Genomic DNA, 288,358 nt, shown 5'->3' with positions numbered 1-288,358 from the left:
ATTATACTCTCTTCTGACTCCTGAGGGCACTCCACACATATGTTACACATACATACACACAGGCAAACAGTGATACACAAAATTAAATTTTTTTAAATCAAGGGCTGGAGAATCTAGAATCTCTGAGAGTAGACTGTCTATTGCAGAGGGGTGTGGGGATCCCAGGATAGTCATGTTCCTTTACAAATTTCTCAATGATTGGTTCTGCCTCATGAGAGGAGAGGTGGTCCCAAAACGGCTGATGGGCTCAAGAATATTTTGCAAGTTCTAAAAAGGACATGTATGGGAAGAGACAGTAAGTAGGCTGTAGAAAGTGTCATGCCTTTGCTGTGGGCAACAAAGTAACTGAAAGGTGGCGCACGCCTTTAATCCCAGCACTCAGGAGGCAGAGGCAGGAGGATCTCTGCGAGTTTGAGACCAGCCTGGTCTACAAGAGCTAGTACCAGGACAGCCTCCAAAGCCACAGAGAAACCCTGTCTTGAAAACAAACAAACAAACAAACAAGGTAACTGAAACTGAGCTTTCTGCCCAAAAAGAACTTGGTCTTGAAAGAACTACAGATAATATAACATGAGATAAAGAGGGACTGGGAAAACAGCTCAGTATCTAAGGCACGAGTCTTAAATTCAACCCATTGAAGCCAAGTTAAAAAGCCAAGCCTGGGTGCTCACACTTGTAATCCCCCCAGGGGAGAGGCAGAGACCGGTAGATCTCTAGCACTCACTAGCCAGCCACCCTAGCTTACTCTGTGAGCTCCAGGCCAATGAGAGACCCTGTTTCAGTAAATCAGTATGGACACTTCTTAAGCTTAACCTCTGATCACCACTACTACCACCACCACCACCACTACCACACACACACACACACACACACACACACACACACACACACACACACACACACACACACTTTTACAGACTCTCAAAGAAGGTTAAGCCAAACAAGCTAGACACAAAAAAAAATACCTCGTGAAACGTTCATAAAACTCATATGGTCTGACAAAACCAAACATGCCTTTGTTGCAGAACAATCTGTTTGTACACTCTAAATATGTATTACTCTCATTGGTGGAGCACACCTTTAATAACAGCACTTGGAAGGCAGAAGCAGGTGGATCTCTGTGAGTTTCAGGCCAGCCTGGTCTACAGAGTGAGTTCCAGACAGGTTCCAAAGCAATACAGAGAAACCCTGTGAAGAGAGATCAATCCACAGTCCGTAAGGCTAAGGTTTCTTTATTCAGATAACACCAGCCAAGCGCAAGCCAAAGCGGGCCTGAGGCAGCAAGGCAGCCAGGCCAGAGAGAAGGGAGAAGGGAGAAGAGGGTCTCCACGTGTGCATGGTCCCTTAAGAACCATTCCCGAGAGTCACCTTAGACTTCCCCTCACCACGCCCTCATGGGCGTGTCCAGGCACACCTGTCCAGGCTACTAGGAGGCGGGGCTACAGTATCTCCCTACAATTCCCCTTTTAGTCTAAAAGAGGATTAAAACTTAATAGTGTAAAATATCCAAAATTAACAATCATAAAGGTGAAGTATAAGAAGATAGAATAATCTGCTATTGCACATCCTAACTATCTATTCCATCTAAGCCCTAAAGTCATGTGGAAAGGGTGTCTAACTTGAACACCTCCTTCCAATCCCAACTCTAAACAATAAGAAAGTTATTCCTAAATAGCCTTACAATACCCTAATAAACAATAATGGGGAATGGGGGCATAGCATCTTCTAAGTTACTTCCTGCTGAAATGGGACGATGGTAGCCTTGTGGGGTCCTGTGGAAAAAATGTTAGCACAGGGAAAGTCTCTATTGGGTTATCTCCAGTCCATGTTAGATGGGATTTGCTTGTTTGAAGATCAAGGTTGAAATCCTCAACTTGATTGAAGTCAGTACTTGAAGCGCTGGTCGGAGTGTCAGTTGAAATGGAGTGAGTTGAATCCAGTGCCGTTGGGGAGGTATGGTCCTCTTCTTTTTCCGGAGCATGTAGGGATTGTTGTCAGGCTGGTCCTCATTGGCTGTATGGGACTCAAACATAAGTGTCATCAGAGAAATGTTTGCTTGCACATGTATGTGTACTGGGAAAGGCAACCATTGAAAAACAACAATTATGAGAGGGTGTAGGCCTTAAAAGAAAGCCAAGAAAAGACAAAAGATAGTCCTCCAGTTCTTCATTTATTCTGTATTACATCAATTGGCTTCTTGACATAACACAGAAACTTTAAAATTTTGTTAAATAGCATGCTTGGATTTTAGGGGAGGAAAGCCAAGTCCAACTCTAAATCCAGCATCGATTTAATTGAATAGGGACTAGGAAATGAAGAGAAATAAAGTTATTTGAGAGACAGCTGTAAAGTTTACCGTATGGCGTGTTCCTTTTGTTTGATGGTTATAGCTACCTTCTTTCCTTAAAGTATCTACCCATGCAGTGTCCTTTGACTTCCGGAGGTGGTTTTTCCTGTGAGGATAAAAACAAAGCACTCCCCATTCCTTTGGGAGGCTTTTATTTAGTTCATGAGATATACCTCAGTAAATACCTGTCAGTCGTCCTTGTCGAGAGGGTTGTCTTTTTCAACTCGAATCTTGATCAATTTTGATGGTATCCAAAGATTTTCTTTTCCTGTGGAAACAAATACAAAACCCCTACCCCAATGTAACACATATCCGGGTTTCCATACCGAGGTCAGTACATCTTTGAAGTACAGTGGTTGATTTAGTTCAGCAGTTTTTTCCGTAGTCCAGTGTCTTTTCGCAGCAATTTGTCCTTCGTCGTTGACATTAAGAAAGTTTAGTGTCAATAAAGCATTATGTAACCTATGTTTGGGGGGGTTTGATTTACCAGAATGCCTATGGAGCATCTCCTTAAGCATCCTATTAGACCTTTCAACAACTGCTTGTCCTGTAGGATTGTGTGGTATACCTGTGACATACTTTATGTTATAATATTTGAAGAACTGTTCCATTTTTGTGGAGACATATGCTGGAGCATTGTCAGTTTTTATATGTGCAGGTATGCCCATAACTGCCATCACCTCTAGTAGGTGTGTAATAATGGAATCAGCCTTTTCAGGGTTGAGAGCAGTAGCCCATTGGAAACCTGAGAATGTGTCAATGGTATGATGCACATATTTCAAATTTCCAAATTCTGTAAAGTGAAAGACGTCCATTTGCCACATCTCATTTCTCCGAATGCCTTTCGGATTACAGCCTGTTGGCAGCGGAGTTTGGTTATAAAAGGAACAAGTAGGACAGTTTCTCACTATCTGCTTGGCCTGTTGCCAAGTGATGGAGAAGTCCTTCTTTAAACCCTTGCTATTTACATGATGCTTTTTATGAAATTCTGAGGCTTCTAGCACAGTGCCGATTAATAAACGATCAATCTCGTCATTGCCTTGTGTCAGTAGGCCTGGCAGATCCGTATGGGATCTGATATGTGTAATGTACAGAGGATTACTTCTGTTTCTGATTGTTTCCTGTAATTGTAAGAACAACGAGGTTAGTTCAGTATTAACAGGGACAAATTCTGCAGTCTCTATGTGCAAGACGACTCTCTCCACATACTGGGAATCAGTAATTATGTTAAGAGGTTCTGTAAAATCCATAAGCACCATGAGAATTGCATATAATTCTGCCTTCTGTACAGATGTGTATGGACTTTGAACTACTTTACTTACCTCACCTGCTTTATAACCAGCCTTAACTGATTAGTTGGCGTCAGTGTAGAAAGTAAGAACTCCAGAAATGGGAGTTTGTCTTACAATGTGTGGAAGAATCCAGACTGTCTTTTTTATTAATTTAATTCTGTCAGTTTTGGGATAGTTGTTACTAATTGTTCCCAAAAAGTCGGTAAGAGCTATCTGCCAATATTCATTATCCTTCCATAAGGAGGGAATTTCATCATTAGTTAAAGGTACTATAATTTCTGCTGGATCTTTTCCAGTCAGCTGACGGAGTCTTAGTTTGTCCTTTAAATGAAATCAGAAATCTTTTCTATATACGTCTTTAACTTTTTATTCTGCTTATGTGATAGAAATATCCATTCTAATATAGTGTCTTCCCTCTGTATCAGGATTCCAGAAGGATATTCTTTGGATGGCAAGATGACCAGAATGTAGTCTAAATCAAGGTTTATCTGATCTACATGGGCATCCAATATTCTGTTTTCTACCCATCGTAACTCTTTTTCTGCCTCAGCAGATAATATTCGTGGACTGTTTAAGACCTTATCACCTTTTAGCGCCATTTTTAAATGCTTTAAGTCATGTCCTTCTACACCAATAATCGTCTGTAATTGAGAATTTTCTCCTAGTAGCTTCTGAAGACTGTTAAGAGTTTGATAAGAGTCCCTTCTAATTTGTACCTTTTGAGGTCTGATTCTTTGTAAGTCTATCTTATATCCTAAATAGTTAATAGAATCTCCTCTTTGTATCTTTTCTGGGGCAATGTGTAAACCCCAACGAGGCAGAACTTCCTTCACCATTTCAAACATACATTCCAAAGTTTCCTTATTCGAATCCAATAAAAGAATATCATCCATATAATGATAAACAAGAGATTGTGGAAATTTTTTACAAATTATTTCCAAAGGTTGTTGTACAGAGATCAATCCACATTCCATAAGGCTTTATTCCAATAACACCAGCCAAGCACAAGCCAAAGTGGGCCAGGGGCAGCAAGGCAGCCAGGCCAGAGAGAAGGGAGAAGGAAGAAGAGGGTCTCCACGTGTGCATGGTCCCTTAAGAACGGTCACCTTAGACTTCCCCTCACCACGCCCTCATGGGCGTGTCCAGGCACACCTGTCTGGGCTACTGGGGGGGGGGGGACTACAGCGTCTCCCTACAACCCTGTCTCGAAAAAAAACAAAAATAAATAAATAGAAAGATAGATAGATAGATAGATTAGATAGATAGATAGATAGATAGATAGATAGATAGATAGATAGATAGATAATTGAATTGCTAATGGCTAGGCAGGATTTGGGGGCAGAGAGAATGCTGGGAAGAAGGGTGGTAGAGTTGGTTGTTTTCTTTACTCTTTTGGGGGAGCAGCTACCCAAGTCCCAAACTAATACACACATGGAGCCTTATTCTTATTCTTATTCTTATTCTTTTATTCTTATTCTTATTCTTAGCTTGGCTTGTTTCTAGCCATCTACCTTTTGCCTCTGGGCACCTTTCTCTTACTTCTGTATATCTTTTTGTTTGTTTGTTTGTTTTTCGAGACAGGGTTTCTCTGTGGCTTTAGAGGCTGTCCTGGAACTAGCTCTTGTAGACCAGGCTGGTCTCGAACTCAGAGATCCACCTGCCCCTGCCTCCAGAGTGCTGGGATTAAAGGTGTGTGCCACCACCTCCTGGCTTACTTCTGTATACCTTACTTTCACTTTTACTCTGTGGCTGGCTGGGTGCTGAGTGGCTGGCTCCTAACATCCTTCTTTCTTTGTTCTTTCTCCTTGATTTCTCTTCCTTCCTATTTATTCTCTCTGCCTGCCAGCCCTATCTATCCTTTCTCCTGCCTTGCTTGCTATTGGCCATTCAGCCCTTTATTAGACCAATCAGGTGTTTTAGACAGGCAAAATACCACAGCTTCACAGAGTTAAACAAATGCAATATAAAAGAATGCAACACATCTTTGCATCCTTGAAACAAATGTTCCACAACATAAACAAATCTTAAAATAATATTCCACAACAGGGTGAAGTCTCAGGAGTCAAGAGTGAGATGCAGAGAAAGCAGGAGATGTATATGCTGTACTAAGATAAGGTACCAAGCCTCATGGTAGAATACAGATAAAAATATGGATTAATTAAGTTGTAAGAGCTAGTTAGTAACAAGCCTAAGTTATTGGTTGAGCATTTATAATTAATATTAAGTCTTTGTGTGATTATTTTGGGAGCTGACTGGCAGTCCCGATGAAAAACTCCACCTACGTGTCTTTGCCCCTAGAACTCCCCACTACTACTTATGACTACAGGGGAAGTTCTGTGATACAAAATGTGTAATCATCCAACTCTCTGCTGGAACATCTACTTAGAGATGAAGAGAAAAAATGGTCCAGGAGGTGAGTGAACAGAAGGAAGTTATTGGTACAGCTCTCTGTTGTAAAGCAGAGAACAGGAGTCCATCATGATAACATTTGTGATGTGTAAATCAAGTCAAAGCTAGGGAGCTATTTCTACTGTAATAGACATTAACCATACTCTGAAGACGATGATACAAACACAGGACAACAAACACACAGAAGTTCTACGGTACAATATACATTAGCAAAATGTGTTCCCAGCTACAGCAGGGAATGTTTTCTTTTGTTTGTTTGTTTTTGTTGTTGTTGTTGCTTTATTCTTTTTGAGACAGGGTTTCCCTGTGTAGCTGTCCTGACTATCCTGGAACTCACTTTGTAGACCAGGCTGGCCTCAAACTCACAGAAATCTAACTGCCTCTGCCTCCTCAGTGCTAGGATTAAAAGTACATGGCACCACCGCCTGGCTAACTGCAGGGAATGTGTACAAATAGGGCCATGCAGTTTTGGAAGAGTTGCCTTAGTCACTGTTCTATTGCTGTGAATAGACACCATGACCAAGGCAACTCGGGGACTTGGTTACAGTTTCAGAGGCTTAGTCCATTATCATCGTGGCAGGGAGCATGGTAGCCTGCAGGCACACATGGCTCTGGAGCTAAGAAATTTACATTTTGATCCACACATAGGCAGAGAGAATAAGCCTGGGTCTGGGGTGGGCTTTTGAAATCTCAAAGTCCATCCCTAGTGACACACTTCCTCCAACAAAGTCACACTTCCTAATCTTTCTAATCCTTTCAAACAGTTCCACTCCCAGATGACTAAGCATTCATATATGAGTCTATGGTGGCCATTCTTATTCAAGCCACCACAGTAGTTATTCTTTCATATTTTTCCGGGTATTCAAACATTATGTACTCTTATAACCACGGGATTACAGTAATACACTGTATTGCAAATATACTGTATAACTTTTAAAAAATTGACAGGAGGTATTAAACATCTGCCCGTGTGTGTGTGTGTGTGTGTGTGTGTGTGTGTGTGTGTGTGTGTGTACTTCATATTTTGAGGCATGATGGATACAACCATTATCCTAATCTTGGTCTTGCATACCCATGTTAAAGCTCAAATTGAACCCTGTAAATGTGTGTGGTTTGCTGTACATTAGTTATGCCTTAATAAAACAGGAATATTCACCTGTGGCAGATCCCTCATGATAAAGGGTATCTGGTTAGACCCTTCCCATTTTAGATACTGAAGTCTCCATTAAAAGATTCTTATCTCTCATTAGTCATTTTTGTTTTGCAGAGTCCCTGCATCTACCTGTTTATTTTCACTTGTAAAGCAGTCATCATCCCCACCATGCTGTGATAAAATATCCTGACCAAAAGAAACCTAGGGAAGAAAGGAGTTTTTTCCCCCTAAAACATATAATTTCAGGGTACAGCCTATCATGGGAAAGTCAAGGCAGCTAGTCAAATAGTCATACCACATACCTTCTGCCTCCCCTCCCCCCCAAACCAGTGGGTTTTTCTCAGGGTCCACCTTAGAACCTACATTGAAAATCCCACTGTGAGTTTTTTGTTCCAGATTTGATTTTTTTTTCTTCCTTTTTTTGGTTTGAGACAGAGTCTCACTATGTAGCTCTGGCTGTCCTGGAACTATGTAAACCAGGCTGGCCTCAAAGTCAGAGATCCACCTGCCTCTGCTTCATGAGCCCTGGAATCAAAGGAGTGTGCCACCACGCCCAGCTTCCTGTTTGAAATATTTTGAGTTCCCTCCCAAGAAAGAAAAACCAGGAACCCAAGGAGTAGACTGAAGAGAACTGACTTTCAGACTGTGGACTTGGATACTCCTGGGGGTTTGTAGAGAAAGGTTACAATTTGTACATCTGGCATGCTGTCCCAGGGAACCAAGGCTCCCACTAACTTAAACAGTTTTTGAATTGACATGGCATTAAAATAAATTTGTAAAAAAAAATAATGTAAATATAATAATGTAAAAAAAGGAATATTATTTTAAAATCTCTTTTACCCTTTTCCCACTTTAACTTTGTAAGCTCCATGCATGCTGCTATACTACAGCTCATCTACGGGGCTCTGGGGGGGTTGTTTGTTTGTTTGTTTGTTTTTACTACTATGCAGAATTTCAAGGCACATGTTTTAGTTTCATTTCTGTTGCTGTGATAAAATATCCTGATCAAAAGAAACCTAGGGAAGAAAGGAGTTTTTTCCCCCTACATATAATTTCAGGGTACAGCCTATCATGGGAAAGTCAAGGCAGCTAGTCAAATAGTCATACCACATCCAGTCAATGGCAAAAAGAAATCAGCACATTTAATGCCTATGTACTTGCTTGTGCTTGGCTAGATTTCCCCACAGTTCAGGACCTTCTTCCTAGGGAATGGTGCCACTCATAGTAGGCTGGGTCTTCCTACATCAAGTAGGCAAGACAATACCCACAGATATGCCCAATGTACACAATCCCTCATTAAGACTCTTCTTCCCAGGGGATTCTAAGCTGTGTCAAATTGACAATTAAAGCAACAACATACATCAACAATATTTTGTTTACTCAGTCCCTAGGGCTTCTTTTGCTCCAAATCCCCTACCTATCTCCAACACTATAACAAATAATCTCCTTTTATTTTTACAGATCTGAGTAAACTTTCTCAGAGACCACCCCAGCAGTGAAAACGCTGCACTATGGGCCATGTGCATATCTGAGTTTTTACCAAGAACTGGCTCTTCTACTACAGAGGGCCAAACCGGTTGACAGTTCCCACTATGTGGCTGGAGAGTTAGTTCTCTATATTTGGATTTCAGGCCTTCATACTGCAACTAAGAGATGGACCTTGGTTTCTAGTAAGTCCCACCCATTCCAATTTGGCACTGGCCTTATGATCACTGACAAACAATTCTTCAGGCTGTGGCCATTCCCTGGTGATTTAACAAATGGATTTTCATTTTTATTTTTACTTGTTTTCTAAATTATATTTCTGGGGAAAGGTGCAAGTTAGAGATGGGAGTTCTTTGTTCTGTCTTCCCTGGGCACTCTTTGGAGCCCACAAAGGTCCCACGTCCATGAAAGAACTGGTCCTTGGTGCTTGGGCCAGTGTCCTAAACAGCAAGGAATGCAGTGACTCAGCTAGTTACTCAGGGACACTTTAGTGAACAAGGCCACGGAAGGAAATCATTACAGACAGCTGGACTGTAAAAAGCAAAAATACTCCACACACCAAACTCTACAAGCCAGTAGAAGCCGAGCGAGCGTTCTATGATTCAACAGGCCTGTTTCTGCCACGTGGCTCATGCTCATGATACGTGGCACATAGCCCTGGTTTGCTGCTGGCTGCTGCTCTGAGCTCTGCTAGGAAGCCACAGAGCGGGATCTCAGGAAGGCTGTGAGTGCATTTTTCTCCCCACTCTGACTCCCAACTCTCCCCACCTGTCTGCTGTTCTTTTACCCTCTTAGCATAGCCCTCAAAATCAATAATAACAATAGGCTGGAATTTATCATTTCACACACGCTGGCAACTTGGCAGGGACACAAGGTCAAACAACCGGCATCCTCTCAAGGCCCTGAGGCAGGCAGATACCTGACAAGTCTTGCTCCCTGGGGTAGGTTCCAGTGTCCTGGGTAAAGAAGCCAGTGGCAAATACAAGGGGAACTGAGTCTGGGATGGAGGCAGGACAATTGAAGGTGTGATTCCAGGTTCACTGATTTTTACTGGAGGCCTAGTGTGTGCCAGACCCTGATCTTAAGATAGATTAGTGAAGACAGACCAAACATCTTGTCCTCCCAGGGGCCATGTTCCTGTGGAGGGAGACAAACACCAGCTATCATCAAGAAGTTACAATAGCATGTGGAGGAGTGATCCGCGTGTGTGCAGGCATGCATACTCACCGGGATGAGTTCCGTGTTGGTGTGCTCACTTGTTTGCATATGTAGAAGCCATCGTCTTCCTCCATTGCTCTTCATTTTACTTTTTGGAGACAGTGTCTCTACTGAACCTAGAGCTATTTAAGCTATATTGATTGGCCAGAGAGCCCCTGGGATTCTCCCGTGTCTATACCCACTACTGCTGTCCCTGTATCCCTTCCCCCAACACACAGCTGCTCTGTAACCAGAGCTATAGACACATACTGCTTCTACATCCAGCTTTCACACGAGGGTCGGGGCAAAACAAGCACATGACCTACTAAGCCATCTCCCCAGACCCATGGAAGAGATTCTGGATGCTGGGAAAGAACAGAGAAGGGATATAATTTGGGAGAGGCAGAGGAGGCTCTACTGAGGTGACCTTCGAGTAGTTGTGATATTGGTGAGAAAGCCCCGTGAGTACCAACAGAAAGTTCACTCTCTTGATGGAGGAAGCACCAGTGCCATGAGCTGGGAGTCATGTGGCAGAAACAGCCTGTGAAGTCACGGATGTTCAGCTCTTCTGCCTTGTAGAGTTTGGTGTGTGGAGACTTTTTGTGTTGGGAGGTTGGTGAGTCTTGAAGGATTTTTTAAAATTTCATTTATTTATTATTTATGTGTATTTGTGTGAGCTTGTGTGACTATATGTGCTCCACATATATGCAGTGCCCACAGAGGCCAGATGAGGGCGTGTGATCTTCTGAATCTGGAGTTACTTCTGCCATATGGGTGCTGGGTGCTGGGAACTGAACCCAGGTCCTCTGGAAGAGCAGTAAACATTCTTAATGGCTGAGCCATCTCTCTAGTCTGTGAAGAATCTTTTTTTTTTTAATACATAGTCTCAGGCCAGGCATGGTGGCACACATCTTTAATCCTAGCACTGTGGGAGCACAGGCAGGTGGGTCTCTGTGAGTTCAAGGTCAGCTTGATCTACAAAGCTCCTGACCCTGTCTCAAAAAAAAAAAAAAAAAAAAAAAGTCTCCCAAGCTTGACTCACATACTTAGTAGCTGGGGAGGACCTTGGTTTGTTGTTGTGGTTGTTGTTGTTGGCCTTGAATTTTTGATCCTCCTGCTCTACCTTGCTCAGTTTTGTAGATTGTTGGGGTTTGAACCCAGGGTCTTTTACACACTAAACAAGCACTCTCCCAACAGTTGTATCCCCACTCTGCTGGAGAATTTTCTTTTAAGACACAGAGAGCTTCACTTTACACAGTGGCCTTTTGGTTTTCCACTTTCAGTCAGAAATTACCGTCAAATTCCGAAAAGGCTCAGCCATCTGACGTCTTTCCTGAGAAAGGCAGTTGGAGCCTGGACACTGCCAGGCAGCATGGCCATGCCAGTCAGTCCTCAGCTGGCACCAAAGGCTTTTCTTTGGCAAGAGCCCAGAAGGGGTGGGGCCAGAGAAACTGCTTCCTAGACCTTTCCCCTCAGCTAGCCCTGGAAGAGCAGGCCTTGCACCCAGAGCATGGGCTGGGCTTTGAAACCTCTTAGCTGCTGGTGAATGTAATTGGGAGTTGAATCTCTGTAGATGCCTTAGAGGGTAGAGGCTCTCTTAATCTAAGGGATGGAAAGGCCCAACACACCTTGGGTCTCTCCTCACCCTCTTCCTCCCTCCATTTTCAGAAGTGCTCCCTTTACCTAGAAGCTGGAGGGCTTCCACGATATCCATAATGTTTTTTTCCTTTGCTCTTAGGGCAGGGAACATCACAACCGCCTTCCTCACTTTGCTTCACCAACACTGAACTATTCTGGGTAGCACCATTCAGCCTTCCTATAAGGTAGGTCCCACAATGCCCACTCATCTTCTAATTTGAAGTTGGCTTTCAGGCCTACATTTGTACTGGAGAAAGCTCTCTGTGACCCTTTTTACCTGGCTGTGGGCTCCTGGAGTTGTACTCATCTTACATGGCAGTTGCTTGACTGGCATCTTCTTAGACCTAGTGTCCATGACTGTGAAGTCCATATGGCATGCCCTGATGTCAACATGTCATAAACAACCTACCTGAAAGCCTCCGTTGTGCTTTAATCTCTGCCTGCATGGAGAGTTCATTTCTTACAAATCTCATATTAGATCAAGCATCAAATCAAGGCTTCGGGAGAGAAGGGAAGAGGCTTATATAAGACATTAACAACCGCCAACCCCTCCTCCCAAGTTTCTGACTCACTAGGTCTGGCAGGTGGGTAGGCAGAGAATGTGAATTCCTAACACATTCCCAAGTGCTTGCTGCTGCTGGCCCGTGGAACTCACTCTCAGTAACACTATCTGAGGCCCCGGAGGTGTTGCAACTAGCAAAGTGCTTGCCTTGAAAGCCTAAGGACCTAAGTTAAAAAAAAAAAAAAAAAAAGCTAGTGTTGATGGACATGGTGGCATATGCATTTAACTCTAACTCTAGCACTCAAGAAGCAGAGGCAGGTGGATCAGCCTGGTCTCCATATTGAATTCCATGCTAACTGGGGATACACAGTGAGAGAGAGAAAGAGGAGGACAAAGAAGCCAGGTATGAAGGCAGTGTGTTTGTAATCTCAGCTCTGGGGAGGCAGACAGTTGGATTCCTGGAGCCAGTGAGGGATCCTGTTTCAAAAAAGGTGGACAGCACCCTAGGAATGACACCTAAGGTTGTCCTCTGTCCTCTACAAGCATGTGTACACACTTGTACACTCGCCCACTCACAAATATACACACAGGTGTACACAATAGAAACAAATAAATACACTGTGGTAGTGTGAATGTAAATGGCACCTGTAGTCTCTCATAGGGAGTGGCACTATTAGAAGATGTGACCTTGTTGGAATAGGTGTGGTCTTGTTGGAGGAAGTGTGTCACTGTGGAGGTGGGCTTTGAGGTCTCAAATATGCTCAAGATACTGCCTAGTGTCTCAGACCACTTCCTGTTGCCTGCAAGATGCAGGACTCTCAGCTACTTCTCCAGCACCATGTCTGCCTGTGTGCCACCATGTCCTACCATGATGATAATGGACTGAACCTCTGAAACTGCAAGTGAGCCACCCCTGTTAAATGTATTCCCTTGTAAGAGTTGCTGTGGTCATGGTGGCTCTTCACAACAACAGAAACCCTGAGACATACATGAAGCATTATCTTAGAGCGCCTGTCTTTTCACTGGTAAATGGAATTATGATGAGCTCCTGTGTGCTGGGTCTTACGAGAAGCCAATGAGACAATGAGAATAAAGAATTCAGCATGGTGCCTGCACCCAGTAGGTTCTCAGTGAACACATGGACAGAGGTGGAAAAGGGTTTAAGGAGATCATCTGGGTTTGCAGAAGAGCTGAAGCCAGTGAGTCCTGGTCACACTATGGAAGCAGCTGGAAGCCATGTGTTGTTCTGGAGCTGGGCTGTGGAAACTGAATATGGCAACACTGGACAGGAGAGACTATTGCTGGGAACTTAACTATTTGGGCAGACACGGTTTCACCAGATTTAACAACAGCAACAACAAAAGGAAAGCATGAGGTTAATCTTGAATTTTAGATAACTAATCAGTGTTACATGGGACACACTTACACTAAGAAATGTGTGTCTGAAATTGAAATGTTAACTAGTGGCATTTGGTTTTATTTGCTAACAGTGGCCATACACTGGTTGCCTGCCTCCTATCCCAGAGCCTGTTCCCTGAGGCGAGCCAATTCCAGCTACCCCTGCATCCGGTCCCACTAGGACTGGTGGAGGCTCTGCTCCTGGCAGCCAGCCTTGCCGCTTATGACATGTGATCACAGCTGCAGGCCTGGCTCAGAGCTTCCATTCACCTCAGGCTGGGTTCACCCGCAAGGAAGTAGTAGGGCAAAGTAAATAGTCATGGACCTGCCTGAGGATTCAGAAGCATATAGGCTACCAAATTTAAAAAAGAAGGCAGTCCTGGTGACACTACTCTTGGATTGCTAAGAAACCAACAGCCGCCAGTGGTATAGGCCTCAGCAGAGGGCGGGGAACGACCTAACCTTTAACTCCAGAAATAGTCAAATGCAGTACACACAGTACTCTCAGACTAAAGGGATACCTCAGAGGTGGTGACATAAGCTACAAGCTAGAGCAGGATAGTCCCTGCCTTGGTCAGCTTGGCTGGGACAAATAAGATCGCCAGAGACTGCCTCTTGCCCCCCCCCCACACCCCTCCATAACTTCCAAATTCCAGATGATTCAGAGTTCCGAAAACAAGCTTGATGGAAATCCAATTTCTGCAACAATCTTTATAAGAACTTTTCCCGTTCTAACAAAAAGCAATGAAAACGGCATGTGCTTCATCTTCAAAACTGTGAGATTAAAGCTGGTCACGGTGCTGTGCACCTACAGTCAGAGCCGCTAAAGGGGCTGAGGCCAGGAGTTTGAAGTCATCCCGGGGAACATAGCAAAATCCTGTCCCACCCCAAACAAACAAACAAATCTACATAAAACAAAAAGAATGGTCTGGGGATGGCTCAGAGGTAAGAGCTCTTGTTCTGCAAGCATGAAGAAGAGTTCAAGTCCCCAGGACTCACATAAAAAAAACAGTCATGGGGGTTGGAGCCATGGCTCATAGGTTATGATCACTGGCTGCAGAGCCCATGTGTGGGATTCCCAGCACCCACATGGTCTCTCACAGCTGCTCTAACTCCAGTCCCAGGAGATCCACTGCCCTCTTCTGACCTCTGTGGGCACTGCACCCAGGTGATTCATGGATATATATGCAGGCAAAACACCCAAACATACAAAATTTTAAAAAATAAAATAAAGAAAAGCCAGGCTTGGTGGCTTAAAAAATTCCAGTCATGGCTGTGCATACCTATAAGCCCAGCACTGTGTGACACAGGAGGAGATCCAGAGACATCACTGGCCAGCTGAGCCCATAAAGCAAGCTTGTAATTCAGACGCAGACCCTATCTCAAGGCATTAAGGTGGATATCTGCTCTGGCCTCCATATGTACCCAGAGACCCCCCAACACACACACACACACACACACACACACACACACACACACACACACACACACACACAAAACCACCTAAACAGTGATAAACATTATTGGGTGCTTAATTGTGTCTTGCACTGTGTTCAGCATTTATTTAGCTTAGTAAAACTACATGGGGTGGAAATCTCAGTGCCATGGGGTCAGCCTTTGTCAAGGGCATCGGATTTAAATATGTGGCCAAGACTGAGGATCACCATTTGCCAATGAAATTAAGGATCAAAAAGTTAGATTTAGGCTGGGCATGGTGGGGCACACCTTTAATCCCAGTACTCTGTGAAGGGAGGCAGAGGAAGGCAGAGCTCTGAGAAATGATGCCTACCTGGCCTATATCGCTACATAGTGGGGCCCTATACTTATTTATTGAGACAAGGTCTCTCTACATAGTCCTGGCTGTCCTGGAACTCATAGTGGGGCCTCATATTTATTTATTTACTTATTTACTTACTTACTTATTGAGACAAGGTCTCTCTACATAGTCCTGGCTGTCCTAGAATTCACTTTATAGACCAGGCTGGCCTCAAACTCAGAACTTGGAAAGATCAGCCTACCTCTGCCTCCTGAATACTGGGTTTCAAGGCATGCACCACTGCATCTGGTGTGAGATTCCATCTTTTTTTCATATATTATTTTTTTAATTCCTGTTTTTATTAATTTGATTTTTACATTCCAATCCCAGCTCCCCCTCCCTCCTCTCCTCTTGCTCCCCAACTCCCTGCTCCTCCCATATGCTCCATGGACACCCCCATCTTAAACACAAAAAAGATTGACTCCAGCATCAGAAGTCCCAGTCTGTGAACCTCCTACATTCTGTCTCAGCCTTCTTTGAGAAGTTTCTGTTATCCAAGGTTTTACCATCAAATGCAATCGTTCTACATAACGGCCGAGACAATCTTGTGGCATGTCACAACCTCCCGGGGCCACCCTGAGATTGACCTGCTTTCAGCAGGGCTCCTCTAAGATAGCAACTAGACACTGCAGGATGGACAACAAAAGCCAGTCATTTCTAAACAAGTTCTGTCACCTTGGATCACATCATGGCAACAGCTTCTCACCTCCCAGTCCTTTGTACAGCTGGCTTTTCCCAGTAGCCTGCCTTTTATGCCTTTACCTTGAAATAAATAAATAACACAAACACTTATTTAAAGCAGCGTTTCTTGAAATTATGAGTCGAAACCCTTTGGGAGCCAAACGACCCTTTCACAGGGATTACATATGAGATATCCTGAATATCAGATATTTACATTACAATTCATAACAGTAGAAAAATAATTATGCAGTAGCAGGACAATAATTTCATGTTTGGCGATCACCACAACATAATGAACTGTATTAAAGGGTCTCGACATTGGGAAGGTTGAAAACCACTGACTCAAAGTGTGCGCATGGAGTGCGTGCTGGCTTCACAACTTGTCTGGGACACCTTGTAAATGTGGATTGCAGTTATCCAACTCAAAAGCAAGTGCCTTTACTGGCTGAGCCTTTTTTTTTTTTTTTTTTTAAGTCTATTTTGTTTTGGTTTCTGGAGACAGGGTACTCTCTGTGCAGCCTGGCTGTCCTGGAACTCGCTCTATAGACCAGGCTGGCCTTGAACTCAAGGGTCCAACTGTCTCTGCTCCCCACCCCCAATGCTGGGTTAAAGGCTTGTGCCACCAGGCTGGGCTGACTGAGCCATCTTGTAAGCAAAGGCTGAATGTGTTTTTCAGAACCAAGGCCTTCAGCTTTTCATCTTTTCCACACATCTTCTTTGCAGGGGTCATACATACTTATAGGCAGTCACAGAGGTCTTTGAGTCAGGAAAGGCAACGAACATTGTTTCAAAAGGAATAGTCTTTTCTGGCCTGCCGGGGACTCCATGCATTTATAGCCTACAAATCTTCGCATCTGTCCTGCTCTTGAGACTGTTGTGTGGCGAGAAAGCGTGACTGGGTGAGAAGGCTGGTCACCATCTGCCCTCTGCCGGACCATGGTGGTATTGAGTGCATTGCCCTCCCACTGACTTGTCTGATGGGATGACGGAACAGGTATTTATTGCAATGGCCCCTGAGCTCGAGAAGGTGATCTGTCCAAAAGGAGTTCAAGTTCAGTTAAAGAGGACATTTAAAGCTGTGTGATGTAGCGGTGGTAGATCCCTTTGCGTGTAGCCCTGGGTTTGATATCAGCATTGCAAAAACCAAAACAAGGCTGACATTAATCGAGTAAATAAAGAAATTACAACTGGGAGTACATGGGCAGTTGGATCTCGGCTAGAATACGGTGTGGAGGGCTAAGGAACGCTGCTCCAGGATGGGAAATCCGAGCACCAAGCACCTCACAAAGACACTTCATGTACACCTGGCAAATCCTACAAGTAGCTTTTCTCTTTTTGATAATGCAGGAACCGCCTTCAATTCGGTGGAAGATTCGCCCAAGGTCACATATTCCGGTGGAAAGGAACAGGACATAGATAGACGCGGTTCCAAAGTCCTTGCGTCTCCGGTGTAACTGTCGTTGCAGCTGGTGGCCAGGCTGGTCACGGAGCAGAGTCCTGGAGCCTGGGAGCTCCCCAGTCTCCAAGGGAGAAAGGGTGCCCTTGGTGTGAACACGGGACAGGGGCGGGGTCTTTGCGAAGTGAGGGGTGGAGCCAGGACCGGTAGGGGACAGCGAAGGCCGCACCTGGTTGGTGGAAGGAGTGGAGCCCGGATCTCACCGGGTCCCAGAGAAGGCGGAAGTGCCAGGACCTAGATACTTACCTGTGGAACCTCTGCGTCCAGGTAGAGGCGACGACTCTGGTTCCCGGAGCTCTAGGGGAGGAGAGGAATTCCTAGGTAGGAACCTAGCTGGACCAGGAAAAAAAGTTTCCCTCCCACCTGTTCTTCTATCTCGCTTCATTTACGTTCTAGGGCCAGAGTCCGTTCACCTGGAGCCCGGGGAAAGCGTGGGCGGAGGGACGATGGCCTCACTTCCTCCCAGCGGCTGCGAGCACCCTGGGTAGTCAAGATCAGGGAGCTGGAGAGGAAATGCTGGAACGCTTTATGGAGGCTACCCTAGACTGACTGTGTATCCTTGGTACTGAGTGTCCTTAGTTGCAAAGGAATGTCCGGCCCTTGCCTGTCCTGTCCTGTGAGTCAATGTGGGGAGTTGGGAGGCACTTTCCCTCTCTGGGGCAACAGAAGTTGCTACTCTATGCTGGGGAACTGCAGTTTAGTGGTAGAGAACTTCCCTGGGAAAGGAGGGACCCTAGGTTTCATCCCCAGCACTGCTATAAACAAACAAAGTGCTTATAAACAAAGTGCTTATCTGCCAGGCGGGTGGTACACACCCTTAATCCTAGCACTTGGAAGCAGAGGCAGGTGAATCTCTTTGTTCCAGGCCAGCCTGGTATATACGGAGCTAGTTCCCGCCAGCCAGGGCTGCACATAGAAACCTTGTCTTGAAAAACAAAAACAAAACAAAACAAAACAAAAGGCTTATCCTCCTACTCTCTTTGGTGACAGATGCAAAATCATTCCCACTCCATGACTCCCCTGCCTCAAAATCTGGGTACCCAAGAGGGCAGAGATCTCAGGTGCAGGGCAGCTGGTCCTGGCTTCCCTATGGTAGAGGTAGACTTTCTGGAGCTTTGTGGGTATTTCTAGCCTGGCTTGAGCAAGGCGTGGAGTTCACCTGTCTATCTTGTAAATAGTAAGGTCCCTACTGTTGCAGATGTTGAATGCCGGCTCACTGTGTCTAAACTGTTAAGGCAAGTAGGGGCTGCCCTACTCACAGCCTGGGTGAGTGGGACTGCTGTGCTTTAAAAGATGCTGGTGTCTCTGTCAGATGACACACAATGGGCACAAAACATATTGTGCAGCACTGTATGCAATTATTGGGTATTCATACCTACCTGATATTATCCCCACTCAAAGAAGCTGAAATTGACACTAAGATAAATCAAGTGATTTGCCCAAAGTCAGAGCTAGTAGGTGTGCAGATTAGAAATCAGGCACTATGGTGTTCTCACCCACAGTGCTCTGCTGCCATCAGTGAGCTGGGCGTCTGGTAACAAAGTCTTAACGTAGACAGCAGGAAAGTCAGGGAAGAGACAACTGTATATGGCATCAAGCAGAGCTCCCAGCTTGAAAAAGGCAGAAAAGAAGATTCCTCTAGGGGTGGATGTGGGGGAAGACCACTAGGATTTTAGTTAGAGTTACTCAAAAGCCCAAGCAAATGGGATTCTAGACTCCTTTGACATTTGAGTAAGATGGCTCTAAATTAAGGCCTATATTGTACAGGGGAAACTGGGGCCAGCAAGCTGCTTGCCTGAGAATACCTCGTGTACAGATCTGAGTAACTCTAGTGACACCTCCTCCCATGTACTCATCTCTGCCATCCAGCTCTTTTCATGCAAGGAGACATCTGGCTTTGTTTGCAGTGCTGGGGATTGAGCCTAGGGCCTTGCACATAGCGGGCAAGTGTTCTACCACTGAGCTATATCCCTAGTGCCCCTGGGAGGCATTTAATATCAGGAGACAATCTGACTGTCACAATCTTGGATGGGAGCTGGGGGCCTACTGGTATCTAATGGTCAGAGTCCAGAGATACAGTCTTACAGTGTACCCTGCTCAGCAAGAGCGTACACACACACACACACACACACACACACACACACACACACACAAACACACACACAGTAGACCAAGCCTGCTATCCTACCCAGGGCTTCCCATGCTCACCCCTTTATTCCTGGAAACTCCTGGGTCTTCTCTGCTTTCCCTGGACTCACTCGTCTAGAGCCCTGCTCAACAACAGATACCTGACCTGCCAGTCTGTCTCCTTAGATCTGTAGTCACTGAGCAGAAAGAACCTTTCCAACCAGGACCTAATCAATGGGTATCTTGCCAACAAAGCTGTTGTTGGATTTGAGTGAGATTAGGGAGCCACAGAGTTTAATTTCACCCTATTTTTGACTTAGCCTCGGCTGTCTAGGCCAAAGCTTTATTATCAGACGCCCAGATCATGGATGGCCACAGGGCATTGTGGGTAAGGGTACCAAACTGCTAATCTCCACTCTGCCAGTGACTAGTTGTGACTCTGGGCAGGTCACTTCATCTGTCTGAGTCTCCATTTCCATCCTCTGAAATGCACCACCTGTTGACAGAGAGAGAGGAAAGCCTGTGCTCTGTCTGGGGTAGCCACATTCCTTCACAAATGTTACCCACTGGGGTCCATCATTCTGAAAGACCCCCAGACCCCAAGGGCCTCAGGATCCCAAGGAGCCCCTGAGACTCAGACACCAGACCAAGAGCTGCAAACGCAAGAGGGTTCATTGAACGAATGCGCATTCAAGTGTCAGCAATATCGGGGAAGCTACACACATCAGCATGGGGTGTAAGCTCCTTATATAAGAAAAAAACACAGATGAGCATACAGGCAAGGGGCACAAAGTGATTGATTACAAAGTATGATCTCATGTTAGAGTGGTCACCCAGGTGTGACCTGCTTTTTTACAAAGGAAAAAAACCACAGACCGTACCCTGGAAAGTCCTTGATTGTCTGTTGGGCAGCCAGGTGTGACCCAAAGAGGGTTGTCTTGGCGATTGCCCCCGTCTAAACCATAGGATGTGCCCAGGGTTGGGGCCAACTGCCTTGTAATGGGCCGAGGCCTGTGGGAAACTTTTTCTCTCTGTGAACTAAAATCTTTCAAAACTTTTTCTCTCAGCAAACTAAAATCTTTCAATTCAGACTTTGCCAAAAATCCAGCTATGGCCTGGGAACACTGAGACGACTCTTCTCAACACTCTAGGATACAATCACCACTGGGGAGGTTGTTCTGATGTACATGTGGACCCACAAAGGCTGTTAGACCTAAATTTCCACATTTCTAACAAAGCTCTCAGGTGACACTTACACTGCCAATTCATGGAAAACATTCCAAGCCCAGTGCATCACAAAGCTATGCAGAGGTGGCTGCTCTCTCTGCAGACAGCTGTGGTGTGGTTTAGGGACTATGGACTAATGAAGGCATCCAGAGACCTGAGTCAGCCTCTCTCCTGCTCCCCTGCCCTCATCTATGCTCTGTTAGGTCCATAAAGCTTGATAAGTGGCTTAGCTTCTTTGAAGGGTGATCCTGAACCCTTGTCCTCCAGGAATTGTTGTGCAAGATCTGAAAGAGGAGGGTGACACGTGGCAGTGTCTCAGGTCCAGTTCTCAGTCCTGGCAGCCAGAGGAGCAGTAGGTTACTTACCTGGCAGCATAGCAGGTATAATGGGCTGAATCTGGAAAGGGCGGCGTAGGGCGAGGGGATACTACATCAGCTTGGTTATGACTCTCATTATAGCCCTGGCTTTTCTTTGCTGCCACTGAAGCCTCCTGCCTTCGCCTCTCCCCACCCTGCCTGATGCAGGAAAGCTGGAGGGACCAGTCTGGCTAGGATGAAGAACAACATTGGCCTGACTGTGCATCTGAGTATCTAGTCTGAAACTAGGGGCTGAGGACAATGGCCTGGAGATCATGAAATGGGGCTGTGGGCCTCAGATGGACATCTTACCAGGAGAAAAGGGCGGGTGCAGGGTTGGAGTGGTTCCTTAAGCTATAGAGACCTTATTTGGTATCTGGACTAGTAATAGGGCTCAGTAGAGGTTTATGTGCCTGGAGCGTGTATGCAATTTCTAGGACCAGGAAGCAGCAAGCTATCTAGACCCATTTCTCAAATGGAAGACTTCCTTTAGGATGCCATCTATTACCTAACAAGGCCTGCTGTATCTGGAGGCTCTCCCCACTGCCCACAATGTCCTGTTTCCATGGTGACTCTTTCTATTTGTTTCTGCCAAAGGTTCTGGACATTAGTCACACAGACCTGGACTTGATCCTCAGGTTCTGTCCTTATAGGTGTGAGACCCTGGGCAAGTCACCCCACCTCTCCAAGCTTCTACTGGTTCATCTGTAAACAGGAACAATAACCCTGCTCTGCCAGCCTTGCAGGACTATTGTGAAGATTAGATGAGCCATGCCCATGGAGTGCTCAGGCATTACCATGAGTCATAGCATTTAGAGGCACGGGCACCCAGCTGTCGTCTCACCCCGAGTCCTTATTTTTACAGATGTGGACACTGGCAGTAGGAGAAGACAGCAGGCTGCCCAAGGGCCCCACAGTAGGTGGGTGGGCCAGCCACGGCTAGTAGACCTCGGTATCCTGGAGATCGCCCCATCTCCACGGCTGCGCTGTACAGACACATCCTCTTTTCAAGGGCTAGGCACAACTTAAGCTTGGGCATCCCAGCTCTTGGCCAGCAGCAGCCATGAACTATGTGGGGCAGTTGGCAGAGACGGTGTTTGGAACAGTTAAGGAACTATACAGGGGCCTAAACCCTGCCACGTTGAGTGGCGGCATCGATGTGCTGGTGGTGAAGCAGACAGATGGCTCCTTCCGGTGCTCACCCTTCCACGTGCGATTTGGCAAGCTGGGTGTCCTGCGGTCACGGGAGAAGGTGGTGAGTGCTTAGGCCTGTGGTCTGGCTTCATCAGGGTGGGCTTTTTTTTTTTTTTTTTTTTTTTGGTTTTTCGAGACAGGGTTTCTCTGTGTAGCTTTGGAGCCTATCCTGGCATTCGCTCTGGAGACCAGGCTGGCCTCAAACTTACAGAGATCCACCTGCCTCTGCCTCCCACGTGCTGGGATTAAAGGCATGCGCCACCAACACCTGGCTCAGGGTGGGCTTTTGAAGGCTGCATAATCACTGCTGTCCCAGAAAAGACTTGGCTTCCGTAAGGGGTGAAGGTGGGGTGTGCCTATCCCATATACCTTCTTTTGTATTTTCACTGAATTTTCTTTTAAAATTTATTTTGTGTATGTGTATATATATGGTTGTGTGTGTGTGTGTGTGTGTGTGTGTGTGTGTATGTGTGTGTGTGTGTGTGTGTGTGTGTGTATGTATGTATGTATTCAATGTGGGAGTCAGTTCTTTCCTTCCACAATGTGGGTTCCAGGGATTGAACTCAGGTCGTCGGGCTTGGTGGCAAATGCCAATTTCTGCTGTGCCACCTCACTGGCCCTCACTTATGTTTTGGGGTTCGTTTAAGGCCTTGATCCAGAAGATTATCATTTGTCCAGATAGGAAGCCTACCGGAGTAGAACCAGGTGGCTACCCGGCCTGGCTCAACTTACTAAGACCTCCCCTGTGGCCTTGCTAATCACCTCACATCTTCAAACCCAGTCATATCACCTTTAGGAATGAACAAGTTTTTATATGCCTGGTCCTAGCTATGGAATAGTTTGGGACAGTAAACAGGAACAGATAATGTGGCCTTGAGGCCAGCTCTGTGGGCTTCCTCAGGTTCATGACAGAATTTATTTAGCACCTGGGTCTATGTGTGAGCAGCAGTGTGGTAGGAAAGTATAATTTTTGTGAAAGACAGTGTACCTTGGAGGTAAGAGGTTAGGCTGTAGGGCTGGGCAGATGGCCAAATCAGTAAACAGCTTGCCATGCCCTGAGCTGGGGTTCCCAGCAAAATTCCCAGATAAAAGGCAAGGTGCAGAAGATACCTGTAATGCTAGCACCGGAGAGGCAGAGGCAGGTAGATCTCTGGGGACTCCGGAGCCTGTCAGCCTCACCTCAGTGGGAGACCCTGTCTCAAAAAATAAGGAAGAGTGTGACTGAGTGTAGACACCAGAGACAGGCCTCAGGCACCCACATATGTGGGCACCCACACAAATATGTGCAGCACATATGACACCACACACGAACACACTCAAAACAAAGCAAGGAGATTAGGGTGTAGTTGAAGATCTTTTGAGTTTCATAGACTCTTTCTGGGAGGGCAGGTCTGTACAAATAACCTACCCCCCCATACATACATACATACACACACACACACACACACACACACACACACACGCCTCAGTTTCCTTATCTATAAAATGGACATAATGATAGGAGCTACTACAAAGGGTTCTTGTAAACTTAAACAGGATTCTCTACATAAAACACTCCACCATAAGTGGTAATTCTAACCATTATTCATGTAGTCAACACCTGGGAGCTGGGAGGAAGTAGAGAATGAGGTCACAGCAATGTTCTCCTGGTGACCGAGTGACAAGCAAGCAGCCAGGGCCATGTAAGTCTGGAGAGAGTTCCAGCCAGCTCAGAGCTGGAGTCAGGCACAAGTGTGTCTCCAGCTGCTGGATCAGGACGTGAGGACTGATGCTATGGCCATGTAGTCCCTACCCATTGTTTCCATTGCAGGTGGACATTGAAATCAATGGAGAGCCCGTGGACTTGCACATGAAACTGGGGGACAGTGGCGAGGCCTTCTTTGTCCAGGAGCTGGACAGCGATGAGGTAGAGATCATCACCCTGGCTTGTGCCAGACCTCACCCCTTCCCTGGTGAGGGAACCTGGCATCTGTCACTGTCCCTGACTTCAGGGACATCTCTTCAGCAGAGAACTGATGCAGGGGGTCACTTAAGGCTGGCTTCAAGTTTCATGATATTCTGTCACAGCCCAGAAAAAGGAGACCTGCTCTGGTTGATTCTACTTCCTGGGGAAGGTTTCTGAAGCAGGAGCCCTCTGGGTCCCTGGGGAGTGGAGAGTTGGCCTGGGAGTCTCAGAAAAGATGAGGGCGAGGGGACTGCAAAGAATAAAGCCTGACTGTTCTAGTCTGTGTTGGTACCATACAGCCAGAACACAGAACTAGGAGTCGGGGGTGGGGGGAGGGGGCTAAAAAGCAGAGTGTTTGCAGAATGGAGGCAGGGCCTAGCCCAAGCCAACGAAAAGTTTTAACTGCTTGAATTTGATAGACTTTACCTGAGCCCCTGCTGTATGCCAGACACTATGCAGCAGACTCAAACAAGTGACTCCTTTACCTTCAAAAAGAGTTCCAGACAAGGGCTGGAGAGATGCTCAGAGGTTAAGAGCACTGGGTGCTCTTCCAGAGGTCCTGAGTTCAATTCCCAGCAACCACATGGTGGCTCACAACCATTTATAATGAGGTCTGGTGCCCTCTTCTGGCCTGCAGGGACACATGCAGACAGAACACTATAAATGAATCCTGTAGCTTGGAAGCTTCAAGAAGCTGAAGCAGCATGTCAGAAAGAGACAAAATCTATTACACACACACACACACACACACACACACACACACACACACACACACACACACACACAATGTGGCATCTCTCAATAATAGATGCAAGAGCCAGTGGGTGAATACATAAGGAGTTCAAGGCCAACCTTGGCTATGTGAGACCCTGTCTCAAAAAGTCAAAACAAATAGGATGGCAAGATGTGACTTCTATAAGATCTATTTATGTGTATGTTTACACATGAGTGCAGTACTCCAGTACACCAGTACTGAGAGTGAGCTGCCCTTGCAGGAAAAGCCAACACCAGAGTCCCCAAGGTGGGTAGGAAGGAAGGGAGGAGGGAGGAGAGAAGGCGGGAGGAGGGAGGGAGGGAGGAGGGAGGGAGGGAGGGAGGGAGGGAGGGAAAAGAAAAATAAAAGAGTTCCAGACAAGTCTGGAATACAGGCCCATGAATATCCAACGATGTAGCCTCTTAGTCATGCAAGGAATTGCAGTCTGGGCAAGCTTCCTGGAGGAAGCAGCACCTAGCTAAATATTAGAAGAGAAATGGGTGTTTCTAAGAGGCAGTGAGAGACTAAGGCCTGTCCTGATAGAGCTGCCTGGACTGCTGCCTCACCTCTCAAAGGGGTTTTGTGGCCAGTGTGGGCTGCCACCACCTCTACTCAGGCCCCCTGTCCCTAAGTGAGCTCACTGTGGGTTCTGGATAACCTGATGGCTCTAGCACCTTCAGCTCTGGTTCTCCCCACAGGAAGACATGCCTCCTCGCCTGTGCACCTCGCCCATCCCATGGGGAGGCCTGTCAGGCTTTCCCTCAGACTCCCAGCTGGGCACAGCCAGTGAGCCTGAGGGCCTTGTCATCACTGGGCGGAGAAAGAGGAGGCGCAGGAGGAAAGCCAGGCGCAGGGAGGATGCCATGGACTCCAGTTCTGAGGAGTTGGAGGCCAGTACTGAGAGTGAGCTGCCCTTGCAGGAAAAGCCAACACCAGAGTCCCCAAGGTGGGTAGGAACCAGGTGGAGGCTGTGGGGAGCACTAATCTGGGTCAAAGCATTTCCACTGATGATGCTGTGCAAGTCTGGACAAGGGCCTTGGCATCTCTGGGCTTTACTGTCTGAAGTCCTGATAGGTTGCCATGCCCTTGCCTGTTGCTGAGCATTTCTTTGTGCTCCCTAAGTAGTGCTCAGGAGGAAGAGGAGTCCTCACTGCAGCCGAAGGACATCTATCCTTACTCTGATGGCGAGTGTACCCCACAGGCCAGGTAAGTGTTCAGTGGGTGGCAGGCTGGCATGAGCCTGGTTTCTGCTTACATCTTTGTGTTGACTAATGCCTCAGAATTCACTCAGTTTGTTGTCTGTTTGTATTTCTCTTTTGTAAAACATTCACATTTGGCTTATGTTTGGCAGTGCTTGGGGTCAAAGTCAATTTTTAAATTGTGGCAAAATAGTCTTCACATGAACTTTACCATTTTAACCAGTACAGAGTATACGATTCAGTGGCATGAAGTCCATTCACAGTGTTACATAACTGGAACTACTCTCTAGTTCTAGAACTTTCCTTCATGCTGGAAAGAAACTCCATACTCATTAAGAAGTCACATCTTTGGGGCTGGAGAGATGGCTCTGCACTTCAGAGCACTTGCTTCCAGGTATACAAGTTCAGTTCCTAGCAGCTCACAACTGCCTGTCACTCCAGCTCCGGGAGATCCAATGGCCTCTCTGGCCTCCACAGGCGCTGCACTCATGTGTAAACATACACATAAATAGATCTTATAGAAGTCACATCTTGCCATCCTATTTGTTTTGACTTTTTGAGACAGGGTCTCACATAGCCAAGGTTGGCCTTGAACTCCTTATGTAGCAGAACATGGTGCTAAGATTACAGGCACGTGTTACCACATCTAGCTTTAAAAAATAAGATTGGATTGCTTTCTTATTTATTTATAGGAGTTCTTTATATATGTAATATACATATACACACACATACTTCGTGTAATATTTTGGATTCAATACAAGCATGACCGGCTGAAAGTTTTTTTTTCTATGTTGGGCTAGGATGGGGAGTGGTTGACTAGTGGTTGTCTCTGAATGCTTGTTCTTTGCAGCCTTTCAGCAGGTGACCTAATGTCCCCTAAGAGTGACTCTGAGCTGGAGCTGCGGTCCTTAGAGTCCAGTCCCCTGAGAGCTGAGTCTCACATGCAGTGGGCCTGGGGGAGACTGCCTAAGGTGAGTTCCTCCATGCTGCCCCCAGTCCTTGCCTTCCAGGAACTCCCTGGCCCTCTGCATCAGGATTAGAGTTGCTGGCATGTGAGCCTTATGAGCTTCCATGCACCAGGCTGTGTCTCCCTATATTTGTCTGATTGAAGGTGGCGAAAGCTGAGCGGCTTGAGCTGTCTATGGTCCTTGACAGTATGGCTGAGGCAATCTCTGCTCTTCCTGAAGAACCAGAACCTAACACTTCGTCTTCCTCCTCTGTGGCTGGTGTGGACACTTTGAGACCCCCAGTGCTTCCGCCCAGGGCCAGCCCTGACACACTGCATCCTGATGTGGAAACGTACTGTGAGGGAACTCTAGTGGATTCTCCCCTTGCTGCCCCAGAGAGTAAGGAAACCAAGACTCAAAATTCTAGGGGTGCAGGCCACCCTCCTGCCACTAAATCCTGGAGCTGGACCACTCTGGAGAGCCATATTCCTTCTGGACATCCAGATGTCTCCAAGGGAAAAGGTGAGTGGTGGCGGGGTCCCCCTTATCACATCCCTGGCCTCAGGTTATGTCCTGAGTGGACTGTAGGACTTTAAGAACAGTTTGAGCAGCTACTATATGGTAGGCCTGGTGCCTAGCCAGTGTTCATGGGGGCTCAGTCCAATGGAGGAGGCAAATGGAATATGTGTAAACAAGGGAGGGAATGGCATAGACCACACAGAACAGAGTCATTAGCTCAGGGATGGGAACTGTAAAGTCACATGGTCATGGAAGTTCTCCCTGAATAGTGAGCGTTGTAACTGAGATTTGGAAAATGAAGCCTCAGCCATGGAAGGAATGAAAAGAAAATTCTAGGCAGAGGAAGCTACATGAGTTAGGTTCCCAAGGTGAGAGAGATGTTTCGGGCCTAGGACCTAAGACAGCTGAGGAGGGCTAGGTGCCGGGGTAGGAAGGCAGACAGGCCAAGCAAGGCTGGACCATTCTCAGCCCCCAAGCCTGTCTTTACCAAAGAATGGTAAAGCCTGGACTGCACCGTCCAAGTTGGTACCCATTGATTTATAGAAGTCGAAATAAAATTAAATAGTTAAGGGCTGGGGATGGTGTACAGTCGACAGAGTGCTCGACTAACATGTAGGAAGCCAGGGTTTGAGCCCCAGCCCCACACAAATTGTGTATAGTGCTACAAGCTTTTAATCCCAGAATTTGGGAGATATAGGTGGGGAGGGGACCAGAAATTCAAGGTTGTCCTTGGCTACATAGTGAGTTCAGAGCCAGCCTGGAGTACATGAGACCCTATCTCAAAGAAACAATGCATGGGGTTAGTGAGATGGCTTGGTGGGTAAAGCGCTTGCTGCCAAGTCTGACAACCTAACTTTAATCCTTGGAACCCACATGGCGGAAGGAGAGAACTGACTCCTGCAAGTTGTCCTCTGACATGCATACATGTACTGTGGTCCTGTGACCATACATGTGTACCATGACACACATGTATCCATACTCTCACACACAAAATAAATAAAAATGCTTTTTAAAGACACTAATAGGTAAGAAAAATGAAATAATTGAAATTAAACAAACTTTAAAATTCTACTCCTCTGTGACACCAGTCTTTCTGAAGTGTGTGCTTAGTAGCCACATGTGGTTAGTGGCCACAATATTGGACAATACAGATATGGCCTTTTCTGTCATGGAAGAGTTGATTGGGCAGCACCACCTTAGGACATTCAGTGTTGTTCATGCCACTGAACCCATGTTTAGTGGATGGCTGTCCCCTCCTTCACCCTCAGGTCCCCTGAAGAGAAACCACCACCTGGGCCCTAGTGATATCTACCTGGATGACCTCTCCTCCCTGGACTCTGAGAACGCGGCCCTTTATTTCCCCCAGAGGTAACTGGGCTCTAGGGGGACAGGGAGTTTGGGACGGGGGCCTGTGGAGTCAACGGCCTCCTATCAAGATCCTGGGAGGAAAGGGGAGCCACATCCATCTTCTTTATTCATATCATCTCTGGTCTCTTTGTCTTTAGTGACTGTGGGATCGGGGTCAGGAGGTGGAGTGAGCCCAGCCACCAGAAGCTCCTGGAGAACTCCAACCCTGAGCACACAGCAGAACCCATTCTGGACTCAGTGGACAAAGTAGCGCTGTCCCTCTGTGGTGGACTGGCTGACACTAGAGACATCTCAATGGGTATGTTCAACCATGGTGCCAGCCACCCCAAGGATTAGTTCAGAGTTAGGGACCAAGGGAGGATGGGGAAGACATTCAGGGATCAGAAAAGGGACAAAGGCTCCTAGGGATGAAAGGAAGTAAGAGGAGAACAGACATAACACCCCGGAGCCATGGGGGACAACCCTTGGGGCCAAGGAAGAGCAAGGAAGCCCTCCAGAGGTCACAGAAGGGTAGGGAAGACTTCTGGGAGCCAGGAGAAGTCAGGGAAGACTTTTGAGGGTGGGGAAGCACAGACGTGAGGCTGTGCTGAGCTTCCTGCTATTACCTGCCCTGTGGTGCCCACTCTCAACCAACATCTTTGTGACACAAATGCTTGATAGTAAGCCTTGACCTATCCTGGAGTGGGAACAGGTGTAAAAACCACAGGAACGGGAAAATGTCACTAGGTCAAAGACCTGGCCAACAGGAGGGATAGAGCAGAGTCTGGAGGAAGCAGGTCATGACAGTGTCAGCCCTCACTCTCTGCCTCTGTGCCCAGAGAAGTTCAACCAGCACATGGTCTCCTACGAGGACCTCATTAAAAATCCCGGGCTCCTGGATGACCCAAACCTCGTGGTGAAAATCAATAAGAAGTGAGTAGCAGGTTGGGGGTGGCTGATGGTCCGAGATCCCCACTCTCTACCCTCACAGCTGCTGTAGCTCTACCAATTTATTCTCTCTCTCCAGGCATTATAATTGGGCTGTAGCTGCTCCCATGATCCTTTCTCTGCAAGCCTTCCAGAAGAACTTACCAGAGGTAATGCTTAGAATATCACTAGGGCCATTGCCTTGAAGTGATAGCCTTGACAAGAAAGTAGATGGTGAACAGAGATGGGCCTTGAAGCCTATGACTACAAGCTACTGGATTCACTCTTGAGGCAGGAAACACAGGTCCTCAAAGTCTTGCCTATACTGTGTGGACAAAGCCCATCATTCATTCCCAGAGTTGTTAGCCATGGCTGGGTCCTATTGGGTGTAGATTTTTCATCAGAGGAACTCAAGTGAAATCAGAGCGGGATAAAGGTCCAATGTATGACCAAACTGAAATAAACCTTCATTGGGAGAGTTTGGGATTGGAAAGATGGGACCTGGGAAACAGGCCCCTCCTCTGTGCTGGACTGAGGGGCAATTGCTCCCATGGTCAGCTTATCTATTGAGTACCTAGTATGTGCCATATCCAGCCTGAGGAGTTATGTGCCAAACAAACCCATCTCCTAGGAAGACACAATTGATCCAAGACTCATCTGGACGAGCATCAAGTTCAGCTGAGTGCTGGGGATGAGCAGCCTTGATGCCGTGACAGCCTACTATGGGGTATTGGCTGAATAAGTGCCCACTAGCCAGACAAATAGGTGACAGTCCTGAGCAGGTCAGGCAGAGAACAGCATGTGTACATACTCAGATGGGGAAAGCGTTTATCTTCCTCCTCAGAACTCCACCATGCCGTCTGGGGCCACCTGCCCTCTCTGTGAGGTCAGATCCTTCATGAACAGTGGCAGCCTGTGACTCTACCTGCCCTTTCTGCCCTCTAGGAGGTACCCAGGGCCCCACTCTGGCCTTATCCATGATTCTTCTCTTAGTTAGGCTTCCTCAAAGGTTAAATGTTGACAGCATCCTTTTAGTGACATCTGGCTCTATCATATGGCAACAGAGCTAGCATCTAGAGCCTCTGGGAAGGGAGTCACTCCCTTGTTTGACTTGCCTCATTTTATCCAGACAGACCCACCACTTGAGGACTTTGAGAGACCCCCCACCCAAGCCTGTTGGCACCCAGGCTGGTTGACCCCAAGCTTATGTCCTTCTGACTTGAATCTGTAGGGTGTTGGTATGTCATTTAGGCAGGCCTTGCCCTGGACTTGGCTGTAGCATGCATCTAGTCAGCTTTTTTTCCTCAAGGTAATGCTGCCCCAGTCAGATACTGATCAGAGTACAGGGAGAGGGATGGGATCATGGGTTAGGATCACCGACTTCAGAAAGTTGTCTGTGTTTGGGATTGAAGAGTATCCTGACTACAGTCTGTTCCCAGGACCACTGGGAGGCAACATGCATGGAATGTTAAGACACTCCCTCTCCCTGTTACCTTCAGCGCTCCAGTAGGGCATGGGCTGGTGAGATCTGGAAGCTAGGTTAGAGCCAGGAGTTCTGGTAACACAATTCCTCTGCAGAGTTCCATGAATCATTATTGGGCTCTTAGGAGGAGGAGGAGAGGAGAACATTTTCTTCAGCCTCCAGAGGTTGATAGTACCATGCTCTAGGTTGGGCCAAGATTCTGGGCTCATGGGGTTCCCAATGCCAATATAAGATAGATTTATGGGATGCAGAAAGAACTTGTAGCCATCATCTACCCACAGAGCACTGTGGACAAGCTTGAGAAGGAGAAGATGCCCCGGAAGGGTGGGCGATGGTGGTTTTCCTGGAGACGCAGGGACTTCTCAGCTGAGGAGGTAGGTGGGCGACCAGTGATCATGGGACAGGTCCAGCACAGGGCAGGAAGCAGAATTTGCTTATGGAAGTTCTTCCCACAGCACCGTGCCCAGAGGGAGAAAATCACAGCTAGGGAGCAGCAGGGGTAAGTTGGACCTGTTGGCAGGGCTCAGGGCTGGAGCCTGGTGAGAACTACCCTGGTTGGGGTGAGGGGGGGTTCCAGAACTTCTTCCCCAGACATGGTGGTTGTCAATTCCCAAGCATTTCGTTTATCTGAGAAATGTTCCCACCTCCCAGATGGGAAAACTGAGACCTAGACATGCCAAATGTCCTTCTGGTAGGAAAAGGCAAAGCTGAACAGGTATGAAGACTCCTAGCCTGGGTAAGGGGCTGCTGTACGGAGGGAAGAGTCAAGGGTCTCTCTTCCCAGTGCACAGGGACTTGTTACTTAATCTGTTTCTCTCTCTCTCTCTCTCTCTTTCTCTCTCTCTCTCTCTCTCTCTCTCTCTCTCTCTCTCTCTCTCTCTCTCTCTCTCTCTCTCTCTCTCTCTGCTCCCCCTTTTCTCTCCTTAACCTTGGTAGTGACCCAACCATCCAAGTTTGGGTAGACAGTGACCAAGGGTGGGCCAGTTGAAGCCAAAGCAAGCAGGACTGAGGATCTGTTCCAGGATACATGTGTTCAGGAAAATATCTCCAGGATAGACATCCCAGGGAGGAATACTGAAGCTATGTTGGGGCCTCCATTCTAGCTTGGCTCTCACCTCCCTGGGTAGACATCCCATATAGGTGGCACTTGAAGGGAAGGCAGTCTCTAGAAGGACAAGCCCTAGGTTGCCATGTTCCTGGGTTGAGAGTAAGCAAAGGAGGGGCCTTTGGCTGGGGAGGTGGTCCAAACTCCAGTAATGCCCACAGAGAGAAGACAGAAGTCCTAAGCAGTGATGACGATGCCCCAGATAGCCCTGTGATCCTTGAAGTCCCCCCACTGCCAGCCTCAACTCCAGGCTACATTCCTACCTACAAGAAGTCCCTTCGTCTGTCTTCTGATCAGATTGTGAGTGTGTGTGTCCATATGTTCCTGTGTGGAGGGACTGGGCTGTGTTAATTCTACCCAAGTCTCACAAGATCGAGATGAGATGCAGTTCAGCACAGCCCAGAATCTACCCCATAGGCAGCTTCCCTGATGGTCTCTGCTTGGATAGTGATGGGGAAACACTTCTTCATGGGCCAGCTCATTCCTCTCAGAAGCTCTGATGGGGAAAGTCCTCTCATGTCCTAAAATAACTACCTGCAGTGTCCCTTGGACACCTCATTGAAGTCATCCATACTTACAACAGCTCTTAAGATCTTGACGACCCCTTCCATCTGTCACTGTATGATCCCCCTGAAATTTGTAGTTGGTGGCCCCACTGTCAAGAAGACATTTAGTGCTTTACTGGCTTGGTATAGGGTAGCAGCCATTTGCCTGGTACCCTAGAGTACTTGTCTACTTTTGGATCAGCAAGGACATGGAGGTCACCTAGGTATGATAGAGAGCAGCCACCATCATTGTCTATGGATCACATTCAGGGCGAGGTCTCCCTTTAGGGGAGTATTGACTCCGGTATCCTGGCCCCAGAAAGAGGCTTCCTATCATGATCCCATAGGGTCCCATCCTTTGGAATAGAGGATCTCCTGTCAAGACCAGCCCTTGCCTTGGGGCTGACCTAGAAACCCAGGTGGAGAGTCACAGACATGCCCTGTCTGATTTGTGACATGGAGAGTCTAAGGGAAGTCAGGGTTCCTGTGCCTGGCACTGTGTAGGTCCCTGGGCAGCACAGGTGCCTTCTGCCCATGTACATGTATCCATGTGTGACTATCATGAGACTCCCCAGAAAGGGTCTCTGAACTGAGAGGAAGCAGGGAAAAAGGCTCATGGGGATCAAAAGCCATAGTCAAAGTCGAGGGTAGTAGGGGACCATACCTTACCCCTTTGTTGTCCCCAGCGATGTCTGAACCTGCATGAAGGAGCTAACGATGTGGTCTTCAGTGTGACTACCCAGTACCAAGGCACCTGCCGTTGCAAAGCCACCATCTACCTGTGGAACTGGGATGACAAGGTGGTCATCTCTGACATAGATGGCACCATCACCAAGTGAGACCCAGCTAGCTGTGAGGATCCTGGGGGAGTGCCTGGGGACATACCTCCCTTTGTTTTGGGTGTGTGGGAGCATTGTGAAATGCCTTCTTTCAGGTGGGCTGAAACACCCGCACCCATGTTGCATGGGAGCTATTTGAAGAGCCTAAATGACCTTTCTTCCCTGGCTATAGGTCGGATGCTCTGGGCCACATTCTGCCCCAGCTGGGGAAAGACTGGACACATCAGGGCATTACTAGTCTCTACCACAAAATCCATCTGTGAGTGCTGAGCTCTGGCTGGGCCAGGGCTCCTATCTGGAGGGAAGGAGTCATAGGATATTTTAGGCTACCATAACTTCTTCCCTGGGAAACCAGTCTTGGAAACCACCAGAGCCCATAACAGAAGTATCCTGGGAAGACCATAAAACCTTTCTGGCCCTTAGTTATCTTGTGAGCCATCTACCTGCTTACCTTAAGGTAGCAGGAAGCCCATAAAAAAGTGTTCATGTCCTAGCTGGGACAGCTGCTGAGGTCACCTCTCAAGGCCTTCCCAAGTCCCCTTCCTGCAAAGCCCTCTGGATTTGAAGGCCAGAGCCCCAGCATTGAGCTGGGCTTACAGCAATTGGGCAATGGGAATATGGAGGTTGTCTCTGATTGGCTCTGTCTTCCCCACCCCGCCCCACAGAAATGGGTACAAGTTCCTGTACTGCTCAGCACGGGCCATCGGCATGGCTGACCTCACCAAGGGTTACTTGCAGTGGGTGAGCGAGCGTGGCTGTGGTCTTCCTAAGGGCCCCATCTTGTTGTCTCCCAGCAGCCTCTTCTCTGCCCTCCACAGGTAATCACCCTCACACTGGCCTGTGCCTCCTTGCAGGGAAAGGCAGGAGCACCCCCAACCTAGCACACATTTGCACATGGGTGTCCAACTGGGTCAGACATCTTCTGACCCTTTGGTGTCTGACTTTCCTTTTCCCTCTTCCCGGTCCATGGCCATGGCCATTCCAGAGAGGTGATTGAGAAAAAGCCAGAAGTATTCAAAGTTGCCTGCCTGAGTGACATCCAGCAGCTGTTTCTGCCTCAAGGCCAACCTTTCTATGCTGCCTTTGGGAACAGGCCAAATGTGAGTGTCCCCCTCCTCCCTGCTCCAAGCAGTCTCAGACTCTGTGCTAACCCTTTCCGTCTACTGTAGGATGTTTTTGCCTACCGACAAGTGGGCCTCCCTGAATCTCGAATCTTCACAGTCAACCCCCGGGGAGACCTTGTTCAGGAGCTCATAAAGAACCACAAATCCACGTAAGGCCATATGTCCCCCATGCCCAGCCTCTCCTAGGACCCCAATTTCACCTTCTCCCCTGGACAAATCCTGGGCCTCACCAACTTTGAAGGCCACTGCCTTGCCACAGCTGAGTACAGCCCATTCTGCCCACAGGTACCAGCGGCTCGGGGAGATGGTTGAGCTTCTCTTCCCACCTGTGGTGCGAGGCCCCAGCACAGACCTGGCCAACCCTGAATACAGCAACTTCTGCTATTGGCGGGAGCCCCTGCCACATGTGGACTTTGATGCTCTAGTATGAGCCTGCCCAGGTCTGACCCAGGGCTGACAGGGTGCTAAGGACACTAAGTATTAGAAGATGAGTCCCATGGGGCCAATCCAACAAAGAGGCAGCAAGTTGGTTGGTAGCCAGAGATCCTCCCTTCTCCTTGAAACACAAATGCTGTATCTTCAGTGTGATTACTCAGTACCAGGGCACCTGCCACTACAAGGCCATTTACTTGAGGAAATGGAATAGCAATCGTCTCTGACACAGATGGTACCATCAAGCGAGGCCCAGCTGTCTGTGGGGAGCATGGGGAATACCTAGGACCTGCCTCCCTATGGGCAGCTGCTCCAGGCCTAAGTACAGCCCTGACCTCCAACAATTAAATGTGTCACTAGAGCCTTGCAGGATTCTCTAGCCCCCTAGGTGAGTAGTTCTCAACCTGTGGGTCATGACCCTTTCACAGGGGTCACATATCAGATATCCTGTATATCATATATTTACATTATGATTCATAATGGTAGCAAAATTACAGTTATGAAGGAACGACTTCAATATTATGGTTGGATGGTCACCATGACACAAGGAACTGTATTAAAGAGTCACAGCATTAGGAAGGCTGAGAACCACTGCCCTAGGTATACCTGTCTGCCACTCTGTGGCCTTGTCTCAACTGTGATAGGAGAGAGGAGGTGGCCTCATGAAAACTTGAGACCTAGATGGACAGGGAAGGGTGTCAGCAGCAGGCCCCTTTTCATCCAACAACCACCCCTTTCTCAGGGTCTGTCTGAGGGTCATCTGGGAACACTGCTGTCCCATCCCTTCCTGGGAGCCCAGACTACCTTCCACAGCCAGATGTTACCGTGTCCCTGTCTGCCCATAGCTCCTGATCCATGCATCACTCTTCTCTAAATACTGTGAACTCTCAGCCCCAAACCTGGGTGGTCCAGGGTCCCTCTGAAAAGAGGAATGAGGGACTCGGGGGTCACAGAAGGGCTCATGGATAGTGGTTCCTGCCAACCCCGTCCCGGCCAAACCACTGCCCCTGCTGCTCGTGGCCCCTTCCTGAGGGCTTGGCCCAGTCCTGGCTACAGCAGATGGTGTTTGCTAACCATCCTTCCCTGGCTTCAGCTGGTCAGTCTAGTGTCATCCAAGGCACAGTGGGACACAAAATGACACCAGTAGCTCCCGCTGCTAGTGGACCAATTCAAAATTTAATCTTCAACCTGCTTCCCAGCCACGTCAGAGTTGGGGACCAACATTGAATGTCCACAAGCCAGAATGCAGGGCTGTGTGGGAAACAAACAGCACAGCAGGCCCAGGGGGAAACTGAGGCCAGGGGTCAGCAGACATGGTCAGTCTGTAAGCACTTGTGTTTTCCAGCTGTTCCTTGACAGCTTCCTGCCTCAACTTCTCCCCAGTTTGTGAACCTCCTGGCAAGGCTGGGGTGTTGGAAGGATGTTAAAAAGCAAGATTTGGACCCCTATTCACCTAGCTACAGCCCCTTTCTCAGGGTCTGCCTCAATAGACTCCAAGGCTGCTCTTGGCCAGAGGCACTGACCTAGGTAGCAGGGAGAGATCTTCCTCTAACTGAAAAGGACCATGTGGGTGTATTTGTGAATTCAAAGAAAAATGATAGATTGGGATGGGTCTCCAAACAGTGCTTGAATCCCTTCTTTTCTTTGGGAGTCTACAGCTGCCTACACCCTTACCATGAGGCAAGATCAAAAGGAATACAGAGAACTGGCTAGGCTGCTGGGCTTTTGTTCTGTCCTGAAGGATGTGTGGGGAGTTGAAAACCTTGGGTGGCTTCTGGTCTTTGGTTCAGAAATAGCACATATGAAGCTGCCAGACAGGTCCAGCCAGCATCATCTTCCTTACATACCTAAGGATGGAAGCCCAAGGGACAAGGCAGGAGATGCCTCCAAGGGCTGTGACTGGTCACTGGTTGGTAAAGGGAACAGTGGACAGGTTTGCACAATTGCTAACCCCAGTGTGTCTGCAACAAGAGAAAGTGCAGACATTGCAGTGTGCCATCTCACAAGTCCTTTTCCTTCAGGCACGGCGTGTTTGTCTTGGCTCTTCTAAGACAGCATCTTGTGTAGCTTGCCTTGACTATTATCCTGAATTGTCCAGACTACAGCATTGAAGGTGGCTTTCAATGGCTGTGACAGTCATGCTGAGCTGGACCAAGGCCATTCATCCAGTGGCCTCTGGATGGCCAGGAAGACCAGAAGGTGCTGCTGGGTGGGGTTGGTCTCTGGGTTGATATTCCCAGGGTTGGGGGGTCTGGACTTTAGATTCTGTCCAGCCATCCTAGTCGGCTTGTCCTGGCCTCACCTCAGCCAGCTGAGCTCTGCAGTCCAGCAGGTCATCCCGGAGACGGGCAATGTCCTGTGTGTGCTGGGCCAGCGTGTGGTTCAGCTTGTCTATGTGACCCCACAGGTTCTCCCTGGACCTCAGCTGCTCAGTAGGCAAATTGTTCAGGTGGGCAGCCAATAAGCCCAGCCTCTCATATGCTCCCTCCACTTGAGCCACCCGTTGGTCAAAGTGGCCCACTGTGTGCTGGAGTTCCTGGGCTGTGTCCCGGCAGCGGCTCAACCCTCCAGCCACATTGGCCACACCAGCCTTGAGCTTTTCCAGCTCCCCTCGAAGGTTCAGGACCTGCCTGTGGCCAGCCTGAAGCCGTGAGCCTTGACTACTGACCTGTTCCTGGATGGCATGGACTTCGGCTTCCACTTTTCGCTCTCGTTCATCCAGGGATGTGTTGGCAGCCAAGAAGGCATCAGAGTACTGGCTGACAGAGTCACTGAGGCCTGTGAGTGACTTGCTCACTGAGTTCAAGTTGACCTTCAACAAAGTGATCTCACCCTGGAGTGAGCTGCCTGTCCCTTCTGCCAGCTGCCCCTGAACTTCGGCGACTGTGCCGTTGAGTTGTTGGAGCAGAGCAGTGTGACTGGCCACCTGTCGTAGGAGGGCCTCACTCCTGCTCTGCCAGGCCTTCACCTCTGCCACAAGGTTGTCCAGGATGGCTGAGGTGGTACTTGGGGTGCATGAGGTCTCCAGGCTGACCAGCCGTTGTTCTAGTACAGCTAGCTCTGTCTGAATAAGCGGTCGTGCTGATCTGTCTGGTGTGGCACTGTTGTGGCTTAGCTCTCCTGTCAGAGCTGCCAGACGCTCCTCTAGGTTCTGCACTCGCTCTTCCAGCATAGACCGGAAGCCACCGACACCCCAGCCCCCCATTTCCATTCTCAGACAGCAGCCCCTTGCTCCATCATTTGTCCTGTTGATGGTCTCTAGGCCCTCAAGGAGCCCATCCACACCTCCCTGGAGCATAGCAGCAGAGAGGCGTGCAAGCTCATCTGCAGCCAGGGTGCTGAGGCCACCTTGGGCCTCAGTGACAGCCTGCAGGTTCCTCTCAAGGCTGTCCACACGGGCATTGATCAAAGCCACTTGGCTGCAGCAGGTGCCCCCACCAGTCAGAGTCAGGCCCTGCAGCTGAGTGCCCAGCTGTGAGAGCTCCCGACGCAGGGCCAGCTCTCGGCCATCCAGGCTCTGGTGCAAGCGCTGGCTGGCTGCTTGGCCCTCCTCACATTGCTGCCGAACCTCCTGCACGCGCAGGTCACACTCACTCTGGACACCTTGCAGTTTCTGCTCAAAGCCATCCAGCAGGCTCCCCCAGAGCCGTTGTAGCCGCTGGTCCACATACTCCTCCAGCAGTGCCAGGGAGGTCAGTGGGGATGGTGTGGCTTCCCGCAGCCTCTGCAGGTGAGCCTCATGACCGAGGGCCAGCCCGTGCACCTCATCTAAGAGCTGCACCTTGGTCTGTAATGTGTTACTCACCTCTGTCACCTTGCTCAGGATCTCACCCAGAGGAGGTATGATCCCTCTGCCTCTGTCTTCTGGGTCCAACAACCCCTCAGGGATGACCCCAAAGCCTATAGGTGCAACAGGAGCCCTGGAGTCACCAGTAATTCTATTGGGATCCTCCTGGCTGGCCACCAAACCACTCAGAGTGCCATACGCTTGTGATAGGCGCCGAACATCGCCCTCCAGCTGTTCTAGCCGCTCACCAAACAGCCCTTGGCCTTTTCTTCCTAAGGAAGAAGAAAGACCCCAGGAGCACCCTGGCCCTTCAGCATGTCATCCTCATCCCTAGACACAGCTCCCTCACCTTTATGATGGTGTCTGGGTGGGGAAGATTGGACCTGACAGTCATGCCCCTCATGAGCAGTACCTCCCTACCTCCACCCCCAGCTCGATGAGAGCTTACACAGCCTGCATCAGTTCCCTCCATCCTGCCGCTAAGCCTAAGAAACTTGACTCCCCTTGGAGGGCATCCATGGACAGACTCACCATGGGGGCTTGGGGCCTCTCTGTTATAAGAAGGAGGCCTGGGGCCTGGGACCAGCTGCCCTAAGGGAGTCTGAGGCTCTGGCTCTCGGCGTGGTGGGGTAGCTCCATGGTCTGTGAGGTGTTCGGGGCAGCCTGCTCCAGTAAGACCAGGACAGCAACGCCAGGCCACATCTGTCACAGTCTTGTAGCCAATCTTATATCTGGGTCTGAGCACTGAGCGGTACCTGGATCAGAGAGGTCAAGGGAACAGTGTCTTGTATCTGTGGGCTGAGATTCCTGCCTCCAGCTGGCATCCCAGACAGCATTTAGATGTCTCCACGCCCCAGGGGTTTCCTTTTCTGACCCTCTAGGTGACAAAACCATGCAGTGGAGTAGATCTCAGAGGCCCTGAGTTGTGCAAGTGAAAGCCACACAGAGAAAGCCCCACTTGACACTGTTTGCTTAAAGAGAATGCTAGTAGGGATTTAGCGCCAACCTTCCCAAGCCTACTAGGTCCCCATCAGCTCTTGTTGCCATGAGAAATTCCATTCTGGCTTTAACAGAGCCTCTCTGAATCCTGACAAAGCCCCACGCTGCTGGTGTGTGGGAGACACTGCACCGTGGCTGCTTGCTTGGGCAGCCCCTTTCACTGTCCTCAGCTACTCTCAGCTCCAGCCAGCTTTTCACTCTTGCCACCCATCTCCAGCTTACTCAGGGAATTGGGCTCTGCTCAGAGGCTGGTGTGAATAGAAGGGTAAAGCCCAAAAGTGCAGGCAGGGCTCACGAGGGACTTGCCTTCCTTTACCTCATCAGCCATGCACCTGGTACAGTTCACTCTGGTACAGTGGAGGTCTGTTCTCTCTCTCTCTCTCTCTCTCTCTCTCTCTCTCTCTCTCTCTCTCTCTCTCTCTCTCACACACACACACACACACACACACACACACAGTTAAAATCTCCAAATGCAGACAATTACATCTCATCCCCTGTGTGGCCTGTCTGACCGAGTACGCTGGGGTCTCTGACTTCTACCTTTGCCTCACCTTCTGGTCACCAGAGCCTTCTTTGGGTCTCTGCTAGGGAAGCGGTAGGGCGTAAGTATCGACCTATCTTCTCTTTCCTTAAGCACTGCCTCTGTCACATCTTCTTAGCTCAGCCTCCCTCGTGTACCCCTAAGGTTTCTGGGCTCTAAATTATGCCTGACCTTGTCTCTATGGGGAAATATCTGCTGCAAGTTCAAAATTCGGGGGTCTTTCATGGCCTTTTTCAGGGATCTGGCCCACTCTAGCCAGCGCTGTGGGTCAGGTAGGCTCTTTGAAGTCCTGGGTACAGCAGCCCTTTACAGAAATGGCTGCTCTCAGCTAAGAACAGTACCTGGAATTTACTCACCTGACAGTGGAGGGGCAGTTGGGCCCCCACCCACACTGGCGGTACTCAGCCTTTATATAGCTCTCTGCTCCCTCCTGGAGAATGCAAGTCACATTCCTGTGCACCACATAGGCACAGAGGGACCTGGAGGGGAAAGAGCATCTCTGCAATATTTGGCTCGAGCCCCCACCTGTTGGTCTCAGGAGACCCCGTATCTCTTTTATTTGTGTTCCATGGAAGCCTGGACATTTGTCTGGGGTCTAGATCTTCTGGGCTGTGCCCAGTTCCACTGCTGGTGTCTGATCTGTGTCCTTGATAGTGGCTGTTGAGCCAAATGCTCGACTGAACCAGGAGATTGGGGTGGCTACCTACCCCTCCGAGAAAGCCTTCCCAGCTTCTCCCTCAACACTCTGCCTCGTCTCCCACCCTCCAACTCCTTCACTGTTTCTAAACTCCTTATGTTGTCCTTCAAAGCTTCAGAGAGCTCAACTTGCTCTGTAATCGGGCTTTCCTTCTTTCTACCCTGAAAAAGCTCTCTGGCCTCGGCTTTGCCATTTCCTTGCCTTCCCTTCTAGGAAGCCTGCTCCCATGCTCCAGGGCTCACAGAATGTGGTTGTGGGCTGAATACTCGCCCGCAAGATCTTACATTCCACTGGAATTCAAATTCGGGTATAAACCGACCACTGTGGAAGTCTGTTCTACAGTGCAAGACCGGGACCCACAAGTCCTCACCAGCTCTGCGGCTCAACCACCTTGGGGCTCCCACAGGGTTCCTGTGGCCAGACTGCAGGAGGGGAGGAGCGACTACCTTACAGTAAGCGTGGTCCTATCTACAACCACGCGAGTCAGAAGGCATCGGATGGGGGAGCCCCGGGTGTTCCAGACGCGGACAGCCCTGCCTCCTTTCCCTCCACCTGGTCCGCTGCGCCTGGAGTTTGCTCACAGCGCAGCTGGAAAATGTTACTTCGCTGGAAAGGTTTCCACGGGCACTGCCAGGATCTCAGCCGCCGCGCCAGGCCCCCTCGGCTGACTTGTTCTTCGCCAACCCCGCAGCCTCCTGGAGCGCGGGGCGCCTGCCCGCGCAAAAGATCGCGCTGGGGGAACCGCCCCTCCCGTGGCTGGGGTACCCGGGTCTCGACGACTTCGCGCGGGTGCTAGCAGGTGGGAGTGGCGGCGCGCCACGCGGGGGGCGCCCCTCGGGTTCCCGCCACCGCCCAGCCCCACGCTTACTTGTGCGGCCCAGGGCGCAGCCGCGGACGCCATCCGGTCGTATAGAGGCTGTAGCGGGAGACACTGGGCTGTGCTGGCCGTGCGAGGAGCGGGGTGCCCTTGGCCTGCGCCCCCGAGAGCAGCGCCGCCACGGCGCACAGCCACACGGGCAGACGGAGGCCCATAGCGCTCCGTCTCCACTCGGCCCCGCGCCGTGCCTCCTGCGGGGAATCCTCCGCTCGCCAGCCCGGCTCCCGCCTTCACTCGCGACCCCCGGAGCGTGCTTGTTTGGCTGCCTGGAGCTGCGCGGCCGCTGCGTCCCGCCGAGTGGCCCCGGCTACTCGCGGCTGGGGCCGCGCAGGGGAGGCGGGAGGCGGGCTCTGCACGGATTAGCATAAACTTGGGGCTGCGCCGCGAGCTCCGCCAGCCCCCTCCTGTTCTCCAGCCCCCCGGCCCCAGATCTGAGCTGACGCCCGAGGGGCCCCCGTGCAAACACGAGGTTAAAAAAACGAGCAGGCGGGACGCAGGGCGCTGAATTTCAGGAGGGTCCCTAAACATGCGCAGCCCCTGGGTACTCCTAGGGTACCAGGCAAGCAGCAAAACCTTGAGGCAGGCCTGGCCTCCCTGCTGGGAATCACCCAGATCCGCTCATTATCTAACTGGATACGCACATTAGTCTTAAAAGTCTTACTTGCACCTGGATTCTGCAGTCCAGGCCTTGGACCAGGGATGACCGTGTTTAAGGGCACACAAGGAAACCTTTCCCCTGCCACCTTCTTGCAATAAGGTTCAGACTGTCCACTGTCTATGGGTGCCCCAGGAGATCTGGTAACTGCAGATTTTCCTTCCCACCAACTTTTGCAACCCGGGTAGGGGGGGTCAGGCTGCCTGTATGGGTTCAGTGATGCTGGGTCAGCACCGTCTCTCTTAGGTCTAAGAGCTGCACCAAGCACCCATTACCTCTCCAACCCCAACAAGAATAAACTCACAGTCCCCTCTCTCCCCTCTGTTCTGCCACCCCCATGTCCCGTGTATCTCCAATAAAAGCCTAAAATCAGGTCTGCTTCATTACTAGATTCTAGTAAGAGAATATTGCAATGACAGTCTCATAAGACATTACCTTAAGTCAGGCTCCCTGCATATTTCATTCATGAAAATGGCTCTTGTAATCTAAGAATTGGTCTATATAGTCATTCTTAGTGGACAGCATCTTGTTAACTGCCTTCCCTGCAAGAGATCCCTTCCGAATCCTGATTCTGCCATCCAAGAGGACCACTTCTTTCTAGCATTGTCTCATTCCCACAGGGCCACAGTCCTCTGAATCTGAATCTTTGGTGTATTGGGGGGGGGGTGTTAATGTGTATATGTGTTCCCATGAGTATGGCACTGAGGTCAACCTCAGGTGCCGTTTCTCAGACACCACCCACCTTGCTTCTTGGAGACAGGGTTGTTCACTGTTCTGAGTCTGCCAAGTAGGCTAGACTGGCTGGTCTGTGAGCCCCATCGACCCAATTCCACCTCTCCAGCACTGTGTTTACAAGTTCTTGCCACCATGCCTGGCTGTTTTTTCTTTCTCTTCTTTTAAAACCTGTTTTTTAGAATCAAATTGAAGTTTTCATGCTTACAGGAAAGCAAGCATTCCACTGACTGGGCTGTCTCCCTGACCCAGTTTCCTTCTAAAGTAACTTCGAGGGGCTGGAGAGATGGTTCAGCAGTTAAAAGCACTTGTTGCACTTGCAGAGGACAGTTCCAGAAGACCTGACATCCTCTTCTTACCTCCTTGGGCACCGGGCATGCAGGCAAAATAACCACACATAAAATAAATAATTTTGTAAAAAGTAACTTTGAGGTGTGTGTAAACACATTTGAGGGAAGGTGACAGAATCCAGGATGCTGGAAAGAGCAGTTCTGAACCCCCATGCTTTCCAGCTGGTCCCTCAGGGGAGGCAGCTCACCTAAGCCAGGATGATTGTCCTAGCTCCTGAACCCACACAGGTGTGAGGGCTTGTTTGTACGGTTACCATCATAACTACCAACTCAGGTGGTTGAGAAATAATACCATTTTATGAGACTGGGCGCTTAGTGGTTGGCAGCAATGACTCCCAGCTCTCATATGGTTGTTCACAAGTATCTGGAACTCCAGCTCCAGGATATCCAATGTCCTCTGGCCCCTTCCAGTACTAGGCACACACTGTGGTACACAGACATACTTAGAATAAGATAATAAATCTGACAAAAACTGTTTAGAAATGACAACCATTTATTGTCCCATTTCAGGAGGCTTACCATCCAGAATCAAAGTATTAGCTGGGCCATTCCTCCAGGGAGGAATCCTTCTTTGCCTCTCCTAGCTTCTGGTGGCTCTGAGCAATCCCTGGCCCGTGTATGCAGCACTTTCATCTCCACTTTAGCCCTTCCCTTGGTCTTCCCATGACCCTCTTCTGTGTTTCTGTGTTCTTATAAGGACAGCAGCCATTGGGCAGCCTCATCTTAAGTAAATATATCTTTGAAGACCCTATTTCCAAATAAGGTCACAATCTGAGTTTCTGGTGGAACTAAATGGGGTTGTATTCAAGCCACAACAGGGGTTTTTGGAGGTGAGAAGACAAGATCTGCCACCAGGGCAAGATATGCCACAGCTGTGCCAGTTAGGAGGAAGCAAGGAGGGTGGGGTAGACAGATGACCGAAGAACTTGGGAAACAGAGCCATTCAGTGACAAGCTCTGGCTTCCTGTAGCTGCTTCTAATAACCCACCATTTGAGCTAGCTTGAACAGGTCAGGCAATTCTCCAGATACACCTAATGCCTCATATTTACCAGAGATGTTAAGAGCCATTCTGCAAGTATGGGGTACTCATGCTCTTGAAGCCATCGACTTCCTGCTTTTCAGAAAGTCAGACATCTGAGGGGCAAATGAACAGAGCCCAGTTCCTCACCCTGCTGGGTGCTGACTGCTTGGCAGCACCACTCTGCTGGCTCTGGGAGAAAGCTCCCCCAGCCCAGAAGCTGTGATCTTTTTCCAAATGGTCCCACCCCTTCCTCTCACTCCCTTCCCCAGCCCCAGATGTGGGGCCCACAACTCACAGAAAGGAGGCTGGACCCTGTTTGAACTTGAGAATGTCCATGTAACAGGGGGGCTAGAAGGACAGATGGGTCTTGCTTCCCTTTCCCAGGTGGCTGACATCAAAAACAGGCTCCTTCTTTAATTGGAACAGTTTGGGGAGCCAGTGCCTGGGCCCCATCCCAGTGGAGGAGGAGGACATCAGCACAGGAAGATGCTCAGGGGCTTGGCTGGATACAGCCAGAGACTGGGGTCTCCCTGTGGGTGACGAGGCCACTTTGCATCTGCCAGACAGGAAACCTAGGGAGGCCAGAGGCAGGAGAGGGAGGCAGACAGTCATGTCTTCCTTGACTCAGATGGGAGCTTCTCCTCCTGGATGGAGACTCCAGAAGCACCACACACAGAAGTACTTTCCGTTCACATGGCATGCACAGGCACCTCCAAACACAATTCACAATTAGCTGTACTGTCTCACAGATACATGGCTACCCCACAGAGGCACACGCACATTCTCTACCTTTATAGCCCTGGTTAACAAGCATATCCAGAGATGCTGGCAGCATAACCCAAGCATTCTAGACAGACACAGGAGTAAACGCTTGCATTTGGAATGCTTCAGTGGTGGAGAGGGCAAAGAGGTGGGTGAGAACCTCTACTGGACATTGGAGCTGCCCTGCTTCCTCTGTGAACCTCCTCCTGGGGCAGAAGAAAAGAGAAGATCCCAGGAAGATACAGAGAGGTGGGCTTACCTGGTGGTGTGTGAGCCTGGGGCCCTGGTGCTTTTTTGGACCCATCCCTTTTCTGCCTCCAAGCCCTCCTCAGAAGTGGGTCTCTGTCTTCTTTTTAGCCTCCTTCTGTCTCACCTGGGGTTTATGGCTCCTTGTTTATCCAGAGCTCATCACCTAAGATCATTGAAAGCCACAGTTTATGGAATGTAGCTCTTCTTAAAGAGACAGAAATAGGATGTTCAGATTCCGCCAGCTTTCTGGCAGGAGTCCTCCCTGCTGCAGATGAGCCCCCTGCTGCTCAAAGAGGCACAGCCCATGCTCCCCTAGGCCTACTATGGAGGTACCTGCACTAAGGTCTGGGTTCTCGACTCTACCCAGACCTTCACCCACACTCACTGTCCCTTCCCACCCTCTTCTTTCTGCGTGCACACCTGGGCCTCTGTTAAAAGGTTCTCTATCCAGCTTGGCTATCTCAAAGCCCACTGAAACCCATTTGGACTACACATGCACCGTCAAATTTACACAAGTCTCTGGGGCAGCTGCTTGCAGTGGCGCTTTCCAGTTAGACAGGAGTTACTTGTTCAGGACCCTGAGTGGGTAGATGGACAGCCTAGAGGTGAGGACCAGGGAGAGAGTCCAGAAATCATGACATCTAGACTCTGTAAAGTCCAGATGAACTTTCATAGAGTAAGAGTGACTTAGAAACAGCTTCAGCATTGTGCAGTGATGATGGGGTCTCCATGTGAACACATGCAAGCCAGATGCACCCATTATGCAAATTATATGCAAAATACATGTGTGGGCCTCCCAACTTGCAAATGCCAGATGTGACCCTTGGAGACTCTGAATTGAACTGAGCACTGTTGTAGGGTACAAGCGTGAACCTGCTTCTTATGGTTGGCAGGGGGAGCTGAATTCAAGGTTTCTCACCCAGAAGGGGACGAAAGCAGCAGGGAGTCTCAGCGGGGTTTGAATTTCAGCTCATCCTCTCACAGATTATATCACCTGTTTGAGGGTCCATCACTCCTGTGAGCCTGTATTCCCACATGCAAAGTGACCATTATGAGGACAGACAGGAACGATGGCCTCCCAGCTGGGCACACAGATGCCCAGTGAGTGGGGCAGTGCTCATTGGAGAGTCTCTCTCTGGAGAGTGGGCTTCTGTCCCTATGACAGCTCTGCTGTGTTAGGCAGGACCCTCTCCCAGGGCAGCAGGCAATGGGGCTTGGTGATTGTTAGTGTTGGGGGAACCAGCATCTTCTCAGTCCTTCAGAAACCTGTCCAGCCCCACTCCACAGGGGATGCTGTCTGTACCCTGCACACACAGCCCAACCTGACCATTATACCCACCCACTCTCTTGTGTGACACAGGTTCCTCAGTGCTGTGAGTCATCCTGGCTGATGACAGTCACTTCTCCAGGGAACTCTAGAATCTTCCTCCATACAATCATCTGATCCAGGGACAAAAAAGACAGCCTACTTGTCTTACGGCATAGGTTGGCAGCATGGCTTTTGGTACAAAGCCTCTGGATTAGGCCCTGTCTAAATTCTACCTGCCATCCATTCTGTCTTCCTATCTTGTTTCCTTTCCTTTAGTATGTGTGGGTGTATGTGTATGCACGAGTGTGTGTGTCCGTGTCCTGAGAATACCTTCCTCCCATCCTAGTAAATCACCAGAACCTAGATCCCTGCCTCAGGCTCTGATTCCAGAAGCCTGACCCAATTCAGGGAAATAGATATGTAAGCAGACAAGTCCATGACCATGACACTCTGTGTGGTCAGGGACCACAGAGAACAAAATGCTAGATGTTTGGGCTTAGGGAGTGAAAGGTTGTGTTGTAAGACAGGTCATACAGAAGTCACATGAAAGAGTTGGTGTTCATAGCATGTTCATGACCAAGATATAGGAGAGAGTTTGGTGTGATTGGTGAACACCGCAAGACTAAGTGACCCAGGTCCCAAGAGAGCTTGCTAGGGGCAGACAAGAGGCATCTCGAACATCCTAATGAAGGGCCACAAGTTACAGCTGGGACTGACACGAGAGAGCTGCCATTGCAAATATCCCAGGCTGCTGGTCCATGGAATGGGTACAGAAGGCAAAGGACCAGTGAGGCAGCCACTGTCATTCTCAGTTACCAGGCCATCAGAAACCATCAGAAGGGATGCCAAGGCTAGACCTCATAGGTTTCCAGGGTAAAAAGCCAGCAGCCCTGGAGGCTGATCTGAGGCTGTAGGTTTAGAAAGACATCTGGAAGGTGCTAGGAAGAAGAGACACAAAACTCTGGGACTGGAACATAGGTGATGGGGGTGGGGGTCTGTCAAGTTCAGGGAGAGGGGCAGGACTTTGCATTGTCAGTGTCCTTCAAGCAAAGCCAGAGCCAGACTGAGTCGTTAGGGAACAGGTGTGTGGGGGTGGAAGGCTGATTCCAGTCAGGGCTGGAGCTGCTCCTGGTCTGAGTGACTGGCATCTGTCTAGGGCTTGGGGTGGGGACAGGCTGGAGGGAAGCAGAGCTGCCCAAGCACTGAGTTGGGAACAGTTGGGCCTGGGAATGGTTTCTGCCCATTCTCTTCTATTCATAAGCATCAGAGTAAAAATGTACACAGGATTATCAGTCAGAGAAGAGGCGAGGCTATGTGATGGGAGGATGTAGAGAGGCCAGAACAGACAAGAGAAAGGACTGCCCTCAGGGAGCGAGGGCTTGCTGTTGCCATGGAAAACTCATGCTTGGGCAGACAGAACCTGACCTTCACTCAAAGCTGTCCTTATCGCAGACCTGCTCTGCTTTGACTCCTTAATTGGCTGGGACATCTGCTGGGCACTGTTTTGGTGTGGGAAGCACAGACAGGCTGCCCCGCCACCCCCTGGGCTCTGCTCCAGACACTCTGAGGCTGAGAGAAGCAGAGGAGGAGGAGAGCTGGTAGATGCCCCAGGAGGGATGCCTGGGGAGAAAAGTGTGCTCTGGTCAAGGTAAAGGGATTCAGGTGGGTACAGACCAGGTGAAGCCTGAAGACCAGAGGTGGTGCATAGACACTCTTGGGGTCCAGCCCCATGAATCCACTGCCTCTAACACAGCACAGCTTCTGTTTGTTCCTCTGTTGTGCTGCGATCCATTGTAGATGGGCAGTTCCAAACCATCTGAAAAAATGGACCAATCACAGGTTTAGATGGTCATTTTGTAACTATTTCGGGGGTGGGGAGGTGGGGGGGGATGTTGTGCATAAGCCAGCTTGACTGGATCCTGGAAGAGCTGCTGCTGACAGCCATGAAAGCCATTCTGCAAGGAGAGCTGTCAAGCATCAGGGAGGTGACTGAGGTCGGCACCAGAGCACTCTCATCCCCTGTGGGGCCCCAGCCTCTACCTTATGCTTAGGGATAGATGATCTATTTGGCATCTATTTAGAAGGGCTCCATGCCAGAGCCTGGACTTGCAAATCCCCCACTGTCCAGCAGCCTGGGTTCCAGCCCCCTGCTCCTGCCACCACTATGTGACCTTTTGGGCCTCCCCAAGTTTGAGCCTCAACAGGGAGGCCGCCTGCATTCCTGGCTACTCTGGTCTTGGCTAACAGCCCCAGCTCTTTAGGGAAAGAGAGGTCAGGAGGCTCCCACAGTGGGATGTTATCCCATTAGTTTCTCCTCTGCTCTGGGGTTTATGCTGGGATTAGGACATCTTGATCCCTGGCTGCCTCCCACCTCTGTCCCTATGGCTGTCCCCCACCTCTGCAAAGCGCCACATCATTGCCCAAGCTATTCACCATGGAGTCCCTGGGCAAGCATGTGAGAGGAGCAGGAAAGTTGGTTAGAAGGATGTACTGGTGTCTATGACCAGGCCAGAGAGGATGGCAGGAGTACAAAACATCTGGAGTGACTTGGAACAGCACTGACAGTCCTGGTGACCTGTGAGGAGCTCCAGAGTGACCTCTGGATTCCAGTCCCTTTGCTGAGACAGGAGAGAGAGGTGGCACAGTTTGGAGGGAAGTCAGGTGTTTCTACAGGTACAGGGAAGGATTCAGGAGGAGCTGGAGACAGGAACTGCAGGTCTCCATAAGATACCCTGGGGGAGCCTCCCCAAGGGCAACAGGCTATGTCTATACTTCCGGGTCCCATTTGGCCACTGCACCTCCCAACTTGGGGTGTTGCAGTGTGCTTTGGGTTCTGGTTCTGGAGGCCGATCCAATGCAAAACACCACTGGCATTCAGGGCTCCTACTGCAGCCACAGGCAGATGGCTGGCTGGTGGTCCTGCTGGCTTCCTGTCTTTCTCCCAGACACTTGGGAAAGGCCATGGTCACAGGGTAGCCCAGGCAGCTGCTTGCTGCCCCCAAGGCGGTTTCTCTGTGTTCCATTGGCCTGGCTCTTCTATCCCTACCCCCTCTTCTCAGACCCTCCCCTAGTTCTCCCTGGGTGTCCTTCTCAGGGGCCTCCCTCTCCTTAAACCTTACTCTCCCATAATCAGGAAGAGTCTTGATTGCTCATTATGTTTGGAACCCAAATTGTCAGCCAGTGAGAAACTAATTTTCCCAATTTAGGCACTATAATGCTGGTTGGGCTGCATTCCTGGGAAGGGGGAAGTGTCCCACTCCACCTTGGAGAAGGCTGTCTTAAGAAGAGTGGAATCAACAGCGTGGTAGTGGCAGCGGCAGAACTCCCAGAACTCCCAGAGGCAGGAGGATCTCTGAGTTCAAGGCCAGTCTGGTCTACAGGACAGCCAGGTCTGTTACTCAGAGAAACCCTGTCTAAAAAGAAAAAAAAAAAAAAGGAGGAGGAGGAAGAGGAGGCAGAGGAGGAAGGAGGAAGAAGAAAGAAGGAAGAGAAAGAAGGAGGATGAGGGAATGGGAGTTTTCAATGCAGTGGAAGACAAGAGGCAAAAACAAACAAAAATACTTATAACAAAAACAAGAAGAGTTTTCAAAACCCGTCCCATCTCTTGTATCAGGAGCTGGAGAGAAATTAATTTTTCTGCAAAAGTTCTGAACAGGGGAAGGAAGGTGTCCAGAGGCATCTGTGTGGCAAGAAGCTACCTGGAGACATAGCAGGTAATATCCAAGGAAAAGGTATTGAGGAAGATAATCAGAGATGTGGTCAGAGACACGTGGAGACAGACAGCAGTCAAGTCAAGGCAGGGTGAAGTTTCTGAACGTCACAGAAGCAAGGCTGGGCTGAGTTAGGCTGAATCAAGGGAAGGGTGGGGCCGAGAGTTGAGAGTCTCGAGTCAGGAATTCAGATGAAGGTGAATGGAAAACACGAGGTCCAGACGGGTGGGATGTGATGGAGATGCCATTCTGTAAATGTGTTTATCTTATGGGTTGATGAACAAAACACTGTGGCCAATAGGGCAGCAAGATAGGTGGTCTAGGAGATGAGGAGGAGTCTGGGAGGTGTGGTCAGAGAGCAGTCGCCATGTAGGATGCCAAAGGAGTAACTGGTCCTCGGACCTTTCTCCAGTAAGATAAGACCACATGGAAATACTTAGATTAATAGAAATGGGTTAGCAATTAAGGCAGAGCTAGCCAATAAGAAGCCCTACTCATTGGCCAATAGTATTATAATTAATATAAGTCTCTGAGTGTTCATTTGGGGCTGATGCAGTTGTGGGGCCAGGCTGGCATGAAAGAGTTATTGTAACAGGGATATGCTGAGGTGGAGAGTGGAGCTGTTTCTAGGCAGAAGGGCTAGAGACAGGGTAGAGGAGGAAAGGAGAGAGGGAGGGATGGAGGGAGGGAGGGAAGGGGGTGCTTGCAAGCAACAGACCTATGTTCAAAGTTCAAGAGAGAAGGCAAAGGTTGAGGGCCAGCAAAAAGCCCTGAGGCAGAGGCCTGCAGATATGGTGTGGGTTTGGGGGTAGAGTTGGGAGTGATGGCAGGAAGTGGGAATGGTCTCCATTGCTCATGCCAAACAAGAGGTGAGGCTTTCTCCTGCCATTTGAGGTGAGGTTGAAGGGATATTTAAGTGGGAGTCAGGAGAAGTGAAAGTCTGTAGCTTATGTGGAGACAAAAATCACATACTTATAATACATATGGAGGGGCTGCAGAGGCAGATGGGTTGGGGATGGCAGAGCCTGGCAGCAAGAAAGATCAGTACTCATAGGAAACAGAATCAGCAGGAACACAACTGGACCTTCGAGAATCACCTGAAACACTTACGTAAAGCACGACTCTTCTATTTTATGGCTGCTATGGTTTTGGATATGGTTTTCTTGTCAAAATCCATGTTGAATTTGCTGGCCAATGTAATGGTGTTGAGAGTGGGGCCTTTGAGGATATTACTTGGGAGACTGAATTAAATTCTCTGGGGAATGGCTAAGTTAACACCATGACACCATGGCTGGTTATAAAACACCCCATTTGTCCCTCCTTCCTTTCTGTCACACCCAATGGCCTTTCTGCTTTGAGGAGAACCATATTACCCTTCCCCAAGTTGAGCAGCTACCAGGACTATGCTCTTAGATTTCCACACTCTAAGACAAAATAAACCTCTCTCCATCATAACCTTCCCAGTCTCATGTGTTCTGTCAGAGTAACAGAAACTGATCCAAGATGCAACCATGGCAAAAAAAAAAAAAAAAAAAAGGATTTTTTTTTTGTTTTTGTTTTTTTTTGAAGTCACATTTTTACTGAGAAAGAAGGGGAAAAAACACTAAGAAAAATAGGAACATTTGGGGACACCTCTGTCGCTGATGGCATCTCCATGTATTTTCACTGCACCCCCACCCGTACTGTTTCCACCTGTCCAGTTGACCTACCTTGGCTATTGCTGTTCTTGCAAAATTTCAAAATGGATTTTGCTTCCTAAAGTCTTGCTGAAGGGCATCTCTGGTTTAATTAGTTTTAGAACAGTCTTATTGAGGCTGGGGGATGGATTAGTTGGTAAACTGCTTGCCCTGCAAGCATGAGACTTGAGTTTGGCTCCTTAGCACCCATATAGAAAGTCAGGCATGGTGGTGTGCACCTATACTCCCAGTGTTTGGGAGGCAGAGACAAGAGGACCCCTTGGTTCTGTTGGCCAACTGCTCTAGCCAAGTTGATAAGCTCCCACATTCAGTGAGAGGCCCTGCCTCAAAAACTAGTGTGGGGTATCATGGAGGAAGACAGCTAATGCTGACTCTGGACTCTGAGCACACACAGGCACCTGCACACACACATGCAAATATATGTATTTCCATAGAGGGTTAAGTGAGGACGACCCACTCTGAAGTAGATGACACCATCCCAGGACTGTCAGCCTGATTTAAATAAAAGGAAAAAGAGAAAGCTAGGTGAGCACTAGTATTAATTTCTCTGCTTTCTGATCTGCTCAGAAACGAGCAAGCAGCCACCATGTTCTCCTGCCACCATGGCTGCCTGGCCACACTATGCCCTAAAATAAGCCTTACCCCACTTAAGTTGTACCATGTCAGGTATTTGGTCAGAGAAATGAGTAAAGCAACTAATACGGGTTCCTACTAAAAATTCACTTGCCTCAGTCCATGTCCTGCTACTCTAACTACAAACTCGGTATATTAGAGACTAGAAGTTTAACTGGGAGGTGGAAGCCTGTGTCTAGGTGAAGGCCTTCTTGCTGTATCTTAACATGATGGTAAGGGAGAGAAGGAGAAAAGGAAAGAAGGGGCGAGGGAAGGAGAGACTGGAGGAGGGAGAGCTTGCAACTAACCCAGTCCTGTGACAATTGCCTTATCTGTTCATGAGAACATTGCCCTTCCCCATGACCTCATCACCTCTTTAATACCATCAGAGTGACAACTAAATTTCAGCATGAGGGTCACCTCCATCCCCATACTTCAATGTGAACCAAGGGCCTTGGACAAGCTAGGTAAGTGTTCTGTTGCTCAACTCCATCTGCAGCCCTCACTCGTTTCAGATTGCTGTTTGTTTTTTTTTTTATCTTTGAGACGGCATCCTACCAAGTTGTTTCAGGTTGGTTTTATAGCCTAGGCAGGCTTTAAACTTGCTATCCTCCAGCCTCAGCTTCCAAAGTATCTTAGATCATAGGCCTATGCCACCAGGCTCAATGCAAGTTTCTCGGGGGATATCCAAATCACAGCACCAGCTCATCACTTTTCATTACATGGAGCTGGTTAGACATGGATTAGTGGCTCAGCTTACCCTGGCTTCCTCTTACTGCAATCTATCTTTTCCTGCCTAGGTGGGTGAATGGCAGCCTGGCCACTATGGGATGGTTTCTCAGTAGGATATGGGTGGAGAGTCATATAGGTAGCTTTGCGCCTTCCTTCCTTCCTTCCTTCCTTCCTTCCTTCCTTCCTTCCTTCCTTCCTTCTTTTCCTTCCTTCCCTTCCTCCCTCCCTCCCCAACTTCCTTATGTGTGCACATGTATCCCATGCTGGAGGTCAACCTCAGCTGTCATTTCTCAGATGCAGTGTATCTTGTTATTTTTTGAGTCATGGTATCTCACTGGCCTGGAGCTCACCAAGTGGGCCATGCTGACTGTCCACCTGTGTCTACCACTCCAGCACTGGATGGCAGGTGAGTACCACCATGTTCAGCATTTTTTCACTTGGGGGCTGTGGCTCCAACTCAGGCTCCTGCCCTTGCATAGCTAACACTTTGCAGACTAACCCTCACATAGACGGCCAGCACTACAAGGAGATGTCTGCTTTGGGTCTGCCTCCGCCCACCTTCACCCCCCCCCCATTCTTTGAGACTTGTACTCTCCACTGGGAAGCTTATGTGAACTTTTCCTTTAATCATGGAATTTCAGGCTCTTCCCTGGCATTGCCTAGTTGTGAGTCTTTTTTCCATCATTTCTGCCTGGAAACCAGTGAGCCTTCCAATCTGCAAAGCCCAGGGCGTTCTTCAAACCATGGAAACTTTTCCTTCCCACTCAAAAAAACCATGGCTTCCACTCCATTTGCATTTTCCCTTCTAGGATGTTAGACTTAAGTCTGTTCTGAGCACACAGCATCCCTCAGGCCCTGTTTCTCCCAGGTGCTTGTTTTTTCACACTTAACACTTTTGCTTTGGGTTTTGCACCATCACCTCCACGTGGGTTCCCACATTCCCACCCTTTCTCCAAGTCATTTTAAATTTCAAACCATGTCTCCTAAAATCATAGTTAGGAAAGATTTTTTCCCTCCCCTTTCGCCCTTTTCCTTTCTGACAAGGTCATATTATGTAACTGCTGACTTTGAACTGGGGATCCTCTTGCCTCAGCCTCCTAGGTGCTGAGGTGACAGGTATGTGCCACATAAACCACCAGGTTTAGACCCCCCCCATAACCATGTTTCTTCCTTTCAGTTGTGAGTGGTATCTTAGTGTGGCTCCCACAATATGCTGCCCTTAGGCTCTTCTCTTCTTCTAACTTCTGGATCCCCTCCACTGGCCACCCATCTTCCCTTTGCCTCCTGGGACTCTCATCATCCCCAAGGCCCATGTCCAGCTGACAGACTAACTGGGCCTCCCTGTGCTCCAGGACAAGTGCTGTGCTTTGGGGAGCGATGCAGTGGAGCTACTGGGACCACCCAAGGCTCCTGGCTCTGCCTCTCCTCTGCTGGGTCCTGTGCCAAGTTCTCCCCTGCAACTGTGGAGATCTGATTTGCACCCAAGGCCCTCTGTGCTGAATGTCCCTACTGTCTGGCACAGAGGGAGAGTAAATCATGAGCCAGCCCACTCAGCACAATTCTGCCCCACCTCCTAGGTCTGGCTGCTGGCTGACCCTGGAACTTCGGCCACAGGAGCAGGTTTAGAGCTGGGAAAAGAAGACCATGAGACTTCCAATTTGCCCTTGTTAGGGATGATAAGTAGAAGAGGTTCTTGGGTTCACAAATTTTGGTATGATCCATCCTCTAGCACAGTTTATAGAAATATACCAAGCTGGGGATATGACTCCATGGTGTAGTACTTGCCTAGCATACGTGAGGAAGGCCTAGGTGCAAAACTTAGCACCAAAGGAAGAAAAAAAATATAAGTTAGGAAAAGCAAACCAGTGAAGTGTAATTGATTTGACTGTATAGCCCTTTGTCAGGTTAATGACGATGCATGCAGAGCAGCACTAAGTGGAAAGAAGGCAGCTTGGGGAACACATGTACATCTTTTGGTTGTGATGATGGTGACTTTGGGGAGGGAAGAAAAAGGGGCCTGCTTTCAGCTCTGCTCCTGGCTGTACCAAGAAAAGTATTTCAAACCTCTGGAGGTGGTGAAGCTAAAGAGTGCATAGGCAGCAGGGAGCTCTTCCCTGACAGCACATGAGGCCTCTCTGTCACCACTGGCTGCAAATGGACCACGTCAGATGTCACAGACAGCTGCCATAAATGACTCTTCACATCCTGTGGGTGACAGAAGAGCCAAATACAGTCACCGTTTCCAAATATGAATTATCTTTCCTTTCAAATTTCCTTACCTCATGATAAGGGTCCCAGGAATTTTTCTCCAGCCAGCTTCAAAGTCAAACCATAGGCATTTTCCTTGTCTTGAAAAGCCAAAAATGATCAACCCTCGAGTGAAATGATGAGGTTTCCGAGGCCACTTGGGACAAAGCAGATAAATTGTGCCAAAAAGCAATGCCTAAGAACTTCAAAGTCAGAAAACATTTCAGATAAAAAGAATTTCTGGAATAAAACAAATGAAGTTTGGAATATTCACTTCTCTGACTTTAATGGGAAAAAGGCATTAAATTAGGATTTGTAATAAAGGGTTGGCTTTTGCACTTTCTTTTTTCTTTTGAGACAGGGTCTTACTTTGGGTGCCCTGAAACTTGTATTGTAGACTTGGCTGGCCTCAAACTCACTGAGATCCTCCTGCCTCTGCCTCCTGAGTGCTGGGATTAAAGGTATGCACCATCATTTCCTGTAATTTCTAATTCAACCATTCACATTGTTAGAAAGGATCATAACAAAGTGAAGCAATTTTGGGGGGGAAGACCCCATTCAGATGGAGCAAAACAAGACACAGAAATGCCACATGTTGTATTGATTTGTTTCTATTGCTGTGATAAAATACCCTGACAAAAGCAATTTACGGGAAAGGAGTTTATTTTAGCTTAGAGTTCCAGGTTAAAATTCATTTCAGGAAGTCATAGTGGCAGGAGCTTGAGACATCTGGTCAGGTTGCATCCATAGTTAAGAAGCAGAAAGGATTGCTAAGTGGTTAGGAGTACTAGATACTCTTCCAGAGGACCAGGGTTCAGTTCCCTGTACCCATATGGCAGCTCATACCTGTCTGTAACTCCAGTTCCAGGACTTGTGACACCCTCACACAGACATACATACAGGCAAAACAAAAGTAAACTATAAAACAAAGAGAAGCAGCCGAAAGAAACAAATACATGCATGCTTGCAGTCAACTGGCTCTCTGCATTCCTATACAATCAAGGAATGGTGCCCTCCTCAGTGGGAAAGCATTCTAGCCTCAATTAATGTAACCAAAATAATTTCCCCAACTCCCTGACTTGCCCACAGGCTAACCTAATCTTGACCGACCCTCCTTGAGAACTCCCTTCCCAGGCAATTCTAGACTGGGTCATATTAACCATCACACACATGGATAAAATGTGGGTACCCCAGAAGCATTTTGATCTCACAACTGAGAGTGTGTTTCACAAAACTCTAAACATACCACTTCTCCTATGATCGGCAGATTGATTGGTCTTGGCTCTTGGTGACTTCACTGTCACTGACACCCACCTCCTTGCTCTCAGCTATTACATGTGACAGTGAAGAAAGCTCTCTTTCTCCTGTTGTAGCCCTGAAATCCACTTCTGATGTCCTGTCTATGGAGAGGTTCCAGACCTGACAGCTGTTGAACAGAACAAATCATAAAGTACATAAAACAAGCATTTAGCAACCAATTGTTAAAAAACAAATTGCCCTAATGCCATAGGGGAGAATATTAACCATCAACAAAATGGAAAGACATCATGGATAAATCTCAGGAGCCTTAGGCTGGACAACCCCACCCCCCAGTATTTATGCATGTGTCGTGCATATGCACTAGCCAGAGGACGACACTGGGCATCTTCTCTGTCAGTCACTCTCTGTCTTACTACCTTGAGACTGAATGTGTCACTGAACCAGAAGCTAGCCATTTTGAGCCAGGCTGGCTGGCCAGCAAGCCCGGGGATTCCATCATGGCTTCCTTGCCCAGGTTGAGGTTACAGACACACATGGCCATATACACTTTTAGTTACCTTTTTTTTTTTTTAATTTTATGAGCATTCATGTGAAGTTGTCAGATCCCCTGGAACTGGGGTTACAGACAGTTGTGAGCTGCCATGTGGGTGCTGGGAATTGAACTCGGGTCCTCGGGAAGAATAGGCAGTGCTCTGAATTGCTGAGCCATCTCTCCAGCCCCCATTTTCAATTTTTTAAAACATTTTTTATTTTAGTGTGTGTGTGTGTGTGTGTGCGCGCGCACGCGCGCGCGCGCGCGCGCGCGCGAGCATGTGTAATAGGCAGAGGATAATTTGTGGGAGTCAGTTCTTTCTTTTCACTAGGGGGGTCCAAGGGATAAGACTCAAGCCAACAGGCTTGGAAAAAGCACATTTACCCACTGAGTCATCTCACTGGCCTATGACCAGTGTTTACATGGGTTTGGAGAATCTGAACTCAAGCCCTCATGCTTGCACACCACGCATTCTTACCATGGAGCCATCTTTGCAGCCTCACCTTGCATTCTGAGATGGGGTCTCTTGTTGGGACCTGGGTCTCACCAATGTGACTAGGCTGACTGAGCCTGCCTCTGCCTCCTCAGCACTAGGAATACAAGCATATGCCACCACACCCTGATTTTTACATGGCTTCTTGGGGCTGAGTTCAGGTACTCATGGTTGCTATACTGACTGGCCTTTTTTTTCCTTTCTTTCTTTCTTTTTTTTTTTTCAGCTCCTGCTTTTATTTATATGAAATCTTGAAAAGCCTAGTATCTTAGTTTGTTAGGAATGCCAAAACCAAGTACCACAGCCTGGTGCCTTACATGACAATAATGTGCTTGCTCCCAACTCTGGAGGGTAAAGTCTGCCATCAAGGAGTTGGCTGAGGGTCTCTCCCACCCCCAAGGTCTCTCCCATGTCCCCATGTCTTCACATGGTCTTCTCTGTGCACAGCTATGTCTTAATTTCTCTTTTCACAGGGAATTAGGCTTTATCCTAAACTTCATTTTTATTGAAAAGCCTGTCTTCAAGTACAACCACATTTTGAGGTCTTGGGGAGGTACTGAAGACTTCAAACATGTGAATTAGGTAAATCCCCATCTATGGTGAAAATAAGCATAGTAGTACTTGTCTCTGGGAGGGGTGAAGGCCCAGAATGCAGGAGGTGGAAAGACTGAGGTGCCCTGTGGGTTAGTGATGGACTGCTTATGAAGCGAGTGTCGAACTGCACAGATGTCTGTCTACACCTGTCAAAGTCACTGAAACAGGGAACATAGAGCTTGTGCATTTCACTGTCTGCCAGTTTCACCACAAGGAACCCCAGAAATATGTTGTTGAGATGGCCCAGTGGGCAAAGCACTTGCTGTGCAAACCTGATAGTTTGAGTTTGGATCCCCAGTACCCACATGAAGCCCCAACACAGTAGCACGCACGCACATGTGTGATTCCAGTGTGTCCCTAAAGGGAGCAGCAGACAGAAGAACTGCTGGGAGTTCCTGGTGCATTCGGAAGTGAACAGAGACTGTCACAAGAAAGGTGGAAGTCGAGGACTGACACTTGAGGATGTCCTCTGACCTCCACGCTTGCCTCAGCACATGTACACTTGCATCCACACACACAACACATGTTCTCACACACACTTGCAGACACATAGGAAAACCCAGAAACAAGTGCTATGCATTCATAGTGTCAATGGCATGAAGTATACTGATACCTACAACTTGCTTCGGAATTGACAGAAATGCACAATCACCTACCCACCATTGCACATGTAGCATGTATACATGCTTGTACTATGTACAAGTTGTTAAGATCTTTTCTGTAGTCTTGAACATTTGCATTATAAACCGTTGGGGGAAATTTTTAAATTAGAACTTCCATTTGGAAATGTCAGCCAGACATTTCCTTACAAGTTTTTGGATTTTTTTTATGTGTACAAATGTTTTGTCTGCATGTATATATAGAGAGAGCACTTGTGTGCCTGGTATCCTCAGGAATGTGGGAGTTATGGATAGTGATGAGCCACCATGTAGGTGCTCAGAACCAAACCCAGGTTGTTTGCAAGAGCAGCCAGTGCTCTCAACCACTGAGCCATCCCTCCAGCCCCAGCTAGATGTTCTTTACTTGTTTCTTTTTGTTTAGTTTTGAGGCAGAGTCTCATCCAGTCCAGGCTGGTCCTGAACACATCAAGTAGCTGAGAATGACCTTGACTTTCTCATCCTCTGGTTTCCACCCCTGCTACCTGCCGCCCCCCCCAGGCCCCCAGACTGGGGTTACAGGTGCTCAGTGGTTTTATGTGCTTCTGGGGGCTCTGAATGCTAGCAAACATCCTATTGATGGAACTACACCCCGAGCCCCAGCCAGATGTTTCTAACAGAGGTTCTTTATTGACAGATCAAGATCCTCTCAGAGAGTATCACTATCCCCACTAATGTGTCCAGACAGGATGGATAAGGAGAACGATTTGAGCGTGAACTGAGGCTGCTTGGAGTTCTATTGCTAAGGGTGGTCAGGTTTGTAATCTTGCAGATTGACGCCCAGAGTGATGCTGTTCAGTCAGGGCAGAGGACATCTCACACCCCCTTCTGGATTCTGTGGGTACTGCATGCACATTGCACACAGCTACACAAGGCAAAACACCCATATACATGTAACAATAATAAAGTAATAAAAATTAATAATTCAGGGTAGTTCAGGCTCTCTCTTTTTTCACTTTTTCCTCCTACCCTCACTTTCTTGGGTTTCACCGTGTTGCCCAGGATGGCCCTCCCACCTCGAGCTCCTGGAGTAGCTGGGAACACAGGTGCATGCCAGCATGCCCAGGTTGAGGGCTGTGTGTGTGCATGCGGGCACCAGCACACATGAGAATGTGCTGGGCGCATAAGTGGAGGTCAGAGAACTTTCTGGAGTCAATTCTTTCCTTCTACTCTGACTAGAGGCAGGTCTCTTTTGTTTCTGCCATGTTGCATTCTCCAGGTGAGCCAACCTACCAGCTTCTGGTGATTTTCCTGTCTCTACCACCTGTTCACCAGAAAAGCACAGGATCACCAGTTCACACCACCCATCTGCCATAAGAACACTAGGACCACCAAATTCACACCACTATATCTGGCCTTTTAAATGTGGGCTCTGGGAATCAAACTCAGGTAAGCAGGCTTGTGTGGCAAGCACATTTACCTATGGAGCTGTGTCCTGACCCCTGAAGGCTTGGGGAAAAAGACATAGTGGAGAACCTAGATTACTAGCAGGTAGTGCTGGGGATAGGTATGTGATTGATAGGGAGATGGCAGCACATAGTAGGTATGCAATTTTCTGGGTAAATATTCTAATTAATTTGGAAAGGAAGCTTGCAAAAATGAAGACAGCAGGAGCACTGTGTGGGTGGGGGGTCTCTTTCCCTGTCTCTGCCCCAGCCCACCTCTGGCCCCTTACCTTGAGAAATAGACCCAAGAGAGGCCACTTGGTCCCTGGCTTCCTGGACAGCTAGGGGGTGGGCACTGTACCACATTCTTAGGAGCAAGCATATCCAAAACAATTTCTTTTTCTAAAAACTTAGTGCTAAAGGGTTCCAGATGTCCGTTTGTTATATAATGGGGTTTGTTTTAATAGCATCAACTTCCAGATGTGCAGGCTGGAATCAAGAAGCCCATTGGCCCCCTGAGGACACAGTGAGCCAAGCTGAGTGATGCCTAGAGGAGAAAGATGACTATACATGCAGAACCAGGGCCGGGAGACAAGCCGGAGGTGCCTGTTTACTGCCCACTTGGCCATTCACTTGCCCAGAAAATGTCCCAGGACTGAAAGGTAGGGAGTTTCTATTCCAGCCTGACTCTGAACAGGAATTCCAGGTGACAATCAGAATGGTGACCAGCAAAGAGTTTGCTTGGACTCCAGGTCCTTGCTGGGTGCTCTTGGTAGTCACTTAGCTCGCAGAGATTTTTTTTTTTTTTTTTTTTTTTTTTTTTTTGTCTTAGAATGTGAAATAGAGAAACACCATTCCACCTGAAGGAAGTCAATGTAAAAAGAGAAATGAGGTGCGAGGAATTGACTGGGAGGGGGGAGGGAGCTGGAAAGACTTAGTCTTCGCTCCTTGAGCAGAGTAGAAACACCAGGGTGCACTCATGCCTGTGTGTGTGTGTGTGTGTGTGTGTATGTGTTTCTGACCCAGCACCTTTCCCCAGTGCCTGTCACCAACTGGGAAGCCTCTAAGCAGCCCAGACTCCGTTTTTTTTCTCCTGGAACACTGGGAAAGAGCCAGTGTTGGAGAGCTCACTGCCTCCTCCAGAAGTTTCTTCCATGGCCCCACAGCGCCAACAGATTGAACATTCTTCTGCTTACTGAGCCAAAGTGGCCCCTGGGTGACCCACAGAGCTGGTTCAAGCTGTGCTCACTGGACTCTGCTGAGTACCAACACCCTCTCCTACCTGCTGGCTGGTGGCCTCCAGCTTTCTCTTCTTCTCAGGTGGCTGTGACTGCCACAGCAGATGCCTTAAGACAGAGATACTCTCAGGAGGATGCTGACAACCCAGGAAAAAATTAGTGTCTGAACATAGTCATAGAAGAGAGACACCAAAGGGGAAATCCACCCCACAGACAAATAATCTAATAATCTGTAAAAACAATTCAGTTCCAATGAAATTCCAGTCAATGAGGAGGGGCATACACTATGAGGCTCCTGAGGAAAATAGCTATAGAATAGCTATAGCTGAGGCAAACAATGAGGCAAGCTTGAGTGGGTCAGAGGCTGAAGTGTGTGGTAAAATTCAGATGTTTTCAACAGCTTGTTGCTGGCACAAAGACACAGTTTGGCACAGCAAACCCAAGGTCCCAAAGAAGACCCTTTACAGATGAAATCACAGAATGGACGAGAAACAGGCTCTTCAGACTAAAGAGAAGAGGGCACTTCAACCACAGTTACCTTTGGGGAGAGGGGCCTGGCACAGGCAGAGCCAGCAGTGAGTGAAACAGCAGGGTTTGTTTTTTCATTTTCCTCCTCTTTGTATGTTTGTATGTGTGTCTGTTCCTGTGTGTGAGGGGGACATGCAAATATAGCATGTGTGTGCGTGTGGAGGCCTTCTTCCTTGGTTGTTCTCTACCTTAGTTTTTGACGCAGAGTCTTTGATGTGCACTGCCAGAGCTTGCAGATTCAGTTAGTCTTGCTGGCCAGCTTGCTTGGGGAAGGTCCTGCCTTTGTTTCCTGAGTGCTGGGATTATAGGCAGTCTGCCACACCCAGCATTTATGGGGGGCTGGGATTGTGAACACCAGTCTTCACATTTGAGTGGCAAGGGGTTTATTTCTAGACCCATCTTCCCAGCCCTGCTTTCTTCCTTTTTGTTCTTTTTAGACAGTCTTGCTATGTAGCCCAGACTGACCTTGAGCACTAGATCCTTCTCTTAGTTTCTGCCTCCTGAGCACTGGGATTAGAAGTATTCAACACCATGCTAACCCTCTATTTATTATTTTGTATCCTTCAGGCTTGCTTGGTCTTTCCAACCTTATATTGTGTTGCTTTACAAAAATTTAACTTAAAAATTATGTTTGCATGTTTGTCTATGTGGAGGCATGTGCACATGCCTAAGGAGACCAGAAGAGGGCGTCAGATCCTATAGAGCTAGAATTACAGTGGGTTGTGAGCTACCTGTTGTGGGTACTGGGATAGAAGACCGTGTCAGATCCACTGGAAGTGGAAGTACAGATGGCTGTGAGCCACCATTTGGGTATTGGGAACTGAACTTGGTCCTTTGGAAGAGCAGCCATCTCTCCACCCCATTTATTCATTTGTTAGTTTTGTCTGTATACTTGTTTTTATATGTGTGCATGTGTGAACAATGAATATGTGTGGTGGCCAGAGGATAACTTGCAGAGGATTGTTCTCTCCTCCCATCATGTGGTTCTTCAGGTTTGGTGGCAAGCACCTTTATCCACGGAAACAACTCACCAGCCTGAGGTAATGCATTTTTACACTAATATATTACCTAGAGATGATGATCCCTTTTAGATTTTTCTCCTCTCTAAATGTATTGAAGGAAACTCAATTACAAGTTACGACATAATATAAGCAGGAACATAATAAGCAAGAAACAGCTGACATTTTCTTGGGGAGGCAGGAAGAGAGAACTCTCATGTTCTAAGACAGATATTCCCAACGGGGGGGGGGCTTCCCACATTTCTTCTCTGATTCTTTCTCATTCTTCTTTTTCTCTAGATAGCAACTATACCTTTAAAACTAAGCTGAGGGGGAATGACATTTTGGAAAAAAATAAACAAATGATTGCAGAAATGATGGATTACTCAGAAAATGGGACAGGATAACTGGCTAAGAATTTGGAAAAAAATAAAGTTAGATTCCTACCTTATACCAAAATAAACCACAGATGGCTTAAAGGTTTAAGTATTAGGAAAAATGAAATACAAAACTGTAAAAGAACTCAGATACTTAACAGTGTGAACAAAGAGAATATCTGAACATGGTGACAGATTTGCAAATTCACTGTGTGAGACTTCTTTCCATTAAGATGAGAGAGAAATAGAGAGAGGCAGAGAGAGATAGAGACAGAGAGACACACATACCACTGAGAGAGAGAGAGAGAGAGAGAGAGAGAGAGAGAGAGAGAGAGAGACAAAGAGCAAAGACAGAGAGATTGACTTCAAACGGACCCCAAGCCAAGGATCAAGGAGAATCTAACTACAGTGGATATGACCAAGCAGCTTCCTTGGATGAACACAGGAGAGTGGGTTGGAGTCTGGGCATGATAAGCAGAGATGGCAGGTCCAGCTGGAGCTGGGTGCCCTCCACGTGGCAGGGGTTCCCCAGTCTCCCTGGCAATCACACTGCCTCTGGTGCCAAAAGCTTTCCTGCTGAACCCAACACTCTTGCCTCCCTCCACCCAGAACACTCCTCACTTTGCCAGCCTGCTTCATACACCAGGCACCTAGTTCCTAGGTCCATGACTTTTGTTGTACTGGTCACTCTGCCTGGACAAATTCCAGCTCTCCTTGAAGGCTCAGCTGCTGTCTTGAAAAATCATCTTTGATCTACTTTGTCCCTCAACCCAAGGAATGCTACAATGGCTGTCACAGCACCAGCTTATCATCCTGGCCAGCACTTGCTTCATCCATCCATTGTCACTTTTTTATTCACCTGCATGGGGCCAGGGCCATGTTGTAAAGCCCCCACTGACACTATGTGGAAAGGTCTGTAGCCACTCCCCTCCCCAGACAGGGTTTCTCTATTTAACAGCCCTAGCTATCCTGGAGCTTACTTTGTAGACCAGGCTGGCCTAGAACTCACAGAGATCTACCAGCCTCTGCCTCCCAAGTGCTGGGATTAAAGGAGTGTGCCACCACTACCCGGCTAAATCTTAAGTTAATAGTATTTAGAGATGGGGTCTTTGGGAGGTAGCTAGGATCCCCATAATAAGACTTGTGGCTTTATAGGAACAGGACGACAGCCCTGGACTAGCACATGCTTGCTCTGTAAGCGCCACCTCTTTGGCTTCTTATACTCCAGAACTGTGAGTTAAACAAGTCTCTTAGCTTCATAAATTATCCAGTCTGTGGCCAATGACAGCGAAAGAAAATGGGCTGGGGCAGTCCTTGTATAGGCTGTGGTCTAGACAGGACTCTCCATGAGACTTCTCTCTTTGGGTCTGGTATGCACCCCCCCCACACACACGCACGCCTTCCAGATGCATACACAAATGGGTCAGTGAGATGGCTTGGAGGGGTTTAAAGAGTTAATAATCTGAATTTGATTCTCAGAACCCATAGTGGGAGAGAACTGACTCCCCAAAATTGTCTTCTGACCTCCCACACATTCACTGTGGCAACCCTCTATCCCTGCCACCTCTCTCTCTCTCTCTCTCTCTCTCTCTCTCTCTGTGTGTGTGTGTGTGTGTCTCATACTAATGGTGATTATTAATGATAAAATAATTTTTAAAAATAAAGTGGGGAGTGACTAAGGTAGATAATGTCAACCTCTGGCATGTACACAAGTCTACATAAGCACACACATAACACACACACACACACACACACACACACTACACTACACTGATGGGTATTGTTACCTAATGCACTTGAACTTTTGAAAGTCCCTGCTGTCTCTGACAATGGTGCTTGCACATCCTCTGGAAAACACAGCCTCATGTCTTCTCCTTGAGATATGCAGTCTACCAGGGACGAGTTGGCTGGGATAGTAACATTCCAAACTTTGTGGGAGCACAAAAAAAGAAATGTATGCTTTTGTGGGATGACTCCAACTCACTAGATGATGTAGGCATGTGTGACACAGAAGGTTTGTGCACAGTAAGGGGAACCCGGATGCAAACTCACAAAGACAGATGTTTTTGTCTCTCTCTGCTGAATCCGAGAATCAAGGATAGCATGGCAGGCTCTCAAGTGAACACCTGATGACTGGACTAAGTTCTAGAATTCTCTGAAGCTGCTTAGCTACTTAGAGATGATCTCCCAACACAAATCATTTTCTGTTGTAGTCCATTTTCTGTCTCTGTAACAGAATGCCTGTGACCAGGTAAGTTTATTTAGTTTCCAGATGAGAAGGCTAGGTGTCCTGGCAGCTCTTCTTGTGAGCCCCTGGGCTGTGTTGTACCATGTCAGAAAGACAAGGAGTGCTGTGTGCAAGAGGAAGGGGATGAAGGCTGTCTTGCCTTAAAAACAACAACAACCACCTGCTCCTGCTCCCACTAGCTCTGAGCAGTATCAATATCTTCCCGAGGGCAGACAGGGATCCCCACCCCACCCCACCCCACCCCAAATGCCTCTTCCTTGGGAAAAAAGCTCTTACCTTGGGAAACAGATTTCAGTTTGAATTTGAAAGAGGACAAAGCACATCACTTTCCCCAGATGGGAAAACCAGGCTGCTCTTGTGAGCCCTTCAGGACATCAGCTCCATGCCCAGGTCTGGGAGAGGTGCCTTCAGATGATGATGAGGAAACAGAGGGCACAGGATACCTCCAGGCACTCCAGCAGGGCCCCAGGGGCAGGGAAAGAGGGAACAGGAGGTGGGAAGCTCTAAAGATGGCTGTCTCCTCCCTGGTGTCAGAACAGCAGGAGAGAGTGCAGGGAGCTAGGCGGGAGTGATGGGGCCAGAGAGGGCAGGGCAACTCTCTCACAGGATACTGTGCACACAGAGAGAAGGCTTGGGTTAATAAAGAGGCCTTAGTCTGTATTTGATCACTGATCACTTGTCAGAAACTCATATTTAGGGCTCAAACACGTTTGGCGTGTTCTCAAACCCACCCAGTCATGGTGACAAAAATCAAGGTTCCCCATCAGTCTTTCTAACTCAGAGCTCGATCTTCCAACTCCACTCAAAAAGTGAAGCTACAGGCTTATGGCAGGCATGCAGTCCAGGCTAGCCCAAGGTCAGAAATCAGAGTAGTTAGGGCTGGGAACAACTGGCTTTCTAGGCTTTGTGCTATGCTATGCTCTGGGATTGGTGGCAGAGCCTACCAAAGCCACCAGGCCCCTGCTTACTCTCCATCCTATGGCAGGCCTGACTTGACCTTCCTCCTTAGGGTGAGGAACTGGCTTGACACTTATCCTGGAGGAGGCTGCAGCTGCTCCCACAACCCTATCCCCAGGAGACAAAGCCATTTTCTCTCCTAACACCAGGTCTTGACTGCAGGATGTATCCCAGAATCAAAATACAAAACAAACTACTGTGAAGGGATTCTCTCTTCCTCTGTGTGTACATAGGAACATATGTCTTTATACATACATGTGTGCTGGGTCCCAGTGGGCTGGATGGACAGTGAGTGCCAGCCCTTTCTTAACCTCTTGGGTCTGGCATTGTTATCTGTACTGTGAACCTTTGTGCACATCTTTGGGGGTGTTTCTATCTGTGAATAAAAGCATATTTGTGTATTGCTCTGCAGAACTCTGGGTCATCCGTGCCCCTCTCTGTATACATTAGCTATGTGAGTATATATTTGCAAAGTATGTTGTCCATATAACCATATTTGTACCTAAACATGTTAGGGTGGGTGTGTCTGGGGGGGGAAACCTGGTCCTAAGTGTCATCTCTGCTACCTCTGCTCACATTTCCCCATCCTCTCCAAAGGGCGGGCTGCTGCTGGGGGTTCTGCAATAGACAAGGGCTCTTTAAATTGTCCCTTCCTTCCATCTCCTGCTTCCATCTCTGCACTTGTGAGCAATCTGGCCTCTATCAGCTCTGGGAGGAAGACAGATTTGTACATCTTGGTCTAACCCATAGAGTTTTCAAAATTTCCTTGGTCTCTAGCCAAACTTTTTATTGAAAGCCTCATGGGAAATAGAACAGGAAGGTAGGATCCTGCCTGGGAGACTTAGGGCCCCTTAGACTGAATGGGAATATTGGTACTTAACTCCAGCCACAGAGAGGGCCCTGAAACCTCCTGCCCCAACAAGGAGGGCACAGCACCTCATGGCTCTGTGCTGGGGCAGCAGAACTAAAGGGGTCTTATTAATGGAACGGACATAGGAAAAGAGGCCCAAGGAGGTTTCCCCCAGGCCATGTAGGATCCAGGCCCCATTTAAGCATCCTTCAGCCTCTGCAGAGGAAATCCTGGAGTCAGCCCCACTTACAAGCAGCTGGTGGCCCCGCTGGCTTCTCCATGGCTTCACTGCAGCAAGCTGTGAGGGCCAGCTGCCCCTTTCCCCTGGCCTGAGGGGAACAAAGGGCCTCCAGAGGACTCCAAATAGCAAAGTCAGGGTTTCCTCGGCACTTATTTGACTTGGGTGCTGGGGGCCATGGCCTCATTTCTCCCAGTCCAACTGAGGCTGCTGTGACCAGGGTCTTCCCCTGTGTTTGTACAGGGTTTCATTCTAGAGTCCCAAGGGGCTCAAGAGGACAACTGTCTAGGGGGATAAGAAAAGATCCTGAGTGGCAGGCAGTTCAGACTGCAGTGGCAATGCCTCATTGGCCTGCCAATGGGAATTGGTATGAGAGTTATTGCAGCCATGTTAAGAAGGGTGGCTTTTGGAGTCCCAGTGTAGAAGAACTGGGAAGTTGGCCTGGAGTAGGAGAGATTCCTGGATGCTGGAAATGGACATAGAATCCAAAAGATGCTGGGACCTTGTGTTCAACCCCTGCTGCATCTCTACCCATCACTTCTTCCCTCCCTCCTTGGCCATCCAGCTTGGCTGTCTGGAAAGTCTGAGATCTGCAAGTGGAAAAGTCTGGGTCAGAGATGAGGTAGGGGTGGGGGAGGGCATACTGGGAGTAGTGTATAGGCAGCTACAGTTGTCTTGGTTTGTTATCCTGGCCAGAGCCAGGAAAGAGGAGGCATGGTGGGATCTCCCTCCATCTCACTACAGGCACTCTGCTCCCTGTACTCAGCCCTGCAGGGGACTACAGTAAGATCTTTCACTTTTTGGCAATCATAAGGATCCTGGAGGCCAGATGCACCGGGAGAAAATTGAGGGTGCAGTGGTGATCTGAAGGGTGATGCCACAGTCTTGCACTCCAACAGGGCCTGAGGTGGGGCCTAATGACAGGTTAGACCTAGGGGACTTTGTTAAGCTACTTGTCTATCCTGTGCTGCACTGAACCCTTCTCATCAGTCTGCTTTTAAAGCCAGGGGACATGGCAGTGCAGGGCAGGGAAGTCACCTCTCTACACAGAATCTACTTTTGTATCCCCCTAATGCCTGCAGATTTTCTCAGGCACCTGTCGGCACCCGTGGGTCTGTAATCACTCAAACAGCCAATGTGTTCTGTGAACTAGGCTCAGCCTGCAGACAGATTGTCTGCCTCACATGATGTGCAAAGGAACTGTCTTCATACACTTAAAAATGAGGGAACTTAATCGTATTCAGGCCTTGTGAAGGCAACTTCTGTGAGTTCATATGTGCAAAGCCCTGTCATGGCAGGAAATGTTCTTTCATAGCCTCCCCCACCCCCACTGCCCCCACCGATAACTTCTGGTTGCAGCATGGTTGGGGAGGTGCTCCTGAAGCCCCACCCCAGCACAGACACTATAGATAGTTGGATGCTACTGGAGTTTTCTTCAGGGATGTGGCTACTGGTAGGCTGCCCATGCTCCAGCAGATGGCCCCACACCCACACAGAAAAACACAAGTGGGACTCAATGGGTTAAAGAGAGACTATGGAGTTGGAAGGTAGACGTGGTGGGGAGGGTATGGGGGAAGTCAGAGGAAGGTGCAGGTGGGTAACATCATGCGCATGCATGGAGTTTAAGAATGAGTAAAATGTATTTTAAAATATCAATAAAATTTAAGCACCTAAATTTCCATGTTCTGTTGAGTGAGGTATGAAGCAACATAGAGCTCACATCCCCATAAGACAGGCACTGGCTATCACTGGTACCAGATAATTAGCCAAATGTCAAGGTTTTGGTCTCCATCATCTCCATGTCCTTGCTTAGTGGTTAAGAGCACTGGCTGCTCTTCCAGAAGACCTGGGTACACTTCCCAGCACCTACATGGCAGCTCACAACTGTAACTCCAACTTCAGGGGATCTGACACCCTCACACAGACAGAGATGTAGAAAAAACACCAATGTACATAAAATAAGTAAATTCTTAAAAATCTAAAAAAAAAAAATATTGGCCGGGCAGTGGTGGTGCATGTCTTTAATCCCAGCACTCGGGAGGCAGAGGCAGGCGGATCTCTGTTTGAGGCCACCCTGGTCTACAGAGTGAGTTCCAGGACAGCCAAAGTTACATAGAGAAAACCAGTTTCAAAACAAAACAAAACCCCAAAACAAAAAAATCCAAGTGTCCATGTCATCTAGATATGCCATCTGCCTTTAAGTAGTAGTTCACAAACTCTGCTGTACCTCAAGTGCCAGTGAGGAATAGAGGGCCCCTTGATGGACAAACTTGTTTCTCAGCTTCCTGTGAGTATATCCACAGATGTGGATGCCCACAGCTCCCCACTTTGTTCAATGTGATGAAAAATACCAAGAGCATCTTTCTTTGTGGCTATGGTAGTAAACCCTGGTCATGACAAGGAGTGAATGTAAGTCCTTCCTCCCAAGTCCATCTATTGAAGCCCTAACTTCAGTGTGGCTATATCTGGATATGGGTCTTTGGGGATGTGATTAATGTTGTATGAAGTTATAGCGGTGGTATCCCAACTTGATAAGGATTTTAGCAAGCACCCTTAACAGGGACAAAGGTGCCCACCATGAAAAGGCAGCTGTTTACAAGTCGGTAAGAGTGCTCAGCAGAAACAGACTGGCATTTCAGAACCCTGATCTCAGACTTCTGACCTCCACATGGTAGGGAAAATGTGTTTACACTGCAAGACTAAGCAATTTTGTTATGGCAGTGCAATCAGATTAATACAGATCCTCTAAGAAGTCTGAAACTTTGCCCACAAGGGCTGACAAAAATCCACTAAGATGTTGATGGGGGATTCTCCATCTTCCTTTTTGAATGCTGTGGTATTTCCTCTGGGACCACTTTGGTGGCTGCTATCATTGTGTGGCCAGTAGGTGAATAAAACACTCGGTATCTCAAGCCTTTCTACCTGGTGTTAAGTCTGAATGGGCAATGACTACACAATCTAATCACTCTTTGGGTAAGTCTTATCCCTCACTTAATACTCAGATCCCCAAAGACAGGGTGCAGCCAGCTTGCTCCACTGTGGAAGAGCACAGAAGTTTCTAAGCTATCAGAGTCCAGTTGGCTGCAGGGAGCTCAGGAGGTGTTTGTTGCGCTTGTTGTGGGTTGTGTGGGAGGGTATGGTGAGCTCTTACTTCTGCACTGACGTCAGGCTCACCTGCCACACGTGTTTCCCTGCAAGGTTTCCAGGCGTTCCACTCTGTTGATCAGCCTCTGCCACTTATGAGGATTCTCCTAGTTTCATTGTCAAACTATGGCTTTGCCTCCTGGTTATTCCTTACACCCTGACTTTTTCTCCTCATCACTTTCCAGGTCTTTTCTGTAACAGTCGTATCTCTTGATAGCATCTTCAAATTTGCCTTCTTTTGGCTCCCCACAAAAAGACAGGAAAAACTGGAAAGAGCAGGGTAGATTAAACTTTCCTTCAAAGTGAAAGGATGCTGCAGGGTTTTGCAGGATGCTCAAGAGAGGCTGCCTGGGGTCCAGGGCTGCTTTGTAATGTGAGCCTCCCATTCTATGGTAGGATCCACACTCCTAAAGAACCATGTTTGAGTTCATGAGTCTATGAATTAGACTGATGGTGCAGGCCAGGGGTCAGCAGACATTCTTGGTCAAGGGCCAGGGAATAAACATCTTAGGCTTTCACAGCCACAAACTCCTGCTACAATGGCAGTGCCAGCACAAAAGCAGCATAGATAACCTGGAATGAGTGTGGCTGAGCACAAACAAACTATGGTAAATAAAATTTAAATGCGATATAATCTCCATATCCATGGAATATTCCTTTGGTTATTGCATAATTTATGCATGGGAAGTCCCTTTTTAGCCTGTGGCTATAGTTGGTTGGCTCTACTCTAGAAAGGTATATGGGCCCTGTGGCTTCATGCACAAAGCCAGAGTAAAGACACTACACTTAGACTATTCTTGCCTTTCTGCCCACTAGTTGTGCCACTGAAGGCAGGTGGTCATCTACTTGAGCTGGGTTCTCATCTGTGGATCATATGCTGTGGTCAAGCCCTGACCCAGTGACCCCTGACTCAGTGACCCACAGAGGCACCAATGTGTGCTAGGATGAGAGTCCAAATACAGAACAAGATTGGGAGAGTAGTGTTAATCTCCCTTTTGTAGGTCCCTCCTCCTCAGGTTCTTCTAGCTGAGCAGGTCTCAAGCCCTTTGAGACGGGCAGCCACATCTCACAGGGCTCTTTGGCCCTAGCTGATGAGGCCAAACACAGAGATACACAGATGTCTCCAGATTACACCCCAGCCAGGAGTCCTCCCAACACCAGAAAAACAGGCTAAAAGCTACTTGCTCAAGTTAAATGTCTCCCTACTGGCCTCCAAGCTGATACTGGGAGCAAAGGGCAGCATGAGCCAGCATGGTCCCCCTTCTTCAGCCATCTGCATTTAATGCTACTTTACAGGTTCCAGAGCATGCCTGCTCCCCGAAACTCCTCACAGTCAATTTAGGGCTCTAGAATCAATCTGGATTCTCAAAGTCCAGCTCTGTCACTGATCAGCTGGCTGTCTGGACAAGCTGTTTACCCTCTCTGGACCTCAGGTCTCTTATGGATACAGAGATAATGCCAAAGAGATATTGTGGAGACCAAGGACAGGGCCAGTCAGCATTCTGAGTAAGTCCTGATAGTGCGTACAGAACCAACTCCCTCTTCCTGGCTCTACGAAGGACTCTTTACCCACCCAGAACACAGATTGCCGAAAGCAACCTTTCTTGTATGTGGGCCTTGGGGTTGGGCCAGAAAGCTCGTTGCCTGCAGTGCTTTGAGTCCAACCCGAGGGCATACGTGTCTTAGACCTGCAGCACTTCTTTGCTCTTTCCTCATCATTGGTTTCTCTCTTTCCAGTGGGGCTGGCACTGCTCACCATCAGCTATTGAAGGGAGTAAATACCCAGGACTGGATTTTGCTTGTTTCCATCAATCCCATTACAGACCCTTCAGGAATGATCACAGAGGAGGATCCACCACAGGGAGGGCAGGAGTGTAGCTCCTTCATCTCCAGGGAACCAGGTCTGTCTTCCAGGGACTCCACTTCTCCCTTCTCACCCCATCTTCCCCATTTGTCCTCCAGGGTAAAACTGATTTGTCACTGCCACTTTCAGTTTCCAGTCCCATACTGACCTCATGAAATACTGTCCTAGTACCAGCCTGTACTTAATCCACCTCTTTCCTGTTTTATCCCACAGATATCTCATATGGGGATCACTAAGGCAGCTATGAGTACCATGTCCTGGGCTCTTGCTGTTCAGCTTGTATATTTCAGATGATGGGTTTGGAGAAGCTGAAAACACAACCAAACTAAAACCAAGTCCTTGGATTTGGTGAACCCCAATTCAGACTCAAAGAAATTCTTTGAGGTTTCTAGACCAAGCAAATGAACAAAGCCACAAGATGAGATGTAAAAGACTCAGGCATAAAGGTCTTCAATGAGTGTGGCTCTTGTATGCTCTTTTCCCCAGTGCCAAGTTTTCAGTTGAGTTCTTCAGAATTCTGGTCTCCAAGTTGAGAGGTCCTAGACTAGTATCACAGAAGTCAGGGCTGGGGTGTTGTCTTCTGCCAGTGGGACCACAAGCTCAAATGAGGTTGCTTATGAGAAATCAAAATACTACAAAGTATATTGACTAACCCCTGTATTGGGGGTGGGGTGGGTTTGTCTTGGACAGGGGCTGAGGCAAGGAACAAAACCAAGACTCTACTAGTGAGTTAGCTCTTCTCTATCCAGGAGAGCCCTTAACTCTCCATTAGAGATTTGAAAGGCCATTCATTTACTGTGTGGGACAATTTTGAGGAGTCCACCATGTGGCTTCTGAAGATCACATTTAGATCATCATGCTTAGCAGCAGGCACCTTTACTCACTGAGTTACCTGCTGGTCCTCCATTAGAGATCTTAAGCTGGTGACCAATACTTTCTCACTTGAAAAACAGTAGCAGAGGACTGAGTGGCCTCCTTCCATCAGCACCTATCCCTTCATATGCCGGTGTGTAGGCTCCTGTAGGGACCCCACCCACAGGTGAGGTTGGGTTAGTGTCCTGCTTTGTCCTCACCCAGGTCCACTTCTTTTCTTCCAGTCTCACCGATAACCTTCTGGAGGCAAGTGCTTCCCTATTGCCCAGGAAACAAAGTTCTGAAAGAGACCAGGTGTACCTGTATCTTATGGGACACACAACCCAACAGCAGTCTAGCTCCCTCAGAGATTTCAGGTTTGAGGTGAGACTTCAGTATGGGTCTTAAGAAGTGCCTTTAGGAAAAGCCTTTGAGCTGGGTCTGAAGGAGGGAGGCTATGCTGCTAACTCCTTTCCATGGCACAATTTAATCTGTGTTCTGGTGGTAGGGGAATGGATCAGGTCAGTCCCCATGACTGATGTCCAGCAGGAATTGGGCACCTGGAAGGACTATAGATTCCTGGTATACATGTGACATACTCATAAAATGCCCAGATAGTTAGACATCCAAGTGCTAGTGAAATCCTCAATACAAATCTGAATTTTGAACTTCCCATTTTAAATTCAGGATCAAGACCACAGACAATTTATTATGAGAGACATGGGTGAAGAATGACCAAGGGACGTTATGGCTAGGAGTGAGATGGAATTAGATGAAGAGGCTCAAGTTTGCTGAAGAGAGTTTAAATTTGGCTTTTGCTCTCGGAAACGTCAAAATAATCATAAGAAGCACTTGTGCCTTACAGAGCAAATAATCCACAGTGTTAATTTCATTTTGCAAACATTGTCACAACAGCAGTCAACAGAAGCCTAAACACCCGAGAGTTAACATACAGGTTTGGTAAGATATAACAAGGGATTGTGCATGCTGGTGGTTAAGTCAGGTCTACAATGAACCCGTGACTTACTTGGAGGTTTACGTGGCAGCTGGGGAGAACAGCTTTCCACATAGAACAACACGAGACAACAGGAAGAGCAGACTCTGCTGGGCGGCTATAATGCTAATTTGCAGTAAGGCTTTCAAGATACAGGAGTTTTTATAGCATTTGTATTTTAAGGATTTAGGGCAAATACATTTTTTTCTACTTGATAAAAAGAAAATTAGTACTTAAAAGGTTCAAAAATATATTGATTGAGTGTTTCTTTTACATAAATAAATTATATTGATTTTTAGGATTTAACAGCTGAAAAACCCTTTCTGCTTCCACTGGAGGCAAAACTGAACAGAATGTTAGTTCAATAGCGAGCAGCATTTCTAAGAAATCTGTTGTCAGCATCACAGACCTTCTACACTACAAATACATCATTAAATAGCATTTATTCAGTTCTTGGATTCTTCTTTCTTATAGATCAATTATAGAATTTCTAGTTTATATCTATGATTCATAAAACCGGGACTCTCCTTTTTGAAAATACACCTGATTGGTTTTTTTCGGTCACAATTTAACAGACTTCTTTGAGATGCTCATTTTAACATTTACATAATTTATAACCCCAAATGTATAAAAGACAGTGACAAAATCATTATAAATAAATAATGCAAACTGAAATAGCATGCCAAACTTTCAGACCTTCTGATAAATTAGCAATACTGTAACAGAAACAGGAAGGAAAAAAAAATAACAATACAGTCAATTGTGACAACAAAGTGAATCTGGTAGTCGAACACCTGTCCAGCCATCTAGCCCCTGAGAACTGGGCTTGGCTGATTCAAGTCTCAAGCATGAGCTGTCCATGAAGGAGACCGTCAGGAGGGACATGATGTAAGGGGAAAAGGGGGAAAGAAATGGGAAACTGAAGTGCCACTGGGTGGGCTCTTCCCTGCTCAATTCTTCAAGATGGAGAGGCAGGAGAGAGAATACTGCTGACTTAACAGAATCTTGCCCAACTGGCAATTTGGAATTTGGGCCCAAATCTAAGATACCAATAGAGTACAGAGATAATGGAGAAGGGAAAACTTCACAGTTGTAATGTAAAAGGTGGTATTCGTTTTTTGTCACGCCATACCGATGACAGAATCTATCATGTGCTGAACAATTACCTTCCATAGGCTCCAGAAAGCCTGGCTCTGGGTGAAAGAACACAAAATAAAATCCAGCAGGTTTTTTAACACAGAGGGGAAATGCGTGGCTCGAGTTCCCAGGGGATAAGGTGCCAGCAGTGCTAGTGGACCGGGTGAGCAGTGCCCTCCCACTTGCTGCAGTAACTCAAAGTGTTGAAGCTTCTCTCATTCAGTGGGGATGATATGCACATTGCTTAGCTGGCCAGTATTTCCTCTTGCTGCATGAGGAAATACAACTATGAGGGGGAGACTGTATTACTATCAGGAAGGTTCCTGTTTTAAAGAAGCCATCAGTATGTGCATTTTCAATCATTAGTTTATACGCTGTAGAGTACCCAGTAACCATGATAAAACAGACACTTGAACTAAGAAAGCACATACCAGCACTTCCTATTCTGTGCCTTTTGGTTTCCTCGATATCCTCTTCCTATTCAACTGCTCCCAAAAAAAGAGCTTGCTTGTTTCTGCTCTTTGGACCCACGGTGAATCCCTAGGCAGCTTTCTTCTGCCATTTTCTTCCTCAGATAAGTGGGACTTGAAAGAGACGGGGGAAGGGTATGTCACCAAGTACAGTATCAACTATGATTGCTGGAATGAACTGGATAAAAGAAAGAATTCTGTGCCTCCTAGACTAGGTAGATGACACTTATCTAATGAAGTGGCAAGACCCTGCAACTATTAACATGTTACCATAATTCTCAGACAGGAAATTAGGTAGGTAATATTACTGATGGAAACACAGGTTCTTATGGAGGTGAAGTGAGGGAAGTAACAAACCTTTATGGGATAAGAAACTTACAAGTCACAATAATTTCTTAAATGAAAAAGTTCTAATTGGTGTCATCATTGGAGTCTTTGAGCCCCCCTTCCCCAGCCTGTGCCACATGTTCTCTTTCTGGAGGCAATGCAGTACTGGACTCGGTGCAGCTCTGATCACTGTCTGGTTCCCTCTCACACCCGGAAGCAGGTTCTGGGTTGGGGTTTTCCCCCTTTGTTTTCTTCTTTTTCCTCTTCTGGCTCTCAAGGCCAAGCATCTCTGAGTGTCTGCCCTGCTGCATGGCTGGCAGAGCCATGCCCATGCCAGGGGAAAGAAACATGGATGGGTAGATGAGTCCAGGAGACACCCCTGGGATGAGAAATGGGTTGAAAGCCACAGGACTACTAGTAGTTATTGTGGGTTCAGACTGATCAGAAAACGTACCAGGGCCAGGCTTATCTTCAACCAGAGTGTCTGCTTTTACATCACGGCCACTCAGCTTGTCCTCTGTAGTTTTTTCAGTGGCTGAGGTACCACTTTTTGTTGTGCTTGAGAGAGATGCTGATGCAGTGGTTGTGCAGGTGGTTGCCATGGGTGTGTTGAGGAGTCCACCAACACCAAACATCTGGGGCACTGCGGCCATGCCTGGCAGCATCATGGGTAGCATGCTCAGGGTGCTTTTAACCTCTTCACCAGTAGGCATGGTAGCAAAACCAGCTGGGAAGCCCACCAGCCCAGTGAGAGGAATGCCTGGAATATTTCTCACATTCTGCAATCCCACCAGGTCCATCCCTGCTATCAGCCCATTCATGAACAATGGTCCCATTCCAGAGGGAGAGTCTGCCACAATGGCTGGAGCTTTTAGGAGTTCATTCCGAGGCCGCCTCCCCCTCCTGCGGGGGCCTGCATCTCGAAGCACAGGCTCAGTTAGGGTGTGATTGAATTTGCTTTCTGGGAGAAACCCCTGAAAAAGGACAAAGAAACATTGGATGCTGAAAGTTACCAGATGGTAGGTGGCAGCTGCAGCTGTGTACTGGCATAGCTTATTCCCAGCTCCACACAGTGCTCTAGTGGAAAAGAGTATCTCCTGTCCACAGGCCCAGAGGGGGTTGACTCTTAGAGGCTGAGAGCATTAAGTAGCAAGGAAGCAACCAGATGCCACTGCCCATCAGACAGAGCTTTCAACCCTGACTGGCAAGAGCAGTTTCTGTTGTATGAGAAACTGGCAGAGCTGGGAACTAGCGACCAGCACTGACGGTGCCCCAGGTCTTGACTCTAATGACCATAATTCTTTCACTGGAACATAGCAGCCATCTTTCTCATAACATTAGACCATCCTGAAGCAGCAGAGGGGGTGGAGTCAGATGCAGTTAATTTTAAAGGCTGACTGGGCAATACTACAGCTGATGCTGAGGCTTAGGATGTGTCAGCTTTGGCTTAAAAAAAAAAAAAAAAAAAAGACAGTGACACTTAAAGTCACAGAAAGTGAAGTGTTTAACATATTGTCCCTCCCTCCCCAGGAAGAAGCACTTGCTAGGGACATGGTATGCTAATGATGCACATGTCCCAATCTTTCCTGAGTCCCTGGAAGTTGTGATTTGGGATGAAAAGGGATGTACACACAGACTGTAGAAATGAAGGACCTTGAGCACTGCTGGGCATATGCCACCCTAATAACTAAAGCTCTGGCTTCCCTTAGGGGAGAGCACGTATTTTTCTTCTTTCTGGAGTTCACTCCAAAAAACTTTTTCTTTTCTTTTCTTTTTTTTTTTGAGGTAGGGTCTCTCTCTATAACGCTGGCTGTTCTGGAATTTGCTCTGTACACCAGGCTGGTTTTAAACTCACACCTGCCTCTACTTCCTGAGTGCTAAGATTGAAGGCTCTCCAGTTTTTTTAATTAGCAAAGAGCTCCACAGTTAGCACTTCTGCTTCTCCTTTGGCACTAAACACATGGATCATTTCCCACTATGCCTTATCAGGTGGGACCATAGCACAAAACCAGAGATGAACACATGGCCTTGATGGTGGCAGGAGAGCAACCGTGGCAGGGGAGGTCGAGGCTGCAGCAGAAAGCCACTCCTTGGGGCTCATGCTCTGGTTGTGGAGAGGAATAACAGAAGCTACTGCGATCACAATGACTCCACCTCTCCCTTGTTTTGCAGCTGATGTGAATCCCTGTAAAGAGAAACTTGTTTCCTCCACAGGAAAAAGTGGCTGCTTGCAATCCCTGGACCTTTCACCGTTGTTCTGTTAGTTTATCATGTAATACAGAGCACAGGATTAAAACATCCTCGAGCTGTTGAGCAGTCTCAGCTTTTTCTCATACAAAAGGGTGATACAAAGGAAACCCTTTGTGTTGGTGGTTGCTTTTTCCCACACACACAGGAAGGAGAGGCCCCACTGCCCTGGGTATCCTCCTACAGTAGTGTCACAAGGCTGGCATTCACATTACAACCTTCTTTGAACTCTAGCAAGGGTGAGACCAGGATGATCAGAGTGCCAGTAATGGGTCTGGTGCCATTGGATCTGTACTGTGGATACAACATCAAGGCGGTGTGGTAGAATGGCCTGCATCTGTGCTGAGGAGCCCAGCATTTCTCTGAGCGAATCTGGTGCCTCTTCCTGAGAATCTGGAGGGAGTTCACAGCAAGGATCTGGCAGGGGAAGCTGGACTCTGCAGCTGCCTATCTGAGAATCAGAGGCAGCATTCTTCTTATACTCCTCAACAGAGCAGAAAAGGGTGGAAAAGGAGGTGCCAGTCACACTGACAGATACCAAAGGGCCAGAAGAATCCTATTATTAAGGCCCGAGCCTTAAGATATGGGCTTCTGAGCAGGTAAGAACCACTTGCTGAGACTGGTATAAGAACTTTACTCATAACTCTGGCATGTCCTATTGCCTTCACTGCCTCTCTTCTCCCAAAACCATTAAAAATATATAACTGTCACAAACTCAACAGAGCTCTGCTAAAAGGGCAGTGATAGCTGTTGGTGACATTGATTTTAGCTCAGTGAACTATGAGGACAGGCATAGAAGGCCCCAAGAGAAGCTACTAGATAGAATGCATCTATTTCCCTGCAGGTGGTAGTCAGCCCTTCAGATGGTGCTCAGGAAGGGGCGATGGTGACAGGAAGAGCAACAACAGAAATGCCACATGACAGTCCCCAACCCAGAGGCTCCATCACCTCATCTCAACTTACTGTCATACACTGAATCATGATGTTTTCGAGTCCCCAGAGATAGCTATTTTCGAAGTGCTATTCCTGTCCTTCAATTTACCAAAGAATATTTCGGGGGAAAAAAAAAAACCCTAAAAACCCAGTTATCATGGACAAAAAGCTTTATGATGGCAACACTGAGAGAACTTTACAAACTGCCTTAGTTTACTATCACAGAGTTGGAAGGAACCTCTTCAACAGTGACACCACGAGTCTTTCCCTTTCAAACCTGAGTGGAAAGGACTACTGTGGGAAGAGCTGGTAGAGAATGAGTAGGAGAAGCACCCATGTTCTTTACATACTACACCATGCCATGTGCCTTTATTCCCAACAGGACCAGCCACTGGCAACATGCCAGGATGGTTTGTCCTGGAGTGTGCTAGACAAGTGCTCATTCTGGTTCTAGGAATTAACTAGAAATAAATTCCTGGCTGTTTATTTCTAAAAGGAGACCATAAAGCTTGCAAGATGGGGCCCAGCTAAAAGGATGGTTTTCTACCAGTCTGTCTTGAGCTCGTTCACCAGTGCAAACCACTCTGCTCTGGGCTCTATACTATGCCATCTTGGTCCCTTGCTTGTCCATAAGCTCTCTTGCTAAGCACAACTATATCTCAAGGCTTCTGTGAGATCCCTTCTCTGCAGCCTGCCTACAGCTGACAGCCAGGGAGAGATGCCAGGGAGTCTTTCTCCTTTACATTACACATACTCTAATTCTTCCCATAATTCTACAACGGGAAGGCACATTCTACCTCCAAGGTCTTTCTATTGAGAAGAACACAGTCCCAGCACTTGATAAAAAAAATCTTGTTGTTTTCTAACCATCTACTCTAAAAAAGACCTTTACCATAATTTAAACCAGTGGTTCTCATCCTTCCTGATGCTGAAATCCTTTAATACAGTTTTCCTTAATACAGTTGTGACCACTACGTAAAATTATTTTTTGTTGCTACTTCCTAACTAATTTTGCTACTGTTATGAGTGATAACGTAAATATCTAACATTTGACCCTTGTAAAAGGATTGTGACCCACAGGTTGAGAACTCCTGATTTAAACTGAGTTTCTCTGGTCTCCCTGGTCCTGCCTACTAGGTACAGAGGGATGGCTCTTCAGGCTCTAGGACGTCTAAAAACATCCACTCTCAGCCCTTGTTAGAGTCACAGATTCAGGAAGCACACAGGGGCCTCTGAGAAACCAGAGCTTGATGGGAAGGTGGAGCCTGCTCTTCTTTTCTCCTCAGGTATAAAGAGCAAAAGAGCCCAGGGTAAAGAGAATGATTCACGTACAGTGTAGGACGCACTGACAGAGGAAGTCAGTCCGCACCACTTGCTGTGGAAGAGAGCTACTTCAGCCACCCAGATACTGCCCACCACAGACAGGTATCCCTCCCAGCAGCACTTCGACCACACACAGCAGCCAAATTGGACTTTGGCAGTTCTCCATCCTGGTAATTATACCCTCGGGAGGGGGAGCAAACCTGCTTCCTCTTGTAGAAGAGGTCTGGAGAGAGTACCTGGAGAGCAACAGTGCTTTGTTCAAGCAAGAGTGGAGGCAAAGCTGCTTCCCAGATGACTGCATGAGATTTTCACCAGAGAACAGCCTCATCAATACATGATGGCATTTGTTCCAGCCCTTAAACTCTTGGGTAGAAGCAATACAAGGATGGTGACCATATCAGTCTTAATATTCTTACAAAGGCCATCCAACAAACACTGGGTAAAGAGAGAACTGGTAACTCAATGTTTAGAAAGCCCCAAAGCAAAACAAAACAGAGCCAAACAATGTCAGGTCTAAAGGACATTTCTGGAATCACTGGTAAAATCTGAGTGTGATGCTGACAGCACAGTTTATCAATGTTCACATGTACGGCAGTGATGATAATTAGGTAGTTGTATCTGTAACAAACAAATAAAAACCTCTTTATACACTAAACATATGTGTACGTATGTAGCTGATTAGTAGCCACTACAGCCTGGGCATTGTAAAGCTGAGTCTCACTGCCCTTGATGTTATATGGACTTCACCAGACAAACTGCAGCACATACAGCAGAACACTGAGCTCTAACCAAGTTCCTTATGGTCTTTAATCTATTTTTAGAAGGGAAAGGATTTCTGCCTTGGGCTTTGGATGTTAAAACCCCACCCCCAAAGCTGGGGAGCAGTGAGGGTTTTACAGTGATGAGATCATGGGGGCCAACTCCTTATGAATGGGATTAGTGCCCTCATAAGAGATCCCAGAAGAGCTTATTTGTCCCTCCTCCTCCATGTGAGGGTGCAACAAAATGGTTGTGAATACTGGGTTCTCACCAGATAGTTGACCTTCAATGTCTCAGGCTTGAGAACTATGGAAAACACGTTTCTGTTGTTCATAAGCTTTTTGCTATACCCATTGAATGGTGTAAGAGATCCTTTGGGAAAGAAGAGGCAGTATGCTCTGGAAGAGCCTCGGAGACCCACTGCCCACCTATGTGTTGGGAAGACTGAGCAGTCCCAAGGGTCAGGCAGACAAAAGCTTCCTGTTCTTGCCTCAGTGTAGCAAAGGGACCTCAGAGGCAGGGAATGTTTTTAATTCATAAAGGAAGGCGACGCGCTATAGAGAGAAGATTGGCTTGCAAGATTAGAAATGGGTTTTGCTGGCAAGAGGTCAGTGCTTGTAAAGGAGTGATGAGCATTAATTTCTGTCTCTACAGAAATTTCCAGAAGCTCTTCTCTGGGATGCACTGAAGATGAAATGCTCAAGGTGAGACAGACGGTGGTGGCGCATGCCTTTAATCCAGCACTTGGGAGGCAGGTGGGTATCTGTGAGTTCAAGGTCAGCCTGGTCTACAGAGCAAGTTCCAGGACAGGCTTCAAAGCTACACAGAGAAACCCTGATTCAAACAACAACAACAACAACAAAAAAACAAAACAAAATTTTCCTGGTGTGCAGTGGGAAATGCCACTACCGCCCCCTACAGGTTAAAACTTTTCTATTTCAAACTTGTATCCATCTGTAAACTATAATTAGTTAAACTCAGATTTGTTAAACTCCAAGTATTCTGCGGATGTCTTTGAAGCTGGTTCCAGTCTTATGATTCTATAATAGGAAAATGGCAGTGCTTAGAGTCAGCTGTTTTTCATTGCCAGCGCAGAAGCACTAGGAAGAAATGTCTTACTTAAATGGTCATTAAAAACTTAGGTAAGACATACATGATTCCATCATGGCATCTATTAAATTGGAAACAACAGACTGATGTCCAGGGCTAAGGTTTTTTTTTTTTTTTTTTTTTTTTTTTTTTTTTTTTTTTTTATCCCATTTGGAATGGTTTAACAAACTGTTTAGGAGGTGAGGATGGAAAACGTAAGCTCAGGAGACACAGCTGCTGTGGCACTTGCTGAAGTTTAAGCTCTCTGAGCTGGCCTCTGTCCTCTGGGAAGAACGCCACCCAGCTACCCATTGCTCAGCAGGGCTTTCTCTAAAGCGTGCAACGCATGGCATAGGCAAGATGGTCCCCTTGCTCCCACACCCAGCGCCCTCTTCCTACCCTCAGTCCTGGCTCCTTGGGGACAGTAGGAACTCTCTCTTCTCCACTCATAGAGCTGATGTCTAATTTTCCAGGTTCTTTGCAGCGTGGTCTCCTCTGCTTGGGTTTATCTGAAAAACTCTAGGAAGTAAATGGAGAAAGATGTTATAAAACATTCTGCCACAGTCTGACATGGGTGGTGCTTTTCAGTTGGTTTTGTTCTTTTTTCACCAACAGTGCTTTACATAGAACTCTACCACCAAGTTTCACCTAACCTCTCTCCTTGAAGTTATCAGGACTCAGAGAGCAGGCTGGAGAACAAGTGTGGCAATGCCCTGGGGCACTGCTGAAGCAGTGCTTAGCTTTCTAATACTCTCTTCACTGTTAACCTGACTAGCTGGTTCTGGGAGGGGTATGTGGGCGCTCTCGTGCCTGTGTGCATCTATAATCTGTGCTCCTGTCTCTGTCTACGTATCTTATGATTAACATGGGGTCAATTTGAACTGAGACTGAACATCAGTGCTCAGGAGCCCTCCTCAGATTTCTAACTGGGAGGACACAGAGCAAAGGCATCAAGGTGACTTGAATGAAAAGTCCATGGGGCAACTGTAAGAACAGAAGTACCAATAAATTAACTTAGAAAAATTTCATCAAGTGGAAGAGTTTACACAATCTAAGAATTTGCTTGTGAACTTACAACACTGGGGGAGATATGGGGTGTGTGGGGGGAAGGAGGGCGAGAGAATGACGTTGAACTTAAGCTAAATTCTGTTCTTACAACTTTTGCATGTAAACCTGATGGTATGCTCTTGCAATTTCTGTTATTGGAAAATTTAAACATTAAAAACCCAGACAATGTGGCTTTTCTTTCTGAGTTTGTTTATATGGTGGATTACATTGATGGATTTTCGTACGTTGAACCATCCCCACATTCCTGGGATGAAGCCAACTTGATCATGGTGGATGAGTGCTCTGATGTGTTCTTGGATTGGATTTGCCAGTATTTTGTTGAATATTTCTGCATCAATGTTCATGAAGGATATTGGTCTGTAATTCTCTTTTTTAGTTGTGTCTTTGTGTGGCTCGAGAACCAAGGTAACTGTAGCCTCATAAAAAGAGCCTGGCAATGTCCCTTCTGCTACTATTGTGTGGAACAATTTGAGGAGTACTGGTATTAGCTCCTCTTCGAATTTCTGGTAGAATTCTGCACTGAAACCATCTAGCCCTGGGCCCTTTTTGGTTGGTAGACTTTTGATGACTGCTTCTATTTCATGAGGGGTTATAGGTCTGTTTAAATTGCTTCTCTGTTCTTGACTTAATTTTGATAAGTGATATCTATCCAGAATATTGTCCATTTCCTTTAGATTTTCAAATTTTTTTGGAGTACAGGTTTTCAAAGTATGACCTGATGATTCTCTGGATTTAATCAGTGTCCGTTGTTATTTCCCCCTTTTTCATTTCTGATTTTGTTAATTAGTATGCTCTCTCTCTGCCTTTTGGTTAGTTTGGATAAAGGTTTGCCTATCTTGTTGACTTTCTCGAAGAACCAACTCTTTGTTTCAATGAGTCTTTGTAATGTTTTCATAGTTTCTAGTTAATGGATTTTGCGCTCAGTTTGATTATTTCCTGGCATCTACTCCTCTGGGGCGAGTTTGCTTCCTTTTGTTCTAGAGCTTTCAGTTGCACTGTTAATTCTCTAGTGTGACTATTTTCCAGTTTCCTCATGTGGGCACTTAGTGCTATGAACTTTCCTCTTAGCAATGCTTTCAAAGTGTCCCATAAGTTTGGGTATGTTGTGTCTTCATTTTCATTAAATTCTAGGAACTCTTTAATTTCTTTTTTTATTTCTTCCTTGAGCCAGGAATGGTGCAATTATGCATTATCAATTTCCATGAGTTTGTAGGGTTTCTGCAATTTTTGTTGTTGTTGAATTCTAACTTTAAAGCATGGTGGTTTGATAAGATGCAGTGGGGTATTCCATTTTTTTTTTTTTTAAACAAACTCAAAAAGAAAAACCACATGATCATCTCACTAGATACTGAAAAAGCCTTTGACAAAATCCAACATCCCTTCATGATAAAGGTCTTGGAGAGATCAGGAATAACAGGAACATACCTAAACATGATAAAAGCAATAAACAGCAAACCAACATCCAACATCAAACCAAATGGAGAGAAACTCAACATGATTTCCTCTAAAATCAGAAAAAGGACAAAGCTGCCCACTCTCTCCATATCTCTTCAATATTGTACTTGAAGTTCTAGCTAGAGCAATAAGAAAACAAAAGGAGAAAAAGGGGATACAAATTGGAAAGGAAGATGTCAAACTTTCACTATTTGCAGATAATATGATGGTTTATATAAGTGACCCAAAAAACTCTACCAGGGAACTCCTACTGCTGATAAACACCTTCAGCAAAGTGGCAGGATACAAGATTAACTCAAAAAAAATCAGTAGCCCTGCTGTATACAGATGATAAATGCACTGAAAAAGAAGTCAGAGAAACATCACCCTTTACAATAGCAACTAACAACATAAAATATCTTGGGGTAATGCTAACCAAAAAACGTGAAAGACATGTATAGTAAGAACTTTGAGTCTTTAAAGAAAGAAATTAAAGAAGATAATAGAAAATGGAAAGATCTCCCATGCTCTTGGATAGGTAGGATCAACATAGTAAAAATGGCAATCTTGCCAAAAGCAATCTACAGATTCAATGCAATTTCCATCAAAATCCCAACACAATTCTTCATAGACATTAAAAGAACAGTACTCAACTTCATATGGAAAAACAGAAAACCCAGGACAGCCAAAATAACCCTTGTACAATAAATGAACTTCCTTGTACAATAAATGAACCCTTGTACAATAAATGTACAATAAATAAATCACACCATCCCAGACTTCAAGTTCTGTTATAGAGCCATAGTCCTGAAAACAGCTTGGCATTGACATAAAAACAGACAAGTTGACCAATGGAATTGAATTAAAAACCCTGACATTAACCCACACATCTACAAATACCTGATTTTTGACAAAGAAGCTAAAGCTATACAGTGGAATAAAGAAAGCATCTTCAACAAATGGTGTTGGTATAACTGGATTCGGACTTGTAGAAGATTGCAGATAGATCCATATCTATCACCATGCACAAAACTTAAGTCCAAATGGATCAAAGACCTCAACCATAAATTCAGCCACATTGAACCTCCTAGAAGAGAAGGCAGGTGGTACCCTTGAATGAATTGGTACAGGAGACCGCTTTCTGAACATAATACCAGTAGCACAAACATTGAGATCAACAATTAAGAATGGGACCTCCTGAAACTGAGAAGCTTCTGTAAGGCAAAGGACACAGTCATTAAGACAAAAAACAACAGCCCACAGAATGGGAAAAGATATTCACCAACCCCAAATCTGACAGAGGGCTGATCACCAAAATACACAATGAACTCAAGAAGCTAGCCACCAAACACCAAACAATGCAATTAAAAAGTGGAGTGCAGAACTAAATAGAGAATTTTCAACAGAGGAATCTAAAATAGCTGAAAGACACTTGAGAAAGAGCTCAACATCCTTAGCCATTAGGGAAATGCAGCTCAAAACCACTCTGAGATACCATCTTACTCCTATCAGAATGGCTACAATCAGTAACACCAATGAGTCTATGCTGGAGAGGATGTAGAGAAAGAGGAACAGTCCTCCATTGCTAGTGGGAGTGCAAACTTGTACTGCCACTTTGGAAATCAGTACTGCGGTTTCTCAGGAAAATGTGAATCAGTCTACCTCAAGATCCAGCAATTCTTCTCTTGGGCATATACCCAAAGAATGCATATTCATACAATAAAGACATATGTTCACTATGTTCATAGCAGCATTATTTGTAATAGCCAGAACCTGGAAGCAACCTAGATGCCCCTCACCTGAAGAATGGATAGAGAAAATATGGTACATTTACACAATGGAGTACTACTGGGGGGGGGGGATGGAACCTTGAAATTTGCAGGCATTCTGAGTGAGGTAACCCAGTCACAAAAAGAAAAACATGGTATGTACTCACTCATATATGATTTTTAGACATAGAGCAAAGGATTGCCAGTCTACAATCCACACTGCCAGAGGAGCTAGGAAACAAGGAGGACCCCAAGGGAAGATTGCAAAGAAGTCCTCCAAAGAAGGGGAGTGGGACAAGAACCCTGAGCAAAGTGGGAGCAAGGGAGGGGGAGGATGGGAAGGGAAGAAGGGGGGAAGGAGAACAAAAGGACTGAGACAGGGGAGGAATAGATGAGGGCAAGAAAGGAGATGCCTTGATAGAGGGAGACAGTACAGGTTTGGAGAGAGGTCTGGCAAAGGGGAAATGTTAGGGGATCCACAGGGATGACCCCAACTAAGAATCTGGGCAGTGGTGGGGAGGATGCCACTGATGCCCTTCCCCTATAATGAGATTGATGTCTACCTTGGTTACCATTCCTAGAGCCTTCATCCAGTAGCTGTTCGAAGGCACCCACAGCTAAGCACTGAACCATACTCTTGGGATCCAGTTGTGGAGAGGGAGCAGGGATGAGCAAAGGAGCCAAGATGGTGCTAGAGAAACCCACAGAAACAGTTGACCTAACCTGAGAGCATGGAAACTCTAGTCATAAAGCTGGGGAACCAGCATTGAACGGAATCAGGCCCTCTGAATGTGGGTGCCAGCTAGGAGGGCAAGGCAGTCTATAGGACCTCTAACAGTGGAGCCAGTGTTTATCCGTAGAGCACAAATGGACTTTGGGAGCCCATTCTCTATGGAGGGATACTATTGCAGCCCAGATACAACAGGGAGGGCCTAGGCCCTCCCCCGAATGATATGAAGGACTTTGAAGGTCCCCTGTGGAGGGCCTCACTATCCCTGGGGAGGAGTTGGGGGATGGGTTGGGGGGGTTGGTGGGGAACATGGAAGGGCGAGGGAATGGGGGGGATGGATATGTAAATATGAATAGTAATTAAAGAATTTAAATAAAAAAAACCCAGACAAAAAGGTAATATTTAAAATGATATTCTCGATAGGTGGTGATGGCACACACCTTTAATCCCAGCACTCAGGAGGCAGAAGCAGGCAGATTTCTGAGCTTGAGGCCAGCCTGGTTTACAGAGCAAATTTCAGGTCAGCCAGGGTTACACAGAGAACCCCCCCCCAAAAAAAAAAAATCTCGGTCAACACGGATTTCTTCCATCTTCTAGTTTCCCTCAGCAAAAACTTCCCCAAGTTTTCAGGAGCTAACAGTGGTCTGTGGTAGTAGCAGACAACACTTACTGCCCCAAAGCCAGGAACATCCAAGGAGTAGTCAGCCTGCTGCCGCAGCCAGTCAAGTAGGCTCTTGCTGGGAACAGCTTTCTCAGCCTGGTTGCCGGATGCTGTTGTTGGCTCAGAAACTGGGGAGGCAGCTCCTGGCCCTTCAGGGTGTGTGGTGCTCAGGGTAGCCTGCCCTGCATCTTCATGGACTTCCTAGATGAAGACAAAGAAATGAGTATGTGTGTAGGTGTTCACGGCAAGACGAAGTGTGTCCCTGAAACCCTGATCTCTGCATTACCCATGCCAATCATGGGCCTCCAGTAGAACAGTTGCTGTTCTTTGACTTCCATCTGCTCCACCCCTACCATCACCACTTAGGGCTTGAATTTTAACCCACTGGACCAGTGACTCCTCATTGCTCTTACACATGCCAGGTGCTCACCACTGCAATGCCTCCCATCTGATCTACTCAGCAGGCTTGACACCTCTGTTCTAATGCTCCACTCCTTTATCACTGTCACTCACTGTTCAGATTTCTTATACCCCAGGAAGTGAAATGCTGGGTTTGCTCACCTTTTTCTCCTCTGTGGTCTGAATGTGTGTCTTATTCAGGTCTGAATCACCAACACCCATAATGGGTCTGATAAAGCCCTACAATGGTGCTAACAGTGCTTGCAACAACAAATTTAAAACTATTCAGAGAAGAAAAAACACTTATCTTTTTCAACCAGTAACTCCTTTGGAATACTATAAACACTACAGGAAAATCACTGCTTTGCATTTCTAGAAGAGAAGCACATGCCTTTAACAGGGGGAGAGAATGCATTCTCAGCATATTGGTAGCTGGGGAGGTGGCTTGGTAAATCCAGAGCTTGGCTTATACACAAGAGGATGTGAGTTCAGTCCCAAGAACCCATGTTAAAAAAAAAAAAAAAGCCAGACTGGGCAGGAAAATGGCTCAGTGGTTAAGAGCAATGGCTATTGTTCTAGCACCTACATGGCAACTCATAACTATCTGTAACTCCAGTTCCAGGGGATTTAACACCCTCTTCTGGGCTCTGTGGGCCAGGCATACCTGTGGTACATATATACACATTGAGGCAAAACACTCATACACAGCCCTCATATACATAAAATAAGAATAATGTGTATGAGTGTTTTGCCTTAATGTGTATATATATACCACAGGTATGCCTGGCCCAGAATAAATAAACCTAAACTCCCTCACCCAAACACAAGACTTAAAAAAACAAATAAACAACAACAAAATCCATGCTTGTAATGCCAGATCTGAGAAGGTGGAAATGGGTGGATCCCTGTGGCTCACTGCCCAGCCAGTCTAACCCAATTGACAAGTTTCCAGATGCTTTAGAGACAAGAATACAGCTCTGTGGTGTGCCCCATATCAGTGCCAGACACTATAGACAGGATCAGCCTTTCATCCCCCACATCTCAACTCCAGGAGAGTTTTACCATGCTGAAGGAATGCTGCCTGTCACCTGGTCTTGCTTATGTGACTGCCTGCCAGTGGATCTTTTTTGAAATACTGGAGGATCTGGGTTGTCCTACTTGAAACAAGACCCTTCAGCTCACTTTTCCAGGCTGCATGCATATTAAGGAGCACCAGTAGGTTGGCATTATCTATTCTAGGAAAGATGGAGGCATATCACAATGATAGAAAACAAGGACAACTTAAGCAGGTGTAAAAGATCCATAAATAAAATTAGCGTCTGAGGAATAAACTCTCTATGTAGAATGGTTTTTACCCAAAAGACTCATATACCCACCAGAATTCCAGCCTGAAGTGTTTGCTCCTTCAAAAAGATGAGGTCCATCCCTCCTTCAATATGTTTTCGCCTTCCTCTCCGTCTTCTCATGGCAGCATCATCTCTCCTGAGGCTCCCATTGACGATCTGCCCAGTTACTGGGTGGATTAGACCAGCTTGCAGAATTCCAGACAAGTCCATACCTAGGGCTCCTTGAAGTGAACCGATAGCCCCAATCTTAGGGGTGCTGGTGCTCACTGGGAAAGGGGATGTGGTTCCTGGGGACCCCTCTGATGAGCAGGAGAGGTCTATAGCTGATTCCCCATGCCAGCCATTGAGGACAATGGGGGGATGCCCATGGGTGGCAGAGTATTGTTCTAGGCTCCGAGCTTTGGCATCCCTTTCCACCTCAAACTCATAGGGACGTCTGTGCTTTTGTTCATCTTTTGTGAATACTGGGGCTAAGAAGCTCTCCTGTGAACACACACGGCAAAAAGTTTGAATGTAACTTCTGTGGCCAAACACCAGCTCCTTCTCCAGGCCTCATCTCCTCAGGTCTTGTATTACTACTTCTAGTTATCTTCTCTGTGACTTCAAATACGAGTGCTAAACCACCAGATGGCTTATTAAATCTAGAGTCTACTTTGGTGGATCTACACTTTTAATAGGCTTCAGACTACACTTGTAGTCACAAGCTTAAACCCAGAGAGTCAGCCTCAGCTGTACATCAGAACCATTTGGGAAGTTGTAACAAAAGCAACCCAATATCCAAGCTGCGCTAGACCACATAAATTAGAGCCAGCAGCTTTTCAAGGTCCCCGGCCGAGTCTAATGTGAAGTCAAATCAGACTCAGTGTGCTAACTACTAAAACACTCACCTTCCTTTCATATACATTATATATGCCTTGATTTCATTATTGTTATCTGCTGCTGCTGCCCTCTGTCCTCTAAGGGAATACACCTGTCCTCTCCTCAAGTCATCATTGCCAAGTTTGATCCTTTTTCTTTTTCTAGCCTGAAGCCTTGCAACATCATTACTTGGTGTGCTACTCTTTCTTTCTTTGCTTCCCCTGACAACCTGCAGGCTCTAAAGCCCTGCTTTTACTTCATTCTTTGCACGAAAACTTTTAATAGCTATCCACAGTCTACCGAATAAGGTCCAGAGTCCCAATTAGCACTAACTACCTGACTGGAAAACCAAACCATAACCCCTAAACACTTGCTGAGTAAATGACTCAATGGAAAATGGGATGTGGCTACTATTCTTTGGTAGCTGACACCAGCCATAACCTTACCTTCTGGATCTGGGCTGCCAATGCCGCACCATTGCTGAAACCATGTTCTGTTGCTTCTGGCTCTGAGAGGCTGTTTCGAGAACCCGCACTGCTGGTTAAAATTGGTGTGGGCAGTGCACCTGAGGGCTCATACTGTTGGCTGGAGGGCCACTTCCCCTTTAACACCACATGGCAAATATTATCTAGGCGATTGATTATCACACGATCCTGGAGGAAAAAAGTAGCAGCGCTGAGTTTCAAATTACCCAAGTCTGCAAAGTCCCTAAGAGCAGGGCCAAGTTTTTCACAAGGCACTGACCAGAAACAAATGCTCAGACAAACTCATTACATAACTTATAAATGTCAAGGTCTAAATAAAGAATAAATTTGAAGTGCTATGACTGAGGACAACTTGACATTTTCCTTTTATGGTTTAATCAGTCTGGTGAATATTATCTTTTTCTGAGTGCATCATTTTCAATATTCAAACATACACAGCTAAGTTTCTTTGGCACAAGTATTTTATAAGGTTTAACACAAAGGAATCAAAGCTGGAAATGCCCTGAGTGAAGGATGCAAGCTCTGGGAGATACCTTTGGCCATTCGGAGAAGGAATAGAGGGTTTTCTCCTGCAGCAACTGAGCAATGGTGGGAGCCCGAACTTCCTGTGCCTCTTCCCCAAGGTCTCCTGCCATGCCTGATGTCGAACTCTTACTCTCTTCCTCAGAGTATTTCCCTGGGTAGTCTGGAGAGATAGGTTAAAGAACAAACAAACAAAAAACAACTAGATTGAAATGCTAGTGATGTGAGGGGTCTGGACATTTAAATCTGCATCTTCTGTATTTAATTAGTCCTTTCAGTGCTAATGTATTTTAAATTAACTACAAATTGTTATGTCTTCTATTTCCAGGAGACCTAAATTAGTTAACCCATAGAGGCAAATCCTGCTTAGGGCCACTGAGGCATACTGTCATCTAAGACTACCTAAACATTTCTTTCTGGTTTAGTGGACAAGATGACACTAAGCACTGTAATATTTTGACAGAGGAAAGGACAGTCTATGAGGTATGAAATGTGATAGACCAAGAGGATGATGCTAAGGATGAAGTCATTGACTTCCTAACAAAGGTAAGAGCCATGATTCGTATAAAAATAAAGCAAATGAGTTGGGAGCTTTATTGATAGCTTAAGTAAAGGGCAAAGATTTCTGCTGTTTTGAGACGTCTCACCATGTAGCCCTGGCTGGCCTGGAACTTACTGGGTAGATCACGTTGGTTCTGAACTCAGATATTTGCCTGCTTCTGTCTCCCCAGTGCTTGGACTAAAAGTGTGTACTATCATGCCAGACAAGGTCAAAGTTAATTCTAAGTGTAGCCTGGAATCTCAAAGACTTACTAGTTAGTAATGACAGAGAATGAACAGAGAGCAGTGAAATGTCCAAGGTGGAAACTTGGACCTCATTTCCTGGTAAACTGACAAGAAATGTGTCAGTTTTACTTCTGACTGAAATGAGCCTCCAGGGAGCCACAGCAGCTCTTACCTATGAGCAGTTCTGCTAGGACCGGGGGATTTAAAAATAAACAAGACAGCCAGGGCCTGAGCCCTCAGGGTTCTCCCTGGCACATAGGGGAGATAGGAAACCACTAACTATAAAGGAACAGCCACAGACTGTGGCAGTGCTGTATAGGGAGCAAACCTACAGAGCATGGTGGTTCACATGAGTAATCCCAGTATTCCAGAGGCTGAGCAGGAAGACTGGGACTTGGAGGCCAGTTAGGGCTATACAATGAGATCCTAATCCCAAGACTAAAACATCCAAAAAGAAAACATGATATGATGATGGGGAACAGGGAAGGCTTATCCTAAGTAGGTTCATACACAGGGAATAGCTGTGCAGGTGAGGAAGCAAAGAGGGAAGGGAAGGGCATACTAGGGAAACAAGACAGTCAGGAGTAGGGCTAAGCATGAAGCTAGAGGCAGGAACCACCTAGGTTATCCTGAGTCCTATAAATTGTTGACATAAAACTGGATTTTGCTCTGAAATCAACAGAAGCAGCAACTGACAGGTTTGAAGCAAAGGGTAGACCCTCAGAAGCATCAGTAAACCACTGCTCTTCCAGCACTGTCAGATTTCTAGTTTCCCTGCACTGCCTCTTCCACACCTCTGTGGGCAGTGCCCTCCAGGGTCTGCACTGGATCAGTGCTGATCAGTTACCACAAAGCTACCAGTCCCAGTCTCTCCACCCCTTGCAGAAAAGAACAACATCCTTGTCTTCTAAGTCACACTTACCCGGTGCTTATCTTTCTGAATTTTCAACACCTCACCTTTTGGGTCATTTATTTATTTATTTATTTATTTATTTATTTATTTATTTATTTATTTATTTACCACAACAAGGTCCAAAAAGTGATATGAGTCTTCTAATTTGGTAAACGGCATGATCTTTGTTTACCTGGGTAAAAAGGAAGCCTGGGGCACGGTCACAGACCATGTGGCCCTCCTTGGGCCACAAGTCCATCAAGTTATTTTCAGTTCAGTTTCCAAGTCCTTACTGTAGCTATAATGTAATTTTTAACTTGGGTTCAGTACCATTAGTAACTAATCACAAAGACAAAAACTTAAGGTGGGAGTTTTTAAAAAAAGGCTACATAAGTTGGGGAGATGGCTCAGTGGGCAAACCCACTGTACAAAGTTACTATGCAAGCATGAGGACCTGAATTTGGACCTCCAGACATCATTTTAAAGCTGGGCATGGTGGCCTAACCCCAGTGCTGGGAAATCTGTGGAGATAGGCTGATCCCAGTGGCTCATTGGGATCTTACTGAAAGGTGAGCTCCAGAGTCAGTGAGAGACCCTGTCTCAAAAAATAAGGTGGAGAGTGATCAACTTTGGCCCCCAAACAAGAATGCATAGGTGAGTGTACCTGCACAAACACCTGCAGTGGCAGGCGGGGGCACATATATGTACACACACATACCAAACACACATACACAAATAAAATGAAAAAAAAAAAAAACAAAACAAAACTACACAATCCAAGATGATCAGGCTTTTCTTTTTCCCCTTTAATAGAGATCACACTTGTCTCACTCCTAGAGTACCACACCCAGTACCAGACAATGGCAGTAATAAATGATGTACTTCATTCACCCTCTTAGGCCCTCTTGAACCTAAGGAAATAAGTAAAAACCACTGCTATTGTTCACCAGAGTCCTTCATCACTGTATGGATGTTCCCACAAAGCATAAAGAATTTCAGAGTCACCCAGAATTTTTAACATATTGAAATTCCTTTTGAGACAGGGTCTCACTGTATGGCCTGGCTGGTTCTGTACTCAGAGATCCACCTGCCTCTGCCTTCTGAGTGCTGGGATTAAAGGTGTGGACCACTACATCAGGCTTAAAACTAACTTGAGTCCCCATTTAATATTTGCCTATCTAATAAGATCAAAACTATGTCTTTAGTTGTTTATAACTGTTATTTTTATTCGTGTTCAGTTCTAAAAGAAACCTAACACAAATGCCCTGACATAAAGCACAGGGTTTTGACGATGACACGAACAACTGCTTTCTATGCTCACCTCAACAAAGGCCAACTTGACTTGTATTTTTGGAGTTCCTGCAAATTAATGGCACCTGTATTAGTTGCAGGTCTCTGAGGTCCCAAAGCTGCTCTACTTCAGCTAGCTCAATACATCTAGTGCAGGAACAAAACATTTCCCTGGGTGCCAGTTTGCATCTTCTGCATACAAACACACAGTCCCTGCTAATGAATATGGTTGATGCAGTAGAGGCACTGTGACTAAACAAATTGCCCCCAGTTCTCTGGGGTGACCAACTACTCTGCTGAATTTCCAGATCAAGACCTTGTACCTCTTGGGTTTACCCACACAGTGAGGGTGAGTAGGTCCATTTTAGGAGTTAAAACTATCAACCAGGGCTCCCCCAGCACCCTACTTCCCATCACATGAGTACAGAGTTCTGTATACTGTACCTTGACTATGGCAGGTTACATCTTTCTCATAATCATCTTTATTCTCAAAATCCATGTCCTCTGGTTTGGGCTCACTTCCTTCAGGAACATACATGGGGAAACTCTTTTCCCCCTCTGTACTTTCTTTCCACGGTTCTTTTAAAAGCTCATGCTTCAGCTTAAATGGCTCTGTTGGGATAACAGCAGGCTCACCTTCCACTGTATTATTATTGGTTTTGCTTCTGTATAGGTCTGGTTGATAAGCCTTGTGTTTCTCTACTTCAGACTCCTCACTCGCCAGACCACGTGCCCACCTTTCCATGTGTTTGCAGTGACACTGACTGGCTGACGGAGGAAAGGCTCTCTGTGGTCCGGGAGTCTGGCTCACCACCTCCAGGCTCCCTTTCTTGGCTTCATTCTGGTGGAAGCAGAGGTTCTTTCTCTGTGGGATGTTTGCAGTGGGCTTGGTGAAATGCAAGCTCTCTGGCTTTTCTGTAGCGCTTGCTACTATGGCTAAGGTGTCATCATCATTTTCTTCCTCTTCCTCATCACTCTGGTTCTGACTCAAAATCAACTGACTTTCCAAACTCTTGTTTTCTAATAAATCAATTAATTGCTGATCTGATGAGAGTTTTCTTCTGGAATCACAGACACTAAGGCTGCATAGATCTACAAACCCACTTTCATGTCCTGTGTCTAAGGTAGGGGAAGCTAAGCATTTGGCCTCTAGGTGGCCCATGCTTTCAGGTCTCCGTGCTGTCTCACTGCAGCAGGGTTCCCCTTCTTTTGAGATAGATATCAGTAAATGTTTTCCATTTTTAATGTTCATTTTAGCTACTCCTGCTTCTAAGCTGCTCATGAGAGAGGAGCTTGAAGTTATTTCTGCCTCAGTGCCAGCAGGCTGGCAGCTCTCATCTCTGTTGGCTGAGATGGTGACAGTATCTTTCCTGGACTGTGTGTTGGTACTTGGGGTTTCCTGAAAAGAGCGTGGCTCTCGGCTGAGTCCTGTCTTACCGTACATCATATTCTCCAAGGAATCAGGGAGCAAGCTTTCATCATGGTCAATAGAAATGACCTCCTGAACTTTGGAAATAAAATTTTCACACGTTATATCAGATAAACTGCCCTCAGGCAGACAGAGAGGATCATCTCTGCTTTCCATTTTCACCAGATTCTCTGGCTCACTTTCCAGAGACTCCGAAGTCCTACTCATTTGGGTGTAGGTAAGAGATTCATATAGTTTAGAATTGGTCTGGTAAAGGCAACAGAGACTTCCAGGTGCCTGGGTGTCAGTTCTTTTGTGTTGGGCATAGTTTCTATAGGCATCTAGGAAGGATAGCTGGGGGTCGTTCATGATGTAATAGTCAGTGCGGTTGAGCCCGTGTTTGGCAGTGCCGATGAGCAGGTCTCGATCATGTTTCCCACACTCCCACCAGACTGGGAGGTAGAGGCTGGGCCTGCAAAGCTGGAGGCGCTCATGCAGCTGTGGACACCTGAGCACCTGCTCACGGACTTTCCTCAACAGTTCAATACGGTACAGAGTTTTTGCTGCCCGCTCCTCCGTGATGGGTTCAACATAGATGCTGGCATCAGAGGGACCTGGAGAGAAAGATACACAAAACTTAAAACATAGGGCTGCTCTTAATACGCCCTGGACCTTCAGCATGGCAGTTTCAGATGTGAGCACCTACTAAAACAGGAAGCCTAAAGACAAATGGGCAGAGTAAAAGGAGAGGAAGAAAACATCAGTCCTGCAGACAAACAACAGTACCCACTTAATAAGCCAATGCTATGTGCACTCACTAAGCTCACAATGTACTTTCCAGTTCTCAAAAAATAAAAAAATAAAAAAATCCTGATCATGTGTTTTAAAAACAATGAAACAGGCTCAGAAAAGCCATTTTGCTTAAATTAGTGAAGCAGCATTCAAATCCAGGTCTCACCAATACGAATCTAAGATCTAAATTAGTTCCTTGACTTGAAAGAGCAACTTTAAAACCAAGTCACACTTGGGGCAGAGGCTCAGTGCTAGTATCTGCTCTCCTAACATGTGGCAGGCAACATAGTCCAAGACATTTGAAGCCGAGGGAAGACTAGAGGGAAGCTGTGTTAACTACAACCAAGTGGAAACATCAAGAAGGTTTGCCTACTGCACCAGATATTTAAATGACAGCCATTTATTTTATCTGAGCCAATATTCAGAAAATACCTAAAGTTCCTAATGTCTCATTTAAAGATAGTGCAAAGTGCAGAATAGATCTTGATTTATTTTTTAAAAAGATTTATCTATTTTATGTATATGGCCATTTTGAATGTATGTAAGCTTAGGCACACATAAATGCTTGGTATCATCAGAAGTCTGAAGACGGTGTTAAGATCTCCTGCAACTGGAGGTACAGACAGTTGTGGGTTACCATGCAGGTGCTGGCAACTGAACTCGGGTTCTCTGTAAGAGCAGTTAGTGCTCTCAACTGCTGAGCCACCTCTCCAACCCCTAGAGCTTGATCTAAAAAACCAAACCCTATACTTTGGAAAGTGTAGTTAAGGCTTGTCGGGAGCCAAATCTCAGGGCTTGGCATGAGATCCTAGGCCATGCTTGGCAGGTCACATAGTCAACCTTTACATAGCAGCTCCTTAGAACCTCAGCTCAAGAAAAGAAACAACTTGACCCTGTCCTCCACCCACAGGCTCAGTCATCTAGGCATTCCTTCCTGGACCTCTTACTCATAAACTCTTTATCCTGCCAAACATCCTCTTTGTGGCTTCCTAATATCCTGCCTACACTAAAATTGGGCTCACAAACAACCTATTCTACCTCTCCCCATATCCTGCTCTGCCGACTATATAAGCTAGCCTGAGATAAAAATAAAGTTTGCCACTTGATCAGAATCCTGTCTTGTGGTCATTCTTTCTGTGTCTCTTGTCCGCATTCCCTATCCCTGACTCTCTTGCCCCAGGTTGACGTCCTGCAGGTTGGGACAAAGGCTAATGTCTTAGTATTTCTATAAAGTTTTAAATGAATTTCAACTTTCATAGCAGTTACATCTTGGGGATTCAGAGATTTCAATTAGAAGCTCACAGACCTCTGACAACCTACTCATCCTTATCAGAATTCTTGAGATAGATTCCAGTTTTGTGGTTCAGCTATTGTAATTCTGCAATTTGAACACTAACATGTTCTTGTCACAGTGACAAGAATTTTCTCACCATCATCTTTCCATGTGGGAAGACGACACACATTCCGGCACATGGCTACAAAACTATAAAAATAATGTTCCAGGCTCTCATCTGACTTCTTGTCCAAACGGGAAATGATGCGGAACTGTGTCCAGTCAAAGGCTTTCTTTTCCTGGTCATATACAACGCCAAAGGAAGACACTGTTCTGTAGAAGTCAGCTTGCTCTCTTCTAGTCCACCTGAGAATTAATCAGAGAAAAAATGAACTGTTTTTTCTACCTTTACAAACAGGGTCTTGCTATGACAGCTAATCTTGAATTCAATCAAGATCTGCCTGCTTCCCCTTTCTGAGTGCTGGGATTACAGGCCTGTAATACAATACTTAGCTTATCCTTTTATTAAAAAAGCCAACAACTACTTAATAACACAGCAGAAGCCTTAATAATCCAAAGCGCAGGTGAACTGACTTAAGTATTTTACTATTTACCTTTGAGTCACTTGGGTGGACAGACTTACACCCCACTCCCAAAGAGGGAACTGCTTTCAAATCTTCAGCTCTTTCTTCTGGTATTGCTCTCTCTATATCAAAGTCAAGTATGTAGACTTTGCTATCTCTTGGCCATTAACTTTAGAAGATAAAGACTAAAAATATTAATGTATTGTATTTTGTCTTTTACTGATTCCCTCATGATAACACAGAACACAGACTCTTGGATCTTTCTGCCCCACCTCAGTCAACCTCTCTACCTTATACTGAGAAGGCAAGTGCTCCGACTCCCCACTTCTCAATAGCTTTCTCCCTTCTACTATGTGGGCAGGGGGCCTACGTCAATCAACTTTTCTGGGACACAATGGTCCTCAACAGGATTCAGACAGTGACTTAGACGACAGGAAAATTCCTGTTACCAGTCTTTATGATAGGTTCTTGGGTACGGTGCTCTACCCTAGCTGGGAACAGAGACTGAGATGAGAGATCAGTGGAAGAATGAGCAAAAGGGGGGGACTCTGCAGCAGTGTCAGACAGATTTCCAAATTTCATGACCTCAAAGGGAGTAACTGAATTTGCTATCTTTTAATTTGCTGGGAGCTGCACCAGAAGAAAAAAAATGATATAAAGTCTGAGAACTGCATCTCTGTTGTGTTCATTCCTCTACTGGCCTATGGCAAGCCTTTTTTGCTTAATTCTTATTATGTCAAGGAACTATGAGTAATAAGCACTTTCTTTATGGCCTTGTATTTTATACATATTTATCGATCTCACAATCTTCATAAAGACAAAATTATAGGAAAACAGCTTAACCAAACTATTTATTTTGTTGTTACAAGAGTCAAGGAATCTGAAATGGTATGACATATATCAGTATGATGTTTTAAAGCCATATTCTCAAGATCTGTGGTCTGATTTTGGGAAGAATATCAAGTTAGAATGTCTTATGATTAGGCATTGTGACCAAGGGTCCTAGATCTACTAGCCTCTCCATTCACCATTGGTGGTTGTGGTTCAGAAATGCTGAAGACAATCTGTCATATGGGAACTAATCAACATACCTCTAGCTATTAGCTTTTCCCTTGTCACCTTTGCCCAGGGACCAATTAGTTTAACATGCTTTCTCTCCTTGGCTGTTACCTTTTTTGGGCTTCCTTGTTGATGAGGTCCATTTCTGAAGATCTCCTGAACACCTCCTCCTGAACCCAGTATCCTTGATTACCTGGGCCTAGGATTTCAGGTCGGCAGAGCTCCTTGCGATTGCAGCGCTGGTAAATAGTGACCAGACGCCGGAGTCGAGCAGTGAGAGCAGAAGAAACTGGCCAGGGTGATTTGTCTGGGTTGGAGCCATCCTGGGCTTCAAACATCAGTGAGGATATTAGTATTTACAAACACAAATACAACAACAGGGGTTTTGCTTTGTTTAAATACAAAACCAAGAGGCTTTAGTGATTTTTAAAGCGGCTGCTTTAACATTAGTCAGGAGTGAGGCTAGTGGGAAAGGCAGTAGTTTTGCTTTGGAAACAGCTTTACATTGTGGTCAGTGCTGTTCTTGCTCAAATACACACCCCTTTCTGAACGGCAGAGTCGCTCTATAGAAAGGAAAGAGCCAAAAAAAAAAAAAAAATCTGTTGCCTTCATATAGAGTCATGGCTTCTGGGTAGCTGCCCCTTCCAACTACCGAAGCCCCAGTCAAGTTTGAATTCAGATATAGAACATCCCACATCTATGAAATGACAGTCCCTTCTTTACTATCCAGATTCCATCCTAAAAACATCTGTTGTTTAACTTTTGCATTTTGATGTCAAATAGAGGAAGACAAGAGACATGTGTCACTCTAGGGAAGCTTAACACAGGTCAACTTACTTGGAAGTCTCCTTAAAGATAGCATTGACTTTGTATAAACTCCACAGTAACTATAAACTGAGACCTTACTTTTCTTTGCCTGCAGGACACAGTCTCACCTGCCTGGCTGTCATCCTTCTTTTCACCAAAAATGCCATCACTTCCATCACTGGGGCTCGCCTAGGGATAAATGAAGCCATTGCATCAGCGAAACTGCAGCCCAGAAGAAACTACCTGAGTGAGAAAGGCTCTGCTGCAAGGACTATGCATGCACAGGGGAGCCTGTGAACATCCTAAAACCCAGACATGGCCTCACGAACACAACTTACTTCAGCAGTTTGTCTGAAGTGCCCTCCCCCAGTGCTTCTTCCCACAGAGAATCAAGTTAAGGGATAGCAAACTCAATTATGTTTTATAAGTACCACTTCTGTTTTAGCTGTGAATTTAAATATCAGCTTTACCACCATCACTTACAATTTAATATGGTCATCTCACAAAGAACATGCCTGCATTTTTGTTTATCACTGCAGGCTAACTAACGTTCATTATGGAAATGGACACTATTTTTATAAAACATGCCAGACTGGGCCCTGGCAGTGTAACACCCCAGGAACTTAAAATGAAGATCTGAAGCTCTAGACAAATCTGGAGTAAGAACAGAGGCACAAATCTGTCATACTACAAACAGGCTGCTTCACTAGCTCATCCTGTCTCAGGGGTGAAACTTCAGAGTTTCTTCACAGAAGATGATTTGGGACTGGGAAAGGAGATGCCACTTGTTAAAATGAGGAAACATTACCCTCTAACCACTATCTTTTGACCCAAATGACAATGCTGAATGAGCTCAGGATTCAAGGCTAAGTCAGAGGACCACAGTCTGCACTCATTTTTGTGCAGCCCAAGTTAAGACTTCTACGTTTGTAAGAGGGCATGAAATAGGAAGATGACTGTGACAGTGAGTGAAGTGGCTTTTTGACCAGGATTTTCATCATCTGGTGCTTACTGAAAGCACTGGCTGCCTCCTGGACAGGAGACAGGTGCTCTGATACAACAGTGAAAGTTGATAGACACTTACAGCTTTCAATAATTAAAACTCAAAACATTCTTTCAGGCTCTTGAAACTGTGGATGGATCTGAAAGAGGAAACTCTTGAGAAGGCAAAAAGGAATAGTTCATTTCCTGAATACGTATTTCTCCTGTGTAGAATGGTGGTAACAAAGCCCTTTATATAGCTTGTCTGGTTATCCCAACTATCTCCAGAGATAGAACTATTACTATCTGTGGGAAGCTCAGTTCAATTCCCAGCAACCACAGGGTGGATCATAACCATCTATTATGAGATCTTGTGCCCTCTTCTGGCCTGCAGGCATACATGCAGGCAGAATATCGTATATATAATAAATAAATAAAATCATTAATAATATGTAGGGTTGGGAAAAAAAAGAAAAAGGATAAAGTCCTTAAAAAAGAAAGAGTAGCTGGGCATGGTGGCACACACCTTTAATCCCAGGACTTAGGAGGCAGAGGCAGGCAGATTTCTGTGATTTCAAGGCCTTGGTCTACAGAATGAGCTCAAGGATAGCAAAAATTATATAGAGAAACCCTGTCTCAACCCCCCCCCCCAAAAAAAAACAAATAGAGTAATAAAAAAAGCCACATAAAGATGGAAAATACATACAGAGTCTGGGTATGGTATGTTATTGTGTTGTCTTTGAATTGTTTGACTACTGAGGTAAGAGCAACAGCTGCTAAAAGACATTTGGTCATAAATGCTGCTGGATTAATCCAACCTATATATTTTGAAAACACCTTGACTTCAAAATTTAAGTCTAAGGACATGTTACTTTGGAAAAGAGGTTCTACTTTTGTTTCCACAGAAGATGAAAAGCTGTGGATTCCTTCCAGACTAATATGGTTTGATCAAACAAGACCCCTGAAGCAGTGGCCCAGGAGATCCAACATTCAAAACAGCTGAGACCAGGCAGCCTCAGACTACTATAGTCATGATTTGGCCAGGGTTCTGGGTTTGCTCAGGATCCCCTTAGGACTGACAGTGCCCCCCAAAGAACAGGAAGCAGTTTGAAGAGAACTATGCCCACATTCTCAAATATTGTTTATAAATGTTTGTTTTCATTTGAGGTTGATTATAAATAATGATCATAGTCAATCTCTTTCTAAAAAACAACAACAAAAAAGAGAATAAGATATAGAAAGAATATTGGTATGGATTTTGGCTTAATGATACAAATTTAAGGTCAATTTTTATTATATGTATATTTCTATTCTTGTTTTGGTATTGTGTTTATACAGCTCTTTTAAAATATAAAATTTTAAAATATGGACAGTTGCCTATAATAATCAAAACTTAGTTATGTTAGTTATGTTTTCTAGATATACAGACATATATTTCAAAAGAATAGGTATTCTTCAAAACCTTTCAAAGTCCTACAGAATATGACATTTAAAATGATTTATTAGGGATTTTCATGACAATGAGACACAACTGCTCCTGACAGCACCAATCTGCTTCAGAGAAGATGATGGGCATGGAAGAAACTCTACATGGAGTCTACTTTCTTTGTGGCAAAAGTAGCCACTGGGCAATAAAGTGCCCTTGCCTCAACTGTTGACAGCATGCTGTCCAAATTGGACAAACAGGACACCAAAGAGAGTGACTGCAAAATCTTGCCAATACAAGGCATGACAGTCCTTCAGAAAATCCTGTTTCACAGAAAAGTCTGTCAGAGATGCTAGGCCTATAGGCCGAAGATAGATGTCTCAACATTGCAGAGGAACCTTGGATGACTGTCCAGGCAGCGAAATGTCTCTGTCAATTCTAGAATTTATATATTATCCTTCTGGGGTCTTTGATGGAGTTGAAGACAGATAGTTATGGTTATACTTTTCCCTAGTTATGATAAAAGATAAGTTAGATTCACAAAGATAAGATAGATGATAGAAGTTTCTTTAAATTTTGCCAAATGTTAGTGGACTAAATATTGTTAACTACAATTCTTACTTGATAACTACTTTGTTTTATTTAATTTTACTATGTCAAAGTTAAAACCTTCCTTTTATTTAGACAGTAAAGAGGAGATGATGGAGGATGTCCTGTATGCTGTAAATATAAGTTTCTCTTATTGGTTGATGAATAAAACTGTTTCAGCCAATGGACAGGCAGGATATAGCCAGGCAGGAAGAACAGGCAGGGCTACCAGACTAGGAGAATGCTGGGAGAAGAAACACAAAGAGTCCCTAGAGAGATATCATGTAGCCTCTGAAGGAGTAACATGCCATAGCTTTATGGGTAAGCCACTGCCTTGTCACAATACATAGTTTAATAGAAATGGGTTAATAATTGAGAGAGCTAGCCAATAAGAAGCCTGAGCCATCACCCAAACAGTTTGTAATTAATATAAGCCTCTCTGTGTTTATTTGGAACAAAATGGCTGACGGAATGGGTAGATCAGAAACAGTCTACAGCATCATGGCAGCCAATGCGGGCATGCCCAATAGACTTCCAGTGTGATGTGAAGGAAGTTCATAGTTTTCTCCTCCAGTCTTTCATCTGCTGGTGAAGTCAATAAACACAAACAATCCTTGACCAAACGCTGAAGCAGGAAAGCTTTTGATATTAGTAAATGCCTTTTTCTGTAGACTGTCTTCTCTAATAAAGCATTTCTTCTTAGCAGAATGACAGGGAATAACCAAATAGCCATTGAATGTGAATTTGATGTACAGGAAGCCAACAGGTCATGGTATACAGAAGATCTTACAGCTGAGCTCACAGCCTAACACAAGCACCAGTTTCTGCTTACATGAGGGAAAACATGTTCATCTTAGAAATATGAGTTGATTTCAGATAAGGGGCCCCAGAGTGCTAACAACAAGGGGCAGATAGAACACAATTTCTCCATCCCAAGAACAGAAGCCGTCTATTTTTTGGTTTTGGGAAAGTTGCTTCCCTGTCTCTGAAGCGCTTTTTTTTTCCTTTTATAAAATGGAGAAAGTCATACTTAGCTTTTACAGGGTGGTAGGGAGTATAAATGAGTACAAGGATGTGAGGTGTTTAACCACATGCTGGCACAAAGCAAATGACTAACAGCTGGTATCTGGGAGAGAGGGAGTACCAACAAACAGTCCAACCACCAGACCACCACTCAGCATTTCTATCTTTTACTTGAAGTGTGTGCTCTTATAGAGACTCCAGAGTATAACCCATAGCAGTAACAGTACACCGAGGTCTACTGAATTTAGGGAAAATGCCAAGGATTCTAGTCAGCAGTGCATAAGCATTTTCTTTATTGTAACAACTAATTTAGACAGGAGAAAATATGGAGTTGAGGAATTGTTAACATTATCCAACTGCAAATAGTCATGAATGGTGAAGATGAGAGAGATCAGGTGACTATTATGTAGTCACTGTTACACAGCTACTACACAGGTAACTAACTAACTGCTGTGCAGATATTCTGTGGATGGAGATACACTGCCCTCCCCCCAAGCACTGAGGCCAATAACTGAAAGGACACAACTACATACATGGTACTTCCTCACTGAGGACTGGGAGATGTTTCCTAACTCAAAACTAGGAGGCCTAGTCTCCTTTGCTTATGGCTGCCACTCTGGGCCTGGTTGTTTCCCAGATTTTGACTTGGCATGGCTGAGGTAGCTACAATGCAGACTTGGTGGGATACGTAAACATAGGGGGTTTCTTCTATGCCTCACCAAACCCCAGTGCCAACACAGCAGTTAGCCAAACACTTAAAGTGTCAGGAATTATACTAGGCTCCAGGACTATAATAGTGAAAAAGACAGAAACTTTATGCCCTGGAGTTCTGTCTGGTGGGTGTGAGGGACAAGTAGGTAGTGGCTATGCAGAACCCTAGGCAATGTAGAACATAAACCAGATGCTGCTGCTAGAGGTTTAAGAGGTAATTCTTGACCTTGACACTGAAGGGTGTACAGGAGTCTGCAGAACACAAGGGCTCTCTGTAACCAGGCAATAAAAGGTCTGAAGGCAGAGTCAAAAATGTCCCACTGGGGTTTTCATTTTGCAGGAAAACCAAGCATCCTCCTTTCGCATAAACTTGGTGCAAAAAGTAGATATTGAAACAATTGCCATAAAGTTCAAGTGTTTTGTTATGGAGATGGCAGGATTTAGAAAGAGATGAGCAGGTGAGGACATTGCTCTTGTGACCTTTGCTTGTAGGGTTTGTACTGCTGACTGAGACTATGTGAATTCTAATCCCCTACAATGGGGATAAGAAAGCCGCCTAACTGAAAGGGAGACATGTCTGTAAGTATGAACAAAATTCACACACAAATAACACTGAGTTCAGAGTACCTTCATCTTTTTAAGCCGTAAGAAATGGGTTCTTGTTTAGTTCCTAACTAAAGTTTTCTCACAGTAGAATTTGACCATTTAAAGCATAACATTTTCTTACAATGTTTTTTGTTTGTTTTTGTTTTTTTGCTTCTCCCTGGCCTCCCCTTGGGCGCAATTTCATCACATTACAGACTTCCTATTTTGAAAAGTACAGGAGACCCAGCCCAGATATTTGCAGTTGGAACTGCAGCCCAGCAAAGACAGTGCATACCTGTCACAAGATACTGTGCTAACAAAAGCTGTGTAACAGAAATGTTACTATCCCAACATAGCATACATGTTTGATAAAGACTGGTGAAAATTCTGGGCCTGAGACCATTCCAAACCCAAATACACTTAAAACTGCTGTAACCTGCTGGTACCGGAGACATTAAAATAGAGAGAGGAAGGAAGAGAACCCTGTATTACTCTTATAGTCCCTCCTACCCTTGCAAATCTCTCAATGTCACATTTTGAGAGAACAACTAGTGTGTGCTCTTGAGGTGTGAGAGTAGCAAGAAGCTGGAAATCTTTGATAAGAAATATAAAGGAACTAGGGTCTGGACCCGACAGGTCTGCTGTGCTCATGAACTCAAAGCAGCTCTGGTTGGCTGGTTAGTGCAAACCAGTCAGCACTAACACATAGAGGGAAGGGGCTCATGCTCTCGCCACTCATTGAGTGGCTATAGACAGCTGATGGTTTCCAGTGGAAGGAGACATTTTTCTTTTAAAGGTGTGGTCTCCAGTAGGTTGATCATGCTCTAATGAGTAGCCCCACCCATGAGTACATGCTCAGCACAAACTGGACTCATGGGTTATTTAAAAAAAATAAAAAGGCATGAAGTTGGGAAAATGTGGGAAGGTAGAAAGTAGATCTGGGAGTTATTGGAGGAAGAATGGGTAAGCTGAATATGATAAAACATATTGTATATAATTCCCAAAGCATTAAAAAAAATACTGTATTAAAATACCCTCACCCCCACCCCAAGAGACTTAAGGAGATTAACAAAGTAGCCAATGTCAAAAATCAAAATCTCATCACAAACGAAACAAAGTTTTCTGGTCCTTGAAAACAGAAACTAAATAGAATCCACAGAATGAAGTGTGAAGACTCTGCAATTCTTTCAGATAGTTCCCTTCTTTATTCCCAGGTGTGTTAAACTGTCCTTGTCAACTGTCTTACATGACACTCTGGGCTTCTTAACTGCCTCCCAAGAAAGAAATGACTGCCCAGCCAGTAACTTTAGGGCTTCTAGAAGGTACAGGGTGAGAAAAAAGGAGGAAGAGGGAGTTAACAGGTCTGTTTCAGATGCCGGCCCTTCCCTTCCATGTACAATTGTCAGTCTGTGCACCGGGAGTCAAGTCACATAAATCACATCTGTTTAGAATCTGTCCACCACATTCTCCAGAGGCTGGAGAGAACTGACTCCTACAAGTTCTCTTGACCTTTGACCTTTATAAGAACCATAACCCAATTATAATACATAGGGAAGGGTAAAGGGACAAAATGAGATCTTCATACTTGATTTGATTTGGGAAAACATGAAACTAGTGACTGATAATATGTTTGTAACAAAATATAAATATCAATAAGACCACAAAATCAATATGTAGTTTTAGGCTACATATGGATGTTTTAGTAAAAATGGGCTGTATATTGGACAGTATGACAACAAAACTGTATTACTAAGAAACACCTTTGTCATGTGTAATTTGTGATATGTGTACAACAAAATCACTTAATGACACACTTCTCACAACACATCCCATTATTAAATGATGTTTCCCTAAAGATAACTAAGAGGTGGGATAATAAAAAAATGTTCAAGAAGAAGGCAAGACACAAGAGAGTAAGAAATAGAGAACACAAGTAATAATAGGCCCAAGATATGTATAAATAATCACACTAGATAGGAATGGCACAAATACATCGACTGAAAAAAAAACACCCAGAGGCAATACATTAAAACATTTAACATTAACTAGCAATATGCTATCCATAGGACAACCACTTCAAGAATAAGAGCAATTGAGAACAATTCTGGCTTGGTGGTGGCACACACCTTTAATCCTAGCACTAAGGAGGCATAAGCAAGCAGATCTCTGAGTTCAAGGCTAGCCTGGACTACAGAGTGAAGTCCAGGACAGCCAGTGTTACACAGAGAAACCTTGTCTCAGAAAACCAAGAGAATGATTGTGGACATCAACCTCAGGCTCCGCATGCATACATATCCCCCACACATGAAAACACACACACACACACACACACACACACACACACACACACACAGAGAGAGAGAGAGAGAGAGAGAGAGAGAGATTATCAAATAGAATTTAGTAATACATAAAAAAATTAAATATTTTGATCAAGCAGAACTCATGCTAGTGCTATTAAGTTGGTTCAATATTTGTCAATTAATCATGGTAATTCCCCTTACTGTTAGGCCAAATAAGGAAAAAAACAAACATTTTTATCTGGTAGGAAAAACAGCATATGATAACAAAATTCAATATCCACTTATGATAAAAACTCAGGAACTAGGATTATGGAAATGCCCTTCATTTTTGATAAAGAGACCTATAAAATAATCTACAATCAGCATAATTATTTTTAATATTAAAATTAAAAATATTTACTTATGACAAAAGGTGGTAGTGCACACCTTTAATTCTAGCTCTTGGGAGACAGAGGCAGGCGGATCTCTGAGTTTGAGGCCAGCCTGGTCAAAAGAGTTCCAAAACAACATAGAGAAACCCTGTTCCAACACATGCACATACGCACGCACGCGTGCTTATTTCAAATATATGAATGTTTTGTCTGCATGTATGTCTATGTACCATATGAGAACCTGGTCACTAGAACTGAAGTTAGGGCTAGTTGTGAGCCACCACGTGCGTACTGGTACTTGAGATCAAGAGCTCAACACTGAGCCATCTCTTCAGTGCCAGATAACATTATTCTGATAAGTATCTTCCTCCTAATAGCTACACAAGGCATGGATATTTATTCCACTATTCTCATTCAATCAAATGCTAAGTGTATCAGTCAGTACCACAAAGCAAGAAAAGGAAACAAGTTATAAAACTTGTTTAGGCCAGAGAGGAAGAATTAAAATGCAAAGAAACCCATGAAAAGGGGCCTAGACTAGGTAAGTGAAACATTTAAAGAATGCAGGGCAGGCATAAAGCATGTATTGGACTTCTGCACCCTATAATGAACATGGGTATACGGAAGTGAACTAAAATGTGTGTACAATCACCCCAAAAAAGAAACATTGCAATATAATCTAAAAAAACATGCACAGGACTTGCATATTGATGAAAGAAACAGAAAATTAAATGGAGATGACAGGAAGGAATATATCACAATTTTAATACAGTAAAAACTTCAATTCTCCTCACTGATAAGGTTTAATGTAATTCTTACTAAAATTTCAGAGAGTCTCTGAAAATACAGATAATTTTAATAGATAAACACTTTTTGTGCATGCATGTGTATGCACACATATGTATGCACACATGTGAGCACCCATGTATGGTAGTCAGAGGACAACTTGCAGGAGTCAGTTCTCTACTTCTACCATGTGTGTTCCAGGGACTGAACTTAGGTTTGGTTGTGAGCACCATTTCTTGCTGAGCCATCTTACCTGTCTACATAATTTTATTATAAAATTACAAAGACAGGCACAGGATAAGTAAAGCTCAAACAATTTTGAAAAATAATATGGTGGAAGGGAATCAGTAGGTTCAATTTTAAGACTTAGGACAGAGCTACAACAATTCAGATTGTGTACTACTGACAGAGAAAAAGAAAAAGAGACCACAGGGTAGAACCCAGAATCCTGAAATGGAACTTCACAAACATGTCCAACTGGGTTATTTCAAAGGTGCAAAAGTAACTTGACAGAGAGAAAGTATTTTAAACACTCATGGAGCAATGGGACGTGAACAGGTTAAAGAAGAATCCTGATCTAATCCTCAACATTTAAAATAGAATCAACCTAAAACGATTACAGACTTTTTGTTTTGTTTTTGGAGGCAAGGTCTCTCTCCTCTCTGTGTAGCCTTGACTGTCCTCGAACTGTCTGTGTAGACCAGGTTGGCCTCAAACTCACAGAGATCATCCACCTGCCTCTGCCTCCTGAGTGCTGGGATTAAAGGCATGTCCACCATTGCCCAGTGGATCACAGACTTTTATGTAGAACTATAAAATATGGGGGAGGGAAGGACAGAAAAGACTTTCTAGGCTGTAGGAAGAAGTCTTTGACCCGGTAACATAAACACAACCCACAAAAGCAAGGGAGAAACTCATTTCCTCAAATTAAAATCTTTTGCCATGGTAAAGACAATATAGAAAGTATAAAATTACAAAACTACAAGATGAGAGAAAATATCTTCAAACCACCTGTCTGATAAAAAGACTAGTATCTGGAATTTATCAAGAACTCTAAAACAGCAATGAAAGTAGAACACAAGCAAAGGACATGAAAGAACATTTTACTGAACAAAGCATATAGATGTAGTTAGCATTACTAGCCATTGGGGAAATACACATGGGCATTGCTACACAAGCATCAGAATGGACTCATAAAAAACAACAATATCAAATGCAGAGTGCAGGGTGTGTAAAAAGCAGATCACTTATTTACTGCCAGTAGGACAAAAAAAAAAAAATGCTACAGCTACTCTGAAAAAAAAAAAATGTGGCACAGTTTCTTAAACAAGCAAATGTACATTATATAAACAGTGCCATATCCATGTTATAGAATAACATTCAGCAACCACCCCTACCCCCAACCAAAAGCAAAAATAAAAAAGGAATTAACTATGGTTGGAACAGACAATAACCTACATAAATTTTCATATTAAGACAAGTGAAAAGCTAACTTCCTTTTAAAGGTTCATACTGCATGATTCCATTTAAGATGGACAAAGTCACAAAAATGATCAATAATGGTTATCAAGGACTAAAATGTGGTTGAAGGGGAAGACAAATGATTAGGAGATGGTGACAAGACTTTTGTAGTCATGGAAATGTCCTGTACTTTGAACCTATCAATATTACCATCTTAAATATGAAAATAAACATGATCTTACCAGTTGTTAATTTCAGGGATACTAGATACAGGGCACACAAGGTTTCTCTGTACTCTATTTTACATCTGTATCTTAAGTCTGCAGCTATCTAAAAATATTTAGAATGCAAATGAAGTCAAGTCTGTGTGCTTGGAATTTCCGTAAAAAAGCCCTGGGGTGACACAAGGCAAGGGCAGCAGTGCAATCCAACTCCCCACACCATGAGGTACTCTCTCTCAGCATGAAAGAGCATGCAGTACCAATGCAACAAATCTGACTCACCGTTTGCTTCTGGAGACCATCTAACTTGTCCTCAGCACTGTCTTCTTTATCTATGTTGCCTCTAAATAAAAGTAATTATATACCACTTAGGAGTTATATTACTACCAGGATGCTTGTAAGAAAGCCCTCCAAATCACTGCTAAAGGGGAGGTTAGCAGGTATCTTTCTCATAGGCACTCAAAATCCTAAGATTTTCCCTTTCTTTTCAGGGAACCCTACAGACACTAAGAAGGATAGAAACTACCACCAAAGAATGTTATCATGTAGGTGAGCAAGGATTTACATTCAACTAAGACCTTACATGAGGATGAAGCCTCATGATCTACCTGACACACTCTGAGGCTGACTGTTCAACAATGACACTATCAGTGAAATAGTGACTACAGCCCACCAAGAGCTGTTTGCACATGCAGCTCTGAGAAAGAGAACAGACTCTAGTCTAGACCAATAGTTGTGCCAACCAAGTGCCCACCCCTAAGCATAGTGAGGTGACCACTCCCACAAGGCACTTTCTGGGAAGACAGCCTTCTCTACTGCTGAGAAGGAAGAGCAGTTCATCCTCCTGGTATCACACTTATAACTTGGTCAGCTGCTTCATGTCTTCTGTGAGAGTAACTACTGCTGATGCTTGTTTCCATGATTCTTCAATGCTTAACCTGAAAAGCAGACAGCTGCCTTGCTCCTCCCTTAGGTGCTTCCCTGGAGCCACCAAATAGAAAAGCTCTGAGCTACACACAGATACCTCACCCAGAGAGTGTTTTTCCTGAACCAGTTAATTTAACACCAGGATGACCAGCTACACTAGGCTTTTATTATCCTGTTCACAGAAAATGCCTCTGGAGCAGAGAACATCAGACAGCTAAGTGTTCACAGGGGTTACTGGCAGTGCCATACTCTCAAGGCTAGGTCTAATCACAGCTTTGGGCAATTCAAAGCATCTTATCCTTAGCAGAGGAGAGATCTGGCCAAAGCTTACAGAACACACCTAAGAGAGAAATGCTGCTTTCTAAACCTTTGTGTATCTTGGAGATTATAGGATTTAGCTATTACTTTTGTTTTCCTGAGAACTTACACATTTGGAGATTATGCTAGCAATAAATAAAACTCAGCCAAAGAGAATGCTTCTATATTTTGTGTATATCATTCACTATGCTGAATGTCTACAAGCTCAAACAAAGGCTTCTGAGTCTGCCATACTCAGGGGTTATAGGATCCTTGGATAATACCAGCAATCAGCTGAGGAACTTTATGCTCAGGAAGTCTGCACTTGTGCCTGTGTAGCTTTTTGTCAGCTAGAAGATACGAATTCTCCCCTGAAAGGCCTCTGGTCAGACATGAGAAGACTGGTTAACAAGCCAGGCAGGACAATCAGCCTGGGGAATCCATGAAGGACAGGGGAATTTGGTTCAAAAAACAAGTGAAAGGCATAGTAGGATGAACTGAAAGAAGCAATTTGAAGGACATGGTCACAGTACAACAAGGCTTAAGAGAGATGTCAGACATTGAAGGAAACCTGTGGTGGTTTGAATGAGAAATGGGCCATCCAAGCCCATGTCTTTGGACACTTGGTCCCTAGTTTGGGAAGCTTATGAAACCTTTAAGAGGTAGAGCCCTGCTGTGGAGGAAGTATCACTGAGGTAGCCTGCCTCCACTTCCTGTACCCATGAAATGTGATCAACCAGCTTCCTGCTCCTGCTGCCCTATGTCTTCCCTCTCCATTTTGGACTCTCTCTGGAATATTAAGACAAAATAAATGCTTTATTCTATAATGTTCTTGGTCACATATCTCATTACAGCAACAGAAAAGTAATGAACACATAAAGATACAGAATCCTGGATGTATGTGGAATAGGACACACATTGGTGACAAGGCATGTGACATCAGAGTGGGCCTATGTGGCTTCTCACCTTTCAGGAATGTCTGAGGTTCCGTCGGTAACACCCTGCTCTGCAGACAGGGATTTCTCATCAGGCATCCCGACTTTCTCTAAGAAGCAGAGTGCTGGGTCAGCCCGCATGGCATTGTACCTCTCATAACCTGAGCAGGCAATGAGATGTGTGAGAAATCAGGTCAGAACATACCAGATCTGCCCCTGACCTAGACATTTACTTTGTCTCCTTTATTCAGTAAAAACCAAGACAAAACAAACTTAACAATGCTTATTTAGGATTAATGCTAGCTTATGAGACCTCCTAACTGGGGAAGACTCTGGAGCTACTGCAGCCTTCTAGGTGTTTCTCACTAAAGCTGAAGCTTGTATAAACATTGTGTCTGTAAGTAGATGCAGGGCCAGACGGTTCTCAATGATTTGCTGCTTTGTACAGAGAAGCAGATAAGTTACAACGTCCTATTTCTCAGCCCTGACACCCTGTTATGTCGTAAATGGGCTTATTTTCACACAGTCCAATTCTATACACGAGTTAGAAAAGGAAGTGGAACAAAATGCTGTAAGTAACAAAATAAGTAAGTGCTGACTTATAAACTGGACCACAATAACTGTTTACTGGGTTAACAGACCTAAACCAGTGGCACAAACTCAGTATAACAAAAATCCTAATACATACTTGCCAGGACTTTGAATTGTCACATGTTTGAAGTAAACAAAAGAACTATTTTGACCCAGAAGATGGACAAACAGTAAAAGAAAACGCTTTATGTGTTTATATGTGGAAGCTAGAAGTTGACGTCAAATGTCTCCTTCTATCACTCTCCTTGTTTTTAGTGACAGCTCACTGAACCAGGAACTCATTAAGGTGACCAGTGAGCTCAGGTCATCTTTTTGTTCCTGCACTTTCCTCAACCCCCAGTGCCACGGCTCCAGGTAAGCACCACCATGCCCAGCTTTTATGTGGGTGCTGAGGATCCAAATTTAGGTCCCTGAGCTTGCATGCCAGGCACTTTACCCAATAAGCCATCTCTTCAGCCCTTTTCCCCACAAATTGTACTTTTTGAGAAAGCCCAAGCAGAAGGATGTGTGGTATTTTACTGATCTAAAATTATCTTTTGGGGGGGGGTTATGGGTTCTCATGAAGGTGGTATGAAATAAAATGTAACCTTATAAAAGACCCAAATCTATTGTCATACCAAACTATTTTGGGAGAAACTCTTTCAGGAAAGGGAAGACTGTTAGAATATTTCTCCTCACAGACAACGTCAGTCACTGGTTCTATGGCATGTACTAAGACCCTGCCATGGGTGCTAATGAGAACAGCTTGGTTGTTAAGAACAGACTTAACTTTGTCAGATGGGGCATTCTGTCCTGGTCTGGTGATGTACTATATCTTTCATTAGCATGCAACACCTATTACTTTCCTACAAGGAGCTATAAGAATTTGACCTTTTCATTCATTCATTCATTCATTCATTCATTTTTTTTTTTTTAATTTTGTAGACTTATGACCATTGCCAAGTTTCTCTGAGGAGACTTAGGGTCTCTAGAAATAGAATCTTGGTCTTCCTCATCATTCTCAGTTTTATATCTAGTTCAGGGCCTGATATTATACTCACTCAACAAGACTAGATGAACTTGTTTTCTTGAGATCCCTTTTCTTCCAATTACTGGTGTAGTAAGAATAATTATTTTGCCCTATCTCTGTTGAAGGTTACATCAAAACTAAACTTGCCCCAATATGTCTGTCTTAAAGAGATTCCTGCTATGGTCTGATCCCTGTAAAGAGGTGATTTATCAGATAGTGAGATGGTGAAGAGTTTTCCTTTACTGTCCCATTACCATTGAGGGAGGTTTAACTATCCATAAGCATTCTGCCTCCTTGATCTCTGCATGACACAATGGCAATGAGACAGGCTGGGATTTTCCACGTACCTAGCCTGGGTAAGTTTCTACACTGTATATTTGGTCTTATCATGTGTGGGCCTGACATCTAGAGCTGGGCCCTGTATTTCTATTTCTTCATTAGCTACAAAGCTGGAGGTAAGGAAGACTGATTCACTTTCCTAGAAACCACTAAGAGTGATCCTGAAAGAGAAACTAAGAGTGGTAATGACAAAACAAAGACCCAAGCAGTCACATGATAGGTCCTTGAGGAGGTAGAGGCTGCCTACCACATTTAGAGTAAGTTTCTAAGAATATGTTCGGAAATACCAAAATCCTCATCTTGAGGAAGATTTCATGTACCCAGGCTATCCCAAAGGAACAGTTTTCATTTAGTGCATGTGTGAGAACTATTGGGAACATTATGCAGACTAGGCTTACTATAGGACATCCTGGCTGCAGGCTAGAGTCTCAACTGAAGACTCAGCCCATTCTAGCAGAGGCGGCTCCAAGATAGAACCTTCTCACCTAAGTATGGCTACACATACCCACAAAAACCTTAGGAGATGAAAAATTACAGCACTACAATGCACACTCAACAAAGGCATGTAGGAAAGGCATGCAGGCTTTGAGGTACATAATCTGGGAAAAATGAACAATCTGAAATTGTTCACTGGAAGCAAGAGCAGACTATTAAGGCAGTGTTGTACAAGTGAGGATGGGTATTTGTTTTCATTTTTTCTAAGCTATTAAAAACATTAGTTCTCTTTAGCTTCTTAGTTAAAGAAAAGCATTAAAGACTGCCCAGCACATCTTTACACCAAGATGATAAAGTTACACACTAAGAACACAGAGCACAAAAATGATCTAAAGCCTAACACTTGTCCTCATTCCCTAATTTCTCAGGGGTACCTACTAAGTGCTACACACTAGGGCAGACATAAGGATGATTAAGAACAAATGAGAGGGGGGTCTAGAAGATGACTCAATTGGTGCTATGATTTCAATATGAAATGCCCTCTATGAGCTCACATGTATGAACACTTGGGTCTCTAGCTAGTGGCACTGTTTGAGGTTACAGAACCTTTAGGAGACAGAGTCTTGCTGGAGGAAGTATGCCATTAGGAGTGGGCCTTTTTGTTTTGACTACAGCTGCCCTTTTGAAGTTTCTCAGGATATATTCACGGTAATGTTATGAGTCACAAATTCATTGGATCAAGACTCCAGATGGATAGTTGTGAGGTTCAACCTTCTAAGAATTAGACAATGGGATTGTTGGAAGTTGCAGGAATATGTACAGCCTAGTCAAGATTGCTTGACTTAGCTTTCTAGGTAACTGCTTTGGAAGGGGTCAATTTTCTAAAACACACCGTGCTTGAACACGCCAATGAGAAGGGACTTATCAGCCTCAGCATCCCACCAATCCACTGGGATCTCCACGTAGTCAATGTCGGGCAGTAGCACATCCAGCTCCCTGTGGAAAGAAGGGTGTAGTCTCAGTGTTCCTGACTGAATGCTTAAGTAAACACTAAAGATGATCCAGAAGGTGGCAGCTCAGTATCTCTTATTGCTCACAAAGCTATTTAAGCATAAGTACTAGGTTCCCAGGCTGCACTTGAGATTCAGGAAAACCTACCATCAGCTGACTCTGGATTCTGTAAAGCAGTTCTGATGTGTATTTTTAGTTAAGAACAAGAGCAACATCTTGGGTAATCTGGTCATGGAAAAGCAACATTTCCCCCAAATGACCAAACTGAGATAAGACTGAATCCTTAATATTATCTAAACCATCTTGCCTCAGAATTGACATTGGTACAGTCTGAAGTATAAAGAGGGCCTTTCAGAAACTAAATGGTCTATTAGGTCAAAACTGACCATACGCTGCACTATTTTAGCCAAAGAAGAGCATAATGCTCAGGTACACACACACCAAGATTGGCGAACAAGCCAGGATCGGCAAGCCTGTCACCATCAGCTGCTCTAGGTTTTGGTCCATGTTCTGAGGAACACCCGAACCCTGAGCTCACTGCCTTCATTCATTTGAGAAGTTTTCTCTAAAGGTTTTGGGTCTTGGATGGAGGAACATCGACCTGGATAGTTCCTCCCTTCTTTCCCCATCCATTTGGTTTCTCCGTAGAATTTGACAACTGCCCATTAGGATTCTGATTGTGCCTGATGTAAGCCTGATTATTCCTTGTCAGGCCCAACTCCCTCTATGAGGTTAGTGTTCCCTTGCCTCAGCTTCCCAGAAACCCTACCTTCATAGTGTCAAAGGAAGAACAACCATTTTGGGATGAGTGTTGTTTATATGTTAAGCCTAAACAGGACCAGTGACTGACCTTTCTTCTCTACCTGTTTACTATCTGGGTAGCTGTCTTGGGCAGGGTGGAAACATGGATCTCCTGAAACACCAGGCTGGATGTGGCCAGTCTATGAGCAGGCAATTGACATAAATTATTTAATTCTGAGAGCTATGTGTGATATATTACCTGGCAGGAGTTCCCTCAAATGCTTTATCAGCGGCTTCTCCTAGTATTTCAGCTTTTAGGTAGTACAGCATCCGAACTCTCAAAAGCACCCTATGAAAGATGAACACATTAATACAATACTCTGGAACCTAAGACTGACAACAAATTAACAAATCCAGATAGGGAAATTAATAAGCATTCCTGAGTAGTATGAAGGAGTATACCAGAATGCACCAAAGAACAAGACACCAGGTATCAATGCCAGACATTACTAGGATAACCCTTCGCTAATCAAGAAAACAAACCACTTTCCTAGTTTCTTGTTAGACCCTCCTGTTAGCCATAAGTCAAGGCAGAGATAGTCAACAACACCTCTCTTACCCCTAATCTTTTCATGTGGCCACATGGACCACAGAAGTGAGGCTAATTAGCAAGTTTACTAGTTACAAAAGAGCATATCTGTTTAAATGGTGGTATTTTCAGGCAGTTTTACTCACACATGGTGAGATAAACACTTAAAGGGAAAGTGTTTATATATTCACGGCAGTAAGTCTTTTCCTGAGGTCTATACTCACTTTGATTCTACAGATGCTGCACTCAAGTTCCATAGCAATATACCAGTTGTGTTTTAGACAAAGCAATTAAGTGTGTGTTACTCAACTACCACTAACTACCCTGTACCATGCTTTATGTTGTAAAGTATATAGCAAAGTAAATAATTCAACCATGCTCTACAGGCACCTAGAAGTCCACTATGAAATAACAACCACAAAGGGCCACAACGAGAAACTGACAGCTGAGGCCCAGGCTGGCTATGCACAAACAGGATGAAATATGTAGAGGTGCAGTGGAGAACACCACTGCTAAAGAAATGCTTCATACTCAAGCTAAGCAGCAAAGAGGTCTGGAGTGAACACTTGCAATTCACTCGTTCAATCGAGAGTGAAGGTCAGCCACTGAGGAAAATGCCTATGTACAATGGCGGTATTCATAGAGGAACTGACTTCCAGATAACTTGTGTGACAAGAAGGGTCACAAATATTATGGACAATACCCATCATTTTAAGGAAGAAAAAAACAGGTTATATGTTTACATATACCCGTATTACAGGGTGTCTCTGAAGAAGAAGGCTGTCTCTGGGAAAGGAAATGAGAGAGCTAGAAATGTGAGGAAAAACTATTTTTGACAAAAAAATTTGTCATATGTGTGATCTATTCAAAAGAATGCAACTTAGAGGCTTTTAAAGAAAGCATAATTTCTATTATATCTGAGTAGAAAATGACACTGTGGTCTGGCTCAGAAGCAGAAAGAGGATATCCTGACCGGTTCTGGAAAGCTGGGTTAAGAGCCTCTGGGTACAGAATGTACTGCAGGAGTGAAGACTGCTGAAGGAGTTGGGGGAGAGGTGTGAAAGGATGTCCCTGTGGGTATCCCAGAAATCTGAGCTGTTTGAGCAGGGCTACCTTTGGGAAATAGGAGGGGCTAACTCACTTGTTGCAATGCTGTTTGAGGTGTTTCTTGTATCCATCATCATGTAAGACCACCTCAGGGTTGCAGGTGGCTAGCCAGTCTGCATTCTTCAGTTCTGGGAGCAAGAGCTGGTTTTTTGTCTTTTTTCCTTTCCTCCCTCTGGGGACTGGGGCAGACAACCCTGAAATGGAGAGATAATGACATAGGATGAGCCTAAAGGGCTATAACATGGGCATTAAACCTGGCTGTGTGCAGAAAAAGCATGGTGGGCCCCTGGTGACAGACTTCTCAAGTCCACAGAAAGCAAAGCTGTCACGAAGATTTAATGAATGCTCTGTGAGACTCAGGGAGGAAGAGGAGACTTGAAGGGACACTCTGGTTAAGGACAGAGAAGTACAACAAGACAAACAGTGCCAGAAGTGACAAGTACAGAATGGTGAAATTGAAAAGATGAGCCACAGAAGACAAGGTGAGTCCCTAGTTCAGGGGGATTCCTGATGGACTCAGGTATCACAGTGAACAAGGTCACATGTAGGAAATGGCAAGAGAGCCCAATTGCCCTTATAATACAATAACATAGGTAACAATGACCCAAGAGAACTCACAGCAAAGCTACTTCATCTCTTACCTGAGTGGTTCTGGAGAGTCTGGGCTTGTCCATCTTTGGAAGGTGTGATTAGTTCCCAAATAAAACTCTTTATCTTTTCATCTCCTTTGTAATGCTTGACACAGTATACCAACAGGGCCCGGCAAATCATTTCCATGTCCTTCTCATTCAGGTGCCACTTGAATCGTCCATGAGTCAGGATGTCCTTCCATCGGCCCCAGCTGATCGTAAGAATACAGAAGGTGTTGGATGAAGGGACACAGACACACCCTCCACACAGCAGGAATTAAAGACACAAGATGTTCCTCATCCTCTTATAAGTGTACTAGTTAACCCAACAGCTTTGTCCTGAAAGGCCTGTGACTCTGACTGGATGCTCCACTCGCCTCTAAGGTGTCCTACATGACGGATCACGTGCCTGCTAGATTTTTAAGTCATGATGGTCCAAATTACAGGGGGCAGAAAATAAGTTTGGAACTGAAAAAGTATAGCTGTAGTAACTACTACATAACTATGCCTTAACTGCAACATTTGTTGCACTGATTCCTTATAATACATTCCTGGGTGGGAAAGGAAGTCAGTACCAGGCAGCAAATTGATATCAGATTTGCTGTGACATTCATTTATTTGAGATCATAGTAGGTCTATACCACAGCAACACAGCACAATGATGAGGGAATTCTGGCACAAAGCACAGCTTTCTTTTGCTCCTACAGATCTCATTAGTTGGCACCCAGAGGGAGCCAGAAGTTCTCTGCACAAATCTTAGGGACTTAAAAAAAAAAGTGGGAAAATAACAGTACCTCCCTTCCCACTAAGCAGAGGCAGTACCTACCCAAAGATGAGTAGGTTCTTCTCTACCCGGAAGCACTCAGCACGGAGGTAGCGCCTGGCTTTGTCATTGAGGCGCCTGGATCTTGTGGGCCTTTCGTCTGAGTCACTGTCTAACTCTGAGAACTCCATAAGCTCGTCCTCCTCAAAGGAGTTGTAGTGTTTGGTCTGCTTCCTCACACGTGGCCGGTCAATCACTAAGCTTTCCTGAAATGGAGAAGATTGTGGGGAGGAGGCCCCTCTTCTCTTTACTCCCTACCACAGTGCACAGCACCTTGCCGCCATTCCTCAGGGGATATCTGAGGAACAACCACTCCATGTCAGTCCCTGGCAGGGAAGGCTCTTTGCAGCACACCTGCTGTCTCTATGACCACAGACAGGACAAGCACAGGGGATTCTCAGGGACTTCAAGCTATTACTTCTTGGTCCCGAGTCCACCACCATCTGCTGTTTCTGTCATCATTCTAGCAAGCAAAGACCCCATGTGCCCAAAGTGGCAGTCTGCTATTTCCAATAAAGATGGGAGTGGGAAGCACCAGCTGTTCTGCCCAGCATGGAGAGAGCAGTCTGTGCTCCAGAGACAGGATAGGGGAAAGGATTCCATCTGCTCAGCAACTTCATGAAGAAAACGCATCCTACTGCTTTCATTATCCACCCCCTTTAGTTGTATCTACTAATCTTTTGCTAAAAGACAAAACTCGTTCAGGAATCTCATTTCACCAATTGCTACACCAATTGCTTCTTCTCTAGTCCCACTATTTCTGCTCCTTATCCCATCTTCCTACATGTCTTCCCAAGGCCAGATGAAACTCCCAACACCGCTGCACGCAGCCCAGACAGTGAATTTCTAGCATCACCCTGCTCAGTGACATTGCTTTCTACTATGGAATGCTCCCATTGCTGCCTACAGGACAGGAGCTTGCCCTCCCCACACAGTGCCCCTTGACTAAGAGACTCTTTATGGCACTACAAGCAGGTAACTATAAGAGCTCAGAATCTTCTTAAAGGAGGAGAAACAACATTTCCAGTTGAAGAAAAGATGCCAGGATAAGCAACCACCCTCAGTTATAATAACTACAACAGAATAGTTACGTGGGTTCTCACTGATTACACTAAATTATAAGCAGGAACCGTCTCCCAGATGTGTGGGCCACAGAACACAAACTACCCTTGAAAGGATAAGGACACATCTTGAAGTGAGGCAATGGGTAAGAGACAGGGGAAAAGGAGCTAGCATTTTATGGGTATCTCACGCTGGCCAGGCATCTCTGCCAGTCATAGGTTCAATGTGACTATGACTCTGCCACTAGGGCTTCAACACCTCCTTTCCCACTTGCCTGGGTAAGGTCAAGAGTGTTGCATAAAAGCACAGTCTACCCAGACTGCTGTCTGGGAGGCCAGCACAGGACTGATCCAGACCCCTGAACATGGATGTCAATTAGGTGGCCTATGCACTCTAGAGGGCCCCTGGTAGTGGATTAGTATTTTTCCCTGGTGTAAGAAGGGACTTTGAGAGCCCATCCCACGTGAAAGGATGCACTCTCGGCCTGGACACATGGGGAGGGCCTACGCCCGGCCCAGGGTCATGTGGTGGACTTTGGGGAGCCACCATCAAAGGCCCTACCCTGCCTGGGGAGTGGAGGGTGGAGGTGGAGGTTGGAGGGTTGGGGGAGGGGAGGGAGAGGGAGAAGGGACTGACATGTGAAGCAAGCTTGTTCCTAATTTGAACTAATAAAAAAAAAAAAAGAAAAAAAAAAGGCACAGTCTAGTTTTATTGTGGTGTCCATGGTCTCTCTCATGTACAAAATGGAAAAACCTGAGACACTGAAAGAAAAAAATGGAGGTAAAACCTGCAGGTATTTTCTTTCCTTTTTCCTTTGGATTGCTAAGAGGCGAAGTTGCTTTTAGAGAAATATTGAACCTGGGATCAACTTACTCATGAGTTGAATCTCTAGTTGCATTTTTCTAACTTCTTGGGTGCCCAGCAGACTGTATATTCCATCAGTCACTGTAAAGTTCTACCAGTTAACATTTATCAAGGGCTATCCATGTGCTACCATTTTTAAAGTGCACTGTAACAGCATTTCATTTAAGAATCAAGACTCAGGAGTAAATAATGAACTGAGCTATGCAGGCATGGTCCCATGCGATCCCAGTTAACTGTTCAGTGGGACAGAATAAGCCGTACCTTTTCATTATTTGCTTCAGTGTCTAATTCAGCTATTTTAGCCCATTTCTGCCAAAAATTAGGATCATCCAAGGAAATATCTGTTCTGTTTCCTGAAGCAACAAAACTAGCCTGTGAGGGAGACAAAAGTTAACAAACTGGGTTTGAGCAGAATACAAAACAAACAAACAAACAAACAAACAAAAACCCTAATTCCAAATGCACCAGAAACACAAAAGCCACCCTAACAGCACTTCCAAAATCTCAAAACAATTCAATTTTCCTGAGTAAGTAAATCAAAATTCCCATCTACAGGTTTATTTTCCTAAAACTTAAAAATTTCAAAGTAAAAAGACAACCCCTTTAGACAATAGCAATGTATTATTACCTGGTGTGTAGTTGTCTTCAAAGGCAGTATTTATTTGCTCATTTTCTTTTTTGATACAAAGTATAACAAAGTACGCTCTAGGCTGTCCTTAAACTTGCAATCCTCATGCTTTGTCAGTATATTGAAAGATGGAATTACATGTATGTATTTAAAACATAGACACACACTTTGAACATGCATGCACACCACACCTATGTTGAAAGGATGGTACTGGGTTGATATGAGGTGTTGAATGAGATGCAGATTACCTATACTTCTACTGTGCACAAAATGTTCTCCTGAACAAGTCAGGAGACTGATCATAACAGGTCATAAAGTTCCATGGGAATTAGCAGAACCGGCTGCCAGAGCAACCTAAAAGTAATTGCAGAGTTCTGAACCCAGTGGATCTGAACAACAGAAGGTGGTCCTGAGGTAAGAAGCTGGGACTCTTTTAAAAAACTCTATCCCTGTGAAGTGAAATTATCTGCTTGAATTTGAGGAATGGAAGGTATAGTTTAGGTCTACTCTCTGGCAGTGTTCAGAGAAAACTTTACAAAAGCATCCAAATGTTCACTCAAGGGCTCTGGAGCAGATCTTTTAACGAGTAGACATAACAAAGTACAGACTAGTGTCTATCTGCCTGTGGCCCTAGCTCCTCTTCCTCAGTCTGTGACTCCAAGGGTCTACACTGTCAAGAGACTGCATTTGGAAGAACAGAAGCCTCCTTAACAAGCCAAAAGAATAAACAGTGATCCCTACCCTTCCACCCAAATGACTATGGGGAAGAGGTAGGTCTTGTACCTTGGCAAAAGTGGACCCTTTCCCCTCTGACTGGATGGTGATGGTATGGGTTCTTCTTTGCAGAATCTGGTCTATGTCTTCTTCACAGAACTTGGAGCCTTCATCTTCCTCATCCATTAGGGCTCCATAAGCACCTTTCCGGAGCAGGTCCTCTACTTCCATTTTTGAGAGCTGCTGTACCTGAAAAGGGCACCAAAGTGGAAATGCACAGGAGAAAAACAGCTTCAAATGTGGCTGTCATAATTCAGGATACATCTCCTCTAGTAACAGCACACATCAGAAAGATAAACCAGAAATAACAGCTCAGATGAAAGTGCCCTGGCTACTTTGCAAGGGAGTCAGGCAGGCAACTATCTATAGGGAGCTCTGTAGTAAAGCATAATACACAAGCCAAAGGCCTAACATTCTTCAGGACACTGGTTATCATTAAATGTCATAAGCCATTAAAGCTATGCACCATTGAAGAAGATATACTTGACATCTTATTTTAATATTTTAGTTTGAAATATCTTTAAAGCCTCCAGATGTACCACATAAGCTGAGGGAAAATGATTTATTCATTATTAAATAAATACATTTGTATTGGAAATGATGTCATCCCTTAACTTAAAAAAAAAAAAAAAAGGATCCTGTGCCAAGTGTGATCTTTCAACCACTTGTTGAAAACAGGAAATGGAGTTCAAAACACCCTTTCCTGGTTCTAATTAACAATCTGGTTCTCTTTATTTCGATCACAAGAGGGAATTCCACAGCTCCCAGGAAGGGCAATTTGGAGTACTACAGTTAGTAATATATGCATAGCTAAGGATATAGAACATCTGCACTAAGGTTTTAACTCCATTTCTGATGCTCTAAGTCTAGAGATGAAGGAGATATGCTGCTTTGTACTTAGGAAAATTTGAGAATTTGGGCAGTAATTCTTAACCCTCTCCAATCCAAAATCGCATTGCCACTGTTTTTTGAGCCTGGGTCTTAATGTACCCAGGTTGGCCTTGAAAATTCCATGTGTAGCAGAGGCTGGCCTTGATCACTGATCCTCTTGCCACACTTCCCAAGTGCTGGGATTATAAGAATGTGTTACTGTGTTCAACTAGAAAAAAAAATGGCTTTTATTGCCATACTTCCAGCTAATTTGTTCATTTATTTACTATCACACATTGAACACCTTTAAGCTACTGTGCATTGCTTGGGGTCATGGGGCAAGAGATAACACTAATCCCATTACATCATCAAGAAGCTCAAAGCAAAGTCAGTTTGAGAGATGGTTCTGGGGTTAAGAGCACTTGCTGCTCTTGCAGAGGCTTGGCTCCTAGCACCCATATAACAGCTCCCAACTATTTGTAACTACAGTTATAGGAGATGGGAAATCCTTTCCTGAACTCTGCAGCCACCAAGGTATACACACATACATTCAGGCAAGCACTCATACACATAAAAGTAAGTAAACCTTAAAAAAAAAAAAAGCAGTGCAAGGCCTGGGGTGTGAGATAAGGTAACATATTATAAAAATGTTAGGCCTTTGGCTCATATATATAAAGAATGTTAAACCTACCAGTTCTGATGGGTGTGGTTAAAATTTACTGCAATGTTATTATTGAGCAGCCCTACTACACACCTGCTCCCAGACTGCCTGTATCTGTTCAGAAAATGCAGGGACTGCTTCCAAACTATTGTCTACTATAGGAGATTACCCAATTATGCTGTGGAGGACTGACTCAAAATGGTGAAAAGGAACCCAGAAACAGCTTTCAGAAGGAAAAAAAAAAAATCCTGTCAAGTGCTCCTTTTTTTGTTTGTTTTTGAGACAGTCTCCTTGTTGATCCCTGACTGGTTGGTACTCAGGTAGCCATCTGCTTGGTTCTGGGATCAAAGGCACATGCTCCTCGAGCTGCAGACAGGTACGATGTACTCACTCCATTGGTGCTTCCCTTTCTGTTGATGTCCTGAAGGATAGCTTTGTCCAGGCCTAGCTTCAGGCTGGCCTTGTCAAACATTTCCCGCTCATAGGAGTTTCGAGTGATTAGGCGATACACCTTCACGGCTTTGCTCTGCCCTATACGATGACATCGGGCCTGAGCCTGGGAAGAAGGGTCACACATTTTGTCACTATGCATACTCACATTTTCACACAAACACAATGACAGTAGCCCCTGTGGGGTGAATGGTCAGTTGGTGTCATTTACCATGTTTGGAGTCACTCACTTCTTTCTTTCTTTCTTTTTTTTTTTTTTAAGATTTTGTTTATTTATTATATATACAACATTCTGCTTCCATGTACATCTGCACATCAGAAGAGGGCACCAGATCTCATAACAGATGGTTGTGAGCCACCACCATGCGGTTGCTGGGAACTGAACTCAGGACCTTTGGAAGAGCAGTCAGTGCTCTTAACCTCTGAGCCATCTCTCCAGCTCGAGTTACTCATTTCTTTACCAACTGGCTCACCGACTACAGTGTGGTGAAACAAAGCAAAGGGAAGGACACAGCTGTCCTCCCACCTGGCTTGTGGCCAGTATGCAGACATCTTGTGAGGTGAAACTCACCCTCAGGATGCTGTTCTACCTCTGGGAAATGCCTCAGAGGCAGCAGCACTGCTTTTCTTCTATTTTTAAATTTCACTTAAAAAAATTCAAACACAGACAAAACCAGAGAAAAGCATAGCAGACCCTGTGGACAATCTTGTCTTTTCTACCACACTCCTACTCTCCCCTAATGGTAAGGCAGCAAATCTTAAGTGGTGATCCTCATCTTTACATAGTTTACTACAGAATTCTAATGACAAGACGTATCACCCCACCACCTCTATACCTAAAATAATTCTGTTTCCCTGTTGCCCCCTGCCCACCTCCTCCTAGCACTGGAGACTGAACAAAGGTCTAACAAATGGCAGGCAGTGTTCTACCTCTAAGCTACATGCCCCCCACTATCAACCGTCCAGCCTTCCCACACAGCTGCTAATGCAATGTGCTGGTTTTTTGTTTTCCTGTCTTGCTTGACATATTTGTGCTGTGTCTGAATGGGTGTTTTTGTCCCTTTGTATTTCTTCTAAACTGGAGTTATACCTTGTGACCTGATTAGGTTAAGATCTAATTTTTGGCGACGTATCTCACTGATGGGCTTTCAAATTCCATCAAGAGGCACATGCCTGCCTTGTATGGACTTGGAAGACCACTATGTACATCCATTTCTTTATTGGAGGTTATAATTGCCTTCATTAATATTTTGGTTGTCCTAATATACCATTATTAAAGAAAAGTTACACATTTGATTCTTCCTCTTCATTTACTCAATTTCCAAAACAATATCCTCTAAAGTGACTAATAAGGTTTTTATTATTAGTTCTTTAAGGAACACAATGAAGTCATACGCTGCAATACAGTTGTTAAGTGTTACCGCACTGTAGTCATATGGCCTACAGGAGCCTCTGCAGATTGATGCCTGAACTTTTGCAACATTGTCCAGTAGACTATGGAGAAGACTCTACAGACTGACTCTGTGGTATTAGGATGGAGGTATCAGTATGAATTAATGAACAGGTGTGTGTGTGTGTGTACACACACATTTTAAAAGAACACAAATAGCTATGTACTTATGCCTACAAATTGTAGCAAAGACAGTCTTTAATAGTTCAATTGTTTTTAACATGTTACACAGTTCTTTGTGGTATTTCCTGTATAAAACCAGATTCACCTATTCTTTAAAAAGGAATCCTGTTATATATATATTTTTTCTTCAACAAGAAATGTCCACTCATGCAATCAAGCAGAGAAGGGTGCCATCAACAGTGACTAGGGAGGGATGGTCATGCCACACATGTGAAGCTTGCAGGTACCCCTGCAGATCCGAGTGCTTTTTTGCTTTGGCAGAGGTGAGCCTGAGCAGTGACAATGTGCCCTGGCTCTCAAATGAGTGAAGACAGTGGCAAAAGAAAATGACAGACTCAGAGACCTGTTTCTTTCTCATGGTCTTACTTGTGACCCCAGCATCTGGAACAGAATAGCAAGCAGTAGGACCCATGACTCAAATGCCAGGCTGTTAAAGGAAGCTAGCATCCCACCGAACCAGAGTTTGAAAGTCTGGGGGAACAGAAAAAGGGATGAGTCTAAGTAGATTCTTAAGTCTGCCTATCAGGAAATCATCCTGGTTAGAATCAGATCTTCCCCTAATCAGATCCTCTATGACTGGAAATGACACCAGAATCCTTTAGCAGTGTTAAGTGGCATGACAGCAGAAGCCCACCAAACACAATGTAATAGCTATTATTGGTTGTCAACTTGATTATATCTAGAATTTACTAAAACCCAAGCTACCAGACATGTTTGTAAAATGTTTTCTTAATTGAATCATTTGGAAGACCTACCCTAAATCTGGGCAGCCCACCACATAAAAGAACATGGAAGAAAAGAGCCTTTGCTCACTCCTGCTGGCAAGTTAACTTCCCATGTTACTTAATATTGACTCTACTAATTTTGTTCCTTTAGAGGACACTGACGAATATGCATTTCTAGCTATCTAGTACAGTCTCAAAAAAAAAAATAAATAAAACCAAACACTACTACTACAACACACAGACAGCACTAACTACTGAAAACAGAGCATTTTTAATGGGAATTTTTTTTCAGGGGTGTGTGTGTGTGTGTGTGTGTGTGTGTGTGTGTGTGTGTGTGAGAGAGAGAGAGAGAGAGAGAGAGAGAGAGAGAGAGAGAGAGACAGAGAGACAGAGAGAGACAGAGAGACAGACAGAGACAGAGAGACAGACAGAGACAGAGACAGACAGGAACAAAGACAAAGACACACAGAGAGAAAACCAAAACACACTGCACTCCATGTAAGGAAAATAACACAGTCACACACAGCAGTAATTCCAGCTACTAACAGTTCAAGACCAACCTAGGCAATTTAGCAAGATCCTGACTCCAAATAAGAAAGGTTAGTGATGTAATCAACAGTAAAATATATGCCTAGTATACATAAGGATAATATCCCCCCCACACACCTTATAAGAGACTCCTATTGCAATTGTAATATCATCTGAACATCAAAATGAAGACACTAATGAATTACAAGACACTGAATTAAAGAGTCCATGAGTGCAAAAAAAAAAAAAATCAGAAAAAAAAAAAAAACCCTTTGGAGTAGCATTTCAATTAACAAACATGCATCAAGCCAGGGTGTCAGTGTATAAGAACTTTGTAAGCCCCAAGTGACAACTGGTTCAGGCAAAGATAAATAACAGAGGCTAACACCACAAGTGAAACTTTGGCAAGAGTAGATACTGTTCTAGTGTATTTCTCTAAAATTACTTACAAATTCTATGGGAAAAAAAACTACTACTGAGTAGGATAACTAAAGTGATAAAAGTGAACATGACCAGACCACTGTTGTGTTTCTGATTATCTGAGAAGGATGCATCAATTCAGTAGGGGTACCAAATCTGAACTTATTCCCGAGCAAGCAGACAAATCCATCTTTCACTCGTAAAAAACTTCAAAGAAAAAGAAACTTGAGGAGATGACCCAGATTAAAGGAGGCTCCAGATAAACATAATCATCAATTCTGGACTGGGAGACTGATAGTTACAGAAGACTAAGAAAGAAATGAAATACATCACAATTTGGACTAGAAGGATGGTTAGAGAGTAATGCTCTAATTTCCCGATTCTGAGAATTACACTACGGCTATAAAATAGAAGGCCCTTGTACATATGGAATAGAGACCCAAGTGTTCAGAAAATAAAAGGGCTTATGGCCCTAACTTATTCTCAATTGAAATGTTTGTCTCAGAGAAAAAGAAAACTGAAAGCATGGGCAAAACTGATAAAGTAAATATGACAAAATGCAAACCTAGTTGTGAAATCTGGATAAAAGTCTATGAGGAGTGAAAATGAAAAGTATATAAAACAAAAAATGAATAAACATATATACATAGAAATTCTTGCTGTGGCTATGTTATCTACACAGAGAGACTCAATTTTTTATTTTGTTTTTGATTTTTAAGAGCTGACTTTCTAGTTGGGTATAGCACCACAAATATGTGAACCCAGCTCTTGGGAGGCAGAGACAGGAGGATTATGAGTTCAAAGCTCCATAAGGAATTTGAGGCCAGCCTGGGGTATATGAGACCTTGTAACAAAACAACCACCCAACCCACCAAACTGATGTGGAAGAATAGAACTAAACTAAGAAACTTTGGAAAATAACATTTTTGTTTATATACTGTAACATTACAGATGAAATAACTCACCTTATTTATTTATTCATTCATTTATTTATTTATTTTTGGCTTTTCCAGGCACGGTTTCTCTGTGTAGCTTTGGAGCCTATCCTGGCACTCGCTCTGTAGACCAGTCTGGCCTCGAACTCACAGAGATCTGCCTGCCTCTGCCTCCCGAGAGTTGGGATTAAAGACATGTACCACCAATGCCTGGCTATTAGTGAATTTTTTTAGCAAACATTATTATGAGTTTTTACAAAATATTGGTCAGTAATCATGACGCTATTTGATTTTTATGCCAGACATGAGTGAATAAATGCTGTTGTGATGTGACCAAGGTGTCTCTTTGCCAGAGAAAGAAGCTAGCCACAAAGAGCCCCACAATGGGCTGGAATCAGAAAGTTCATTACAGATGGATTTCTATAGTATAAAAAGTGTGTGTAGCATGAGTGCTTGTGTTAGTGTATGTACATCTATTTCCTAGTTCTGTCTGCCCAGAGCGTGTAGCAGTGGCTATACCCAGCAGTCAGCTCTAACTTTCTACTTTTATTTATTTACATATTTGAGACAGATCTCATACAATCCAGGCTAATGTCAAACCTGCTATAAAGTTCAAGGTTGGCCTTGAACTCCTGATTTTCTGTCTCCAACTCCCAAGTGCCAGATTATAGGTACATGGCATTATGTTTTGCTTCCGATCACTAAATATCTTCCTCAAATAAAAAGAACAAGGATTTGTGGAGAAATAGCCAATTCCAAGACCCTGTCTGGAAAAATGTTAATGAACTTGACTATCTTGTCCAAAAAAGAAGAAAAGCACTCAGGTGCTATGAGTGGGATATAAATAGCATGAAGGGAAACAGTGAGAATAGTGAATTATAAAATAAAATAGAAAGGTGTACTGACACACGCCTGTCGTCCTAGCTACTCAGAAGGGTTTCCTGAGCCTAGGAGCTATAGGTATGCTTGATTGATGCAGCAAGACCCCAACATAAAACAAAACAAACCATCAACAACAAAATAACAAACATTATGGTAATACTGACTGCGGGGGAATTCTGCTGATGGATGTTAATGTCAATGGGGAAAGTATGAAAATCAGTGTATTTATAAGACCCCAAAATATCTACTCACAAGACACAACTAATTTAAAAAAGTAGAAACTATTTTATATTTGAGAGGTTTATCAGACAGCATCTGAACCAAGTCAAAATCACATCACAAGCAAATGGACATGACATCAAGTGCTCCAACAGAATGCAGTGATAAGGACACTGTCAGGTCTATGATATTCTTGCCTAAAATGCATAATCTTACACCTAAGAAAAAATTGGGCAAATACAAACCGACAAGCCAAGAGAAAAATTCTAAAAAGCTCATCAGTACCTTTTAAAGTATCATGGTCATAGAAGTAAAGGAAGACAAAGGTGTTGTCACACACTAGAGGATGCTGAGGGGGCACGACTTCTGATGGAAAGTTTCTCATTCATGGGGAACTGAAGAAGTACAAAAGCCTGTGGATTCCTAGTAAAACTGTATCTGTTAATCTCTTGGTTCCAATAATTCATTATACTATGGTTGTGTAAGATGTTAACACACAGGAAGTTAGGTAAAACGTACAACCGAAAGCAGCATTTTGAGACTTTTTAAAAATTCAAAAATCAATCTGCACAAAAATGATATAAAATATTTAAAGTGCTTCTACAGTCATAAACTTAAGGTATGTTTTGAAAAGTGGGTTCTGTCACATACACTGTTTCCTAGTTCCCTCTACAGGTAACCATTTAAAAGTTATACAAACTGTTTTGTTGTTTTAGTTTTACCTTTCTTTGGTCAGGGAGACGGAGAGACAGACACAAACAGCCCATTAAAAATAAATGTTAACATTTAAGACCAGTCTAGTCTACATACTGAGTTCCAGGTCAGGCAAAATTAACACAGTGAGACCCTGTTGCACTCCCCCAATAAATAAATAAATGCTAGAAAATACACACATATATTTTTTTATTCAACAATATATTGAGATAGATTCCACAGAAGTCTATAGAGATATTCCCCTACTCTCTGTTCAAAGTTAAGTATACTATAGTTTATTTAGCTTTCTAATGATAGATATCAGAATTGGTTGATTTTTGCTGTTCTATCCTTCAGTATATTAGTGATAGCAAATCTTTGTTTTGCAGGACTGGGAGATTCAGTGCATAACTGGCAAATAAAGAAGATGATCAAAGGGCTGGCAAGATGGTTCAGTGGGTAAAGGCACTTGTCACCCACCATGCCTGATGACTTCCAAGGTCCCACAGGATAGAACCAACTCCCTCAAGTGTAGTGTCCTCTGACCTCCACTGTGGTGCACATTCCTCACCCCAATAAATAAATATAACGAAAGTTAATTAAAAAATAAAGTGATTAAGGTAAATAATATGGCTGTTAGGACACAGTGTTTCTCAACCCTCCTAATGCTGTGACCCTTTAATACACTTCCTCGTGTTGTAGTGACCCCCAACCATAAAATTACTTTCATTGCTACTTCCTAGCTGTAATTTTACTACTGTTATGAATTGTAAGTATCTGTGCTTTCTGATAGTTTTAGGTGACTTGAGAACCGCTGATCTAGAAGCTAAGTAACACTGCCTTCTAGTGGTCATTAAGCACTGACACCTTTTTTTCTCCCTTATATGGGTTTGAAGGTAACTACAAAAGAAAATTGAGTAAGTATTCTAGACACAGGTCTGGAAGAGGACTAAAACAGTCACACTATATATATGCTTTTGTAGCACACACATTCTATTTCTTATTCATGCCTAGAATCCAATTTTTATACAGGGCAGAAATGTGCCCAACTAAAGTCACTTAAACATTTACAGCAATGGTGGAGTTGTTTAACCCAACCAGGAGATGCAACAGTCTACAGGGTCATCTACAGGAGTTCTACGAGCCTATGCAAACACATCACACTTGACTGCCTTCTTTTTCCTATCTCAGACTGAGACCAAGAGGATATTAACCATATATACATGAAGGTTCATAGAACAAAAAGAAGGAATGTGGACCCTGGCCACAATGAAGATTGTCCCAGACTCCTCACCTCTAGGTTTCTTGTTAACCAAGAAAAACAAGCAGCTAAATGATGTCAGCAGACAAACATACTGCTCTCTTTCCTAAGACAATTTACCTGAAATGACAATAGGACAGTAGCTCTTGTCACATTTAAGAGTCTTGTCATTCACATGCAAACACCCATAATAAAATAAAAGCATATTGAGAGGGGGGGGAAGAGAGAAGGAGAGAGAGAGGAGGGAGGGAGGGGAGGGAGGGGAGGGGAGGGGAGGGGAGGGAGGGGAGGGGAGGAGGGAGGGGAGGAGGGGAGGGATGCTTGTTATTATATGGTCAAATGTCAAAGTATTTCTTATTTTTCTAACAGAACTCAAAACATACAAAAGAAAGGTAGAGATAAATATTCATAACAGGCCAGCAACCGCAGTAGGGCATCAGCAAGGATACAGAGTGGGAGACTCGGAGTGGGACACAGTTGGGCAGGAATGCTAAAGTCTTTCACACTGGGGGGGAAAAAAATCACAGCACTCTGATGCTCTGCATGTTTTGTAGACTCGCAATTTGTTCTTTCTTTTGATCCATCTGGGGTGAATAAAGGCCGGATGCAATGTTTTAAGAAAACAAAACAGCCACAGATCCCAGTGCTTTCAATGCAAACAAGAAGGTATATCTTAGTCACCTAGCAGTGACAAGTTATAAACTCATTCTGCCCTCATTTACTACTGTCCATCTCAAGTTCAGAGGTCAGCAAAGCATTACAGTATGCCTTTTGCAACTAGGTAAAAATGAATGGATGGTACAAAAACAAAACAACAAACAAAAACCAGTCAGCTATGATAGCTCATACCTATAATCCCAATACTCAGTTAGCTGAGGCAGGAGGATTCTAGCCTGGGCTACAGAGTGTGACCTGGAACTCAAAACGACTTAAAAATACCAAACAAAAAACCCAAACACAAAGTTGTTTTTTCTCTTTGTCAGTTCTATTATATTTTAAAAGCACATTTTCCTTAACACTTTAGATTATACTTGTTCCTTAATGAAAACTTGCACAATCACAGGTTAAAAACAACTCATAGGCCTAATTTGCAACTTACAAACTGATCACTAATTCAACCACTTTTAGCACACTGTTGAATTTCCAGACCCATTTTTCAATCCTCGGTATTATGCCGAGGCACTGACATTTTCTCCTAAGGCTCTGGGAGTCTGTACCCACAGCCTGCTTATTTGTGAAAAGAAGTAATAAGGGGCTATCTACACTGTAGGGATTGGGGAGACTAGGAGCCTGTTCTTCCTTTATCTTTGCAGGTCTACTGTTGAACCTGCATTTCCTAGCTCCAGATTTATTCCGGGGTGGGTGGGGGGGGGTAAAACATCACTCCTTACAAGGGAATTGTCCTCAGAAAACAGCACATGGATCTTCCCATTGCTTTCTTTGTATGATTTACTTCATCACTTTTTCCCCCCTAGGGGGCCTAACAGTAGTATCTTCAGCTCAATAAACATGCCAGCTAAGTCAGCAGAGTGACAGGAAGGAGTAACACATTTTTATATAGGAAGGGTACTTTGGGGGCAGCATAAAGAGAATGAAAGAGAGGCAAGGAAACACAACCAACTTTATATATTGGGACTGTAACAGTATGGTAACTTCCTGTCCTACAGGTATCATTTATGCTCATTCCTACCCTACACACTCAACCTGTTTGTTTTCTTAACATGCTCCCTTAACAACTAGGCTCAAACAACACCATCTTAAAGAATTCTTAGATCATTCTACCTAAATCAGGGTACACAACTTGCATCATCCTAGTGCTCTCAATATTATCTGATTTTCTTTATAATAAATGTTACCATATGTAACTATCTTACTCTTCCTTATTTATTGTTTCCCATCTCTTAGACATGAATGCTATATAAGAAGAGCAGCTAGTTTATTTCAGTGGTATCTCTAGTTCTTCAGCTAATGCCTGGTATATCCTATAGTTCGACATCTATTCACTGTTTACATAACAGCATTTGGTCCTGTATTTACCATTCCACTTTTTACTTTTAGAAAAGATAAAAGGTATAAGCCTCCTATTTCAGATATCTGCACACACTGTCAAGACACAGGAGTACTGCCAATAAGGTGGCAGCAGAAAAAGTAAAAGAGGAACCAGTCCCCTACCTTCCCTGGAGCAGTGTGGAGGGCTCCTAGAGTTCTACTAATGGTGACAAAAGGGGCTGTATGAGTTTCCTTTTCTCCCTTCCAAACTTCTATGAACACACAAAAGCACTGGTGTGCAAGGGGAAACGTTATGAGGAACGGAAGTGTATTTGTGCATATTAAGAGTGCACCATTCTGTAGGTAGACTCCAGTGCATCAAGCATGCTGGAACCTTGTTTCACCTCTAGACTAAGACTTGGAACTTGAACTATGCCTCAATGTATCAATATTATCTTTACAAATCCATCAATCATTTCCCAATAATCATCCAATTCCTTGCCTTTAAAGGACCCTATATTTTCTTTTTTTGTTCAGCTAGTTTGATGACACATTAAGAGAGAGAAAAAAGTAATTGCCACCAAATTATGAAACCTTAATAATAACCAATAAAACAGAAGTAGGTGGATCAGAAACAGAGAAGCTAGTCTGGAAGACCAAGAGCAAAAATTAAAACACTGACAATGACATGGGCTGTCATTGATGATTCCCTCATTCATTATGTTTTTGTGATGTTCTGGCATGCAAGCTGCCACCTTGAACCTTCTGTAGTGTTGGTCTTCTTGGTGTCTTCATTTAGGTTGAGTGTTAGAGGAAACTCACAAACCAAGAGCACTCTGAAAAACTTCAGTCTCTAACTTCAACATGTATTTCACTAATATTCTTTACCTTTTTCCAATTCTCCAGCAGTACACATCAAAAACAGCCAAAGTGTTACCTCTCTTCACATTTAATTCTGGACAGCTCAATCCATTTTCTCTGGTTGCTACTCATGTAAGTCAATTATCTTAGATGATTCCACCTCTCCACTAGGTATGGCATTCCCACTTTTTGCTTTTCTTGGTATTTACCTACTTAATTGTCAAAGATCACACGCCATTAGGAGAGGTGAGGTGAGTCCACAATGTTTGCCTTTGGCCTTAGTCTTCTAATTTTCTCTCTGGAAATTCCAGTAGGAATATACAAACTGGCCACTCATTTTCAGTTTCTCGTATTATTGTTCTCCTTGACATTTTGCCCCACAATCACTTTAATGTTGAGAAAGCATTACAAAGGAGCCCAGAACTTCATGGCTGCCAAGGGCCCATGAAGTGATCTGTCTAAGGTTTATAAATATTGGCAAAGTGACTGATGCTAAATATTTTGTGGCTTTGGGGGTTTCTGTTGCCAACTTATTTATAGCTACCACTGTAACATGAAGTTGACCAAAGATAATATAGATGGGAATGAGCTGTATTCAAATAAAACTATTAAATAAATAGATGGCAGTGATAAAGGTAATACTTTCCTTTTTTTGTTTGTTTGTTTTAAATCTTTTTTTTTTTTTTTTTAGCTGCAGGGAATTGAACCCCGGGCTTTACAGATGCTAGGCAAGTGCTCTCCCACTGACCCAGATCCCTAACCCCAAATTAGACCAAATACTAGCTTCTGCCCTTTAACTTTACTGTTCAGTACATGTTAGTTCTTCAAAAACTATTTACCATATTTTGCAACCCATATTTGATTCTAACATCCCTTCACCAGGACAAAGAGCTGACAACGAATTATTTATAATCACCAGTTTTCTCTCAAGTCAGATATTGCACATAATGCCATACAATTCACTTGGTGATAATTTATCATGGTATTTCTCCTACATCTTTGCCATACAATTCACTTGGTGATAATTTATCATGGTATTTCTCCTACATCTTAGCCAACTTTATCAATTCAATATTTAAAGCACTGGCTTTCAACTGGTAGATTGTTGTTTTTGTCACATAAAAGATTACTTAGAGACTCATTAAATGAAAAGGACAAAGTAGAATGAATTTGTGGAAGTGAGCAGATAAAGAAACCCAACCCCTCAATTTAATACCCTCTTCCTGGCATCCCTTCCCTTGCAATATCATCTAGGGTCCCTCTTAAGTTAAATGAAACAGTAGCCTCCAAACTTTCTTGATCAACAACCTATTAGATTTTGAGCCATTTATTCATCCTTCCCACCCTGCACGCTAATAATCTTAGTATTTCCAAATATTCCAAGATTTAGTATACATTAGGATGAAGTTAATCTTGAATAATAATGAATGTGAGTCTATTTTTTAATAGTTTTCCTGAGAAGTTAGAATATTTTGGCTGACTCACTACGTAATCTGGTAGATGCCACTGAGTTTATTTTGACAGAGCTTATGAACTCCAAATAGAGGCACTACTCTTTTCTTACTGTTCACTATACTTGCTTCCATTACATTTATTTATTACATTATAGTGTGTGTATGTGTGTGTGTACGAATGCATGCATAAAACACACATGTGGAGGTCACACAACAAATTGAGGGAGTTGTTCTCCTCTTCTAACCATGTGGGTCCTATGGATCAAACTCAGGTTGTCAGGCGTGGTGGCAAGCACCATCACTTGTTGAGCCATTCACTGTTTCCTACGCTTAACATGTTTTTGCAGTAATCTTTGTAAAGTCACATATGATTCAGTTTGGTTGCAATAGGAAAATAGAATCTAGAAAGCCACTAAACCAGACACATATATAAACTTCAACATACTACATCAATGGAGATGCAAACAGCATAGAAGAGTGCCTGTTGGCCATACTACAGAGTCTTCCCTCCTTTTTTCCTATTAGTTCATTTACTGCAAATGACATGCGACATCAAACAAGCTGAAGGAAAAATGCCAGATACTTACGTTTGATAATAGCAGTTCTATTATGTGTTTGTGTATCACTGGGAAAAATCACTTGTTTTGACCAGTGGGAGAGAACTAGTCTCTGATTAATGGGAAGGTTTGATTCCTACTTTTCATTTAGTTTCTTCTCCTAGCCAAATCCCTAACAGCTGACACTACAGCATGAAGCACAGAGGACGATCTATAACTAAGCCAGAATCTGTTATGACATTCTAAGAATCAAGGCAGCTAACATAAAGAGCAATCATCCTAATGGTTACCTGCAAGTCATTTTGTGGGTTCCAGTCAGAATCAAATATGATGCAGGTGTCAGCAGCTGTGAGATTGATCCCCAGGCCTCCTGCTCTGGTGCACAGAAGAAAGACAAAGCGGTCTGAGTCTGGCTTACAGAACCGGTCGATGGCTGCCTGGCGCAGGTTTCCCCGTACTCGCCCATCAATTCGCTCATACGTGTATCTGAGGGGACCCAAATGAAGGAAAGCCCAGGTGTTAATCAAGGTTCAAAGAACAATCAATCAGGAAGTTACTGCCCAATGGCCTCAAATCCTTCATTTCTTAATTTGGACCAAATGACAACAGTCTCTTAAGAAATCCCACCCACTACAGAAGAAGCAGAGCAGATTAAAATTGCATTGAGAAATTTCTTCCTTGTAAAACATTTTTTTAAAAAGCCAGTCATAAATTAAGGATGACTACAAGACTTAAATTCACCAAGTATTGATCAACAAAAAGTTGTTCTAATAATTTATTCTCTCGAATTTCCCAGTTTATACTTGGAAAGAATCTCATCCTACAATTTCCCTGGCAGAAAAGCAGATGTAAGCCTCAACTATGGATATCAGCAGTGCTCATAACTGGGGCTCAGAGTTCACTTCAGTCTCCAGCTGCTCAGGGTAATAGGAAGTGGTAAGGAGCCTGCACTGCCAGAACTTCGGTATGAAATGGCCATTTCTACCCTGTCAGGTTCTCAAAGCGTTAAGAGGTGCAGAGCAAAACCTCCCTGTGTGCAGTCAAATCATAGAAAGATGTGTTAGGAACACGAAGACTAAAGAACAAAAAGAAGACAAAGAGTAAGGTGGGAGGGCACCTGCTGACAGATAAGAAAGATTTGGACAGCGTGGTGGGGTAAAGGTAAGAGGATAAAGAACAGGAAATGAAAATGTTCAAGGGACATATTGCTACTGACCATTCAGAAAACAGAACAAAACACAGGTACACTTATGTTGGACACCATGAAATAACAGCAGTAAGTTAAGGCTTAACAGCCATCACCTTTTTTTCTTGTATCCATCTATATCCTTTCTATTTACCCCACTGACAACAAGTGAATTTACAGGGACAGTTACTGTGGCACCAAAGCTGACAAAAAATTGATAGTCAAGTACAAGTACTAAGAACATTCTGAGAAAAAGATGGAGGCTCAGTGGTTCCATGCAGAGGACCTGGGTTTGAGTCCCAACAAGGTGGTTCACAAACATCTGTAACTCTTGTTCCAGGGTATCTGACATTGTCTTCTGACCTGCCTGGGCACCAGGGATGCACATAGCACACAGACATGCTTGTAAGTAAAACTTCTGCATGCATAAAATAAAATCAATAAGCCTGAAAAACTGTTTTTAAAGAAAAAGACCAAGTCAGGCAGTGGTGGTGTATGCCTTTAATCCCAGTACTCAGACGCAGAGGCAGCCAGATCTCAGAGTTTGAGGCCAGCCTGGTCTATGGAGGTAAGTTCCAGGACAGGCTCCAAAGCCACAGAGAAACCCTGTCTCATAACAAACAAAAACCAAGTCATCTGAAAACCACCAATGCCAAGACCATGAATTGACTCAAAAAAACAAATTTCTAGACCCCAGTGAAATACCTTATAAAAGTAAAAAGACACACAATATAGGTTGATGATTCCATATGGGGATGGCTCTGAAAACAAAATTCGACAACACAGCTCTAATTTTTATATAGCAAGAGCTGTATAAAGACACCAATCAAGGAAATGCACAGGAAGAAACCTAACTGATAAAGTCTTACACTGCAACAATAAAGCAAAAAGCAACACTGAGATACTATCTTTTTCTCTTTTACTCACAAGGTAATTATTCCTACAAGTGTGTGCATAGGTTTGTTATTGTTTTCTTTTAAAATTAGAATATATCCAAGAATAACACTTTATGGAGTCACAGTAACAAATGGCAGGAGAGACTGAGACTGAGTTGTCAGAAAGGCTGAGCAAAGAGATTTTGTGACATAAGATGAAAAAGACTAAGGGGCTAGATGTATGTGATTTGTAACCAGCACAACACTGATACAAGCAAGTTCTTAGGTGTCTGCTGTGTACCAGACACTGCATCATATACTTGAGTATGCATCCCTGCACTTAATTCTCACCACAATCCTATGATGCATTTCTATCATCACCCTCACTTCCCACCTATGGAAATTTCACAACCCCAAGCTGGTAACCATCTTGAAGCCAAGATGGTTCTCATAGTAACTAACCCACATTTCAATGCTGGACAGAGAAGTTTGCTTAAGACCTAAAAAGAGAAATCAGAGACAAGTTAGGGACACTAGTAAAGTTTGAGAACTTGTAACATAACCAGAAAACATACCTAAGTATTAAAGTGGTGTGATAAAGCAATGCTATAATCTTTACTGGGCTATGGGGCAGAAGCAGCACAGAACATAGAGTGCGAAGACAGGGCTGGGATTCTATGAAACGACAGCCTCCTTCCCTTCTATGTCAACATGCAATGCTACATGAACAGAGAATAGGGTCTTTTGAAAAGACATCCCTGAGCATCAAAGAGCCAGAGGCCTGTCTATAGATCATAGTGAGGATAGAAATGGCACAGAATTCAGGAAGGAAGAAATCAACAAATAGGAGTGACAAAGCTTGGATATCACTTGGGGAGGCACAGCAAAGGTGGGTTGTCTCCATAAAGTAGAAAGCATTTGGCAGCTATAACATAAAACAGGTTTAAGAAACAGTATGTGTGCAGAATGGCAGGGACAATGATTCTCATTCTGTCACTTGTTTAGTTTTGAGAGAGTACTCTCAAAAAACAAATAGCTAAAAATGGATTATCTGAACTCTTAAATCACTCCCCACTCTCCCTTTATTTCTGAGCCAGATCTTCTGGCTATGCCCCCACTTCTGTATCAGAGTCTGGCATGAAATTAAATGAGGCCAAAACCAAACTGACAGCTGGAGCAGTAAAAACATTCAAGAACAAAGAAAACCTTGAAGGATAATAAGTTCAAATGAAGAAAGCAGATATGATAAAATTTTCCATACTAAACTTCATCAATTAGCCCTCAGTGAAACTAAATTTTGAATGAAATCCCTACAAATTAATGTGGCTCATCAAGCTGTAATTCTGAGAAATTCATATCAACAAGAAGCAGGTGGCACTCTGGAAAAACCTCTAAGGGACTGGCTGGGGGGGATGACATGTTTTTGACACAAGAGTTGTTGACCTCAGAAAGCCTGAAGGGAAATGAACAATTTTCTTGTCTGCCAGCAATAAGCAGAAACACACACACACACACACACACACACACACACGCAGAGAGAGAGAGAGAGAGAGAGAGAGAGAGAGAGAGAGAGAATGAAGAGAGTGCTCACATTTATAACCTCCATATGCATTTAACATTTTTAGTATAAAATGTGTAAGAAATAATCAGAATTGGTCATGGGACACTAGAAGCTGTGCTGTTCTGTTCACTGTATCTATAACACAGGTTTCAAAAGGAGGTTTAGATCTCATCCAAGAGAGAACAGCAGGTCTCAATAGTACTTTCCTGTGAATTTCGATCATGGTGCTCAGAGGACTTTCCTAACTTCCTAATCTAACTTTGAAGAATTATCTGTGCAATATATATTTTAATTTTTAAGGTTTAATTAACTTAACTGTTGTCATGTAAAAATGCCCAAACCATATAATTTAAAGCTTGAAGCACCCTTTTTTTTTTCACATATCAATCCCTTCTCCCTCTCCTTACCCCCAACCCCTCCTCCCCGACCCCCAACCTATCCCCCACCCTCCACTCCCCAGGCAGGGTAGGGCCCTCAACGGGGGCTCCCCAAAGTCCACCACATCATCCTAGGTCGGGCCTAGGCCCCATGTATCCAGGCCAAGAGTGCATCCCTTCACGTGGGATGGACGCTCAAATATCAAAAGTTAGCATATCCACAGCTAAGTCTGTCATTTCCTTCAGTATTCTTTCTGTGAAGTGATGGAATTTATAGGGATATAGTTTTCAAAGATGGGAACATTTGCTAAGACATTTGAGACCTACTCTGATTTAACTGCTTGAGAATGTATGTAGTGTTAACTATACTAATACCTATGATATTACAAAGTTTTATCCTTACAAGTGTATTCTTAAAACTCTATCATCATCTTCAGATCACTAGTGTATCACAGTGACAGAGAATCTAAGACACTGTGAGGAGAGCAGGGAAGTTCCTGCACAGAATCTTAGTAATCCCAACAACACCAGACTTCTCATGTGCACAAGCATGGAAGTTAGGGGAAGAAATTACGGGGCTAGAAGTAAAGAGCTGGGTGCCAGTTAGTGTCATAAAGCCTTAGATAGCCACTGAGTGGACAAACAATTTTTTCTAAGCTGCTGGCTTAAGTCTTTCAGAAACTTAAGGACGTGACACCTTCAAGGATGCACATCTCTCATACTAGACAATAAGAATGTCACAACATCAATTTCTTAGCCTTTCCTAATGCTACTGTAATTCGATTTCTTCCAACTGAAGCAAATATAAACAAGTACGGGATTTTTCTTAGGCAAAACAGCAACTCCAGTAAAGCCATGAATTTATTCCAGACAGCTACACTTGAGACTATCTGGTCCTAAGATAAACAATGGACTTTAGTCAATCTTTTAAAAGACATTCCTTTTCTCTAGTGGTGAATGTTTTGTTGCTGTTGCTGTTAAAGAAATGCACCGCCTATAGTGCTGGGTGAGAGTGCTGACAGAGGACAGCTCACCTCCTCTGGATGAGATAATCTTCCAGGATGTCAAGACAGCGCACCATCTGAGAGAAGATGAGCACTTTGTGGCCACCTGCGATCAGCTTGGGGAGCAGCTTGTCAATCAGCACCAGCTTCCCAGCTGCTTGGATCATAGCCTGCAGCTGGAAGTCAGAGGCCTCAGAGCTGTGGGCTTTCCGGAAATCTTCTAGAATCTTTTCCTCTGCCCCTGAAAAATAATGCACAAAACTATTGTTGAATAAGATGTGATTAAAGATGTTCTTTGTTTTGAAGATTTTGGGGAAATAAAGAAAATCCTAACTCCTAGACCAGCTGTCAGATTCTGGGTCTGTACCCTTAGCAGTCACTTAGTTGCCTTGCTTTCCTGAGAACACTCTCTAGGGAATTCAAAGTCTGAGATGCTAAGGTCTAACCCAACTTACTCAGGTAAAGAAAATTAGGATTAACAAAAGTCATACTACTACCAGAATTTTCAAAAAACTCCAAAACCAAAGCAAATACCCAAACCTTGGGCTACAGAGATAGTTCAGTTGGCAAGACCTGTGTTCAATCCTCAGTACCACATAAAAAGAAGGGTAGCAGACACCTGTGATCCCATCATAGGGGAGGAGGTAGAGAAAGGATACCTGGGGCTTCCTAGACAGTCATTCTAGCTGGATTGGTGAATTCTTGATTCAGTAAAAGACCCTATCTCAAAAATAAGGTGCAGAGTGATTGAGGAGGACACTTTATGTTGACCTCTGCCTTACACCTACATACATACACACACACACACAACACATATACACATACATACATACCCCACTTCCATACCTTCTCCAATTAGTCAGAGTGACTAATATGACTGAATACATACGCACACTTTTAACACATTGTTGCATCATCATTCATTCAAGTAAGTAACACATTTCTCTATTTCAAATGGAAAGTTTGGGTTAGATTATGGGTCATAAGGTCAGCAAACTGATGGCTAATGCCCACTCTCTGTCAGGCAGGTCTATAGAAGCCCCGCAGAAGCAGAATTTGTACAAATTAGAGCCTTCATCCCTCTTTGATCCTCTGTTCTATACAAAAATAAGTTCTAGTACAGTGGTTCTCAACCCCCTTGGGGTTGCGTATCAGATATACTGCATATTAGATATTTACATTCCAATTCACAATAGCAAAATTAGTCATGAAGTAGTAACAAAATAATTTTGTGGTTGGAAGTCACCACAACATGAGGAACTGTATAAAAGGGTGGTAGCATTAGGAAGGTTAAGAACCACTGAGCCAGTGTTTAAGAGAGCTTAGCACATAAGGCCTTTGCTCATCACTGGCTTTCAGCAGAGGCCCATGCCTGTCCTGAGTTACTGCTCTCTATTGCCCTGACTCACCATTGATTAGGTAGGGGTGGTTACAGCATTTCCTCAGCTCCATCATAGTATTGATAAGATTGGGCATGTTGTGCTGATTTGCGCCTTTGGTCAGGAAGGAAAAGTTTTTCTCCAGGATGGCACGGTAGTACTTTTTCTGGATATTGGTCAGTTCTACTTCGATGATGGTCTCTTGCTTGGGAGCAAGGTTCTTTTCCACATCATCTTTCAGGCGCCGAAGCATCATTGGTTTTAGGATGGACTGCAATTTCTTTACCTGTTTAGGAAAAGGATAGACATTTATCTGCCCCAGTCTGAACTAAATGATCACTATGGTATCTCAACATTCACTATAATCTCTTCATGTCATCACAGTATTGAGGTCATAAAAATGACATCAAGTGGGGAGCTTATAATAATATCTGGAGGAAAAAGGGATCTGGTTTCAATCCACAAATTATCAAGAACCTTTGTGGCAACCTCTCAATAAGATAAAAAGGGAGAAGGAAGAGAGATGTATTCTCTACGATGGAGGAAACAAAGCTTGTTTTTTTCCTAACACACACACACACACACACACACACACACACACACACACACAGAAGTTTTATGAAGAATATTTTGTCTTGTTGGATGGTACAAGTGATACATTAAGATGGAAGACTGAGATGCCGAAAAGGACAGAGTTAAGAACTACAGGCAGTTTGAAATGGAGTTATCCTATGCCTTTTAAGTGACAGCAGCAGTATTTGTGTTTAGAAGTAGGAGTGTGTTAGTGTGTATAATAATGTCATGGAAGCTGTCATATTTGGTTCATTTCAAGCCTGGCAGTGTTTTTTGCTATAATCTGGCTATTCGTCTAAGAGACCACACCTATACAAAGATCGCATTCACTAGACTGAACCAAGAAGGTAATCCATTCGCTCTTCCAGGAAGACAATGAGAGTGTAGGTGAATCAAAGGCAAAGCACGAGTTAATCTACATAAAGCTCAAGTGTGATACCAGTAAGATCAACCCTGATGATAGTAAAATAAGGACATGAGAGCCCAAAAGAAATTAAGTTCTAAAGTTGGGAAGGGCTAGCTGTTCAGTGTTTCTAAAATGGGCAGGATTTGCTGCAGCACTGCTTCCTGAAGAAACACAGCACCACTTGTGGGGTAGATAAGGACAGATACTTACTGAAACAGGCGTTAGACGATGATGAACATGCTTTGGTTGGAAATAGACACTTTTGAGAACTTACATGAATTGTGTTTTAAAATATAACATTTCTTCTTTATAAAATAAGTAGACTGATGACTACCAGAGAGTGGGTTTGGGAGATGTTGGTCAAAGGTCTCAAAATTTTAGATAGAACAAAGTCAAGAGAGCTACTGTACAACATGGTAACTATAATTAACAACAATGTATTCTTGAGGACTGCTGTGAGAGTGGATTTTGAGTATTCTCACCACAAAAAGATGATAATGTAATGCATAGATTAAGTAGTTTGATTCAGCTATTCTACTTTGTATACATATTTCAAAACCTATTGTATATAAAATGCATACACAATTTTGTGTCAATTAAAAAGATATAATTAAAAAATTCAAAATAAATCAGCTAATGTATTTTTTTTCTAATACCACGTTTAAACCTAACTTTTTTTCACCTTAATTTTACTATCCAAAGGCATTTAGGAATCTTGTTCCCCCAATGGGTAAAGAACTACTACATAAGAGCCTAAAGAGAAAAACATTGCTAGCTAATTGTTAAAGTTGGGACAAATGTCAATCTGCAACATGCTGGGTTCAGCTTTTGCCCTTCGCTTGGTTCATACCTGAATCATTTAGAGTATACTATATGCCAGACACTTTGCTGGTCAATACAACAAACAACTTTGGAGAAGATGTGGGCCTTGTCCTCAAGGAGATCATTGTCTAGGAAGAAGAAAAAATGCATACCACAAATTAAGTGCAATGGGAGAAGAGGATGCATTTCCAATGGTCCAAAAATGGAGAGTGGGTTGGAACTGGCTTTTGAAGGATCAACAGATATTGAAATGCAGAGGAGGAGAATTACATGTGATTTTTTCCACTGTTTTCAATGAATTGCATGAAGCGTAAAAGCAACAGATTGGAACCAGAGTATATTTACATCAGTTAGTGGTAGTCTTAAACCTTTTTGGTCCCCAAATTTTTGCAACAACACACTTATGCACAGTTGCTAGATCAATTAGCAGAACTAAGTCTTTCTTAAAATAAAAGCCTTGTCAGACTCCTATTACCTTCTTGCTCTTCATTTCAAGATCTTCTCTGATTTTACTTTGTATTTAAAACTGTTTCAGCCCAACCAGATGATCTGTCACTACTGTGTGAATTTCATGGCTCTGATTATTCTGAGCTCCCCCTCCCATGTAAAGTAGTCACTCTTCTTTCTTCACCTTTGTTAACTTACCCTCAAAAGATTCTTAAATTGTACCCTCTCCCTTGCCATTCCAGATTCTTAATGGTTATGATCTTTCCTTTTATATTCCCAACTCTTATTTGTTCCTCTTACAGCATTTAAACTTGTCTGCATATTTTTTAATTCCTAGTAGAGATTTCTATCAACAATAGATGAATATTAATATTGTTTTAAATTGGACCCAATAGACTAGACAGTACTAGATCTTCAGATGCTGGAGAATTACAGGTAATCAGGACAAAATTAGAATTATCAGTTACTCCACATATGTGATTGCCTTCTTTTCTAACACTGTAATGTATAACCAACAAGAGTGGCCCTGGAAACATGCTGCAGACTATGGAGCAGAAAGATGAAGGAATGAGGGAAGCAGAAGACAACAGCCTGCTCCTGAGGCCAGAGCTACAGACATCACCGAATGCACAAGGGCATTCAATGAAGCAGGAGGCCAAGTCAGTCCTATTAGCAATAAGAACTGCTAGTAATCAGGTGCCTTCCTCAACATAAACAAATATACGAATCAAAGGAGGCAATGCTCATTTTACAAGAAAGTAGGAACTTTAAAAAAAATCCTGTCCCCATAATGACTTGCATTTTCCTTAATTTGAAGGGAACCACCACACTGTCTCTATCCTTTAGGCCCCCAATTACCTGTTCTTCTGTTTTGAGATCACCAAACTCCTCTAAGAAAGCAGTCTCTGAAGGAAACTGCGAGGGTTCCAGAAAGTTAAGCAAACTGAAGAGCTCTTCCACTGAGTTCTGCAAAGGTGTTCCTGTGAGCAGCACTTTGTGTTCCTGTAAAAATCAAAAATAGATTGTGAACCACGTTGGAGCCACAAAACAGTGCATGTCTGTGGTGAAAAATTAGACAGGGCATTTGTGCTAAATTTGGGGGTGAATCTTTAATGAAAAGGTTGGGTGGTGATGGTGTAAATGAGTCGTCATTCACAGGTCAACTCTCCTCTGATATCAACAACTGCAGCAGCAATTTCATGGTAACCAGAGCAGCCATTCTTTCAGTCTGAATCATTAGGTGCCTGCCTACCCTGTCCCTACAGTCGTGCTAAGACTACCATCTCTAGTACCAGTTCATTCAGGGATCCAGAAACAAACTGCAAACATCTCATGTTTTCAGGTTACAAATTTCAAGGAATTTTAGCACTTTCTAGGTCCCTCTGGGAATCAATTGTGGCAAAAAAGATGTGCAGAAGGCCATGGGATGCTCCCTCCACTTGGAATAGAAAGAATTTATGTTTCTTTATGTAGAATGCTAGCTAGTTCTCACCAGGGCCATGAGCTTTAGCCCCTCCAGAAGTTTGCAGTTCCTGTTCTTCAATCTGTGGGCCTCATCAATTATCACACAGCTCCAGTGGATCTTCTTCAGCTCTGGGCAATCTGCCAGGATCATCTCAAATGTTGTGATGACGACATGGAACTTGAAGACTCCTGAAAGGGGGTTTCCCTGAGGGTAACACAAAGCAAAGCAGAGCTTTACACCATGGCACTGAATTCTATTAGGGAATAGAATATTGAGAGTGGACAGCACAGTTCAATGACAGATGAGAAGCCAACATGCCCTGTCTCCTCTTACATGAGAAAGGAGAAAACATAAGAATGAATCAACCACTTAGACAAGAGAAGACCTCAAAACATCAAGGAAACAAATTTTGAGTCAGTTTCTTCCCCATGAAGGAAAGAAAGATGAAGGACAATAAGGGAACTTGTAGTTTCTGAATCATGATGCTAAGGAAAGCAGCCAAGATGGCTCATGCATTATCTCCAGCCTGGAATCCGGGAAACCCTCTGCTACCTTTCAGACTTATATTATTTTACCCTATAATTCAGGTTCTAGCACAGCCTCTAACAGCACTGTGCACATACCTGGTGAAGTGCTGTTAGACAGGCTACACCTTCATCTGTTGTCTGTCTAGATGCCATGATCACATCTCACGATCAGACCTGCCTAATGTTAAAGCAATATAAAATTTCTGCCCACATTATTTGCCTACATAATCTGAGCCCCTGGTTTTCCTCTGACTGATCATTAGATTTTTACTTGAATTACAAAACCACTGCCTGGTGAAAGTACAGAACCATACTCAGTAAACTGATTACATACAACAAAAATATAGAAAATAAACTTGTGTTTTCAACATTAAACTCATTTTTATCATTCCCTATCCAATCTGTTCATTTCATCTACAAATTCCCTGGGCTTAAATTCTAAACACTATACACTTTCTAAAAAAATAAATAAAAATTTTTGAGACAGGGTTTTGGCTGGCCTCAAACTCAAGAGATGTGCTTGCCTCTGCCTCCCAAAGGATGGGATTAATGAAGTGTTTCATCATGGCTGGCCCATATACTTCTTATTTTCCTTACTGACTACACAGTAGTAGTTAAGACAAAACCTGCACACATAAGCAACTTCATAGGCTAGCCAATAAATCAAGTTTTCAGTGTCCTAAAAAGGATCTCCCGTGAATCTATCTCATAGGGATAAGAAACCATCTCTTAACCTGTGTTTTATCACAGTTTTACACAAAATACCAGGATGAGCAAGAAGACAGCCTCAGCAATACTGCACAAATGGCAGAAAGGCTGTTGTGAAGTCAGGAGTCTCTGGATCTTCTGGTTCAGGTGAGGCTCACCTGTGCATCTCGGTACACCATTTCATACTGCTGAATCATCTGTCTGCTGATCTGGCTGCCATGATACACAATAGCATTCATCTCCGTCCATGTCCGGAATTCTCGCTCCCAGTTAGTGATGGTGGAAAGAGGGGCGATGATGAGAAAAGGGCCATGGATTCCCCTGACGAATATTTCTGAAAGGAATGTGATGGACTGGATGGTTTTCCCTAGGCCCATTTCGTCTGCCAAAATACAGTTTTTTCTGCAGAGGGTAAGAAGTATGAGTAATTCATTACCAATACAGGAAATTAAAGAGGTTAGTGTCAACTAAAACTCCGATCTTTGAGGTTAGTGAAGGCTTTATAATTTTGCAGTGATGAAACTAAGGGTAGTTTTAGAATTATTCATACTTTGCCTATGCCAACTTATGAAAAAATTTATAAAACAAAGCTATTAGAATAAAAAATGAAAAACTATAAAACAATGTTAGGACAAAGGGAAAATGTCTATCTATAACCTAAGGTGAACAATTTTACATTTTAATTTTTAAGGTTAGCATACACACCATTGCGTTTTCTCTCATATATTATGATTACACTTGGATCCTTCTTGCCCCCAGCCCCATGCTGCTCTCCCTTCTCCCTACAGAGTCCTTCTTTTCTGTTTCCATGTCACACAAGTTCAACTGTACTCTTATTCCTCCGTTCTCCCCTAAGACCTCATCCTTCCCTCTCATAGTTCCTTTTCTATATCCTGGTCAGTCAGTCTCTCTCTCCGTCTCTCCCTCTCTCCCCCCTCCCTCTCCCTCCCTCTCTCTCTCTCTCTCTCTCTCTCTCTCTCTCTCTCTCTCTCTCTCTCACACACACACACACACACACACACACACACACACACACACACACACGAACCTGATCTTCAATTTACATGAGCAAATACCTATCTTTGTCTAAGACAGTTTTTAGAACTTCAAATTTCCTAGAAACCAAGGTAAAGATGGGAATCCCACTGTGTAGTCTTTGCATGTTATTAAAGGGCAAAATTTTAAGCTATATAACATTGTCATTAAAGAGTAAAGAAACTGCTATCTGGTGATCAGAAGCAAAAGTGGTGGTCCTGGAAGAGGTGTGACCACAACTGGTCTCACCCGCTCACTGTTCAGATGTATGACCCAACACCCTGCTCATTTAGTTGGGTAAGTTATGCTCTGGGTCACAGAGTAAGGAGCAGAGGCTTCACTAGACTATCAGAACACCAGAGTCCCTTCTAAGTGTGCTTTGCATTACAATGCATTAACTTAAAAATATCCAATGTGGTATAATGTCCTGTCTTATGAAATTCTCAAATTTCATCTGGTTCCTCTAGATTCTACCACGCACTAGAATACAAGTAACTTACAGCTGAGTATTACTGCACAAATCTAGCACATCTGTGGCACCAAACAATTAGCAGAGTGAGCCTAGAATCTACACCTTTCATGGACTTTCAATTGAGGAGTGAAGTGACAGGTGTAAAGATTTAGGAGGTGTGGTGGCACATAACTATCATTCTAGTACTTGGGAGGAAAAAGTAGAGGTCAGGAGTTCCAGGTTTTCTTAGTCTAAAAACTGAAATCTGAGGCCACCTGGCCACACAAGACCCTGTATCAAAACACTAAAACCCAGACAGACAAACAATGCCCCCCCCCCCAGGATCTTAGTTTTATTCCTCCTATCCTTTTGATCAGACCATGCTCCTCTGTCAACACACATTCAATGATATTGACTTATTTCTCATTTTGTTGAGGAAACAACATAAAAATAAAAGTTTTGGAATGATTCCAAACTGGGAGCAGTGCTGCTCTTAGCATTCCTCTAAGTCTAACTCAACATACCTCAGGCTAAAGCAACAAAACACCTGCAGCGTGTGAACACAGGCTGGCTCAAGGTCCCTCACCTGTTGTACCAATTGAAAAGAAGCCAGTTCATCCCCTCCAGTTGGTACTCCCGCAGTCGGTTACTGTTCTTATACTCACGAGAAGTCTCCAGCTTCTGCCAAGCATCAGAAGCAGGTCGCTCCTAGAGAGGAAGCAGAGAGCACAGTGTACAGAAAGGTGTTAGAAACCAAACATGGAAAACCATGGGCAAGCTAGCAAATCCCAATGCTGCTGGGGGGGGGGGGGCTCGGCTCAAACTGCCAAATTTTCTAAATTTTGCCAGATTATGAATACTTTTGTAAAGTTTACAAACAGTAACAGAACAACTTAATATCTAGTGTCAAACATCGTTGCCAGGCTCTTAGATGCCATTCTCATCTACACTTTAATTTTCTGACAAGCTAGGATTAGTTGGGCTTTATGGTTTCTCTAATGGAATTTCGTTTTTGCTTGTTTGTGTCTCCTGTGTCAGCTCAGGAAAGGACAATGGGTAAAACACTGTGTCAATTAGTTTCTAAAGTTAGCACAATAAGAAAAACTCTTTATAATCAAATTACAAATTCTATAATCCCCCTTAAACAAAATAAAGGCTTATTTGTTTTTGTTTGTTTGTTTTTGGTTTTTCCAGAGAGGGTTTCTCTGTGTAGCTCTGGCTGTCCTGGAACTCACTCTGTAGACCAGGCTGGCCTTGAACTCACAGAGATCTACCTGCCTCTGCCTCTGCCTCCCAAGTGCTGGGATTAAAGACAGGTGCCACTATTGCCTGGCCAAGTGTTCTCATTCTTTTATTTTTCCATATGAAATACCAGTTTCTAAAACCCAGTCATCTTGTGATACAAATGAGATGCCACATTATTATATATGAAGTTAAAAAAAGATTTGTTGCTTTAAAAACCAGATGTGCATATGTATGTGTGTGTGCTTATGTGCCCACGGGTGTCCAGAGGAGGGTGTAAGATCTCCTGAAGCTGCAGTTACAGGTGGTTGTGAGTTGCTGGTTCTCTACAAAAGTAGTACGGATCATAAGCCTTCTTCCAGCCCCTTATATATTGTTTCAAAATAACCATGCAGCTCTATCTAGACTGCTCATTCTTTTTCCATATACTGTTTGTCTAGAACTGCAATAAAACCACATTTTTAATCACTGAAGGTATGTATCTGACAGGGAATTATTTTTCAAAATGGCCTTTGCTGAGGGTTTAGAAATGGCTTACTGGGTGAAGTGCTTGCCATGTAAGCTTGAACACCTGGATTTGGATCATTAGTATACCCACAAAATACCAGGCATGGCCATGCACAACTTACATGCCAGTGCCTGGTGAGGAGGGGTGGGACAGAGATGGGTGGACCTTTGGAGATCGTTGGTCAGCAGTTTAGCTAAGTGGTAAGCTTGCCTCCGCTCCCATTAAATGATAAGTATTGAAAAACAATAGAGGAAGATATTATATGTGCACATATACACATAAAATGCCTCTGGGACTGTATCTTACTATTCTGTATAATTTTAAAATCAAATTCAATTAAAATGACAGTACTTACTTATTTGGGAGACTACCTAAATCTTTATTGAGCTTCCATATCCACAAATTTTATTTATTTATGCTTTATTTTTCTTATTTACACAGTCACAACTTTTTACCTTACAGAAAATTGAGTATCTAAAGTGACATTTAAGATCTTAAGAAAAACTCTTACCTGTCAGAAATGAGGATACTAGATTTTTGGTTTTTTTCATACAATTTTAGTCTTTTGTAATTTTACTTTGAATTACTATAATAAAGTTTATACCTAAAATATGTTGTTAACTAGAGCTAAGCCATGTCATGTGATATTTGAAAAATAACTTCCATTATGTCACTTATACTTGGAGTTAAGATTTCCATGACCTTCCAGAAAAACAGACTGGACAACTCACTTAGAGATTAATTCAGCTGTGTTAGACTAAGCACTTTGAAATGGGACTGTGAATGCTAGCAACAGCACATAGTTATAGGTGTTTTTAGAAATAAAAGAGGAAAACTTATCATGTGTAGGGAGAAATCCTGTTTAGAGGTACTGCTGACCATGCCCGCTTGGGGCCGGTCACAGGTGCCCTGACAAAAGTAGCAAGGGTCTAAAGAAGCAGAGAGCCGGGCAGTGGTGGCACACGCCTTTAATCCCAGCACTCGGGAGGCAGAGGCAGGTGGATCTCTGTGAGTTTGAGACCAGCCTAGTCTACAAGAGCTAGTTCCAGGACAGCCTCCAAAGCCACAGAGAAACCCTGTCTCAAAAAAACAAAAAAACAAAACAAAACAAACAAAAACCAAAATAAAGAAGCAGAGAGGAGCGCACGAGGGTCCTTTTTCTCTCTTCCGCCTGGCTGAGCAGACTAGAAGGCATCTTGTGCAAACCTGGTCACTGGCTACCTCGAGTGAGTACTATCACTTAATAAACTACCTGTTTCTATCTAGTTCTGACTCCACATTGCGTTCGGCCAATGTGTTTTCTTTTTATAGAAAAGGCACTGAACAAAGACATCCCTGTACTAAGCAGCTACTCTGTTCCTTTCACAGAAATCACTGTCCTAGTCACCAAGACAGGTAAGGTTTAAACTTCACCACCTAGAGCAAGAGGCCGTTAGCAAAAAGTACTATTTTTTAATGTAATTTACCTTTATGTATAATAAGATGATTTAAGAGCCCTTTAGCAAAAAGTACTATTTTCAATGTAATTTGCCTTTATGTATAAAAAGACAGACTTAATTATATTTTTAGCATCTATTTCAGTTTAGAATTTTTGAGATAAAATTTCAAAATGCACATTTTCAGTATGAACAGATAAACAGCAAAAAGGGACGTGTATAAAAGGATACTGTGGCTCACTGAGAGAACTTCGACACAACCACACACATGCAAACTAGTGCAGGATAATGAAATCATCTGACAACACCTGAGAATTCCTCTTTCCTGCCAAAGACATAGTGAGGTTGAGAGCTGTGCTGAGAGAACAGGTTGGGATTCTGATGACTTGTAGATGGCAAATTAGCCTCAGTATGACATCTGCTCCCATAATGCTTTGTTTTTGTATCATGCTTCTCACCACAATTAGTGGGTGCTGTATTTCTCCATGTACATGTACTCTTTTCATTGGTCAGGGCCTGTACATTGTTTTATGGTACCACACACACATCAACTTTTAACATGATAGATATATATGGCAAATTAAAAGCAGACAAGAGTATATATGAGAGGACTGAAACCATTTAGACAACACACTGTGTACTGTGTGAGTTTCTAATCACAAGTCTGCATCTTCAGATGTTTCTACATAGTTTCATTGCCATAACACCAAAAACAAACACTACTCTTAAAAGGACACTGATAGGGAGCTACACTTAATCTAGTCTTCCTAGTCCCATCAACAATGCAAAACTTAGATGCAAAATTATGTAACTAGATAGTTTTATATAAAAATAGCAATGTTTTTTTAAAAACAGAAACAGATCACAAAAACCTACAGTCACCTTCTTTAACAATTGATCTTCCCAAGTTACTTCTACCCTAACAAGGCTCTGATTCCAATTCTGCCTCTTTTTAATTGCTGGTACTCCATGTACAAATGACCCAGAATCAGAAAAGCAAACAACAAACCTAGCTCAAAATTCTGTACCTTCTCCTTGATGTTCCAGAGATCTATTAAGAACCATTAAGAACTAATCATCTTAATATTCTAGTAGAGTAGTGGTAGGGGGCTACAAAGAAAAAAGGACCACCAAGGGAACAAGAGATTCAAAATAGGGAGTAGGAAAAACACTACACAGAGGTTTCGCCCCCATCTTTCTTCTGCATTCCATGTTACTGGTGCCAAAGGACAGGTGCACACCAAGAATTCTAAGCCTTTACCCAAGCTCCTTAAATGTTACACACACTCAAACAGAGTTCAGAGCCAAGTGCTGATCAGGATGCGGATGAAGTTTGTCAAGGGGAGGGAGCATCAAAAGTAAGATACTTCAAAAGCCATTTGGGAACAAGTCAAATATGCATCATACTTTCTAAGTTCAAAATTTATATATTGCAAAAAGTGTCAGACAGATACACAGATATATTACCACGTGCTTAACTTCAGGGAGAATTTGTAGAGATTCAAATTCTTTAACTTTTGCAGGATCCACATCTTCTTCTAATTCCCATGTGCTTTCTTCATATGGCAGGGAGCACCACTTCACCAGGTAATGTGTTACTTCCTGTTGGGAAAATAACAAGAAACTTGGTAGTCAATCATTCTTTGCCAATCCCTGAAAAGCTACCCTGCACGAGAACACATGAATGCCACTAGAACAAAAACTGTTTATTGACAAGGTAGAGGGTGTGTGTGTGTGTGTGTGTGTGTGTGTGTGTGTGTGTGTGTGTGTGTGTGTGTGAGAAGGAATGGTGTTTTATGAAAGGAAAATGGCAACACACCTACCTCCCCTGTTTCTGCATCCTTGGTGTGGGCCACCTCTAAGATACGATCAATTTCTATATAGTCTGGGTTGAACAAGTCTTCATCAGGCTGAGGCAAACAGAATACAGTTAATATGTGTAGCTTTCTCCCCTCAACTCTTAACATCCAGGTTTTATTTTTAAGTTGCCCCTATTCTGGACTCTTATCAGAACACACAGACAAGAGGAGTACTTGAGAATAAGTCATTTCACAGACATTTTTGGAAGACTGTCCTCAAATCCTGCTTTTTATGAGTAAATTTAAAGGATCCAACCACTCTAGAGGTTGAACCATGGCCAAGTAAGACCTCCTATAGCAATATGCAAAAGTCAGCTGAAGGACTCCCTTTGTCTTATATATAGCTCATTGCTCCTTTGGTGACTTGGAATGGCAATTCTTTTTCTTAACACCAATGAAGTTCTATTTCCTGATGTAAGTGATAGTTACACGTTTTATTTTATAAGAACTCACTGAGATGTATACTTTGAATTTATTTGTATTTATGCACATTATGCTTCCAAGAAGGCTGGATTAAATCACATTTAGACTATTTATGTGTCCCAAGTTCTGCAAACTACTTTCAGTTAATCCTTATAGAACAGGTGCTATAAATACTTTGCCTCCATGAGTGGAGATGTTGGGCAAAGGCTATGTATGTATGTATGTATGTATGTATGTACGCATGCATATATATTTATATATGCACTCATAGCTATCTATAATGAATCTTCTGAGATCAAAGTATAACATAATAGCAGTTAAAAAATACTATTTTGGATACCATATTAAATAGATTAACTATATTTGTAATTCAAATAAAAAATGATAAAAACAAATAGATTAACTATATGTATCCTCATGATGTGTATGCTCATCAAAGCACTAAATTGTACTCCTAAAATTCTGCAAATATTGTTAATTATATCTCCATAACGTTGAAAAACAACAACTGCTCTGTCAATTTTAAGTGTTCTTCAATGCAGGTATTAAGAGTCCCTCTGCATACATATGAGCATACCAAATCGTAGTGGCTTACCCAAGTGGTCCAAGGCTACCCTGCCCTGTGTGTGTACATGGTCTGGGAGAAGCCCTAGAAGTTGGACTTCAGAATCCAGGCTCTGACCACTATGAACTCTGTTTGCAACCTCTGCACTAACTCAGCCATGTTTCCATCTCTGTACCACAATCTCCAGTGCTTCTATAGCAAAGCCCTCACATCACGCTGAGGATGGAAACACCAGGCATAACAACATTCTTCACGATGCAGCCCAAGCAGAATGACTTGGCATACAGCAAATTTGTGAGTAATTAAACTGGTAGTCCAATCATTTTTTCTACTTTAAAATTATAAAAATGCTGAAACACTAATGTAGCCATTAGACTCACTTCTCTATTTTACTCAACCTTGACGGTCCAGACAAGCCTAAACTCTGACTTTCTCATTGCTCATCTGACACCAATGTGATGATAAGAAGTCTGGCTTTCCAGAGTGGATTTCAAGTCAGAAGGCACCTACTTCTGTGGTATATGTGAACTCTATAGTGTGGCATCTCAGCTATGCCTTGGTATCTCATAAAGCAGTTGGAAATAATGAGCATAAAAATGACCAACCCCAAATTCAATCTCTATTCACATCACAAATTATCTTTTATCCAAGTTACTAATACAAACACCAAATAGTTGAAGTCCCTCTGCTATTACTCATCCTTAATTCTATGATGCACTTGAATCTTCTCAGAAGCCTATTCCTTGAACTAGAGATGGATCCACAGTTAAGAGCACTGGCTGGTCTTCCAGAAGCCCTAGGTTCAATTTCCAGTACCCACAGTGCAGTTTACAATTACAACTCTAGTTCTGGGAGGTCTGATGCCCTTTTCTGGCCTCTGGTGTAAACACACCCAGGCAAAGACTAATCTACAAAACAACAAAAAAAGCCTTTTCTATTCTACCAGTAAAACTTCGGTTATATTATTCTAAGACATACTCAACACACTTTCCTGTCTGCAACCAAGGAAAAGTTACTCCCATGGGATTGTCAGAAAAAAGAGGATTATGTAGGCTTCATCACTAAGTTTAGATTTTATCTATATTTTTAAAAGGGTAAGTGCTGAAGGTTCTGAAGGAAGGAACTGGTGTAATGAGCACTGACCCCATGCCTAGCTCCAGTGACAAATAGACTGTCTGTCTCACAGGGCTTAAAATGAAAGAGCCAGACATGTAAACAAGTTACTACATTGCAAACCCTTGCTAAAATAGAGGTGTGAAAAAAAATGTTCCAAGAAATACAGAGACTATCCAATGGGTTCACAATGGTCCTTCTCATTTAGTCACCACCTTCTTTTCCCCAACTCTCTATTTCAGAGGAACATGCCAAAACAATTCTCATGGACTTAAAACCACCACAGAGAGTCTGGGCCAAACTATTATTTTACTGGAGGGTGTGTGATTGAACCCAGGGTGTTGGGCACTCTAGGAAAGGGAGATAGCATTGAGCTAAACATCCAGCACTAATTGTGAGATTACATCAGAAGGATCCCAAACTGACATCATCCTGAAGCAACTTATCAATAGCAGAAAGGACCACAAAGTGAATCACAGTTGGGCAAACGGATGAGCATTTTATTAAGTGCTAGTAAGGCTATTTTTTTGTTTATTTGTTTGAGACAGGGTTTCTCTATGTAGTCTTGGCTGTCCTGTAATTCGATCTATAGACCAGGCTGGACTCGAACTCAGAAACTGGCCTGCTCTGACTCCCAAGTGCTGGAATTAAAGGTGTGTGCCACCACTGCCTGACTGTAAGAATACATTTTAAGAATAATTTTATTGTCTCTTTCCTTCAAAAGTTATTTGTATAAAACTATATATTACACAAAGGAAGGAAGGATGGAGGAGGGAGGGAGGGAGGAGGGAGGGAGGGAGGGAGGGAGGGAGGGAGGGAGGGAGGGAAAGTGTGGGGCTGGAGAGACGGCTCAGCAGTTAAGAGCACTGGTAGCTCTTGCAGAGGTCCTGAGTTTAATTCCCAGCAATCACATGGTGGCTCAGAGCCATCAATAATGGGATCTGATGCCCTTTTCTGGCATGCAGATAGAGCACCTTATACATAAAATAAATAAATCTTTAAAAAAAACTGTTAGAATTCCATCAACCAAAGAAAGATGATATGATATCCATGTATTTACTCAAGACATTTTCTATGAATTATGGTATTTCTTTTCTCTTGCACACCAGTATGGAATTATCCAATGTACTGTTGGAGCCTGGCATTTTCTCAAACTAAAACCAGTTTATAACACTAGGTATATTTCCAACGCACCAATAATTTTCTTTAGTATTATTCTCACTAAATGTATAGTATCTCATTCTAAAGAATATATAACTTAGCAAGTGACTATTATCTAACATTGTACTTGCTTTTAATTAACAGTATAAGCTACTTTTAAAATAGCTAATTCTTTGTTCAAAGACTTGATGGTTTCTTTCAAACACATGACAGAACTAGACTTTCTGGGGAAAAGGACACACAAATTTGGGGCCATCTGATGAGTCAGACCTAGTCACATTCACAGGAAGGACAAGAAAGCCAGTGTCCCTTCACTATGTTCTCATCAACAATGGCTAATACCTAGTACAGCCTTAAATGCCTTTAAAACCTTCAAATATCTGAAAAGTAAAACCTGTAAGATTTGGTGGGGCAGCAGTGGCACATGCCTTTAATCCCGGCAACTGGGAGGTAGAGACTGGTGGATCTCTGTGAGTTCAAAGCAAGCCTGATCTACAGAGAGTTCAAGGGCAGCAAGGGCTGTTACACAGAGAAACCCTGTTTTGAAAAACCAAACAAGAACAAAACGAACCCCACCCCCCAAAAAACCCCAAACAAACAAAAACCCAAAACTGTAAAATTGCAATCTTATTTACACTTCTTTTGATTTCCAGCAAAGTCACACATTTTGGTATGCCTAAGGACCAGCATTTCCTTTTCCCTAAATTCCTTGCATATCTGTCTAATTACATTTCATGTCTGGTACTTTTCTTATTAAATCTGTTTGGTATATGTCTGTGTAGACACATAACTTATGTGCATGTGTAAACACAAAGATTCTTCTGCTGAACAAGAATGTATGCAATGCAAGTATGCACATGTGTGTAATTAGGGAAGATGCATATATAAGCAATACTCATATTTTCTATTTACGTGAGCTGTTAGTTGTGTCTTCTGAGCCAAAGCCACCTCAGATTTTTTTATTTCTTTTTTTTTCTTATTTTTTATATATTTGAATTAGAAACAAGATTGAATTACATGACAATCCCAGTTCCCTTCTCCCTTCCTCCCCTAGCACCCCCCCCAACTAAAATCCTACCTGTCATATGTCCTTTCTTCTAATCTACACCTGACTCAAATTTTCTGCTTCCTCATGACTTCTGCATACTTCCTCTTCTTCCCTTCTCATTCTCGTAGCTCCCTCCCCCCTCTTCCCATGTTCTCAATTTGCTCAGGGGATGGTGACCCTTTCCCCTTCTCTAGGGACAAAGTTTGTCTCTTTTAGGTTACTCCTTGTTTACTAGTTTCTCTGCAGTATGTATTATAGGATGGTAATCCCTTACTCTATGTCTAAAATCCACACATGAGTGAGTACATATCATGTTTGTCTTTTTGCCACCTCAGATTTAACACTGAAACTCACTAGTTTTTTTCTCTTGTTTTGAAATTCTCAAGCTTAGTTATTTTCTAACATTTTTGGCCTTTTGTGCTTACATTCAAACTTTAAGGTTTTTTTTTTTTTTATGTCCATCGTTCAGAAGAGGGCCTACAATTGTGTATATATTGTTCTCACTTGAGCTTTAGTTTATTTAGTGAATAACCAAATATGTTGTTCTCTTTACCAGCATCCATATCAGACTTGACCAACAGAGCCATATAGGACTTCACTGTGGACTTAGAAACTTCAAGCTAAATATTTAATGCAGAAAGAAAAGCAGCTGTGAAATGAATCAATAGACATTGCTTCACCTCAGTAAAAATGTGCTTCATCTGGGCCTGTTTGTTCCTAAATCGCTTGATCTTCTGTGCGATGCGGGGATCCTTTTCCAGCTCTTCCATTGTGGCCCATTTACAATGTAAATAGGAACTATTCAAAGACATACAATTGTGAGACAAACATAGCAAAATACTATTAAGGTTTCAATAAAAAGAATGGCCATCACACACAGAAGTAGCAGGTGTCTGTTGTGACAATGCTGGACACTGCTTAGAAAGACCTTGCCCTAAAGGGCAATAAGTAGATTGATTTCAAAACACCAATTTCTCTGCAGGTTCTACCAAAACTGGCTCAGAGCAGAGAAAGGGGCAGCCTTGATGGGCAAACTATCAATATACATCAGTGAAAGTGGGCAGGCAGCAGGAAGGAGACAAATGCAAGGGGGAATATATATATATATATATATATATATATATATATATATATATATATATATCAGAACAGCTTTTCCACTTGGGTACACATGAGAAATGCTCAGAGAATTTTTAAAAACACATCAGTCCTTTGTGCCCTCTCTGACTATAAATCAAGTGGTCTTGGGTGGCGTGAGGGCTTTAGTAGTTTAAAAGCCCTCTAGGTGATTCTATGTGAAGCCAAAATGAGTAATATTGCCCAAGGTGAGCTTGAATCAGTCAAAATCATGCCATAGGGGCCAGTTTCTGAAACTATAGACGATAATGAAGTGTCATGGGAAAGAAAGTTTTATTCATACAAAATTCAAATACACGTAGAATATCAAATAGACGTACAAATTTCTATACTTAACGTAGAACAGCTCTAGGTCAAATGGAGGTTCTCCTGGGTGAACCTGTAACCAACAATAAACAGTTATCAGCCCATACCCCAGAAGCTCACCCATATAGGCCAAACAAAACAGATGAAACAATATCTCTGCCTCATAAGTAGGAATTTCTGGAAAGTATTTCCTATTATCCCAGGTCTTTTACAAACTAACTGCTAATCCTAATCCTAACTCTAAATTTTCCAAGAACTAGATGCACAGCTACACGATAGAGTAGTAGGGTATGACAAAGGACCTTTGCTGGCATCTTTACAAGGTCCACATGGAAAAAGCTTTCAGTTCAGTCTACCCCAGGACACAGAATGTGAGGACCACAGCATGGTACAGAAGTAAATTAATCTCTGATTTTTTTCTCCACATGGAAACAACAACAGGGAGGTTTATACTAAAGTAAAGATAAGCTACATCTACACTGGCACCAACACACTGCCTCATCATGGAACTTTCTCTTAGGGATTCCTACGACAGCCCCACCATTTCCCATTAGGAATTCTTGGCCCCTAAGGACTTCTAATGGCTACAACAAGGGAATAAACATACCTTTGTTGGATCCTAATGGAGAAAACTATCAACAAGTGTCCTAAAACCCTCCACAAGAACAATGTTCTTCACAAGCTCTCACTCTAGCCAAGGATGAAAGAAGGCAAACCCTTCCCCACAGAGGTAGTGTCTACTAGTGACAGAAAAGCATGAAACAGGAACCACCAACCTCCTGGACAGTCTTAGATGCCAGGATCTTCTCAATGATGTTTGCATCGTCTTCTGGAGGCTCCTGAAATTAAAAAAAAAAAAAAAAAAGTTAACAGTGTCTGAGAGAATAACTCTAAGTAAAGAATGAGGCCAGAAGGGTTTCTGAGTTCAGGGATTTTTGAATTTTGGAGTATCTGTATAGACTACCACCAGAAGTGTTGTAATTCAAAATCCTGAAATCTATTAACTCACATAGACACTCAAAGATTTTAGAACTGAGAACACTCTGGATCAGGGATGCTCAGCTTGTCATACCTATGTATCTATGTTTTAGATAAAGCTATTGCTTTATCTAAAACTAACAGCACAGGGCTAGCAGGACAGCTTGGATGGTAAAACTTCTTGTAACACAGCCCTAACCACCTGATTTGGGTCCCCAGGTCCCACAGTGGAAGAAAACAACTGACTTCTGAAAGTGTGCTTTGACCTCAAGTTATCCCTCCCAATAATTAATTAATTAATTTAAAAAATGTAAAAGCCCACAGACTTTGAGTACCAAAGCCTCCCTAGGAAGTTCACAAATACTGCAAAGCTAGAATTCAAACAATAGGGTTCTAAGTTCTGGGCACAGCCCTTATCGTACAAGCTGTAAGACTAAACAACCAATAAAATTGTCCCTAAGATTTCCTATTTTTGTAAAACTTGCACATTTTGATGCATAAAATTTTCTATAATAGAAAAGAATCTTGGGGTGAGGCTAAAGCCACCTGTTACAAAACTTAATCAGAGTTTGGTAACAGGACACAACAGCAGAAAGAAGTAACGTTCACAATTGTCCTCTGACCTCCATCCATGTACCACAGCATGTGTACAAGTAAGTAAATAAATGTAATAAAAAGAAACCTGGAGCCTTAGAATCCAATCAAAAGAACCAATCAAGTAATACCTACTAACTACTGACTTTAGCAAAGTCAATGACTATTTCTTGATTTCTGAGTAGTAGTTGTTGAAGTGATAGGAAAAAAATATATATATATCACCAGTTTACTAGGATAAAACTGCACATGAATTTTTTAAACTATAAAACCAAGGTATAAGTAATTTCTATTAAATTGCTATTTCACTGATAATTCCAAATGAAAATCAATTCCTTCCTTCCTACCGTAGTCACACAACCAAAATTTCCAGGCCACCAATCTCCACGAACCCATTCATGGTACAAAAACAATGCATGGAAAGCAACAGTCTTAGGAAGGACACTCTTATGTTTAGCTTCTTTCTGGACTTTGGACTTTGTACTTTGAAAAATCCTTTCAGTGGTTTTACATGTTCTATGACCTTTCCAGACCTACTTCAATCTAAGACTTGAAACAGTACAGAAAAGAATGCTCACCACAACAACCTGACTAATTGGAACATTCCAGAAGGATGACTGTGCTTCATATCAACTTCATATTCAATTATCCCAAAGCCCACATTACTATAGAAAACGTATTTTTAAAATAATCTTAAATCAATGTTTTCCCAGAAAAAGGAGTGATGACATGGCAGTTAAATTATGGAGCTCATCAAGCAGGCAGGCAGATGTTCCCAGAAATCTGATATTTCCTTTGTGGGAGTCTTTCCCTCAACCTCACCCTCCAGGCTTGGTTATGCCAGATGCCAGCAAGTCCCAATTATGTAGCTGTCTGTCTCCCTTGGAACTGAAGCTATAGGTGTTTGTGAGGGGTTCTTGGCTTATTATGAGGGTGCTGGGACCTGAACATGAATCCTCATGATAGCAGAGAGCAGGTGCTCTTAACTAGCAGTGTATTTTATTTAACCTCCCAAATATCTGAAGTATTATAATTTTAATACACTGACTGAATTAATACAAAAATTCAAAAAAATACATTTTTAAAAATGTTGTTCTTTTCCTCATGCTTTCAAAATACAGTGTGTCCTTTAGAATTTACAGCACACTTCAAGTCAGGCTAGTCACATTTCCAATGCTCAATAGACAGATGTGGCTGGCAATGTCCACACTAGGCAATATAGGTTATGTCTGTATAGAGCAATGTAGCTCTATTCTCTGACAGCAAAACTTCTGTCTTTATTCTGGTAGCTTAATTACCAAGTTTTCACTGTTTTTCTTCTTTTACATTTGGTAACATATTTATATGCAGGGGCATCTTCTTCTCCTTACAGCAGATGAGTATGCAATATGAAAGCTAATGGAGATACAAATGAGGCAGAAGGATCTCTTCGAAAACGGAGATAGGGTTATGTGTTGGCTTAATGCTTTTTACACTAGATAAATAAAAAAAGAAAAGAAAGTAAGGATGGGAAGGAACAGAATGCTAGTGTGGTGGCTGTAGATGGGATGGTCAGGGAGAGGTGGAAACTTCCAGGGGTGCCGGCTCCCACACTAGGTCTTCTTGCTGCAGGCTGACAGGAGAGTGAGCCCCGTGTATGTGGCAGGGCTTCTGGGCCTACCTGTCCCCATAGTGGTTCTCCTGGGACATACTTTCTCCTTGAGCCTCCAGCATGGGCTCTGGTCTCTTGCTGCCCTCCTCCCACATCTTCCCAGAGACCAGCCATTTCTTAGTTTTCTTCAAAAGCACGTGCACCTGGTGCATTAAAACCCCACAACTCAGGTATCCATTCTGGGCCACAGCGTTGGCTTCTCATTAATGCCAAGTGCAAGACTGCTACTTCTGATGACAGGGAACCCCTTGGGAAGAAGGGCCTGAAGTATGACATGTGACCTTGAAAGTGCTTAATACCGGCCTGGCTGGCTGAGCAGGGAAAACACTGCAGTTGCATAGCTTCTGTAGTAATGGAGTTTCTAAAGCTTCTACAGCAATGATAAAAACACGTTCAGAGTTCAAATGGTGACATTTCTGGAAGGGTCATCAAAGCAGTGAGTAGAAAGGCCTAGCCAAGCATCAAGGAACTCAAACTGTCGGAACATTCCATGTACATCTAGTGTACACCTGAGATATCTTTTGGTTATGTTTATCACTGGGAATGTCCATCGTCAATTTAACCAGAAACCGCCAGATTACATGCTTAAATACTACTGACTTCATCTGATTAGATAACCTTCTTTAGAACAAGCCTTCAATTTAGGTCTTGCTTTTCAAGATTATTCCAGTCTCTCTCTCTCTCTCTCCCTTCCCTTCCCTCCCTCCCTCCCTCCCTCCATCCCTCCCTTTCTGAGACAGGGCTTCTCTGTAGCTTTGGAGCCTGTCCTGGAACTCATTATGTAGTATGTAGACCAGGCTGGCCTGGAACTCAGAGATCTGTCTGCCTCTGCCTCCCAAGTGCTGGGATTAAAGGTATACATCACCATCACCTGGTCACATTTATTAATTCTAATGGTTTCTAGATTCTTTTGAATTTTCTGTAGTCATTCATCTATAGCTAACGTCAGTTTTATTACTCCTTTGTAATCTTTCAGCTGTCTGTTTCTTTGGGGTGTGTCTGTGTGTGTGCATGGATGCATGCACATGCAGGTCAGACTGATGCTCTCCATCTTGGTTTTTTGGGACTGTGTCTCTCACTGAACCCGGAGTTCACAGACCAGCTAGTCAGCAAGCTTCCAGGGTCTTCTTGTCTGTGTCACTTCTCTACGTACTAACTGGTCTTTATTTCAGTGCTGGTGATCCAAACGGAGCCTTCATGCTTGTACGAAAGCACTCGCCAACTAAGCCATCTCCACAGCCCATATATTTTATTTCTTCTCTGCCTTCCTATGATTGCTAGGTCCTCCAATGTGTTTGAGAATTTATATGACTATATAGAGAATCATCTTACTCCCAAATTCTGAGGGAATATATTAACTATTGCATAGATGTTTAATGATATTAGCTATAAAAGTTTCCCTAATAGCTCTTGAAATGTCATCTTTTGTTTCCAGACTGCAAGATAAAATCTTTTTGGTAAAATTCATCTTCATACACTTTTCCTGCTTAAGGTTCACCAGACTCTGAGTCTATTGGCTAATACTTTCATCAGTTTATTGAACTCAGTCATTAATTCTATCTTCAAATGCTGCTCTGCTCCAGTTTCTTCTCTGCCTAGAAATACAGTCAGAAAAGCCTTTACACTGACCCCTGCTTCTCTTTCATGCATTGCTCTGTTGGAGCTATGTTGCATTTAGAAAACTTCCATAAATGTCTCATATTCACTAATCTTATCTTCATATCCACTAACCTTATCTCCTACTGTATCTAACTTGATTTTAAAATCTGTCCACTGAATTTGGAATCTTATAAACAGATTTTTTTCATAATTCTAGATGGATGACTTGGTTGTCATAACAGACCCAATTCTCTACTGGAAATTTATCTTGCCCATCTTTCCCATAATATATCATCCACAGTTATGTGCAAGTTCTGTTTTGGTTACCTCAGCATCTGTGCCAAGTTTGTTTTCTAGGAACACCTACTTATATTTTATTCTATGTTGGACACTGAGGATAAAGAATAATTCCAAATATCAGTATCTATCACAATGTTTTCTGTCTACTCTTAGAGAAAGGAGGAAAGGGGGGGACACATGACCCCATCTAGTCAGTTGAGTTGGGTCAGGACTGGGACTGCTGAGATTTATTCCAAAGGAGGAAGGCAAGAGAGGGCAAAAAATCCCAACCTCCCCAAACTATTCAAATGACTTTACTGTTTCTCAAGTACAAACATCCACAGTCATACTGAGAAAGGCTGGCACACATGCCCCACAGAGAGTTTCAGTTGAGCCTTGTATTATATAACCCCAAAGAAGTTAATATCTAACAACTATCTCAACTGAAAGCCAGACTTTTGTGGTAGGATATCATCTTTCTTTTTTTTTTTTTTCCTTTTCCCTTTTTTTTTTTTTTAAAGACCAGAGTCTTGCCATGTAAACTAGGCTACCCTCAAACCTCAAAGTTACAATCCCCGTGCTTCAGCCTCCTGAGTGCTAAGATTAAATATCCAAATGCAGGGCTGGTAAAATGAAACTAAAAATGTCTACAGCAAGAGCATTTCAACCTTGCTGGATCTGGAGGCAACACAGGAAGCTGGGCACTTCACCAGAAGGCAAACTCAAATTTCATAGTTTCACAGTACTTAAGTCCCCAAATATTCACTAAGGTAGAGCAGTCCTGGCTTTGGGACTTCCTTTAGGCCACAATCATTTCCCCAGCTGTGTATACCAAATCACTGTCTGGCTCTGAGTGCTTGTCTTCAACCTAGATGCAGTCTCTCTCTCTCTGGCCCAATCCTGACCCTCTGGTCTCAGAAGTAAGTGCCTTCAGAGAAGACAACCAGCAACTGTCAGCTCACCTAAGAACTGCTCTTCACTGCCTGCAATCATTAGCTCATCTAATTCCTATGTCCACAGCTACTCGATGTGTTTAAAAACAACCTTATGTTGGTACGCCATGACCCAGCAGGCGAAATCTTCTAATATTAAGTTACATTAACAAACAAGATGCAGGAGGCTTCGTTTTAAGGTTTCTTTCTTTCTCCTCCTGTTTTTTTTTTTTTTTTTTTACTACAGTAATTTCAAAGTGATCTCATCTAGCCTCATGATTTTAAATACTAGCTGTACTGTGATGCCTGCCAAATTCACATATCCAGGTATAAACTTCTTTCCAGACTGCAGGCTCATAGTCTAATTATTTCTTGCATCCTCACTTAGGTATCTTAAGGTATTTTAAATTAAAAATTTCTAAAAACTAACTCTTGGTCTGATACATTAACAAGTCTCCAGCCCCCAAGTTCTAATCCCCAAATCTATAGTTCTTTCCCATTTGAGTTAAAGGAAACTAACTACTTTCTCAGGTGCTCAAGCCAAAAATCCTGATATAATCTTGAATTGCTTTCTCTCCTCATACCCATGTGTGGTGGTCTGAATGAGAATGGTCCCCATAGGCTCATATATCTGTATGCTTAGTCCCTAGTTTCAATTATTTGTAAGGATCAGGAGGTGTAGTCTTGGAATAGGTATGACCTTGTTGGAGGAAATGGGTTGCTGGGAGTGGACTCTGAGGTTTCAAAAACCCATGCCAGGTCCCCCCCTCTCCTGACAGAGCCCCCTTCCCCCCCCCCACCTTACACACACACACACACACACACAGATCAAGATATGAAGCTCTCAGCTACTGCTCCAGCGCCACATGTACTACCATAATATTAATGGTCTAACTCTCAAAAACTGTAGTTATTCAAGTCTTGTTTATCCTGGAATCATCCATGGATGCACATACATGCTGAAAAAAATGTTTTCCTTTTCTACTATCAACTGCTTCAAATATCCTTTTACTTTTACCTAACAAAAAGAACAGGTAATGGGTTTTCTAACGACAAGATTCTTAGCAGAGTATTTTACCAAGATCAGAACTAAAGACATGTTAATACATGGATGAGGAAAGCACAGCATTTTACTCTTACAGGGCTTAAAACATTCACTATAGGAAGTTTTCAAGTTGGAAATTCAATTCCATATAATTGGGATTGAAATTCAATTCCAATATAATTTCTCACCATTGAGGATCAGCATCAGAAGGATTAATATTCTGTCTATTAAAAAACATTTTAAAAAATGTTAAAGGAACATTTAAGACATAACTAACACTCAGGAAACAAAACAGAAGTCCTCTGGCTATGCTTTCTCTCAAGTCTTTGGCCCACCAGAATAAAGTAACTACAAACTTCTCATTTATCTAAATTTCTTTAGAATTTTGCTATCCATGAGCACCTCTGAATGGCAAACTTTTTTAAAAAGTTATATAAATGGACTTGAATTATAAAATATTAAAAATTAAAAAAAAGAATCAGTAGTGATTATCAAACCACTATGAACCAAGCCAAGTATGATGGTACACATCTATAATACCAGCCCTCCCTTGGAGAGGCTGAAGCAGGACTGTGTTAGCCTGTGCTATAGAGAGAAAGAGAGAGAGAGAGAGAGATGTTGCAGGATATTCTATCACAATGTGAACTCAAGTATGCATATGCATTTTTGTTAACTAAATAAAGCAACATTGGGTCAGGAGGTGGAACCAGCAACTAGCTAGCAGAAAGTAATCATAGAGAGTTAGAGGGAATTTGGAAGACAGAGAGACACACAGGAAGTAGTAGGGAGGGACTTTGATCGTGGTGGTCTTTTTTGGTTTGGCAGAGAGGAAGGAAGCACTCTTTCTGAGGCACTGGCAAAGAGGGAAGGTCAGCTAGTTGGTCCTAAAACCCTCTGAGCTAGCAGGTTTTTACCCCAGACTCTAACTCCGGAGCTTTACTGATGAATAGAACGATAGAGATTTATTTAAAACTACAGTTGCTAACAGCAGCAGGAGGCAGATACGATGGAACTTTTATGTCTCACCCATCTGCTGCCTGAGAAGGAGGGCCCTAACTGCAGAGTCACAGCTGAAACAGCAGTAGATTCGGGTGTAGTCGCTGTGATGGTGGAAAAACAACATAGATGCTATCAGATAATAAAGAACAGGGTTTTTCTTTTTTTCTTTTCTTGCCCATTTTAATAAAAGGAAAAGGGAATTTTAAAATGTGCATTCCTAAATACTTTTCAAAGAAAGAAGGAAATGGAGTATTAGCATCTTTTTTCCCTAAAGTTAGTTTGCGGATAAGCAAGATCACATGTGTATAAACATTCATTCAGTTTACACAGATATACACTAAATCTGCCTGCCAAACACTCCCATAAAAAACCATCTACTCTTAAATATTCCATTTTCTTAAATCATCCTTCAGAGAAGAACATTATAATTCATACCTTTGTGTATTAGAGACTCATATCATTTAGAAAATTTATTCTCAAAGAAAATTTCACAAATTTAAAATCTCACTTATTCCCACCACATCTAATCATGCCATGTAATTCTCTTTAGCAAGCAATAAAGATGGGTCCAGCAAGAAGTAAAACTCATTTCAAATTGTTGAGCCTTTACCAAATGCCACAGAGAGTTCAAAAGTGGTTCTGAGCTTGGTTCCAGCTCTCCAGCAATCTCATCAATGGAAGACATGATGAACACACTTGTCTTTGGATGTCTCAGAGCAAATGCTTACTACAGCAGTAATTACAAGTCGGGTAAGAGTTTACAATTAGGCCCCAATAGCTGATGGGACACTATTTAAAGATAACACTAAGGAAAACGTATGTGTTTCTAATTGGGATCTAAACAGTCATCCTGTCATCCTCAGATTCCTTTAACTCTGGCTCTATCCTCAGTTCATCATGTCTGATATTAGCAGTTAGGAAGTGTGCAAGAGACACAGAATACCAACAATTCCTCTAGCATTTTGGGAAAATCAGTGTGGCCAGATTAGGAACAGAGATCTGGAGCAGGGAATTGAGAAAGAATGCTGTGGTGATTTGATGACATTCACCTGAGCAGAAGACAACAACAGAGGAAACTGCCTAATGAGAACAAATGTGGAAACTGGTTGTACTCCATGACGAAAAGAGAAGACAGGAAACCATCAAACCTGCCTATCTTAGTTAGGATCACTACTATTGCTGTGATGAAACACCATGAAAAAAGCAGTTTGGGGAGGGAAAGGTGTGTTTACCTTACACTTCTATCACTGTTCATCATCGAAAGGAAATCAGGGCAAGACTCAAACTGAGGAAGGAGTGTGGAGGCGGAAGCTGATGCAGAAACTGAAGGGACCAGCTCCCCATTTCGGCAGCCGTAACAGCCGAACACCGTGCTTGTCTGACCTTGTCTTAGTCACTAAGGCCAGATGCCTGGCCCTTTCGGAGCCATAACAGCTGAACACGTGCTTGTGTGACCTTGCCTTAGTCACAAGGAGGTCTGATCCCTGCCTCCTGGCAAGGAACCAATCAGAAGTTAGCTGGTGGTGCTGTGCTTTACGGCTCTGGGTGTGCTTTACAGACAAGTGCACTGCAATGACGTGCAGAGCATAGCAACCACCTTGGGAGGGCCTATGGGCCATAACAACCAGTTGACCAATCAACACAGGGCAAACCCTCCAAGCCTGGAGGCACACCAATCCGGAGCCTGTGCGTACCCCTAGACACTCCCCTTACGCTGCCCTATAAGATCTCTCTGCAAACAGTTAGACCTGTCTTTGCTAGCCATCCGCCGTGGTGGGTGGATGAAAGACCTAAGCTAACACGGGGTTAGCTCGTTACACAACAATAAAGCCTCATGCAGTTTGCATCAAGCTTCGACTCCACATGGTGATTGGGGTGGCTGTGGTCCTGGGCTGAGATCCTGGAGGCCTGAGTTTTCCGGGGGGTCTTACAAAACCACTGAGGAGTGCTACCTACTGGCTTGTTCCCCCATGGCTTGCATAGCCTGCTTTCTTGTAGAACCCAGGACCTCCAGCCCAGAGGTGGCCCTATCCATAGAGGGCTGGGCTCTCTCCTATCTTTCACTAGTTAAGAAAATGTACTGCAGACTTGCCTACACCTTGATCTACCAAGGCATTCTCAGTCGAGGCTCCCTCTTCTCTGATGACTCTGGTCAAGTAGGCATAAAACTAGCACACACCTTTAATCCCAGTACTCAGGAGGCAGACACAGGAGGATCTCTGTGAGTTTTGAGGCCAGCCTTGTCTACAGAGTGAGTTCCAGGGCAGCCAGAGCTGTTACACGGAGAAACCCTGTCTTGGGGAAACAAATCAAACAAACAAAACACTAGCCAGTGGTTTCCGATTCCGGTTCATCGACCCTGCTCAGAGGCATCTGATGCCACAGGTTTGTTCAGTGGATCTGAGCTCGGCAGTGGGATCTGACACACCTGGACACTGCCAAGGCCCCGTGGCATTTCCACCTCCATCCACCGGCCCAGGTAGGCCAGGGGCTGTCTCCAGTTCTGGTTCAGCGGGATCCAACACACCCCAACACTGCTAAGGCCCCAGTGGCGCCTCCATCCACCAGCCCAGGTGGGTCAGGGGCTGTTTCCGGTTCTGGGTAAGCGGCTCTGCTCGGAGGCATCTGATGCCACGGGTTTGCTCACCGGATCCGAGATCGGCAGCACGATCCAACACACCCAGACAGTGCCGAGGCCCCAGTGGCAGTTCTGCCTCCATCCACGAGGAGAGGACAGGCATCAGAGTATTGTAACTGTTTGCTTCTACCAGAAGGGAACCTTGGTTCCATTCCCACCAGGAGAGGAAGACTCCTGCTACACTCACCAGAAGAAAGGATGAGAAGAGGTCAAGGTAAAAGCACGTTCAACAACAGAAAACCCAATATGACCACCGGAGACTAGGAACCATACACTAGCAAGACCTGAACATCACAATGCAGATGAAGCAGAAGAGAATGACCTTAAAAGCATCTTCATGGAAATGATAGAGGACCTCAAAGAGGACATGAGAAAATCCCTTAAAGAAATGGAAGAAAAAACAAACCAAAAAATACAAGATATCAACAAATCTCTAAAGGAAACAGTTCAAGACCTAAAAACTGAAATAGAGACAATAATGAAAGCACAACCTGAGGGAATGCTGGAAACAGAAAGGCTGAGTAAACGATCAGGAACTACAGACGTAAGCATAACCAACAGAATACAAGAGATGGAAGAGAGAATCTCAGGAGTTGAAGACACACTAGGAGAAATAGAATCATCAACGAAAGAAAATCTTAAGTCCAACAAATCCCTAATACAAAATATCCAGGAAATATGGGATACCATGCAAAGACCAAACCAAAGAATAATAGGTATAAAAGAAGGTGAAGAAATCCAACTCAAAGGCACAGAAAACATATTCAACAAAATCATAGAAGAAAACTTTCTCAACCTAAAGAAAGACATGGTAATAAACATACAAGAAGCCTACAGAACACCAAATAGACTGAACCAAAATAAATGTGGTCTCCTCGCCACATAAAAATCAAAACACCAAACATACAGAACAAAGAGAAAATATTAAGAGCAGCAAAGGAAAAAGGCCAAGTAACGTATAAAGGAAAACCTATCAGAATTACACCTGACTTTTCCATGGAAACTCTGAAAGCCAGAAGGTCCTGGATAGATACTCTACCTACACTAAGAGACCATGGATGTCAGCCCAGACTACTATACCCAGCAAAGCTTTCAATCAATATAGATGGAGAAAACAAGATATTCCACGACAAAACCAGATTCAAACAATACATATCCACCAATACAGCAATACAGAAAGTTCTGGAAGGAAATCTGCAACCCAAGGAAGTTAACTGCAACAAGAAAAATATAGGCAATAATACCACGTTACCAACAGCCAAAAGGAAAAAGGGATAGAATCCCACACATAATTTCGCCACCATCACCAAATCAAAAACAAGAATGAACAATCAATGGTCATTAATATTCACCAACTAACCCTATTAGAAGACAAAGTGGGAAATACCCTTGAATTAATTGGTACAGGAGAATGCTTCCTGAACATTACACCAGTAGCATAGACACTGAGATCAACAATTGATAAATGGGACCTCCTGAAACTGAGAAGCTTTTGTAAGGCCAAGGACACAGTCAGCAAGACAAAACAGCAGCCCACAGACTGGGAAAAGATATTCACCAACCCCACATCTGACAGAGGGCTGATCTCCAAAATATACAAAGAACTCAAGAAGCTAGTCTCCAAAACACCAAATAATCCAATTAAAAAGTGGGGGTACAGAACTAAATAGACAATTCACAATAGAGGAAATCTGAAATGGCTGAAAGACATATAAGAAAGTGTTCAACATCCTTAGCCATCAGGGAAATGCAAATCAAAACAACTCTGAGATACAATCTTACTCCTGTCAGAATGGCCAAAATCAAAGACACTAATGACAGTTTATGCTGGAGAGGATGTGGAGAAAGGGGAACACTTCTCCACTGCTGGTGGGAGTGCCAACATGTACTGCCACTTTGGAAATCAGTATGGCGACTCCTCATGAAAATGGGAATCAGTCTATCACAAGATCCAGCAATTCCACTCTTAGGCATATACCCAAAAGAAGCACATTCATAGGACAAGGACATCTGTTCAACGATGTTCATAGCAGCATTATTTGTAATAGCCAGAAACTGGAAGCAGCCTAGATGCCCCTCAACCAAAGAATGGATAGAGAAAATGTGGTACATTTACACATCGGAGTACTACTCAATTGGGGGGGGGGGATGGAATCTTGAAATTTGCAGGAAAATGGATGGAACTAGAAGAAACCATTCTGAGTGAGGTAACCCAATCACAAAAAGACAAACATGATATGTACTCACTCATATGTGGATTTTAGACACAGAGTAAAGGATTACCAGCCTACAATCCACACTGCCGAAGAAGCTAGTAAACAAGGAGGACCCTAAAAGAGACAAACTTTGTCCCCTGGAGAAGGGGAAAGGGTCACCATCCCCTGAGTAAATTGAGAACATGGGAAGAGGGAGGGGGGAGCTACGAGAATGAGAAGGGAAGAAGAGGAAGGATGCAGAGGTCACGAGGGAGCAGAAAGGTTAAGTCAGGGAAGAATAGAAGAAAGGCTATGTGATAGGTAGGATTTTAGTTGGGGGGGGGTGGTAGGGGAGGACAGGAGGGAGAAGGGAACTGGGATTGTCATGTAAAACAATCTTGTTTCTAATTCAAATTTAAAAAATGACTTAAAAAAAAAAAAAAAAAAAAAAAAAAAAAAAAAAAAAAGGACTAGCCAGCACACTGGCTAAGAGTGAAAGAAGCCCAACAGTAAAGGGCTCACACCAAGGCCATGTTATGGAATCAGGTTCACAGGCACAGCAACACCAAACAGGAAGTAGCAGGGGACCTGGCAGAAGGAGGTCTGTCTGAAGGCCCAAGTGACTTCGTTTCAGTAAAAAGTATGCACCACTAGGAAAAATATGAGTATCAGGAAATGAAGAAAACATGTGCCTGGCAAAACATCTTTTTTGTCTTTTAACCTAAGAGTCAAAAAGAAAATACAGCTGTTTGCCTAATGAGCTTGAGTATATTCATTCATTAAATTCATATATGCATAAAAAAGTGCAAGGTTATATTAACTACTAACACAAAGCTGTACCTAAGTGAAAATTATGAAAAATTAAAAGCTGATTTTGTTTGTAAGTTATTAATCTGATTAACAGGTCAAATAAGGGTGATACTAAAAACAGTATAGCATAGGCAATGAAAACCCATCACAAGTTGTGAGTGGTTCAAGGGTTCCAGCTGACTCAACACTGAAATAAACACAACAGTAACATTACAAAATAGAAGTCAGAAAGTGCTGCGATAGCTTTCATCTCAAGAATGCTCTTATTTTAAAAACATAAACCCGTCTCTGAAGCAGCTCATGGTCTAGGAGGGGAAAAACAACAACAACAACAACAACAAAAAACCAAGCTGGTAGTTGTTCAAAGGACAGTGACAGAGCTAATTACACCAAAGTACTTTTGTAGCACAGAGTAGAGCAAGTCTCTGGTTGAGGGGAGCATGGGCATCCTCAGAAGGGAAACCAAATGCAACCTGTCACACATGGGGAAAGGCCAGAGGAGGAGATCCCAGCCTACCATGCACAGCAAAGGCCAAAGGAGGGCACTGAAAGCACCATAGAGGACAGCCCGGAGAGGGACATGGCAATGGTATGAGCTGATGCTTTATTCAAATTAAAGCCTGTTTGCTCCAAAAGATAAAAGTCACATAAACTACACAAATAGTTGGGAGGCCAAAACAAAGATAGTCTTATAAAAAATCTGCAAACAGTAAGTCAAGCAAGAAACTAGTCAGATGTCACTGAACAGGCTTTTGTTTTGTTTTGTTTTTCCTTTTTACTGTGGCCCCAGCTATTCTAAAGACCAGGCTGCCTTCTCAAGTGCCAGGCCCAGCACTCAAAGGGTCTTACTGGAAGGACAGAAGATAAGTTCCACCTTCCTTAATGATCTGTTGTGCCTTGAGGATTACACAGAATCCTAGAGAGAATCCATGCATTGATGCTTTTTGTTAGCTTGAGAAATTAGAACCAAGAATTCATCCACATGTGAAAACAATGTAGAAGAAGCTGTTTTGGTTCTAAAGCAGCTAGGGCTGATTTTGAAAACCTCTCAATAAGTTGCCCTCTCAAGACCCAGGAATGCTAGCTTTGGCCTTAGACTTTAGATTACATATTCATACAACTGACACTCAGAACAACAAAACTGATAAAGCACACATCAGGCTCTTTTAACTTCCAATTAAACCATAAAATGTTCAAGGAAAGCCCAAATAAGGGAACACATTCCCATGACTCCAAGCAGTCTTGCAAGAACTGTTTTTAACTATTTATTTGAAAAGTACTGCAATGACAAACACATCAGCGTTTACTCCTATCAATAACCATGTTCACTGGCTGGATAACTTTAGCAGGGGAATAAATCATCTGAGTCAGCCTCTACCTAACTATATGACCTGGATCATTCTGTGCCTCATTTCTTAACAGTTAAGTTTGAACAATACGCGCCTGCTTCTTGCTACTTTTCTTGTAAAGACTGAAGAAAAGACAAGTGAGGTAACATGAGAGTGCTTTAGGCTGGAGGAGTGGTGGCTGAAGGCCGGGTGTCACCAGCTTCTGTAAGATCACGAGTGTCCGAGAAGGATGGGTACCTGCTTTGCTGCCACTCTGCATGAGCAGTAGGTTCTACCAGTCAGCACCAGGGTCTCCAGAATGACAGTGTCCCAGAATGTGTTACTGGCAACAACTCCCATCCTACACCCACAGCATGATTCTACATTTCCCTTTCTTATCTTCTCTAAACCAGATACTTGGCACAGACCTCCTCAATTAACATCCCCCCCTTTACTTCTATGTCTGTAATCAAATCTCAGTGCCATCATTCTCCTCAACAAATGCTCCCCCATGGAAGAAAATGCAACTGAAATGCAGATAAGGTCATTCTGTTCTTCTGCTTTAAACCACTGATGCCTTCTATCTCTAACGCAATCCATGGTATAAGGGCCAAACACGCTAGATGAGCAAGGCTCTGCACAGTGTGACTCCTTCTACCTTTCAGCCCTTACATCTCATCACTGCACAAATCACACCCCAGCCGCCAGCCATGCTTATCTCCACTGGTCATATCATAACCTATGGCTGACTGTTAGGAAATGTCTCTTAGGCCCTCAACTTCTGAATGAACCTTTATCTACTCCAGCTTCTGTGTGTGGTGACTATGGCCAGTACATACTTATAGGTTGCACCAATTTAAGTGTTAGTAAAGCCATATGTCCTTCTACCATAAAGAACTCTGTGGCGCAAACAATCATCTGGATACTGACACCTACATCCCAGATGCTGGCCTTGTAGCAAGCTCACAATAGGCATCTTTCAAACCACAGTTCCAACTACAATCACAAGTTCATTTGGTTTCATTATCTGATGGGGATGCCCTTCTGTATATATGTTTCTCTTATTGTTGATTAATAAAATACTGATTGGCTAGTAGCCAGGCAGGAAGTATTGGCGGGGCTACCAGATGAGGAGAATGCCAGGGAGAGGATGCAGAGAGAGAGGCCGCCAGGAGACACCATGTAGCTGAGGAAGGAGTAACAGGTCCACACCCTTCTCCAGTAAGACAAGACCACATGGAGATACATAGATTAATAGAAATGGGTTAATAATTAAGAGAGATCTAGTCAATAAGATGCCTGAGCCATCAGCCAAACAGTTTATAATTACTATGTCTCTGTGTGCTTATTTGGGGCTAACTGACTGTGGGCTTTACCTCTGCCTGCCAGGCCAGCGTAGAAGCTGAAAGTGCAGATGTTCGGCCAGCTCCCAGAACAGCAATCGTTTCCCCATCATCATCCACCACCTTGAAGTCGAGATCCTCATTGTATTTTCTGCGCTTCACTTGTCGTCCTGAGCGCCGTTTCTGCAGGACAAACACACTTTATCAGAGCACCTGTGAGTCAGAAATAGAAACTTTCACGCAAATATATACATTTAATGATAGGCCAAGCATGATTTTTCTTAACTTCCAAAAGGAATCTTGTACTTTTTAAAGAACTAAATTCATGCAGCATGGGATCTAGCTAAGTGAGGGAGAAAGTGATGGTACAATCTCTGAATTGTCTGATCTATTAAGACTGTAGCCTCAAAGTCCAGGGAGATGTGTTTTACTCATCAATGATAGTGATGTTTTTTTCTTCCTTTCTGGGACTTCTGGTCCCAAGCAACAGGGATGGGAGGTGACCTCTGAATTCTGTCTTTGAGATCCACTCAGATTTTCTAGTTTTTTATTTACTTTTTCTCCCAAATTCACTTAGCCACCAACTCCTAAAAATGTAGTGAAAACAAATTTTATTGGGACTTAGACTGAGAATCTCATACACTTAAAACAGGGAGACATCTTTTTTTTTTTTTTTTTTTTTTTTTGGTTTTTAGAGACAGGGTTTCTCTGTGTAGCTTTGGAGCTTATCCTGGCACTCACTCTGGAGACCAGACTGGCCTCGAACTCACAGAGATCTGCCTGCCTCTGCCTCCCGAGTGCTGGGATTAAAGGCGTGGGCCACCAAAGCCTGGCTGGGAGATATCTTAAGTGTAACAAAATAACAAGTCATGTGTAATGAGGCATCTCTAATAAGCGCTCCGTAGAGCACTGCAATGATGCCCATCTCCACCTAGCACTGGTTCCAAGCAGCAGGAACACTTTGAGGAACGAGCTTTAAGTAGCACATCCCCATATTCTTAGACCTTAAATACAACAGGTCAAACAAAACAAGTAAAACCTCAGTTCCTTAAAAAAACAAACAATCAAACAAAAAACATCAGTTCCTTTTTCTTCTAAAAGACATTTTGTAAGTATCTCTCCATGTTCCTATCACTTCTTCATTATACCACCTCCATGATGTCTAATGTCATTTGAAGGATTCTTAAAAAACAAACAAACAAAACCCACAAAACTTTCCCTTTTCTATTTAGAAATCACTATAGAAATCATCATCCTACAAACCTTTAACTCACCAAATGTGGTCAACTCAATCTAGTTGCTTTTCTGTCAGCATGGTCACCTAACAGCTACCAGTTCCAGCTTACAGGCTGTGAGGTGACTCTTGCTTTCACAGCAGACACTCTGACTTATGAAAACCATGATGTGACAAGCAATGCCTGCCTAGAGTGAACATCAATGAGAAACTCAAGGGAGCTCACCGTATGCTGTCATTCTGAATGATGTCCCAGTTCAGACACACCGCTGTGGATACGGGATAGTGGAGGAAATGGTACTTTCACACATTAGAATTCAAGCCCTAGAGAAGGTACCTCAACCTAAAAAAGAACATCCCCACCAGTGTCGAGGGTACTCTGCATTAAGAACTTAGTTAGATGGGCAGCTCCTTGTTTCCAATTTTTCTGGTATATAATGTACCGCGTACTGTCAGCACCAGGAACAAGGATGTCCTATATATACTAGTCTAGCACACTTAGTACTGCATGCCAAAACAGGTCTCTGAACCTTACCTAGCCTGACTCATAATTTAATTTTTCACATCAACTGCCTCTAAGACTGATACACTACTTTATGAGACAGCAAACACTAAACTTCTGTAAGTTATTAATGTAACTATTAGGCTTGGGAAATAGCCTGCATGTGGTCTATGTGCTCACTCACCACGACAGTACAGTACTAGTGCAGCTCAGGTCTGTGCATAAGGGTAGGAAGCTGGGGACTGACACAGCAACACTGGGTGAATGTCAAGATTTGTCCAGAGTATAACCTCCAGCAGGTCCCAGTCACAGCTGTACCTGGCTATCTGCAGACTCGGTGGGCTCCTCAGGACTCCGTAGGGATGGGTTCGGCAGACTCTGATCCAGCTCTAAACTCTCCACAGTGGTTTCATTTTTCCTTTTTCCTTTCTTCTTTCTCTCCACTGGGGTTGGTCCTTGTTCCTTACTAAAACACATTCAGAATTAAAACTGTGGGCAGTTTTGAAAGCTCATGATTAAAGCTATGAAATCATAGCATGGAATTCTAGGACCAATGTGGACTTTAATGAAGAATCTGTAGTTATTGTGCCAGAAATGTACAGAAACATGGGAAGAAACTTATCTGCATGGGTTGAGGCAGAATTCACTTTATTCACCCCTGTAACGACTGCCATAGCTATGATTAATGTTACAGGAAAGAATAAGAATTTCTCTAAAACCTCACTTTGAATTTAAGCCAACATCATTAACTAGGAAGTCTGATTACTTCACAGATATTAAGAATTACCAAATTGTACTATCCCTTTAAGACACATGGGAAGAACAACCTCCTTAATTTGTCAAAGCAAGCGCTACCTTTGCCTTTGTGAGCACTGTAGAGTTCTCCTATACCCAGTGTGGTGATCTGAAAGAAAATGCTTCCCATAGGGAGTTGCACTACTAGAAGGTATGACTTTGTTGGGGTAGGTATAGCCTTGTTGAAGGAAGTGTGTTACTGTGGGGGTGGGCTTTAAGTCTCCTATGCTCAAACTACACCCAGTACCACAGTTCACTTCCTGTTGCTTGCAGATCAAGACAAAGAACTCTCAGATTCTTCTTCAGCACCATGTCTGCCTACATGCCTCCATGTCCTACCATGATGACAATGGACTAACCTCTGAACTATAAGCCATCCCAATAAATGTTTTCCTTTATAAGAGTTGCCATGGTCATGGTGACTCTTCACAGCAATAGAAACCCTAACTAAGACATACAGTCCAGGGTGTTATATGGAGGATTCCTCAGAGGTAGGCAATATATCCTGCAAGGACCCACCAAGACACTGACCTGCCTGTATGGTAAAATGTTTCTTACATTGACAAACACATTGTCAATGCTTTAAGTACTAAAACTCTATCATCTCACCAGTCAGTCATTAATTATGACACCATACTTAGAAGTCATGTACCACATGTAATGCCCAGATCCTCTGCAGATGGCTCAACAAACATTTGCTAAATAGACATTTTATACATTTCTGAGCTCTCTTCTCTTTCCTAGAGGATCTGATTAGGTTCCATATTCCTCTAAGTTGTCTTATGCCTTATACAAGACAGAAATCATTCAATTAATATTTAAGCAAGTCTTAAAAATGTTAAGGAATGGATAGATAGCATCATTAATGGATTGATTATTTGTGGGGGGTGCTGAAGAGATGGCTCAACAGTTAAGAGCACTATAGGCTCTTCCAGAATACCCAGGCTTGGTTCCTAGAACCCACATGGAAGCTCACAATAATCTGTAACTCCAGTTCCAGGGGATGTGAGACCCTCTGCTGGCCTCCAAAGGCACTGCATGCATGTAATACACCAATAGTGGAGGCAAAACACTCATATACATTCATTTTTTAAAGGATTATTTATTGTAGTTGGGGAGATTTGGGAAAGTTTACTTGAACAAAGACATATAGAATTTTGAAAGACATTCAGGAGAAAACAGTAAGAGTAACTAACAATGACTGCAGCTATGCTGTTTTCTATGTGGATTATCTCCTTTATACCCCACAAACTATCAGGCAGATAGTTTATTCTCATTTTAATGTGTGGAATATGAAATATATTGAGTCTAAGTGAAATTTCCAGAGTTTCAAAGCTAGAAAGCAGTGGATATAAAAGTTAAAGCCAAGAAGAATCTGTACATTCCTGGAAAGTCACCATGACAATCTTGAGATAACAAACAGCTGTGCAGTTGGTTGACAGTCCAAGTGCACAGAAACACTACATAAAAGAGCTGGAAGGAAAAATATTAGACAGCACTAAGCCAGAGAGTTTACTTGACGCTGTAAGAAAGGGGCCATGATGGCAAGCACAAGCAAGAGGATAGAAGACCTATACTAGGATATTTTACTATGAGAAATGAGTGCATTTTTGCAAGCACATTGAACGATGAAAATAAGGAGAATGAGGGTGAAGCACTCCCAAAGTTAAGCCTCTAGACTTTTTTAGCTAGAGGCTGGAGGAGGTGAAGCTGGAAGAATATCTCAGCAGACAGCAAAATGTCTCCTGACCTGGGGATAAATAAGCTACTCCATCGAGAATCTTCAACATGACTTTCTATGTTACCTTCGACAAAAGAATCAATTTTAAACTGTAAAACTTCTTCCCAGGGCTCTTCTGATAAAAACAAATATGAGGAAGAGATCATTTGCAAGCCTGAAAATGGGATTTTCAAATAGCACATCAAGAAAATATTCCCTGAATTCAATCTTCCAGGATGATTATAGACAAAATGCACTTGCCCCTTTGTAGTAAGTTTTAAAAACCCAAGACGTGGGAGTTTATCAACAGAAACATTTTATTAATAATACCCACATTTCTATTATTTCTAGATAGATTTGGTTCATGATACTTGCTTACTCACTATCAAGTTCCTTAAAAATAGTGACTGATAATAGCTAATAGAATTACATATAGTGTTTACTTCCACAGTGTAGGAGAAACTGTGATCAACCTACCAAAGCCCAAGTCGTGTTGTCCCTCCACCCCACACACACCAGGCCAGCCTGCATGAGAATGCACAGGTGTGGCAGACACTTGCTCTTTGAGCCGAGCCTGCTGAAGAAAAGACACCTGACCCAGAGACACCAATGAAGAAAAGACAACACAGCAGAGTCAGCCACCTGAGCCAACAAGACCTTGGGAGGGGGTATAAAGGCAGGACTAACTTCCTTAAAAAATGAGTCTGCAACATGCTCTGTTACTCACGGACTCCCAGTGCCTGAGTTGTTGGTGCTGTGTCTTCTCACCCCTCCCCAAAAGGTGTCCGAGCAGGGTAACCCGCAACACCATAGCATGCACAGAAAATTGGAACAATAAAGATTAGCACAGTCCCTATGCAAGGATGATGCACTAATTAGTGATCATTCCATACTTTAAAATGCTAGTAAAAGATCAATAATATCCAACTATACCACTTCTGGGTATGTCCCCAAAGAATTCTATATTCTACTACAGAGATACTTAATTCATCCTTGTTCACTGCTGCTCTATTCACAACAGAAAGGAATGGCAGCGGTTTAGATGCCCATCTACTAAAGAATGGATAATGAAATGGGGGAGGGGTGTTTCATTGAGTGAAGTCATCTGAGCCCAGAAAGACAAATATCACATATTCTATTTCATAAGTGGACCCTAGCTTTGAATTTTGTTTGTTTAAACTGGGGTACATGTAGAAGCCATGAAGCTAAAAAAGAGTCATGAGGTAGGCTGCAGGGAGGGGGGGTTGTAGAACACAAGTGGTGCAAAGGGGAAAAAGGGGGGGGAGGTTAAGTTGGGGAGGATGAGAGAGGACAAAGGAGGTGGGAGATGAACACTAATATTAAAGATGTTTTTTAAAGCCATATGAAAACACACACAGAAGATGAAGGTGTTTTTATTTTAAATACTTTTAATTGATAGGGTGCCCTAACAGGAAGATAACATTCCTCCCCAAAGCAACAGGTTATCAAACAAGAAGTTCAGTGCTAGCTGGGATAGAGCCCTTCTTATAGTGGTCAAAAGGGATCTCAGAGACTCCCCTCCTCAAACAATACAGACTACTGCCACTGCTCCTGGTTGCCCATCAGAAGTTGATGATAAGACCAACCCTACTGCTGAAGACATCACCTAATTTGGTCACAAGATAATGGAGAAACCAAGTTGGTACTGCCCTGAAAGCTTTTTCCCTTCTAGCTAACATTCAGGGTTTTGGAAGGTGCTATGCAGGATGCTGGGAGAGAAAAGTTATTAGCAGTCTTACCCAGATGTAAACTCTGTGAGCTATACAATAATGACCAGCCCGGCAAGATATGCCAACTGGTGCAACAGTGGTACGGATGTTATGGGGATAGTCAATGGCTTTCTAACTGGATTTAAGGCCTGCTTCCCTGGAAGGAAATCATGTCTGTTTCTGAAAATGGCCAAGAACCATGGCTGGTGAGGTCATAAGCCTCAAGGGAGAACCTGCTACTATTATTTTGCTAGGTGGATGTAGTATCAACCTGTTTTCTAAATACCTATATCCTTGTATGTGTACATTAGCGCAGCTCTATCCTCTCAGAAAGACAAGCTTCTTTTTGTAGCAGATTGCATGTAATGCAGACATACATCCTGGTTAAAGCACAGAGAGCAAGTGACTGTGGTGTGCTCAGCTCGAAATGAAATATCTATATCATAGCCTCTCCCTTCCCAAGACTCAGGGAACACTGTAGAAGAGGCAACAGAAAGACTGTAAGAGCTAGAGGTCCAGAGTCTGTAAAATAGTGTCTTCCAGAGATTGGAGGGCTGTGGCACTCATGAACTCACAAAAACTGTGGTTGCTTGCTGTTCTGGTTAGCTTTAACTGTCAACCTGATAAAGCCTAGCGTCACCTGAGAAGAGAGCCTCAAATGAGGAAGTACCTAGATCAGACCAGCTTGTAGGCTTATCTGTGGCAGACTGTTTTAATTATGACTTGATATAGGAGGGTTCAGGCCACTGTAGGTAGTTAGTTCCATTTGGCTGTAGGTGAGTTCATTGGCCAGAGGCAATGCTGTGTAGAATAGCAAGCAAGCCTACCCTCAAGTTACTATCCTGAGTTCCTACCTTGACTTCCACAAACGATGGGCTGTGATCTGAAACTGTGAGCTCAAACAAACACTTTCCTTCTGTAAATATTTGTCAAAGTCATAGCAATGAAAATAGAAGACCTGCCCAAGTCCAAGCCAGGAAACATTCCAGCACGGATGGGGAGGGGCTCACCTCTAGCTCAGGAGCTACTAGCAACTGATGGCTTCTGGGAGAGGAAGAGTCTGTTTCCTTCAAGGTATAGCCCACAGTAAGGTGCTCAATGCTCCAGCACATGGCCCCCACACTCATGTACATATGGGTAACACTAATTAGACTCTGGATTAAAATAAAAGGATATGAACTTGGGAGGGGAGCGTAGGATGAGGTCTGGAAGGAATTGAAGGAGGAGAACGGAGGCTGAATATGATCTAAAAATATACTGTATATATGCATTAAAATAATCAAAGAATAAATAGAAATAAAACTATATACATATGCATGTACTATCTGATTCAGCAGTCTACTCACAGAAATGTACTTAATGATACCTGCAACAATATGGAAATATGGATGAGGTAATTCATTGCATGACTTGGTAACTGCAAAAAAAGTGAGTATCACTTTACACTGAACATCACCTAAATGTCTATCTACATAAGAGATTGACTAAATTAGGATACATAAACTGGACTACTATGTAGCTATAAAAACAACTATTCTATAAACTGATAATGGAATGATTTCCAAGATACATTAAATAGAAAAAACAAAGTGTAAATAAAATAGCATCCTTTGGTGTTCAGGATAAAGTGAAAACACATGTATGTATGTAGTGTCTTACACAAAGTATAAGACATAATCAGCAATTATCTGCACTGTATGCGAGAGGGACAATGGAAGGAGGGAGAGATACCGGAAAAAGTAGCACTTTTCCTTTTTTACATAGACTTGACATTCTGAGATATATTAAAGTTGCACTGCTAAGAAATAAAAACACTAAGAATAAAATAAGCTCAAATGAATGAATCCCATTAATTCAATAAATAATGCAACACCATCTTATAGGAAAAAAAAAAAAAAAACATGTCACCCATGGATTAATGGGCACAGTACCTGACCATAACCCAAGGCTGGCATGCTGAATGCTAGGTCCCCCGATAAGAGGCAGTCAGAGGTCAGGCTTTCAGGAAGCAACCCAATCACGAGAGCTCTGACTTCATCGTGGAATTCTTTCTCCATGGCAATTTTTGTCACCTAGCCCTTTGATCTTACTTTCTCTCCAAAGAAATGAATGACTCCCCAGGATAAAACAGAACAGACAGGAAAACCTGAAGCATCTCACTATCAGAAAATGAAAGAAGGTAGAATGTCAACAAGTCACTGGAGACATCCTGATGAAATCTTGCTGCCCCAAACCAATACCACATGACCACCAAAGTAACCGAGGACAGCAAAGAAATGGGTACTTGAAAACAGTGGGACCCTGTACTGACACCAGCCAAAGGTAATGAATACATAAGAGAAACAGGAAAGCTGTTGTTTAATACATTTATATGGTGAATGAAGAAGAAGTAGAAGGAAAAAGGAAGAGGAGGGTGGGAGGGAGGGAAGAAGGGAGGGAAAGGAAGGAGGAAGGGAAAGAGGGAGGGAGGGAGGGAAAGATTGTGTTGTAACCACGACAGAAAAGAGGGGTCCAGTCTGAAATCACCAAGGGGTATAAACCCAGGGGGTACAATATAAGAAGTAATGAGATATCTGCACAATTTTAATACAACTGCTTGTTTGTTATAATGGAATAAAATTATAACTAGAAGAAAGATATGTAAGAATAACAACCTTACTCTCAGCAACTATACCCTGGAGTTTTTAGTAACAAAAAGGCATAAGACATGCAATTTAACATCAAACAGCTCAGGGAGGGGAAAAATATATATGGCATCTGGAGTAACCTATTTTATATAAACATGTATATAAATTTTAAAAATGGCTTCTGTGTATGGTATACTTTGTGTGTGTGAATGCACCCTGAGGCCAGAACAGGACTCAGCTGTGTCTTCCTCTATTATTCACTGCCTTATTTCCTTAAGATACTATTACTGTTACATGAAGTCCACCACGCTTTTTATTTTGTTTTATTTCCTGCTAGGATGGCTGTTCAGTAAGCATCCAGAATCCACCTGTCTCTGTCCCTCCCCCAACAGTGGTATAACAAGTACAAGGAGCCATGCTCAGTTTTTCACATGCATGTTAGGCATTTGAATTCATGTCTTCATTCCTGCACAGCAAGTACTCTTAACCCATTAGGGCAGCTTCCCAACCCTAACTCTTAAATATTTAGTAATTCTAGTGGGTATTTTCATGTGTGTGTACATGTGCCAAGGTATGAGTATGGAGGTCAGAGAACAACTCATGGGATTTGGTTCTCTCCTTCCACCATGTGGAGCAGGGATCTAAATCATGTTACCAAGCTTGGTAGCATGTGCCTTTACCTGATAAGCCATCTTGCCAAGGCCCCAAACAAGTTAAAATAGATACCTATAGCACTGATGAAATGGATACTATATTTCTTCTTTTTGTGTGTGAAGGAGATGAAGGGATTATATACTCAATACTGGTCCCCAGATAGGAAGAAAAGATATAGCTAAGGATATGCTATGATATTCTAGTCCCTTTAAAACTGACTGGTCCATAGATGACAGCTAGGACAACTTGGGAGTTCTTCTTTGAAAAAAAAATAATTTTGGACTATGGGCACCTATACACAAACACACACAGTAAAATAAATCTTTAAAATAATTTTGGAGAGCAGTGGGTAGGACAAGCTTAATGTCTTTTCCTCCACAACAAAGTTGTGGTAGTCATAACTCTAACCAAGTACATGTAAGAGCAACTAGAGTCAAAAAGAAAAGCTTTGAACTCTCAATCAAACCTGATTTTGTAAGCCAACACATCCCCAATTATCAGTTTTTAACTTAAGCTAGTTTAAATTGGATTTGCATTGCTTGTAAACAAGAGTTCTGAATAATACAGAGTCTTCCTGGTGCCTGTTTAACAGCATTGGAGGCTGAGCAAAGCAACCTTACTTCTATAATCTTCCCTTTTGTAGCTTCTAGTTGGGGGGGGCGGGGGACTAACTTGTAGGACAAGGAATGAAAAAGGAAGACGTAAGATTTTTTTTAAGGTCAAAATATCTATTTGGGGCAACAAAATGAAACCTGGTTTTATAATGAAACATGTATCTAATGTAAGAACACACCCATTATGCACTTAAAATATACAAGGAATACCAACATACAAACTATACCAAATTCTACACCTGCCTCTCTTATATTCTGCATGGCTTTATGAACTAAGACTTCTAGGAATCTTTACTTGCTATAGTTGATATTAGATAGCTTTCCAAACAGAAACAAACCACAATATCAAGTACTAGATAGACAGGATATGTTACACTTCTTCTCCAACCCCATTTCACCTCCCAGGTCTTTTTGAGAAGTGTGTGTTAGGAAGTTAGTGCTGCATCTGGAGATGAGAAGACACATGAAATGCCACAGCACCATACAATTATAGGTCTGCCCATGGATATGAGGCACTGAAAAGAGCATCTCTCAAAGCACATTATTTCAAAGTAGTTCCTCATCCCATTTTAAGAATTAAAACCTTATAGAGTGAGAATTATAGCCTTAGCAGGCAAGAATGAGTTACAATCCTGACACTGAGAACAGTTCCTGACCCAGTCACAGCATCCCTTGACAAGCAGAGACTGAGGACTCCAATGTGGAACCACTATTCTACTGGAGAAACAGTTCCCAAGAGTTTCTTCAACTCAGCATCCCTGCAGGCTTTGATATTCCCGGCAGTGTTCTCCTAAAACACAGATACTACCATGAAAAGGCTCATTTGCACATTTCATTCAACTTTCATAGTACTCAATTTAATTCCATCTATAAATAGAGAACAGATTTGGCACAGAAAATAAGGACACTGGTTAAAAGGCACTTGTTTTGGTACAGATGCAATCTGCTGCAGACAAAATGGAGCCAGATCTATGCTGCCTTAGAGGCTTTAGTTGCTAAATCTGCAGCACCAAAACAAAGACCAACATACGCTGGCGATAATAAAAGCTAAAAAAGAATTACAACTTCTATTGGTTTAATTTAGCCATGCCATTTTGAACATACTGTATTATGTATCATAATTGTGCATGACTTTATTTATGAGCTAAATAAATGAATGGAAAAAAAGAAAAAAACAGAATTACAACTTCTAAGATGAAGATGTAATATTTTACCAATTAAATGCAACTGAAGATACCAATTCAGACAGTTTAGGGGGAGTTCAAATGCACAGTGTAAGCAGTTCCATGCACCACATCCCACTCCCCAAACTGGTTTTGACAACAAGCTAACTAAAATGGCCAGACCTCTAGCCAGAGATTCTTGAACATTTAAGCAATGGCTACTGAAATCCTTTAAAAAAAAAAAAAAAAGTCACTGAATTCAGATCTTTATAACTCTATTATTCCTGTCTATACTTGATTTTTTTTTTAATTTTGAGTCCTTTTTTTTTTTTCTTTTTAAAGCCATGTCTTACTATGCAAAGCAGGCTGGACTGGAATTGATAATGCCCCTGCCTTGGCCTACCAAGTGATGGGATTATAGGTATAAAAGCCATAATGCCTAGATTCAGGTAATGTTGTTTTAAATTTTCATAAATTGGTTTCTGACCATTTATTTATAAACCATTCAGAGTTGGTTTTCATTGTTTGGGGTATACACACATATGTTGGTGAGAAGTCAACATCAGGTGCATTCCACTATTGCTTTCCATCTTGTATTCTGAGATTGAGTGGCCTTTTCCTGAATCTGAGGCTCACTGATTAGGGTAGGAGGGCTGCTCAGTAAGTTCCAGGGATCCTTCTATGCTCAACCACCAATGCTGGGATTACAGATGTGTGCCACCACACTCAGCTTTTTACGTAGGTATGGAAGCTGTGAAGCTGGGTCCTCAGGTTTCTATGGCAGGTATCTTACTGACTAAGCTGTCTCCCAGTCACAACCATCCTTGTGTTTTAGATAGCACATCTCTCCTTGATCTGAGAGTACTAATTTAGAATCTATACAAGTTCTGGATGACACAGGAATAGAGCCTTGGGCCTCCAGACATACAAGAAGGACCTCTGAAGTGACCATTCCTTGAGCCACTTTTACCGTACAGGCAGGAAAAGGTAGAGAAGCTATGGCTCCTCTGCTCTACTCTTGTGGAGCAGTTACTGTTAACTCTTTCTCCACTTATGGATGCCTCCAGTCCTCCCAAGAGCTGCCAGCTCCCCATGAGGGAGAAGCACATGCACTGATGGGGAATGTACTGTGTATGTGGTGACAGCTGTCCACTCTTCCTGCTCCACACTGGCAGCTGAAACAGTAGTACTCAGGTTATCTCCAATGTCTCTTACAGTCACAAGCCTGGGGTTTAGAGTTTTCTAGAAGCGACCAACAGATAAGAAGTTGGCAAAACTTTTCTTCCACAATGCTACCAAGCTTACTGGACTTGGGAAAATCTGTTCTATATTGACAAAGCAAAACAAATTGGGGAAAAAGGCTGAAGCAGAGAATGGGGCTGATTAAACCAACCATATTTCCTCTTTGTTGGCTTTTTATACTTAGCAGATGTTAAGTACATAAATTTTAATATGTTCCATCCCCACCCAGATGAAATTTCATCTGGGACTACATTTCTCAAAGGATAGTTAAAAACCTGCTGTACTTTCATTACCAAGAGACTCCAGGCATATAATTTTCTCAGGTCTCCACCTAAGAAATCATCTCTGGGATGTGGTCAGAGAATCTACATTTCTCACAAGCTGTCCTAGTTTTCCCTATACACAGCAAAGTCTGAGAACAGGAGAATCAGGTAGACAGTCCTCTACATGGGCCAGCAAACTGATTAATTTTCAAAGAATACAGAGACTAGAGACACAGCTTGTTTTGCAAACATGAGGATCTGGGTTTGACTTCCCAGAACCCACATAAAAAGCTGGATTATGTCTGTGTACACCTTAACTACAGCACTGGGGGGTGGGGGTGGGGGTGAGGGGGAGACAGGCCAGTGAGGGTTCAGTGAGAGATTCTGCCTCAAACCAATAAAGCAGAGTGATAATAAAGGAAGACTTGTCATTCCACTGTGGTCTCTACATATGTGTGTACAGATAAGTGTACTTGCAAACTCAAAGACTGAGCTGGAGGTTACTATTAGAAAGTTGGATGTGGAGCTCTGTTGTTGGTTAAGGGGAGAGCCTAGCTTTGAAATTTCTACCTGTCAGAATGACTCTCTCTCTCTCTCTCTCTCTCTCTCTCTCTCTCTCTCTCTCTCTCTCTCTCTGTGTGTGTGTGTGTGTGTGTGTGTGTGTGTGTGTGTGTGTGTATGTTGTGTATGCCTTTAATACCTGACCTCCTGCTCAGAAGCAGACAATCTCTAAGAACTGCACACAAATTCCTCAAGTACTCACTTCCTCCACACTGAGTAGAAATGCCAGAAAACCACATATACAACCAGAATGCTGGTCAGGCTGTGCTCTACAGAAGGAAGCAGACTTCTGCAAAAGAAAGGCTGTAAAGAAAAAGGAAGTTTATAGGCACGTGGAAACATAAGATGCAAAAGCTGCCATTGAGAAAAACAACTATTGTACCATGTGCTGTAACCTAGAGAAACCTTTCTCAGTTGCTAAAATCTGGCTTCTAAAGAGAACTGGGGATGTCTTATTAATTTCATAATTCCACAGGATCCAATAGTTATTGTCCTATGTGTCAACATGTATAGTACTGTATGTAAAATTGTACACACACACTGTGTATGCTTTCTTACAAAAGTGATCCTAACCCCCTATGGAATAAAAGTATCATCATAATAATCAAGCAAATTATATTAAATGAAACTTTAATTTTAGAGTTAGGCCAAGAAAATAACAAGGCCTAACTGAGCTTCCTGGAGGTGTTTTCTTGTTTAAGCTTTATATACTTAAGGGGTCAACAAGACACTCAAGAATCATCTGGAGAAAGGAAGAAAATATTGTTCAAATAAAGAAAGATTTTCCTATTTTGGAGTTTTGGATTTGTATCCCGAGAGTCCTAAACACTAATCACTATTAATATCAAACTTAAAAAGGAAAGTGTGCTAGACACTGCAATCTAGGATGTGTTCAGCTATCTGCTTTCGACCTCTCTCTCAAAGCAAATGGAATCAATCAAAAAAAAAAAAATAGTTGGTCCATTGAAAGAATACCAGAGTATGCAAAGTGAGAATCTGTAGAAAAGGAGGGATCCCTACAAATCTGACAAGGGATCTTCCACTTTCATTCCTGACCTTACTCACATGAACCTGATAAGCTGACAATAAAGCTCATAAGTCTGCTGTCCTGGAAGGCATTTATCTTTCATTATTATTTCTTACATATTTCTATTTTTTAAAATTATGTGCATGTATCAGATCCCCTGGAGCTGGAGTTACAAACAGGAACTACCTGACATGGGTGCTGGGAACTGAAGGAAAGTCCTATGCAAGAGGAGTGTGGGCTTTAACTTTTGAGCCATCTCTTTATTTTAGAACTCCTATCTTCAATTAGAAAGCAGAAACACCATCAAATATTAACGAGATCATAAGGTATCTAACAAAAATCTTATTTTCAGGTAGAAGTGTTCTTGAATGCAAGCAAATTAAGTATGTGGAATATTGTGCTTGTATCTGACCCTGGGGAAAAAAGGACAGAAAGGTATGGTCCTGATCTCAGGCATTTAACGTTTACTAAGGAAACAAGCCATACATACACCAAAACCAAAGTTAATCACTGGGAGGGCCTGCTGCAGACAAATATGTGAGACAAAAAACTCGGGAGGCCAGAATTTACAATATATATTGGGAATGAGTTCAGAAAAACCATTTCTCTGTGGGTCTCTACTTCCCAGAAAGCAGTATGACAGGGTTGAACTAGATCCTTTCCAGTCTGCTGAGATCTAAAGCCCGTAATTCATCATGAAAATGGAGGCTCCAAGAGCTAATCATGTTCAGAAGGGACACATAAGCACATTAATTTGGGAGAAGCTACATGGAAGAGCTGGGTTTGCATTCAGACTTGATGAATGGAAAGGTGTCAGGATACTTGGAGGAAAAAGAACATTACGGCTGGGAGAAACAGCAAGAGCAATCTACAAGAAAAATGAGTACCTCCAAGGGTTTATGAGAGCAATCTAGCTGGGGAGGTTGCTGCTAGAATTAAAGGTAGGAGGAGACTCAGACCTCCAAACTCTTGAGTAAGGGAGAAAGGAATAGGCTATGCTATGACAACTATAACAACCAGAAGTTTCTATGCAAATATAAACTGAAGTGGAAATCCCCTTTTCTTGTTCCTATATTTTCATGAGGAAAAACACAATTTAATCTTCAAAAGAGTACAAGACTGGAAACGTTTCTCTAATTGGGGACCAACCTGACTGGCAAGCCTCAGAAATGGGAGCATTCCTGACTCAATGTTGCCATCCCCTCTCTGCTTACAGTTATAGGAGACCATTTAACTGAAATGACCAACAAGAAGCCTGATTCCAGCCACAAGGCAATGGGAGTTCTTTGACCAGTTATCAATAATAAAGCTGTCCACGGCACTTCCTTCTTTGTTGGCTACTTCTCAGCTGATTTAGAATCGAGACAGAGGAAAAAAGGTTTGATTTAACACTGACATAACTGACAACATAAATAAAGCAATGGCAATGCTTCGGAAAGACTGGTTGGGTTGTAGTAGTAAGAACTGAAGGAGAAGAGGCCGAAAGTCTATAAATCAGGGGTCATGCTCCTGCAGTAATCCAGGCAACAAATGAGTCATTTATAACCATCAAGTCTTACTCCGGGTTGAAATCAATAATGACACAAATAAAAACAAGTACTTGAGCCAATTTATAAGAGTAAATTACACACACAAATGAGACTTAATTACCAACAAATTTTTAAAAAATCAATCAATACACTTTCATAACTAAAAGCTGGTTATGCTGACTGGTGGGATCATTAATTCATGGAACCAAAATAATTTTTACAAAGATACAAAGAAAAAGAAATCAAAGGCTAAACAGTTCAAAACACTATCTGGACTATAAAGGAGAGTATTACTACAATGTATACATACAGGCCTAAAGCACAAACAAAGTCTGTGTAACTTGTCCATGTTTCTAAAGAGATGGCCACCCTTTTCTACCTGTTAAATCTCCATTCAAAGAACGACTCCTGGATTTCCAAAGCTCAAGAGCTCACTGTCTTTAATAGGCTGCAAAAGGACAAGTACTTCCCCAACTAATTCTTTTATTTGGTTTAATTAGCTCAAAATGACACTCCTTTAATCTAATGCCGTAGGGCCTTCATCAGACAGAATCTTCATTTTGCCTTTACATTTGATATTCAACTTTATTTCATGAAACAACTCCCTATTTTCCTGAAATGGAATTTATAACAGTATCTACTTATTATTAACTTGTTTTAAATATTATATAATGTCAGTATGAATTTCTTTAAGGAGAAGTAAAAACACTTTAAACATGAGAGTTCAAAAACTAAGAACATGAATGAGTCCAGATATGCATCTTTCCTCCACTATTCTGACTTTCCTTCTTCAAACATTTCTTTGCCCTAAAAAAAACATGTAGGCTCCCCAAAGCAATGTACAAGTGAATGATTGGCAGAAGCCAAAATTACTATGCTACCCCACCCACATATTGGAGATCAGCAGAGAGTCTTTCCAAGGTCAAATGAGAAATAAAGCTTCTATAGTTTCCATCAGTCTGAATACCAACTTTACCTGCCCTTCTGGCCTTTCAAGGTAGACAGTATCTTATGGCTAGTCTCTGCCAGCTACATTTCTAGGACCCATTGGCCTTCAAGCAAGCCTCTTTGATAGATAAAAAATGAAATTCCCGTGGGAATGAATATTATGGAGCAACATTTAAACTTGGGATTAGAATTATCTGGGCCTGATAAACCATCCTTCTGAAAGGTAAACCAGCCACAAAGCAAACTTGAAGTTGCAGTACTCAGCACTTAACACTTTGTAAACACACCTCTCCTTGTGCTCTGACCCAACACAGATGTTTGGTGGCCTCATTATGTTATGTTCTCAACATTCACACTAACCTCTAAGCTTTCATGGTCTGATGAGACAGACAGACAAATACCTTGCCTCTGTATTTAGACTTCAGAAACTTAAGTTCTTTGAGTTAGGGACTGTAAATTTTTTGTTTTATATTTTCTCAAAAAGTCTAAATACAATGCTAGGCAGAAATAATTTGGAAAAGACATTACATTTGTATGAAGACAGCAAATACTGATTTCTCTGTTTGACATGCAACTACTGCATATTTTCTCGAGCTACACATTATACGGCTTCTGATCTATACAGGTCAGTATGTTCTTCTCTGGCTTCATTTATTCAGCATTGTCTGAACAGCTATGGAAGGGTCAGGGACTGTGCCAGAATCTGCACTAAGGAACTAGATAAAAAATGATCCTACAATAGAGCATGGAGCCTGGGAAGGAAAATCAGTTGTCTTGTGCCTAGAGTTCTGTCTGCCCATGGTGCTGCCAGACTTCTGGACCACTGACTCCTATAGCTGTGCACCTTCTGCCTTATACCACCACAGTCTAAATAGCCCTGTTACCAGACCCAGGATGTCCTAGGCAGTATACATACTTAAGACAAGTTAACATTTAAATCATGTTTGTTTGTTTCTTTCTTTCTCTTTTCTCTCTCTCTCTCTCTCTCTTTTTTTTTTTTTTTTGGATAGGGTTTTTCTGTGTAGCCCTGGCTATCCTGTTGACCAGGCTGGCCTCAAACTTAGAGATCCACCTGTCTCTGCCTCTTAAGTGCTGGAACTAACAGTGTGTACCACCACCACCTGGCTTGAATTCTTTTTTAATACAAATTGAATACTAATAAATTACATGACTAAGAGGTGAGAAGAGGTTCATTTTTGGTTGAGAGCTAATAGGACATAAAGAATACATCCACAGTCATGTAAAGGGCACATCTACACCTCAGGTAGGACACCAGCCACCATGTAAAGAATGCTAACTACTGGGTACACAGACTAAAAGTATGGCTGGACTCTGAAGGTTAGCAATTCTTGGAGTTTCTTAAAAGTAAAATGTTTTAAGTATAATTTCAGATATTAAATTAGAAAACAACACCTTTCATTAATGCCAGGAGTTATCCTCCTCACTGTCTCATGTAAGTGAGGTACAAAGCTTAGACCAGCAGAGTCTGGCCCAGGAGCTTGAGCTAACAGCAAAGAGACAGCCCCATAAAGGCAAGGACAAGGAGGAATGTACACACCTGGCCTTCTTGGAATTCGTCCTGGATACATAGTCAGTGCAGCTCCTCTTCTCTTTAGCCTCCTTGATACCAGAGGCTTCCCGGAGCTTCCGGGGCTTCTTCACACCATCTTTCTGCTTTGCCTCCTTGGGCTCCTTGGCCCTCTTCGGCTCCTTTGCCTTCCTGGGTTCTTTTGGCTCTTTCGGTTCTCGTTTCCTCTTTGGCTTAGGCTCCCTGTCCTTGCTTCCCTTTGTTCCCTCTTGCTCCCCTGGATCCTTTTTCTTTCGTTTCTTCTTCACTCCAGTACCTCTGCCTCCACTATCTTCCATCCCATTATGGGACATCAATTTCCTAGAGAAAAAGGTATCAGATTCCTCTTCCGTAGTATAAAGGTCTTTCTGGGGCAGACAGTGATTGGCAACATCTTCGATTTTCTCTTCCTGATCAGTGCTGCAGTCAAATGGTGATGGTGATTTGTAGTCAAAATTAACAGAGGCATCCGACATTGGGGAATGATTCAAAGCTTTTAATTTGGCCAGCTGTGAAAAGAGAAAACAAGCACATATGCTTCATACAAAGAGTGCTATTAGGCTTGAATACATGGATTTAGTCAATATGTAGTAAGTACCTGAATTCCTACTATGTGTTAGTTCCTTTACACTAGGCCTTGAAATATAGTAGCAAGCAGGACACAGTCTCCCGTGGCCTTATGCAGCAGTAGCAATGGTGTTGATATGGTGTTGATATGTCACAAGTTAGTATATGAGCCACTAACATGGCTCAATAGGTAAAGGTGCTTGTGTTCAACTTGGGACCCATGTTCAACTCCCAGAACCCTTGTAAAAGTGAAGAGAGAACCAATTGCCCTTTATCTCTATATGTGCAATATGTCATGCACACCCACACAAAGGTATCACACAAATTCTTAATTTAGTATATAATTAGCATATAAAAACTGAAAGACTTTTCTCTATGAGGAAATCTGAGATTATTTTAGGTTTTCTTTTGGATCTTTACAGTCAGTGAAGTCCTGCTAATATAATAAACTAGCCTAAATCCTATGGGTAACAGCTGTTCTTTCAAGACTCAGCACTTTAAGAAAAAAAAAAGAGAATTTGCTATGTGCTCATCCTGGGAATATTAATGAATTCTGTGCCATTAGAGATCAAGTTTTCTTAGAGTGTTAAGAGTTGGCAAACTGAGTCTGTGCAGCACTCAGCTCTCAAGAGGACATCTATATCACCTCCTGCAAGACTTGGGGAAGAGCTCAGAAGAAGGTTTAGAAACCATCGAAGAGTTGGAGGATGGGGAAGAATACTAGGAAACATCTTCTGGACAGGACACGGTTGCTGCAGCCATGAGCTCACAGCAGTAGTGGCTACCAGCCTGCACAAGCCTCACCCCACCCCAGGAGCTGAGGGAAGAACAGTTAATGGTTGCTGGAGGAAAGTGGAGCCATATTTCTGAGTGGTATAGTCACCAGAGGGTTGTCTTGGCTCCAAGTAAATTCCTACCCATACTCATGCAAGCAATTCTACCTTTAAAAAAAAAAAGTCTTGAACATAGGACTTTGGAAGAAAAGATTTGATGGAAGAGGGAGGGGATAAGATAATAATGGAGGTGATTTTGATCAAAGAGCATATATCTGTGAAACTGAAAATAATTTTTTTTAATGAGGGAACAAATTGAAACAGTTACTTGCATGCTAAAGAGGCTTTCAAAGCCTAAAGACTGAAGTCCACCAAGATAGTCTGCTCTAGGTTAGAGTGACACTGTCCCTTTGCTTGCCTCATGACAAGGTCTTCTTTACTCATGGACAAAGCTTTCCAAAGAAGATGGAAGTGGGCAGTAGCAGAGAGAATTCAATACAGAGAAAATTACAGCAGCTGCTGACATTCACTGCACATGTCATACACAGAGACCAGGTGACATGAGGCCTCTAACCTGTACAACCATCTAACAAGGTCAGCATAAAGGTGCCAGTCTGTATAGAGACATGGAAAATTAGTGATGTTTAGGGATGTATCCTAGACACAGTTCTCCCCTCACTAGATGCAGCTAGTGAAGGGAGAACTGTGGATTCGAATTCTGGCAAAAGGCTAATGTATATTTGTATGACCTCCCAGGGAACCAGAACAGATTATTGTGGAGATATATATTTTTTTATGATTTATTAAAGTTTGTCTGAGGATTCAGAAAGCAAAGCCAACCTCAAGCTATAGAGATTAGGCAGTGGTGGTACACACCTTTAATCCTAAAACTCAGGATTAAGAGATAGACAGATCTCTGTGAGTCCAAGGCCACCCAGATCTACACAAGATTGATCCAGTCCTAAAGAGAAACTGCTCACACAAAGATGATCTCAGCACCTGGAGTCACACTCTTTTAATCCCAGCATTTGAGAGGTATAAAAGACAGGAGCCAGGTCTTCAATAGTCAGTATCAGGATTCATTCTCTAGCCACATTGAGAACAAGAAGACATTGAAGAAGTCTCAGGATTCTCCAGCTATGCTGAAGAGAAGTTACAGTCTGAGATTTGGTGGAGCTAGTGCCTGGCTGCTTTGCTTTTCTGATTTTCAGCTTGAAGCTTGGACCCCAATATCTGTCTCTGGGTCTCTTATTTTTCATGCTTCAGATTGTTAGGTCACCAGACCAGCCAGATGAGACTTGGTTAAACATGTTAAATTGCTTTGGGAAATGTCAGGTAATTCTTTACTAAACTAAACAAACACCTATCTGCTACATGTGAAATTCCACTACCAGGGATCCTAGATAATTAACCAAGGACAGCCCCCTCAACCTCTACAAATTTTACAGATAAGAGATGAAACAAAGCTAAATTCCTAGACTGACAGAGCTGGTACTTTCTCAAAGGGGAAGAGCACAACTGCTTGATGTTAAAAAGGGGAATAGGCAAATATTAGTAATAAAAATATAAAATGTAAATTTGGGGGTCAGTAATCCAGAGAAGTATTTTTATGTTGGAAACTTGCAAAAGACTCCTAAAGAGAAAAAACCCTAAGATAACATTTCTTTCATGAACTTCTAAGTTGGGGGGGGGGGCTGAGTGCTAGCTAAATCCAATGTCAGTGTCTCCACTGTGAAATGGCTCTAAAAGGAACAGACTGAAGATGGTATACCACAAAGGACTAACAACAATAATTTGTTTTCCACCAACAACTTAAGAGTTTAGGAACAGAGCAAAAAAATCAAAGAGAAAGGGCTAACTGTTAAAAAACAAAAACCAGTGATGTTCCTTTGATCCAAACTCACTAACCCACAATAGTCCTGGAAAACAATTAAATCTAAAAGAACTAGATTAATCTGAATTAAAAGGGTTTAAGAGCAAATGAATAGAGGTTCAAGGTAACAGTTCTCAAATTAAGACAGCCCATTTTAGTCCATTATCACAGGTAAAAGCCTAAGTTAAAAAAAATTTACTCACACACATGCATATGTATACACGTGTATACTACTGCAGAGGAAGCTGATTGATAACCTTTGTCCTAGGACTCTGATATCCCCAAATGGGAAGGAGGACAGTGGAGGCAGAGGTACTGAAGTGAAGAACTCGAAGGAAACGAAGCCAGGGGAGTAAGAGGAAACAAAGGAAAGCAAAGACAGGAGCCAAGGCAAACCCAGGAGGGCCAAGGAGCATTGGTCCCATTCTGGTCCATGGGTCCACCAGCAGATACACTTCACTTCCCTCTTCTGAGAGGATGGTAAAGTCTTCACTTGGAGCCCTGCTTCATTCATGTACTTCATAGGCAATGAGTCATCCTTCTCATAACATGCAGGCCTCACTCTGGCCACAAGTGTTTCAGAATACAAAACTAATTAGAATGATGGGGTAGGGGTGTCACGCACTCAGGGGTCCTTTGAAGGTATATGAAGAGACAGAGGAAAACTTCAATATTCAATGCTCATGTCCCTCCCTCTTTCCCTCTCTAGTTCCCTCCCTCCCCCTTCTCCCTCTGGAGGAAGAGGTTGGAGAAAGTCCATTTTAAATCCTTTTGACTCATGAAGACAATGTTTGAAACTGGTTTTCCAGGGCAAGTTACTATCACTCTTGAATATGCTGAAAGGCGCTTCCAATGTTGAACAAACTGAAGCTCTGGTTAGTGCTAGCCTTGCTCTGTTAAAAAAAATCTCAAAAACCAATTGTTTACTCATCCACATTATTATCAATGTTCTTATTCTTCCTCACTCACTATTTTCAACCAAGGCTGTGATTCAGCAATCGTTCTGGTTGTAAACACCTTCCTAGAGATCTGAGCTCACCTTCCCCCCAGGAGACACAGACAAACTGCACTAGGAACATGGCAGCTGGCTAATTCCACTATGCTTATTCTAGTTTACCTTTTGCCTCCACCAAAATTGAGCCCTCCACCCTAGGCGTTCCCTTTCTCCCTTACTACCAAGCACTTCCTGAATACTCTCTTTCTTCCCTGTTCAGTTCTTTAAAGCAAACTGGCTGACACCAGAGACCTCACTCTTTCTAAAATACTCAAATTCTTTGGTAGGGCTGATATTACCTGTGTCCCTGTATTCCAATACCAGACCACTACCATTCCATCATGTAAATTCCTGGTTCTTCTGGGGCATGCACAGACTATATACATTTTTTTAGAAAACATTTAAACCTGGCCTGAGGTAGAACTTAAATATTTTTTGCATAAAAAACGTGGAAAACTCAGCAATATTTGCTTACTGAATAATTCATATTCATATTCACTCCAAGGAAGAAAGTATGGTCTAACTGTCTAAAGGTCTGAGATTCCCACTGCTTATCTGAATTACTCTTCCCAATCTACCAACTTTGTGTTTTCTAGAGGACCTAAAAATGAAGGCTATTCCTGCTAAGCTTGTTTATAGAAACAAGTTTCTCACAAGGTCACCAGGTCTACATTACTTCCTGGCTATACCTCCAAGTTTTAATATTACATTTTTTAAAACTATATTAATTGAGGTGGATGGTGGCACACACCTTTAATCCCAGCACTCGGGAGGCAGAGGCAGGTGGATCTCTGTGAGTACAAGGCCAATCTGATCCAGGACAGCAAGCACTGTAACACAGAGAAACCCTATCTCGGAAAACAAACAAACAAAAAACTAGATTAATTGATCTAGATTACTAAAGTAAACCTTTTACTCTTACTATTTGTGTATCACATCTCATATTTGTCATATTAAAAAGAATCAGCACAGGTCTGTTTTCACTAAGGTTGTGTCCCTTAAGAAGTATATTCAGCTGTAAAAGCTGGGCTTTAGTCATTACAATACACACCTTATTTCCCTAGCTAACTTCTGCCTGCCTAGTATTGTTTGGTAATCTCAGTAATTAAACTCCACACACTTCTGTTTTCCTCAACACAGATAAAAAGATTGCAAGAGATTCATTTTTTCACCGCCCCACCTTTTTTTTCTCAACATTTCCTTTGGCAATACAAAAATCAATTCTAAAGCCTTTGTTCTTGACATGCCACCTGTTATGTCCTTTCTAGTTAATAAGAAGCATGATTGTTTATTGCTCAATATGATTAACTTGTAAAAAATCTGTCATCTCATTTTAATTTTCTCCAATAAAATTTTTAACAAGGAAATGAGAAATTTTAGAGATCAGAATGCATTTACATACCATTTTTCTCCAAAGAAGTGGGAAAACTAGAAGAAATGAAGTTTTTTTTTAAAGAATGAATGTTTTTAAAAACAGACTTCCCCACTACTCTTGCTTCTTTCTCCCCAAGATCTTGTACATGCTGAGCAAGTGCTCCTCCACCACTGAGCTACAGCCTAGGCCATTTTGGTGTTGCTTCTAACACTTTACAACCATGGTTAAAGTAAGCTTGATGGATATTCACACTGTTACACACTAAAGATTTGCTTGCTTCTGACATATCAAATACTAACTACTTTGACTATCTCATTTAATCACTTTCCACACTGTGAAAAACGAGACTGAATTTGTTCCAAGAGCCTAACTGATACAGTGGGAATTTCATTCTTGAAAAACGAAGCTCTTTCTATCTAGTCCTAAACTGTGTGATATACACTAAGTCCTAGAACCTACAGATTGTTTTGGCTTCAGTGTTCCATTTTCTTGCACTGAATTTCTTACAGTTCAATAGTTCCTATGATCTGGTGTCAAATACTAACAAAAGGAACAGGATCAGTTCCTCCTATTTATTCAACCTGACCTCTGATGGGGGAAGCGCTTCTGTGTATGTGTTTGTCTTACTGGATGATAAATAAAGTACTGTTTGGCCAATGAGGCAGCAAGTTAGGCGGGACTAAGAGACAAGGAGGATTCTGGGAAATGTAGTAGAGAAGTGGTGATCCAGGCAGAAAGTGACATAGCAAGGAGACTCATATTTAAAGAAGGACAAGCAGGTCCTTTTTTACCCTCCGCTCTTCCTCCAGCGGCACCATGTGATCCACCAGCAAGGGAGGACGCCAAGTCTTATAAAATATATAGATTTATGATAATTAGAACTGAGCTGGCAGATGAGAATCCTAGTCATTGGCCAAGCAGCATTTATACATAACAGAAGTCTCTGTGTACCAATTGGGGCCCTAACTCAGTGGGCAGAACTCAGGCAGCTGGCGGAGACTGCCCATGTGGTGGTAGGGCTCAGGCGGCTTTTGGCGGAAAGATTTATCATAACAGAATGGTGTCAGTGAGTGGGATGACCCCATGCCCCAAGGTTCCCAGAGGAAGAGGGAAACCTGCTGCCACAGATTTATGATAATTAAAACTGAGCTAGCAGATGAGAAATCCTAGTCTTTGGCCAAGCAGCATTTGTACATAATATAAGTCTCTATTAGTTTGTCCATCCACGTGGCGGGCATAATTCAGGCGGCTGGCAGAGACCGCCCATGTGGCAGTAGGGCTTGGGCGGCTTTTGGCGGAAAGATTTATCATAACAGACCCCAACATAGCTAACAGTAATTTTCAAGTACAATTCACACTCTGCAGCAGGTCACAGTAGGGTAACTCTATAGTTCAGCACTCACGAGGCTGATACACACTGATCTCAACTTTAACACCAGCCTGGACTACACAAAACTATACTTCTTTATCAAGACTATCTCAAATACAAACACAGAAACCAACAAACCAATCCAAAACAGAAAACACCCCCTCAAACAACAAAAATTCCATTCTGCTTACTAATTACTACAATTAAGTTTAAAATAAAAATCCCTCTGACTAAGGTTACATAATAGCTCACCTTAAAGAATGTTTAAAACTTAAACATAAAAACAGCCTTAAGAACTATAAGCCTTCCTGCATATCATAACAATTTTGAGGGTCTGAGGTATATTCTACAATGCATGTAAATGGTCCTTTTTTTAATGGATGTGTGGTTCTTTCCCATCTTCCTGATCATAAATACAACAGCATTTATGATACCTGTCAGAGTGTACCCTAAGATAAATTCCCGGCAGGTGAAACTTTACCGTGGTGCTTACCTACAACTTCCAGCTCACTGTAGCACCAGGAAAGAGAAACCCAATGTTTAGATAAAAGTACTGTTTTTCCTGTGAATAACTGACACCAATGAGAATAACTTCTCTAAATCAGGCTCCCCAACAAGGGCCTTCCAGAGGGTAGTCCATATCTACCCTGTCTCTGACTAGGGTTCCAAAGGAGGCTGGAAGGGAAAGGGTAGCTAGTCCCATCCAACCACTCTGCATGGGGTCCCAGTTCAAGACAGGAATTCAGACCACCATCAACCTCAGTGCTGGATTATCATCCAATTCCATAAAAAGAAGGGCCACCCATCAGACAGACTGTATAAGACTCAAGATATATCTCCACATCTCACTTGTCTAAGCCACACTGACTGGTATTCTCTAGGTTCCTTCCAATATAAAGTCATCAGAGAAACAGAAGTACCAACCAAGGAGAAGAGATATCTATACACTCTACTGATGAGTCACAGTGGCCAGTTAATGCTTCTGAGGCAATGAGGTGTCTCCGTGGGTAAAGGCAGCTGTTGAGTAAGCCTGGCCCTGAGCTTGAGTTTGAAGTCCCAGATCTCCCCAGAAAGGTAGAAATGACTCCACAAACTTATCCCTTGACTTCCACACACAAGCAATTACATGCGTGCCTACATATATACTTCATGTGCATAAACACACATAAAATGTGGGTAAAATTCTTTTAGCAAACTAAATAACCAAAAATGATAATATGTAAAAAACTATAGAGAACTGATCACATCACTCAGTAAAATCTGAAAGGCTGTTCCAAAGAAGAGGCATTTATTTCTACGGAGCTAATTTTTAACCACTCTCATTGACAGTTTCATTACATTGCTCCTATATGGACATGACTGAAGCAAATGGGAAAATTCATACATTAGCACCCAGAGCTCTGTTACTCTGTACAGAATGGAAAGCAGAGGCAACAGGGAACTACCAGAGGTTAGAATGTGAGCCCACACTGTTAGTCTATCCTCGTTAGTAGGTGTAAGACACAACAAATGGAAAAACACCTAAAACGAGACCACTTACCTGCTTCTCTTTCTTCTGTATTTTCATTTTCATCAATTAAGGGAAGGTATTTATTTCTATAAAACATAAAAAGGCAAAGATTATGATAACTGTTCAACAATGCCCAGACCTCTAATTCTACACCGAACTCTCACCAGACCCAATTTATTGTTCTAGACGGGATGAAGTAACAGAGATACTGTTTTTGTAGACTAGGTATATTTATAAAAGGTGTTGACATATCAAAGCTACCAGGTAACTAAAATCAGAAACAAAAATAAATGGTATAATTTTATTGATGGGAATGAGGAAGAAAGGGTACATACAAACAGGTAAACTTCATCCTTTGGGGGAAATAAAAGTTCAATACATAAAGTTTACCACAAACAAATCATTTTAATAATAGAAATACAGACAATAAAAAAAGAGACCTCAATGGTTTAAAGTAACTTTGTCTAAGAGTGGCACAGGGGTTGACACTGAGTAGTGGATGGCACTTTTTCCGTCTCATTTTAAGTTTTCCTATGCTACTAGATGTTTTAAAACCATGTAAATATATTACTTGGCAAACTGTATTACAGTAGTTCATTGTTTAAAGGACTGCTTTCATTCTACTCAGATCTTAAGTCACCACCCTCATTCCAAGCACAATGGCCTTTCTGTCATAATTCATCCTCCATATGACTTGTGAGACCTTAAGAGTCCAGCAACTGGTTTCCCAGGACAGGAAAGAACCCTGGCCCAGGAACCCAGGTCCTGTTTGAATCACTAACTACAAGTACTACCTATGGGTCTCACACTCTTCACACACAAACAGTAGAACCAGGCTTCTGGCTCTAGGCTAGATTTAGAGGTTGCCTAACACTTTACCAGAGGCATACAATCACATCAGAATTAATCACATCCATATGAAAGTGGTATGTAGGCATAAGTAGACCTTATGAGGTGGTGGACTTAGGTTCCTTAGCTCAACTTAATTATTCCATATTATATGTATAAATCCTAACATCACTTCATTATATATCTCCACAGTCAACTTACCACAAAACTTTTTTAAAATTAAAAGTTTTCTTTGAAATCTAACTTCTTAAGTTATGGGGCTATTATGACAAAGAGTTACATAACTGAATGTGGAGGTCACAAAAAAAAAAATTGACAACAATAAAAGGTTTCTGAATTGCAACTACCAAAACTTAGAATCAAATGTATACTGAAGCTAGATTTCTTATCATTTCCCAGCATATAAACATCAAATTAGTGTATCTTTGGGTTGTATTATATTAGAATTTGATTTAAGTACTGCTTGAGTTGCTGACTCAAGTTTCATAAAAAAATAAGTGATTTAGCAAATTTTGGCATGTGATGAGGGCAAACACTCCGATTATTTCTGCAATAGCCCTAAACATTTCTGGCAAGTTGTACTATGCATTTATGTGAAACATAATTCTCCTTTTATGACCATTATAAAACCAAACTATTGCTCGGGGATTAGGGTGATAGCTTAGTGGGTGAAATGCTTGTGTGCAAACACTAGGATCTGAGTCTAAACCCCCAGAACCTTCGAAAGCTGGGTGGAGTATCATGTGCTGTAATTCCAGAGTTTCTGTGACAAGATGTGAGGTAGAGAAAGGTGAAGCCTCAGAAGCTCATAGCCAGCTAGCCTGGAGAATGCAGCACAGCAGCTAACAACAAAGAGACCCTGCATAGACACAGACACAGAACAAACAAAAAGAAACCTTGCCTCAAACAAGAAGGAAGGCGAGGACTGACGTCCAAATTTGTCCTCTGACCCTGACACATGCTATGGCATGCATGTGTCTACATACATTACGCATGCATACACAGAAACATACATGCAGACAAAGAAAAAAATCACCTCTAAAAAACATTGAAGGTTTGTCTTTCAGTCTCATATATTCAGCCTGGGCTTAATTCTTTATGTAAAAATAAGCAAGTACAACCATCTCATTGTTATGTAATTTGCTTTCATAAGAGGTAAAATTATATGCATGACAAAAATAGCTTTAAAGTAAATTCATTATAATCTAGTATCAATAAATTTTGACTTGTGTATCTATTTTATATACCTACAGTCTGAAGTCACGAGTGGACAAAGTTTAAGATAATCTGCTCTAGTGGCTTATCTACCAGGGTGCTGCTATTTGCCAAGAGCGCCACGGCCAAAGAAGTAACAAGCTGGAAAATAGGCAAGGCAGGGAGGAAGGGGAAGTCAGTCAGTCAGTCAGTCAGTCAGTCAGTCAGTCAGCACTGAGGCAACAATTATAGACCATCAATCCCAGAGAAAGAGTAACAGTTGTGAATCACAGCAGGTAAAATGTAAAAGAATATTCTTCCCTACATTTCATTATAGTTCTAAGTAAATTATGCTAACAGTTTTTTTTTTTTCCCTTTCATTTCAACTTCAAATCATTAGACTCAGGAAAGCAACATTCTCAGACACCACTACCATGTATTTCTTGATCATTCCAGAAAAGCAATATTCTCTACCTACCTCACAAACTATAACAAATTCTAAAATTAAGTTTACAAACTAATTTCAGCTAATAAAAAGGGTATTTTTATTATTTCTAGACATATATACTAAAACTTCTGCACAATAAAATGAAATCATTAAAAGCATAGAAAAATTCTACCAGCGCCAATAAAGTCCACAAAATAAAGATGTTACTAACATCACACTGTTAAGTAGACACTTCAAAACATGTTCCCAAGCACCTCACAATTTGAACTCTCTCTCTTAAACTACCTCACTTTTTAAAGGCTTTCTGTTGACACACATTAAAACACAAAACAAACAAACCCCACAACTAATCTTTCTGTAAAGCTGAATGCCATATACTAGGAATATTTTTTGCTTCTGCACACATAAGAAGTGGTTTTTATGGCCTCTGTTGCTGTGTCACCATCATTCAGAAATTGTGATTAGATCCTGACTCAATAAAGAACAAATCAAATAGCAATTTCAGAATCTCAACACTTAATTAAAAAGCATAATATAATACATTTCTGAAAGCCCTGGGTGTATAAACCAGAAAACCTGTCTCAGGGGAAAATCTAACTTGTAAATGAAAAGTGGAAGGACACTAGGACCCTCTTTACTGTATCCCAATACTTTTAAGTGCAGCATGTAAGTACCTTCTCAGAAAAAGATATATTGCTGATAACATAAAAGTTACCATTCCTTCCTATGCTAACCATGCAATAATACTTCTATCAAGAAGAAAAAAAAAATGAGTGTCAGGTTCCAGTAAGAACTTATTGCATTACTTTCTCTAGTTCAAGAATTCTTTTCAATAGTGTCTCTGCCATTTTCAAATTTTTCAATACTGTACTACATACGCTGAAAAATAAACAGAAAAACATCAGATTCATGATATTCAATAATTAATCCACGGGTATCATTTAAATATTTTTTAATTTAAAAATAAGTTTATTTTATTTTGAACTTAAAGAAAATTGTGTTTATTTTATTTTAAAGGAAAAATTTTTTAAATAAATTTATTTTGTTTTTAAAGATAGGGTCTTACAACCCTTACACTGCCTGGAGGGTCAGGACACAGATGTAGGACAGCCCAGAGATCTGGTATAGATTCAAAAGTCAATAAAATGATTCCTAATGATATTCAGTAGATTATTCATAGATTGTTGTTTAGCCCAATGGTCATCACAGGCTTCACCTAGCAACTGATGGAAACAGATGCAGAGACCCACAGCCAAACATTAGATGGAGCTCAGGAAATCCTGAGGAAGAGGGGGAGGAAGGATTGTTGGAGTCAGAGGGGTTAAGGATACCACAAGAAAACCCACTGAATCAACTAGCCTGGGCTCACAGGGACTCAAAGAGACTAAATCGACAAGGGAGCCTGCATACGACTGACCTAAGCCTTCTGCATATATGTTACAGTAGCTTGGTCTTCTTGTGGGACTCCTACCAGTGGGAGCAGGGGCTGTATCTAACTCTGTTGACTGCTTTTGCATCCCTTTCCTCCTATTGGGTTGCTTTGCCTTAATAGAAGAGGAGGTGCCTACTGCATCTTGATAGACCATGCTGGTTGATACCCATGGGAGGTGTGCCCTTCTCTGAAGAGTAATGGAGGAGGAGGAGGAGGAGGAAGAAGAAGAAAAAGAGTGGATGGGGTGGGTGGGAGACTGGGAGGAGAGGAGGAAAGGAAAATTGTGGTTGGGATGTAAAAATCAACAAAATATTGTTTTAAAATGAAAAGACAGAAAAATTTAAAAAACAAGAAAAAGAGTCTCACTGTAATAATTTTGGTTGGTCCGGAACTCTCAAATCTGTGACTTCTCAAGCACTGGTATGTATCACCACACTCAGCCACAACAACAATTTTTAAAACCAAACATTCTAATAATATAATTCAAAGATTACTAATTTGATACTTACATGCTGAGGAATATTGTCTTTGTTTTCTCTAATTAGACCATTATACTTCTAAAAGAGCAGGAAACCACACTTATGAACAGTATTATAACACAGCAGTCTTGACTCTCAACCGTGGTGTTTTGGGCAGTATTTGAGGGCATTGTATTAAGTGACTGTGTGCACAGGGTGAAACGTGTGTTGTGTTCAGACCCATAGCTGCAGTGAGGCTGGCATGCAAATGCGCAGGTACTACCAGACACACCTTGGATTCATTATATATTTGACTCTGAATTAATCTATCATCATCCTATGGGTATGTGCATGTAGGTTCCAGATCCAGGAGACCAAAGGTGTTGGATACCTGAAGATGGAGTTCCAAGAGTTTGTGAGTCACCTAATGTAGGTGCTTGGATATAAACTCAAAACCTCTGTAGAAGCAGTATGTGTTCTTAAACAATGGGCCATCTCTAAGCCCCCAGAAACCTTCCTTCTACTGCTGCAATATTTTGGGAACCCTCCCCAACACACATTCAGTTACATAACCCAGTTTAAGAACTTGGGTTTTCAATCACAAAGAGGATCCAGTAGGTGAAAATTCCCTTAGCTCCACCCCCTCATGATCATTAGTGTTAATGACAACTGTTGACAGAATTTAGAATCACCTGGGAAATGGGCCTCATGCACGTCTGTGAGGAATTTCCTTATTACATTAACTGATGTAGTAACACCCATCTTAATTGTGGGTAGCATCTTTCCTCGGCAAGGAATCATGGACTGCAGAACATCGACAAATTGTGCACTAGCTTGCTTTCAGCCTTCTGTTTCCTGATTTGTGGATGTTATGTGACCACCAGTCTTCAAGCTCCTGCTTCCTTGATTTCCCTGGCATGATATACCTTGAACTGTCAGCTAGAATAAAAAGTAACTAAGACATAACCTATTTACCCTCCACAACACAAACTGGACAAGGTTATTTATGTTTCACTAGGCATGAAGCAATCTATAGGTGTTATTAAATATCAAGAATTTGAAGTATCAAAAAACAGTTTAAATCCAACCTCTGAGAGTGATTAGGCATGGAGTCCTTGATTATCAATGGTGACACCCACCTCAGAGGGTTTGGAGAATTAAAGAGGATGACAATCTATGATGTCTGCTACTCAGGGAATAAAAACTATATGGCAGCCATTAGTGCTGCCAACCCTTAAGGTCAGGGAGGGTGGTAGCACTCCTGAGGACCAGTCCCTGAGAGTCCACTCCTGACAAAGGTGATGGAGTGAAAAGGTGACGGAGTGAGACTCCAGGAAGATGCTTTGAAGTAGGTTGGAAAGAACGATAAAGGACCACAGTACAGTGACCACTAGAAGGGGAAGCTGAATTTTTAGAGGAGTTTTAAGATTTTAAAATGAATAATTGTTTAGCACAGATTCATTTATACCCCTTAGGCATATATTAAATATGAATTTAACAAATGATGGTGGTAAACAACTATTGGGATGGTAACACTCCATCTTCCAGGGAGGGGGCACTTCTGTTCTATAAAGTATTAAATTCAAGCTTACTACATGTATTATTTTGAAACAGCCACAGAGGCTGGTTATCAGCCCCTCAGTTACATTCATTTCCTTCTAGAGTCTCAGGGCCTGTTCAGAGATGGGTGCCTCTCCTGGTCTCTTTAGCAGGAACAGCACCTCCCCTTTCTCAGTCTCATCTTACTGTAATCCTGTTTCTTGATACTTGTTTCTCCCTGGCATTTTACTTTTGGGTTTTTTTGTTTGTTTGTTTGTTTTTAATGGAATGCCTGTTCTAGATATGAATGGTGGAACTTCCAATTCCAAGGCACACTTTTAATTTGTTCTCATTTATATTCATTCTTAAATTTTCTCCCTTCATCCTGTTCCATTTCTTGCTCTACTTGTGGGAAATCTCTTCAGTTTTATTTTACAACACTTCTTGGTTGTAATTTTTAAACATTTGGCTAATTTTTAAACATTCAGTAATGTATTTTTGTGCTCTGGTGTTTATTATATTCTAATCTTATTGTGTGAGCTAACTAATAGTGGAAGGGTGTTCAAATGACAAGTAGTCATTTTTGCCTTTCAAAGACGACCACATGATCTAGTAGGCATCCATTTGTGCAACTATAATATATCCAAACTGGTGTGAAGAGGCTTTTCTGCTTTTAAAGGTTTCCTTGTACTTGATCTCTGATTGAGTTGTATTTTGTATTAAAGGTAGCCTAGTTACAAATATACTGAGGGCTTAAACAATCTGTGAATATGCAGTGCTGGGATTAACTGTCTTGTACATGTTATGCAAGTATTCTACCACTGAGTGAGATCCCAAACCCTTGGGTTTTGATTTGGAATCTCTCTATGAAGCCTAGGCTGGACCATAACGCTCCATCCAACTGCCTCTGCATCTTGAATGCTAATCCCTGTCCCACCACATTGGCTTTTCCCCTACTCTCTACTCTTTCCCCTACTCCGTGATGGGGATGGACATTGGGTATTCTATAAGCTATATCAAGTAGCCCCACCTATTAGGATGTACAGTTCATATATTAGACTTTCTTGTGCATAATTTGGGGAGATCTTTGATGTTCTCTAATGGCCGTGGTCAGCAGTACCTGTAATCAGGGTCTCTCCCTACAGTTCTCCACTACTTGCCAGAGATAAGATAAGCTCATGACTACAGTCAGCAATTGTTTGTATCTGTAGGACTACAGGAGGACCAACAGGGCAAACACATCTGTTCTCACTGCTGCTGCGTATTTAGTAAATCAATAGAAACATTGACATCATACATGGATTTATCACAAGTGGAGTAAAGGGAAGATATCACTGAATGAGAAACTTCTGAGGCTTAGATTAAAAATCTACCCCTTCTACTGGATTAGTACCTAATTAGGAATGCTTGTCACTCGTGAGGAACCACTAGTGCTATCCCCATTTCCAAACTTTGACAGCCCTTGCAGGAAAGAATATGTTATTACCACCAACATTAACTTAAAACTCCACTCTTGGAGGTTGGAGAGATATCTGAGCAGTTAAGAGTACTCACTGCTCTTGCAGAGAGTACAAGTTTAGTTCCCAAGTACCTCACTGAGTGACTGAAACTGCCTGTAACTCCAGCTCCTGGGGACTCCTGTGCAGGCACCTACACTCATATACACACACCCAAACAGAGACACGCATACATGTAAATAATTAAAATAAATCTTAAAAACTACTCTTCAAAAGAAAAATGTTCAAAACATTCCATGTTAAATAAAAGCTTTGCTCTCCTGAAGGCAGATAGCATAAGCAACAGAGTCATGATTTTAATCCTCGTCTGTGAAAAAACCAGCAGTAAAGGTAGTATAAGAGGTTTGCTGTAGACCAACTGTGAATTGTAAGGTTCTTCTAACTGGATCAATGTCCTCAGGCTATTTAATTACTACTGACTTTATCCAGTGTTTTCTGTTGCTAGAATCCTTTTCTATAATCTATGACACAAGTGAATAGAAACATTTCAGTTGTATCAGACATGACACAGTGCATAGAAACTTCAGTAATGTCATGTTCACAGAATCAGAACTGAATGTGCACACAGTCAAATTTTTCATTTTTATTTTTTATTATGTGATGGACATGTGCATGTGAGTGCAGGTGCCCACAGGTCAGACAGGATTTCAAATCCCCTGGAGCTGGAATTACAGACTCTGACACACCAGATGTAGGTGATGGGAACTAAACTCAGGCACAGTGTGCACTTTTAATTACTAAGCCAACTCTTCAGCTCCACAGCCAAAAGTTTTAATGAGACCATTTGCATAATACATTTGAATAAATCTCAACTTCAAATCTCAGCTTGTTTCTTCAAAATAGTTCATGCTTGGTTGATCAATACTATAGACAGCACCAGAAATAACAAGACCCTTCCAGAGCTATCAAAATCACATCAGGGCATTTAAAACCTGTCTTTGCTTCCTTCCTATCTTTAGACTATATACCATAAAGCCAACTGGTGACAACCAGGAATGAATACATATGTACACAAAATTGAAGAAAACAGTCCACTGACAGCCAAGCCCACTCAAGATTTGGAGTCCCGAAAATTCAAGTGATAATCTCATGGGGAAGACAAAGGTTTTACAAATGACATTCTACAGTCAGCCTCTGAAGGACCTGTCAGTAACATGGTATCTTTGTCTCCTAACACTTTAATGCCTTCAGTAGAACAGTAACATCTATAGATTTGGAAGTGAAGTTATCTAAGTTCTGAATACAAGCATAATTTGGGCAATTTATCAAATCTTCCTGGGTCCGTTTCAATTACAGAATATGTATATAAAAACGACGTGGGTTTTTAAAAAGTTATTCTATTACATCAAAATAAGTCACCTATGCAAAGTAACTTCAACATGCCAGGGCATCGAAAATGATTTGAGATATTTCCTCTTGGCCTGACGGTAGTGGCGCACACCTTTAATCCCAGCACTCAGGAGGCAGAGGCAGGTGGATCTCTGTGAGTTCGAGACCAGCCTGGTCTACAAGAGCTAGTTCCAGGACAGCCTCCAAAGCTACACAGAGAAACTCTGCCTTGAAAAAAAAAAAAAAGGTATTTCCTCTTTGTGTTTACCAAGAAAGCATATAAAAATACAAAAATTTCTCAACTCCAAATATAAATTCTAAAAAGCTACTGGAGGCCCAAGATGACTCAGAAGGTAAAGGCATCTGTTGCCAAACCCAATGACCTGTGTCCATACACTGGAACTCTGATAATGGCTGGAAAGAGAGAACTAACTCATATAAATTGTCCCCTGACCTTCACTTACATGGTATAGTATGTACACACGTTGAAAAAAAAATAACTATTAGACATATTTTTAAGCATAGTTATAAAATAGAACTACTGATACACAGATGAACTCAAGTGTAACTATGCTGACTAAAAGAAACAATTAAAGAGTGTATACTCTGTGATTTCATTTATATGACATCCTGAGACAAAAGCTGAAAGCCCTGACTACATGGCTGGAAATTAAAAACACTCCAAGGAATATTTAGTAAATAGAAAACTACAGTTAGGACATGTGCAAAAGGTAGAACTGTGGCAGAGGATAGTTCCACTCCTGACTAGAGGGAGCAGGAAGCAATTAGGCCAGCTTGAAATAATTATTGTTCAGGAGGACACTAGAACACACCTCAGACAATATGCATGGATCTTTCCAATAACATTACACAAAAAGAAACTATTTTATACAAATTCATGTGATACCTAAACATGGATAAAGACTTGAGGGATGCAACTATAATTCTGTTTATTTAAATTCATAAAGCTTTCCATTATAATTTTGAATTTTCAACCATTGTTATAGAGCAGTTTATGGCAAGAAAATCTAACTGGTAGTGGTCCAAGACAACCAGAAACAAGGCAAATAAGTTAGCAGCAATTCTAACTAATTTGTACATATCCCAGTAGTAAAGCTTGGGTTTTCCCTATCTCTACAACTCTGCTACATTAAAATATAATTTCTAAAAACTCAAGGTTTTACCAAGTTGTCTTTGTTTAAAGAAAACAGATTCTGAATCTGACAAATTTCCTGAGTTTTACAGGTGAAATTCTGAGACCTACATATTTTCATATCTTTATCAAACCACCTATGCAAATCAAGGGAAATGCTTCACCTTGACATATTCAGACATAGCAGTTTCCCATAAGCTCTTCAACTTTGGGTCTTGGTGCCTAAGACCTGCTGTTTAGTAGATGACAAGAACAATTAAACTCTAAATTTTTAAAGATGAAAAACATTTCTCAAGTCTCCTTCATTCCCAATTCCTCCTTTCCTGAAACCTACAGAGTTCTGAGGTTAAGGGGCAAACATGATACAAGGTGCTCCATGATGGAAAGCTATGACAAAGTCAAGCAGAGTGGTGGGTGAGTGCCTATGATCTCAGAAAAAGCAGAAGAGGTGTCACAGGTTCCAGGACAGAACCTCCACCTCCCCCCAAACACACACTCAAAAAAAGTTCTGGCAGAAGCAAATAAAGACAGCTTTGGGAGGAGGGTGAGGGAGCAGCTAAACAGAAGTTTGAAAAACAAAAAGCATTTGTTTCTCCAAATCTAAAAGCAGAAACTATCGGCAATATGACCATACTTCAGAGGACAAACCACTAAAATCTCCTAATTCCACCCCTACATTACATGTAACTCATTTAAATTGCATCCATATTAGTACAGATTGGTTTAAAGTCATAGCATACTTGCAAATAAAATATATTAGAACTACTGACTCCCAACACCTAAATAATTATTTAGACATAACAATCAACAAGGTTTCAGATTGACACAAAACACTATCTTTTGGGACAACAGTTCTAGTAACCTCAGCAGAAACCCCACATTTCTGGCACCTCCAACACCCTGGGATTCCCCACTGCAATTCAGGTTTCACTTCCACAGCTTCATACATATGTCTTGTCAGGGACTTCCCCATGGGAATCCGACACAACTACACACTTCCTGGCTTCTTAGACTTTCCTTACCAACGCTGGTGCAAGCCTCTAAGACTCAGTAACTCTTACATTCTACATGCCTACAAACTGACCACCACATAGATGACACCAGGTCCTGACACCAGCTTGAGCCAAGTTCAGCCCCTTTGGACCATGGTTATAATAGCCCCTGATTGTCTAGGCAGCTAAACCTGGGGGAACATTTCCCTAGGCCACCCTTCTGAATAGAGTACCCTAGGAACCCTTACTTTTTAAAGCAAAGTCTTTAAAAACGAATTTTCCATCCTGGGAGTCTAGGTGAGTAAGGCCATGCCCTATTCCTGGAGGTTCCTCAAAGCACCCTTTCTGCAGCCCCAGTAGAGTGTGGCTTCTCTTTTAGAACACTAGACTATTTAGCAACTACTTTTGTCAGCAACTTCAGGGTGCTGCTTTCCTGGCCATCTAGGCATTTTCATATCTTTCTGCATCGGTTTTTCTTCCAATTCTCACTGTACCTGGCTAAAAGCAGCCAGTAACAGCCACAACAATGCCATGCTATTCTGAAATTTCCACTGCCAAATTAATCCTTGAATTTATCCTCACTCAAAATTTCAGGGCAGGGAGGGGCAAAATAAAATATACTAGAATTTAGCAAGAATGAACTCTAGTTCAATTCCCAACAGAACTGTTATAAGCTAGGCCTTCACTGGCCACAGTTCTATAAGCATTCTGATTATCTGAACTCCCAGCAGAATCTTCCATTAAGCTCTGCTGATAGCATTCAAGAGCTTTCCTAGTTTGTATTTCCAAAAATTGCTCTAGGAAAAAAAAAAAAAAAAAAAAAAAAAACATCTGCAGGCTAAAGAACCACATGGTCAGGTCTAGTCACAGTGACTATTCCACTTTTCTGGTACCAGTTTTCCTATGTCAGTCACTTTGCATCCACGTAACCACAAAGCCTGATAGAAACTAAGGAATGACTTATTTTGACTCCTGGTTTCCATCTCTGAAAGCATCCCAAGGGTTCCGTGCCAGGGAAGGCAGGCATGATAGAGTAGCACCAAGGGTAAGGTGCAACAGACGCTTGCACAACACAGAGCATGAAGCGGAGAGAGGGGTAAAACCAAGGAAACATTCAAAGGCTTGCCCCTATTTACTTACTTTGCTAGCTGCTTCACCTCCTGAAAGTTCCACTGCCTCCCCAAGCAGCACCAAGAGCTGAGAACCAAACATTCAAAACCTGAGTGTGTCTGGACCATCTGATTCAGACTGTAACAAGGATAACTGTGTGACTACAAAAAAAAAAAAAAAATCTCTGAAGTTGCTACTCAAGAGTTAACAAGAACAACAACAGTCGGGGGTTGGGGAAAAGGCTCAAGGAGGACTTGCTGTGCAAATGTGAGGGTGAGAGTTCAAATGCCCAGCCTGTGCCTTGAAAATAGTCCCACAGGCAGTCACAGCCAATGGAGAGTTGGTTTTGCTAGATATGCATGATGAGAACCAAGGAGGTGCATTTATGGAGAAAAAACTAGTTGTATTTTCATAGTTTTCAGTTTTTATAGACACACAAAGATCTGTTTTTTTTTGAGATGTGGGTCATGCTATAGGACCTGGCTGACTCTGAAGTTGAGATCTTCCTGCCTCAGCCTCCCAAATATGAGGATTAAAGTATGCAAAAATGTTGCCCAGATAAATATACCATTTTACCAATCATCTTTTAAAGTCTTCTCTCTTGAGTCTCATGGCTTTCTCATGAGCTTACTAAATAAGTAGTCACATCATGTTAATATTTGGAGGTCATTCTTTTCAGTTTGCTGTCTCATATCTTCCTTTATGCTCTCTAACAAAGAAGCTCTGCTTCCTCAACTATGAAATAAAGGCTTAAAATTTCCTCAGGTTCCTTTCCTGAAGAGGCTGCATGCCCTATAATTGTAAGCCCTATAATTCTATAGCCTCAGTCCTTAAAAACATATGTAGAAAAAGAAACCTCTGTAAACAAATCCTCCACAGAAACAGGAACATGTTCCCCTTTTAACTAAGTTCTTTCTCTGGGTACATAGGTAGACAGGTAGGTAACGGATAGAGAGAAGGAAAAAAAAAAAAACAACAAATGGATTGTTTTCTCCAACAAGATTTCCTGAGAAAGGAGACTGCACAGAAACTGGAGGATGACTCAGGAAATCCACAACTGTCAGAAGTAAAAACAGCCTTAGCAAAACATGTCAAGTACTTACAGTCTCCACATTGAGGAAAAATTAACTGAAATAATTATTGTCAAAATTACAGCCTAAGTACAATTAAATATATTTTTAAGCCCACCCCATGTAGCACAGCTACAGATCAATCCCACAAAGTCTTCCTGGTTAAATGTTCCCATGCATACACACTGTGGAAAACACACAAGCCCACCTCCTTCACCATCAGACTGAGGAGGCTTCCTTGTCTTTTTCTGTAGTTCACATCCCTATCAATGACTACCATCTGTTCAAATCAACAGATTAGCGAGACAGTTCAGATTTTGGGTGATTTGTAATTTTCTTATCCACACAGCTTAACCTTTTATCAAATCAATACAAAGCAAGCATAATTCAAATAAACCATAAAGCTTTAAAAGGCAGTAACAACTCTGTAATAAAATACACCTACCCAAATTATTCACTATTCACACCCAAATTAACATTTCATAGTGATAAAGTAAAAACAGAATCACATCTACAAAAGAAGAGAAAAGGATTGCTTATGTTTGTTAAAATATGAGAACATTACTTTGACAACAATACACATAGATAAATCAAACAACCACTAAGTCAGGTTGTCCTCACCCCCATACTGACATCATAGCATACATGTCTGTCATGCATTATTTGTTTACACTGTGTGAAGATGTGTCACTGTGATTGGTTAATAAAGAGCTGAATGGCCAATGATTAGGCAGGATTTCCAGGGAGAGAAAACTATGGGAAAAAGAGGCAGGAACATCACCAGCAAGACTCTGAAGAAGTTGTACATCCGATAAAGAACAGAAGTAACCAAGCCACATGACAGAATGTAGATTAATAACGACAGGCTAATTTAAGTTATAAGAGCTAGTTGGGAAAAGTCTAAGCTAAGACCATGTTTTCATAATTAATATTAAGTCTCAATGTCATTATTTGGAGGCTGGCAATACAAAGATAATCCAACAAGACAGCTTACTGCACATGCCCACATACACATGTGCTATATCTGTAGCTATTAAGATACTAGCTATAGACAGCTCAGGATGGTAGCACATTGTACAATCCCACCACTGGTTAGTTGAGTTCCGGGCTGCTGTGGCTACTTACAGGGATTCTGTCTTGAAAAATTAAAACAAAAATAACAAGACACTAGCCACTGGGCTGGAGAGAGGCTTGCTGATTAAGATCATGTGCTACTTCCAGAGGGCTCACAGCCACTTCTAACTGCAGATCTGGGACGTCCAAGACCTCTGGCTGCTGTGGGCATCTGTACTCCTGTGCACATACTCCCACACAGACATACATAATTAAAAATAATAAAAGAATAATATCTATCTGTAGGCCTTCTGCTACAAAGATGTGTCCTAAGATCTACCTCCATGGCTGTGTGCAGAGCAACTACTTTATGAAGACAAACAGGGTTCAGAGGCTGTGGGATACAGACTCAAGCTGTTTGCCAGGGTTCTCATGGTCCTTCCACCTTTGAATTTTAAAAATAATGAATGACTATAAAAATAACCCTACTTCTAAATCATCATGCTTATCAGTAATGTGGGGGAAGAGTAACACAGTGTTAAGACCAGGATATACAAGCAAAACCCCAGTCTCCACAACAAATAAATTGCATTAATCTCTAAAAGGGGGAGGTTATCATCAATTTAAAAACAAAACAAAAAAACTGCAGAGATGTGCCAATCAATCAAATGCTTTCTGTGAACCTTATTTTGACTCAAAGAATTAGCTTTGTTTGGAAATAGCCATGTTTGGAAAGCAAAAATGAAGAAAAAATTCAGTTTAGATAATAGTAAGAGATTAGGGTTAATTTTGTAGGGTATGACAGTATGATTTTCTATAAAGTCACACCTGACAGATGTGCACACTAAACAATTAATAGGTGAATGATAGGTTGATGGAACCTACCATTTGAGGACAGATAAAAATAAATGGCAAAATTCACTGTATTATTCTACTGCTATGCCATTTAAATTTTCCTTAAATTAAAAATATTCTTAAGGAAATGTTCTTAAGGACTAAAGAAAGGATAAGAATCTAAACCCCTAAATTTGGCCACCATCCAACAGGTATGCACAACTACAGGGAGAGTAGGTATGTAAGTCAACAAGAGGTTCATGCTAATGGCCTTCATCAACTACAGGAGAGGCTCTGGGTGAGCTTTTTGTCAATGGAGAAGAATAGTGCCACCAAGCCAGCAGTCTTAACAAAACAAATCTCTCCCAACCTCTATCCAGATAAGTTATTCAGGAAACTGAACTAAGACATGTTAGTTTTAAACACACCATATGTTAAGTTTATTTCCAAGTCTTTAGAAGTTCATCTCTGTGCTGTTCAAATTTCTCCAATAGTCATATAAATAAATATAACTTTACAAAGTTGAAGGAATCACCTTTTGTACAGTAAAAATACCACCATGGTTAAAAAATAAAAGCAAATTAAATAAACCAATTGCTGCTTCATGTCCACTGATCTCCACTTAGCAGAGGCTTTTCAGTATGACCTCATACTAGGTGCTGCTAGAGTTGGAGCATTAACTGACTGTATCACAAAATTGCAGGTCAAATACAATACTTATTTTTCTTTCAAAACTTCACGTAATAGTAGTCTACTGCACTTATACAATACTAGAGGGCACCACTCAAATGCTTTAACCACTATTAAAATACAGATTAGTTCAATAATCCTGGCACCAAGGAATCTCTCATCAAGTAAGGAAAATAATGAATCCAAAATATTTTACCTTGCAAAACTCCTGTCTGCCATATACTTCGAATATCTTTTATCAACCTATTGTCCCCTATTCTTGGCTCTTCTATGCTGTTTATAACTTGAACACAATTTAGTTAGTGATGGAGGTAAACAGAGAACCTATAAAATCAAACACATGATGCTTAGAGAATGACTACAGCATTAACATGTAACAGAAAATAAACTATACACTAATATATATTTGATTGAAGGGAAAGTCACCTGGGGATCAAGTTCTCTTGGGTATCTGTTTTGCTGTTGTTGTTTGAGATCTTAGTCTTTTAGGAACAGGATAGATTATTCTATCCCAGAAACAGAAAGGAACATTACCACCAGCAAGGTAGAATTAATTAGCTCAGATCCCTCTGCCTTTAATATTATAAGCAAAGGTGTTACTTCCTTAATTAATACAGAAGTAGCTATATTTATCCACACTAAGATTTAGATGGTGTTCAGTTATTAAAAGCTCTTCTACTTAAAGAACTTGGCTTCTAAGAATCTGAGGTTGGATTTGCCTTTCTAACATTTATTGTTAACAGTTAAAATGCCAGAAGGCAGCAAACTTTACTGTCCATAATAATCTCACAAGATAGGAACTATTACAAGCTTAATTAAACCAAAGAAAGAAAGGACTGGAAGATCAAGCACCCCCTAACCACACACCCCCCCACCTTGCTAGCTAGGCAAGTGGCACACATCTCTAATTCCTGCACTAAGGTGTCAGAAGCAGGAGGATCAGGAGTTCAAGGCTATGGGCTACATGGAGACCTTGTCACATCACACACACCCCCCTCTCTCTCTCTCTTACACACACACACACACACACACACACACACACACACACACACACACGCACGCACACACGGCTGTGATGTTAATTTTGGTTGTCAAATTGACTACATCTGAAATCAACTAAGATCCAAGCAGCTAGGCATGCCTGTGAAGGATTTTCTTGATTAAATCATATGTGGTAGAAAGAACCACCCTCAATCTGGGCTACACCTTTTGATGGCACCAAACATAAAAAATCATGGAAGAGGAAGCTTTTACATTTGTCTGCTTGCTCCCACCCTTGCTGGCTAGTTCATCTATCCTGCTGCTGAGATCTCCAGTTGGTGCAACTACCTTGGCCTTTCTGTCAGGAGACAGCCACTGGACTACCTGGACCACACCCTGTAAGCTATTTTAATAAATTGATTCTGTTCCTTTAAAGAACCCTAATTCAGTACCTAAGCTAGGATGTAAATACAGATAGTATGGTTCTGTATATATACTATAACATGAGCATGTGTCTTCCATAACAGAACAATGTTACCATCATCACCACTAGAAATTTTAAGAAGAAAATAGAAAAAAGTAAAATCATTAGCAACATACTGTATATATAGCAAAGAAGACTCCATAAATGATTTTAAAGTGCCACTTACTACTGTACCCAAAACATACCTAAATAAATTCTTAAGTAATTGTAATCATAGCCTTAAAATTGTTATAAGCAAATTTTAAGCTGTCCAGGTTCATCTCTAAACCATCACAATAAGCTGACCTATTTTTTCCCAATCCTTTGTTTTGGGAACAGATACAGAAGGTTAAGAATGAGTCAGATTTTCTTTTTTTTTAGAGGTCTCTTCTCTCAGACTTTCCTATGAAAGAGGCTGGGACTTCTTGCTAAAAGGCTGGAATCTTTGAGGAAAGAAACAACAATGGAATGCAGCCCCTGAAAATTCAAAGCACGTGAAAGTAATGTTAAAAGAAAGTGCTCAGCCTGGAACCTGACAAGTTTTAATGCCCAGTGTCTAGGGTACATGATACTCTTAACAATGTAGAAAAGACTGTATTACCACACCTTTTCTATATTCATGCCCTTCATTATTGAGGGAACTCTCTCCTTCCAGCACACCTCTTGCTTTATCTAGTTGGACAAAAAAGCCAATCACAGAAGCCAATGCCTAAACATGCTAACAACAAGAACATGACATCACTAGAGATAAAGGTACTTGTTGGACAAAACATTCTCTTACATTTGAAATAGAATGTACTAAGTATGAGTAGAAAGGAGAGATGCTATAAGGCTGATTTAAGTCTGAAAAAGCTATGCAAGGCCTTGTGTGCAGTATGGATAAGTTAAACATACAGACCAATAGGTAGCCAGTGAATGAGAAAAAGGAAATCATAGGAATTTTTGGCAAATGTCAAAATGCTAAAAACCATCTAAGAAAATCTGCTTACTAAAGCCCTTGGATCTGTCCTGTCCCCCACAGGATGATGGTATTAATCATCTATTTTCATAAATAATGCTGGAAGCCAGATGTTGGTGGCCCACACCTTTAATCCCAACACTCGGGAGGCAGAGGCAAGTGGATCTCTGTGAGTTCGAGACCAGCCTGGTATACAAGACCAGGACAGCCTCCAAAAGCCACAGAGAAACCCTGTGGCTTGAAAAACCAAATAATAATAATAATAATAATAATAATAATAATAATAATAATGCTGGAAAACAGACCACAACATCTCAGTTGTATACAAATAAAAACATGGCATTCACTTAGTTTCACTTGATTGAGTTAGGTTAGTGCTGCTGAAAGCTGTCTGTCATAGTCTGTGTTCTGTGGTCTCACAATGAGACCCGGGGCTGTAGTTACTGTCTTTTCTTGGTAACAACCAAGGCACTGAAGAACAAACCTGTTGGACAAACACACCACACAACTCTGCCTTATCCTATCCACAAACATAGCTCTAGGTCACAGTAAATCAAATGCCCAAGCCCAAAATCAAGGAACAGAATTCAATATAGGAAACAACCCCAAAAGAATGAAGAAGAATGTGATCTACTATTTCACCTCATACCACTTTTCAAAGTAAGCAAGGTTTAATCCCTGTTCCTTGAAACCAAAAGAATCAAACTAAACTGCAGTGTTTTAAATACCCTGAACTAACTCCTACTTTCTGATATGACACTATCTATGGCCCTGAAAATGCAGGCTATGAACTATATATACATATCTATTTAAACAACAAAATAAACAAAAACACAAAAAACTTCTAAGTGAAATGGTATTCAGATAGGGATAAACCAAGCAAGTATTTCGACCAGAAAGCTATTCTGAACATTCTGTCAAGGAAGTCAATTAGTCTCCTGTGGTGCAATGAATCATGCGACCCCTAAAACCAAGGCTTTTTGAGAACTCTAAGCACCTTTACGGTAAAAACAAACAAGAACACTTTGAGTGGGATTTGCTATCTAGTTTTTGAACAAGAAAAAAGTCATGAACACTGCTCCCCATACATACACCCAAGAAAAAAGAGGATAAAGTCAAAGTGAGGTGCAGGGTAGAATAAAATGGTTAAAAAACAAAATAGTACAATTCAGAAAGCTAAGATAATTTTCCAAGAAGACAAGGAATGTTTACTGTCTTAAACAGAGAGACTTTTAAGGAAGATATTGTTTATTCAAAGAAAAAATATTCTGAGTATATTTTGAAGTATGAGCTATTCCAAATGAGCTTACTCCTTTCTACAACAATTAGCAAAGATTCACTAGTATCTGCTAAAGGAATCTCGTTCCTCAATAAACTGCCAAGCAAGTTAATTAAAGACAACACAAATGTACACAACAACAGAGAATTAGACCTACCTTGAACTGTTGGTTTAAAGAGTTTAAAATACATCTAAACCCAGACTGTCCTGGCAAAAATCTAATTCAGGTTTAAAATTAGGCCTCAATTAAGAGAACACAAAGGCAATAGAACAGCCTTGGCACAAGAAGGATGCAGTAGTAGAACACCTGAATGCCACAGTTTCCCAAGAGTACTCAATGTGAGCCAACACATCACAAAAACTCACAGGTTCTCTTCATCAGAAGCTGTAAATTTCTAATTCCAGAAGTTTTCTTTTCTTTTCTTTCTTTTTTTCCGAAACCAGACCTTTTTATGACTGACTGAAATCTTGAAGATGAACTGGATCTACCAGCACCTCTATTATAAACACCATGAGAACAACCATTCCAGAAAATGAAGATGGCTTGTGCTTGGGTTCCTTAATGTCTTATCTGCTACCCGGTAACTCCATGAGTTACAAACAACTGCAACTTCTCCAAGTTCACAATATATATATACTCCCTTTATCTCCAATGGAAACAACTTAAGAAGTGACTACATTTAAAAAAAAAAAAAGAAAAAAAAACTTGCATACTCTTTATTTCTCTTCTTTTACTAAAACAGAACTGCCTCCTGGATGGCAGAAACCCCCTGACTCCTAAACGTCTTTGTAGCAACTCAAACCCAAAATCAAAATATCTTACAGTCCACAGAAACCGTTTCTTGCCCCAAAGAGATGCAGGCTGAGATGATCTACTTTAAAAGCTGTGTACTCAACTGTTTTGATAAGGAGACTGCCCAAAGAAAGGAGTTTCCCTGATGAAAGGGATGTGGTGTGCTGGCTCAACCAGACTGTTAGTTAAGTTAGGAAATTACCTCACTTGAGGTGCCCACCCAAGCCTTCAGCCTTCATGTTCTGTTCTTCTCAGGGTATTGAGGGTTTGTGAGAACAGTCCTGAGCCACTAGGAACTGAACCACAAACTCAGGGATGATGCTTACGAGTGGGCCCAGCACTACAGGGGCACACAGACTGGCCACAACACTGCCACCTTCCTGCTTCTTCTCCATTAGCCTCCAATAGTCCAACACTCCTCATGGCAGGTTCTGAAAGACAGACAGTATGGAGCTGATACATATCTTCCCCCAAATGCCTAGGTTGAAATACTAGTCCCCATAACTTCAAAGTGTGGCTGCAGAACCATGACAGGGTCATTGTTAAAGAGTCAATTAGGTAAAAATGGGTCATTTGGTCCATCCTTATCCAATCTAACTGGTGTTCTTATACACAGAGGAGGAGGTTTGAACACAGACTCAAACAAGAAAAAAACCTGAGAAAACAAGCAAGAAACAGTTCAATCCAAGACAGACTTTCTACAAAACCAACGCTGCCAACAGACACCTTGATCTCAGATTTCAGAACCACCAGAGTTGTGAGCCATCCAGCCTGTGGCGTTTTGTTATGGCAGCCCTGGCAAAGTGATGCAACAGAGAACATATTTTGCTATAAAATCTAGTGAGTGGGAGAAGAAATGCTACCCATAAATCCAATCTTAGGGGATTTTTAATGCCTTACAGAACATCAAGACATCTCAGTTACTGGAGGGGAAAATGTTATTTTGTCCTCCACAGCAGCACTGCCGGAACTCTGTCCTCTGCTCCAGTGACACCCATACTCACTTCTACCTCTGCACTGTATGTCAGGGCCATATCTGAGGCTGCCTATGGCTCCCTTATGGGTGAAAGACAAACTGATATACTGATGCTTTCTTCAAAATTTCTTCCAATTGTGACATTTCTGGCATTGTTATAATTCTAATCACTTCCTGCCAGTCTCTGAAGACACACTACTGTTGCATACAGTCCACCTGTGCAGGAGTGATCACCCTTGGGTGGCCTGGAGACTTCCTCCCGACTCTGTTGAGAGAAACTTCTACTCCAGAAGGTCTGCAGAACACCATTGTTATGCCTAAAAGTTGATCAACATCTCATTACTGTAATTGTTTGTGGAAGGAAGGGTGTGTCTCCTCGGTTAACACCTGTATACATATGGTATTAAATGTGTACTGAATTATCTATCAGTAACTCCATATCAACCCTCACCAGCATAAATGTTACTATGTCAGTTCTCTTCCTAGCAGTGTGACTGGTAAGTTATCAGTGTGCCCCAAGATCTCACAGACAAACCTTTGAGCAATAGAAGCAGAGTATACAACAGAGAGAACTAATCTTTGGTGAAAGAAGTTGGAAACACACTAGGGGGAGTAGGGTGAAAATTCTGTTTTAGGGAAGAGGCACAAGAGATCCTTATAAAGCACTGGCATGTTCTCTGCTGATCCCAGGGTGGTAGTTAAATAGTGTAAGTATACATGCATGGGCGCATTCGAGCGCACGCACGCACACACACACACACACACACACACACTCACACATATGTATATATATACTCTCACACACACATACACTCACACATATACGCACATGCATACACACATACACACATACACACACACACACACACACTACAGATGGAATATTTTTCTTTGCTCCAGCTATACCTATCTCAAATAGTGTATGTAAGTATACTTTACAGGAATGCATGTTATGTTATGAAATGTAAGTCCTGCTGCATTGTCTTCACCTAGCTCATTCCCAACCCAAAGAATCAGTGCTCAGTAACATCTGTGATTGACTATTTAAATGCTAGATGTGGTACCACCTCAGTGGGTCAAGGCACTTGCCCTATGGCCTGAGGACCCAAGTTCCATCTTCAGGACCCACATGGTAGAAGGAAAAAACTGATTTCTGCAAGTTGTCATTGAGCAACTCTTACATGCTGTAACTCATGCACACACACACACACACAGACAGACTCTCTCTCTCTCTCTCTCTCTCTTTCCTTTTTTCAAAAGCTAGTTATGGAGGTGCACTTGGAAGACAAAACAGTGAGTTCAAAGTCAGCATGGGCTATATAGTCTCATGTAAGAGAAGAAAACTCCAGTACAGCAATATAATCAACACAGGTTAGAGCTAAACCCTAGGAAATATCACAACACAAGCAAGAAACTTGTTTCACAAAGATATATTGTGTCTGAAGATTCTACATAAGCAGCATTTCCTTCTCCAAACTGATCAGAAACACAGTATCTGTGTTTAGCTCTACTACTGAGATATAAGGTCTTAATGGCATTTTAAAACACTAGGGGGCGGTATGGAACTTTAACAAATACAATCACTAGCAGTGCCAAGTATGAAGGTGAACACCTATGATCCAAGTTTATGGAAGGTAAGACAGTGAACAGTGAACAATCTGGCAACCAGGGAAGAAGACTGTCTCAAAACACCCAGCAACAACAAAAATGATCTAGACATACTAGCAATACCACCAAAAGAAAGCCTCCACCTATGATTTTGGGAATTCCCATTTCATTTTTCTGTGAGTACTTATTAAATTCCTATCCATCCTTTAAAACCCAAGTGAGATGTAAGTTCTTTGGGGATGCGCTAACCTCTCTCCATATTCCTCTATGTTCCTTTTACTCTTCTATATATTGTTTCATTGAAATCTAAACATCAGTCATGTCTACTTCCCTTGTGACATTTGTCTCCCTAGCACCAAGCACATGGCAGGAATCTCCCAGATCATGAAAGTGTCCCCAGACTAACTTGAAAACATGACACCAATGGACACATCATACCATTCAAATGTCCAACTGAAGATTCTCAAAACCAGTGAGATTTCCTAGACAAAGCACAGTCTGTACTAAAGAGGTAGTAGAAAACTTTATTCTCTAGGATGTTGTTTTGAGGTTGTAGCTACTAGCTCTTACAGTGAACTTCAGGGTGGCATCCTGAACACTACATGATTTAAATGACGATTATAGGATCCCCCAGGTAAATTACAGTCCCAAAGGTATGGCACAGCGACATAGTCCCTGAAGCAGCAGCTAACTCACCTCAAGGAGGTGCTCAGAACAACCTGGTCCTTTAGGGTGAAGCACATGACTCAACATGCAGTGAGACAGAGGCAGAGAAATTTGTACACTTACAGTTTTACAGAGAACAATTTTTACTGAATTGGAGACTTACTGACATAATTGTTGTCCTAGGTGGCATCAAGACCAGGTGGGCCAAAAAAGGGATTTGAAACATAAGTGAATATACTTTGGCTAGAATGTAGCTTAATCATCTTAAAAGAATACGGAAAATGGCATCCATGGAGTCAGTAGCTAACTGCAAAGCCCCAGTTCCAAGTTTTATCTATGTATAGTACTCTGAGAAAATGCAAGGAAAAACACCTAGGGTTACTCAGGGACAACTGTGTCAGTCAAATCTCAAGATGGCTGCTTTTGTGGTAACCCTGCTATCAAAAGCAAGCTATGTAACCTCCTAGTCACTGAGATAATGAAGGTAATAACAGAGCCTTTAATATCAGTGAGATTAATCAAGGACTAAATAAGATAACACATAATAGTGCTGGTATCCCCCAAGCACTCGAAAAAAATGTTTGCTCTTTATTTCACAGCTCTGGGATGGGACATGAATGCCTGCCTTTCTGGCACTGAGGCCAGACCTAGCCCCTAGCCTTTTTACTTCTGGCCTCCTTGTTGCACATCTGAGTCCTCCTGGCATGCTCTAGGAACCCACTTTTCTTCTATTCTCTTAAGTGAAAAATTATTATTTTCCTTAGCAGCTTCTCTCCTGTCAACAGACTAATGACAACAAAATCAACCTACTATACAAGTCTGTGATGGCAAATCTTTATTGCCATCTTAGCATGAATGGAGACACACTCTGAGTGTGTCTGTGAGGAGACTCCACAAGGGCTTTGATATATAACTGGATTAATCCCTTGGTGGATCTGTAAAATGATGGCATCACTAGCAGTGGTGGAAGGTGGGAGGCAGTGGAAAGGAAGCAAGTCACCAGGGGTGTGTCCCCGTACATCCCCAACCTCTCAAATGATGAGCTAAATAAAATAAATCTCTCCTCTCTTGTTCTGTCAGGTATTTTGGTCATAGCAACAAAACACTAACTCAAATATCTGGTCAGGAGGTCCCTCAAATATTTTTATAGATGGCACTAGCTAAATAATGAGAAGATTAAACATTTTAAGCTCCAATATCAAATGTGAGAGTACATTTTCCTCTCTCAATCATCTCCTCCCTTTGACTCCCTCTCGTTTTCTTTCAGGAAGGAAAGGCACCAAAGTCATAGACAAAAACCCCCTTTCTCCTTCTGTAAGGCCAGCTCTAGTACCTGCTAACTGGAGCAGATTTACAAGGGGTCTTTTAAAAACTTTCTATAGGGCTGGGGAGATGGCTCAGTAAAGGACCCGAGTTTGGATCCCCAATATGACATGGCAGCCTGTGCCTATGATCCCAACACTTGGCAACAGAAATAGAAAACCCCTGGTGCATCCTGGCCAGTCAGTCTAACTAAGTTAGTGAGTTACCAGTTTCAGTAAGAGACCTGTCTCAAAAATAAGGCACAGTTATTGAGGCAAACATGCAACATTCTTGCATACCTATGCACGGACACAAACACATATGTTCAACATTGATGTCTGGTCTCCATATGCATGTGGAAACACATGCAAGCATACTTATGTGCACTCGCGCACACACACAGGACCACATACACTTAAATTAATCTCTGGCCTACACATGCAGGTGCATACACCAACAAAAGCTCTCTTTAGCTCTCCCTTACCAGGAGTTTCTATTCTACACACCACAAAAAAGTGAAGCTGTCAGGTTACTCAAACTGAAGATGTGAGCTAAACCTCAGTTCACTGCCAATAGTAAGCACAGTGGTCCAAGGTTAGGATCCCACCCTTCCTCCCTTCTGGCAGAAACAGGTGGTCTCTAGAGAAGCTATATCCTGACACTATTCTTACTGGTGGCTGTCAGGTTTCTGCATGAGCCACAATTAGCATTGCTACTATTTTCTTGAGGATCACTGAATATCAAGATCTGTTTTTTTTTTTTTTTAAAGATTTCTTTATTTATTTTGTGCATAGTGTTCTGTGTGCACATATGCCTGCAGGCCAGAAGAAGGCATCAGATCCTATTAGGAATGGTTGTAAGCCACCTCGAAGTTGCTGGGATTTGAACTCAGGACCTCTGGAAGAGCAGTCAGTGCTCTTAACCCCTGAGCCATCTCTCCAGCCCCATGATCTGTTTTTTATATGTAGTTCATGAGCTTTTAGTGTTTTGTTTTTATTTTTAAATTATTAGGTCTCTTTTATCCCCCTTTAAATATTGCTTTATATTACATATTTTTGTGCTTTAAAGGACACTATTTTTTTCTTGTTGTTTCTAGTCTTAATGCTGTCTGTATTTCACTCCAGTTTCTTTTGTGATACAAACCTAATTCGAACTACATACTAAGCGGGTTCACCCTCCTGTCCCATAAGCACCACAGAGCTGTATGCAGTTTTGAAAGTGTTTTACACTATAGAAAACATAATTCAGTAAGACTACTTCCAAAGCTATCGAGCATACAGACTAGAACATATCACATACACACAGAGACACATAGAACAGACAGACAGACAGACACTCGGACACATTAAAAACTAAAAGAAAGGAGTGTGCTGGATGTCTCTACAATTTTGTTCAAATGACTGCAGAACCTGGAAAAGCTGTTGTTGCTATTGATGCATAACATACTGATATATATATATATATATATATACACACACACACACACACATAATTTGAATTTTTGGAAATTTTTGATGTGCTGTCAACTTTGGAAAAAAGTATCCCAGTTTACCATGTTGAGTTGGCATTGTACAAAAATTAACAGCCATATGGGTCTAGAAATGTTGAACTTAATTTTTTTTCCATTTGTACAGGGGTAACGCACTGTATTAAATATGTAAGGTCTAAAAAAAGAAAAAAGAAGGGATTTTGAGAGCCCATCCTATGTGAAGGGATGCTCTCTTGGCCTGGACACATGGGGAAGGGCCTAGGCCTGGCCCAGGATGATGTGGTAGACTTTGGGGAGTCCCTTTTGAGGGCCTTACCCTGCCTGGGGGGGATGGCTAGGGGCAAGTGGGATGTTGGGGGGAGGGGAGGGAGAGGTAGAGGGAGAAGGGATTGACATGTGAAACAAGCTTGTTCCTAATTTGAACTAATAAAAGAATAAATTAAAAAAAAAACTAAAAGAAAAAGGTGGAAAACTTCTCATTCCTGATGATGACAGAGTCAGTTATGAAAATCTGTTTCCAAAATTCTGATTAATACTAAATTTTTAAAGCTAGCACACAAATAATTCAACAGTTTTAATCCTAAATTAGAAAATAACTATTAGAGCCTTCTCCCTGTCTCAGGAAGACATGAAAATTCAAGTGTATACAAGATCTAACTTTCCACTTGAAAATTTTGACTCCATCTTCTAAAGCCAATTCTTGGCTTGTAGTGGGGAGGAGAATTTTTTATTTCCATTTCTAAAATCCTAGGATACCAGATTAAACTAATCACCACTGAATGTTAAGAACAAACGATACCTCAACCAATGCAGGATATCTGACTAGATCCTAAATGGGAGGAGGGGGATGGAGAGGGGACACCATAAAAAATATCACTGTATAAAGTTTCAATAGGGGTTACCTATCTGTGTCCTGTCATGTTTCATGAGTGCTTGTATTACAAGCTCTACAGAAGGACTTCAGGACAGATGTCAAACCTTCAGTATGAACTGTCACAGTGCATGTAAATAATTCTCACATGGTAGAGCAAAAATAAAAGGCAGAAAGTTAAAAGGCAAATTTGGCAAATGTTAAAATAACAAGTGAACTAGGTACACAAAAGAGGGGTGTCGGCAGGGTGATGGTGGCACATGTCTTTAATCCACGCGGATCTCTGTGAGTTGGAGACCAGCCTGGTCTACAGAGCGAGTTCCAGGACAGCCTCCAAAGCCACAGAGAAACCCTGTCTCAAAAAAATACAACAACAACAACAAAAAACAACAAAACACACACACACACAAAATAAAACAGAGGGGTGTCTTGGGCAGGGTTCTCTAAAGAAACAGAACTGGTAAAATAAACACACACACACACACACACACACACACACACACACTCACGCACGCAAGCACACAATTAGAATGGCTTACAGGCTGTGTGATCCAGTTAGTTCAATAATATTACCTGTCAACCAAAAAGAAGGTTCAAGAAGAATCCAGCAGTTCACAAGACTGGATGTCTCAGCTAGTCTTCAGTATACACTGAAATCCTGAAGAAGTAGGCTCTAATACCAGTAGAGGAATGGACTTGCTAGCCAGTGCAAGAGTAAGCAGAGAGAAAAAAAGAGCAAGCTTCCTTCTTCATGTCCTTTATAAAGGCTGACAGCAGAAGGTATGGCCCAGATTAAAGGTGGAGTTTCCCATCTCAAAAAAAAAAAAAAAAAAAAAAAAAAAAGATTAAAAGCAGGCCTTCACACTTCAAATAATTTAATTAAGAAAACAAAAAAAACCCCTTACAGGTGTACCCAGAGGCTTGTGATTCAGTTAATTCCAGATATTGTCAGCTGACAACCAAGAACAGCCATCACAGGTACTATTTTCTATATGTTGTATCTTTCAAGACACAAAAGGGAATACATAAATGCCTTCGAATATAAACATGTTTTTAATTCTCCATGCTCCAATTCTCCATTAGAATAGAGGAGACCAACTTGACCCAAATTGGTTCATTTAAATACTACCCACATCACAATTTATTTGGCAAAGAGAATATTTCACATGTAAAAACCAAGTCAGCCTCTACACTAATCTGTAAACAAATCCCTAGGAACAAGATAAATTAGAACTGAGGTGCTGTTTGGAAACTATACTTGCCACATGTTAGATACTTTATCTGGATCCTATATTTAAAACAGAGTATCAGCACTGTGAGTTTTACACAAATGTCAAGACTTAAAGGAAGACTTTCCTATCTGTGCTAATACAGAGCTAAAACAAATAAGCCCAAAACATTTGAGACCATAGTTGTGGGTAACCTCCAACTCGTGACCCTTCCACTGTAATTTCAAGTGTTGAAATTACAAGTTTGTTTGTGCCACCCCACACAGTTAACTAATCCATTTTAACTTTAACCAGAACTACAAGACAATAAAACTGACCAAGTTTCATTTCCACCTATCTCACCACACAGGCAATTCTACTTAACAATAAAAAGGAGAGAAATAAATTAAAATGTTCTACCTATTCAAATAGGAGCACTTGAAAAAGGAAAATTTGCTTAAAAATCTACTATATACCTATCTCTATGAAAAATGAACTTTATGCCCAAGAGGGCCCCAATTTTTATTAGAGAAGTCAAGCACACAGGAAAATAAAGAATAATGGTTGGCTCTGTCTCTTCCTGTGTGGCTCCTGGATAGGCCAATCCTGATTCATTATTTATTGGCAGGATATTGGAAATCAGTATTTTCAAACTCAGGCACACATTGGCATTGCCTAGGTAGTTACAAAAACAAACAAACAAACAAAAAAAAAAAACTAAATGCTGGGTCCCTCCACCACCAATGTGATCTGATTCTTTGCAGTCTATGCACTTGCATTTTTAAAAGCTCCTTAAGTGATCCTAAATTGTACAAGGTTTGAACACCACTGTTCTAAACCAGTCTCTACTACCCAAGCATGGAAAAAATGTCACTGGTTAAAGCCTCTGTGAATTCTCCCTGCAAACACAAGATGAAAAGTCCCTACCAGGATCTTTCAGCATCTCAATTTCCTACACCTCCCACCGACATACTCCACAGTTCCCCTACCAATGCTCCAGCCACAACTCACCATGCATTTTTTTTTTGGGGGGGGGGGTTTGAGACAGGGTTTCTCTGTATAGCTTTCCAGCCTATCCTGGCACTCGCTCTGGAGACCAGGCTGGTCTTGAACTCACAGAGATCCACCTGCCTCTGCCTCTGCCTCTGCCTCTGCCTCTCCAGTGCTGGGATTAAAGGCGTGTGCAACCAACCATGCACTTTTGATAGGCTTTTTTTCCCTAAGTGAAAGGTTCTTCAAACTCACAGACACTAATCCTAGGGTATTGATCATCAAACTCTAAATCAATTTCCAAAAACCTATTTAAGAGTGTCTGCCTTGCAAAAGCCTTAACTAACTCCAGGTTAAGCCCCCACATTTATGGTTACTCCCTCTTGTTATATCCAAACCTTAAAAAATAACACTACTTTAGGATAGTGCTTGCAACAGCTTACCTTTCTGCTTCCTCTAACATACGAGGCATCCTACAAGGACAGAGAGATCATATGCATTCATCTTCAAATCCTTGGGACTCAGAAATGGATGAAAAAAAATTCAATAATTGTTTACTAAATAAATGAGTAGCGATATGAGAAAAGATAGAGGCAGTTCAATGGAAATCCCAAATTGGTTAACTAGGCACAGTATTTCTCTGTGCTTGATGAAAGAGACTGATTTTCAGGCAGACATAGAAAAAATACAGAAAGGAAACCCTGAGATTTTTCTCATCTCAAATGAAAGAAAAGACTCAGAGGAGCTGAAAATGCAAGGGGCAGAGAACTACAAGTGTGGGAAATCCTGACTATGCCTTGTCCCAGGAAAAGGCTGCTCAAGGATGCTGTAGGTCTCTTCAAAGTTTAAAAAGAATTCTCAGGAATTCATTGTGTTTTTTTTAGTCAAATAAATCTATTCTGCCTCATTAAATGTTTCATTTTACTGTTCTATGTGTTCAGATGTCACTAGGACATAAGCTCTTGAAGAGCAGAATTGTTGCTTTGTCTACTACTGCACTCCAGGTTTGCACACCAGGCATACAGATATTCAGTATATATTTACTGAATAGGTGATGGATACATTTTCTTTGGTACTAGGCCCTCTAATCCTAATCTTCCTAGGCAGAAAAAGACTAGAATTCCTTTCCCACCTGGGCCACACACAACAAAAAGAGCATAATCACGAAAAGCCCATGATAAAGGATGATGAGGCTCATGGCCAAGGTTTTTGTTTTTCAACACCCTTTTCTCTCAGCTCACTAGCCCACTCCTGTTCTCAGAAGTGTTTTCTCATTCTTTTTCTTGGTTTGTTTTTGTTTTTTGAGACAAGGCTTCTCTATGTAGCCCTGGCTGTCCTGGAACTCACAAGAGATCCTCCTGCTTCTGCCTCTCAAGTACTGGGATTAAAGGCGTGCACCACCACATTTTCCCATTCTTAATACACTGTATTTACATTCCTAACTGTACATCCCTGGTCCAGTTCATTGTCTTGGGACACAGAGCAGATCTTGGGCAACTTCAGCAGGTGCCCTGGGACTTAGCTCTATACCTCTAACACTTTCTACCTCCCTACCAATCTCCATACACCCACTCTTGCCTGCCCAACCAGTTCCACTCAATGTCCTCATGTAACTTACATCCCTCCCTCACCCCCGTGTTTTGTTGTTGTTGTTGTTGTTGTTGTTGTTGTTTTTGGATCTCACAGCCCCTATCTTATGATACTTTCCACAAGCTATACTGCAACAGAACAACTGTCTATATGCAGGTGTTTATGAATATCTTGTATCTTCTTCACCCTATGAATTCTTGAGAACAAGTTCTAGGATCCTCCCACTCAGCATAAAAAGCCTTGCAGAATATCACCAGAAATTCCTTCTAAAAGGAGGGAGGGTTGGTAAACAAAAATATCAAACCTTTAACAAGAAAGATTATCAATGATTTTCCTCTGAATTATAAAATTTCCAACACTATCATGACTACAATGCCAGGCTCTTGACATAAATTAACTCACATAATCTTCAAGCCCACCATAGGACATAGCTATTACTTTCACATTAGATGAGAAAACTGAAGCACAGGCAGGACACACAGGAAGTAAGTAGCAGAGCTTCAAACCTAAGGTTATAGCTATAGACTCCATACCCTTAACCACCATTCAGTACAGCCTTTCTGACTATAGGGCAGCTATCCTATCATAGCTTTCTGAAACTCCCAAAATACTAGAGATTTGAAGGGTATACAATTATGGCAAGGAGCTATCTTTATCATGTTAGGAAAGGCAAAGTTTCAGAAGGGAGCAAAAAAAAAAAAAAAGTAACAGACTACAAAAAGAAAAGAGTGGGAGCTTTTACAGCACACATATCACTGGGCAGGCTGAATCTAGTAAGATGTAGCCCTGAACTTAACTTTAGTCAAGGCAGGGCTCACAGTCCGTATGGAACAGTGAACACCAAGATCCCAGAGCACCAAGAAAGGCGGCACACTGCAGTGCCTGCAAATGAGGGTTTGAAAGTTCAATCACTGGGTGCCCAGGTTCTTAAAAGAGAAAACAAGAGTTAAAACCTACAAAAATAGTACCTCCCTGTCTCAGTGAAAACATCTCCAACGTTTTATTTTAAAGAGTATTTTTAACCACTCACTCCAGTCAAGATGGCTATCATCAAGAAAGCTGACAAATGCTGGAGAGGTTATAGAGAAGGAGGAATCTTTATTCACTGCTGGTGGTAGTGTAAATTAATACAGCCAGCATGGAAAGTCAGTATAGAAGTTTCTCAAACAATTAAAAATAGAACTACAATGTGATCTAGTTATACTACTCCTAAACATATACCCAAAGGAGTTAACCTACCACAGACACTAGTACATCCATGTTTATTGCTGCTTTGTTCACAACAGTAAAGAAATGGAACCAGCCTAGATATCTATCAACAGATGAATGAATAATGAAAATATAGTACATACAAAATAGACTACTACTCACCTGTAAAAAAAATGAAATCATGAAACTTGCAGGAAAACTGACAGATCTGGAAAGTATAATATTTAGTGAGGCAACCTGAATTGAGAAAAACAAAAATGCATGCTGTCTCTCATATGCAGATCCTAGTCTATAATGAGTACACACATGCACGCAAACAAGTGTACATGTGGATAAAGTCTAGAACATCTAAGAAGACCAAGAGGGAGTAATATTGGGTGATAAGGAAAGACAGGGGCAATAGGACACACGGTACATGAAAGAGAAAAATAACTGGGGTGGTATAGGAGCAATTGGAGAGATGAAGAAAGGAGAAACACATCTGCTTAAAAATCAGAATGGTACCTAACACATATGTTAATTTTAAAAAGTTTTAAGTGTAAATATTATGTAGCTTACAGATTTATTAATTTCAAAGCATTCCTTTCTCCCATATTCTTTTTTAATTAATTAATTGTATGTGTATGGGTTTTTAGCCTGCATTTATATCTGTGCACCAAATGCATATCTGATGCCAACACAGGCCAGAAAATGATGTCAGCTCTCCTGAGCCTGGAGTTAGAGATGACTGTGAGCCACATGGGGGCTGAGAACAGAACCCAGGTCCTCAGGAAGAGCAGCAAGTGTTCTTAACTGGTAAACCACCTCTCCAGCCCCAATTCCACCCCTCCCCCTTTTTTAAAATTTCCTATGTGAGTTTTCAGGACCCTAGCCTGTGGAGGTTAAGGAAGTAGTCCTATACTGTAAAAAGAAAACTAGGAACCTCCACAGATCAATGCTAAGGATTCACAAAACACTAACATAACTAGGATCCCATTTTATTATTCATACAACGATGAGGTTAGACTACGTGTCCTCAGATGTACATTCCAACTCTTCTACATGGTGAAAACTGAGAAAATGCTTTCTTTACTTTCTGAGAAATCTAGTTATAATGCCAATGTTTACAATATCCAATACTCTTCAATCACAAGCTAAAAATAACTGCCATAACCACACTCATGAGGGCAGCAACAAACCTCAGTTCAAAAGGAACACACAGCATGAATATCCAGGGAAGAATCCTGCTGGCATGAAACACCACAAATAAATACAGAGTAGGTAAGAGCACAGAGTAGGTATTATGGGTAAATCAGAAGATTCCTATTTGTATACAGCTTATGCAATCAGTCATGGAGCACCATCTTAACATGGGAACCTACTTAAAGCAAGGAAAATTACAAACATTTTAAGCATGGGATCTGTCAGACTATTAGATTGCAGTTCCATCAATGGGCTTCCCAATTCTCCAAGACCTCATAGTGGACTAGGAATGTAGCTCAGCTGGTAGAGTCCTTGCCTAACATGCAAGAAAGCCTTGGGTTCAATCCCCAGCACTGCATGAAACCGAGCATGTTTGCATATGCCTGTAATTTCAGCACTCAGTAGGTAGAAGCAAGGGGATTCAGAAGTTCAAGGTCATACTCAGCACAACTGGGAAGCTTGAGGCTAATATGGGATCTCTGAGACCCTGTCAGAAGGTGGAGAGAAGGTGGGAGAGAGAGAGAGAAAGGGCAAGAGAGAGCCAAATAATTCCAATACATACAGATAATAAGAATTTTAATTCTTTTGGAAGAAAAGTTACACAAAAGCCAGCCAGGCATAGTGGCATACACTTGATATAGACCATAGAGAGAATAACAGGGATATACAAGGGGACTGTCTTTTAAAAATGCAAATAAAAAGAAACTGAAGTAGCATATTTCAAAATGACAAGTCTCCAAATCAGTATTACTCAGGTACTCATGTCATTTTTTAGTTAAACAGATACTCTTCCCTACCACATCATAACCCACTGGGCCCTTGGAGTATAAGACCTGCCACGCAAAAGAATTAACACGGGAAAAGTGCTTTGATATAGCATTAACCAGTGTCATTACCACAACAGACAGTGCTGTGTTACAAAGCACTCCATGCACCGCTCAACCCATGCTCTTTAAGGAACCTTCTGACTAGCATTCTGAGCTTGCAAACCACATAGGACAAGCCCTTGCTGCCTCTTTCTGTAAGAATCACTACCTAAATGACCAACAATTTCCCACATGTGATGTACATGTGTTTAATAAAGCTGATGTTTGATTAGACCCATTTATTATGACTAGACAGCATTTTAAAAAATGTTTGACATTTGGATCTCGGCAGTCAAATTTGACTTGTATATAATCAAACTTCTATCCACTTGCCAATCACAAAATAATTTGCAATTCTGCTGGGGATACTGATCAATATACTAAAATCAATGTTATCCTTGGGTTTCCAGAGTTTAAAATTTACATACAAGCACATGGGGCAGGGAGATATATATATATTCCTGAATGAGCAAAAGAAATCTCTTTTACCAAATACTTCTTAAAACATTCTGCAAATGGGGGGCAGAGAAAATCAGTTTTCCAAAGGAGACTTGGGGAGTATGATCAAAAATGGTTTCCTTTATAAATTGTAAATTCATCCTTGTACTCAGCTTACAAATATATCTGATAGAGAAACCCTATGACCTAATGAGATAGAAACCATCATAACCAGCACTATTTCTTCTGAGAACTGGAGAACTATAGTACTGCACTTAAAACACTGCTTGCTTTAAATCTTATTAAGAAAACATGTCAGGCTAGGTGATGGTGGCGCACACCTTTAATCCCAGCACTCGGGAGGCAGAGGCAGGCAGATCTCTGTGAGTTCGAGGCCAGCCTGGTCTCCAGAGCGATTGCCAGGATAGGCTCTAAAGCTACACAGAGAAACCCTGTCTGGGAAAAAAAAAAAAAGAAAGAAAGAAAGGAAGGAAGGAAGGAAGGAAGGAAGGAAGGAAGGAAGGAAGGAAGGAAAAGAAAAGAAAAGATGTCAGAAGCCATGTCGAAGGAGAACATATACATAGTAGTCACAGACAGAAAGGTTAAAAGCCCTTACTGGCAAATCTATTAGCTACCTTGTTGTTTCTCAAGCCTCATGAAACACATCCAAGCTTATTTCTGATCCAATTTTCTGAACTTTCAAATCAACTTTCACATAACCAGACAATATAAATGAGTAAATAATGTCAATTTTAATGATATAACTTGCTAACCCTTATTAAGGATAGTCTTATCTCTTATTTGCCTTTCCAGCAAAAAGAAAAATACATGTACTTTTGCTGCAATGGGGGGGGGGGTGTCAGAGACTAAGGGTCTAAAGCTGTGCTATTCTGTATCAGTGGCACTAGCCACTTAAAACTTCAATTATTATTAAATTTAAATTCTCTTCAGTCACATATGTATACATGCCTAGTAACTCATGTGGTATTTCCATCATAGCACAAAGTTCTACTAGGGAGTGCTATCTTAGAACAATTTCTCAAATGTCAATCTTCATAAAACTCTCCAATAAATTACTGGTTCTCCACTACCTACTTCACTGGTCTGACATTTCTAACAAGCTTCATGGCAGTGCTGAAGTTGTTCAACATTGGCACAAGTGCTCTCTACCAGTAAAGGGCTAGCTTTCATTTCTGTTCTTTCCCAATCAGCCATAGGTTAATACTTCCATAAAATATCAGAAAAATGGATTGGCAGAGGGGGGATCACATCAAGCAGAACAATGTAAGTTTATACTTTTATTATTAGATTTGAGGTAAAATGTCTTTTCTAAGGAACTACATAAAAGTGTCTATATGCTTATTATAAGTACTGTATACAACTCAACCCAGAGACATAACTGTTCAGACCTGCACAAATCCAGGGGCTATTTAAAGGAATCAGATCTGTGAAGACTCAAACGAGTCTTTGCCATCATCTTTCTGAAGTTTGCCATTAATCTTTCATAACCTCTATAAGTTCCTCAAACTATTTTTACAATTCAAGGCAAAATTGTTAATTCCATTAAGTAGAATACCCTTAAATCGCTAACATGGCACTTACCAAATTTGCTTTAAAAGGCAATCTAGTGATGGCAGGGTTATGATGTGGACTGTCCCCCTAGACCTCCTGTGTAGAAAAGTTGAGCCCCAAATGGTGGCATTGCTTTAGGAGGATGAGGTGCCTTTAGGGAGTGGAGACTAGCTGGAGGTGGCAGGCAGCTGTCTTGGAGACCTATTGGGTTCTGCAAAAAGATGTTTCTGCCTCCTAACTAACACCAACACAAAACACCCCTCATAAACCTGCTGTCATAGCCACAGCCTAGCCACCAAGCCTGGTCAACATGCCATCCCTGGGGCCTGAACCAAAATAAATCCCTCCTCCCCTATTTCTGTCACAGCAATGTTATAGTAACCAACACAGATATCATCATTTATAGTGTGAGCTAATCCTGTCACATGACCAGCAATGATGATGGCTTAATGATTTCATGGGAACCTGACAGTTGATGCAAACAGCTAACACTGCAAAAATTGTTAAGCCAAATTACACAACGAGCAATAATAAAGTGTCTGTTAAATTTTGCAAAAAAAAATTTTTCAGTAAACAAAACCTATGATCTAGACTTGGCTTATTAGTAACAGTCTGAGAAGGACTTATGAGAACACTGGCTATATTTTTTTGAACTCAAAGCAAACAGCCCAGGCACACTTCTTTACTATGTATACCCAGAAATGAACAAGCCATTAGAGCAATGGTTCTCAACCTTGCTAATGCTGCAACCCTTTAAATCAGTTCCTCGTGTTGTGGTGACCTCCTTCCATAAAATTATTCTCATTGCTACTTCATCACTAATTTTACCACTGTGATGAATCATAATGTAAATATCAGTGTTTTCCAATGGGCTTAGGTGACTCCTGTGAGTCAAAGGGTCCTTCAACCCCAGGGGGGTTGGGACTCACAGGTTGAGAACCACTGCCTTATAGCAATCAGTGACCTTTACCAAACTATCTAATCTATATATTCAGAAACATAAATTGATTCTTCTCTTCAACTTGTGTTCCAGTCCAATAAATTGACTCTATAAGAAAATCTATGAAAATCCAAGTTCAATGACTTGCCAAAGCTGCTCTTTTGAGTCTTTGACTGCTCTAGACTTATTTTATCAATTTGTTTTTAATCACACAGTACAACCCAAGAGCCTTAAAAACAAGACACTTTTCCACAGTAACAGCTGGTTCTATGGAATCTGATATATATACTTGATCAACTAGACACATTTTCAGAAAACCCCACTTAGTGTTCATAGAAGTTGTAAGACACTACATAGAAGTCTTGAGATATGAGAAAAAGTATTTTGTTTAATTCTAACAAGAACCTGTTTGGCTTGTTCCTTCCTTAAGCATATGTGAATAAAGACAAGTGCTTGGGCTGTTTACTTTGGGTTCAGAAAAAAAGAAAATCCTCATCTATAGACCGAAGCAATAATAAAATGAATAAGGAGAAAAGAAAAAGACAGAAATTGCCACGCACTTTTGTCACAACCATCCTGCTAGCTCCATCTGTAGAGGCAGATGGATGACACTGAGAAGTCTAGAACCCTCTAAGGCTATCTTACTGCTGCCCCCTTACTTCCCACAACCTTAGACCCTACCAAGGGGAACCAGCATGGAAGAGCACAGGGAGGGAGGGGAGTCTAGGGATGCCCCCGGGAATGCTGTAGAGGTACCTCCCCAGTCCAAATGGTGGAGTCTGAGGCTGCACAGGACTTAAATCAATGAGTTTTAATTTAACTTCTGGTATGTGGGTAGAAAAAGTTGGGAGACAATATGAGAACCACAAATGACAATACTATTCTTTGGACTTCACAGATAAACCAATGACTGATGAAAAAGTTACAACCAAACTACAAAGACCTCTTCTCCATCTGAAGTCAGTCCTTCTACATAAACAATCTTGGTATTCAAAAAACATACATATCCAGCTAGGCATGGTACTATGTGTCTTTTTGTTTTTTGTTTTGTTTTCGAGACAGGGTTTCTCTGTGGCTTTGGAGCCTATCCTGGAACTAGCTCTTATAGACCAGGCTGGTCTCGAACTCACAGAGATCCACCTGCCTCTGCCTCCCCAGTGCTAGGATTAAAGGCATGCGCCACCAACACCCGGCTAGTACTGTGTGTCTTTAATCTCAGCAGAGATCTCTATGAGTCAGAGTCCAGCTGGTCTACATAGTTCCAGGACAGCCAGAGCTACAAAGTGAGACCCTGTCTCAAAAATAAATAAATAAAAGCAAAAGAAAAATCAAACACAGATATACTTTTCCAAAAAATAAATAAATAACATGGTCATACAGCATACAAAAAAATCTAAAATATATACTATATAACTACTTTTTAAAAAACTATACCTATAAAACTAGATGGATGGATTCTCCTTATTAAAACAAAACAAAAACAAAAAAAAACCTTAAAGAACACACAAGAAAAGGAATATCCCCTCTGATTATGCAGAAAGGATATGTGATAGGTAGGGTTTTAGTGGGGGGGGTGGCAGGGGAGGATGGGAGGGAGAGGGAACTGGGATTGTCATATAAAACAATCTTGTTTCTAATTCAAATAAAAAAAATCTGAAGGAAAAAAAGTATGCTAGGTGGTGGTAGCACACGTCTTTAATCCCAGCATTCAGGAGGCAGAGGCAGGCCAACCTCTGTTGAGTTTGAGGCCAGCCTGGTCTATAGATCGAGTTCCAGGACAGGCTCCAAAGCTACACAGAAAAACCCTATCTCAAAAAACAACAACAAAAAAACCTTCAAGTACATATTCATCACTTTCCACTTATGTTTGGAAATGCTCCCTTTAACAATTCTAATCTACTGCCTAATGTTCCTAAAATTTTCAAATATTGTCTTAAGTTCTAAAGTAATGGATAACACCACCATGTAAGTCTGTTGAAAGATAGGGCTTTTTCCTCGTTAAAACACTTTAAGTCAGGAGCTTGAGAGATCACTCAGCGGTTGGCGGTTAAGAGTACTTGTTAATCTTAAAGGACCTGGATTTGATCCCCAAAGGACTCACAGGTAGTTAGAAACTACCTGTACCTCCCAGGTACTCACATGGTACACAGTCACACACAAAAAAAGGAATCTAAAAATTTTTTTTAAGACATTCATGATTACAGAGAGGAAAAAAGTTCAGTTTTAAAAACTTCCAAAAGGAGCTTAAATCAGGTCACATATGCTAAAGTTCCCAGGACAGAATAACAACGGCAAAGGACATAAAGAATTCTGAGGACACACAGACTCTACCACAAGCTATAGAAACTCACCAACATAGGTACTACAGACAAAACATTTTTCTCTAGATTTTATCCAAACAATTTAGTTCAGGATGGGAACAGCAATGGATATTTTAAAATAACTCTATTTTACTACCTTCAGGACTTTTATGGAAGTAGCAGAATTTCTCATGAGGGGATCAACGCCTCCACAACACAAACCAAAGAAAAGAACATTCTGGCACAGAAAAGTGACTACATTCTCCCTCTGCACGTCACGATTACTGCGTACCAGACTATTCCTAAACTCCTAAATGTATTACAAGAAAAGAGGGTGACTGGGCCTTCACTGTATTCCCCCAACTTCAGGAATCAATTCTTGAAACAGAAAAGTAAAACTGGATGCATACTTAGGAAAAGTATGTTCAGTGACCTAGCACCACAAGACTAAAACAAGATGGTACAACTCAAGTTTCTAAAGCAATCTTTGGAGTTGCTTTGGAGCTAAAGGATCTGGGCCCAAAATCTTCCTCTATCCCTTTCTAGTGTAATGGCCTTGAACATGTTACTTCATTCTGCTGAGCTGCAGCCCAGCTTCATGAAGTGGCTAATGAGCAAGGGTACCTAATATCCCTACAGCCTCAGCACCTAGCCGAGTGCTAGAAGCACATGAAGTATTCCATCAGCGCTGGTTCTCTGTTGCCTGTCTCACAAGTATGGCACATCCCACTGCAAATAAATGATCCTTAAAGAGCAGACACCCTAGCCCTAGCTATTACTTCACGGATTTCAGAGTTTGCAGTATTATAATCTGGTACTAAAGAATGCAGGCAACCCCATGAAAACCACTGTAGTCTTTTCCTTGAACTAAATCACAGCTTTTATGAGGGATAGAGGTAGAAAAAAACAAAAAAGAAAGAAACTCACTAAATATTTATTAAGAACAAAACTATCCAAGGCTTTGCAGCAAACAATTCAACCACTGGGGAAAATGGAATAAAGAAAGCAATTTCTTCAGGGGATGTGAATACTGCCACTGTCCTGTTCCAAAGGTGCTTTTGCAGGAAGCTTTCTAAGGGCACAGGTGAGACCCGCTGGTCCTTACCAACAGACTTCCCATCAAAGTTGGCGAGCACAGGCAATGACAGACGGATGTCTGAGGTTTACGAATGGTTTAACACAGAGAGCATAACCACAAGCTAGACTTGGGATTAAGCCATGCTTCCAAGAAAACCAAAAATGTTTTTGAAATTTAAATAAACTAAAGAAATCATGATACAATGGCCTTGGGGCATATTGTTTCTGATAAATCTTCTGCAATGTTCAGCTGGCAAAATCTTAAATTGGACGTAGTTCCTAAAGAGATATAATCCTGCTACATATTTTCTTTGCTATTTATTTGAGACAGTTATAAGGAAAGTATACCAATAATTTTTTTTTAAAACCCAAAAAACAAAAACCTCAAGTGGATCTTCCCGAAATGGAAGGCCTAACTGGTTCTCTCACACCACTTCTAACTGGTTTTTCAACCTTTAGCCTGAATTCATATACTAAGGAGGACCTCCTACTATGCTACTATAAAAAATAATTATAAAGATATTTGAAAATTGGGGTAAAATGGTATCCAGTTTGCAGTGTTATAACAAAGCTAACTGGAAAAAGAAATATATATAACTCCAGGGAAACACAAATTTCACTTCATTACACCAAGATAGACTACATACACCAGGAATAGCACCTCAAAGTTGTAAGTGGAGATTCCAAAGCAGCTGAGTGAGGGGAGGGATATATACAAGTCAGTAGTTTTCTGTGTGTGTGTGGTGTGTGTATGTGTGTGTGTGTGTGTGTGTGTGTGTGTGTGTGTGTGACTGGATGGATGGATGGATGGATGGATGGATGGATGGATGGATGGATGTGTGCCTGTGTACTTGGAGACCAATGGTCAATGTTTCTTCCTCAATCTCACCACCTTATTTTTCAAGACAAAGTCTACCCTGGAGCTTACCAGTTCAGATAGGCTGGCCAGCAAGCCCCAGAGATTACAGAGCCAGCCACCATGCCTGACTTTTTCATGTAAATGCTGGAGAATCAAACTTAGGTCCTAATGTTAGCATGGCAAGCACTTTACCACATGAGGTATCTTCCTAGGCCTCAGGTTAGCTTTTAGTAACCCACTCATAAAGAAAAAAGTTTCAATAGAGAAAGACTAATAACCCATCTATGAAGAAACTCCAAATTAAGCCATACCACTCCACATTTTCCAAGCCCTTTGTGAAACCACCTGCTCTGGTTGGCATAAACCATGCTACATGACAACTCATGCCTAATCAGTTTATCATACACAGATCTGAAATCTTTCTGTTGCCAGAGAACCACAAAGTTCACAAAAACTCTCTTGGAGGTTGCCAACCTGATCGTCCAACTTGGCTTCCAACTAAACTACTGTGCCCCGCACAGCCAATGGGACAGACCCACTCACCCCAGCACAGAAAGTTGAGCATTCACAGCTCTGGGAACAGAGTGGTGGTGTCTGTCCAGGCTTTTCCAAAAGCACCATAAGCAGATGCCCATGAAGTATGCCAATATGGGGGCCTACTGGCATGATATCCTTATATACCATTTGGGAAATAATCAAATCCTAGACAAAATATTTCAAACACTCTGAAAACTGTCAATATTTAAAATATCTATCTTCTCTGTTCGTGGATCTGTTACAGCAGAAATGAACAGTTTTTTAAGAGGTGGAGAATAAGGCACACACAGCCCTAGAGAAAGATGCTCAGAGATGCCAGGGATTCACTAGAAACCTTGGCCAGATTACTAATGGTCTATAAAGCCTAATTTGGAGAACACGGGCCTACGAGCTCAAAATTGAATTATACTGCCTTATTAGATCCCACATTCGTGAAACCACACTCATATTAGTCATAACTGAAACTAGGAATACTCTATGTACACAAATATAAAGTGCTTGCTTATGCATTTTTAATTGGATCAAATAAAACTGAAGCTGCAAACAAACTCACATTTCAATTATCTCTCACTAGAGCGGGGATTTCCTAATAACCTCGTTTTAAAACCCAAGGAGCTGCCAACCCCTCTGCTCATCTGACAGGCATGGTCCCTAGAAATTTTGGGAAGGACATTCTCCGTTACTTCTCAACACAGAAGAAAAATAAATACCTGAAGGGGACAGATTCTTTTTTTATTTTCTTCCCCACCCCCGCCCGCATCTCCTTTTCTTTGCAAGCTCTAACATGCAATCTAATAACGCACCAAACTTGGCAGCGGGGTGGCTTGGTGGCTTGGAGTCTTCAGGGCTCCAATTTTCTGGGCGAGTGCGCGCTAGTGCGTGAGGAGCCGGCGGGAGGGGCGCGCGACCCGGGGACGCGCCGGGGCCCCCGCCCCCTCCCGGAGCAGCAGCCTGGCACCGGCCCACCCTCCCTCACCCCTGCAAACAGACGCAGGACGCCGAGCGGAGCAACTTCTCCGCGGGGGCGGCAGCGGCTGGCGGGCGCGGGGCGGCCCTCGCGCGCCGCGGGCCGCTGGGGTCCCCGGGAAGCCTTGGCAGGCCCCGCCCCGCCGCAAAGGCCCGCGCTCGGGGTCTGAAGCGGGACCCCGGACCTGGGCGCGCGGACCGCAGCGGCGCTCTCCCAAGGACGGAGGGTGGCCGGAGCGCGCGGCAGCCCGGCAGGGCGGACGCCAAGCCCCTCGCCTCAGGCCTCGGGGCCCTCGGCCTGGCCGCGCGCCCGCCGGCCGCGCTCGACCCCTGCCCGGCCGGGCCTCGCGCCGCCGCGGCCCCTCAGCCCCGGTCCATTCATAGGGCAGCCCCATCCCTGCCAGCGGGGCGGAGACAGGGTCGCCGCGGGCAAGACCAGCCCGCCGGGGCCAGGCAGGAAAATAAAAAGTTAAGAGAAGAACTTACCTAAAATGGCTCCTGCAGCAGCCAAAATACAAACAGCTATTATTTGGTGAAGTTTAGCTCAGACACCCTGCAAGGACACCCTAACCCAGCTCAGGCCCGCCTTTCCCGCCGCGCCATTGGGCTCTGCTGGCCCCAAACACAGAATCATTGGTCATCTGGGCTGCCGCTCAGTCTGAAGCCCGTTTCAAGCTTGCTTGCAGGAGCGAGTGATGGGCTCGCTCCATTGTGCTCGTATTTGCATGGATGTGATCGCGGCGCTGATTGGCCGAGGCAGGCGCCGCCCCGCCTCCCAGCCTGGCTCTCCCCGCCTTGCAGACAGCGCAGCTCGCGGCCCCGCCCCCCGGAACGAAGCGGTCGGGCCGCGGGCGGGGGGGTTGGGGTCCTGCGGGCGGAGGGGGCGGGGGTTGCTGCCCTCCTCAGCTTGCAGGTAGGGGGGCGGGGACCCGGGCTCTGGCAAGCCGGCGAGCGCCCAGGGCTCAACCTTCAGGTGGAGGTCTCCCAGGTAGTGGACAAGCGAGCTGGAAAACCCGGGGCTGGCTCTCCTGGGATGGGAGAGGATGTACTGGGGTCCCACGACGGGATTGTCCCGCTGGTGTCCAGATCCTGTACACTCACTCGAGGAGAAGGAAGGATCCCAGCGGACAGGAAAAGAAGATGCTGGGGGAAGCCAGGAGCCGCATCGTCTGTCTCAAGCTGCCTCTCCTGCAGCTCTGCCTGGCTCCCTAGCACACAAGGAGCTTCAGGGCCCTCCACACCCCGGGAGTTTTCCAGTCCTGAGGATCCTGCAGCGCATTGGATATGCTTCAGTAAAATCGGGAGTGGAGCCATGGTGTGTTTATTTTCGGGCCTATCTCCACTACCATCCTTGTAGCATCGTCAAGGACAGGGCCTAGCATATGGCAGAGATTCAACCAATTGTTATCTTAGGTAATTCGTTTTTTTAGCAGCTAATTTTTAAGTGCCCACTAAATACCTGACATTGATCTGAGATGTAGGCTATAGCGGTCAATAGGACAAAGCTCTTGCTGTCACTGAACAGGCAAAAAAAAAAAAAAGGCAATAAATAAAATAAAGAAATGAACACAGGGGCAGGTAGTGATGATTGCTGTAAGAAAACAGATGGAGGGAAGAAGGAAATCAGACCGGAGATGGGGGAGGGACAATTAGGACAGGAGAGATCCTATCCTGCTTAGCTGAATAGTCCTCTTAACATCCTTCCCACCCAGGGACCAAGTGATCGCATTTCCTCTTCACTTCTGCCTGCCCCATCTGGAGTGTTTCCCCAGTGCATACTTAAAAGAAGAAGGGAAAAAAAAAAAAAAACTGGTTGGACTCTGACTTTAGAGGTTCACTTTACCTTAATTAAAGCAGGAATGATCTAATTCTGATGACTCCAAGAGCAGTTTGTCAGAAGTGTTTAAGATGAGTATGGTTTGAGTGTGTCAAGGGTAATCACAATGTTAACAGGGCCTTCCTGTACCCCCAGAGAGAATGTTTTTAGCTCTTTAGATATCCCAGTTTTCCTGTGTCTTTCATCTGTGGCCCTAACCCTCTTCTGAGTCTTACTTCTTGTATTGTCTGGTTTTATGGCAACTTGACACAAGCTAGAGTCTTCAGACCAGGGAGCCTCAGCTGAGAAAATGTCTTCATAAGATCTGGTTGTAGGCAAGACTGTAGGGCATTTTCTAACTAGTGATTGATGGGGAAAGACCCAGCCCATTGTGGGTAGTGTCAACCCTGGGCTGGTGGTCCTGTGTTCTATAAGAAAGCAGGCTGAGAAAGTCAGTAAGCAGTAGCCCTCCATGGCCTGCCCTGCCTGAATTCCTGCCCTCACTGCTTTTGGTGATGAATTGTTGTATGGAACTATGAGGAAATAAACCCTTTTCTCAAGTTGCTTTTGGTTTGGTGTTTCATCTCAACAATAGTAATTCTAGCTAAGATACTTCTTCATTTCTTGTTTGATCCCAGAGATTTGTCCAGTTAAAAATGCACGGGTAGTAGCCCCACATCACATAGCCATCTCATCTGGAACCTTTCATTTGTGTCAAGGATGGCCAAGATGTCTCACAGACCATGCTTCCTCCTCTTTCCTCTTCCCTTAGATATTAAGTACAAGCTCTGTCATAGGCATCGTTTTAGATGCAAAGACAGAATACTAAGGCAGGAACATTCCTGGCTCATAGGAACTTGTAGTCTAATTTGGGACAAGGCAGAAAGGCATGCATCTCGAAGGTCTCCAATCCTGCCAGTCTGGTGAGCAAGTATACCATAGCTAATAGTCCTCCTTGCTCTGGCTTCTTAAGGGGATAGCTTGCCTTACCTTCTAAGCCAGCTGCTGCAACAGCTAAAGGACCAGGAAGCGGGTGGTCAGACCCCTTCAGTCCAATTACCAGGATCAAGGGTTCTGGAACTCTCAACAGTCCTCAAGGGGCTGGCATCTATGAATTTATTATTCCTGGGATGAGGCTGAGAGAAATAAAAACTGGACAGAGAGGGCAGCACTTATATGCCAAGAGAGGCAAGAGAGAACCTAGGAAAGGAGAGGAGCTGGACAGAGAGGAAAGGTAGGCTTGGTAGCAGTTGCCATTCTCAAACTTTGAGGAAAGTCAGTAAGCAGGAAACACAAAGACACAATGTTGGGTAGTAAGACAAGGAATCAGTAGGAGTCGGTGATGGAATCACAGCCCAGTGGAATGCATAGGAGCAAAGGAAGTGCCTGGGGTTACATTCTGAAGACGAGATACTGCAAGATGCTCAGCAGAACCGAGAAGAGTTAGTGGATTCTAGCTCTTAAGCTCTTTCAGAGCAGCCAGGGCCCTCCCTGTAAGGCAGCACTGAGCTGCTCTTTGCTGAGTTCTGCCCAGAGGTAAAGTTGGTTCTGTTCTGCAGGGGTAAGGCATTTAGTGTAAGGTATGGATGAAAAGCAAATCTAAAACGACTATTTGGCCTGCTCTCAGTATGGCTGAAGGCTTCTGCTCAGGGATAATTCTCTAAGAAGCCATATAACATGAGTCTCAGTATGGGGCAGGGAAAGGAAGGAAGTTGATTCACAGCTCATCTTTCATTGGGCAGAGATTCACATCAGTTATTCACGGCTAGATGCCAAGCAAGCTTCTGTGGTGTCCCCAAACACAGTGTCAATAGGGACCCTGGAAGGAGGGCCATGAGACAAAGCACTCTCGGGATTCACTTGTGTAAAGTCAGATGGACCTCACTCAGAGCTGCATGCCACAGCAGCTACAAGATGAAATCAGTTGACACCATGGGGCTACAAAGGCCTAATACAAAGATGAGACCAGAGATATAAGAATTCTGTACCATATAGTAATTTCCCATTTTCAGAGTGTTCCAGGAAGGGGAAAATATTACAATTCAAAAGGGTGGCCTCAGAAAGGCTTCCTGCACTTCTAGAACTTTCTGGTAGTAATTCAAGCAGAAGATGGAAGATGTCTGGCTATAATCTCTCAGTTTCCTGCCTCTATTCACTTCTCTGTTTCCTCAGTTAGACCATGAGCTTCGCCATTGTTCTTGACTCTAAACCTGTAGAACGAAGAGTCTATTTCTACCAGTCCATTTCATTCTCCTCACAAGCTTACGGCAAAATTATTCCTCTCACTGATCAGGTAGGCCCATCTTGCTGACCAAAAAGAAAAAGAAAAAAAAGAAAGAAAGAAAAGAAAAGAAATCTTGGTAGAAATAAAATTTCTGTCACTTCTGGGCATCCCCTAAACATTCTTGTTGAACTGCCAAGCTTGCTTCCTTCCCTCATGTGCTGGTCATAAGCACAGTTATCCAGAGGAGAACCAGGAAATGGCTATAGTGTGAGCCTGGCTTCCTGATTGACCTGGAAGAGCAGTACCCCTGTGTTTACCTGCACTGGATGATGCCCCTGGGCAAGAAATAAGCAGTGTCAAGTGGCTGAGATATGCAATGCCTACTATGTACCAGACACTTCACTAGCGCTTGAGTTACAAATCTGTCTTGTCCTGAAGGACAGAGAATTCAATGTCATGGTGTGCTACTGGATGCAACAACGTCTGAATGAATGTGTTGAGCTGATATCAGAATCTAATTTGAAAGGCTCACTGATCAAATAGGAAGCAAGGCAGCAGGTAGAAAGTGCGCCAGGAAGGGTGAGTGGCATGTGTAAAACTGGAGAGAATAGGGAAACTGGCTGAGTCTCAGCACTGACAAGGTTCATGATGTAAGAGGGAGATGGCCAGAGTGAGGCTAGAGAGAGGGCAAAGACCAGATCATAAAAAGGAATCCTGGTGAGGGGCTGATATGACAAAAAAATAAACCACATACTTGTATAAAATTATCAAAGAATAAATTAAAATACATATTTAAAGGAAAAAATTTAAGTTCCCGGTGATAAGACACCATGACCAAAAGCAACTTGGGGAGTAAAGGGTTTATTTTGGCTTACAGTTTATATTCCATCATGGAGGCAAGTCAGAGCAGAAACTCATGGCAGGAATCTAGAGGCAGGAATCTAGAGGCAGGAAACTGAAGCAGAGACCATGAAGGAACGTTGATCACTGGCTTGCTCCTTCTAGATTGCTCAGGAATGCCATTGGCTGCAGTGGACTTGGCACTTCTACGTCAAAATTGTCCACAGGCTTGTCTTCAGGACATCCTAATGGGGTCATTTCCTCACTTGAGGGTCCCTCTTCCCTGATGATCCTGGCTTGTGTCAAGTTGAGAAGAAAAGTAATCAAATGCACTCAAGGTCAACTGCAACAAGTAACAAAGGAAGTATTTGAGCCATCATAGCCTCATCCGGGACTGGGACTTTTCCAGGAACACATCCTGGGGAGTGAACATTGACCGGTGTGCTTCAGGATGAAGTGCACAGTGGTAGAACATGAAAATGCTTGAAGTACTGACCTGACTTCTAAGCACAGAAAAGAAACACATTCTAAGCAAATATTCTCAGAGTTTCACATTCTGCAGAACTTTTGATTCATGTGCATTTAATTTTAGTGGAATACAAGTTCTTATGTTGTAGTGAGTGGGAATAAACTTTTGAAGTATGAAAAAAGGAAGCTTGAAATTTAACCGATAGGAATCCTTCAAGCATTTCAAATTAAGATGTCCTTTTGTCACACATTCAAGGCTGATCTCACTAGCTGTCTAGAAAAAGGAAGGATTAGAAAAGAAGAGCCAAAAATACAAGTTTTTAAAGCAACGCTTATCATTTTTCCAAATCATTCAATCCATGAGATGCCTAACCAAGTGTTTTGGGATGAGTATTTTTCAGGATTTGTGCATACTGTAGCTTTTGGGGGGTGTTCTTGGGAACAATGTATTATCATACCCCCCAAACTCTCAACTGACTTTGCATTATTAAAGTCTGTAAAACTCCAATAGTTCTTAAAATTACTTGACCACAGAACTCTTCTCATTTCACACCTACTACAACCGATATTACTTAGGATTAAATTTGCTGGAGAGATGGCTTAGTGGGTTAAGAGCACTTAATGTTCTTTCAGAAGATCCGAGTTCAGTTCCCAGCATTCACTTTGAGTAGCTCTCAACCACCTGTAACACCAGCAAAATCTAATGTTTCTGGCCATTGAGATACTCACACTCAAACACATAATTAAAACTGCTTAAAAATAACTCTAAAAGTAAAAGAAATAGCTGCAGAGGCATAATAATGATGAGATTTATTTCCTTCTTATATAAAAACTACAAGAAGCAAACAGTCTGATAGTGGCATGGTACATTGAAAAACAGGCTTCAATATTTTTGCTTCAGCTTCACCTTTTTTAGCTGTCACTCTTCATTTTATGTTCCAGGATGACTATTAATGTCCATGGAAGGAAACAGGAGATGGTTAAAAAAAAAAAACTGCAAAGTGTGGAGCTGATTCAACAACCTCTCTGAAAATACTGTCCATCGCTTTTGTTTGTATCTTGTGGGCCAGAACTTGCTTTGCATACATTTTTCCAAGGCACAAAAGAAGCTGGGAAATATGATAATTTCTATATGTCAAGTTAAAAATCAGATCTATCACTAAGAGCTGGTATACTCAACTAGCAGAACTAGGTCGATGTCTCACAAAGGTAATGTTCCACAGAGCAGAGCGTACACTTGGATAAAATGTCTAAGTAAGGAGATTGATTTTCTAAAACCGTTTTAGCCACTTTATTGTGGTACAAAATTCAATACTGTATAATTTGCCTACTGAAAGAGGTGAACAGTTTGATGATGTTCAGTAAATCTATACAGTCAAGCAGCCATCCCATCATTCAGCTTGAGAATATTTCCACCACCCGCCAAATTCCCATTGTCAGTTGATCGTCATTGGCACACACAGCCATTAATTTACTCCCCCCACCATATGTAGTATTTCATGTCTGTCATATTTCATATAACATTAAATATCATGTTTTGTTAACTCATTGTTTCTTTATTGATGGGCAATGTTACATTGTATGGATGTTGTAGTTCCTTTTGGGGTTGCTGTGATAAAATACTCTATCAGAAACAACTTAAGGGAGAGTTTTTTTTTAGGTCACAGTTTCAGGTTATAGTCATTATAACAGGAGAGCAGTGGCAGGAGCCTGAAGGAGTTGGTCCATGTCACATCCATAATCAGAGACAGAACAATGAATGTATGAGTGTTGGTATTAAGCTCATTTTCCACACTCTTAAGATCCTCTTCCTAGGGAATGGTGTCACCCACAACAGGCAGGTCTTCCAATATTTATTTACACACTCAAGGTGATCCCCTAAAGACATGCCTGGGGGCCAATCTAGTCTAGAGAATCCCTCATTGACACCTACTTCCTAGGTGATTTTAGACAATCTCAGTTGGCCATCAAGACTATCATAATGGACGTGCCACTTTTTGTTTATACAGTCACTAAATGGTGGGCATTTAGTTACTTGTTTATTTAGCAGCATGGAGGATCAATCCCAGGGTTTTGTAAATGTTAGGCAAATGTTCTACCATGGAGATACATCCCCCCAGTCCTCTTTCTATGTTTTTGTTTTGGAAAATGAATTCACTAAGTTGCCCAGGCTAGCCTCCAGCTAACTCAGTAAGTAGTCCAGACTCAACTTGACCTTTTGATCTTCCTGCTTACACTTTCCAAGTAGCTAGGATTACAGGCCTCTACTGCTATGCCTGGTTATGATGGTTTTGTGTAATAATTTCATTTTAGAGGAAGGAGGGAAGCTCATAAGACTCACAAATTAAATGAAACTCACAAGTCTCAGACTCCTGAAACTTGCAAGATCCACAAGACCCCTACCCAAGAATATACAAGCAGTAAACGATTGCTGGGGAGAAGAGATTCTCTAGCTTGTCCAGCAAGGGATGCATTTTTCATGGTTTGTTTTGTTTTGTTTTGTTTTTTGTTTTTTAATGCATGCTGGTGTGGGCTTTTCATTGATACAGCTACCTTCAAGCTGTTCATATTCCTGTAAGAAACCCCAATAAACTTAATGATTCACTAAGCTGGAGTTGGGTAGAATCTCAAGTTTTTTCTTTTTTTTCTTTTTTACTACATCTCCACAGGAAAAGTCATACAGTATGATGGGCATTTAAATTGTCCCTACTTTGTCATTCTTTTTTTTTTTTTTAATTAGTTCAAATCAGGAACAAGCTTGCTTCAGATGTCAATCCCTTCTCCCTCTCCCTCCCCTCCCCCCAACATCCCACCTGCCCCTAGCCATCCCTCCTCCTCTCCCCAGGCAGGGTAAGGCCCTCAAAAGGGACTCCCCAAAGTCTACCACATCATCCTGGGCCAGGCCTAGGCCCTTCCCCGTGTGTCCAGGTCAAGAGAGTATCCCTTCATATGGGATGGGCTCTCAAAATCCCTTCTTTTTTTTTTAAGACCTTACATAATTAATACAATGTGTTACCACTGTACAAATGGAAAAAAATTAAGTTCAACATTTCTAAAACAATATGACTGTTAATTTTTGTACAATGCCAACTCAACATGGTAAACTGGGATACTTTTTTCCAAAGTTGACAGCACAGCTGAAGTTTCCAAAAATTCAATATTTTCCAGGTTCTGCAGTCATTTAAACAAAATTGTAGAGGCATCCAGCACTCTCCATTAAAAAAAAAAAAGAAAAGTAAAAAACAAAATCCCAGAAAAACAGCACAGTTCTGTTACCCTTGTGGTACCTGGCACCATTTTTTAAATTAGCTTCTCAATCATCTTCTGGAAGGAAACCATTCTGAGCAACATCATTAAAAACAGCTCTGATAAAGTATGGTCACTACTATGTATCATAAAGCAGGTCCACATATGATACTTTGTCATTCTTATGAATAGTGCTGCTGTGGACTTTCATATTCAACCTTTGTATGTATTTATTTCTTAGAGAGATTCTAAAGAGGTTGGTGTTTAAAGTTGAATATGTACCTTGAAAGTTATTGTTTGTTTTAAATTTCCACTGCTGACAAACACTGTCCTAGGTGTTGGAGGTGCGATAGTGAATAAAATTTGGTACAAGCTCTGCCCTTGTGGAGCCTGCCGTCTATGCAGAGATGGTAGTTAATCCAACAAACACAGAAACAATTTTAACATCTTGAAAGTCAAATCTCACAAAGGGTTACTCCATGGTGGTGAGATTATGCTAGAAGGATCTTCTTTGGTCAACGAAACCAGGAAAAAAAAATGTCCTTGAGCTGAGTGAGACGTGAAGCAATTAGAGCTGCCACCCTAATTGTCCTCCAAAGAAATAGCATATGAGACAATAAGGGTATTTCCACTTAATGCTGCCCCTTGCAAGCAACTTGCAGGTGTGCTGGTTTCAGGCACTGCTGACAAATTTACAGAGGCCACCACTTGCAAATGGACAATATAAGAAGCAACATTGTTTTACATCTTAGGAAAAACATACTGCAGTTTCTTTGAAAAATAATGAATTTGTTTTCATGTTTCTGCTGAAGTGTGGTAGCCATTCTTCAAGATGCCCCCCAAGTCTCTACCTACTACCATTTGCCTCCCTATATTGTCTTGTTGTGGAATATTACTTTGACTAGGTAAAGATGTGTTACATTTGTTTATGCTTCGAAATATCACTTTAATTGTGTAAAGGTGTGTTATATTTGTTTATGCTACATTTGTTTAATTATGTAAAGATGTGTTGCAGTTTCACCTGGCCTGCCTGAGGCACCTCATTGGTCTAATAAAAAGCTGACCATCCACTAGCAAGGCAGAAGAAAGATAGGCAGGGCTGATAGGCAGAAAGAATAAGTAGGAGGAGGAATCTAGGCTCAGGGAAGGTAAGGTGAAAAGTGACAGCAGAAAACATCTGGTGTTAACCTCTGACCTTCATATAGGAATGCACAGATGCATGCACCAAAATTCATCTCATACCCCAAAACATCTGCACATACACGTGCACTCACATGCATACATCACACACACAAACACATAGCCCACAAATATTATTGCTAAGTGTGTCTGTTGAAAGTGTGTTGAGAAAACATTAGTGTTTGAATAAAAAGACTGTAGGAGAGAGATGTCTTTTACCAATGTTCGGTGAGCATCCTATTAATTTCATCCATCAAAGGGCCCATTCAAGTAATGCAAGAGGATGGAGGATGTACACACCCTCTGTGTGGATGAGCTAGGACACTCACCGTCTCCTGATCTCAAGCTTGGAGACTCAGACTGTGCTGGTTAGTTTTCTGTCAACTTAACACAAGCTAGAGTTATCTGGCAAGAGGGAACCTTAATTGATAAAATGTCTCCATCAGATTGGCCTAGAAGCAAGTTTGTGGGGGTATTTTCTTCTTTATCGATGGGGCTGTGAAAACCAAACCAGCAAGTGGTGTTTCTGTTTCTGCCAACAGGTTCCTGCCTTGGCTTCCCTCAATGGTAGGCTGTAGCCTGTAGGTCAAGTAAACCTTTTCTCCTGAAAGGTGCCTTTGGTCAGTGTTCTATCACAGCAACAGGAGGAGGCAAACTAGGACAAGGACTCAAAACCACACCCTCCTCTACCTCCACCTTGATTTTCAGCTTTCAGGATTGGCTTAGGAGTCACCTCCACAGCTCTATGGTTCTCAGGCCTTTGAACTCAGGTTGAATTTCAACATTGGATTTTCTGGTTTTCTGTCTTACAGGTAATGGAACTCCTGGGTCACCAAAATCAAGTAAGCCAGTTCCTATAATCTCTCTTTCTCTCTCTCTCTCTCTCTCTCTCTCTCTCTCTCTCTCTCTCTCTCTCTGCCTCCCTCTCCCCCTCTCTTTCTGTCTGCATGTACTCATGTGCATCCTATTTGTCTGTTTATCTGGAGAAGTCTGATTAACACAAATATTAATTTAAATATAGGGACAGCCACAACTTAACTGGCTAAGTTGAAGGAAATAGTCCTCAAATGTGGGCACCAATTCAGTATAGATGTGTAGGGGAAGCTGTAGCCACGCCTTCTTAGGGGCTGGCTACAAGAGTACCTGAGGGCTTGTGAGGGCGTGGTCAGAGTGAGTAGGGGGACTGCGTTTTCGGTTTCTCTTTCTCTTTGCTTCTTGCTGTACAGACTACCACCCGCTGGCTGGTTCGCTCTGTAAGTAAGGCTTTTCCCTATTAAATACCCTTATATTTCTACCTGACTCCGTATTGGTAATTTCTTACTATATAGATGTATATTAAAGTTTGAGGGGCTGGGGAGATGACTTAGTGGATTTGAGCATTTACTGAACAAGAATAAGGCCCTGAGTTCAGATCCCCAGTCCCCATATCAAAATCCAGGCATGGTCAGGGACTATAAGTCCAATGCTGTGGGGAGGGCTTGGAAGTAAGATGATTGCTGGGGCTTCCTGGCTACCAGTCCAACTCCGGGTTCAGCAGAGATCCTGTCTCAAGGGAATAAGGTAGAAAGCAGCAGAGCAGGGCACATGACCACCTCCTCTGGCCTTCATCCATGCACACATATATTACACACACACACACACACACACACACTCACACTCACACACACACGTGTGCTCTTTAGTTACTAAATTAAGAGACACAGATGAGGCTAACCCTGGGCAGGCAGTGGGACACTAGAACTCCTAACATCACTGGGTATTCATTACAGTGCCAATTTTGAAGTCTGATAGCAGCCATGAAAGAGGTCCTTATAGCCCCTAAAGAAATATGAATGGGGACTCAATATTAGGATGAATCAAACGAAGAATCTTCTGTGTGCATGTTCAGATAATTTCATGCTAGGGTGAACTTGTGCCCATGATAGCTTAGTGGCCTTAAACCATACAGAAATCTAGCAATCATTTAGCCACATTTCTGAGTGACCATGTCTTGACATGGTCAGTCATATGACATATGACCAGTAATTTGTTATTAACCAATTAATAAAAATCACAGTCTGAATTATTTACCTTTGTGTGTTCCATATGTATGTGTACACATGCGTATGCAGGTTCCCATGCATTATGTAGTATATGTGTGTGCATATGTACTTGAAGGTGTATGCATGTGTTTCTATGTGACAGCCAGAGGTTGATGTTGGGTGTCTTACTTAGTCTTTCTCTACATTATTGTTATTATTATTTATTATTATTATTATTATTATTATTAATTTATCATCATCATCATCATCATGTGAGACCAGGTCTTTCACTGAACCTCTTTGTCTAGACTATCTGCTCAGTAAGCACCATAGATCCTCTTGTCTCCACCTCTTCAACTCTGGGATTACAGATGTACTGTGCTCAGCCTTTTCCACGGGTGCTCCAGATCCAATTTCAATTACTTATACTTTACTCAATCTGTAAAGTACTTGCTTTATAGACTGAGCCATACTCCCCCCCCACCCCCCGTCTCTGCTTTACCTTAAAAAAAATAAATGGCTATCTTTATAATAATATTATTTCCATTCATTTGAATTCTGATGTGGTCTCTTGGGCAGCAGAGCAGGGTAGCATTTTAGTTGAGTACTGGGACTTCCTGTAACCACAGCCCACCTTATCTATATCCCAGCCTGTGGTGAGACCATTAGCAGTCCTGACAACTGTGAATTACAATTGAGCTTGGGAACGGTGGTTTTATAGTTACTGCCACTGTTTATGCTTTTACATCAGTAGTGTGTGCTTTTTTCCTTACTAATAGCACCTTGGGGGGAATGTCTGAAGGAGAACAAAACTTGTTGTTAAAAATAAAATTAGTCATATTTATTTTGTTTTTCCTTACATAGTGGCAACTTCTGAGATTTTTAAATGCCACATTTCATTATTCAACTATTTACAAAATGCTTTTATAGCCATCAAATCACAAATATTTTATAGTACCACTTGTCTTCTTGGGGGGAAAAACAACAATAACATAAATCGTGAGGAGTATAGGTTTTATGGAAAAAAAAACTTTTCATGGAATCAGTGGCAGGGAGTCATAGAAAAACTAAGATACACAGCTCTATATACATCCCTACATAAATGCCCACATACTGTGGGGTTGTTTATTGCTTGAAATTCTTCAGGATATGAGTAGGATCAACTCAAAGTTGACACCATCAGGTCTCTGTGAACTAAGATCTAGGGAAGGCAAGTTGCAGCCAATCAGTACAAAGTACTGGCAGGCAAAATGGAGTCAGATGTAGGGACCAGGAGTTTCAAGTCACTTGACATAGGTTCAGAAAAGAAGATGTTTAAGGACAAACAACAAAGATGCAGACAGAACACTTTGTTGAATTGTAGGGTATGCGAGTGTGTGTGTGTGTGTGTGTGTGTGTGTGTGTGTGTGTGTGTGTACATGGAACTTGAAAGATTACAGTTTGACTAAATAATGGTCAGGGGCAAGACATACAAATGTAGCTCATCTAATCAGATGAGAGGTTGAATAAATAGATGTATTGATACATGAATGACTTGTGGATGGATGGGTTATTGAACATATATCAAATTGGGATCAATGCCTGTTATGGGTGATAAATGAAAACCAGGGAAGTGGATGAGTAGTATAATGAATGCATATAAACAAACTGAAAAAGAAAAACCTCATGATCATCTCACTAGATGCTGAAAAAGCATTTGACAAAATCCATCATCCCTTCATGATAAAGATCTTGGAGAGAACAGGAATAACAGGAACACATCTAAACATGATAAAAGCAATATACACCAAACCAACAGCCAACATCAAACTAAATGGAGAGAAACTCAAAGCGATTCCTCTGAAATCAGAAACAAGACAAGGCTGTCCACTCTCTCCATATCTCTTCAATATTGTACTTGAAGTTCTAGCTAGAGCAATAAGACAAGAAAAGGGGATCAAAGGGATACAAATTGGAAAGGAAGAAGTCAAACTTTCACTATTTGCAGATGATATGATAGTTTACACAAGTGACCCGAAAAACTCTACCAGGGAACTCCTACAGCTGATAAACACCTTCAGCAAAGTAGCAGGATACAAAATTAACTAAAAAATCAGTAGCCCTACTATATACAGATGATAAATTCAATGAGAAAGACATCAGAGAAATATCACTTTTCACAATATCCACAAGCAACATACAATATCTTGGGGTAACACTAACCAAAAAAGTGAAAGACCTGTACAGTAAGAACTTTGAGTCTTTAAAGAAAGAAATTAGATACCAGAAAATGAAAAGATCTCCCATGCTCTTGGATAGGTAGGATCAACATAGTAAAAATGGCAAAATTACCAAAAGCAATCTACAGATTCAATGCAATTCCCATCAAAATCCCAACACAATTCTTCACAGACCTTGAAAGAACAATACTCAACTTTATATGGAAAAACAAAAAGCCCAGGATAGCCAAAACAACTCTGTACAATAAAGGATCTTCTGGAGACAGCACCATCCCTGACTTCAAGCTCTATTATAGAGCCATAGTTCTGAAAACAGCTTGGTATTGGCACAAAAATAGATAGATAGACCAATTGAAAACTCTGATATTAACCCACACATCTACAAACACCTTACTTTTGACCAAGATGCTAAATCTATACAATGGAAAAAAGATAGCATCTTCAACAAATGGTACTGACACAACTGGATTCCGACATGCCGAAGATTGCAGATAGATCCATATCTGTCACCATGCACAAAACTTAAGTGGAAATGGATCAAAGATCTCTACATAAATCCAGTCACACTGAATCTTCTAGAAGAGAAAGTGGGAGATACCCTTGAATGAATTGGCTCTGGAGACTGCTTCCTGAACATTATACCAGTAGCACAGACATTGAGATATGCAATTAATAAGTGGGACCTCCTGAAACTGAGAAGCTTCTGTAAGGCAAAGGACACAGTCAGTAAGACAAAAATGACAGCCCACAGAATGGGAAAAGATATTCACCCACTTCACATCTGACAGAAGGCTGATTTCCAAAATATACAATGAAGTCAAGAAGCTAGCCACCAAAACACCAAACAATGAAATTACAAAGTGGGGTGCAGAAATAAATAGAGAATTCTCAACAGAAGAATCTGAAATGGCTGAAAGACACTTAAGAAAGTGCTCAACATCCTTGGCCATCAGAGAAATACAACTCAAAACAACTCTGAGGTACCATCTTACACCAGCCAGAATGGCTAAAATAAAAAACACCAATGACAATCTATTCTTGAGAGGATGTGGAGAAAAAGGAACACTCCTCCATTGCTGATGGGAGTGCAAATTTGTAAGACCACTTTGGAAATCAGTATGGCAGTTGCTCCGAAAAAGGGAATCAGTCTATCTTAAGACCCAGCAATTCCTCTCTTGGGCATATACCCAAATAATGCACATTCATAAAAGGACATATATTCAACCATATTCATAGCAGCATTGTTTGTAATAGCCAGAACCTGGAAGCAACCTAGATGCCCCTCAACTGAAGAATGGATAGAGAAAATGTGGTACATTTATACAATGGAGTACTACTCCGCAGAAAAAAACACAATGGAACCTTGAAATTTGCAGGCAAATGGATGAAACTAGAAGAAACCATCCTGAGTGAGGTAACCCAGTCACAAAAAAAAAAAAAAACATGGTATGTACTCACTCATATATGAATTTTAGACATAGAGCAAAGGATTACCAACCTACAATCCTCTTCACCAAAGAAACTAGGAAACAAGAAGGACTCTAAGGGAAAAATTCATGGACCCCAGAGAATGGGAAGGGGCAGGAACTCCTGAGCTAATTGGGAGAATGAGGGTAGGGGAGAGGGAGCTGCCAGAATGAGAGGAGGAGAAGAGGAGGGGAGAGGAGGAATTGGAGGAGCAGAAATGTTGAGTTGGGGGAAGAATAGAGGAGAGCAGGATGAGAGATACCATATCAGAGGGAGCCTTTATAGGTCCGAGGAGAGATCTGGCACTAGGGAGATTTCCAGAGACCTACAAGGATGACATGAACGGACAATCTAGGCAATAGTGGAGAGGATAACCTAAACGCCCTTCCCCTAAAATGAGATTGATGACTACTTTTTATGCCATCCTAGAGCCCTCATCCAGTGGCTGATAGAAGCAGAGGCAGACACCCACAGATATACACTGAACTGAACTCTGGAACCCAGTTGCAGAGAGAGAGGAATGAAGATCAAAGGGGTTGGAACCAGGCTGGTGAAACCCACAGATACAGCTGGCCTGAACAAGGGGGAGCACATGGACCCCAGACTGCTGTCTGTGAGGCCATCACAGGACTGATCCAGACCCCTGAACATGGATGTCAATGAGAAGGCCTCTGCACTCTAGGGGGCCCCTGGTAGTGGATTAGTATTTTTCCCTGGTTTAAGAAGGGACTTTGAGAGCCCATCCCATGTGAAGAGATGCACTCTCGGCCTGGACACATGGGGGAGAGCCTAGGCCCAGCCCAGGATGATGTGGTGGACTTTGGGGAGCCCCTGTCAACGGCTCTACCCTGCCTGGGGAGTTGAGGGTGGTTGAGGTGGGGAAGCTAGGGGGAAGAGTTGTGGGGGAGGGGAGGGAGAGGGAGGAGGGATTGACATGTGAGGCAAGCTTGTTCCTAATTTGAACTAATAAAAAAATTAAAAAAAAAAACAGTAGACACTTGGATGGATGTACAAATGTGTTCATATATACACAATAAAGTGGAAGACCAAAGAGAGAGACTGTTGGATAAACAGCAAGATAGAATAATAAATGAATGGATTGATGGTGTGGGAGGCAAAATAATAGCCCAAAGATGTTCACTCTTAATTCCTGGAATTTTTTTCAGATTTTAAAAAATGTGCATGTGTGTATGTCTGTATGTGTGTGTGTAAGTACAGGTACCCTTGGAAGCCAGTGGCGTTTAATGCTTTTGGAGCTGGACTTCCAGTGGTTGTGAGCTGCCTAGCATGGATCCCCTGTAAGAGTGGTATATCCTCTTAACTGCTAAGCCATTGTTCCAACTCCTGGAACTTTAAAAAATATTATATTGCTAGGTAAAAGGGAATTAAAGTTGTCTATAAGCTGTGTTTGACATGAAGTGATTATTCTGGTTTATATGAGCAATCCCAAAACAATCACAAGCTACTTTATAAGAGAAAGACTGAAGGTGGTCAGCCAGATGGATTAGTATGTGAAGGTGCTTGCTGCCAAGTCTAACAACCTGAGTTTGTTTCCTAAGCCCTACATGGTGGAAGGCGAGAACCAACTCTCAAAAACTGTGCTCTGACTTTCACTCAAGTACTCTCATGTGTGTACTCATGTGCACACTTCCCCCAACACACTTGGGGATTTTAAAAATTAAAAAGAAATAATCCCAGGTAGAGATTTGAAGGTGTTATATAACTGGCTTTGAAGTTAGAGAAAGGTGGCCTTGAGACCATATAGAAAAATTCATGGACAAATAGGTGGATAGAGACACTGACATGTAAGCATACAAAGAGATAAAATGCAGGTGGATATATACAGATAGATAAATGTATGATTATCTGGAAGATGAGTGGGTGAACACATGGACTACTACAATGGGTTTTAGGTAGATATCAATAGATAATTAATGAGTACATACATGAGTAGGTATTTGATTAGAGCTCTCATTGGATAAATGAGTATCTGGATATAAATATATGAATAAGTGAAACATACTTGATTCTTAAAAGCAGAAACACTGTTTTTTTTTTTTAGCTGAAATGTAGACTCACTGTGTACTAGAGAAGTTTCTAGTTAGGAGTGGAGTCATCAAATAGTCTGTAATATGTGTGCAAAGGCTGATCCTGGATTAAGTCTCAATCCTCCAAAATGAACCATCAAAACAAAGGATCTTTGCACTTGATGGGTTCTCTATTTCCAATAGCACCCATGTTAGTCAAGGATCACTAGAGGAACAGAACTGATAGAACACACACACACACACACACACACACACACACACACACACACACACACACACGCATATATGTATATATATGTATATATGGTATATATAAAACCATACATATATATGGTTATTTGAATGAAAATGGTTAATATATTTGGGCTAATATATTTGAATGCTTGGTTCTCAGTTAGTGGAACTATTTGGGAAGGATTAGGAGGTGTGGCCTTGTTGGAGGAGATGTGTCACTGGGGATGGGCTTGAGGTTTCAAAAGCCCACACCAGACCCTTTCTCTCTCTCTTTCTCTTTCCTACCTGCAGGTCAGGATGTAAAGCTCTCCAGTTACTGCTCTAGCATTAGGCTTGTCTGTTTCCTGCCATGATGATCATGGATCCTCTAAAAGTATAAGCAAGGCTCCAATTAAATGCTTGGTCATGGAGTCTCTTCACAGTCATAGAACAGTAATCAGTATATATGTGTATGATTTATTAAATCAGCTTACATTTGAAATAGTAACAACAGCTGTCTTATATCTCAGAGCCTGAGAACTCAGTAGTTTTTCAGTCCAAAGGATCAATTCCTCAGAAGACTCAATCTGATCTTAAGTCCACTGGTTCTTAATCAATAGTGGAAACCTGGAAAAGCTGATTCTGGTATCAGTAAAGGAATCAGCAGCAGTAGCAACAGAAGCAAAAGGGAGGCTTATCCAGCAAAAGGTAGATGATCTTTCTTTTGCCGTGTCTGATTTCTCTTCTCTTTCCTTCCTTCCTTCCTTCCTTCCTTCCTTCCTTCCTTCCTTCCTTCCTTCCTTCCCTCCCTAATTTTTTTTTGAGACAAGGTTTCTCTGGGAAGCCCTGGCTGTCCTGAAATTTACTCTGTAGACCAGGCTGACCTCGAACTCAGAAATCTGCCCCACTCTGCCTCCCAAGTGCTGGGATTAAAGGTATGCACCACCCAGCTCCATGTCCTTCTTCAATCTGGTTTGCTACCAGAAAGGGCCACCCCAACTTAAGGTGGATCTTCTCATATCAATTAAGGCAATCAGGACAGTTCCTCTGCTGAAGCTCCCTATTCAGGTGACTCTAATCTGTGGCAAGTTGCAATTAAAACTAACCATCACAACATCCTTTTTGCAAATAGTGAGCTTCTGTTCATCCTTCCTTATAACACAAGTGCCACTTTCTCAAGGGAGCCTTACTTGATACGCTCTCATTTATACATCTCTCCTACAGCACTTATTTAAACTCTAATTCAGATTCTAATTCTGAAGGAGCGGTGATAGAAGATTTTTGCATGCCATTGTTGTCTTTATCACTATGTCATACTTAGCACAGAAAGATACTAAGTAAGTGTCTCACATTAGGTGTAATCTTAGTTTTAATTAATTAGTTAATTGATTACTCTTTGACCATTATAAATATGTATATAACATATCTCATCCATTTTCACCAACCCCTTCCAACTTCTGCTGAACACCTTTTTCTCAGTAAGCAACCCCCTCTCCTATTTTCATGTCTTTGTCATTGACTTCCTTTGTCTTCATGTTTTCTTGTGACTCACTGAGTTTAAGGATTGCTCATGTGAACACAGTTGGAAAGTAATTTACTGGAGCATTCGTAACTTAAAGTGGTTATAGCATTGAAGAAAATGACTCCTCTCCACTCCCAGCATTAACTGCCAACTGAGTATCATAATCTCCTCCCAGTTCATTATGTGAACGTTGAATGGTCCCATCTTGTACAGGTCTCATGCAGGAAATCACAGCTGAAATCATGAAAGCAATGGCCAGATCCAGAAGACAGAATTTCATGGCCCTATTAAGAATGATCTTGAGGCTGGGCATTGGTGGTGCAGGGCTTTAATCCTAGCACTCGAGAGGCAGAGGCAGGCAGATCTCTGTGAGTTCAAGGCCAGTCTGGTCTACAAAGCAAGTTCCCAGACAGCCAGAGCTGTTGTACAGAGAAACCCTGTCTAGGAAAGAGAGGGAGAGAGGGAGAGAGAGAGAGAAAGAGAGGGAGAGAGGAGAGAGAGAGAGAGAGAGAGAGAGAGAGAGAGAGAGAGAGAGAAAGGAAGGAAAAAAGGAAGAAATAAAGATCTTAATGGGATTATCTATTTTTACTGTTGGGCGATTTTGACAAGGGCAAAGTTCCTACAAAGAGTCAACCTGGAAGCTCAGGACCCCCTTTGCCTAGGGTCTTCTCTGCTTTACAGTAGGCAATGGGCCCCATCTCTGGGATGGACCAAACATCTCTTTGCCCTCTCTCAGGCCCTCCTCATTCACCTGCTTTTGAGCCAGCATACACTTTGACTGATGAGTCTCCTTTGTCCTCGCTTGTACTGATCACCACCAATGCTGGCTCCAGCTGCCTGCTCTAGATACGGCTCAGAAGTCATGCCTCTTACAATCTTGTGCACATTTCCTTCTGTCTCTCTAGGCATGCTTCTCTTTCCTCACAGCTGGCTGTTTCCACTTCAGCTTGAGGTTTGGAACCCATTCATCTTTTCTGTACCACGCACATGCTAAGAATTTGAGAGAATGGCATTCAGATCCTGGCACTGCATGAACTAGCTTTGTGCCTTTGAGCATGATGTTTAAACTTTCTGAGCCTCAGTTTCCTAACCCATAAATTGCAATAAGTCTATGCCTCAGGGCAGATGTGGAAATTAAACAAGATAATCTAAATGACAGGTCTAGTATAGTCGCTGGCAAAAGTAAGTGATAATTACAACCTACATCCTTCCTTCCCATGTGTTCTCTCTCTCTCTCTCTCTCTCTCTCTCTCTCTCTCTCTCTCTCTCTCTTTTCTTCTGCACAGCACATTGCAGCCTCCCTTTCTAGTTCCCATTTTCTGGCCTACGTAAAAATAGCAACACATAAAATGAGAATTGCACAGTGTATTTTTACATCCTCCAAATAACTCAATTCAATTATAGACTGGTCAATTTTAGGTATTCAAGCATCACCAAAGCATCTAAGGCTGGTAAATAAAGTCCCAAATCTCTGTTCAGAAAATAAAGAACTAAATCAATACTTTGGACAAATGGTTAGTTGGGGAAGGACACTTTCCTTGAGGCCCCAAACCTTATATGGAATGTGTCAGCAATTGCTAACTCCGCTGGCTGGAAGACAGTGCACAAGGAACCCTTTATACTTTAAATCTGACACAGCCTCTGAGAACCTAGCAAAAGAATTGAAGCCCATGTTCTCTGGCAAGGGAGATTTGGCAGGAGATCCCTGAGTGCACCCAAAGAGTGCTCATATGACTCATTTTGTGCAGGGGACCCAGAAAACGAGGAAGAAATGGAACAACAAATGGGAAAGGACTTACCAACTCATTGTTTTGACTGTTATTGGGCAAACAGTGACTCTCCCTGAGCTAAAGGGTGAGTCAAGACAGCATCATAAGTATTCTTACAAACAAACAATGGAACAAGGATGGTCTAGGTTCAAATACTGGCAGTGCCACTTTTTGTTGTTGTGGGGATAAATCCGTGTGTGTGTGTGTGTGTGTGTGTGTGTGTGTGTGTGTGTGTGTGTGTATGTAAGGTCACACTGGCAAAGGTGTATACATGGGTGTTGAGGACAACCTTGGATGTCTTTCCTCAGGTACTGTCCACCTTTTGAAATGAGGTTTAGAATCCGCTGATAGGCTAGAATGGCTGGCTAGCAAGCCCCAGGGATCTGCATGTCCCTGCCCTCCGGCATGGAAATTACAAGCATGCTATTACCCCTGGCTTTTAAAAATGGGTTATGGGGATCAAATGCAGATCTTCATGTTTTCATGGCACATGATTTATCGAATAAGCTAACTCCCCAAGACCCAGTACTACTTTTTTTGATTCTTTAACTTTAGTCAAATAATTCCATTTCTCTGGACCTCAGCTTTATCTGTAAGAAAGAAACTACACTGTTTACATAGTGTGCTAGAATAGTCCTGGGCACCTAGAAAGTATCTAATCATAGTGTAGGTGTGATTTGCATTATAATGATTATGTGATTTCTTGCGCATTCTCCTTGGTTCTTTTGTTCATTTTTTTAAGAATATTTGTTTTATTTTATGTGTGAGAGTGTTTTGTCTCATGTATGTTTGTGTACCATGTGCATGCCTGGTCCCTATAGAGGTCAGAAAGGGCATCAGATCCCCCAGAATTGGTGTTGTGGACGTTAGTGAGCTATTATGTGCGTGTTGGGTACTGAACCCGGGTTCTCTGCCAAAGCAGCAAGTGCTCTTACTGCTAAGCCATCGCTTCAGCCCTCATTTCTTTGGTGCTTGGCTTAGGTAGGGTTACTATTACTGTGATGAAATACCGTGATCAAAGGCAACTTGTGGAGGAAAGGGTTTACTCACTCACTGTTCCATATAACAGTTCATCATCAAAAACAGTCAGGACAGGGACTGAAACAGAGCAGGAATCTGGAGGCAGGAGCTGATGGAGGGACCACGGAGGAGTGCTGCTTACTTGCTTGCTCATCTTGGCTTGCTCAGCCTGCTTTCTAATAGAACCCAAGACCATCAGCCTAGGGGTGCTCCATACACACCCACAATGGGCTGGGCCCTTCCACATCAATCACTAATTAAGAAAATGCCCTGAGGGCTTGCCTGTAGGCCGATCTTATGGAGACATTTTCTCAATTGAGGTTTGCTCCTCTCCGATGACTCTAGCATGGGTCAGGTTGACATAAAACCAGCTAGGACAGTACTGCTTCCTTATTCGCCCATGGGAATGTTGGGAGTTATGCCCAAGAAAAGAGGGGGAAGACTAACATTTCTCTGAGAAGCCAACAAGAATCAACACCCAGGGATTCTAATCCCCAGACTTAGCTATGAAATCAGACTTTTTGTTTGCACTAAGAAGAAATTTTTTTTCCTAGGGAAGACTTCATACTAATTGAATTTACAAGCCAAAGTAAAAGCCAGCTCTTACATCAGTTAATGAAACATAACTCTTGATAGTATCAGGATACTCAAGTCTATATGATTAGTCCCTATTCTTTCTTCTCTCACACCTGCACATAAGGACAAAGTTTAAAACCAAAATAATACACAATTTAGAGTCTAAGTGGTAAGACTTAGAAGCCATAGTGCAAGATGCATTCAATCTGAGATGGTCCATACCGGCAGTCTTATATGGTGGCTGCCCTTTCGTACTGTGTATTGTGAAAGGCCAGCTGGTAAACATGTCCCTCAAAGGCTATGTGCTGGGAATTTACCCTCAGAATTTATATTTTAATCATGTTTGGGAGCAATGCTTGGTAGGTAACTAGGATTAGATGAAGTCATGAGATGGGGCTCCATAATGGCATTAGTAATTTTATTTATTATTCAGTACTTCAAAAATAGGATATTTCTTTGTACCCAGGCTGTTCTCAAATTCACAATCCTCTTGCCTCAGCCTCTCCAATGTTGGAATGGTAGGCCTCAGCCCCCATGCCCAGCTTGGCATTATTGACTTTATACAAAGAGAGAGAACCAATCTAGAATGCCAACTCTGTTTCTCTGTGGGATGCTCTCTGCCATGTTATTAAGTAGCAGGAGGTCCTCCCCAGATGCTGAGTGGATGTCAGCACCATGCTCTTGAGTTCCTAGCCTGTAAAACTGTAAGCCAAAAAGCCATACAGTACCCACTCTTAGATGTTTTATTATAGCAACATAACACAGAGTGACGTATATTCACTGGTGATTTTGATCACCTAATTTTTTTAAGCTTCTGTAAAATCAAAATACTACAAATAAAGTCCAAATACAAATGACAAACTAGGAAAAAAATTTGAAGCAAGTATGGAAATTAAAAAGTTAAAATAGTATACATAGAGAACTCATATTCACCAATAAGAAAAAGCCAACTTTTATCAGAAAGATGGTCTAGAAGAATGAGTAGATAGCACACACACACACACACACACACACACACACACACACACACACACAGAATACAAATGATTTGTAAATTGAAAGAAAACACACTGCTTTATTCCTTCTAACTGAGAATTATATTTTATGGTTATAATTCACCACTTTGTTAATGAAAGAAATACAGATATATGGCTGTATATTTGCATATATACAATGTTTGTATGCATTCTAGTAGTTACATCTATCTTGTATACATTTTCCTTTTTCTCCCTCTTTTCTTTTCTCTTGTTTTTGAGACATTGTCTCACTCTGTCTATCAGGCTGGCCAAGAATTTAATTAAACTCCTCCTGCCTTGTCTCACAGGTACTGAGATTATAGGCAATTAATATATTCTTTCTCATATTGATTTGAAAGAGCTGTGTGTGTGAGAGAGAGAGAGAGAGAGAGAGAGAGAGAGAGAGAGAGAGACCCATTTACACATGTTGAATAAAGTCTCCCACTCATTCCTTTTTTGGGTTTCTTTCTTATTTATTTATTTATTTATTTACTTATTTATTTATTTATTTAATTTTTTTCTTTTTTGTTTTATTTGAGTCACAAACACGATTGAATTACATGACAATCCCAGTTCCCTTCTCCCTCCCCATTTTTTTGGGGTTTCTTAAGACAGGGTCTTGAGGCGTGAAGCAGAAGAGAATTCTGTTTAACTGAATATCCACTGAGTACCAGAGTATTACACTGTCAGACATTCTTGGGAAGGGGTATAAGCGGTCTTTATCTTAGAGCAGAAGATGCAGCGGCTCAGAGACTAGGTAATTTGCTCAAGGGCACACAGTTAACAAGTTGTGTTTGAACTCTGCACCTAAAATTGTGCCATATTTTCATTTTGTTTTTTGAGATGGGTGTGGCTGTGTGCCCAGACTGGCCTCAGCATCCAGGCAGCTGGGGCTACTTGTGTTTTCCTTTGTGCCTAGTTAAATATGTGATCCCTTCAGGTTACCTTCAGGGAAATGCATATTCAGCACACCCATACCGTCTCCTAATTCTTATTATTCTTACATTTAGGGAACCAGCTTCAGGTTTAGCTCCTTCTCCTAACTGAACCAGCTGGGCAGGAACAATCAACATGCCAAAGCTGGTCATACTGCCCTTCCTCAGGAAGCCTGTATCGTTTGGGTTGAGTCTCAGTCTCACAAGGATCTATCAAGTTCAATCTCCCGTGTCAGCTTTCTTTCCTCCTTTGTCTGGCTAAGTCAGTATCCTACATTTATAAGAAAGAAACAACAGAAGCTAGCTGTCATCATCTCCCCTCCTTAAGAAGAAGTGTCATTTGACTGGAGCAGATGCTAAGGCTGTGGAGGGACAATCTGTATTTACTTCTGGGTAAGATCAAGAACATCATAGCCAGGAGTACTTCCTCTCTCTGCCTCTCATCAGTGACTGCAGCATTGGCTGCATAAGCTCATCGGCAGTCAGGCCCATGTAATGATCCACAGTGCCCCAAACAGGCTTCTCTATACCCTGCTTCTGTGGCCACAGCTCTCGACCTTACCTCTACTACAAGGGATATCTAGACTTTCCTTCCCAAAAGGCAGTTAGGTCCTAACTTCCACACTCTTCAGGCCCCATGTTTATCTTGCCACGGTTTTAACCATGTTTGATTGTAGTCCATATGTATATCAAAGTCAAATATGGATTTCCTCCAGGGCCAAGACTGATCTGTACATCTCCAGTGTCCAGCATCAAGTAATGAATGAATGAGTGCTTCTGAGTCTCTCCTTCCCACCTTAGGCTCTGACTCATGGGGCTGCTTCTTGCTTTGGATCTGGTTTGTTTGATTGAGAAATTTGCTGTTTCCTCAACTTTCAGGGAAGGTTGATTCTTGTCCCAGTCTTGCTAGGAAGACATCTTATAGCTCTTTATTTGTATCACCTGCCAGCAGGACACCTCATCACTAATTCTGGCTGCCTGGTGGGAGAGTCTTGAAAGCAAGGCTGCAGTAAAAACTCTGCAAGCCTCTTAAATCCTTTCTGAGCTGGCAGGATTCCCATTATCTCTGCTACACTCCTGGGGTAATCTAGGCCCAAACCCTAACTCTTCTGGCTCTCTACATGGTTTTATAGGTAAGAGGGCCAGGCCTCCTTATGACCAGAGGGCTCAAACCTTGCTTCCAAAGTGACTTCCTACCGATCTGCCCCTGCTACACTGCTTCAGACAAACAGCTGAGTCACTGCCAGCTAGGAGTCCTTCAGCATCACAGACACCAGCGAAGCAAGAGACAATGAGCTCATTCCACAGACTAGCAATACAAGTAGCTAGGCTGCCCAAGGCCCTGGGAAACACCAGGCAAAGAAGTACCCAGGTCACAACTGTGACCTCTAGCTGTTGTAACCCTTTGGAGAGAAGTGCTCTTAGAACCTAATGTTGCAGAGGCATTTGTCCCTGAGCAGACTTCATCATAGGGAAGGAACAGTAGGACCCCATTAGAATGTCTCTAGAACAATGGATTTAGCTGTCCTATATCAGTTTCCTCTGGGTTGGACATGACCGTTGCCATCATCAGTCAGCATAGCTGTTGTCATCCACAGAAGACATTCACCAGGTCTGGGCTATTAATATTCTCTTTTGGTAGGAAAGGCAGGACTCAGGGGCTCATGAGGCTTACAAGCTGTCACAAGATCCTCATGAAATCTCTTCCTTCCCAAAGGTTTTTATAAGAGATAGACAGTTGACTAGGGTGCGACTCTTCCTCAATGTAGCTGATTTACCGGTGGAGTACGTGTCTTTGAGTCAGTCACCTATGCTCTTTCTTGTAAGTATCTCCAATAAATTCATTGGTTCACCAAGTTGGACTTGGATGGATTCCCTTCTTTGGTCTGTCAGTGCTCTATGTCTGTTCCCCAGGAAAAGTCATGTGACTTCACACATCTCCAAAAATTGAGCTCTGGGACTCAGGCCTAGGAAACTAACAAGAAACTGTATGTTCTAGGCTCTAGGGCAGGATGTTTGAGAGTCATCACATTAGGTACTTTCTGAGTCCCTAGCTGGTCACAGAAGTTTCAGAAATGTCATTCTTGTTCCAACTCATCCACTAAGTGCTAGGCTTCTGGCTGAGGAATTTCCCACAAAGGACCTCCACTCTGGTGTGGCCAGATTTTTATCCCACTGGAAAGAATTTGAAGATGGATAGATGTCTTAGTCGTATTAGTCAGGGTTTTTATTGCTGTGAAGGAATACCATGACCATGGCAATTCTTAAAAAGGAAAACATTTAATTAGGGCTGGCTTACAGTTTCAGAGGTTTTGCCCATTGTCATCATGAAGGGAATGGTGCTGGAGAAAGAGCCCAGAGTTCTACAACTGGATCAGCAGGCAATAGGAAGAGAGACATTAGATCTGACTTAAGCATTTGAAACCTCAAGACCCACCCCCAGTGACACACTTCTCCCAACAAGACCATACCTATTCCAACAAGGCCACACCTCCTAGCAGTGTCACTTCATATTAACCTATTGGGGTCATTTTCATTCAAACCACCATGGTCAATACAGAACAATTTGATAACTGTTCAGAAAGAGATGGCACATGCTTTAAAATTTTTTTTTTTGTTTTTTTGAGACAGGGTTTCTCTGTGTAGCTTTGGAGCCTATCCTGGCACTCGCTCTGGAGACCAGGCTGGCCTTGGACTCACAGAGATCCACCTGCCTCTGCCTCTGCCTCTGCCTCCCGAGTGCTGGGATTAAAGGCAGGCGCCACCAACGCCCAGCTCATGCTTTAAATTGAAACATGCCCACTAAAAGAAAAAGAAAGATGTGCCCAGTGTCTTAACAATAGCTATGCTTTTGTGGCTTTTGTAGCTATGTTGATCATTGAATATAACCCATAAGCAGGTCAAAGATTAAGCAAAATGTAACAATTGCTAGGAAAATGAACTGGTTTACTATGTTTAATTTTATGTGCATGAGTATTTGCCTGCACATATGTGTATGCACCAAGTATGTGCTGTGCCTCTGGGGGCCAGAAGAGGGTGACAGATCTGTTGGAACTGGAGCTGCCATTTGGGTACTGGAAACCAAACTCAGGTACTCAAAGAGCAGAAAGTGCTTTTAAACACTGAACCATCTCTCCAGAACCTACTATTTCTGTATCCTAAAGAACTTTCTTTGTAAAATGAAATTGCAAAGTTGTTTATGGGGTACATTGTTCATGTTTAGGAGTGCCAGAGGAGTGTCAAGTTGAGGGGTGACAGAGGAGCATCACTGTTCAGGTTTAGGGGTGACAAAGGAGCATCAGTAAGGGTAAAGTTAAAGGTTGAATACATTTTAGTTTTCAGTATAGTTCATTATTGACTGTTTGAAACCCTCAGAAAATAGAATATTGTCAGTTGTGTTGAAACTCTTGACTCTCAACTAGCAAGAAACATAACATAGATCCTTGTGTGTAGTGTTCCCTGCCACCACCATACTCCTCACAGGTAACAATAAGTCTTTCCACCAAGCCCTGCTGCCATGTGGGCGCTTTCCACCAGACTGCCCAAGTTCTGCCCACCGCCACGTTAAGGTCCCAAGTAACACACAGTGACTTAGATTAGGTACAAATGCTGCTTGGCCAATGACTAGGATTTCTCATCTGCTAGCTCAGTCTTAATTATCATAAATCTATATATTTTATAAGACTTATCTTATTGGATACCAGCAGCAAGCATCCTGTCTTCCTGGCCTCACATGGTGACTCTGTGCTTTCTCCTACCTTTCCCAGAATCCTCCTTGACTCCTAGTCCCACCTATCTTGTTTTCCTATTGGCCAACGGTACTTTATTTATCGACCAATAAGACCATCATATACACAGAAGGACCTCCCCCATCACTCACATTCTCATATCTATCCTTGTCTCAAGAAGTTTCATGATTCAATAAGATAGAGAAGTAAAAACATTCCAGGCTGGGCTCCTGCAGAAGAAATAGACTATAGGTAGAGACAGCCAAGTACAAAGAAACTCATGTGTGCCAAATATAGAAGACGAGAAAGCATGTTGAACAGAGAGTTGGGACGGCTGATTTCATTTTTAAAGATGCATATGGAGAAGTTCAGGTGATAGGGTGAACGACAGAAGATGAAGTAGAGGAGTAGGTCACAAGAGGGGCTTCGTGTTGAAGACTCAGTCTCTAGAGTAGAGTAGGAGAACAGCCACTGAGTTAAGGGAGGCAGAAAACAAAACAAAACAACAACAACAACAAGCAAAAAAAACCAGAACCGTGAGTGAAGATGGCATTCTTAACCTTGTATAGGTTGCATATGAGTCATTGTGTTAAAGCATAACATATTAGTTCTGTGTTTGCCACATGATTAGCCTTCCTGAACAACGAAACCACAGCCAACAGACCCGTGGAGGACTCTGGATGTGTAGTGGTCAGCAGATCTTATCACATCAACCCTTGAGAAGTGTAGATCCAAGAGACAAATTGCAAAAGCAGAATGGCTTGGATGTGGAGAGTAGAGAGAAATGCATCAAGCAGAAACCATGAGGCAGCAAAGCTGTTCATCAGGAAGAGCCTGGCAAGAAGCTAAGACCTGCTGGGAGTTAAAGTGTGGGGTGAGAGAAGTCAACACGATGATCACAGACATGGAAGGGCAGGCAGAGAAGACCTAACTCATGAGCATGCTGGAGTGACAAAGGAGCAAGAATGTCCATTTAGCAGCGGACCACACCACACCCCACAGTGCCCTGGGAACACAGCAAACATTTTCTGTTCACTCACAACAGCTGGGCTGTAGGAAGAGGTCCAGCTCCTGTCTCCCTGGCTGTACCTCCAAGCTGCTGACATGCCAGTGTGGATGGGCAGAGGCCCAGGAAGCTAACCAGAGTGATGGGTGAATCTCCTGAGAGTACATTAATTTTGAAAGTCTCATTTTCTCATGTGGCTGAGAAGGGAAATGGCCTTGGTGGTTGAGCGGCCACCAGTCCATCAAGGGAAGCCAAAGGTGGGTGGAAAAGTCAAAACCTGGAAAGGAACTCAAAATCTCTATTCTTCTCGGTACATTTTCTCTTGCTTTTGCCTCTTTGCATATCTAGAGTGAGTTATGGGAATGGGTCTCTTAGCAGAGCCTAGGAAGCAGAAGGGATATTGTGTGTATTTAAAAAAACCAAAATGGAACTAGGTGTAGTGATGCACATATATGGCATTACAGAGTTAGAAGCAAGAACACAAATCATTTACGGCCAGCCCTAGCATATAGCAAGTTCAAGGCCAACCTGTGCTATATTAGACCTGTCTCCAAACAATGACATAATAAAGTAAAATTAAAACAAAAAAGCCCCATCCGTGACCCTTTCCATTAACTTTCCATATATCAGATAGAGTCCTACCAGGAAAACAGGACCATTTGAATCATTTAAGACAGAGGGATTTCATGAAGACCATTAATTACACAGGTCATAATAAGGCTGGTTAGTCTAACAGAGGAGGGCGAAACAACTCAGAACTTAGTAGCATCTGGAAGCCGCTGTCACCAGAAGCTGGAGAGACAGGATGTGATTTTACTGGAACTCAGGGTTCAGGGTCACTGGGGAAGCTAGGGCAGTGATAATCAGGTGTAATGGAGTTGGAGTCATGGAACTGCTACTGAATGCCACCAGTGGGCTAGATACATATAAATCAACTAGAAGAGTGATTGCCTAGCACACAACAATTCCTAGGCCTAATATCCCCGGTGCCACATAAACCTGTCATCTCAGCATTTGTGAGGTAGAAGCAGTAGGATATGGGTAATGTTCAGCTACCTAGCTTGTTTGATGCCAGCCTGGGATGCAGGAAACCCAGCAGTGGCAGAGAGAAAGAACCACTCTGGTCGTTTCCCCATCTCCTGTCAGCCTTACCATGCTCCACCTTACTGCAGTCTAGCTAATGGAAGACCGGAGAAAGGAGTCTACAGGGTCAGCCCAATTGTCTCACTGAGTATTCAGACTTTGAAGCGCACCAGCTTTGTCACTTAAATTCCATTTCCTTGAGCATTAGTTTTCAGAATGAAATGAATTTAATGTTTTAACAACTAGCACTACCTGTACATAAAGGTTCAAACACACAACCCTTCAGTTCCTTATTAAACACAGATTCTATCACACAAGAAAGTCTTCTCTGTCAGCAAAAAATTCTAAGCATTAGCCATGTTCTGCACAAAAGCAACAGACCATTTCTTTGTTGTGTATGTTGGTACCACTTTCTTGGAATCAAATCTGTAGGGAAAAGGGATGCCGTGACCCAACACCCTCTACAGCAATGTCAATAGCAGAAGCAGTGTACAATATCTCCACACACCCAGGCCTTGCAGAAGAGAAAAACAAACAAACAAACAAACAAACAAAGACCAGGGAAGTACTGTGTGTCATGATAGGAACACAAATTACCGAGTCCCTGCTGAGGCTCCTGCCTTCCTCTGCATTATGTCTTCATTGCTGATGACTGTTAGACAGTTTAGTCTCACATCAGAGTGCTATGAAGTGGGAGTGTCACAGAGACATGATGACAGCAGTCCAAGGATAAATAAACCAGGCTTCTTTTCCTTATACAAGGTATGCATAGCTAGAGTTTGCTCCACATTTGGCTTTGATTTAGTTTTGCTATTTCCACTGTACATGTGATGGAAAGATCACAGGAACACCCCTTTGCATCGATCTGTGCTGCTTTAAACCTGAATTCCAGCATTTTGTCCTGGCTTATGGGATTCTGAGGAAGTGGTTCTTGTGTAACAGCCAGGCTCAGTCCCCAGCAGTGCTAGCCATCCTGTCTTAAGGACAATTCAGTGGAAACCCTAGAAAGAAGGGCAGGATCTCAGGACAGGGCACAGAGTAGGCCCTTGATAAAGTCTGTGGCATTAAGTTTACAAAGGCAAGGACACATTGCAGGCAGTGCCTGGACTGACAGTCAAGGACACTGCCGGCAACCAGCACGCTGGTCTCAAGCCTCCCCATTGATACAGACCCTAGCTTTCCTCTCAGAAGGCAGGCCAAATCTCTACCTGCAATCTACCTGGGCTCAGGTCAGCTTCCCTGGTACTAGTGATGAGGCAATAACAAAACCAAAGACCTTGTTCATCTCATTTCCAAAACACTATCATGTCTATTCCCAGTTTAAGATATGTCAATGGCATCCTAATGCCCCAGCATAAGCTCCCAAACTCCTAGTATGCTCATTCCACTCCACTCTTTCTTCCTCTTACTCCATAGTCACAAGCTTTAGTGACTCGATGGGCTGAACATTTATCCCATAAATCAGAATTTTCTAAGGACTCCCATTTCTTTGACTGACAGTTACTTACCCATCAGTTCTTGCCTGGGGCTCTTCTGGAAAGAGTTGCCAACTAAGACGAGTCAAATTAACCTGACAGAAACTTGGAAGATACCCAGGGGTCCCCAGACCTGTAACCTACCTGTCACAGTCATCTTGTCCTTTCCAACTGCCCCGGTCTTGGATGGGAATATGTGAAGATGAAAATGGGGGGCTCCTTACTTTCTCTGCACTTCTGGCCTTTTGTTGTAGATGGAGCAACGTGGGGGATTTCTTTGGCCTGTGCTGAAGGGAGACATAGCTTATCTTAGAAGAGGGCATTTGCCATTCAGGGGTCCTATGTGTTTGAGCAGCAGTTCCATTTGGAGGAAGTAAGTGCCAACCATGAAGGAGGCAGCATCCAGCGTTACAGTGCTGATAGAAGCAACCTGCCTGTGCTAAAATCTTATCTGGCTTCTCTGAGGCCAGTTTGCCAGCCTTCTAATCACTTCTTTGAGCTACTTAATGCTCTCACAAAGAATTCCTCTCACTTTAGAGTCACAGTTGGAAGCCAGAAGCCTGGCTAGTGCAATATCCTTTCTTCTTCCCCATCTCTGCCATGGGGCCCATTCCCCTCCTCACTCCAGTGGTGCAAAATGGCAAATGCAAGGGAGAATGGAGCATTCTCAGTACATTCTGGGTTCCTTTCCAGGTTTTGACTTTCCCACCCACCTTTGGCTTCCCTTGATGGACTGGTGGCCGCTCAACCACCAAGGCCATTTCCCTTCTCAGCCACATGAGAAAATGAGACTTTCAAAATGAATGTACTCTCAAGAGATTCACCCATCACTCTGGTTAGCTTCCTGGGCCTCTGCCCATCCACACTGGCATGTCAGCAGCTTGGAGGTACAGCCAGGGAGACAGGAGCTGGACCTCTTCCTACAGCCCAGCTGTTGTGAGTGAACAGAAAATGTTTGCTGTGTTCCCAGGGCACTGTGGGGTGTGGTGTGGTCCGCTGCTAAATGGACATTCTTGCTCCTTTGTCACTCCAGCATGCTCATGAGTTAGGTCTTCTCTGCCTGCCCTTCCATGTCTGTGCTTCTCCCTCTGATCATTGTGTTGACTTCTCTCACCCCACACTTTAACTCCCAGCAGGTCTTAGCTTCTTGCCAGCTGCCTTCTGATGGATGCCTCTGCTGCCTCTTGGCTTGTGCTTGATGCATTTCTCTGTGCTTCTCTCCACTCTCAAGCATTCTCCTGTCTCTCTGATTCAGTCTTTCACACTTCCCAAAGGATCATGCTTACTTTTTGAATGAAGAAAACAAGGGGTCAGAAGTTGAAGTTTGTCTGGGAATTATGGGGAAAAGGCCTTCTGTCATTTGAAATGGCTGGCCCCTAGACCTAGGAGACAATAATGACAGAGTAAAAGCCATCTCTACTGAATTAGGCAGGACACTTTGGTGGTGAACAACAGGTATAGACTTTTGGTAACCTAAACATAACAAGAGGGATTTATTGAAAGACTATAGGAAACTCCACAGAATATCAAAGAATGAGTAATAGTAGACTACTGGAAAAAGCAGCAACAGGGAGAAGTCTGGAGGTGGGGTATCTAGAGATTAGATTTAGCCATTTCTTTAGGAAGTTTGGTTAGAAGACCTCTATTATCAAGTCATAGATTTTTGTCCTTGGACCATTCTGTCCAAGGTTTCAAAATCCAGGTAGGGATAAGTTAAACCTTCATACTGCCCAGGAGGAAAACAAGACCTCTAGGCCTCCTGGCCATGTGTAATCCAGAGAACAGTTTTCCCCATAAAGAAGAAAGAACAAGTAGAAAGCTTTGTATTTGAACCTTGGGCCCACCATAAGAATCATGAACAGGGAATAAAGAATTGGTCCTTGGGGACCAGAAGAGTCCTCCTCTTCACCCACAACCAGCAGGGAAGTCAACCTGAAGATGATGGGGCTGTAGCTGAAGTCATATGCCGGGACCCATATAATTCATGTGGACTTGTTTCCAACTCTGTTGGAAACAGCTGGCTGCTCCTTGTCACTCAGGAGCAGAAAGGGTAATCCTTAACCTGCCAACTCTGGAGCTGGATAAGTGTGGTACCAGCAGACCCCCAGACAGACAACCTGAGCATAGGACATGGATGGGACCCACTGACTTTGTTCCCAGGGTGAGAAGGAATGACATTGGCTTGTACTCCAAGATCTTTAGTCAAGGGTTATTTAGCATTGTTGTTCCTAAAAGCTTTACTCTGAAGAAGTATCCAGTGAGCCCTGGTCCCTCAGTATATCCTATTCTTTACAGAAGAATCATACTTTCAATTTCTATTGAATATGGAGATGTAAATAAACTCATGAAAGCCAATTACATAATCTCTCCTGAAATCAAGAGATATCATCTACCAGCTTGATGTAATCTATTCCCACATATGGAGTATAGACAGGTCTGGAGATGTTTCTGTAGGGTCATTGGCATTGGTTTGCAATAGGGAATGTATGAGGTGCTTCTGGGGAGAAAACTCATCCTATGCAAAGGGGAAACCACAACTTAGTGAATGAAGCCCTCACTTTGGACAAGTCAGAGTTGAAAGAGGTGGTTTCCACTCCTTGATATCTAGTGGGCAGAAATGAACAAAGGGAGTGCTACTGAACTCTGACTTTTGGGAAATGAAAACAAGCTCTAAATGGGACAACTGGAAAAGTCCTTACACAAGGCATTTTATAAATCCTTGATTCTCAAACAGTGTATCTATGGGTGTTATCTTAGTGTCCAGTTTATAACATGTTACTACCTCTGTAAATCTTTACAGCCATGGCAGGAAGAAAGCATTATCTAGCAAAAACTAGGTACCTAGCTGGTAGAGCCAAAGAAGAAATATATCTATAAATCTCTCAGGATGATCCCAGATTGAAGCACAGTGAGGCACACCAGGGTCCTTTCTTGGTTAGAAGTTCTTACCTGGAATCAGGGGGTTGGGAGTTGAAGGTAGAGGTAAGATCAATCAAAATACAGGCTATTCAAAGGAGACCTGTCCAAGAAGAGGCTGGTAGTCTTAGTCAGGTTTCTATTGCTGAGATAAACACCATGACCAAAAGCAATTTGGATTTATTTCATCTTACACATCCAGGTAGCCATCCATCCCTGCAGGAGGTCAAAGCAGGAACAGGAACCTGGAGGCCAGAACTGAAGCAGAAGCCATGGAGCAGTTTGCCAATCTGATGGGACATTTTCTCAATTCATGTTTCCTCTTCTCAGATGACTCTAGCGTGTGTCAAGTTGAAAAGAACTAATCAACACAGTGATAAATCATGGAGCTTTTAACAGCCTGTGGTGGTTTGCCCAAAACTGGCCTTCATAGCTTATAGGGAGTGGAGCTTTTAGGGGGTGTGGCCTTGTTGGAGGCAGCGTGCACTGAGAGTGGGCCTTGAGGTTTCAAATACTCACTCTAGGCCCAGTATTCCTCTCTCTTCTTGCCGCTTGATGAACCAGACGTAGAACTCTTGGCTCCTTCTCCAGCACCATGTCTACCTGAACTTTACCATGCTTCCCACCATAACGATAATAGACTAAACAAACCCCTGAACCTATAATCCAGTCACAATGAAATGTTTTCCTTTATAAGAGTTGCTGTGGTGGGGAGCCCCTTTTGAGGGCCTTACCCTGCCTGGGGAGTGGAGGGGGGGTGGCTAGGGGCAGGTGGGATGTTGTGGGGGAGGGGAGGGAGAGGGAGAAGGAATTGACATGTGAAGCAAGCTTGTTCCTAATTTCAACTAATAAAAAAAAAAATAAGAAGAGTTGCTGTGGTCATGTTCTCTCATCACAGCGATAGAAACCCCCAACTAAGACATAGTCTGAATAACTCCATCTTCTAAGATTGACTGGGTTGCTGTCCCTTTAAAGATATCTATACCTGGGGTAGTGGCACACACCTATGATCCCAGCACTAAGAAGGCTGAGGATGAGGCAGGAGGATTGATAGCTTGGGGTTGTATAATGAGAGCTTGTCTCCAAAACAAAAACAAAAATCCAAGTCTAGTCATTTTCAGCCCTGTGGGTCATCCATTATAGAAATACACTGGCCAGCAGTTGCACTAACACTAAAGAAGTCTAGTTCATTAGAAGTTGGGCCCGGAGCTAGCTGACTTTTCTTTGCATTGATGGGATTCCCTTCCTCCCTCTGTCAGGAGAGAAAGTTCACAAATTGTTTTGTTTTTTGTTTTAAGGCTGAACAGCAGGTTCTGGATTGCAAAACCTACAGGTTTGCTGCCTGCTCAGCATGCTCAGAGAGCAGAGGGAAGATGATGAAAGCCAAGCTAACCAGAAAAAAAAGGGAACCACCAGAAAGCATATTTAAATGGGTAGGGGAGACTTTGCTTAAGGCACTTGGGACCAGAGTGGGGTCACTTCCCAAAGCATATGTCATTTGCTCTGCAAAACAAATGACAAGCACATGACTTTGGTGCTCAGAAGTAACTATGTGGACAAGTCATTTGGGCAATGATGCTAACACCCATTATGCTTACAAGAGTCAACTGTACTTGAAAGCAACTGCCTTGCCTCCCTGTCCCTCACATCATTTGAATAGTCTATTTACACTGTTACCAGCTGTGTTTGTACAACCAGAACTTCCACCTGTTTGATAATTTACTTAGGTGCATAACATATTTACATGGTATAGACCTGAGTGGGAAAACTGGTTATTCCAGTGTGAGGCCAGAAAGAGTAGAAATTAAACTCTTGTGGTCTTCTTGGTTTTCCCAAACCTGGCCCTTACCACAGATGTTGACAAATGATAAATACTAAATAATCATAATCATGAACTTAGGAAGAATTATTTGATGTCTACTGGGCATTATTCTAGAAGTTCAGATAGTTATATGAAATATTTGCTATTGTTATCTCCATTTTATGGATGGGGAAACTGAGGCAAGAGAGTTTCTAAAGCTTATCTATTTGCTATAATATGGATATAACTTGCCCTATCCGAACCTTATGTTGAAATATAATCCCTCATATGAGATATTAAAAGATGGAACTCCTAAGAGGTCATTAGAGCTCTTATTTCATGAACCAATTAAAGGATTAATGGACTATTTCAAGAATGGGTTGACTATAGGTTAGGTTCGGCTAGACCTCTCTCTCTCTCTCTCTCTCTCTCTCTCTCTCTCTCTCTCTTTCTCTCTCACTCACTCTCTGGTTTTTTGAGACAGAGTTTCTCTGTGGATTTGGAGGCTGTCCTGGAACTAGCTCTTGTAGACCAGGCTGGTCTCAAACTCACAGAGATCCACCTGCCTCTGCCTCCCGAGTGCTGGGATTAAAGGCATGTTCCACCACTGCCTGGCTTGGCTAGATCTCTTATATGTTCCCCATATATCAGGTTGATGCCCTGGATTGCATTGGAACCCTGATGAAAAAAAAAAGGCTATTACCAAATGTATCCACTCAACCATGAACCAAAACCAAAAGGCAAAATAAACCTCTTTTTTTTTAATATAAGGCCACCAGTCTGTGGCATTGTATTGCTAGCAACAGACAATGATTAAACAGCTAGTGTATGTTAGAGCCAAGATGCTAGAGTTAGCATTTGTATTTAGTCAGTCTGGATGTTTTCAACATAAAGACTGATACTGTTTGCCAAGTATCCTACCAAATACAGACCTTTTACAGAGGTTTCTATCTACAAAGAACAGAAGGGTGGAGAAGACTTGAAAACATCAACACAATTTAAAAACTGGAAAGAAGAGGCTCTTCTGTGGAACTGCCTATAAGTTGTTCAGGGAACCCCAGGAATGCAGCTTTCATGAGTTTTGACCCATACTGGGGTAGACTTTCTGGTGATACAGCTAATTTTGAGGTACTAATGCTTCTGTGAGTAGCCCCCATAGACTCACTGGTTCAGAAAACTAACACACACACACACACACACACACACACACACACACACACACACACACACACACACCAAACAAATAAACATAGAAAGCAGATAAATGAATGACAGCTGACTTAACAGAAACTAGAATCATAATTCAGCAATGGGAGAGCCAAGAAACAGCAACCTAATGTCATTGACAAAAATCCTCAAAGGCTCAGGTAGTGGTAGGATTGGATGGGGTTAAAACAGATCCAAAGCCCAACATACAGACTCACTCTTCTCCTTCTTCAACTCCTGCAGAAGATTTCAGATTTATTTTTTTTTGGAAGAGGTAAAAGAAGACTTCTGGATTTGGTGGCATCGGCTACAATTGAGGCAGGAACACTTATTGCTAACATAAGACATTGAATATGCAACTCAGACCTTTATCTTCGCTCACAAGTGCTCAGTGCTGGTAGACAGAATAGTATTATCCAGGGAGGGGAGTAGGGGGATGACAAAAAAAGGCAAGGTATTCTAAGGGGGATCAACTGGATAAGGAAAATAAAAACATTTTCCTGTGGGTATTTAGAGACTGTCCACACAGGTTGAGGCATTTTATGCTATTATGACTTCTGCCATTTTCCACTAAAATTGTTATTAATCTCTGGAAGCTTTTAGGATCTTCTCATGGTTAGTCTGATACTTTCTGAGGTGTGACTTGGGGTAGAAATATTTCTAATGTTTGTATTGGCTGCTCTTTGGAATCATGAAACTGGTCATTCTCTCCCCCCCCCCAGACATTCCAATTATTTTCTATGTGCTTTGTTAATTCTATGATCATTTTGCCCTATCTATTTCTCTATTCCATATTTTTCAAATTTGTATGATTCATTTCATTTTTATACCTCCTCACTAGTGTGCAAAATATTTTACATTTTCCTCTCCATTTATCTTTTCTCCCTCATTTTCCACTTTTTTTCTGAGTCTAATCCTGTATAGAGATCAACACGAAGTCTGGATTTGAAAACCAAGGGAACTGAGCCCTCGAGGGCTTGTAGCATCCTTGATGTGACATTTATTCTTTGTTAGTATTTGAGCTGCAGGAATGTGGAGGTAGAATTGGGGAACTGTCTGGCTTTTTTTTTTTTTTTTTGTAGTCCTTAGACCTTGATACAACTCTCTAGTTCATACAAAGGACAAATGCTCTTACCCTACAATCCTGGGTAAAGGGAGAGGACAACGGATTTAGGAAATTGCTTCAGAATCTGGCCTATTAATACATTCCTGTAAAGCCAATTACTAACCATCCCAAAGGAAGTGACTCCACGAATGCCTAACACATGACCAACACACCTTCACTCCTCTTCTAAAAACTAGGACCTGGGGGAAAATACAGGATCCAACTGATAGCTAACTGTGCTTATATCAGACTTAGGGAATCATAGGTCATCAGAACCTGGACAACAGGGCTTTTGTTAGGCCTCAGATAACACACCACTGCCTAGGCCTTGCTGCAACATGGGATGCCAGAGGACTTGTTTCCCTAGCAACCACAACCACATGACAGGAACATACAGAGATCTGGAGATGTTGCTTAGCAACCATGCTGCACCTGCTGAGGCGCTGAGCCAGCAGCTTGGGGCAGGGAACCTGGCTTTGAACTTGGAAACTCCCATCACTCCTGGGCAAAAAGATGAAGGCCTGATTCTGGGAAGCCCAGTTTGGGCCTTGAGCATTTGCAAGGATAGCAGTTAGAGAAGAGATGGGCTTTCCAGGAGA

General features: G+C 42.8%; 3 protein-coding genes and 1 long non-coding RNA gene across 17 annotated transcripts; 2 read left to right on the top strand and 2 right to left on the bottom strand.

Moving 5' to 3' along the window:
* Positions 1-9,239: 9,239 nt before the first annotated feature.
* Positions 9,240-36,023, top strand: Lpin3 (lipin 3). Of its 10 annotated transcripts, none has more exons than XM_027423523.2 (23): positions 9,240-9,410; positions 11,622-11,706; positions 17,266-17,463; positions 17,771-17,990; positions 21,950-22,339; positions 24,089-24,184; positions 25,676-25,923; positions 26,103-26,183; positions 27,027-27,147; positions 27,288-27,645; positions 28,911-29,010; positions 29,148-29,308; positions 29,829-29,922; positions 30,017-30,086; positions 31,681-31,773; positions 31,855-31,898; positions 32,666-32,804; positions 33,736-33,884; positions 34,061-34,147; positions 34,554-34,706; positions 34,874-34,988; positions 35,058-35,161; positions 35,298-36,023. In XM_027423523.2, the coding sequence occupies exons 5-23, from the start codon at positions 22,148-22,150 to the stop codon at positions 35,440-35,442; spliced, it is 2,550 nt and encodes an 849-aa protein (XP_027279324.1). In that variant the 5' UTR covers positions 9,240-9,410; positions 11,622-11,706; positions 17,266-17,463; positions 17,771-17,990; positions 21,950-22,147; the 3' UTR covers positions 35,443-36,023. The 10 variants fall into 10 exon arrangements, with proteins under 10 accessions (XP_027279324.1, XP_027279321.1, XP_035302432.1 ...); XM_027423520.2 differs by having other exon boundaries at positions 17,266-17,641; XM_035446541.1 differs by adding an exon at positions 20,996-21,108 and having other exon boundaries at positions 17,266-17,927.
* A 1,238-nt stretch (positions 36,024-37,261) lies between these two features.
* On the bottom strand, positions 37,262-42,500 carry Emilin3 (elastin microfibril interfacer 3). Its single transcript, XM_027423530.2, has 4 exons — positions 42,337-42,500; positions 41,128-41,250; positions 39,763-39,986; positions 37,262-39,503 (listed from the first exon to the last, which is right to left on the bottom strand). The coding sequence occupies exons 1-4, from the start codon at positions 42,498-42,500 to the stop codon at positions 37,723-37,725; spliced, it is 2,292 nt and encodes a 763-aa protein (XP_027279331.1). The 3' UTR covers positions 37,262-37,722.
* Positions 42,501-57,307: 14,807 nt separating this feature from the next.
* Chd6 (chromodomain helicase DNA binding protein 6) lies at positions 57,308-249,471 on the bottom strand. 5 transcript variants are annotated; one of them, XM_027423516.2, is made up of 38 exons: positions 249,347-249,471; positions 226,417-226,645; positions 206,103-206,158; positions 197,603-198,120; positions 181,490-181,637; positions 179,469-179,618; positions 163,821-163,883; positions 163,059-163,117; positions 162,282-162,399; positions 157,256-157,342; positions 156,900-157,034; positions 152,833-152,954; positions 150,919-151,162; positions 149,553-149,729; positions 148,919-149,062; positions 145,843-146,098; positions 144,464-144,674; positions 139,721-139,916; positions 127,215-127,379; positions 125,302-125,481; positions 124,152-124,262; positions 121,968-122,170; positions 121,154-121,353; positions 120,547-120,706; positions 119,076-119,165; positions 117,957-118,060; positions 114,722-114,851; positions 112,814-112,874; positions 102,207-102,267; positions 101,383-101,599; positions 99,786-99,994; positions 96,600-98,177; positions 93,199-93,350; positions 92,627-92,833; positions 91,353-91,805; positions 89,587-89,778; positions 84,315-84,434; positions 75,326-78,538 (listed from the first exon to the last, which is right to left on the bottom strand). In XM_027423516.2, exons 3-38 carry the CDS (start codon positions 206,133-206,135, stop codon positions 77,648-77,650), a joined length of 8,145 nt encoding a protein of 2,714 aa, XP_027279317.1. In that variant the 5' UTR covers positions 206,136-206,158; positions 226,417-226,645; positions 249,347-249,471; the 3' UTR covers positions 75,326-77,647. The 5 variants fall into 5 exon arrangements, with proteins under 5 accessions (XP_035302698.1, XP_027279317.1, XP_027279318.1 ...); XM_035446807.1 differs by lacking the exons at positions 75,326-78,538; positions 226,417-226,645 and adding an exon at positions 57,308-57,848 and having other exon boundaries at positions 249,347-249,440; XM_027423517.2 differs by lacking the exon at positions 226,417-226,645 and having other exon boundaries at positions 249,347-249,440.
* A 282-nt stretch (positions 249,472-249,753) lies between these two features.
* On the top strand, positions 249,754-250,728 carry LOC118239084. Its single transcript, XR_004770568.1, has 2 exons — positions 249,754-250,175; positions 250,573-250,728. It is a non-coding gene; the product is annotated as an uncharacterized LOC118239084 (long non-coding RNA).
* The last annotated feature ends 37,630 nt before the right edge of the window (positions 250,729-288,358 follow it).

This window comes from Cricetulus griseus, chromosome 6 (assembly GCF_003668045.3).
Source record: "Cricetulus griseus strain 17A/GY chromosome 6, alternate assembly CriGri-PICRH-1.0, whole genome shotgun sequence".
Taxonomy (NCBI): domain Eukaryota; kingdom Metazoa; phylum Chordata; class Mammalia; order Rodentia; family Cricetidae; genus Cricetulus; species Cricetulus griseus.
Note: the sequence above shows the minus strand (reverse complement) of the source record. Positions and strands in the feature narration are given on the sequence as shown.

Excerpts from the sequence above, each read along its gene's own strand:
- Lpin3 (XM_027423527.2), top strand. The coding sequence starts at position 22,148 with ATGAACTATGTGGGGCAGTTGGCAGAGACGGTGTTTGGAACAGTTAAG. Across the intron at positions 33,885-34,060 it reads ATAGATGGCACCATCACCAA|GTCGGATGCTCTGGGCCACA; the intron begins GTGAGACCCAGC and ends CCCTGGCTATAG. Across the intron at positions 34,707-34,873 it reads CTCTTCTCTGCCCTCCACAG|AGAGGTGATTGAGAAAAAGC; the intron begins GTAATCACCCTC and ends TGGCCATTCCAG.
- Emilin3 (XM_027423530.2), bottom strand. The coding sequence starts at position 42,500 with ATGGGCCTCCGTCTGCCCGTGTGGCTGTGCGCCGTGGCGGCGCTGCTC. Across the intron at positions 39,987-41,127 it reads AACTGCCCCTCCACTGTCAG|GTACCGCTCAGTGCTCAGAC; the intron begins GTGAGTAAATTC and ends TCTCTGATCCAG. Across the intron at positions 39,504-39,762 it reads AGAGGCCCCAAGCCCCCATG|GAAGAAAAGGCCAAGGGCTG; the intron begins GTGAGTCTGTCC and ends CTTCTTCCTTAG.
- Chd6 (XM_027423516.2), bottom strand. The coding sequence starts at position 206,135 with ATGAAAATGAAAATACAGAAGAAAGAGAAGCAG. Across the intron at positions 157,035-157,255 it reads AGGATGCAGAAACAGGGGAG|GAAGTAACACATTACCTGGT; the intron begins GTAGGTGTGTTG and ends TTTTCCCAACAG. Across the intron at positions 124,263-125,301 it reads AAGGGTCCACTTTTGCCAAG|GCTAGTTTTGTTGCTTCAGG; the intron begins GTACAAGACCTA and ends TCTCCCTCACAG.